This window comes from Zootoca vivipara, chromosome 9 (genome assembly GCF_963506605.1).
Source record: "Zootoca vivipara chromosome 9, rZooViv1.1, whole genome shotgun sequence".
Taxonomy (NCBI): Eukaryota; Metazoa; Chordata; class Lepidosauria; order Squamata; family Lacertidae; genus Zootoca; species Zootoca vivipara.
In genome coordinates, this window is record NC_083284.1 from 61,969,653 (window position 1) to 62,202,660 (window position 233,008).

Here is a 233,008-nt window from a genome sequence, read left to right on the forward strand (position 1 = left end):
TGGAAGCTGTCTGCGGACAAATGCTGGCTCCCTTGGCCAGTAAAGCGAGATGAGCACCGCAACCCCAGAGTCGTCCGTGACTGGACTTAACAGTCAGGAATCCCTTTACCTATGTATATATATAGGTTTAGATCCCAGAAGAATGGCCTCTAAAGAAGATAAGCTCTCCCCTATATTACCCGGTAGGTCACTGCGCTTTGCAAGAAAGTTTCTCATTAAATTCTTCAGACTACCAAAATCCTGCTCCACAGTAACTCAGAACAGTAACAGCCTCGGTCCTGTATACCTGAAGGAGCGTCTCCACCCCCATCGTTTAGCCCGGACACTGAGATCCAGCGCCGAGGGCCTTCTGGCGGTTTCCTCACTGCGAGAAGCAAAGCTACAGGGAACCAGGCAGAGGGCCTTTTCGGTAGTGGCGCCCGCCCTGTGGAACACCCTCCCATCGGAGGTCAAGGAGATGAACAACTACCTGACATTTAGAAAACACCTAAAGGCAGCCCTGTTTAGGGAAGTTTTTAATCTGTGATATTTTAATGTATTTTGGTATTTGCTGGAAGCCACCCAGAGTGGTGGGGGAAACCCAGCCAGATGGACGGGGTATAAATAAACAACAACAACAACAACAACAACAACAACAACAACAACAACAACAACAGGGCTTTCAGCGTGGCTACCTATGGCCTGCGGAAAAGCATCCCTGTCTGAGATATGACAGATGCCCACAGTCTCTACTTTATGGAATAGTTTTTTTGTCATGGTCGGCTTTGCCAGATGTATGAAAAGAGTCTCTTGATCGTGCAAGCTGACAGCTCTGGCCCTAACTGTCCTCCTATGCAAAATTTCACCCCACACCCCTGGTTGCCAAAGGTGCTCATTTTACATCACATCGTTTAATACATGGGTAGGCAAACTAAGGCCCGGGGGTCAGATCTGGCCCAATCACCTTCGAAATCTGGCCCGCGGATGGTCTGCGTGTTTTTACATGAGTACTGTAGAATGTGTCCTTTTATTTAAAATGCATCTCTGGGTTATTTGTGGGGCCTGTCTAGTGTTTTTACATGAGTAGAATGTGTGTTTTTTATTTAAAATGCATCTCTGGGTTATTTGTGGGGCATAGGAATTCGTTCATTTCCCCCCCCCCCCCAAAAAAAAAAAATAGTCCGGCCCACTACATGGTCTGAGAGACGGTGGACCGGCCCCCTGTTGAAATAGTTTGCGGACCCCTGGTTTAAACCCATCGTCAGCCGCTGTCTTTTGAACTGCTCTTAAAGCCCTTTTTAGCTGCTTTTAGTGCTTGCCTGTAAGTTCGTGCATTCAGGGCCGTAGCCTGCGGAAGTCCCTCACAACAAATTAGGCAGGCACATGGAAAGAAGATAAAGTCCCAATCAGAGAAAAATGGCAGATTGAATTGATGGATTATGCCGAAATGGCTAAAATGACCGGAAGAATCAGAAATCAGAAAGACCAAAATCTTCATAAGGAATGGGGAAAATTTATAACTTATCTTTAAAACCATTGTAAACAGATAAAATTGTTACCGTAGTAGGATTGGAATAACACTTGTAGTTTAATGGTGAATTTCGACACCGTGGAGAGGTAAAAGATTTACTGCTTTTGTTCTTCCATTGTTAGTTCTGACTTTTGTTCCACAGCTTCAGCTTGAAATAAAAAGGCCAGTGAGAAGCTTCAGACTTGTCCAAGACTTGCATCACTGCTTCCCCTCATATTCCCCCCCCCCCTGCTTCGGTGAATCTGACTACGGAGCTGTGGACCTGAGGGTTCTAGTCCGCAGCAAACAAGTTCACTAAAGTTTTCACAGCAGGGTTTTCTAATAGTTTCCAATGTACAACGAACTCCACCACCATTTCAACAAGTAAGAAAAGACTTGCACAATAAAAGTAGCGAGGCTGCAAAGTCTCTGGGAGATTGGAGCTCTTCAGACGAGCAGTTTCAGAACAGCCCGCCATGCAGTCAATACAAGAGCGGGAAAAATATGTAAGGTTGACAGGCATTTTGACAGGCCATTTTCTTCTCTCTTTCTCTCTCTCACACACACATTTGACGACTGGTTTTATGCATTTTCCTTTAAAAAATTGTTTAGGGGTACTCTCATTTTGACTCAAGAAAATCACCATTTTATAGTTCAAATCAGGAGAAATAAATACAGTAAATGGACAAAAGTACAAAGATTCACAAAATGTTTAGAGGTATGCATACCCCTGCATACCTCCCAGAAAAAGGCACTGTACGTATGTATGTTTTTACCTTGTGCAATTATCAAAGCCCTGGTTTTATGTATAATAGGAATCTTTTTAGGTCAGCTTGTTTCAACTTCTGACTTTGATTGATCATTTTGATGCATACTTTACTTAGAGGTTTGAGGTTTTAACAGTGAAGCTGTATACAAATTTGGAAAATGAATAAGCAAACAAAAGAACCCATTGCTCTTCATGAGTAATTAAACTGGGAAGAGAAACAGAACTCTGAATTTTAATGTTTATGGAGCGGTTCCCCGACTCTTCAAACCACTCAAAAGCCTTTCATGAAAAGTCAGGGTGTATCATTCCCTTGAATGAAAAAGAAAGAAAGATGGATTTCAGCTTCTGCACTTGCCTAAAAATGGCCTTCATACTGTAAACTGTGTACTGTGTCATTTGAAGGGTTAGCCCAGTACCTTTGGCTGTAAGGTTTTTTACATTTTAAGCACATGTGTTACAACTTATACAGCAAAGGAAGCATAAGGCTAAACACCGTCTTGCTTCTTTTATTCCAGAGCATCCCAATTAAAATCCAGCTTTTACCAAACTTATTTGATTGCTGTTTATTACTCCTTCTTAATTTAAATAGTATTACTATTTAAATAGTATTACTATATTCCATTTTCTGTTACACCATTCCAAGAATTGATGGAGTGAAATTTCACCTCCAATTTGCTGCTATACGGATCCTGACACCGATAAGGAGGTTAACAATCGTTTCCAAGTCAACATCCTTCATTGTAATCCCTTTAAATAACTCAGTAGTAGCATCTTTGGCTCTAAAGGTAATAAAACAATATTCATTTCCCTGCCTAGACTCCAGATTGTACTCTGAAAAGTCTTTCCCCCTTTAAATGCAGAGGTTTAAAAATAAAAATAAATAAAAAATCCTTGGGAAGTCTAATCTGACCAGTCGGAAAAACCCTGCAGTTAAGGGTGAAAAGTCCAGGACAAATGGTGATGCGGTCTACTTTTTGCTCAATTGTGGACAGGTCCTAGGGTTGCCTTGAGTGGCTGGATATAAATAATATGTTGTTGTTGTTGTTGTTGTTGTTGTTGTTGTTGTTGTTGTTGTTGCCATATTTCAAAAAATAACACCCCAATATTGTTGAGCTTTTTTCTTAAGAAACCCCAAAAGTTGTTACAAACACTCATATGGCAGCTGTTCTATGGGAAATCTATATAAGTGCTGTACATTTTCTTTTGCTTCATTGTGAATCAAGTTTTTGTGGTTTTTTTAATGTGAAATTTATACTTTTTAGCTCATTTTCATTTTTAATTATTTTGCTTCCTGGTCGTTAGAGGATGCTTGGATTTAGTCCTTTACCATGGATTTCCCTTGCATATTTTGCAGCTGATTTTTACGTGGCAACGTTTATTTTGATACTGACGAGGATGCTCTATTTAGTTTAAGTTTTATAGAACGTAGAAATTCTCTCCTTTTTGTTTCGGTATTTGCTGTTTATTTAAGATGTTTTAACCTATGTTGTAAACTTTGTTTAACTACGAGCGGTATATAAATGGTCCAAATAAAAGAAATAAATAATAAAATATCCGGGCGTATGGCAGCCCTAGTTGAACACATGTATTAGTAGCCGTAGCACATCTTCAACCCACAAATCTGCAACAATGGCTTCAGGATGCGGGACCAGGTCAGGGAAATGACATGTGGAAAGAGCTACCCCACCCCACCCCACCCCCGGGACGTTGAAAGCAAACTCAGAGCCACCCACACATGCACAGCTGCTTTTAACTTAAAAAACAGCAATGAAAGGTGGTCATGTTGTATTGTTGACATCAATCCATCTTAAAGCCTGATAAAAAATATTTTCTTTTGACAAAGTAATAGACATAAATAAATAATAATTAAAATGTGCACCCCACCACTGAGACCATTCCATTGTAACTATCCAACCTCCCAAAATCTAAACACCTCTTGCAGTATTTTTGACCCCTTTCCATTTTATCAGTACAAATTCTACAAACACCCTCCATATCTCATTTCTTCTACATATTCCCCATCTCACCTTAATGGCACATGTTAATTTATCATGAATAGCTCTATCCCACACCTCTTTGTACCATTCTTCCATTTTATATTCTGCTTGCCCCTTCCACTTCCTAGCTATCATAATTTGTGCAGCTGTCAATAAATTTGTGAGTAAGCCATTCATAGCCTGAGAATCTTCCACCCCATCGGAAATGGATAATAATGCTACCTCTGGACTTTTGGTCAGCTTTAACCCAGTGATTTCTGCTATCTCCTTAAACACCCTTTTGTTTAAAAAACAAAACACTGTACATATTTACACCCCCAGCACATGTGAATATAACTCCCTCTTTCCTCCAACACGAACACCAAATATCCCTTGTTTATTTGATTTAATCTGACTGGTGTTAAATACCACCTCCAAAAGCCTGATAAATTTATGGTGCACTGGACTTCTACAGGCAAGAAGTAACCCCATCAGATGCCTGATTTGTGAGCGCAGTTCTCCTTACCTTCCTCTACACCTATCTTCCAGAGTGACTGCTTCGGATGAAGTACTCCTTCCTTCCCCCTACCCTAAAACAAAAATGTAAAAAAAAATCGGGTCACTAGCAGAATGACATTCTATTTTACGAAGCAGTCTTATGAAAACAGGAATTTCTGGGTCTATGGATGTTAACATGGACTTTAATCACAACCATTTCATTCTCTGCTAAGCATCAAGCGAGACATGAAGTTTGTGGGACAGTTAGGCTTTGTGCAGCTGTTTTAGTTAGTTATATAATAACCAGAGGTGAAGAGGGGGGGGACTGGATTGGGGTGAGGGGTCTTTAACCCTTTTCCTCACTTCCGTCCTAATCGGAATTCTGCCCTGCCATGCCTGGCATTGCAACTGGAGGAAAGCATCAATGGTCCCACTCTGGCTCAGGGGTCCCCTGAAGCAAGCATTTTGTTAAACCAAAATAATCTATGTGAGACCAAACTACACGGTCAAAGTCATGTTTAGTTTGGCCTAAGATTTTTGTCTCTTTTTTTCTGATATTGTTCATGTGCGTTTAAGAAGTGTAAGAGGTGAAGGAGTTTTTGGTTTGGGGGGGGGGGTCTGGAGATTGATTGTGGGGAGACCATCACCTGATAAATTTCTGCTTTTAGAGCTGTTTTTAAAGGCACGTAAGTGAGACCTGGTAAAAATACGGCAACTTTCCTTTTTTTGTACTGAAAATGGAAAGAGGCAATTGTCAAAAAGGTTACAATGCGTGGATTAATCTGAAGGAAGCCCAAGGTGTGTGAATGATGGAAAAGCTCCTAGGAGCTTTGCCATATGTACAGCTCAGATGCACAGCTCATCTGTTTCATTTCCACATTGCAAAAATATACCCCTGTAGCTATTTTCTGGTCATTTTCTGGTATACCCGCATGTTTTCAGATTATGAGGTTTGAACCTGACATTTGCAGCATTTGCAGGACATATTATAAATCAGTAGGTGCAGGTGTATAAACACATTTAGGAAATATGCCTATTGTACTTGTGGGATGCAAGATTCAGATACAATTTACAGAGAACCTATTCACTCAGAGACTGAGCTGTCTGCAATGCAGCTGGGTCTGTATTGCTTCTCTGACTCCTGCTTAGGAGGAGGAAGAGAAACCATCATAGATAGGGCAAATGGCTCTTCTAGACTCACAGCTATTCCACACTGACATCACACCAGATGCTTTTGAATTGTGTGGTCACTAGGCAGAAGGATATGGGATTGGTGTAAAAGGCCAAGACACCCCAAAATTGTTGAGCTTTTTAAGGAAAACCCGGAGTTGTTGTTGAGTTTTTTAAGGAAAATCAGAAGTTGTTGAGCTTTCTTCCCCCCCCCCCCCAAAAAAAAAGGCCGTAAAAAGATCCAGGAAAAAGGATTGTCTTTTGGGGAGTCTCCCAGACGTCTTTAAAAAAACAGCACTGACCTATGGTGCTGTACATCCATATTCTGCTAGCCAAACCCATCTGTTTTTAAATCAGCCACTACATGCATTTGACACCATGTCTATAACCACCTGGGCTCCCTGGTATATCTTAGTTGCCCAAGATATCTATGTGGGCCCCAATCTAACTTAATCTGTGGGGAACAGCTTAGGATAAAATGCATATTCTGTAGAAGAACCAGGAATCCTCAGGCCTCCTCAGAGGCAAACACTCCAAGTGTCCCCACATCATTTTTGGTGCCTTATTTTGCTTTTGTGTGTTGCCGTTTTTAGTTTTTATTATGGCGAGGGGCCTCAAAAGCAGCAAGTGGCCCGGAGCTCCTCTGGACCGCTGCATACCCTCTAACATTTATCTGATGAAAATAGGGATGCTTCATTCCATGATGATAATTTTACTATTTATACCCCACACATCTTATTGGGTTGCCCCAGCACTCTGGGCGGCTTCCAATATATATAAAAACATAATAAAATGTTAAACATTAAGAGAAAACTTCCCTAAGCAGGATTGCTTTCAGGCATAATACCCTCCAACATTTCTACAATGAAAATAGAGACATCCTAAGGAAAAGCAGGACATTCTGAGATCAAATCAGAAACCGGGATGGCTTCTCTAAATCAGGAACGTCCCTGGAAAATAGGGACATTTGGAGGATCTGCATGAGACAGTAGTCCCAGTGCCTGATTTACGTATAAGCTAAGCAAGCCACACTCTTAAGGCCACACTCTCTTGGGGCCCCCCCAAAAAAATTAAAGGAAAAAAAAACCTGGATGTGCATTTCCAAAATATAAGATAAAAAGACAAATCAAATAAAACCTACATACAGCAACAGTGTTTTGTGTTCTGTAGGCTCCTATGATGTAAGTAATTACCATATAGCATATATTCAACACAAAAAACAGTGGCAATTTGTTGTTAACAAAGGACAGCTGGACATATAAAGGGCCTCATTACCTTCAGTAGCTTAGGGCCTCATCAAACCTAAATCCGGCCCTGAGTAGAGCCCTTTCTTTCCCACAAAGAAATGATCTCTGGGTAGGACACAGATACTTGCAACCCACCACAGAAACACTTTTGTGATTTCTGCGGGCTCAAGGCACATGCACCTAACTGCACTGGTTTATGGACTGTGTAAAAAGCACCACAAACTGTGGTCCAAAGTTTGGAATGGCACGTTGACTTCCCAGTCTTTGGGTTTTTGATACAAAATGTATCTAACAGCAACCATCTTTCCCTTGTGAGGTCTGGTGGCGTCTTTTAAAATGACCACTGATAGTCAGTTTCTCAAAGCACAATGCTTAGTATTCTGTACGTTATCAACTTGTTCGATTCAGAGAAGAATCTTGAACTTCAGCCATGTCTGTATATGTGCACATATCACACACACTTTATAAAATATAGGGGTGAAGTGTGGCAATGCTAGAAAGAAAAATAATAATTGTGTCGGCAGCCTTTTAGAACAGAGCATTCAACCAATTTACTAGGGAGCCTTCCTTTCAAATGTGGTCTTCTCCCACGTCCCATCAGTGCATGCTAAAATTTTGGCTTCAGCTGTATCCTCAAGTTATGGATCATGACGATCGATTCATCTTTTAGGAATCGGCTTGTCAGGAGATAAGGACAAATCTCATTGGTTTCAGTGGAATATTCAAGTGCATTCTTAACTTTCTCCCATTTAAATCGATAGCATTTCATTGTACAAATTGGAAGAATAGAATATGGTGTATCACTGTCACTTCTGTGGGCCAGATTTCATTTCAGAGAAATATACCTTTTTTAAAAACAACAACACCCAAACTTTAATAATACAGCCTAATAATACAGTATATGCTAGCATGTTTGTTAGAACTATTAACGGTCACTGCAGAACAAGACAGAATTTCTAAACTCACTTACCTGGGAGCAAGCCCCACTGAATTCAGTAGGGCTCACTTCTAAGTAGACAAGATTAGAATCATGTAACCTGTGAAAATCTCCAGGCTACAATCTAACATGGATTTAGATGCACACAAGCCTACTGATGATTTCATCTTTACACTCCTAATTCTGTAGTGGGGCCTCTCATCATTCAGATTGTTTTATACATGGCAGCATAGGGGAACATTTCTCTTTCTTTGCCTGCTTATTCCAGGTTATTCTGTGTGGCACATTTGACATCATATACCTCCCTGATCTTTTTCCCAGGACAAGTCCTGTGATTGAAGGGGAAGTGAGGAATGCAGCAGGACCTTCCTCCCAAACGTTTCAGGATCCGAAATAAGATCAGCTATTGATTGCCTTCCTCGGCTTCCTTTACCCCCTATGATGAATCTATTTCTGTGTGTATTCTGAACACGTTCTGAATTTAGGACAAAATATCCCGATTGAACTTGCTCTTTCCACAGTGTTACTATTGATTCCAAAGATGGCTTTTCCGGGACTCGGAGTGAGTTACAAAAATAAAAACATACGATACATAAAATTACAAACACACATTAAAACACTGGAAAATACAACATTAGACCAAATTCAGGGTGCAAAGATCTCCTGAAATAAAACCATCTTAACCTGGCATCTGAAACAGCAGGGTGGTGCCTGCCTGATTTCTGATGGGAGGGAGTTCCATTGAGTTGGACCCACAACACCAAATGCATAAGCTTGAGCTGGCAAATATATGGATAAACTTGAACTGGCGTGCATGTGCTTTATCCAACCAAAGTTAAGTGGCCGCAAAGTCTTTTAATTTCAAAGGGGCAGATAAGCATATATTTAAACATCTTCTATTGAAATCACTGGGATGAGAACATTTAAACTAGATTGTGCCCTTTACTGCTGGTATATTTGGCTTCACATCTCCATCACTGCATAACCTCGCAACATTTATCCAATGAAAATAGGAATGTCCTATTCCATCATCATCATCATAGCCAGCTGTCTGACTAGGCAGCTCCAGCCACTTTGGGCAGCTTCCAGCATATATAAAACATAACGAAACATTTTAAAACTTCCCTATACAGGGCTGCCTTCAGATGTCGTCTAAATGCTGTATAATTACTTATCTCATTGGCCTCATAACTCCATACCCTCCACCATTTCTTTGATGAAAATAGGGACATCCTAAGGAGAAGTGGGACATTCCAGGATCAAATCAGAAACTGGGATGGCTTCTGTAAATCCGGAACTGTCCCTGGAAAATAGGGACACTTGGAGGGTCAGTGTGCAATCCCTAAAGGTTAGCCAAACAACACTCAACATGTAGCGTGTCTGAACCTCATGAACTACGGTTGAAGTTTATTCTGGGTTCAATCCTTAGCATCTCCAGGTGAGAACCTGGGCTGAGAGAGAACTCTGGAAATCTGCTGCCAACCATCTGATTCAATATAAAGCAGCTTGCTTGTAATTCTCAATATGCCTGCCGACAGGGCAAACCTATATATGTCTACTCAGAAGTAAGTCCCATTGAGCTCAGTGGGGCCTACTCACAAGTAGAGGATTATAGCCCTAACTGGCAATGTGCCCTCCTCAATTTATTGCCAGGCCTGAGCAAAGGGTACATTGCAAACTTTTCTGCCTAGGAACTTGCATTTTCTTGATTCCTCCATAAAGTGCCATACACATCGAGGCGGCGTACAAATAAAATTCAAGTTGACAACATATTTAAGCTGTAGCAACCCAAATCACGCTAATTGTCAAAACTTTGCTTTAAAACTTTGCTTTGCACTTCGTCCCGGATCCAACAGTCCTTTGCTGTGCGATACTGGGAGAGTTGTACACAGGCAGTGCTGCCGAACGTATACAAACCTATGAATCTCACTACATGTCAAGAGACAATGCACATATTTTTGTAAACTAAGAAATCTTATATATATATATATATATATATATATATATATATATATATATATATAATCATACAGGCTAGCAGACAGCCCCCCAAGCATCCTTTCTCTTTTTTTAGTTATTATGACAATAATTTTTATAGAAATGAAGAAGGCAATTAGACAAAACTGTTCTGTTTTGAGTACCACCCATATAATAATAATAATAATAATACAGTAATAATAATTTTATTGTTGATACCCCGCCCATCTGGCTAGGTTTCCCCAGCCACTCTGGGCAGCTTCCCACAAAATATAAAAAATAACAAAATGTCAGCCATTAAAAACTTCCCTCGGAAATGTACCTCAGTGGAGGTGAAGGTGAACGATGGAGGTGGGGGCGTGGAGACGTTCAGCGGGAGTGCTTGGACATATCCTTAATAATCAGCGAGGAAAGTGGGTAGATAGACCTTCAGAAAGAAAGAAAGAAAGAAAGAAAGAAAGAAAGAAAGAAAGAAAGAAAGAAAGAAAGAAAGAAAGAAAGAACCTACTTACCAGATTCAGGATGATAAACAAGGTCACTTGTAAACTTTGGCAACAAACAGTGTTCTTAGGAAGGTGATAATTAAAAATTACGGCCCATTCTCCATTCCCTTTGCAGTCATCGTTTTGCAATAATTTACCATTTCAAGCAGCAAAAAAGAGGCCAATGCAGCTATCTTAATTTTCAAATAAGCACCACTGCCCTTTACTAGCTTCAGCAGAGAAGAAAGTGGTGTGAAGGGAAGGGCGAAGGAGGAGAGAGAGATAAGTCAGCAGTTGAGTTTGTGTCAGTTTCCTGAGGGCTTCTCAGCTCTGCCTGTGTGGGTTTTGCTGTGGGTTTAGAAGATCAAGACAACCTGAGTACTCGAAGCGGCACAAATGCAGGGGAAGGAAAAGTCAGGTCTGGAGGCAATCTGTTTTCTCACACATCCCTCCATTGCTCTCTCTTAGGGCTCCCATAGGTCCAGATTTCCCCGGACATTACAGGGATTTCAAAGGTGCATTCAAGTCCTGGGGGAATTTCCAAAAGGTGGTGCTATGTCCTGATCTTACAGTGGAAATTGGAGTTCTTGAGAGAGTCCAGAAATAAATGATAAATTACAAGAACTCAGGCCAAAGAATTTATTTTACTTTCTACATTCCAGCTGATGAAGAATAATCGAAACAGGGCCTTGTCCTGATGTTGATGTCTGATGTTGATGTTTACTGGAATTTATCCTTACGGTATTAAAACTCTGTGAAGATGTCCTGATCTTAGGCAAATCAATAGAAAAATCACTGGGGTTTTTTTTGGGGGGGGGGCGTTTTTGTAAAAAAAAAGCTCAACAATGTTGGGGTCTTCCCAAAGAAAGCTCAACAACTTTCGGGGTGTCCTGGTTCTTACTTTTTGAAATCTAGCATCCCATGATAATTTTATTATTTATACGCCGGCCCATCTCACTGGGTTGCCCCAGCCACTCTGGGCAGCTTGCAACATATACAAAAGCATCATAAAACAATAAAAAAACTTCCCTATACAGGATTGCCCTCTGGCAGCTCAGGGGTCAGATAACTCCAAAGCCTTCAACATTTCTCCTATGAAAATAGGGACGTCCTAAGGAAAAGCAGGGCATTCCGGGATCAAATAGGAACCCGGACAGCTTCTCTAAATCAGGGACATCCCTGGAAAATAGGGACACTTGGAGGTTCTGGGTTTGGATATGTTTGGAAGAGAACTATTATTCTGTATTGGTTTTTAGCTGATTTTGGACCCAATGGATGTGGGAAAGGCAGGTTGTTTCTGTGCAGCTCCGCACTTGGGGCAAAAGATTTGTAACTTACGAGTCTCCACCTTTGGTCACTTCCTCATGACCAGTTATCCGAATGTGAAAGATACTTATGAGATTGTTGGCTTTTCCCGAGACATGTAGGACCGACCTTTGCAAATATGCTTAACCCACTGTTAGAGCATGAGACTCTTAATCTCAGGGTTGTGGCTTCAAGTCCCGTGTTGGGTGAAAAATTCCTGCATTGCAGGGGATTGAACTAGATTAATTAATTAATTAACAACAAACAAACAACAACAACCAGACTCTTCATTAGTGCAGAACTGCTGCTTCCGCTGACATAAAAATTACTGGAACAGTATGAATATCCAAGAGACCTCTACATCGCATCGGGGCAAAATGCAGGACACTAGTTTGTGTGTATATTTTGAAGACCTCCAGGCATGGGGCAGTATATAAATTCGATAAATTATATTTTACTATATCAGAGCAGTGCAGCTGTTATTGGCTGCTATTTTTCTATGTTGACGTGAAACAGAGAAGAACATCTGGCTCCAGTGAGAATAATTAACACTTAACGGATCAAATGTTGACAGCTTTTTAAGCCAGTCTGAGTCATAACATCTGAGAATTGCAGAAACCAATTATTTCGGTGAAGAATGCTGGTGAGGATAAACGCAGGTGTCAGTTCTGCAGCGAAAACCATTGAGCAGTGTTTGAACAGAAACAAAAGGTCAATTCATACTGTACCACGAAATGTACAAACTCAACAATGGGGATGGGGAACCTGTGATCCCCCAGATGTTTTTGGACTACAACACCCATCATCCCTGACTGTTGGCTCTGCTGGCTGGCAATGATGGGCGTTGTGAGTCCAACAACTTCTAGAGAGCCATAGGTTTCCCATCCCTGTTCTACAAGTTGTGGGGGACATATGCACACCTTGAACTCACACAGTTATCACAACCATGGGTAGAATCTTTGTCTGAAACAACAGTTACGTGCATACAGCCAGAATCAGAATCCAAAATGACCTTAACAGATTGGAGAACTGGGCGCAAGCTAACAGAATGAATTTCAATAGGAACAAATGTAAGGTTCTGCACTTATCCAGGAAGAACCAGATGCACAAATATAGAATGGGGGTCACCTGGCTTACTAGCAGTACATGTGAAAAAGGTCTAGGGGTCTTGGTGGACCACAAGCTTAACATGAGTCAACAGTGTGATGCAGCAGCACAAAAGGCTAACACTATTCTAGGCAGATCAACAGAAGTATAGTGTCCAGATCAAGGGAAGTAATAGTACCACTCTATTCTGCCTTAGTCAGACCACACTTTGAATACTGTGTCCAAATTTGGGCACCACAATTTAAGAAGGATGTTGGCAAGCTGGAACATGTGCAGAGGAGGGCAACCAAAATGAACAAGGGTCTAGAAACAAAGCCTTGTGAGGAGCACTTGAAGGAACGGGGTTTGTTTAGCCTGGAAAAGAGGAGACCAAGATGGAGCAAGCTTGTTTTTTGCGGCTCTGGAGGATAGGACTCAAACCAATGGCTTCAAGTTGCAAGAAAGGAGATTCCGACTAAACATTTGAAAAAACTTTCTGACAGTAAGAGCTGTTCACAGTGGAACAGATTCCCACGAGAGGTGGTGGACTCTTCTTCCTTGGAGGTTTTTTAACAGAGGTTGGATGGCCATCTGTCATGGATGTTTTAGCTGAGATTCCTGCATTGCAGGGGGTTGGACTGGATGACCTTTGGGGTCCCTTCCAACTCTAAGATTCTTTGATCAATTCCTGAGTGCACCTTGATCACTTTGATTATATAGGTAGGACATATACTGTGGTCTAAACCACTGGTCCTCTTGGGCTTGCTGATCATAAGGTTGGCAATTTGAATCCACTCAATGGGGTGAGCTCCCTTTCCTCTGTCCCACCTCCTGCCAACCTAGCAATTTGAAAGCATACTAGTGTGAGTAGATAAATAGGTACCAGTGTGGCAGGAAGGTAAACGGCGTTTCCATGCACTCTGGTTTCCGTCATGGTGTTACGTTGCGCCAGAAGCTGTTTAGTCCTGCTGGCCACATAACCCGGAAAGCTGTCTGTGGACAACTGCCGGCTCCCTCGGCTGAAAGCAAGATGAGCACTGCAACACCATAGTCGCCTTTGATTGGATTTAACCGTCCAGGGGTCCTTTACCTTTTACCTACTTACCTATGTGAATAAGTACTGGTGGATATATAATCTGTGCATACAGAGAGGGTATGTACAAGCCCCACCATTTTGTAAAATACAAAATATAGTGTATAGTGAAAGCTTGGACATCATTCAAAAATCTAGCACTCCTCTCTCTCTCTCTCTCTCTCTCTCTCTCTCTCTCTATATATATATATATATATATATAGTATCTTGTATGTATTGCATCTTATAAGGCAGTATCTACCTACCTACCTACCTACCTACCTACCTACCATCTTCTGTTTGGCAAACACTTGTAGCTGAGTAAGATTGTCTTCCATGAACACGATCTTAACAGTGAGTCCGTAAGTGACTGTGGGGGCCAATTCTGGATCCACACGTCCTTCCACAGTGGGGACATAGGTTTCTGAGCAGGAGTTGATCACAGTGAGGGTTTGCCAAGTGTGCCTTCCTCTTAGCACATTTCTCCCTTTTATCCCGAGTTCAACATCATACTTCCCACCAGCATCACTGAGTGAAAGTGTGGGGAATGTTTGTGGATTGGCAGAGTGGGAGACATCCTTCCTAGTTTGAGGTTTGGTACATGGATTCCCCACCCCCACCCGGTTTCCTCTGTCTTTTTTTTCCTGGGGTCCAGAGACTGAAGTGAGAGCTGCAGAGCTCCCTTATCTGTGGTTCTTTTAAGATTACATAGTTTTAAAACTGATACATTTTAAAGTCCATGACGCCAGGGGTCAGCAAACTTTTTCAGCAGGGGGCCAGTCCACTGTCCCTCAGACCTTGTGGGGGGCCGGACTATTTTTTTGGGGTGGGAACCTATGCCCCACAAATAAGCCAGAGGTGCATTTTAAATAAAAGCACACATTCTACTCATGTAAAAATATGCTGATTCCTGGACCGTCCACAGGCCGGATTTAGAAGACGATTGGACCAGATCTGGCCCCCAGGCCTTAGTTTGCCTAACCATGGTAGAGGCTATTCTCCAATTAGAGTGCTTGCAAGTGCTCCAATTATGGTTGACAAATCGAAGCATAGGAACATTTACAGCATGTTATGGTTTAAGAGAAAATTATATGAAAATGATGTTCCGATGGTATCTAACACTGAGTAAATTGGCAAAAATGTATAAATCTAAACCAAGTAAGTGTTGGAAATGTCATGTGGTGGTCTTGTAGAAAGGTTAAAGCTTATTGGGAAATTATATATAATGAAATGAAAAGGATGTTTAAAATAACCTTTGTAAAAAACAACAACCCAGAAGCTTGCCTTTTGGGAATTATAGGGAGAGAACTACCAAAACTATAAAAACTGTATAAAAATAATAGCATTCACATATGCTATTACAGTGGCAAGAATGTTACTCGCTCAGAAATGGAAAGAAGCAAAAGTCCCAGCAAAGGAAGAATGGATACAAAACTTATGGAATATGCAGAATGGCGAAACTTACCAGAAGAAAAAGAAATCAAGATAACAATTTTTTCATAAAAGAATGGAAATGGTGTATTGAATATTTACAAATAAAATGTAAACAGATAAGAACATTGGCAGGATTGTTGTAATAAACTGCAGATTTATAAGAGTATATATTTAAATAAGATGAATAAATGAGCAAATTAAGTTAATTTGGATATGCAGAAGATATTAAAAATATATTTAAGGAACCGCAGAAAGTGGGGGAAGGAAGTCAAGTTTTGAAATGTAAAAATGATTGTAAAATTAGTGAAATGTATAAATTTGAAAATAAAAAATAAAAAAATTCCTTCCAGTAGCACCTTAGAGACCAACTAAGTTTGTCATAGGTATGAGCTTTCGTGTGCATGCACACTTCGTCAGATACACTGAAACAGAAGTTTCGACTACGTCAGACCAACACGGCTACCTACCTGTAATAAATTTGAAACGTATAAATATATATATATATGGTTGGCAAATCAAGATGCAAATCAAGTTCCAATACTCAAATAGCTTTCCCTGTTAGAAGTTATTTACTTGTGGTTAGCGCGCTGATTGTGTGCCTGCGACACACTTGAGATGTTCCATGTCAATACAAGTTGAAGGACGGTTGATTGGCATCCCTCAGTGGTTTTATCTTCTCTGGCTATGGCTAAAAATGTAGCAGAAAACGGAGGTCACCCTAATTGCAAGAGCTTTTAACCATAAGCTCGTAAGAGCAGCATTGGTTGGATCAAACCAAAGAACCATCTGGCGCCATGTCCTCTTTCCATCTAGGAAGCCCTCAAACACGACACAAATACAACTGCTCTCTCCCACCAGTATATATTTGCAAGCATTTGCTATGCAGAGGTAAGCTTCAGTTAGCTAGTAGCCATTGAGAGGCCTGTCCACATGTATTTATCTTATCTGTGAGATAAAATGTATGAAAATCTATTAAAATCTTACAAATGATTACAATGAAAACAGCACAGCACCACCAGCCCTTTCATTAAAAGCAGTCGGTTCCCAAAAGCCGGTTGGAATAAAAAGGTTTCCACCTGCCGGTCAAAGAACAGCAAGGAGGGACCCAGTCTGGCTTCTCCAGGGAGGGAGTGGCAAAGTCTGGCAGCTGCCACTGAGAAGGCCCCCTCTCAGACTGAAATTCCCAGGTAGGTAGCCGTGTTGGTCTGACGTAGTCGAAACAAACAAACAAACAAAATTCCTTCCTTCCAGCAGCACCTTAAAGACCAACTAAGTTTTTATTTTGGTATGAGCTTTCGTGTGCATGCTTCAGATACACTGAACCAGCAACTTATCACCAAGCTTAAAACCATGGAGAGACCTGGTTTGAACAGAGACGTTGGATTCTTATCTCATTATACGTGATAAAGCGATCCTCAGCCACCTCACCCCTTGCTTTTTCATGCAAGTCCATTTGCAGTCATTTGCAGTCGTCAACAGCTATCAGTCAGTCTATCACCCATTTCCACCACCCCTCCCCACCCTTTCTCTACATATAAGCGTCTGGGGACTTCTAATTCAGTGTACTGTATCTGAAGAAGTGTGCATGCACACGAAAGCTCATACCAAAAGAAAAACTTAGTTGGTCTTTAAGGTGCTGCTGGAAGGAATTTATTATTATTATTATTCTGTTTCAAGGTTATTTATGTATGCCACTACGGCGGCCCGTGTTTTGTTAGCCCAAAAATGGAAAATGAGCAAGGTCCCAACTAAAAAAGAATGGCAACTTAAGTTGACAGAATATGCACAACTTGCAGACTTAACATATAGAATAAGAGAACAAGAAGAACGTACATCTAAAGATTAGAAAACATTTATTCAATATATGGGAAATAATTGTGTACAGATGAAAACGCTGGCAACATTAAGATAAATTCAACAGTGTAAACAAGTTTTGATGGATGCAATAATGGAACACTGAATGGTATAGTTTTTGTAAAATATGCAGGGATTTATCATCTGTAAAATGAACCATGGAAAGAGAAGGAGGGAAGTCATTGATATCTTAAGGATGTCCCCCCGCCTGGCAAATTATAGATGTCCATTGCTGTTATACGCGGATGATGCCGTGATTCTCTCTTTCTCGAGAGTCGGACTTAGGAGGGCCCTTAAAATTTTTGCTTCATATTGTAAATCAAATTTCCTTACTATAAATCAAGCCAAATCAAAGGTTTTAATTTTTTCAAGAAGTCGGAAAACCTATAAGTGGGAACTGGAGGGGAAACCCATTGAACAGGTTCACAAATTTCAATATCTGGGTGTCTACTTCCAGTACAACATGGGCTGGAAGGCACATCTCGCATATACCCTAAATAAGGCCAAAGCTCTTTCGTTCGCACTGTTGCGCTTTTTCTTTTCTGACGGAGCTCTTCATGTCCCATCAGCCTTAAAGGTATATAATGCTAAAGTGATCGCGACAATGGCCTATGCTGCCCCGTTATGGGGGGCCTCTGTAAACCTGATGTCCTTGGAGATAGTCCAAAATCAATTTCTGAGACGTCTGTTAAAACTGCCCCAGTGTGTGAGCAATTCAGCCATTCGCTTAGAATTAAAAATCCCTTCTCTAGAAAACGCCCTATGGAGGCGTATTTTTTGTTATTGGTTGTCCTTGCGACACAGACTTTCAAAACTCTATCTTATCCAATGTCTCTGGCGAGACAAATTCGCTAGCCCATGGGCAGAGAAGATACATACAAAAATCGTGTCCTATGGACTGTCTCCATCGGACCTATTGAAACTAGATCTCGCCTCGGCCAAAAGAACACTTACGCAAAAACTAGATGAGTTTGATCTCCAACAAAATGTCATAATGGGAAGTGGTACATGCTCACCGCTGAATCTTGGTATACGGCTTACACCGCAGATTCCATCTTATTTGTCATCTTTATCTGTTGCGGCCCACAGATTTGCTTTTACTAAAGCAAGATTTAACGTTTTTCCATCCAACGTTATGGGCAATAGGTTTACTAAAGGACAAATTTCAGCATTATGTGCATGTGATAACAAAACTATAGAATCTCTCCATCATATATTATTCTGTTGTCCCTTGCACACGGACTCCCGGACCAGATTTCTACTTCCCTTAATAACAGAAAGTTTGACTGAGAACTTGGAGTCTCAGTTAACATATTTGCTACAAGACAGCGACCCTAGCAGAACACTGCTAGTAGCAAGATATTTGGTTGTGTGGCTATATGCCCTCCTTCCCCGGAATAAAGACTCATGACACCAGGTTTAAGATTTAATTAATTGGGTGGTTAAGGCCACAACTTTATTAAATATGCATGTAGAGCGGAATTGGCTTAGGCGTTGGAACCTAACAGACTATATCCGACTCCAACCCGTGTGTTGAAGTCTGTGAGAAGTTAACCACCAGAAAGGAGCCCCGCGACGTAGATCTACTAGAGCTCCTCCTGTGGCCACCGATGGGGCGTGCCTTACGGCCCAGGCAACTCCGGGCTCAGGACCAAGCCTCGCCCCCGGAATCCTTTAACGGAATTACCTCTCCAAGATAGGGCAGCTGATGACGTACTTGCCCCTCCTCCAACTGATTGTTATGCAAATTTCCAACGCCTAACCGCCACTCGAGCCCACCCTGGCTCGCCGCCAATCCGCTCACATGTAGTACCCTCTTGCCAATCCGTGGGTATAACTTAAACATTATTTAATTATTTAATGCTATAACGTTATTAAGGGGGGCTGTGGTCCTAATCTCTTATTCGCCTAGTTATGTACACTAACATGTAGCCAATCGTGGATTCCCGTAATTATGTTCCCGAGCCAGATATCATTCCCCATAGGCGACAGATGTACACCGTCATGACGATACAGGGCTGCTTCACTCTGTTTTAGGCTTGGGTGCGAGACTACTCGGCCATTCAAGGCTAACACTCTGCGGATCACAAAAGAATTCAGGCGCCGCCTAGTTCTGTTCATCGCGATCGGGCAACGTCCATCGCGCCAAATGCGCCTCTCCAGCAGGGATGACCAAAGCAGCGTCATCCCCGGGCAGGAATCCAATAGGGTATCAAAATCACTGAATATTTTCAACTTCAAGTCCACTGCGTTACGGTAGGCAAGGTCGTTTTCCCCTAGCTGCAGCACAAGCAGGTCAGGGTAGCCGAGTGAAGCAGCCCGGCTTTCGAGGGTCGGCAACAGCTCGTTCCACTTCATGCCTCTCTTTGTAATCCAAGACACTCTCACGGATGCTGGGAGGCCCAGCCCGTGCCCCAGGCCCACTTCAATCGCCCTTTCGCGGGCCCAGTGAACTATGCTGTGCCCGGCTATCCAAACGCGCACTATCTGGCCACCTGGAAAACAAAGAGTGACAACCCGGGATCAGCTGTATGCTACGTACGAATGTATCTTTTGTATGCGTTTGATTTCCACCTTCCCAGGTCCTGAATCCTCTCGGAAGAAAGGCCCAGGTGCATGGCTGAAGTCGCTGCACCAATCCTGAAGGAGTGAGGCGAGAATTCTGTGGGGTTATACCCGCAAGAGGCGATGGCCTTGCGCAGGACCCTGGTGAACTGCTGGCGGGTAAGCCTGGCCTTGTCCGAGTGAATAAGGAAGGGACCTGGGCCCGCCGGACGTAGGTGAAGGAACCTCCTGGTATCCTTTACTGGACACGGACCCGCGGCCCCTGTCGCAGGGAGGCGTACGACGGCACCCTTTCCCTTCTGGTCGGTCTTTGAACGTCGGATGTGTACTAGAACCTGGGTGTCGGACAGTGACACATCCCCTATTAAAATACCCCGTGTGACACCATCTGAATGGTCCTCGCAGACCACCTCTCCTACTCTGAGCGCCCCAAAGTAGGCAATCGAAAACGCAGCTGAAAATAAGCGCGCCTCGAATTTCGACCAGCAAAGGATTCTCAATTGCTTGTGTATCTGAACCAACATGTCAAACGTGATAGGCCGCCTGTTGTCACTGGCTGGAGGCTGGAGCCGACGCCAGCCCTCCATAGCCCTGCGTAAGTGGAAGTTATCGCACGGGTCTATGAAATAAAGTGATTTTGAGAAGAATGTTATGGCTGCTGTGTGAATTTGAAGGGTCTTAGCGGCTCGCCCCAGATTCCTCAAATGCACCATGTATTGCATAACCTCCTCCTGGGAAGGCGGACCAGGAGTAGGACCCGTGGTTCCTTTCTGCCTAAACTTAGTGAAATCTGACCAAGCCCGCTTATACGAGTTAAGGGTAGAGGGGGCAACCGACGCAAATACTCCCTTCAGAATTTCGCGCTCCCAAGGTTCCATAGATGTTCCGGGAACGGCTCTGGCCACAGGCTCGCCTCTGGTGCCAACGAGCGGAAGCGGTCCATCTGGAAGCGAGACAAAGCATCTGCGATATTATTATTAAGCCCAGGCACAAATTTGGCAGAGAAATGCATGTTGAATTTCAAGCTTAGTAGGACAAAATGGCGTAAGAGAGATGACACCCTCGGAGATCTTGATGATTGGCGAGCGAGGACGCTGACCACCGCTTGGTTGTCGGTTCTGAAGCAGACTCGCCGATCTCTGAATTCCACGGACCATAGGTGCACTGCTACAACTATGGGGAAGAACTCTAAGAATGTTAAATCGCGTGTAATGTCTGTGCCCTGCCAGCTGGCCGGCCAACGCTGCGCACACCATTTTCCTTTGAAATAGACTCCAAAACCCAAAGAACCAGCCGCGTCTGACTGTACCTGAAAATCGGAATGCAGAACCAAGCTGTCCTGCCAAAGGGATACCCCATTATAATTTTCAAGAAATGTAAGCCAGGACTCCAGGTCAGCCTTAACGCCTCGAGGGAGTCGCTTCCTGTGGAAGGGTTTTGTTAAACCTGCCGTAAGTCTGGCTAATCGCAGGCAGAAGGGGCGGCCTGGTGATATTACTTTGCACGCGAAATTCAGGTGACCCAGGAGAGATTGGATCTGTCTAAGGGTAAGTTTTTTACAGGGGATGAGCTGCCTAATAGTCTCCTTAAGGCCCTTTATTTTGTCCGCAGGCAAACGAGACGTTTGCTCTACTGTGTCTAATTCTATGCCTAAATAAGTTAAACGTGAGACGGGCCCTTCAGTTTTATCTGCTGCTAACGGCACCCCCAGCTCGTAAGCAAGGGCCGAAAATGCTTGCATAAGGCCTGCACACTCCGGACTATTTGCCCTAGCCACGAAGAGAAAGTCATCCAAATAATGCGAGACTCCAGACAGGCCAGTTTTAAAGCGCAGGGCCCAATCCAGGAACGTGCTAAAGGCCTCAAATGCAGAGCATGCCACGGAACAACCCATAGGCATGGCTTTGTCGATGAAATATGCCCCGTCGAACCGAAAGCCCAGCCATCTGTAGTCCTGCGGGTGGACAGGCAGGAGGCGAAATGCTGATTCGATGTCACACTTTGCCAACAAGGCGCCCTTACCAAATTGCCTTACGAGCCTCACTGCCTGGTCAAAGGAGGCATATTTCACCGTGCAAAGCTCCTGAGGTATGCCGTCATTTACGGATCTGCCCTTCGGATGAGAAAGATTATGAATGAGCCTGAATTCGCCTGGCGCTTTCTTAGGGACCATTCCCAAAGGGGAAATGTGGAGTTCGGGTATGGGTGGCACTGCAAACGGACCCGCCACGCGACCCGCAGTAATCTCCTTGTTGATTTTCCTAATCGCTATGTCGGGTCTTTCCCTAACAGATTTCTGATTGGGGGGGTTGCTCGAAAGGGGTGGGCATTTTACTGGGATTCTAAAACCGGAGGAGAACCCCTCCCAGAGGTAGTTAGCCGCCTTTCTATTGGGATAGTGATCTAAAAGGAGTTTTAGGGGGCCGAGCTTTATAGGGGAGAAAGCCAGAGAGAGTGATGTATTAGAACCGATTACTGCCTGTTCCCTGGGGGGCGCCACTTGCGTGTCTGGGGCCCTGGTGTGAATTGCCTCGCCCGCCGCGAAAGGACTGCCTCCCTTTGAAACATGACACTCCAGGGTGCTGTCCTAGACATTTCTCGCATTCATGCGTATATTTACAATTGGGCCGCTGACAGATTCCCTTATTATATTCCCAGCAGACCCTGCGGCGCGGATCCCTCCTGGGTTCAAACCTGCCAGACTTAGGGGGATCCGTCTGCTTCCTTTCCACGTATGGGACCACGTGGTTACTCCAAAAATGCTGGTTGCGCTGATCCCATCTGGTCTTTGGATTCTGAGATGCGTTCCTACGAAAGTCTTCATCGTAGTTTAAAGCCGCCGCCTCCCCAGCCATCTTATTTGCCAACCTAACGTCAGCTACATAGGCCCACAAGTGCAAGGCCCTCTTGGGGTATGCAGCTGAGATGACCGCCGCCCAGATGTGGATGCCATCTAGCCAATTTTCGAACGTACGGTCGGCGCGGGGGGTCTTATATCTGCGCCTACCGTAGTTCTTCATCTTTTCGCCCTTTCCCAATGTTTGCGACAAAGGTAAAAGGGTGAAAATGTCTATAAAGTCCCCGTTCAAAATCTTTTCCCTCTTTTTATTGGACAAATGTGAACCCAAGAAAATGTCGGTGTCAGAATTGGTGGAATATTTTGAATCTGGCACTAGGGCTCCGTCCCTCCATTCTAATGTCCCCTTAAAACCCTTGCGATGGGCGCTCGACCTCCGCCTATGTATCCAAAGAGGAAGGCCCGTCTGGTCTTCCGCAATCCCCCAATAATCCTCCATCGGGATGTCGCCATCCGATTCGGAGGACGTACCTGAATCGTCCGAGTCGTCCTTGCTCCTCTTGCGCTTGTCGGTCTTCTTTTTGGCTTTTCCTCCTTGACGCTCTTCCTCGATCCTTGGCTCATTCTCGTTACCTCCTCCAGGTCTGGAGGTACCATCGTCCCCAGACGTCTCAGAATCTCCAATTCCCTGCTGCGCCAGGGCGTGCCCTAGCTGGGCCTCCCGGTGACCAGCCGACGACTGAGTGGAAGAACCTGCAGAATGAGACCCCTCCCCCTGCCCTTGCGAGTTGGAAGCGTTAGCGCGCGCTTTCTGCCTTCGTGTCCGCGGGGCTTGGCTCGCGCTGGTACCCCGGTCGGAACTAGAGCTGGAAAATAGAGAAGCAGAGGTACAGGGCCAATCGCTTTCTGTTAATCCAGTGTCGAGGACGAAATCCTGTGACTGACCTGGCTCTTCCTGCGACCCGCAAGGATCCTCCTGTGTGGCGGCAGCCGCAGGCGCAAGCGTTTTTGCAATGGCCGCAAGCTGCTTGCAAACGTCGAGCTGAGTTTTTTGCAGTGTGGAGACCACTCGCACTAGGGCCTCAGTCCTGTCCTGGGCCGCAGGGCTCTTGGAAGGGGCCTTACCCTGCGCACGTTTAGGAGCCATGCTCGGAAAAAATTGCTGGACCAGGCTCACGAAATTTTACGCCTAAACTTTTCTGCTATTTCCTATATGAGCTTGTGTATATGTGCTTGTGTGCCCGTGTGCGTGTATGCGTGCGTGTATGTGTACGTATGTGCGTGTGTGTGTGTGTATTTATATATGTATATATGCGTATGTATGTGTGTGCGTATGTGCGTGTATTAATATATATGTGTATATATATATATATATATATATATATATATATATATATATATATAAATTGTTATTTAATTTATTATTCTAAATGTTATACTAGATGGTGCTAATACTTGCAACTCAAAAGCTGGAAGAAATCTGACTATTGCAATCAATTAATTAAAGCAGAGTAATTAATAACGTGAGCGTACACCAGCACAAGAAATACAGCAAATTGGAGTAGCACAAATGAATTCAAACAAATTCAAAACCCTCAGACAAATAATCACTGCACATCCAGGAATTTCCCCAATAAATTCAAGTGGAATGCTTATCAAGACTAATCTGAAAGTTAATTCAAAGGAGATAATTATGCCGGGTAATTAATTCAACCGCGTATCTTAAGGCCTTGGACAGGGGTATCACCAAATTAATTCAGTGCATACACTGTAACTAAAATATACCTAGGGAGAGCAATGAAATCCAGGCAGCGCAACTAGTCTATTAAGCAAAGAGGGAATTGGAAAAATAAATTAAATCGCTGCCAAATCTAACCTATTGGAGAACCTAAACCTACTACAAAGACTGCCCGGTGAAGGAACTTCCCAAAGGCTTTCAAGCGTTCAGCCTTTGACCTGCTTCCCAAATTCAATTGTTTATTATTTATTTTTTATTTTTATTTTATTTTATTTTTTATTCTTCTTCTTATTATTATTTGTTATGCTATGAAGTTGCGCTGATATTATTTCTGGTGCGCGAAGAGCAGGCCTATTTAATGAATCAGATAGCCCCCACAACCATGCGATTCTACAAAAAGGTTCCCACTCAAGATGGTGTCGAGTAGGTGCTGTTGCTTGCAATTAGGCCACACTCAAAATGGCTCCCGTGCCCTCACAAAATGGCGCCGGCCACGTGGGTCCCACTCAACACACTCAAAATGGCGGACGCAGCCTGCTGCTTACACCACAAGTACCCCTCAAAATGGCGCCGGCCACGTGGGTCTTATGGACACCTGAAATGGTGGCTTCCCTGCCCTCAACCAAAATGGCGCTGATGAAAACACTGTGCCCTCAGCAAAAGACCCAACACACACACCACTACGTTCACTCACACAGCCAGAGACTACACAGCCAGCCGGGAAATTACAAATAAAGGGGACCTACAAGGACCCTGCGCCCTAACATACGCCCAAAGGGGGGGGTGGGGGCAGGTTACTCACTGCGATCTATATAAAAGGATCGTTGCCGTCCTGCTGAAGTCCTGATGAAGTTACGGGGAGGCAGCCGCCTCGACCCTGCGTAATTGATGACGCTGTTACTGCAGCAGGAGCACTGAAAACAACGCCGCCAATCCACCCAAGAGGGGAGAAAATAAGCGCTGTGGGGAGGCAGCCGCCTCGACCCGGCAAGCTATTTCGATCGCCGTGCACCGTCGCGCGGAGAGACAGCTGACTGGCGGGCCCACGGCAGGAGCGATCCTTGCGATCGAGGCGTGCTTTCCTGGGGTGCCGGCGGAAAGACCTAGCGAAGCTGATCGAACAGCTGGCTGGCGCTAACAGCTGACTGGCGGGTCCCCGCCGCTCCACCGCTCCGGAGTGCCCCGGCAAAAGCTTCACCACGACGATCGTGAAAAAAGCCAGCAAGAAACACACTGTCCAGATAAAGGAATCAAATGCCCAGATAAAGCAACGACCAGAATACGAAGGAAACAGATGAATTGTTCGCTCCGGCGAACAGCGAAGGAAGAGGGAGCTTTCCCGCCTGCGGAGGCCCTTTAAACGGCGTAGCCCCGCCCCGCCCGGCCTCATTGGCCGGTCGGGGTGTGACGCAGGCGGGAGCGCACCATCGCGCAGGGGCTGAACTGTCAGCCCCTCCGCGATGGTACAGTCGGGCAGCCCACAACCCCACCTCCGACGCAAGCGCGGAAGTGGCTTTACAGTTCTCTCATACAAAAGGAAAAATGGTTTACTTCATGATTACTGAAAATCTGTTCTATTACCCGATTTATAGCGGAAACTTGTCGAAACAAATGTACTGTTCCATCTATTTTATCCAAGGAATTATTGCAAATTATATCTGTTTATATGTATTGAATTTTTAAGTCCTTTTTAAACTTTATTTACTCTTGCTTTATTTTATCCTGTCTTGCCCAGTGTTTTTGTACATTGTGTTGCATAAGATTATATTGTGGGCCTTTGGCCGTAATAAAGATTTCATTCATTCATTTCATTCATTCTTAAGGATGTAGAATGAGTGTTTTAAATTGTAAAACAGAAAATTGTATGAAGGAGTACAGATTTTCAGATAGCTTGGATCTAAGCTATGTAGGGCTTTATATGTCATGATCAGGCAATTGTGCCCAGAAACATACAGGTGAACAAACCAAACAAGAAAAAGCGGTAGTATGTGAAGATGCAACTAAAATTAGCTTGAAAATATTTCACCAGAGACCTTATTGCATCAGCATTGTGAGGAAGTGGAGCAATTTGGACTATCACCTTCCTGTCTCCTTCCTCTGAACGGTTACTTCTGTTTTCTTCTAAGTTCTCGTGTTCTTTTACGCAGTGACTGATAAGCAACTAACTAACTAAGCATCCAAGCAATTTAAACGGAATCAAGCCGATGTGGGAAAAAGCTCTTGAGTTCATCTTTGATGGAAGAACAGTAGAGCAAATTATGGAGTTGTCTTCCTTTAAAATCAATCTGGCCAAGAAATGGAGTTAGCGTTAATACACAAATGGTCTATGGCACCAATGTAAGCTGTCGGATATCTCTTTCTCGTCATGATACTGGTGGGGTTGCAGTGGAGACTTTCATCCATCTTTGGTGGCAATATGGAAAGGCCCAAACTTTCTGCATTCAAGTATTTCAGGAAATCAGTAAAATTATAGGCAAAGAGCTTTCCCCATCTCCCCAGCTAGCTCTGATTAACTATTTTGAAGATGAAAACTACAACCTACACTGCAAATAGTGTCATAACTACCAAAAGTGGCAAGAGCTATTATGGCTAGACATTGGTGAACATACAAACTTGGTATAGCGGTACCTCTACTTACGAATTTAATGCGTTCCAAACGCACATTTGTAAGTCAAAAAAAATTGTAAGTCGAATCCCATAGGAATGCATTAGGAGAAAAAATTTGTAAGTTGAAGCAACCCTATCTAAAAATTCATAAGTAGAAAAAATCCTATCTAAACCGCATCCAAGATGGTGGATGGAGCTCCATTCGTAAGTAGAAACATTCATAAGTAGAGTTATTCGTAAGTAGAGGTACCACTGTATACCAAAGTGTAGGAAAGAACCCTTCTGGAAAAATTAACTTATAAACTCCAAGTGGCAAGGGGACAAAGCAAGGACAATTTTGCATTGATATTGCATGATCTTACTGCATTTGTTAACAATGAAACACACAATATAACTGCATTTTAAATGGAAATGGTTAATCTCCTAATTGAACATACAAACCACATTTTACCTGCTTTCATTCTGCATCCCCATGATTTGACAATACAATGAATGCCTTTATGTACATATTTCTTAAGTTTCTTATTTAAAAGCAAATTAATCTTGTGTTGCGGTCCTGACCGATTTTCCTCTTCCGCTCCTTCCTCCACCCCGATTTCTCGGGTCTCTTGACAATGTTCTGTCACTTTTTACTGCTTTGAATAATTGACAACCGAATAAAAATGTCTTTTTTGAAAAACTAGTTAGCCTCTCCAACAATACGTGGATTCCAAAAATCACCGTTTCACCAGGGGCATGTCTCTGGGTCTGGCTGAATGTTCTTTAAAAGCTCCACATGTTGAGCTGCTCATCTCCTGATTTTATTTTATGTATGTATATCTTACACACACACACACACACACACACACACACACACACACGGCACAATTGACATCCAGGGGGGATTTCCGAAAGGTGGTGCTTTGTCCTGGATCTTAGACAAGTCAATCTAAAAATTGTGTTATTTTGCCGTTTTGGGTAAAACGTTTGGGGTGTCCCAGTTTTGAAATATGGCAACCCTACCCAAGGACCCCAAGTTTGTGAGGTTAGAACTGGCTTTCTATACAGAGTCCAAAACTGTTTCTGGTCTCCCCTCTCCAATTTATTGTTCTTCACCAGTAACATCTGGTTATAAAGCAGGAGGGGAAAGCACTTGTTAGTTCTTGGAATCACCACCAGAAACTGAGATGTGCTACTTCACTGGTGGTTTTTCAGAGAAACTGTATACTAGTTCTAAACTAGTATACTAGTTTAGAACTATACTAGTGCTAAACCTGTTTCTGGGGTGTACCACTGCAGGTGAGATTGGCATCGTATGACAAACTTCTCTATTTAAAACTCACCGTTGACATAGAAAACTTACACCTCAAGGAGATCACTAAGTTAGAACCGTTTCCCTCAACTTCTAGTTTACTGTGTGGAAGGTTATTTATTTTTGGTGTGGCGACGCATTGACCCCACAATTTTTCCCCACCACTTACAATCCGAGCTAGCGTAGCCCAGACCCAGGTTTATTATCTCTGTTAAGAACCAAGCATCTCTGTCTGAAAATCAGGTTGTTCCACAGTTCAAAAAGACAGGTTATTCATGTGTTAAGGCTATATCTCATTAATTTCCTTAAATGGGGGGGGGGAGCTCCCACACCAAACTTCAGTTTCATTTTAGCTCAAACATCTGATGATGAAGAATTCTTAAAACGAATGTGTATTTATTAAACTGGATTTTATTTGAAATTATTCATGTAAGAAATTTTATGTGCTAACAACCAAACATTACAAAAAAAAAAAAGATAGGAAACCAGAAGAGCTTTATACACCTAAAAAAATAAACAGTAAAGAAATCTACTTACATACTGGCCATATTTTTGTGACACCTGCAAGGTACAATACTGGATTTTTCATCGTACTTTTTTATTATTATAGTATAGTAGTATAATCCCGGTCAGTAGTTGAGAGTTGAACTTTTTTTCCCCCTTTTGAAAAGAGCAAGATTTTCTCTATGTAAACATTTCCTCGCGCACAAGTTTACATGGAAAAACGTTTGTCATCTCACATATGACTCACAGCAGTTTACACAATTGTCATGGCCAGGAAAGGGTGCTGCTGGGATCACAGGAAGGGCATCTGTGCGATCACCTGTTTTGCATGTTCATTCTTGCAAAATGTAGTAAATACATGTATGTGAATATATAGCATGTGAGCTAGCCTTTACTGTTTCACCACAGCAAGCTGAAGTTTACGTAAAGTCCTTATTGTTAAGGGGTGGTACATTCTTTTTCAAGAAATGAAGAAAGGATAAGTAATGTTTTGAAACCTGAAATGCACGTACAAGCTTGTTATCAATTATAATCAAAATATCTATCTGTTGAAAATATTTGACACTGGGAAGGCTATCATTTCCATAGGCACTTTCACAGAAACCACTGCCCTGAGTAAATTTAAATCTCTTTTCAATAAAACATTTAGAGTACAATTTTTGCAGCCTAAGCAATGACCCTAATTGATATAAGCATATGCTCATGACATCTATTTTGGAGGTTAATTTAAGAAGTTAATAATAAAAAATGAGTACCCAGAAATTATAATTCTTCCCCATCTTAAGACATTTGACTTTTTTTAAGAAATTAAGCATGGTAAAAGTATCAAAAGAAAACAATTATGGAAGTTGTACTGAGACATTGAAGAGAACACATTTCCCTTAGGTTTCCTTACAGGTATTTTCAGGTTTAATCTTAATTTCTTCAGTTGTAATTTTTTCCTAAGAAAATATAGAAGGGTTTATCATAGTTATTTTTTACATAATCTACTAAAGAATAGAAGGGAACGGGAGGCTATAATCCAGCAGCCACTTTTACTTGGCAGGTTCTATCGAAAGGAATGAGATTTTTACAGAGTCACAATGGCTTGGATCCAAAGTTCCTGCGAGAAGAACTGAGTTCATGAAAAGAGGACAAAAATAGATCACCCTCTGAAAAGAGAAATTTGCCATCGCATTAAGAGTAACTAGCTTGGGGCCTTTCACATAATGGTTTTCCTAATATGGGTACCTCTTGCAAGTGCGTCGTTACCGCTTGTACGATCAACACTATGCATCTGCTCAGGCTAGATGGACATGGAGTTAAGACCCCACAGTCAACAGTGGCTTCCCCATGGTTTGTACATGAAGCAAAACATGCATGCATGTCCTGGCCATACAGACATATCTATACAACGGTAATGGTGAAGCATCCCTTATTTGCATTAGGTTCCTGAATAAGTATTTTAATGAACACACCCATTATGGTACACAGGAAGGTGAAAGTTTGGAAAAGCCAATTATTTCAATGGGGGAAAGCAGAAGTAGTTACTTTGGCTATAGGGCAGCCCACATAAAAAGGGAATCTAGCTACCAAGCAACTCACATATTTAAAAGTGCTTGATTTATAAAAATAGAAGAAAAAGGTTTTGTTTTTCTCCTGTAATGACATACACCCCTAAGCAAAAAAAGGCAGTTTGGATTTCTATACAGGCACTCCTTCCATCATCATCATCATCTTTTTCTCCAGAATAAAAAGCTATCTTTTATAAAACTCATTAAGCTTGGATGTCACTGTAGTAGGATATTCTGAAGCTCTGATCCAGGTGGTATGTTAAGTCCTGTAAATAACATACTAAGGACTGGATGAGTTTCCTTTCTCCCTGCAATGTGCAGGAATCTATTCCCACTCAAAGATCTCTTTGAAAGGATCATAGTTAACTGTAGGTTGCAACTTTTCAATAGTTGAACATGCACTAAAATGTCTCAGTTTAACTGGTGTACATGTGTGCAAATTCTGTTGCATTATATGTCAAAGAAACTGGCTGCTTCAAAATTCTACTGAAATGGCACCTTTAAGATATGAAGGGTTGTACCAATGGTATTTTCTCCACTGATGGAAGGCATATATTTTCCCTCCCCCATACAGACTATTGTGCCCTTCCAATCTGCTCCAGAGGCTAGGGAGAACCTTCAGATCAGCATAGGAGGTGGCACTGCATGAGGGAAGGGGGAAACTGGCAAAATTTGCTGCCTCCCTCCTTCCACTGATGGAAGCTTCTGATAGAAGTCCCCATCAGTGGAAGGACACAATTGGTTGTAACTTGAAATATTTCACACTCACCTATTCACACAACGGCTCAATTGTTTTAAAAGCTTCATAATTATAAAACAATTTTAAAGAGCACTTGCATGTCCACGTTGAAAGACATGTATACATTATTTGCATATTCTTGAAAATAAATGTCACCTATCAGTTTTTAAAATATTTCTATATGTATTAATTTGTTTGGATACAGAGGCACTGAATATCATGGGAGATGTCATTGAATTTGCAACTAGGATCATCCAGGTTTGATATTAAAATATGTTTTAAAAATACCTTGAGTTGCTTGCTTATTCTCAGCCATGAATTAACATTTAAAAATCCACACAAAATATACTGTACTATCAATAACAATGAGACATTTTCAAATGAAACTGAATCCCTGTAAGAGAGATATGCATGCACACATTGCTGTACTTCCTGATCTGAAGGAAACCATGCATGTTTTAACAGCAGCAGTAGGAACAAGAGAATGTCAGCAGGTGTAGCTCCCTCCATCAGTACTTCAATGGTAGTAGCTGCCATTGATAAATGCTTCTTCCAGTATTGCTGTTAATGGCACGTGGGCTTGCTCAAAGCTGGCAAACCCTTACATGGTATCAATTTGCTGGTGTCTTCTCTAATAGACCATATGTAATTTTTATACACAGGATGGAGTCTATGAAGATTCCTTATATTTTCTCCCACCACAAAGAATATGGAAATGCCGAACCCGATCCAGAGACTTTAGTCACACATTTAGGAGTTACAGTGCACAAAAAGAGCTTCACTGCAGGTACCCTTGTGCATTTCAATTCACACAGCAGCTCTCTGTACATATTCTCGTTGCACTCATGAGGCAGTGTACTTAATATTTTAAGCGAACAAGGAAGAATTGTTCCATCAGCGCAAGAGCAGGGGAAGACCCTTTGCATTAGCAGGCTTTGTTAAGCGGACTCCCACTAGCACAAATATATAGATGAATTCAGCTCTTTATACATCACAAAAACTGGGACTTCTAAAATTTCGTTGATTCTAGTGGCAACTGTATAAATAAAAGAGGAAATGGCTCCTCTTTACTTAGATAATGGTCAATATCTTTAGGTACCCATGTCCTTTCACAAAAAAGCTCAACCATCTCATCAGGCAGTATTGTCAATATATGAAGAGAGTTGAAGAGTTGGGACAATCTGAGCAGATAACTCACTGAGGTATGAGACATTGTATTTCTCTTAAGTCCAGGGAAATGTTAACACCTAACATTTCCTTTTCTCCCCAAGGAACATAATTATTAGCTCTTATTACTTCAACCTACTGCATCATTTTCTCCCCCCAAAACTTTTAATTTCAAAGCATCTGAAGCAATCTTAGCTCCAAGTCTTAAAAACATGTAAGCCTAATGTTTACAGAGCAGAGGTAGTCAATATGATACCCTCCAAATGTGGATTACAACTTCCATCAGCCCCAACCACCATGGCCAGTTGCCAGGAATGATGGGATCGCAGTCCAAAATATCTGATGGGTAATACCCCTCTTATACAGAACAAGGTAAGTGTTTTAAGAAGATAATGCTTGAGATATTTGTGGATGTTCTTTAAATCTGAGACGGACAGAGTGTTTCAAAAAGGAGCCTTCCCTTTGAAAGTCCACCACTTGTACATAAGTTCTCTTCACATGGACTCCTTTTATAGCAAGAGGCCAAAAATCTATTTCCCTTAAAAAGAAAAAGAATCCATTCAGTTTTGGCGAGGAAAACATGCTGACAAAAATCACAGCTGCTAAAAACGTTAAAATATTTCCAGTAAAATACTGTTCTTTAAAAGTACCACAGGAACAGCATTATAGTTTGAAGTTGTTTGTATGTCAGTTATAGCAGCTTTTCCAATCCTCTTGGTGACATCCTTTTACTTCAGCATGACTTTCAAGCAGCCTGGCTTTATTTCTGTAAACCTGTGAATCAGGATAATATTGTAAGCAACCATTTAAGGTTTGATTCAAACTGCAAAGCGTAGGAAGACAGACATTAGCACTGTTCCACAAATGCTTGCATAAGAATCCACACAGTGGTATGAGAGACAAATTCTACAGCACTTCTCATGCTCGTTTGTGCAAGGACTTGTGCAGGTGAAAATATTTTTTAAATCTCTCATACAATGCTCTAACACTACACAGCATTACATGGGCTTTTCGTGAGCAGAAGACACTTTCACCTTATAGAAGGGCAAGTTTGGGATTAAACCATCTTTTTAGCCGGGTGAAAGAAACTTAAGAAATAATAAACCTAATAAAGAGGTATAGCCTCAAATAAGCTTGCTCTCTGTGCCCAAAGATGCTCTGGAGCTTGTTAACTGAGAAGCAGCCTCTACCGTCATATCACATACAAACCACTGATGGGAATTTAAAAATCAGATTGGGACACAGCATGTGGAAGAGAGGTTCACTGTTCACAGAAGAAAAAAATCCCACTGGCATTGCCCAAGCCCCTGCACATACCTAAAATTGCTCCCTGACCACTAAATGAAACAGCTTTTCTTTTAGACTTAAAGTGAGATGTTGAAAATACAGAAGCATGGCTGAGCACAAGGTGGGGTGTATTTGGGCTAGACCAGAGAGCTAAGGGAGTGAAAACAATTTGCTTTCTATTATTCCTGAATTCTCTCCCAGCTCCAGCCTTCCACTCTTGACTTCACCCATTACCCTTTCACTAGATTTAATGTAACTCAATCTCAAATCTCCTTCCTCACTTGATTCCATGTTTACCACCATAGGCAAATAAAAAGAAAACCATCACCAGCAGCCAGGACTGTCATTAGGAATGACCTAGGATCCTAGATAGAAGCTTCCTGCTGTACTCTGCAAACCTGGCAATAAACCTGCCTGGGGAGCTTAGCCCAGGTGTCTACTACTCTTTCTAGTGAAATAACCACCAGTTTTTAATTGGTTAAATGCAGATTGCAAGTTGTCAGTAACAGTACATTCAGCTCACCTGAACTTGTGGCTTGTGAGGTATTTCATAACTGCTGGTTTGATGCGAGCAACTCCTCCCTGGCTATGGTTTCCCTTTCCTGTGATCACGTAGAGATATGGCTTACCACCAGCCAGGTTGCATTCTGTTACACAAGAATAAGAATGACCACAATATTATCTCTTTATGAATTCCACATTCAACAGATTAAAAAATAATAATTTTAGAATGTATCTAAAATCTTTCAATGTGGTACATTTTGAAATACAAAGTACCTGTAGCCTTAGACTACAGGTCTGTCTAGCCAAGTACTGTCTCCTGTGATTGGTAGCAGCTTGCTGGTACAATGGTATCTCGGTTTAAGTACACAATTGGTTCTGGAAGTCTGTACTTAACCTGAGGCATACTTAACCTGAAGCAAACTTTCCCATTGAAAGTAATGGAAAGTAGATTAATCCATTCCAGACGGTCCGCGGAGTACTTAAACTGAAGCGTACTTAACCTGAAGTGAACTTTCCCATTGAAAGTAATGGAAAGTGGATTAATCCGTTCCAGACAGGTCTGCGGAGTACTCAACCTGAAGTGTACTTAACCCTAATCCAAAGTATGAGTGTAATTGGTTTTGGAAGTCCATACTTAACCTGAAGCGTACTTAACCTGAAGCAAACTTTCCCATTGAAAGTAGTGGAAAGTGGATTAATCCGTTCCAGACAGGTCCACGGTGTACTTAAACTGAAAGTACTCAAACCGAAGCGTACTTAAACCGAGGTATGACTGTATCTGTATCAGTACCGCTACTCAAGAACCTTTTAATCAGATGCCAGGAATTTAACCTTAGTAGTGCTACGTGGGAACCAGGCAGAGGGCCTTCTTGGTGGTGGCACCCGCCCTGTGCAACGCCATCCCATCAGATGTCAAGCAAATAAGCAACTATCTGACTTTTAGAAGACATCGGAAGGGAGCCCTGATTAGGAAAGTTTTTAATGTTTGATGTTTATTGTGTTTTTAATATTCTGTTGGGAGCTGCCCAGAGTGGCTGGGGAAACCCAGCCAGATGGGCAGGGTATGTATGTATGTATGTATGTATGTATGTATGTATGTATGTATGTATGTATGTATGTATGTATGTATGTATAAATAAATAGTAATAAAAATATTTTTATGATTATGATTATTATTATTATTACAGTGGTACCTCGGGTTACAGATGCTTCAGGTTACAGACTCCGCTAACCCAGAAATAGTACCTCGGGTTAAGAACTTTGCTTCAGGATGAGAACACAAATTGCGTGGCGGCAGCGCGAGGCCCCATTAGCTAAAGTAGTACCTCAGGTTAAGAACAGTTCCAGGTTAAGAACGGACCTCCAGAATGAATTAAGTTCTTAACCTGAGGTACCACTGTACATGCAAATTATATGTTCCGTCCATGAAGGCTAGCCCATCCACTGACATGGAAAGTGACATGACCATTTTAATACAGTGGTACCACGGTTTTCGAACGTAATCTGTTCCAAAAGACCATTCGACTTTGAAAACATTCGAAAACAGAAGCCGCAAAGGGCAGCCTGCAAATTCAATAGAGAAAATTGGAAAAAAGTCAGCAGAAGCCGTTCAACTTCCGAGGCACATTCGAAAATGGAAGCATTTCTAGGTTTTCGGCATTTGAAAACTGAAACGTTCAACTTCCAAGACATTCAAAAACCACTGTACATCATTTTTTGCCCACATACACAAGTCCAGTGTAATCTCTGTAAGCAAAGAGGTGTTCTTGTACCTTCTGTTTTCTCCTGCAATACTCTACCCAGGTGAGCCAAAGCTTCATCCACATGAAGACCATGTAGGTCCAAAAGGTTTTCAGGAAGCTTAAAGGCATTCACTTTCTCAAAGATTTGCACAGCAGCATCGCGGTTGGCTTCTTTCATCTTCTCCTCGTGAAGGCGACCCTTTATGCAAACACACATCTACTGTAAACATTACGAGGAGCAACCTAAGCGCAGCACTGGATATCAGGATTCAAAACAGCACTACTGTATAGGCAGGGAGTTGTAATGTCTCAGAACAGCAACATGTGCATTTAGACTTAACTTGTCAAAGTAGGTCAAGTAAGGCCTGATCAGGTGGGTTTCAGGAAGATGTAAGTCACAATGAGACTGTGTGAAATGAGCAGAGATCATAAAGGTAGGAAGAAAAAAAGAGAGGAAGTCAACTTTGTGCTCCCTGACTGCATACAACTGGTAGAAAACAACTGAGTCTGCCTTAGCACGCTAAGAGAATCTCCTGAAGGTTTCAGTACGGCGATTATGGTTTAAAACACTATCCCACCTGTAGAAGTACACGATACATGCTGGTATCCAAAAAACTATGCAAGTAGCTCCATGGCAATTTTGAAATGCAGGGGACATTCAATAGTAATTTGTGGTATTGTGTGGGAGCCTGTTACTCAATAAGCAAAAAGTCAAGAGTTTCTATTGTCAATGACCAAACACTCATCTGCATGTAATGTAGCACTCTGAATTCCAGCCATTGTTAGTGAATAAGCTATTCCATTGTTGTCTTATATTCTAATCCAGCAGCATTTCGAAAGCCATGAGTTGCTTGTTTCTGAATTAAAACACCATGTCCACATATTTCCAATTTATTTCAAAATAAATGTTTCTGACCTTATTGGGGGAGGGGATATTTCTGCACACAGTCTACTAATTCTGCTATTGGAGATTCAAAAAGAGCATTGACACTTGCTTATGCAATGGTTATCAGTGCAAACACCCAAAACTTATGTGATTACGAATGGCAAACATTTCCAGTAAAGAAGGCAAAAATTGCAGAATTGATTGATTTACCCTTTGAACATAAAATGCTGCTACGGACTTCATTCCCATGCGATACGCTTCCCCGGCTTTTCTCAGGCACTCTTGCTTGTGCTGTTGGTGAAGAAAAGCTTCGGCCCTGAAATCATCATATTCTGGATATTCAAAATCTTGAAACACCTTTGCACCAAAAATGTCTTCTGGTTCCTTGCACTTTCTGGCCTGTAATTCATAAGTGTTAAACTTAGGACATGGTCCAAGGCTTATTAAAGTAAGACACCTCCACTAAAGACATTTTCTATCTGCTCAGTTCAAAACAAGAAGCAATCATATATACTCCTACTGAAACTAACTTTTATTTACTACCGGTATTTATAAAGTCCTTTCCCTAAAATGTTAAAAATGCTGAGGACCCATATTTCACTATAACAGCATCTTATTTAAACATATTTGCAACAAATGTATAAAATGGTCGTTACCTTTCTCTCTCGTGTCTTTAAAGCACTGCAAGAAGAGAGTATGGCACCCTGGGCAGTTTCTCTGGCTACAACTGTCTTTACTGGATCTGACTCTAAAACGCTGTTCAGAAACTGGACGGTTTGCTCCAAAGAATAACTGAGATAAAAAAAGAAGCAGCAGCCAATGAATGATTCAAGACATATCACAGAACAGCAGAATTTTGTTAATTACTAACAAGAAAGGAAAAAAGCAAGACACATGCGCACACGCACACAAGAGAGAGAAGCTTGCATTCAAAAACCTGATCTTTAATTTCTCAAATCAAATTCTAGCACCAGGCAAGCCTCCCTGGGGAAAGAATTCCAGAGCCAGAACATCACAACAAATTAGGTTCTGTCTCTGGTCACTACTGGCCTTATCTCAAGCAACAGGAAGATCTGGAGAAAAGCCTACAAGGGTAGTCTTGAACAGACCACAGTAGAAAGCACTTCAAAAGGTGTTCAGATCCAAGCCATTTAGTTATTTGAATTTAGCAGCTGTTGTGACAAAATGACTCTTATTCTACTGTTAAGCATCATATGAACAAGCAAGAGCTCACTTGTGGTCCTTGAAGATTTCCATTAAGACGTTTGGATTAATAGCTGGGAATATCTCCAGGAGTTGCTTCTCTTTCAGTTTGGCAGCACAGTCTTTTCTAGCCATGAAAGGAAAGCGTTTCTAATCCAGAAAACAAGTTTACATTATAATTATATTATTAGAAAAGGCTTTGTAGAAAAATGGATCTAATAAAGAAAAAGGATTTCAAAGTTACACAGTTTTCCACATTTTGGGGTTGGTGACAACCAATTTTTTTCCTCCTTTCTCCTGTGTGTTCCCAAATTGCTCCTCTGGGTAGAGGCAACCTCCAGAGCAAATCACGGGACAGGTTGGGGGGCAATGCAGAGGAAGAAGTATAGTAGTTGTGCTACTTCTTCTCCCACAACGTTGGATACCACCCTTTGTTATTGGTTCCAGATTATTTAGGGCTGGCAATACTGTTTATAGGGAGACGTTTTCTAGCTTCAGCCACCTGAAATTTAAATCATAAAAGGCTGCTTGCAAAACTATATTGAAGAGACTGTTTTGTTTGGGAGATAAAGTAGCACAATAGTAGCTTTAAGCTGAAGTTAATAAATTAGGGTAAATCAAGATGATTCATGGAGGATACCACTAAAAATCTCAGTTTCTAATTAAAATCTTAGCACCAATGTACATATTAACAGTCAAATTACCACAATGCCACACTTTTGGTCTTCAGGAATACACAAAACAGGAAAAAATGCATTAGAAGCAAAACCTTGCAAATGGTGCTAAATGTGTCTTTACAACTACATCCATTATTTTTATACTGTTGCCTATGTGGGGGGAGGGGGTAATTTTCATCATGATCAGGGTGCAGTGAGGAAAGATTTAACTCTTCCCTTCTGACTTGGGATTCTAATAGAAATTTCTTCCACATGTTATTCGCCTAAGAAAACAAGCCCCCATCGGTGCCAATTAATTCATTTATGCCCATCTCATTTTGAGAGTCAACTATACTAAGAAATTAGAAGTAAAGGCAGGTTTCTGGCTCTAGACTTTGGCTAAATTGCATTTCAGCCCCAAGCACAACAGAACCACATAGTTGTTGTACAGCACCACTTTCTATTTAATCCTCCCCTATCAGCTTAATACATCAACATCACTGGTGGAATGTTATCCTGGAGCAGGATGGCAGGGCCACCCTTACAGCTTTTATGTGCTAGAAAACAGTCATTTGCCACCCGCTCCCTGACCTAAACTAATAACCAGCTTTCTAGGCAGTGCAGCTGCATTGCAAGTGAAACTTTGTGAGTGTTTGTCAAGTGGTTACTGTTATAGCATAAGGAAATGGAGTGGGTGGGCCAAGTCTGAGAACTGGAACAAGAAAATGTCCCAGTATGCTGGGAGCCTAGTGGCCGATCTTATGCCCTGCTGCATGCTTCAGCTCACAATGAGGGTGGAATATAGGAACACATAGTGCTAAGGGGCAACGTATGTGTAATCATACCAGGTCCTCTTTTTCTTGTAAGGCGATTTCTTCAGACATTATCTCCCGGAGTGACACTTTCTGTGTCTGGACATTCCAGTGATCCATGAAAGGAAAAAACTCTGAAGCAGCTGAGTGTTCAGGTAGCGTATCTGTAGGCAGTCTTTCGGTCTTCTGTACTTGACAGTTTGTATGTGGAGAAAGAAGGCTGTCCAGCTCATCTAGACAGAATTGCTCAAACAGCATGGGATCTACAGAAGCAACAAAGACGGAAGGTGATGAATTATTTTAAAGGAAAAGTTTCAAATACAGATAATCCAAATACATGTATTTTTTATGCATTTTGAAAGGTGTCACTTGTATTGAGGGACTGCATAAATAAAAACAGACTGTTAAAAACTATTTTATTTTACTGTGTTTTCTAACTGTGAAACATGTATTTTGATGGCACATTAGTTTTTACTCTTTGCCTTACTCTATGTTGTGCCTGTGCACCTGAAAAAACATGGCTGCTTTCATACTCCTCTGCTGGCTCCTCCTCCTTTTGGGGAACTTAATTTCAAAAGCAGTGGCTTGAAGCACAGATTGTGGTCCTGAGGGTCTGAGAAGTGGATCACACATAGGTAATTCCACACCTCTGGCCTCTCAGTTGCAAAGCTTTGTGGTTTGCTCGGTTCCTTTGTGTCCTCATGCTGTTTTTTTACAGCATTTTTACTACATACATGCTCTTTCTTTTCACAAATAGGTAGTGTAGTGCTCTTTTTTTTAAAAAAAAGCAACAATTAAATATATACATAGATAATTGTGCATCCCTATTTCAATTAAAATTTGCTGCACATATAAAAGGACAAGAAATAAATAAACCCTAATCTGAGTGTAGATGAGATAGACAGAGAGGGGGGCGGAAAAGTTAAGAATAATATTGTCCAAGCTATGGCTGTGCAAAGTCAAAACAACACTCTGCTAGGTCCTGAAACCCAATGGGTAGCCTGAGACAAGTTGCTATCAGGCAGCTCAACCTACCTCCTAGGGTGGTTTTAAGTTAAAATGGGATTACCCATATGACACAAATGTGCTGCTATAGTATATTTATTTTACATGGAATAACTTTGCCATTCCTGCTGTATTTGTTACTATGTGATGATCAGAATCTGGATGTACATCTAAAAGGGCACCCACTCTAAATAATGGAAGGCCCAGAGTGGTCAATTAGAACATCATAAGCTTACCTTCTTCAAGAAGCTTATGCAACTCCTCTTCTCTCCTCTGTCGCTTCTAAATTAAAACATTTTAAGTTCAATTAATCATATTATTAAGTTTTAATGAATCTCCAATTAGTTTTTATTTTATTTTAAAAAGGATTAATAAAATTTGTTTGGGCAACTGTACTCAGTTTAAAACAGGTTCAGGTTTTATGCAAGCACAAACCAAACTGGAAACTGAATTTCAATTTTAGAGAAACAAGGTGAGCAAGGTAGAACAAGTGTCTCAGTGGGCTTCCGGTTTGCTGCGAGCGCCGTCCGGCTGCGTTCGCCTCGAACTCCGAGGTAAACGGCGCTGCGAGGGGGGGGGAAGCCGCAAAAAGCGTCGCGGCTGCCCGTAAGAGCCTCATATTGAGCTTTATGAGGACGAATGTGCTCAGCGGGGCCCGAATTCCGACTCCTCTACTGGCCGGCAAACTCGACAAGAGTCCCGGCAGAGTGGGGTGGTAGTCGAAGGGGCCATTTTGAGCGTCATTGTCACCCTCGCGGCAGCAAAGCTTCATTGCCGGCGGTGGAGAGCAGCAGATTCTTCCAACGAAAAGAAATCGAACCGTGAGTAAAGGATTCAAATTTTTTTTTTTTAATTCATGGAATTGGACACGGAAGAGGTATAAAAAGGAAGCCGACCTCTTCCAGTTGAGAGACTGTGATACAGTAACCGATCCCCTGCCGCGAAGGGGAACGAATTAAATAATTTATTAACAATTTGCTTAAAAGAACTACCCCCAGGGAACCAGATCTAGCGAACCCTGAGTGAAGGAAGTGAAGGAAGTGTGAAAAAGAAGAAGAGGAATGTAATTAAAAAGAAATTAAAAGAAAGGACATTTGGACTGGGATACAAAGTGAACAATTAAAAAAAAAGTGAGGTGATCGCAAGAGAATTAAAAGACAAAGTAACCAGTTTGGGCAACAAAATGGATTACAAAGTTATGGAATGAACCCTCCGCCATTTCCTGTAGTGCAACTGGTTGGTTTCCCACGGGACTAGAGCAGATAAGATGGCTTCGGACACAGCAGCTGCAAAAGACCAGCCTTGGCACAAGATATTTGCAGAGCTACATGACATCAGAAAGGGTTTGAACTTGTATACCACATTGCTGCGGGAATGCGCTCTGACACTGAACCAGGAGAAACAATCAAGAGAGGATAATGGAGAAAGCTGCACAGAAAGAGGTATGGACATGGAAATTATTAAATTGGACATGGAGGAAAAAAAGATAGTACAAATACTGGACATCTTTACGACAGACGGAGAACTGGCTCAACAGGAAGAGGAAGAAGAAGGATGGCAGAATGTTCCACAAGTGGGAGATGTGGAACAGAAAAAGGACTGGATTCAAGAACTCCTCAAAGATGAACCAGAGTGGACTCTGGTCTTCCCAGTGAGAGGGGGAGGACAGGGCATGCTCTGGGAAGTTAGATGCAAAGACATAGGTGGGAGACAGCAGAAGAGGGGGGAAAGTGGTTGGTGGAAGCTGTGGGAAAGAGTGGGAGTGGGGTAAAAACTTATAAATGTTGTATGAGATGGATGAAACGGTTTGGCCCTATACTGGTTTGATATATGGATCTCGCTTAAGTTTCTGGAAAATCTGGATCTGGGAGAAGGGGGGGAATTATGTTATTTCGGTTTAAAATAATATGTGATACAAGAATTAATGTTAGAACGAGGATTCGTTGTTAATAAAAATTATAGGCAGAGGGGGAAAGCTTTAGAGTATGAATAAAGGGGATTAGAATTATTTGGTTTGAAATATTAGATTAAAAATGATTGTATTAATATTGGGAATAAGAGTGGAAAATAAGAAGAAAGGATTGAGAAAAGAATGTTTAAGATAAGTAAAAATACAATGAATACTGTCTAAATAATATTGTAACAGGAACCCAAAGGGGGGGAGGTCGGGGGAGTCCAAAAAGTGATGACTAAGATTTAAGTTAGAAACTGATGTTTTTAGTATTTTTGTATTTTGGTCTTTGTATTTTTGTTTTTGTATTTTGTATTTTTTTTTGTTTTGTTTCTTTTTGGTGTGTATGTTTTTCTATGTTTTGTAATTTTGGTATGAGTGAGTGTGTTTGAAAATCTTCAATAAATATACTTTTAAAAAAAAGAACAAGTGTCTCAGTGATAAATGATGAATCCTACTAGATATAATAATAATAATAATAATAATAATAATAATAATAATAATAATTTATACCCCGCCCACCTGGCTGGGCTTCCCCAGCCACTCTGGGCGGCTCATAATAATTCAGCCTCTCAACCAGCATGCTTAGCTTTAGTTAATACAGGAAGGGGTTAATACCATATAGCAAACTCTTTTGCCAGACTTGACTAGGTTAGGACCCCTCTCCTGGAATGACAAAGGGTCAGCATATTCTCTTTGTTCACTCTTTTCCACCATGTGAATCAGACCAGAGAAGATGTCTGAGCTTATCACTTCAAGCCCAGACCATTTGTTTAGAAACATTTTTACCATGTTTTTAAACTAAGTTTTTCTGCCTGTGTTATCTTGTGGCTGCATGAAAAGCACATAAATCAGACTTTTGACATATTTGTAAGTAAATCATTTCTATAACTTACCTGTGTGGTCTTTTCTATGCTAAAGGGGAGAAAGTGGAAGCTTTGGAAGCAACTTAAAAAGGGAATATTTTAAAGGTTTAACAGCCTGCATTCCCATGCTTTACTTTGCTGCATGTTTTGCTGGGGCTCTCTTATTGGAGAGTGCTTGCTCCACATATCGATCTAAGGATCCATGAAAATTATTTTTATTAACCAATCATAACTGACAGTATCTGTAGTCCCTTTCACTGCAATTGTGATGTTGTGAAGGTATCCTTTAACTATATCAGTACCAACTGTCCCTCAATTTGCCATCAGATTTTTGAACCTATCCTGTGATATGCATTTTTATTATAGGTCATCCAAGATGTAGCATAAAGGTAAAGGTACCCCTGACCATTAGGTCCAGTCACGAACGACTCTGGGGTTATGGCACTCATCTCACTCTATAGGCCGAGGGAGCCGGTGTTTGTCCGCAGACAGCTTCTGGGTCATGTGGTCAGCATGACTAAGCCACTTCTGGCGAAACCAGAGCAGCGCACGGAAACGCTGTTTACCTTCCCGCCGGAGCGGTACCTATTTATCTACTTGCACTTTGACGTGCTTTCGAACTGCTAGGCTGGCAGGAGCAGGGACCAAGCAACGGGAGCTCACCCTGTCACGGCGATTTGAACCGCCGACCTTCTGATCGGCAAGCCCTAGGCTCAGTGGTTTAGACCACAGTGCCACCCGTGTCCCATAAGCATAATTTCATCTAAAACCTTTGTCCCAATTCTCATCCCAGGAAACATAAACCACACATATCTTCTGCTTCTTGAGCAGTAATATATGCTTTTTAGACCAGATCTTTAGAGTTACTATAGTGCACTGATGACCAAACCTGGCCCTCCAGCTGTTTTGGGACTACAATTCCCATCATCCCTGACCGCTGGTACTGTTAGCTAGGGATGATGGGAGTTGTAGTCCCAAAACAGCTGGAGGGCCAAGTTTGGCCATCACTGCTATAGTGGTCCCTCTTTAAAAAGTTAGTTGGTTCAAAATTTTGATTGTATGTTTAAGAACTTTTATTTGGAGTATATGTGACCTCAGTGTAATCATGGCACTTATTTATATGCACTATAAATTATGGGAAATATTTTATCAGGGGTCAGCTAATAAATAAATAGCAGTGCATTTTAATGCAAGCATATTAGAAAGAAACTGACTTACTGTAATAGATGCTTTCCATTTTTCATGAATTTCTCTGGCTAAATTCAGATCAATATGAACCACATAATCTTCAGTAGTTAGAGATCCTTATTGAATAAAAAAACAAGAGGTTAAAGCACCGTCCAAATTAAATGTAGTTCAGCCAAGCTTATTCTTAATCAAATATCTTGGGTTTTTTGTAAGATAAAGCACCAGTTCCTGAAATAATTCAGAGAATCTGTCTAAAAACAGAGCAAAATAACACCACCTTGAAACCTAGCTTAATTTATAAACCACAATTCTACTGTGGAATAGGAAATAAATTAACTCAAAGCAGCATTTTTAAACAAATAATAATAATAATAATAATAATCAGTTGGACCAGGTCCAAATTTCACTAAGAAGGAGGACCCAAAGTGAGAATATGGAGATGATGAAGCTAATCAGACAGAAATACTTTGGACCAGGAATAGGGACCTTGTGCCCCCCCCCCGATGTTGCCAGACTATACCTTCCCATTATTTCTGACAACTGGTCATGCTGGCTGGGACTAATGAAAGCTGGTGTATTGTCTACAACAGGGGCCAGCAAACTTTTTCAGCTGTAGGCCGGTCCACCGTCTCTCAGACCATGTGGTGGGCCGGACTATATGGGGGGGGGGTTAACGAATTCCTATGCCCCACAAATAACCCAGAGATGCATTTTCAATAAAAGGACACATTCTACTTATGTAAAAACATGCAGATTCCCAGACCGTCCGCGAGCCGGATTGAGAAGGTGATTGGGCTGCATCCGGCCCCCGGGCCTTAGGTTGCCTACCCCTGGTCTACAATGACTGCCTTTCCAGGATTCTCTTTCAACCCAGGGTCCTTCCTAGGCCTACCTAGGACCTTCTACCTATGACCCATTACTTGTCTAGAAACTGGACTTAACAGGGGCCCCTTAAATCTCTATCCTATTGGCATTCCCAAATGTAGACTTTTAATTAACTTTATGTAAGTGAATGGCTTCCATTCACTCATATGGTGGAAAACAGAGCAATGCACTTGGAAGATATTGCAAAATGAGTAAAAACTGCTGACTAAGAGTATGACCACTACCAAGATACGGGTAAGTCTTTTTTCTAATATCTATCAACTGCTATAGCTTCAAATAACCAATACTTTTGGGTTTTTTTAACTCCTTCTACAATGGGTTAACTATATAATCTTGTCAGTTCCTAGCATTTTTTTTTAAAAAAATCATGGTTTTATTACCTGAATCAACACCAACAGGTCCAAATATTTCACTTAATTGAATGGCTAGTTCAGGAGGTAAGACCAGTTCTAGGGAATTTATATTCACAGATTTTGATACAGGTGTGGGGTTCACTAACTTGCTTTTATCTTGATTGGGTATTTTGTTTTCTTCATTTTTTGCTGCAATTAGAAACATTGGTTTACAATTCATTTTTTTATCCACCTCAAATTTGCTGTCCTTGCTTGCAGAGCCCTCTGTAAGTATTAGATGAGATGGGAACTCTTCTATAATTGAACACTCTGAATGTTTCTCTGAAGACCTGTTGTCTATTTCCACATCAAAAGTGGGTTTCAAAGTGTTAGGGCCTCCATTAAAATCATCAGCTATAGTCACAGGAACACTTAAGTCCCCTTCAGTATGCAACAACTTGTTCGGCCGCTCATTTTCTGATAGCATAACAGAGTTATGTATGTGTGGTATCTCTTTTGTATGTGTGGTATCTAAAAGTGGATTCTCATTTCCTGATTCTTCTACATGAGTTCTTGGAGGAGATGGCATTAAATGTTTGTTTTCTGCTGGGGAAGCAGTTGAAAAGTTGTGTTCATCTTTAACGATGGAAGCTTCAGCACCTCCATCATCAACGGAGAGATTTGTTATTTCTGAATCCTGACTAATTCTAGAAGTCACAGTTCCTTGAGTGGTTTCCTCAGAATCTGCAAGTCGTTCTCTATAACTAGCATTTTCATTAGAGTCAAGAGACTTGCCAGGAGGCTGATTCTGTGCTTCCTGCAAGGGTCCAACCTCATCATCTCTGCACAACTTCTCAGCAGAATCTAACAAGATCCCTGTAGCCCAATCAATGTCCCTGTTACATCTTTCATACAAGTCCTTCAGTGCATCAAATGAAACGGACTCAAAGAGTTTACACAAAATATTCAGATTCTCAGATACATCAATGTTGACAAGTTCACTTTCTTCCACGTATGTGCTTTTCTCATAAGTTACTTTATAGGGTATTTTTTCTGAAGCAGTATGAACACCTTTTGGTATGAATCCATCCAGTCTACCATTTAATACTTTGGTATCTTCCGAAACAATAATTTTCCTTTCAAGCCTCCACAGGAGAGCAAAATCTTGGGGCTCCGTCTGCGAATACTTATTGGCCTCTGTCATGACGCATTCATCAGGTTTCTCTTCCAGCAAATTAGACAGACACAACTCTTCCTCTGGTTTACTGAGGGCCAAATTGTTGGTAAATGTTAGAGCTAATTTATGGTGCTTGCGTGCCCTTTTGTTCTGCACATACTTTTTCTCACTAAGAGTTTCAGAACCAGAGATTTCAGGTGCCAGAAGACTTTCCTTCTTTGATGAGACAAGTACCTCTCCAACACCTGCAGGTGTTATAGGAAGTACCGTTACTGTGTTCAGAGTACTTTCATTAATATTGCATTGACTACTTGTAATCTCTTCTGATTCACCAGTGTTTCTCTTTGGTATTCTTTTCATTTTGTGCTGTCTTTGCTCTAAAGAGTTTTGGACAGGCCAGTCTCCTACAATCAGCATCTTCTTCTATATCATCAACAGACATACAGGCAGAGGGCTGTTTAATTTCTTCCTGTTTACTCTGAGAAAGTGGCAGCTCTTCATGAATATTAACTGGATTTACCTTTTCATCTTCATCTAGAATTGCTAATGCATCAAAATTGGGCATACTTAGACCTTTATCCTCTTTGTTATTCTTTATAGTCAGTTTTTCTGACCTTCTAGCTCTTTTCACTCTCTGCCCCATAGTTTGTTCTATTGGCCAATCTCCCACAAAATTTACTGTCTCTGGCCCTTCCAGTTTATCACAATTTGAATCTGCCTTATTCATGTTTTTTCTCAGTCTTAACTCTGCTTCTGTTAGTACTTCAGCACATTCATTTGCTTCAACTTCCGCTATTATGTCCTTGTTATTGTACTTCTGAATATTTTCACTGAAATTTGATAATTCACTTTCCTCAGACTTTACCAAGTCCATCTTAATTATTTCCATTTCAAGAGTAGAATCAATTTTGTCTGTCCTTGATGATGCATTGAGATCTATGTCTACCAGAGAGACATTACGTTTAGAAGTACAGTCTTTAACCCAATGCTCTGGTTCTCTTTTATTCAGGAGAGTCTGATTTTCCAATGTAACATTCTGTGACTGATGCTTATCTTCCATACTTAATTCTTTGCATTTCAAAGGTGAAGGAAAATGTTCCTTGTTTTTCCCATAAGGAGGCATATCTTCCTTCCTGTAAATCAAACAATGGATTTTGAAAATGGATCTTTAAAGAAAAAATGCACACATTCCTTAATCATCTTTACTTCTGCTAAAGCATTTAAGTCATAACATCTTCTAATATACCGTACTTTGAAGTATTTATATACATATTCCTAGAAAGATAGAAGGGCCAAGATAAAAAAGAAATTAAGGACTGCTATTGAGTCATGCTACTTCTGAAACTCTCATAGTTCTACTGTTCATGAAAGCTCCTCCAACAGTTTAAACAAAGGAAGACAATATACAGAAATGCCCAAGTGGACCTACTCCCACAACTGAAATAAATAGGGAGGCCGATGCAGATGACATCAGAGCTCCTGTACCTGAAAGCAACTGCAGCTGGAAAGATTTTTCTGACCATTCACCAAATACTTCCAATAGTTAGTGAAGCATTGTGTTGTTGTTTTTTGTGGGGTTTTTTTTGCTTGTGTCCCTCTTTTTTAAATTGAGTTTTATAAACAAGAATAATGTTATACAAAGAATGATACCAAGTTTTCTCATGTCATTTGTATATCACAAAAATAGCATAATAAAAAGCATTGTGTTGTTCACACCATTCTTTAGTTGTTTAAGCATAGTTTTTTCTTACTAAATTACATAGTTTTCAGTTATTAAGAGTCTTTACAGCAGTGGTTTTCAACCAGTGTGCTGTGGCACCCTGGGGTGCCTTGAATGATGGTCAGGGGTGCTGTGGGCAACACTGGCCTCTGTCCCTCTTTCTTTCTTTCCCTCCCTCCCTCTTCTGATGTCCTCTCGTGTCTCTGCCTCCCAGAGGCTTGCGCAGCTATTTATTGCAGCAGCCCTGGCTATAAGCTCTGCAGGCAAATGGTGCCTCTGGGAGGCACCTCTCTTTGGGGTGGGGAGGGGCAGCTCAGCAGTGGATACCCGGAGAACGCCAAAAGAGAGGGGAGAGGAAAGGAGGCTGAGTGAACACTCCACAAGGGGGGGTGTTCAAAAAGGAGTGAGAGGCTGCCAGCTCTGCAGGCAAAGGGTGACATAACTGCGCTCCTGAGCCCCACAGGGGTGCCACAAAAAGAATGTAGACCACAGAAGAATGGCATATAAGTTACCTTCACATGAGGTTTTCATAAAGTGTAATTATTCAGCACATTCTGTGATATAAAGTCTTAGTTAGCCTTCACAGACATTTGCTTTCACACTTAACAGATATTGATAGAATCATAGAGTTGGAAGGGACCCTGAGGATCATCTAGTCTAAACCCCTGCAATGCAGGGATATGCAGCTGTCCCATGTGGGGATCGAACCTGCGACCTTGGCATTATCACCATCATTAACTAACCAAGTGAGCTGGCTTGAAGTTTTGTATTTCAATACTTTCAATACTTTAATTTTAATTTTGATACTTTAATTTTACCCTTCTCCCTTTTTGTGGTGAAGAACTTCATCACAGGTAGCACTTTTCAATTCATCTGGGATTGAAGAATTTAAAATTGAATTAACAGTCAGGCAACGTTCATATCGTTCCAACATTCTTTTGATAGTCTCTTTTGATACGCCATGAATATTTCGCCTAAACATTAAAAAGAACAGAAAGAATGAATCTCACAGTAAAAGGCATATTCCAACTTTTGTTGAAAACATTTGAGACAACTATTAAACATTTAACTGAAGTTGTTTTCCATGGTGTTACAATTTAAGAAGCAGGTACAGTACTGAGAATTTCCCCAACAGTTGATGGTGCAAAAACAAGCAAATAAAGGTTTGTGCAACATGAAAACCTACACTGCCATATCACGTTGCCTAAATAATAAATAAATAAAAAGTAGTAAACAGGTAGAGTTCCAAACTGGGTAAAAGAGATCTTGGCACCCTTTACTTTCAATTTCTACTTGACTATTTAGCAACAGCTTGCTAAATGTGGAAAAACCCACTGCTACACATAATAACATTTTAAACCACTTTTCTTATAGCTTTAGAAATAATTAATGGCCAGAAAGAGTAGGTTTTCTTGGGTATTTTTTTGCCAATGCAGACTTTAACTTTTATTAGCAATGGACCAGAGAAAGAAACAATAATCAAAATCTAAAAATTATAAAGGAAAAAGGAGAAACAAAATAGTTATTAGGTACTACTTTGCTCGCCACTTATATATGGAAGACAATCTGTTGTCACAACATCCCACCTCCCTATCCTTAACCAATGAAGATAATGGGCTTGAATGAGGCTCTTTAAAAGAATCTCTGTAGCTGACAGCCACAGAATATTTTTGAAGCAACTGAAGCTTTACATGAACTAAAGGTACAATTCGCAAATGTAATCACACAGGTTCTCTTGGGAGAAAAGAGAATAATTCATAGTATTGCAGCAATCCCTAGAATTTGCATTTGCATTTTGGGGTTCAATAAAAGCTGGTCTCACTCCTACTAGCTCACTTATCTGAGGATATTATTATTTCTTTTCAAATATGCTATAACAGAGTCGTAAGGTGTGTTTTTTTTACCTTTCCAGTTCTTTTGGTTTAAACTTCCACCAGGTATCCGGTTCACGAAATATAACCTTATATTTGTGTTCCTGGGACTGAATAAAAGTGTAAAAACGCTTGAGATACATCCCTCAGCAGGTTAAGAATACAAAAATGAACCAAGTCATAGTTCAGAACACATCTCACCCACCATCATTGCTGGTCACAAAGAACAAGATCTTCATCAAAACTGTACAAAACAAGCACTCATAATAAATGTCTCGTGCTTAGATAAGAGATCTAAGACTATATATTTTATATCTCAACCTGCCAATTGCTTTAGAACTTAACAAGTTGTAATCTTAAACACACTAACTTGGGAGTAAGCCCTATTAAACTCAGTGGGACTTACTTCTGAGGAAACATGCAGCTTTTCCAAATGACTAATATCTGGGCTCCATTCAATGATGCTTGTTCCTGCAATTGTACTCAGGCAGACTGAAAGTATGTCTTGAGCTCATGTTCTGCTTCTCCATCCTCACTGCACTGAGTGTGCAAGCATTAGGCCAACTCAATCTCCCCCCCCCCCAAATCATCTCAACAGCCTATAGGGAGCATGCACTCAAATACCTCCCTTTGTACAAATATGCAGAGAAAATGTTAATGGGCTTTTGGTTCAACAATGATAACTTATGGAATACTAACCAATGCAACATAAGGTTTCATTTCCCAAGCCTGTGTGTTTGTGTTGTCTATGATTATTGGAGTGATGCTTTTTTCAAATGCTTCTTCGGCTGAAAAACATACCAGTAATTTATTTATTTTTTAAAGTATTAATAAAACCAGCATTTTTATGTTAAGTCAGTTAAAAGAAAATTATAGAAAGCACTGCATAACCATGACAAACCACTGTAGAAGCACTCAAAATACTCAAAGTTGTCATATGCACTAAAAGATACGAACCTATGTTCAACTATTCAATATACAATACTAGCAATATGGCCAGAAGTATGACCAAAGTTTGTAATCATGGTGACATCAGGTGATTGACAGGTAGGCTGCCTCGTCGACCTGTCAAAACAGCCCGTGTTATGAGGGAGAGCTCAGGATCTAGCGCTCTGGCCTATCCAACCCAGTTAGTTGTTGTTTAATACGTCCTTATAGGCAAGCACCAATCCTGGCACAAGAACTCAATTGTTTGACTTCGTCTAGCACATACCACGTTTCCGGTTCCACTCATGCGCGTCTGCTAAGCAATCAGCATTAAATTGGTACTGTCCATTTTTTTGGTAAAAATAATCATCCGTACTAAGAATGACACCACCAGGGTTATCCTCAAGCAAAGCCCTGCGAAAAACAATAAAAAATGCTAAATCAATAATCTCGCTTCCCTTCCCCACTCTCAATTTCTCTTTAATTGTGCACACACAATTTTGAGCCTCAGCTGGAAGAGAGGGACATTGCATAGTAATATAGATAAGCCATTCTAAATCGGGGCTTGTGCTATCTATGTGGCACACGTCACGTTTTAACTTTAAAAAGTAGCTAAATCTTGGGGAAAGTTTCAAACATTATTTCTGTCTTCCCAATATATATATAAATATACCAAGAGTACACAGCACCATTCTCAGGCTGTCACAATGCAACACAATGATGATAGCAACTTTCGGAGTCAAAGCACATGATCAGGAGTCTAGACTCTATATAAAAACCATGCAAACCAGGAGATCAGCTTTGGAAATGTATGCTCCTTCACACACTCCTATCCAGAGCAATCCTCTCTCACTTCCTAAAGTTGACCATGGATTAATATTTAACTGACACAAAACATTGGCCTCCCCCATAGATAAAAAGATAGTGAGGGTTTGAAAATTATGGTAATGAGGGGTTCTGGTTTGTGTCTGTGTATAATAATAATAATAATAATAATAATAATAATAATAATAATAATAACTTATTTATACCCCGCCCATCTGGCCGGGCCTCCCCAGCCACTCTGTGCGGCTTCCAACAGAAATATTAAAATACAATAATTTATTAAACATTAAAAGCTTCCCTAAACAGGGCTGCCTTCAGATGTCCTCTAATTACACATAATGCAGAGTCACAGTTAATGCACACGCATGAGTGTGAGAAATGATGCATTTTTTAAATAAATCATATGAATACTCTACCTTGCCAAATGTGATTTGCCTGATCCAGGAACCCCTCTAAGAAGAACAAGCACATGACCTGCGAGAGGAATCTTTCTTCTCATCATGTGATAAACAGGAAGCTGTTGTGCTTGAGAAATGTCCATTTTCGGCAGAGAGGATTTGCTGTCCCAAGACTGTGAAGTTGTTTGAGAAGAATATATTTTCCCAAGACTCCTAGAGTTTGAAGCAGGCCTCCACTTCCCAGGGCTGACAGCAACTGGAGTTATGAAGCTATGGCTTGCATTTTGAGGATAAAAGACAGGAGCCATTAGGTTCCAAGTACACTCCTGAGACTGTTTCTGAAGCACAGAAAATTGTGAATTCCACATCTGCTGAGACTGGTCAACATTTGTAAAAGGTGTCAGTTTGAAAGTGGATTCTGCACATAGGTCAGGAACAGAAGTATTATAATAATTATTACACACAGTCACTGTGTTTCCGTGTTTTTCAGTCTTGTCTGAACAAGAACTAGAATTGTCAAACACACTGTTTTGAAATTCAGCAATCCCCTGGCAGTGTTGAGCAGACATGTCATTTAGGGTTGTAAGGTCCAAAACAACTTCTGGAACTGCACCACTGTCAAGTACAACTTCAGGTAAATTACAGTTCTCTGGGATTTGTGCAAAAATATCCACATCATTTGTCTGAATGCCTGATTTTCCATAAACTACTTCAGAGGGTTTGTCACAATTTGGATTTAAAGGAGTGAAGGTTTCTAATTTTTCACTGTCTGTCTCCTTTTTCTGCAAAGAAAGCACAGTATCGTAACCCAAACAGGACTCTGCACACCCAGATAACTCTTCAACATGATCAGAGCTACCATGGTCCAAAGCCAAAGACAGAATGCCTGAGATATGGTCATTTTTTGAATCCTTCATTTCACTATTTAGATTATATTTCTCAAAAGGATGACACTGCAAGAAAACCAGTTCTTTGGATGATGTAGACTTTTCTGATTCTTCACTAGATTTCACATTTTTTATTGCAGCAGAACTTTGGCCCTCTATTTCATTAGTAACACAGCTTGGTTGATTTTCACCAACCAATGATGCAGATATGGAATCAAAACCTGAGACATGTGATGAAGACGTTATTCCCTTAGCAGCTGTAGACAATTCTAGCAGATAATCCATAGTGTCTTCAACTATGAAATAAAGAAAAAGCACAGTCACTGGAAGCGATATTGAACAAATTCTAAACTACAGAAAATATAAAGATAATTGTACAAATAGACATTGAATTTAAGATTTATTTCAAGGTTACCTGGTTCTTCAGACATCCTGAAAGTTCCCAGTTGCAGTGCCAACAACACAGATCAATATAGTCAGGCACCTGCCAAAAGCCCTAGGGCTCAGAAAAGCCATCACTGACTCCACTGCCATCAGAACTGTAGCATGGTACGGCTACCAACATTCAGTTATGCTCTGCTCTCCATTGACTAGCTTACCCAGCCATTATGTTAGATTCCCCAAGATGTAATGCCTGATGTCAGGCTGTGTAACATAATTAGTGCCAGTAAGAGGCAAGCAAATCTGCAGGAAGAAGGGCCAAAGAGCAATGCCCTGAGCTAATTGGGGTAACTATTAGGAAGTGGTTTGTGAACTTGTGCATTGTTTATTAACAAGTGGCTGTTGTGACAAAATGTTCTAATATGGAGTGTTCCTGCTGTTCAGGGTTCCAGTCAATCAACCATGCCTTTTCCCTTGATACCCCATGTTGTCACCTCTCTCACCTTATCACTGCATTAAACACAAATGCTGACAATATTTTAAAAAATTGATTTACCTCTGAAATCACATTCAGATAGCACCATGTAAATGACAGTAGGATCTAAGTCAGAAAACATTTCTGAAAGACTGCTGAAGAGTTCTTCTTTATCAATCCCATGCGGTGTTTGTAACATTGTTAGATCTACCAAAGGCGGTACCAAGTCAGCAGATGCAGCAGGCGTCGCTTCTGAGTTTATGCTCTTTCTTGATGGGCTCACACCAAGATTTTTCTTTTTCTTTGGCATTTTTTTCTCCAAAATATATTTCCCCTCGGATTTTATTTCATCTACATAACACTGGTTATGTCATGAGCAAGGCAGTGTTCTTTGTACGCAGCACATATTCAGTTCAGAAACAATGAACCTAGAATGGAGACATGTATTTTCAAACACGCAATTGAGTCACCTTTTTCCAAACTCTTTGGTGTACACCAAAGTTGTGACATTCTTTCTTTAATTTTTTTTAAACTCTAAAGTCTAGTTCTAAACTGTAAGTGAAAAACATTTTATTGGCAAAGTCTGCTAACTTTCTTCATCCTATCTTTCAAGTTGTCAAGAGTCATAATAAACACAATCTTCATAATAAACAAAATTCAAGAACATTTCAGACTCTAGAGTAGTGCCTAAATCTTACATTGTATGGCAGATATTTTAAATTTAAGTAAGCATTCACAAAACTGCAAGCTTCTCAGGATTATCCATAGCATCAATGCTATGACAACACATACTATACTAGTAGAGCAAAACTATACTAAAGCACACATTAATTAGTACAGGGTACACAGAAAACAAGAGTACTTTAGGAATTAAACACAAATATTTACTCACTTTCAGGAGCATACCTTTACATTTGATAAAGATAAAATTAGCTGGTCCCCTATTTCCACATTTCATCAGTTTCAGATAAATTGCCAAAACAAAGTTAATACCAGGAAGTACATCAGGCCACACTTCTGTTTGAAACTCCTGTGTGTATCATCCAGTCTGGAGTTCGCTCCTTTGGTTCATGAAGGTTCATTAACCTGCAACGAGAAAAAATCAGGAAGGCTCAGAATTCAAATGCAATTAAATTCAGAGCATACTGGTATATACAGAAGTGGATTTTATTTAAATTTTTCCTTGCCAGGATGTGCTGTCACACACTTCAATTCTGGGGAGGTTAGCTGCAGACAAATCAGTTGTTTATATTCAGCAGTGGAATGTAAACCATCTTCCTACCAATAACTATCTCATATTTATTGTTTTTATGCATTGCTCTTCTCAGATAGCTACACACACGTATGTCATATTTGTCCTAGACCAAACATTCTCATTCAAGAATATAACCTATTGCAATGGCATTCAGTCCTTCCATCGAGCTGAAACTGCTATTTCAGACTCAACATTTCCTCTGACATGTGGCATTTTGGGGGGACATGAGAACTGCAGCCTAATTATTTCTGGGCCCAATTAAAGGTTTTGAATGTTAAAACCCTGCATGGCTTGAGACCACGTTATTTGAAGGACCACCTACACATGCATAAGCCTGCCCAAGCATTATGATGTACAACAGAGGCCTTGCTCTCCAATCCACCAGTCAGAACCATTAGGCAAGCAATTCCCTGGGACAGAGGTTTATTAATAGTAGCTCCACACCTTTTGAACACCCTTTGCAAACAAATACACATAGCCTTATCATGGGTGGTCTTGAATAACCCTGATGACACATTAATTTAACCCTGCATTGTGCTGCACCTGAAAAAAGTGTGCCTGCGAATTGTGCTGCACCTGGGGAAAAATATTTAGCTACTGCTGATTTTTCTGTTTTTCATAACTGTATTTTTATTAATTTGAGAATTTTGTAAACTATCTTGTGAGAGCCCTGAATGGCAGACTAAACCTTGTTAAATTAAATAATCAGTGAATCTACTTGTAGAGGGGTGCCTGCTTAACAGATTATGATGACTCATGCATAAGCGCAGCAAATAAGTGTTCAGAGTTTTACCCTTGAGCCCACTTATACAGATTTGTTTTAGCACCAACAGAACTCACTAAGTAATCCGTGTAAAACATTCTCACTCATTGCTGCTCTCCTAGCAGAAAAACCTATTATGAACTTTTCACCAAGCATGGTAGGTTAACAAAAGCACACAAGGTACCTGTGAATATAAACCTGGAAAATAAGATCATGTCATAGAATAACAATGTTTTCCACAGATGTATGTTTCCCAAGAGTGTTTCCCCTACAGCAAATACATACCAGTAAATGTTTAGCTGCTTTATAACTACAGTATGTAACATTAATCAAATGACTTGTTTTACAACGGCTTATTTGCTCAATAGATTATGGCTACCTGTCAGACATTTGGGGAAGAGGAACAGATTACCGGTATTCAAAACTTAAATTTAAAAAAACAAAGAGAAGGGAACTTTTGCATGTTTACATGCATGTTCAACTACCCCTCCTAAAAATTATTACCCAAGCTAGCATCAAGGGGGGAAGAGAAACTTTTTAAAAAGGCAAAACAATTTAAAGTAGGGCTCATCTTCTCCATCTTCATCTGAGGACTTGAGAGTTTTAATTGCAACATGGTTATCTACCCAACCTGTCTGGCAACGAAATTAAAACCTGGTCTTAAATATGTCACCTGTCTTTAAAACGTCATTTGTTGCCTCCACATATTAATATCAGGAAACCACGTATTTTTTTGGTTCAGGGTTGTTTTGCTTTTTGCTGAAACTCAGGATGAGCATGTGCTTATTTTAAGCTGTACAAACTGTGCACTTACAATTGCACCGATTAGTCATTAATTAACATGCTTTTAAATATTGATAGTTTGATTTAGGGTGATTTTTAAATGTTATATAATGTTCATATAATCAAGTTATTTAATAATGAGTATTAATATTTCATTATTTATACCCCACCCATCTGGCTGGGTTGTTTTTGAAAAGATTTAGTAATTCATTGTTATTGTAAGGATTTATTGATTGGAATTTATGTTCTGTTGTGAGCTCTGACCATATTTAAATGGAAAAGCTGCATACAAATGAAAGTATTTCCATGATAAAAAAATAAACTTGAAAAGAGCATTAAAGCTTACTACAAAATTTAAACAAAATAATAAAGTTAGAGAGACACTCTTAATATTAGTCGGGCACTCTTTGTGTTTTGTTTTCCTTGTACTACAGTTCAAGCAATTAAATTGAAAAATGCCTTATAATTAGGTAGTTGTAAGAACTTTTGGAGTTCTTTACACTTGCAAAAAAATTGATAGTCCAGAAAACAGAACATAGCAAGTCTTGGAAAGATTTTTTATTTGTTTGTTTATTTGTATTGCATTGCAGCCATGTTTTCAGCTTTTTATACACCTCCGTTTACACTGATAAGCAATTAAGGAAGAGGCGCTTGATCTCTGCTAAAATCCAGATCCCGAAAATGGATCTGCTGGTTTTATAATGGTCGAGAGGCGCTTTGCCCGAGCTCGGTCTATGAAAGACTGGGAAACGGCAGAAAACTCTGACGATGGGCCTTTGAAGTATTCGCACACCTTCAAATCTAAAAATAAATAAATGAGAATGTAAAACAAACCAACAAAACAAACACCTCTCCATGGGGAAGAGACACAGACAGCCTCCCTTGCCACATTCCCGCGGGCCGAGGAGCGGCGAGGCGAAAAGTGCGGGCACTCTGCACACGCTCAGGGCGCTGCTGCTCGACAAACGACAGTGAGGAGCGAGCCCCGCTCCCGCCTCTGGGAAAACGGGGGGGGGGGGCAAGGGCGACACAAAGGGAAGGGGGCTGAGGGGAAGCCGTGAGCCCCGCTCATCGTCGAGGCATTTCCCCGGCCGGCCTCCGAAGGGGGCGGAATGAGGCCCGAGGAAGGTGTCCTAGCTGTCCGGCGGCCGAGGGAGGCGAGCGGCCTGTTTCCCTCCCCGCCGCCGCCCTCAGACCCCCGCGCTCGATTTTACCTCACCGCCGCGGCGGCCGCCTCCGACCCTTTCGTCTCCGTGTTCGCGCTGCTCTCGGCCAGGCGCGAGTCGCGTAGGAATACACAGGCTCGCGGGTTTGCTAGGCCTCGAAGCCGGGGACGCAGCGCCTCTTCAAGGCCGGTCGCGGTACTGCAGTTCGGGAGGAGCGTCGTCGTCGTCGGCCGGGCGTCCGGGGCGGGCACAGGCGCAGCGAGGCAGGGCGGCCTAGGCCTCACACCTGGCTGCTTTCAGGAGGGGCAAAGTACTGTATCCTACTCTCATAGTAGCCTGCGAGAAACCAGCATTCAGGATTTGAGCACAACAGCACTCTCCCCTCCTGTGGTTTCCAACTATTCAGAAGCATTATTGCATCTGCACAATGACTTCTGCTTCTGCAATGACTTCTCCTCCTCCTGCACCCCCCCCCAAAAGACTCTGTGGGGTCAGGGGTCAGGGTATTGCTCTACCTGGCAAACTGGAGTTGTAGGACCTAAGTCCCACCCGGGTATTAGGAGCAATGGAACCACACAAAGAGGCAACATGCCAGGCAGGATACAACAAGATTTATTTGTTCAGCATATGCTAACCAAATGGTGCAGTGCAATCAGCTCGCAACCTGCACACTGAATTGTGGAGTTACAATACTTTTATACAGTCAAAAACAGGCCAACACCTTATTTCCTTAACTACAAAAACACATGTTTTCCAAATGCAATACACCCTTCTCCCTTATCTGGTCCTGTGAACCCAGCTTGTACTCCCCTCCTCCTTTACTGGGCGTGTAGAGAAAGGCAGACATTTGATAACAGTTTGCAAGCTACACGCCCATGGGGCCCCCTGCCTGTGTCTCACTTTATGCCCCTCTATACAATGTGCTGTGTATTTGAATACAACTGTTTTCATATCAATTATGTGTGTCTTAAATAAAAGTACTGGCCCTTCATTTCCCCCTTTCTTTTTGTGACAGATTTCACTCCAAGAGAGGAATCTCGTCATCTGGAGGGATACCTCGATACAGGGCCATTATGTGGGGCATGGTTGTTCGATCAATCAGCAAATACATGGGACTAAGCAAAGAACACGTTAAAAAATGGCTATGGGATCCAATAATGTGGTTCCAACCCAGGGGAGCCAGCCTCTTAAAAATGGCTGAAGCCTCTAGCTGGTGGTAGTGAAATCTACTACCACTTCTTCCATAGGGATGAACCCTCCACTCTGGATTCCCAGTGGGGGCAGCACCCCTGCCCTTGGATTGTTTTTGGCACAGAGGGTACATGCTCTGGATACTGCTATCACAATACTATATTACTTGTGGAATTCTAGCACCTTGGGTAAAACATTTTTTTTCTCAATAGTGGGCTATGCTTATTTAACAGGAAGGACCACCAGCAACTGAAAATGCTGTTTGTTTTGCCTTTTTGTGTGTGCATGTTCCCAGGTGTCAATCTAGCTTACTCTGGTCTCTTGACCTTCAGCATTCCATAGCAACAATTCCTGGGGGATCCCTTGAAGGGCTTCCCTTTGACCATTTTCGCCTTGCCATAGGTTTTGGACAGGTTTTGAACATGTCGTGAGAGAGATGTTCTTGCCTTGACCTTTCTATGGGATGCATTATTTGGCGTTGGTTTTGCACTTATAGGAAAGTTGCTCAGTTGTTCCAAGGGGACCAAAGAAAGTTCATTACACCTGGGATACATGTCCAATCAAAACTAAGTCATTTAGCCCCATTAACTTTCCAAACCTTTCTGGAAAGGGCTGCTGTCCAATTGTGAATTTAACCCTGTATGGGATCATTCCTGCTAAATCAAAGCATCCTGTTATCTGGGCTTTCATGAATCCTGAAGCTTCTCCTTGATAAAATGAACTAAAAATGTGTAGAGAAGGCTGGTACACTGCAGAGTTCCAGGTGGGAGAAAGAAATGCGGTCATAAATTGATCTAATCTAAATCTTGGACTGATCTATTAAAGTAATTAAATGCATGAGAATCCTCCATTGGGGTGTAAGCAATAATACGTTATACAAAGAATATTAAACACAGAAACTATTACACCCAACAATTCCCCCTTTGTCAGTCCCATTCAACACATTTCAGCATTCCTACACAATAACACATAATACACAAAACATACAAATTATTAATTCTACACCATTTGTATATCTTGAGGCAATCAGGTGAACTTGAGATAATTTTTGCTGACTTTGCATGTATCTCCAACCTTTTGGGCACAAGGGCTTTCTAACCCTTGATGAAATGTTATAGTTTTCTAGGTTCTTTCCTTCTTAGATTGTGATCAAAGAGATAAAATGTTCTTCATAATACAATTACTCAGTTCCTCAAGTCTTTTATGAGAATAAATTGTTGTGTCCATTGGCAGGCTGCTTAGCTGGTGAGGAGATGGTATTTATCATTTTGATTTCCTGTAAAACATCCTTTGAAAATAGACCTGCAGGGGTTGGGGTCTAAAGACACAATTAGTTAGAAAATAATAATAACAATCAAGAAAAAGGGAGAATATTATAGAAATTTCTTCTTGGGAGGAAGCTGTCTGTTTAATTTACTTCACCTAGTTTGGCTGTGGAAGAAACAAGGACAAAATTTTTTGTTAATTAGGACACAAGTTCCTTATATGGTTCTGAATTCTCTTTGAGGTTCGTGTATCCTAGAATCATAGATTCACAGAGCTGGAAGAGACCACAAGGGCCATCGAGTCCAACCCACTGCCAAGCAGGAAACCATGGGCGTAGGCAGGGGGGGCAGGAGGGGGCAATTGCCCCCCCTAGAAGCAGGGCCACTGGCCAGCCTGCCCCACTGCCCGCCCGGTGCCGTCTCCCTTCTCCCTGGCTGGCTGTGGGGCGGGCGGCAGGAAAGCAAAGCGTTTGGCTGGCTTTCCCTCCCTCCGCCCCACAGCCAGCAAGGGAGAAGGGAGACGTCCCTTCTAGCCGGCTGGCTGTGGGGCGGGCGGAGGGAAAGCCAGGCAACCGCTTTGCGCGGCTCTGGGGCTTTCCCTCCACCTGCCCCAGCGATTGCAGAGGGGGAGGAGGGGATCGGAGCAGCCCGATTTCGGGCTGATCCTGGCTCCCCCTCGTCCCTTCCGATCGTGGAGGGGGAGGAGGGAGTCGGAGCAGCCCGATTTCGGGCTGATCCTGGCTCCCCCTCATCCCTTCCTATCGCGGAGGGGGAGGAGGGAGTCGGAGCAGCCCGATTTCGGGCTGATCCTGGCTCCCCCTCGTCCCTTCCGATCGTGGAGGGGGAGGAGGGAGTCGGAGCAGCCCGATTTCGGGCTGATCCTGGCTCCCCCTCGTCCCTTCCTATCGCGGAGGGGGAGGAGGGAGTCGGAGCAGCCCGATTTCGGGCTGATCCTGGCTCCCCCTCGTCCCTTCCGATCGTGGAGGGGGAGGAGGGAGTCGGAGCAGCCCGATTTCGGGCTGATCCTGGCTCCCCCTCGTCCCTTCCTATCGCGGAGGGGGAGGAGGGAGTCGGAGCAGCCCGATTTCGGGCTGATCCTGGCTCCCCCTCGTCCCTTCCGATCGTGGAGGGGGAGGAGGGAGTCGGAGCAGCCCGATTTCGGGCTGATCCTGGCTCCCCCTCGTCCCTTCCTATCGCGGAGGGGGAGGAGGGAGTCGGAGCAGCCCGATTTCGGGCTGATCCTGGCTCCCCCTCGTCCCTTCCGATCGTGGAGGGGGAGGAGGGAGTCGGAGCAGCCCGATTTCGGGCTGATCCTGGCTCCCCCTCGTCCCTTCCTATCGCGGAGAGGGAGGAGGGAGTCGGAGCAGCCCGATTTCGGGCTGCTCCGATGTGGCCCCGCCCCCGCCCCCTGGCCCCGCCCCTTGCTCCCCGCCCCTTGCCCCCCCCTGATTTTCATCCTGGCTACGCCCCTGCAGGAAACACCATCAAAGCATTCTTGACACATGCCTGTCAAGCCTCTGCTTAAAGACCTCCAAAGAATGAGACTCCACCACACTCCCCTGCAGCAAACTCCACTGCCGAACAGCTCCCACTGTCAGGAAGTTCCTCCCAATGTCTAGGTAGAATCCTCTTTCCTGCAGTCCAATCCACTGCTCCATGTCTGCCCCTCCAGAGCAGCAGAAAACAACCTTTCTCCCTCCTCCACACGACATCCCTTTATATATTTGAACATGGCTATCATATCACCCCCTAACCCTCTCTTCTCCAGGCCAAACACACCCAGCTCCCCAAGCCGTTCCTCATTAGGCATCGTTTCCAGGCCTTTGACCACTTTGGTTGCCCTCTTTTGGACACATTCCAGCTTGTCAGTATCCCTCCCGAACTGTGGTGCCCAGAACCAGACAAAGCACCCCAGGTGAGGTTTGACCAGAGCAGAATACAGTGGCACCATTACTTCCCCTGATCTAGATGCTATACTCCTATTTATGCAGCTCAGAATTGCATCGGCCCTCTTTTTAGCTGCTGCACCACACTGCTGACCCATGTCAAGTCTATGGTCCACCAAGACTCCCATATCCTTTTTACATGCACTGCTCTCAAGCCAGGCATCACCCATCCTGTATTTTTTTTTCCTTCATTCATCCTGTTTGAAAGGGAATATCATTATTAGACAGACTTATAGTAGGAATACTCTGATATTTATACCTGTGGAAAGAATTTGGCATGTTAGATTTTGGAACTTGGCAACCTCTTAATTAAAACTTCATTTTGCTCCTTTCTCTTTCTCTTCAAGCTGACATAGCCTCTGTGCATGTACAGAGTTCTTATTTCAGCAAATCTATTGTACCATTTAAAATGCTCTTGGCTAAATCATCATTTGAATAAAGGAAGGGAAAGGTGAGGAATAGATTTTAAAAATAGGGTTAGATTTCAAACAAAAAAACAGAAACCTAGCAAAAAATTTCCAAAGCCAGTTTAAATCCATTTTCCTAGTTTGGAGTCCTAATATAATTTGCTACACTATTTCTTGTTTCTTGCACCAAACAGACATATACCCCAGGCAAAGGAAATTGGGATTTATTTTGCCTCCTTTTTCTACAAGTTTTGGGGTACAGATTTCTATTCCAAAATTACACAAATGTGGATTATTATTTGTGTGCTCTATTTCTGGTCATTGGCGGAAAATCATCCACTCCCTTATGTACGGGTGAAATGACCAGAATCAGAATTTCATAAATTTAATAATTACAGCCATGGGCAAACTAAATTCCTTGCCCCCTTATGTATGGGTAGAATGGCCAAAACCTAATTATGAATTCGTGTGTGCCTAAACTTTGCAGTACACAAAAATTGCTGACAACATGGTGAAAACTCTTTGGATACTCATCTCAATGCATGATATACCAACTCCACTTCTTTCTAAACACCATTTCTTAAATTCCATTCCAAACTCTGAAAACCAATGCTTGACCAGATTCAGCCCATTATACTACACCACCAGAATTTAAACTCACTTTTCCTTGCTTGCAGACACATTCTCTCTTTCTCCTTCTACCTACCTAGCACCTTCACTGCACAATCCACCATTTAACTCCCCTACTCAGCAAGAGATTTGTAGGCTTGCAGACACGTTGCCTTCCACCTAGCCATAAACTAACAGAATTGGAAGGGACCTAAGGTCATCCAATCTGACCCTCTAAACAATGGTTCCCATTGGTCTGTTATATCGCTGTGTGGTTTTTCAATAGATTGGCCAGAATCAGTTTTGAAATCCATCGCAATAATTTTTTTTTTTTGACCTGCCAATACATAGCAATGTTTCACTCCTCAGGCTGAGGGAAAACAGGGCAGCCGATTGCGAAACCCTGCCTTCCCCTCACACTGACAGATCATCCTCACTTCAAGGCACCATGGCACTACCTTCCCTTCTCACTGAGGCAAAGCAGCCTTTCTTAATCAGCAAGAAAAGCAGCAGCAGCCACAGTGGGCATGCATCTTCACTGGCTGCCACCGCTCGCTGCCCTGCTGATGGCGGCTTGAAGTACCGGTACCCCCTCATCCCCTTCCACTCAAACCATGTGGTGGAAGTGACTCTGCTTCCTCCCCCCTCATCCAACCTCTGTGGCTGCTCCTTCCCTCAACCCCACTAGGCCTGGCTGATACATTGCCCAGGACCAGCATGAGGGACAGACTGCAACTACGGCTTCACTCAGCGGTGTATCATGGGTGAAACTGCTGCCTCCTGAGTCCCTCTGCACGCAAGCAGGTGTGGGATTGCGGCTGCTCAGCTGGGGAAATGCAAGCTCTGTCCCAGTTCTCCATTGAGAGGTATGCAGTTGCATTCCCCTCAAGTGGGAAGTTTAACCCCCACCTTGCCTCCAGCATGAGCCAGCGAGGGGTGAGGTCTCTGTTAGACTTCCCCCTACCCCCTACCACCGCCTGGTCCATATTTGGGGGGGAGCACACATCATGGTTTATCAGGATATCATGATGCTAAGCTGCTGATATACCATGTTGTTGAAAACCAGCTATCACCCAGCCCTAGTCTGTTTTTTTAGTATCCCTAAAATCCATTGCTTATTAGGAGCTACCCCACATTTTGTTCAAAAACTTGCTTTGCAGAGGTAACTACCATAGAGTTATCAAAAATTTCAAAAGTAGGGGGTCCTCAGTAATTAGCTAATTGGGAACCACTGCTCTAAAATACAGGGTTCACAGCAAGATTTGTGTTACCAGAGAGACACATACATTTAAATACAGACATGAAACTGGGAAAGGAATCCCAGGCTATGCCCTATCATGCAAGCACACAAGTGTACTAGGAAAAAAAGAAGGGGAAGATAAAAATACCAATATTTATATAGAAGCCTTTAACAACCCTTAAGATAAACAGTTCAAGACGGAATTTTTACTTCCTTAAACTAAAAAGTCTAAGGGATGCTTATAACACATAAGATACCCAAGTTGGGTAAATTTTCTAGAGAAGAATCATCCTCATTTGCATGGTACGCCTAACGTAAAGGATATGAGTAACTTAAGGGTTAAATAAGCACATACAGAAACTGAAAAGGGGTGAGTACTTTTCACACCAAATGGAGTTCCTAGCAATACTTTCCCCCCTCCCTTTTAGCTTTCCCATGAAAGGAAGCTTACTTGGGAGTAAGTTTACTTATTAGTAAATCCTGGCTGCTCTCACAGAAACTGTAGGAGCCCTTCTGCCCAATTGAACCAAAGCCAAAACTGGATTCAGGTAGACAATTGCTGGCTATGGAGCCTCTACCTTTAATAATATTTTCCTAGAAGGCACGCCGTATTAAAAACATTAGGCTAAATTCACAGCACATTTCAAAGTAGAAGAGAACATGACGGTAGATTAGCTCTCTCATAAACTCAATTCCAACTAAACATTCCCCATAAGTTCCAAATTTCTTTCCTCGTTAATTGCAAGGGGGGGCAATCCCCCTCTCAGAATACAGTTTAACACGTACAGGAATTCTTTCCTTTCCTTTCTACCACTTAGAGGAAGACTCTATTTTGGAGCCCTTCTCAAATAACAAAACATTTGCACACCTCATTCTTACATTGCCATGTTTAAGATTGATCAGGTCCAACATGGCTTCTTTAAACTAAAATTTTTAGAGCAAGCTTGCGATTATAACTATCTGTGGATATTATGGCCAAATTTAAACAAATCCCTTGAACATTTTCAGTTTTGAGTACAGCTCTTATTTACTTCAAGAAAAAAACAAAGATCTCTAACATACAGACTCTCAGGCTGGATTTTTCTCTAATTATTTATGGGTTTCTGTCTGGCCTTTTGACAGAGACAAGGAACAGACTCACATATACTTAACAAACACACATAACAGACAACATGTAACATATAACCATATATATATCTTTCCTTCATTTTAAGGAATTTGCTTGTTCCATCAAACTCTTATACACTGGGGTTGATGAGCCTCCCCCCATTTTCCCTTCACCTCAATTATTCACTGCACTCACACACTCGCACCTGGGTTTCGTGGCCTGGGTGGTCGCCCACACGCAGGAAACGCACTACTGCCCAGTCCGGTCTCTGCCAAGGCAGAGACCCACACTCAGTTTTGGGTTTCCTCTACGGTCCCCCACTCTTTCACACTCCATGCATATAGGCGCCTCACACAAACAGCCTCCCAACCTAACCTGGTTCCCTTTTACCTTCCCATTTTTATTTTATTTTATTTTATTTATTTATTTAAATTTATTTTTACCTTACGCGTTTACCTTTACGCGTTTACCTTTACGCGTTTTACTCCGTCCCTTATGGAAGGATGGTTCGGTCACGTCTTACCTCTACTGCGTGCCTACTAGACCACTTCCATGAGGCTGATCAGGCCTCTTGCCCCTACCTCTGCTGCGGGGTCCCTTACTCACCCGTCCTGCGGGGTTGAGACAGTCTCTTTCCTTCAGCCGGCTCCATTCCTTGTCACTCCGCTTGTCCACGGCACGGCAGCGATCGCGGATACTTGCTTTCAGTTTCCCAGCCACAAGCAGCTGGTGCGCGCTGAAACATCAAGCAGCGGCTCCGCGGCCCCCAACCGGACCGGGGAGGTCGGACCTGCCCTTGTGTGGGTCCAAATGTCCTGTACAAATCCCGGACGAGCCCCCAGAAATGTAGGACCTAAGTCCCACCCGGGTATTAGGAGCAATGGAACCACACAAAGAGGCAACATGCCAGGCAGGATACAACAAGATTTATTTGTTCAGCATATGCTAACCAAATGGTGCAGTGCAATCAGCTCGCAACCTGCACACTGAATTGTGGAGTTACAATACTTTTATACAGTCAAAAACAGGCCAACACCTTATTTCCTTAACTACAAAAACACATGTTTTCCAAATGCAATACACCCTTCTCCCTTATCTGGTCCTGTGAACCCAGCTTGTACTCCCCTCCTCCTTTACTGGGCGTGTAGAGAAAGGCAGACATTTGATAACAGTTTGCAAGCTACACGCCCATGGGGCCCCCTGCCTGTGTCTCACTTTATGCCCCTCTATACAATGTGCTGTGTATTTGAATACAACTGTTTTCATATCAATTATGTGTGTCTTAAATAAAAGTACTGGCCCTTCAGAGTCTACCAACTCCATCCAAGTGAGTGAGGGTGCCCCCCCCTTATCTCCTGGCTTTTGGGAGAACCAGTTACCTGTACTCTTTAGATATGCAAAGAGATACTTAAAGGAGACTAGGCAGGGACATTTACATAACAACTGGTTTGACTTCTTTTAGCAGTCTTCAGCAGAATGCAATCTCATACCGGTAGCTTCAGTGGTGTCCAAACTTTTTTTCAAAGAGGGCCAGATTTGATTTTATTATTAAAGATTTTCTTGATTTACAAAAATATATGCAATGTCTCTCGTAACATCTTTACAAATCAGTTTTATTTGTTGAGACATTGGGAAGAAAGGGGGAAAGAGGTAGATGGGGGATGTAGATGATGTTTCCATTTTGGTGATGATGTTTCCATTTTGCTTAATGTATGTGGGTTTTTTGTTTTGTCAGCGTTGCTTGTGTAGGTTCTCTGCTGTTTGTTTGTTTGTTTGCGTTCCTTTGGTGGTGAGAGTTGTTGGGGTTCGCCTAGATACGGTTGTTCACTTTTTTTAGGATTTTGCCCCAAAGTCTTTGGGAGAAGAAAAGGCTAATGAGTAAACCTGCCACAAATCCGGAAAACATCAAACGTTTAAAACTTCCCTATATAGGGTTGCCTTCAGATGTCTTCTAAAAGTCAGATAATTGTTTATTTCCTTGACATATGACTGTGGGTGTCACTACCAAGAAGGCCCTTTTCCTGGTCCCCTGTAACTTCACTTCTTGCAGTGAGGGAACTGCCAGAAAGTCCTCAGAACTGGACCTGTGTCCAGGCTGAACGATGTGAGTGGAGATACTCCTTCAGGTATACAGGACCAAGGCCGTTTAGGGATTTAAAGGTTGTGAGAAGTCACTTGCGTGGACTTGCAATCAGACAAGGAGACACCGAAGTAAGTCTTACCACTTCCTCTTTATTGTAACGCGTTTGCAAAGGCGGGCTCCACGACCTGAGTGGTGCGAAGAGCCCCGATCCACACATAAGCTGAGGCTTATAACCCTATTGCTGACGCCCCTCCTTAGAGGCTTGGCTTACAATCTATCTATCAGAGAAAGACACATTTCTAATACATTAACCAATCTACACTCTCTATTCTAAAGCTAACCTTATTAGGAAGCATGGGCTATACTTCCTTATTTCTACTCTAATTTAGCTGACACGGCATCCTGTTCTATTCTACTGAGCTGACAGGCATCCTGTTCTATTCTACTGAGCTGACAGGCATCCTGTTCTATTCTACTGAGTTCGAGACACATCCTGTTTCATCACTCACTCTCACAATCCCCCCTCTTTTTTTTGTATCTTGACTCGAACTCACATAATAAGTCCTGGTAATCTCCTTCCTCCTCTTTTTCCAGACTTCCTTCTGGCGCACCTGTTGGGAGGGGCTTATAAACCTGCATTAGCATCATTATGCGGGGGGGAACTGCCCTATCCATCATTCTTTCCATCATTGACTGTAAGCATTGTAGCAAGCAGGGCATACAAAAGCAGAAAAGGATTAAAGGGTTGCACTTCCCCGTCGAACAATCGGTGGATGCTGCTCCTCTAGTCAAATTTATCCCCTCAGGTCCCTTATAGGTGGGCTGTGTGTGGACTCCCTCCGTATACCAATAATGATAGGAGCCACCCCCCCCATATTGCTGCCCTGGATGTGCTTGAACAGATATTTCCCTTCCTGCAGATAGGACTGTTCCCGTCCGTGATTCCCACACCAAACTCCAGCTCTCCCGTTAGGTCCCTGGCCCTTATCTATGGCAGCACAGGCATCAAAGCAAACCACAACCTTGCCCTCTCCCCTCGTTGTGTTATGCGCTATATATCCTTGTCGATTCTGGGCTATTTTGAACATGTTACTCCTCTCACTGGCTTTATTGGCGGTCCCGCCCTTGTATCCATATATATATATATATATATATACTGGAAGTTATGGGTCCCACAGCCAGGGGCTCATAACACTCTGTCTTATTCCCTTTTACTTTACACCTATAGTACTGAGTTTGGTTATGGACACAAGGACTTAATTGCTGAACACATTCTGGGGCCACATTATAATACATCAAGGTCTGTGTGACCTTACTGCCTGTTCGGGTTGCTTGAATGCATTCAGTGCACTGGGGTTCTGATTGAGCGGGGATGGTTGGAAGGAACAGACAGAACAAAGCCAACACGCCTGGTGGTATTAGGACGCCCCTTCTTCTTCCACATATTCGATCCCTTTCATGCCAACAAAAATAAGTTATCATCCATGTCAACAATCCCGTACATACCACCCCCATCCACCAATACCAATGATTCCAGGGTTCTTCCCACATCCTATACCCTCTTACTCAGAAAGAATGGGGCCCTTTCGGGGGACAGATACTCCAATGCCTGCCGCACTGTTGGACTCTCTGCCAGCTCACACTGGACCTTTCCTCCTAATGCTATCTTACAATGTTGAAGGATGATGTCTTCTATGAAAACAATGTTACACTCTTCTGTACAATGCACACACAGCACACACCCCTCACAATGTGCACAACAACAGCATTCGAAAAAGCACACACAAGTACAGAACAAACACATTTGCTTTACAGTCTCGGTGTGTCCTGCTGGATCCTGGTTCCTGATTTAGTGAGTGTCACTTTCAGCGGGTTGTCTGGACTAGTCGTCGCCGTCCAACTTTCAGGTGGAGCTCTTTTTACCCGATGGTAGTGGGTCCACCCATGTTCCCTGGTCCGCACTGCTGATTCAGTTGTGAGCAGGACCTGGTATGGGCCTTCCCAGCTCGGGCTGAATTTCTCCGTCCGCCAAGCTTTTATCAGGACCAGATCCCCAGGTTGGAAGCTGTGCTGTTGCTCCAAGAGTGGGGGCCGCTGTGCTAGTATGCCTTGTCTGTGGAAAGATAACAGAGACTGGGGCAGTGACTGCAAATATTTCCTGGTAAACTGATCCCTGAATTCAATTTGAGGATTCCCTAGGGCAGCCAAGTAAGGGTGACCCATCATCATTTCAAACGGGGACAAGCCAGTATCCTTCCGAGGTGCCACCCTCATTCTTAACAATGCCAGTGGAAGGTTCTGTGTCCAGGGCAACCCATTCTCCAGATACAGTTTGGTTAGGTGTTTTTTTATTTCTCCATTTGCCCGTTCCACTTTCCCACTGCTCTCTGGGTGCCAGGGGGTATGGAAGTTCCAGGTGATTCCTACTGACTTCATTACCTCCTGCATTGCCATTTGGGTGAAATGAGTTCCCCTATCTGAATCCATTGCTTCCACTACTCCATAGCGGGGAAGGATATGCTCTAGGATAGCTTTGCTGACCACCTGAGCCGTGGCTCTGCGGCTAGGGAAGGCTTCAACCCATCCAGTTAGGTGATCTTTGAACACCAATAAATACTTCTGCCCTCCCCTTTCGGGCAGCTCGGTAAAGTCTACCTGGACTCTCTGGAACGGCCACACCGCCAGGGGCCGCCCACCTCTCTCGGTCTTCTTTGCCCTTGCCTTGTTAACCTTTTGGCATATCAAACACTTCCATGCAATGGCATGTGCCATTGGCCACATGTCCCTACTCCAATACAATGGTTTCACTAGATTGATCATTCCCTCAGTGCCCAAATGGCTTCCCTCATGTATTTTCTCCAATATATTCAACATAGCCGATTTTGGAAGGACTATCTGCCTCTCTGGAGTTTCCCATCCGTCTCCTTTCCTTTCCCATCCCTCTTTTTCCATGTATTCCTTTTCCTTCGGGGTGAAGGCGAGATTATTTAAGTCCTGCGGATCCACAACTGGTATCCGCAAAATACACTGCTGAATCACTTCTTTCCTCGCTACCCCTTCCGCTGCCTCCCGCGCCCTGAGGTCTGCCCAAGCATTTCCCTGTTCCTCCGGCCTGTTTCCTTTGGTATGAGCTAATATGTGCACAATGCCTACCCTTCGAGGCCCCATCAGAGATTCTAACAACCGCTCGAGCAAGGCTACGTGTTCGATCTGTTTTCCATCTGCTTTGATGAAACCCCGCTCCCTCCATGTTCTACCAAAAATGTGTACTACTCCCCAAGCATATCTGGAATCTGTCCATATAGTCACATCTAACCCTACTCCAAGTTCCAATGCTCGAGTCAGGGCCATCACCTCACACTTTTGTGCGGACCAGGTATTTGGTAAGGCCCCAGACTCAATTATTTCCCCATCCTCCTTTACCACCGCATATCCTGATTTCCTTTTTCCTTCCCTCACATAACTTGTCCCATCCACAAACCATCTTTCTCCGGTCTCCAGCGCCTCTTCCCTCAAATCTTCCCTCACTTTGGCCATCATCTCTATATCCCTCAGGCAATCATGTTCATCTGGTTCCCATTCCTTCCTTTCTCCCCTTAGGAACTCTGCTGGGTTCAAATTCCTGTCCGTTCCTATGGTGATATCGGACCCAGTTCTGAGTATCCCCTCATACTTAACAAGGCGCTTATCCGTCATCCAGGTAGGCGCCGCCCCTGTCATTACCGCACCTATCTGATGTGGGCTGTGTACTATCAACGCCCCTCCAAAGGTTAGTTTCCTACTCTCTAGGACTAACTCCGCTGCTGCTGCTACTGTTTGTATGCATGAGGGCCACCCTCTTACTACTGGTTCCAGAGTCCTGCTTAAATAGGCCACCGGTTGGTAGCGCCCCCCTCTCTTCTGGGCAAGTACTCCCACTGCCGCTTGGCCCGCCGTCGTGACATACAAATGGAATGGCTTTTGGAGGTCTGGGAGAGCTAATACTGGTGCCTCTATTAGAACTCTCTTTATCCCTTCCCACCGTTCTACATCCTCCTCCTTCCTCTGGACAATTGCTTCCGATTCCCGGAGGGCTCCTTGGGTCTGCGTCTCCCAAGCTCCCCACCTGGGATTGCCCTCCCCCTCTGTGTCCCCTGTGCTACTGACATGTGGTGGTTCGGATCTGTGGGAGAAAGGAGCGTGCAGTTCCAGTGTGCGGCCCTCCCCTTGCATGGTGTGCATAAGTGCCTCCGCGTTTTGGGAAGCAGGAGTGTCCTGCCTGGCCATCAGACATTTTAACCCCTCCCCTCGTTCGGGAGCCCGGGCTTGCTGTGGCACTGTAGACCTCCTCTTCTTCCTTTCTTTCTGGAACCTCTTGGCTGCCTTCTCCCTCCACCCTTCTGTCTAGTGTCTTTTGTGTGATTTCCTCCCCCTCCCTCCTGTCAGCGTCTTGTGTTGGATGTGTGTCACGTCCTCTGAACCTTGGGCTTTCCCTGAAGTGTGAGAGCAAAGACCTGTGACCCACGGGATGGACCTTTCTCGCTGTAGGTACTTCCCCCCTGAAGGTGACAGGGTTGATCTGTGTCAGAACCTTGAAGGGCCCCAGCCTTCTGGGTGCCAGCTTCTTCCCCCTTCCTCCCATGGGAAGGCCTTCTGACCACAGCCAGACCCTGTCCCCTCCGTGGAAGACCTTCTCCAGTCCCCTGTGATGGTCTGCCCCCTCCTTGTAAGCCTCATTGCCCCTTGCCACGTCTCCATCCAGTTGTTGGTGTACTGTCTCCCTCCTCTCACCCCATGCCTCAATAGGTGGTCCCCCAATCTCCCCCTCCCCCTGCTCTGGGAAGGCTCTGGGGTTTCGCCCAAGACTGGCCTTACTGGGTGTGAGCCTCGTGAAGACATGTACTGCATGCCCCTCCTTGGTGTTGTCATGATATTGCCTGAGAATCTTCCCTCTGAGGGAGTCCTGGGGCATATACCGGGCATCATTGCTAAAGAGTAACCCCTCTTTCTCTGCAAGCCCTTCCCCTGCCCCCTCTCCCTCCTTGCTCTATGGGTCCTCCGTGGTCCCAAACCAGGCTCCTGAGGTGCCGGTCTACCTCCTTTCCAGCCCCTGCTGAAGCTAGCTCCTCCCCTGCTTCCCTGCTACCAGCCTGGAGCTGAGCCACCAGGACTCTGCAGAGCCCTGGACCCGTCTTAACCCTTCCTGTTTCGAATCAAATAGTATTTCAGCTGTTTTATCCAATATGGATCGGTCTCCCCATCAAAATTCCACCTATATTCTCCTCCCGGCCCTATGGGATATTCTGGCCATATTACCCGACAAAGGTTTATCAATGCCACTTTGGACAGTCCCTGACTGTATGGCTTGATTTCCTTTTCATCCCACTGTAACAGTACTTGTCCCAACGGGCTATTGGGGTCAATGGGATCCTTGTCCCTTGTCCCTGACATTCTTCTACACGTACTCTGTGCCTTCCCCATAGCAAAATGTCTCTCAGTCACTCACACAAACGCACGGAATCGCCTGGCCGTTTCCCTCGCGGGAGGACGGAACCGCAAGCTAATCCTCTCGCCGGGTCCCGGGCCCCGGTCCACACGCACGCGTCCGTATTAGAACCTCTCTTTTGCCCTCAGAGACAAGACACGCTCACGCCTTTCCCAGGCTCCCTCAATACTCACCCCTTTCAGCTCAGTGCCACTTCCTTCGGCTAGTGAACTGGCAGGCGTCCCTGCAGGGCACAGCAGTCCCAGACTGCGAGGCTTCCCTGGCTTACTTAAATCGGTTCTCCGTCGTTCAGCCCTCGGAGTCTGTCACCACGGGGTCCGGATAACAGGTCCCTCCGAAAAAGAGTCGGAGTGGCGCCGGACCTTCTTCCAGCACCCCGCCGCGCAGACCGTCGAGGGCCCCACGTTGGGCGCCAAAATTGTGAGAAGTCACTTGCGTGGACTTGCAATCAGACAAGGAGACACCGAAGTAAGTCTTACCACTTCCTCTTTATTGTAACGCGTTTGCAAAGGCGGGCTCCACGACCTGAGTGGTGCGAAGAGCCCCGATCCACACATAAGCTGAGGCTTATAACCCTATTGCTGACGCCCCTCCTTAGAGGCTTGGCTTACAATCTATCTATCAGAGAAAGACACATTTCTAATACATTAACCAATCTACACTCTCTATTCTAAAGCTAACCTTATTAGGAAGCATGGGCTATACTTCCTTATTTCTACTCTAATTTAGCTGACACGGCATCCTGTTCTATTCTACTGAGCTGACAGGCATCCTGTTCTATTCTACTGAGCTGACAGGCATCCTGTTCTATTCTACTGAGTTCGAGACACATCCTGTTTCATCACTCACTCTCACAAGGTCAACATTGACAACGCGGTAATTGGATTTCCCCCCGCAATAGCACTAAACCTCTGGAACATCCTCCTCTGTTCAGTTTGAGAGGTGTCAACTATGGTGCCAATTAAAAATTTAGTTGTTTAGGCATTTCCTATTATTGTTTAGGTTGCACTGCATAGTATTTTGTTTCAGGGTTTTTATTGTGAGATTAACTGTGGCCTATAATAGTAAGCTAACCTATGTCTTACTTAGCACGAATGAAGAAGTGCCCAAGTATTCAAAGCAAAAATGTTGCATACTTTGCTCCTTCCTCAGTCCTGCTACTACTATACTACACAGCGTTAAGTCGTGGTTTGGCTTAGCATTGCAACTGAATCTGGGCTCATGGTATGTCTTGCTCCAAACAAATCACAAACTGTAGCCATGGTTTGTCCTTGGCTTACTTCTTAAGGTTTGTTTGGAGGAAAAAAGCTTTGGTTTGGAGATCACACTAAGCCAAACCATGACTTAGCTTTGGGTAGCAATACAGCAGCAAAAACAGAAAAGGAACAAAGCAGTCAAGTTTTGTTTCCTGAGTACCCCTTTGCTTCCTCATTCACACTTAACTATAACAAAATTAAAAAATCCTTCCAGTAGCACCTTAGAGACCAACTAAGTTTGTCATAGGTATGAGCTTTTGTGTGCATGCACACTTCTTCAGATACACTGAAACAGAAGTCACCAGACCCAGTGTATCTGAAGAAGTGTGCCTGCACACGAAAGCTCATACCTATGACAAACTTAGTTGGTCTCTAAGGTGCTACTGGAAGGATTTTTTTATTTTGTTTTGACTGCATCAGACCAACACAGCTACCTACCTGTAACACTTAACTATAGTTTGGTTTAGTGTGCCATGTAAACTAGGCCAATATGTATTTTAGCTGTGTGACTTTATGCTGTTTGCTTTGTAAACCACTTAGTTATTTTTATATTAAGCAGTCTATAAATTGATTAAATATATAAGGATTAAATAACCGACAACAGAGTTTCCTTTCAAAATCCTAATTTATTTGTAGGCATTGGGATTATTCATTCTGGTCTGCTGACTGTCCTGCTTCAAAATAGAGCAAATGGATGGAATACGTGGCATTCTTGTACATTTTAATTATAATCCATAAAATGAATTAATATTCAGTTGAACTAATAAACTCTTTCACTCATTAAATACAAAAATTCAACAGCAGTATTAATCCATTCTTGTTCCCCTCATCACCAGCTTATAAATCATTCATGGACAAATAATGTACTAATCCACACCAAAAACATTTTTTAATCAAACAGATTCACATAATCAATCTTCTCTTTGACTTGCCAATTAGATTTTGAATCAGTTTAAGAATGAAGAAGGAACTTCACATACACACATCCCACAGTTGCAGTTACAGCTGTTTCTCTTCCTGTCAAGAGATTGTCATTTCCAAAGCTGTTCCTGGCAAACAGAAAAGAAGTAATAGGCAGATTGGATTTATTTTCCGCAAGGAGTGTATATGGTACTATGAACGTTCAACAGAATTACTGCAAGAAAAAAACAACACATGTGTGAAAACCATATTTTAAAATCAGAACCTGAATAAGAGATAAACTGCAGGCTGGTCAGTTACATGTGGAATGACACAAAATTGTGCTGCAAAACAAATGGAGGAAGTTACATTTCTCCCTCCCCAATGTGGTTATCTCCATAGATTTCATAAGATAGCGGGAAGGGAAAATATTTTAAGGGGTAGTTATTTAATATGAAAGCCAATATGAGCCCTGGTGGTAGTGTTTTTTTAAAACACACAAACCTGAGCTTACGTTAAAAAAAAGACGAGCATTGCAGTTTTTGACTGGGGAGGGCGGGGTATAAATAAAAATTTATTTATATTTATAAGATGAGTGGGTAAATGAGTTCCTGATGTTCTGGTGAATCGTTTCGAAGATAAAGAAGATAAAGACCCAACCAGAGAAGAATGGCAGATCAAGTTGATGGATAATGCCGAAATGGCAAAAATGACCAGAAGAATAAAAAATCAGGAAGGCCAAAATTTTAAAAAGAGCATTTTTTAAAAAATTAATTTGAATCAGGAGACAAACTTGAAAGTGGTTAGGGATGCAAGTAAAGCAGTGATGAGGGGCTTTTTCATCCAACAAAATGCATATTGAAAGAGAAAGAAAAGAGTTGAAAAAGCAACAAATTTTACAAGAAACAAAATTTTAATAAGGAGTGGGGAAAGTTTATAATTAATCTTAAAAACCATTGTAAACAGGTAAAACCGTTAGTGGGATTGGAACACTTATAGTTTAATGGTGAATTTTGGACATAAGGAGAGGTGTCAAAGATTTGGATCATCATAAAAGATGTGAGAGGAAATGATTAACAATAGGAGTCTAGGACCCACAAAATGGAGGAGGATATTATTTGGAATCTAGTATGTTGGATATGTGATTGTAAGACTTTAATCTGAAAACCAAATAAATTTATATACTGTATGTCTAAAAAGAGAGGCGCAATTGGCTCCTCAATCTATTCCGACAGGGCTGCGGGCCGCCTCACGGCAGCGCCTGGTTTTGGCGCCAAACGAGTTGCCTCAGTCCTCCTCGGCGCCAGAGCGCGCACGCACGACCCGAGAGCGGCCGACGAGACCCGTGAGGGCAAACCGGTCGTCGGGATGGGACTTCGGCTGGTAGGTACAGCATAGCTGCCAAGTTTTCCCTTTTCTCGCGAGGAAGCCTATTCAGCATAAGGGAAAATCCCTTTAAAAAAGGGATAACTTGGCAGCTATGAGGTACAGGTAGAGCCGCACGCCTTTGGGCCCCCTCAAGCTCTGCGGAAACGCGAGGCGGCTTTCGGAGAAGCCGGCATAGGGGGGACGGAGGCGGCCGCCGACTCTCCTCCTCCTCCTGGGCTGCTCTTCCTCGGGCCGGCCAGGGAGCGGCGCTGCTTCCCCGCGGGCGAGGCGGCCGAGCAAGGCGCACGCTCTGCCGGAGCCCTCCTTCCCTGAGAGCCTGAGCAGCCGCCGCCGGGACTGAGGCCGCCGCCGCCGCGGTGGGGGGGAGGGAAGGCGAGCGAGTCGCCGAGGCAGGGCGCCGGTCGTCGTCGTCTTCGGAGCGAGAGCGGCAGCCCCTTCCCGCACCTCCCTCCACGGCTCCAGCCGCCCCCGGAGGCCGCTCGATGTTGCACCTTCCGGAGCTGCATGAGGTAAAAAAAAAAGGCGGGCGGGCGAGGCGGCCGCCCCTGGGGTCCGGGTCTCTTGTTGCTGCCGCTGCTGCCGCTTCCTCACCGGCTCTCCCCGCCGGCGTGGCGGGTTTCGACCGGCCGGGAAGACCATCTGGGCCGGAGCAGGGCATTCACACGAGGCGAGGGGCTGCAGGAGGGGGTCCTGAGGTGGAAGTTGAGAGAAGTGGATGGAGAGTGGCCTGCGCCCTCCCTTGGGGGAAGCGGCGCCGTCCCTGAGGCGGGGAGACCAGGCCCGGGCAGGGAGGGGAAGAGTTTTAAGATTTGGCTGGGATATGGGGTGGCCGGCTGGGTCTGCGTTGGTTTCGGGGTGCCCCCTCCGCCTGACTCCCTTTCCTCCTCCCCTCCTCCGGTCGGCTTCCCTGTCTCCTGATAGTTTTGAGGCCTAACAGTTTAGGCCTCGCCTCCTGGCTTCGGTGGAAGTGCCTGTCTCGGGATTGGCTCTATTTCTCTCTCCTTTCCGCAGACCCGTTTCTCGCCCGGGCGCGGGAGGCGATCTTTCTATCTTTTCTTTATTTTTTTGTTTTTTAAAAAAGATGTTAACATTTCATTGTGAACCGCGAGGCAGCCAAACTAATCGTGTTGGGCTTCGGAGCAGCCGCCCAATGAAAGGGGGAGGGAAAGGAGTCAGGAGGGAGAGCGCCGGGCTGGGCCTGGCGTGGGTGATCTGGGGAGACCCCGGTCGGGCGGACTTTAAGCCCTGGGCCTCGCCGCTGCGAAACACAGGGGCCTTCTTTTGAATCGAGGTTTAGAAATGGGGGAGGGAAGGGGGGGAAAGGTTCGGAAAGTCGCCTCTATTCCGCTGAACTTTGGTTTTCTGACCGATAGGGGCCGGTAGAGGACTGTGAAGAAGGAAACTTTATAACCAGCAGCACTAGGATGGATTTTCCATCCACCCAACCAAAGCCTCCTAACGACGGCAAAATCATCTTCTACCCTCCTGGAGTTAAGGAGATCACAGATAAAATAACGAATGATGAAGTAGTCAAACGTTTGAAGGTAAGATGTTGTTATTATTTTTAAAATAGCCCTTCATCAGGTTTTCTTCTGTGTTCTTCCCATTGCTCTTTCTCCCACCTATTGTCTTATTGGCTTTGAGCAAGCAAAAGGTTCCAGATGTTATTGTCACAGTGATTCATCTTGCTTTGTTGCTTAAGGATTGCGCTCTTGTTTTACTCTTGTATCTGCAGCGTTACTTTCATTTTCAAGAGTGTTGTGGGATGCCAGTATAATTTTTTTTGAGATAGGACGCTTATGACCCTTAAAGCTAGTGGAAAATCTCTCTAAAGTTTAAAGGACAGAGAAGACTGTTTATATAACTTTTAAGAACTCTTGTTCTATTTTTTCCAGAAATGTGGCATAGCTCAAGCATTGCTTGGTTGACAGGCTGTTACATAAAATTATTTCTAGTTCTTGCTGATTGTAAAATAGCTGTTTGCACAAAGTCAATATAATCTTTTCAGATGCCGATGGGATATGTTTAGAAATGCTTTATATGTTGTCACATCTAAGGAAGTAATTGCTGAATGTAGATGTTCTTGAATCATATATTGTGGCTCCACAGATCTCTTCACAGCCTTGCCAATGACAGGTACTCTTCCCAAAGTTTCTGATCAGTTGCAGATAATATTGGAAAGGGGAACAATGAATCTTCCTGCTTATTTTTGTAGAGTCCCTCCCCCCTTCTGCAAAAGTCTGTGTGCTGTTGGGATGTCACATACTTCACCAAAGAGAGTGGGAAGTGAGGGTGAGATCAGTCATTGAAAGGCTACAGGAAAGATCATTGATGAACTGTTGGAATGTTGGTAAGGTAGCAGGGTCTTGGTTCTTATGTCAACCAGGATGCAATCCAGTGGAGCCTTTAGCTCCAGTGAAGAGGGATGCATGGGCTTGGTTATCAAGGCAACTGGACATGTGAGCATTCTGCTTCCCTAAGAGGAGAAAGAGACAGTGGTTTGGGCAATTGAGTTGTCCTCTGGACCTACAAGCTCTGGGAAACTTTCAGGCATTAGGGTTCTGGGAAGGCAACATGTCAATTTCATTAACACACTGTGAGTAGATTTATTTATTTATTGTATTTTTAATGTGAGTCTATTCATATATTGTAACAGTGAAAGACTGCAATAGCCAGAAGAAACATGTCATCATGGTAAAGTCTCACTTTGCACAATTGTCTGATCAGGATTTTGGTAGTAGTTCATGTATATCCAAGTGCTGTTAATACTATATTATAGTTAATACTATATTAGAAGGAAATCAATATGTTTCAGCCGGGCACCATCATTTGAAGTTTTGCCTGCATTCTGTTTTGCCCATATTCTGAAAAGTTTTGAGAGAGCTGCCAGTGAGGTAGTTTAATAGTGCTTGTGGCAAACTGAAGAGAAAACAATGATATCTTGTCATTAGTTACAGATTACATGGACAGTGAAATGTGTACTGTAGTTTGTATGTTTCAGTTTGGTTTTAATTACCGGTAATCCCAAATAAGTATATTTCAAAAAAGAAACCATGGGTTTGTCCTGACTGCCTTTTAAACAATTAAATTAACTTGTAACAGAATAGTCTGCAAAGCTGGAACAAATACAGATGCTTAAAATGACAGTTGGTCTTACATTCATATTTTAGCTATTGTTTATCAGTATCTTCTGTTAATGTTGTAGTTGGACACTTTAGGTAGCATTACTGTGCTTGCCTGTCTCTAGAAAGTGGCCCTGACGTTTAGCTCTTGTATCATCTTGCTGCTAATGCTGCTCCTCTTCCACTCTTCAACAGTTTACAGTATCTTTGGCATGTTGTCTGGTTTCCATTCTAATTTTGGGCAAGTGAGGGAGTTTTCTAGTGAAGTTAAAGTGTTTCTATGTCTTTCCTGCAAATGTCTGCTGTGTTGGCTCCTTCCATAACTTTTATCTCTTGATAAAATTCTTAGTTCTCTACTTAGCAACCTGCTAAGATGTGTTTGTTTTTATAAATTTCCTTTTGCTGAGCCTGTGGTCCTAATATAACTGTGGCCTGACTTACCATGTTCCCTTTCCCAAGGACAATGAAATTTTGATCCCTATATGTCCAGGTGCAGCCAATAATTCTGAAGTGTAATTTAGACTGGAAATGGGCCATGGCAAGACTTGGCTGACTTGCTTTCTCTCTGTTCTGCCCTTCCTTTGCACATAAGAGGAGAGTGGAAGCTGCAGGTGGAGAGCCAATATGTTGTGGTGGTTAATGTGTCATATTTGGGCTAGGTTCAAATTCACACTCAGTGACCTTGGGTCAGCCAATCTCACTCACTCACTAACTTAATTCACAATAAAAAATTCCTTCCAGTAGCACCTTAGAGACCAACTAAGTTTGTCATTGTCATGAGCTTTCGTGTGCATGCACACTTCTTCAGATACCACAATGTTGTTATGTGGATAAAATATTGAGGAGCCATGTACACTTTGATCTCCTTGAAGAAAAGTTGGTTTATTAAATGTAACAATAAATAAACATAGCTCAGTTGGTATAGCATGAGACTCTTAATATCAGAGTCGGGGGTTCAATCCCCATGTTGGGCAAAAGATTCCTGCAGTTGTCACTTCCAACTATAAAATTCTTTGATTCAGTTTAGTAATTTCACAGTTTCCCTTTGCAGTTTATTGAAAGAGAATGATAATAGATTCAGGTAGGTAGCCGTGTTGGTCTGACGCAGTCGAAATAAATAAAAAATTGTCCAGTAGCACCTTAGAGACAACTAAGTTTGTTCTGGTATAAGCTTTCGTGTGCATGCACACTTCTTTAGATACTTCAGATTCTTCAGGTATCTGAAGAAGTGTGCATGCACACAAAAGCTTATACCCAGAACCTGTGGTTAAACCACTGAGCCTAGGGCTTGCTGACCACAAGGTCGGCGGTTCGAATCCCTGTGACGGGGTGAGCTCCCGTTGCTTGGTCCCAGCTCCTGCCAACCTAGCAGTTCGAAAGCATGTCAAAATGCAAGTAGATAAATAGGAACCGCTACGGCGGGAAGGTAAACGGCGTTTCCATGTGCTGCTCTGGTTTGCCAGAAGCGGCTTTGTCATGCTGGCCACATGACCTGGAAGCTATACGCCGGCTCCCTCGGCCAATAATGCGAGATGAGCGCGCAACCCCAGAGTCGGTCACGACTGGACCTAATGGTCAGGGGTCCCTTTACCTTTAAGGTGCTACTAAGAATGGTAATGTTCGTGTTGGTGGCGAAGTAGCCTGAGGGATTGAGACAATCTTCCACTGCTTTCTGAATGTTGACAGTTCTGATATCAGATTTCTGTCCTTTTATTCATCTATGTAAATGACTGTCCACTTTTTCTTATGTAAAAAACAGGCAGTCATTGCAGTTTGGAAGATGAGTGGGTGAATGAGTTCCTGATGTTCTCGCTGGTTTTTTTGGATTTTATGTTGCTAGAATTAATATGAGAATAGAGCTTGCATCTGGTGGTCCTTGTGTTTGTATTTCTGTTATGTTACCTGTTGTAAGTAGTTTTAAAAAGGAGACGTCTTGTAAGCAAGGACAGTGGCATGTTCTTGGTGGAAGTCAGAAACATGCAGATACATGTAAACACCAGTGAGTTTATTTCATAAGATGGTTCTTACATGTTCAGTGTAGCTGCACAGTAGCGTCCTAGAAGCAAGCATTCTGCAGGCACTGGCCCAGGGTCAGGCTGTTGATGACTGAAAACTGTTGAAATCCAGAGGGAATTTTTCAAGGTCATCCTGCCTTTAGGTCCAGATGATGATGTCCTATTCATGCTTCAGGTAAAGGATGCGTCTGGGCACATGAACTGGGTATCTGAAGAAGTGTGCATGCACACGAAAGCTCATACCAATGACAAATATAGTTGGTCTCTAAGGTGCTGCTGGAAGGAATTTTTTTATTTTATTTCGACTACTCCAGACCAACCCTTCTACCTACCTGTAACTTGAGCAAAAATAGTTTGTCAGCCATAAAAATGTTGGCATACTTTTGACCAACACTGGTTAATGGCATTAGCATTGCCAGTGGCATGAAGATTCAAGTTCTCAACTAATTTAAATTGTTGGTGAGAACCAGTCTTGAAACAAAAACCCCAACTTTCTACTTCATGTGCAGATAATGAAATTGGGGGTCAGCATTTTCACAAGAAGTATTTGGGATAAGGAGAATCGCAGCGCGTGGTGCTTTTGTTTTGGCTTGACTATGGTTTCTCTCCCTGTCCCCAACTACCCCACTCCTTTGCCACTCTCTACCTATTTGCAGGATCTTGATAACAAATAAAATGTACAGTATTGGGGATAAGGTTTGTGAAGGTTTGAGGAAGTTGTGAGGGCTGAAACTCTTTTTGATTCCTTATTCCTTAGGATAAGGTAACATGCCTACTACATGTGTGGAACTTTACCTTGTTGTACTATATACCGGTAGTACTCTGAACTTGCTGAAGCAGAGAGTTTTGTCACACTGTTAGATTACTGCTATTTTGTCACACTGTTAGATTACTGTTCTGTATACTCTTTAAGGAGAGGCATGCCTTCCGCACATAATCAGAGGCACTCTCCTATATTGTTACTTTGCATGTTCCAGACTTTCTGGCTTACCGTGAATTATGTCTGTTAAAGATGAACATGAAAGAATTGTATTACAGGAAAAGGCAGGCATATAAGTTAGGTGGTTAAAAAAGTAAATTATATGGACAGAAATGTCTGATAAAGGATGTCACAAAGAAATGTATATACATTGGTAAGACATGGTAGTGTGGTACAAAGGAAATGTGTATGCACATAAAATGAGCATCGGAACCATATACAGGCAAGTCCCAATTTGTGTGGGGGTTGCATTCTGGGTCAATGTGTGTGACAGCAGTGTGTGTGTAAGCTCACACTGTTCTGTCCCCTTTTCCTGCCACTTCTGGGTTTGTGACGATGTGTGTGTGCTTTGAACATGCACAAAATGGTCATTGTCTGTATGTGGTAAAGAAACATAACTAGGAGCAATCCATTTTTCACATTTTAGTTGAGAGGGTTCTGGGCTGTAAAACATCTGCATTTTGGTAGTTGCTGATTGCTTTAATTGAGAAAGAATTCTTAACAATACTATCACTTGTTCCAACTGTGAATGGCAAAGTTAAATGCAATTGATTAGCAGTTCATAATCAGGTATTTGGATAATATTTCTAAGGAATTCAGAGCTTAATTTCATGTCCCAGTTGATGGGGCTAATTTACTTTCTGTTGAGCCTGGCTCAATTTTAATGCTGGCTATCTAATTTAATTCCTCAGACCTAAAAATGAAAGTCATGTGATTCATTATTATGCCAATAGTGCCATGTGGTAATGGTAAACATTTGTTGCTTATGGACACTCGATTCTCAGCACTTACTGCATTCTACTGTAACCACAGTTGTTTTTTCATAAGACTTATAGAAATTAGAGTACTGTATTTTGTTTTTTCGTAGATGATTGAATAATTTACCACTAAACAGTCAATTAATAGACTGCTTAACTCACTAAACACTTCCTGCAGGTCTTCTAAACGTGTTTGTTATGCGGGGGATTCCTTTAGGGCCTAGTGTCCTACTGTGTTTCCCCTTTTTTAAGACACCGTCTTATAACTCTTTTTCCTCAAAAAAACACAAGGTGTCTTATTTTCAGGGGATGTCTTAATTTTTTATTACGATTTTTATTATGGACCCACACTGGGGAGCAACTTCTTTTAAAAAGAGACAAGGAAAAAAGAGCAAAGGCAGCGGTGAGGGAGGCACTTTGTGCATGCTCAGAGACCACCCCATCCCCAGCTATAAACCCACCCCGGCATTCCAAGACGCCTTTTCCCCCGGCACTGGACTGGCGGGGGGGATGTGAAGGGGGTGTCTCTCTCTGCATGCTCAGAGGCAGCCTCGTCCCAGGCGCCGCTATGGGAGGGGAAGGCACTCACCTAACCATGACCCAGATTCTGGCCACGACGAGGCGCCGTGCGCCGGCAACGGACTTAGCTGGATCCCCTGGCACAGGCCAGCGTTGAGCTCACTACCGGCCCCGCCGAACGCAGCAACGGGCCCATCGCCCAGCCCGCCTGCCTGCCTCCCGCTTCCCTGCCCACAACATTCCGGCGGCGGGCCATGCAGCCCACGCCGCTCCAGCGGGGCGGAAGGGGCCAGCAGCGCTTCCGCCGCCGTCCGCGCCCTGGCGCCGCGGAAGAACCCGCGGGCCTCCCGCCGCCGCTGCTCTGCCTTGGGCCATGCGGCCCACAACGTTCCGGCGACGCGGAAGGGGCCAGCAGGGCTCCCGCCGCCGCCTGTCACCCTGGCAGGGCCAGCGGGGCTCCTGCCGCCGCTCTGCCTTGGGCCATGCGGCCCACAACGTTCCGGCGGCGCGGAAGGGGCCAGCAGGGCTCCCGCCGCCACCCGTCACCCTGGCAGGGCCAGCGGGGCTCCCGCCGCTGCTCTGCCTTGGGCCATGCGCTCTGCCTCGCCGCTCTGGCTGGGCACTCCGCCCGGTGCTGCTGGACGTTCCGAGCGCTCGGCGCTGCGGAGCGCTCCACTCTGCAGCCGCCTGTTCCGGCGGCGGGGCGGCAGGCCTCCTCGGCCGGGCCAGGAAGAGGCCAGGCCGCTGGCTGGGCGCTCCGCCCGGCACTGCTGTGCGCTCTGAGCGCTCGGCGCTGTGGAGCGCTCCACTCTGCAGCCGCCTGTTCCGGCGGCGGGGCGGCAGGCCTCCTCGGCTGGGCCAGGAAGAGGCCAGGCGGGTGGCTGGGCGCTCCGCCCGGCACTGCAGGGCGCTCTGAGCGCTCGGCGCTGCGGAGCGCTCCACTCTGCAGCCGCCTGTTCTGGCAGGTGGCTTGCCGCTGCAGCAGCTGGTTCCAGGCCCCGCTGGCTGGCTGGGTCCTGCTGGCTGGCTGGGGCGCTCGGCGGTCTCGCTGTACACGGTATGAGAGGTATGTCTTATTTTGGGGGGTGTCTTAGATATAAAGGTAAAGGGACCCCTGACCATTAGGTCCAGTCGTGACCGACTCTGGAGTTGCGCGCTCATCTCGCATTATTGGCCGAGGGAGCCGGCGTATAGCTTCCAGGTCATGATAGCAACTCCTAAAAAATGCTGCCATGGCTTACTTTATGGCTACGTATTAAAAAGGGGGAAACACGGTAGTTACAGGAGAATTCAGCCTTTCACCAAAGGTACTCACAAATGCACAAGCGTTTTAAATGCAGCAATGTCTAAACAAACCAGGTTCAGGCACTGAGAATCAGCCTAGGTCCAACAGCCCAAGGTCAATATTTCAGGAAGCTCTTCTAGGCTGCAATGCAGGGAGATTAGAATCAAGAACAAGGAGGCAGAGGTCCAGTCTCATGGTACCAGCCCAGAGAGCACCTCAGAAGAATCCTCAGCATTGGATTCAGGGGACTCAGCTTGCTCTTCAGGATCCTTGATTTTTAAGGTGTCTGGTTCATTCACTGGGAACTCTGTGCCTTGGTACAACGTCAGGGCTAGGTATACCAGTGTTCCAGTCTCAAACTTTTTGCATGTGCTCTCTGATAAAAGTGTAGATAACTATCTGTAACTGCTCTCTGGTTTGTTTTCCCTCCGTCCCGTCTGTAATAATTTAAAGGCAAGACTTGGGAGAATGAATGTGGACCATGCATACAGTCACTATATCACTGTTTAATATTCCAGTGTTGGAGATTGATGTGCAGAGCAATGTGAGCTATGAAGCAGGCTCCTAGCTAGTCCCATGTTAGGAGAAGTGAAGTGTAAACAAGTAGTACAGTGTGGGTGCCCGTCTTCTTACTTGGAAGTTGTGTTCATTGCACGAGTCAGCCGCCTGATTTTAACTGGGACAGAACACTAGAATGGGAGTAAAAACATCTTGATTATATTTGTGTGCATGTGTTCTGAATAGATTCTTGATTGTGAGCATCATTATGTCATTGGTCCTGAAGGAAATGCTTTTAGACTAATTCATTTGAGTCTTTGAGGTGTACTGGAAATGAAAGTATTTCATCAGCTATCGCAACATTCCTGTCATATGCACAGCAGTAATTATAATGGCAAACTTGCATGTGCAGCAGCATTACTGTGATAATCTCCTGGCAACATAAGGAACACATGCAGCAGCCATTTTTTGGAATGAGAACTGCATTAAGTTGTTCAGCTTCTTCTGTGATCTTTTAATTCATTGTCTTTATCATAGTCTGCTTTCTGAAAACACTGAGTGTTATTAAGTGCTAGCTTAGGTGAGTGGCTAACTTGGGTTCATTAATTTGCACAGGTCTTCTCTGAGTAGGACTTAGTTGATTGCATCTCTCTTTTTAAGGCAGCTTTGAGGTAACTGATAGTAACAGTGTGAACAATAACCTATGTTTTAGCATGATATTACAGATATATCTAGGATGGTATACTTAATACTTAATGTAAATAAGTATATAGGGATTTTTCTATTTTGTCTACCGCGTATGCCCCTTGATGCTGTTGTTGATGTTATTTTTGTTGTCTGGTCTTTGACCGCAATAAAGATTGATTAATTGACACTTAATATGGATATTGGTTTAAAGTAATCTTCAAATGACATAAGGCTATATCATTTCAGTTGATTAATTTAACAGTCATCTGACAATAGCATGCCAAATAAAAATGCAATGAAATGGACAGTAAGGGCAATAATAAAGGGATGTACTAAATTCAAAACAGGAGCTTCAACAGTTACATGTGCCAGTTATTTGTATACAAAGAGTTTCCCCCTAAACATGAGAACTTAACAAAAATGGATAAATAATCTCTTATCTAGCTGAAATATGTAATTTGGGTATTAAATATAGCATGCACCATATTTAACAAAATATAACTTCATTAGAGAAGTGTTCAAGGAAATCCAGACCTTTAATGATAAATTTGGCACTAAGCCAATAAGCCATCCATGCCGTAGGTCAAAACCTGACCCACATTCTTGATCTGTTGGGCTTTTGGCACAAGTTGATGCAGCTGCTGGTTTCAACAGCTGGAACAATGAAGTAAGCAAAAATAAAAATGTTATTTTCCTGATGCAATGATTGAGTCTTCATTCCAGCTATTGAAGTTTTTTTTATGTTGGTAAGATCCAGTGGGCAGTAGAAAAAAATAATAGTATTTTCTTTTAAACCATGTGACAGGACCCTTCATATACCCAAAGTTAAAGTAGTATACCAGATTTTTTTTTATGAAGTTAAGTGTTTTGTACCGGCTTCTAATCTATTTTCCTACATTGATGTTGTGTTGCATTAGGAAAGAGCTAAGCAAAATAGTAAAAGTTAAAGGTAAAGGACCCCTGACAGTTAAGTCCAGTCGCGAACGGCACTGCGGTTACAGCGCTCATCTTGCTTTACTGGCTGAGAGAGCCGACGTTTGTCTGCAGACAGTTTTTCCAGGTCATGTGGCCAGCATGACTATGCCGCTTCTGGAAAAACCAAAGCAGCGCACAGAAAAGCCGTTTACCTTCCTGCCAGAGCGATACCTATTTATCTACTTGCACTTTGGCATGCTTTCAAACTGCTAGGTTGGCGGGAGCTGGGACTGAGCAACAGGAGCTCACCCCATTGTAGGGATTTAAACTGCCGACCTTCCGATCAGCAAGCCCTAGGCTCGGTGGGCATAGGCAAACTCGGCCCTCCAGATGTTTTGGGACTACAACTCCCATCATCCCTAGCTGACCGGACCAGTGGTCAGGGATGATGGGAGTTGTAGTCCCAAAACATCTGGAGGGCCGAGTTTGCCTATGCCTGGATTAAACTGAGATGTTAGTCTAGTGAAGCCTAACAATATTCTTATTCTTCATCTCCAATTAAGCTTGACTTAATATTCTAATGCTGCCGTCATATGTACACATACTAAAATTAAAGGAACAGCAGTTCTGAGTTGACATTTGGAAGATAAATGACTTTGCAAAACTGATTTTGAATATCTTGTGTAAAATGCCATCACCTTTTTGTTTGCTAGTTTGTGTACTACATAAAACTCTTTCTATCATAGACTGAGCAACTTCCAGTTGTTCACTTCCACTCCATTTCCCTACCTCAGGATTTTGGTGGAAGCTGTCCCCTGGCATGACAAAAGACAGTAGCAAGGACAAGGTTAGGAAATGCTTCCTGAATAATTTTGGATGCCATGTAATTTTATTTGTGGACCTTTGAACTACAAGAGAGCCAAAGGTGTGATAAAAGTGGAATATAATATTGCACTGAATGAATTATTTACATCTGTCTTCACAGCGAGATCCCCTTGCCTTTCACAGGAAGAGAGTTTGAGGAACTAAGACAATTACCGGTAGTCATGACAAGACAAAATCCTAGGCCTTATTGACTGAATAAAAACTGACAAATAACAGGGTCCAGATTACATCCATCTTAGAGTTTTTAAAGATTTCAAAAGTGAAATGGCTGATCTTTTAACAAAAATATGTAACTTGTCCATAATATCAGCTTCCATACCTGAGGGCTGGAAATGCAGGGCTTTTTTTTCAGGGGGAACTCTCCAGAACTCAGTTCCGGCACCTCTTTAGTGGGTGCCATTGCCATTCTAAGAGAAAGAGAAAGGCATTCATGGTGAGTTCCAGCAATTTGTTCATAAATTGCTTGGAGTTAGAAGTGAGCAGTGAAGTAGCCAGATTTGCTGATGATACCAAATTGTTCAGGGTGCTATTTTTTTTTACTGTATCTAGCAATGTTTGTGGCTTATAAATTGCTTTGGATAAATTAGTTCTTAAATTGAAATTGTGTACTTACAGACTTTGGTGTGTCCTTTATATGTAGAACCTTTGGTGCTGTCCCTCCTCACAGTTACCCAGGATTTTCTGCTCTACAGGACTCAGGTGCTGCTTATTGTAGTACAGTCATACCTCGGTTTAAGTACACTTCGATTTGAGTACTTTCAGTTTAAGTACTCCGCGGACCCATCTGGAATGGATTAATCCACTTTCCATTACTTTCAATGGGAAAGTTCGCTTCAGGTTAAGTACACTTTAGGTTAAGTACAGACTTCCAGAACCAATCACACTCATTGTCAGGAGTATGGGCAGGAGTCAGGCTCTGGGGCCTGTAGTGCTTTACAGGACTGGGGCATGCCTCAACTTGTGCTGGAGAAGCAAGGCGTGGCCACACAGGTGAAGTCCTCAGCTTGTGCTGGAGAGGCAAGGAGTAGGCACCCAGGTGAGGCCACTTGAGATCTCACTGCACCTGGTGGCAGGAGCTGGGAGGGATAAAAGCCCAGCATTTCCCTTCAGCTCTTTGCCACAGCAACGCTATCCCTGCCTGGTTGCATCTCCTGTTCCTTGGACCCTGGCCTTGTTGCTGCCGTGCTTCTTGGACCCCTGCCTCGCCTTCGCCTTGCTCCTGCCCCGTGGACCTTTGCCTTGCTTCTCGTTCCTGGATCCTTTGTCTTGCTCCTTGCTCCTTGGACCATTGCTTCGCCTTCGCCTTGCTCCTGCCCCGTGGACCTTCGCCTTGCTTCTTGTTCCTGGATCCTTCGTCTTGCTCCTTGCTCCTTGGACCCTTGCTTCGCCTTCGCCTTGCTCTTGCCCCGTGGACCTTCGCCTTGCTTCTTGTTCCTGGACCCTCGCTTTGCCTTTGCCCTGCTTCGTGCCCCGTGGACCTTCGCCTCTGCCTTCGACCCTGCTTCTTCACCACCATCTTGCCTCTGGTCCTGACGCCCGCCGACCGGACCGTGACACTCATACTCCGGGTTAAGTACGCTTCAGGTTGAGTACTCTGTGGACCTGTCTGGAACGGATTAATCCACTTTCCATTACTTTCAATGGGAAAGTTCGCTTCAGGTTAAGTACGCTTCAGGTTAAGTATTCCGCGTACCGTCTGGAACGGATTAATCCACTTTCCATTACTTTCAATGGGAAAGTTCGCTTCAGGTTAAGTACAGACTTCCGGAACCAATTGTGTACTTAAACCGAGGTACCACTGTAAATCTCTGCAGTTAAAAGCTGTTGGAACTTAAGGCATGCTTCTTACTACGGTAAAGTGGTAAACCAGTACCCCTTCAGATTTGAGAGTGGGTGCTCTCATGACTGAATGCTTCTGGACACATTTAGGCTTCTATGTACAGGGAGCTTTGTGTAATGGAAAAGATTTCTAGCTTAGCCTTCTGCATGGCATGCACCATTCAGGGAGGCCACATCTATACTCTGAAGTGAAACTCCTCAGAGTTGAGCTTACCACAAACCAAGATAAAGTGGCAGAATAGTTGCTGATAGCAAATGGGTAGGCATCCACTTTTCTCTCTTAGTTTTTGGATGTGAAGTGTGTATTCAAAATACTTTTTTCTTATCCTTCATCTTATAGTTTCCCTTGGGATTTGGAGGAAGATATTTTTAGCACTACAGAGTGCCCCATTTAGTCTTACAGTAATAGATCAAGTACAGTGCATGCTAGCACATCACTTGTCTTGTGCCCATGCAAAAATTAGTCACCAAGTATTTTACCTACTTAATTACTGTTTACTGCTAATTTATTTCTATGAATTTCATAATCATTGTATCCTTGATTATGAAAAAAATGTAAGAGTAGTCTTACCAAACCATTTATGAGTGCCAACAGCAATTAAACATTCAAATAGAATAGAAAGTCTTCTTAATGGATGTCCTCTTCTGCCTGTATGTGATAGGATGGTATGTTCTCCTTTCCTGAGCATGGCCTATCTGAACACCAGTATGCAGGGTTTGTTTGTTTGTTTGTTTTTAAACAGTACAAAGTTTTATCCATGCAAACTTTAGGCCCATGTGTAACACTGTAACACTGCAACCCTACTGGTGCAACATATTTTTGTGCAACAGAGCTTCCGCTTTCTGTCCCATCCAGCCTCTCGCTTGCCCTCAAAGGCTGCTCCTAAGGGTTTGGGGACCCTCTGGAGAAGATGTAGGGGGTACGTGGGGGGTGGAGAGGAAACAAAAGTTCCATGTGGAACCATGCTGGCACAACATTGGATACAACAGTTAGGTTTTTAAAATTAGATTCATTCATCTAGATTCATTGTTAGCTTACATACTTCCAATATGTGAAAAAATGTATATATTTACATATAGGATTTTCTTTTAATTGATGGCTTAAATTAATTTGAGGAGCTTTGCGGGTTTCATTACCAAGAATCTCCCTTGAATTGGAAATTTGCACAAGCCCCAGAACTATATCTGTTTTGGTTTTGTTCTGAGTAATGAGAGCAGTGCTATTTCAAAATAGTATCAGAAGGCAATGTTGCTTGAAATAGGTTGTTCTCCCTATATAGTTGATGTACAGTGTATTTTCTTCTCCCAGAGCACTAGACTTCTCACAGACCATAATTTAAATACTACTTTGCTATATTTAATGCAAATATATACGGTACCTTTACTCAGGTATAGGAATATACTTGCTGAGAAAGGGTGATCTCGTTTTCATTGTTAGAAACTCAAATACATAATTTAGGTGCCAATGGCTCTTTACAGTCACCAAATGGCTCTTTACAGTCACCAAAAGGGAATGTCTAGTTGCCATTTTGGGGCAAGACAGCTCAAAAGTCTTATTTTTCAAATGATAGACCAACGTGATTGATTCTGGCTAGTTCAGATGACAACCTTGAGCTAAGTTAAGAGGTTTGAGAACTTGAAAAGTCACTTGATCCAGGGACAATCCACATATATCTTGGCCTATTCCTACCTCTTTTTCTTGATGGTGACTGCTCCTGCTCAGGCTACACAGAAAAAGCATTTTCGTTCCAGAAATTCATTCAGATTGTGCAGATAAAATATAACTGATAGAATTCTACAGGAAGGGGTATTGACATGTGAAAACAGTCCAGATACAATGACCCCAGACATGCACCTCCAGATGGTGGAGATGTCAGGTGCCATCCTGGAGCCCAGGCATCATCATTTGGTCACAAGTTGTTTAAAGCCAGGTGCAAATGTGCCTGGCTAATTTCAAACACTGCTCATTATGAATATGACTGGACAGAAGAGGCATTAAATTACAAAGGAGAAAGGTTGTGAGCTGTCAACTGTCATTACTATTCAATTTTCCCACCACTGAGTTGCAGGGAAATCACAAGGGATCTCTGCCCAGTGGCTAGTCAACATAAAGTCTGGTGACGGAGATGTCCCTTGTGGGGAAATATGTACTGTAGTTACCAGGAAGTGCAAAGTTAAACTAAATCAAATTGCCAGTAGATTGTATCAAAGTTTCATTTTGCCACAATGTTTAGTGATTCTATCTTCCCTCCCCCCCCCCCCGGTAAAAACTGAAATGGGACCTTAATCTCATTTCCAGGGGAAGAGGTTTTTTGGAGGGTGCCCACTGTAGCCTTTCTGAAGTTTAAAGGTAAAGGTAAAGGACCCCTGACAGTTAAGTCCAGTCGCGAACGACTCTGGGGTTGCTCATCTTGCTTTACTGGCTGAGGGAGGCGATGTTTGTCCGCAGACAGTTTTTCCGAGTCATGTGGCCAGCATGACTAAGCCGCTTCTGGCAAAACCAGAGCAGCGCACAGAAAAGCCGTTTACCTTCCTGCCGGAGCGCTACCTATTTATCTACTTGCACTTTGGCGTGCTTTCAAACTGCTACCGGTAGGTTGGCAGGAGCTGGGACCGAGCAACAGGAGCTCACCCCGTTGTGGGGATTTGAACCGCCACCCTTCTGATCAGCAAGCCCTAGGCTCAGTGGTTTAGATCACAGCGCCACCCGTGTCCTTCTGAAGTTAGTAATGTTCAAAAAAAGGCACGGGGTGTGTGCCTGGCATGGGTTGGGAATCTGAGAAGCCAACAGTAACTCACTGAGAATCAGTGCAGATTTGAAAAAGTTTTGAAAAGTTCGGTCCGTCATTTTGATTCAAAATGGGGTCCAGTGGTATCCAAGCATACAAAATCCCAGGGTGGATATTTAAATCGGATTTTTTTAAATAAAATGCTTTTTGAGGAAAATATATTACCATCTAAAGATTATTCCATCATGAAATAAAGATTAGTTTTTTTATTATGTAGAATAAGGCTGTATATGTTTTATTTTTTGGTAAATAAATTCCATTAATTAATTCACAATGTCATGCTCTTCCAGAGGTTTTTGTAAGATTATTGGGTAGTTTCTCTGTCTACAAGATATTATCACAGATGCTTGGTTTACTTTTGCAGTTCTCAAAACTGAAATTGACTCAGCAGAGATCACATGCCTCTTCACAGCAAAAATGTTATAACATGAACAGAGTTGAGAAAAAGACCTTAATCCTATTTTTCTACAAACCTATGAATACAGAATCAACCCCTTCAGTGCTAAGTTTCAAGAAGTTCAGTGAATAGAATAGAAACAATATTTTTCTGATTGTTTGGAGTGGATCTGCACAAGAAGAAAGTGAAACGAATAAGTGTGAGGAGGAAGGGGCAAGCAGACAAGTAGTACAAAATGAAAGTGAAACTTTCTGAGCACAATACTGCACAGCCACAGACAGACAATCTTTGGATCTTTTTGTGTGTATGACCTGAGGTTTATCACATTCTTTCCTTGGAGGAAAAAACCTATAATGGCAGCAGGCCCAGAGACCCAGTTAGGCAATATTTTAATGAAGTTCCTTTACCTATCGGTAAGGCAGGCATGCGTGCAAAAAGCAAACACTGCAACAAAGAACTGCAAGGTCTGGTGGCCCGAATGAGGCAACGAATGAGAAGTGCTGTGATGAAGATGACTGTAAGGGGGCGGAGTTACCTAGAACAGCCCCCCATCATAAAGTCCAGCTCCCCAACCAGTCAGAGCTCCAGCAGCGGGTCCAGTGAAGGGCAGGAGGAAGTGAGCAAGTCAGTATAGGGCTCCAGCAGCATCCAAGAGCCGTGATTGTAGTCTAGAGCTCCTATACAGGAAATAGCCAGCGACGGAGCATCGGACAAGCGCCCTTTTTCCCCAACGCCTGATTTGAGGAGTGCCAGCTCCCGTAGGAGCAAGGGGCGGCGCTTTGGGGTCCCCAAACTACTTTGCTGGGCGCATAGCCAGAAAGCGCCATTGCGAGGTTCTGATGAAGCCTGAACAGTCATGTTCCCTCTATCTCTTGCACTGTGAATAAGTATGCACCAATAAAAGCCGGAAAGACACGACGGTGTGGAGCGTCGTTACTTGAGGGTAGCCACCAGCATCCCTGACAATGACCAAAGAAACACATTTGAATAGGCAGGATCTTCAGGGTGGTAAACATTTTTATTGAATCATATTTCTAAAGACTGCCTTGAACTGTCATGTTTGAGCAAAATTATATTTTTTATTATTACTGCATGTTACTGTCATTTGGTACAGTTATGAAGAAAAGCAAATATTCCTTTTGGGGCAGTGCTGTGTACAATAAGCAGAAAATGTATAAACAATAAAATAACAGCATTGACTTTTTTGTTTAGGGGAATTCATGGATTCTGGAAACGATCCACCTTCAAGAAGATCACCATCCTCCTGTTCTACAGTTTCAGAGTTATCCATCCAGGATAGTGCTTCATTAGCATCATCATCATCATCAAACACCCACAGTCACATATCACTATCACCGAAAAGAAAGAAAAAACCCTTCCCTCCTGGAACCACCATAGATACGTTTGTGATAAAAACTAGCAGATTAGAGAAAGAGTTAATTGATGAAAAAATTGCACAGTTTGTTTATGCAACGAACTCTTTCCGTCTGACTGAGAACCCACATTTCATTAATATGGTTCAGTCACTGAGACAGGATACAGTCTACCCAGCAGAGCAGATGTTGCAGGAAAACTGCTGGATAAAGTGTATGACAGAGAAATGGAGCAATGTGCAACAGCTCTAGAGGGTAGAATTGTTAACCTAAGTATTGATGGGTGGAGTAATGTCCACAATGATTCTGTTGTATGTGCTTGTATAACAACAGAAGAAGGGAAAGTCTTCCTTGCACAAACAATTGATACGTCAGGAAATGCACACACAGCAGAATACTTACAAGAAGTGGCAGTAAAAGGTATAATATGTGAACAAAAATTCAAATGTCTAGTACGCAGTTTGGTCACAGACAATCCTGCAAATGTATCCCAGATGAGAAGAAATTTAGAAGAGCAAGAAGGGAATAAGCTAATAACATATGGTTGCAGTGCTCATTTGCTGCACCTCTTAACCAAAGACTTAAGTGTTCCAGAAATAAAGACTACAGTAATGTTGTTGAAATTGCTAAATACTTCCGTAACAGTCATTTTGCTGCAGCAGCTCTGAAAAGGATGGGTGGAACCAAGCTAACTCTCCCACAAGATGTTAGATGGAACTCTGTGGTGGACTGTTTTGAGCAGTATATCAAGAACTGACCTATTCTGATGACAGTTTGTGAACAAAATCAAGATAAAATAGATGGCATTGTCACGGCCAAAATCCTCAACATTGGGCTTAAGAGAAATGTTGAACATATGCTGAGCATCCTGAAACCCATCTCTGAAGCTTTAAACAAAATACAGAAAAATAGCTGTTTTATTGCTGATGCTGTTGAGATTTGGAAGGAAATGAGTGAACACTTAAAAACAGAACTACACACGGACAGAATTAAATTACAAGCATTAAAAAAACGAATGGGACAAGTACTGTCTCCAGCTCATTTTTTGGCAAATATTGTCAATATCCAGTACCAGGGTCAAAACTTAAGTGCTGAGGAAGAGGAGTTAGCTATGACATGGGTATCCAGCAATCATCCATCTGTAATGCCAACTATAATAAACTTCAAAGCTAAGGGGGAACCATTCAAGAAATATGTTTGCTGAAGATATTTTAAAGAAAGTCACACCAGTGAACTAAGCACTTGGATTTAGAGACTGTTCAAGTAATGATTTCACTTTTAACAGCAGTAGCTTCTTCTGCAGGCGTTGAAAGAATATTCTCTTCCTTTGGACTCATTCATTCTAAATTGAGAAATCGTTTGGGACCCGATAAAGCAGGAAAGCTTGTTTTTCTTTTCCAGATTATCAACAGAGAAGAAGATGAAGATGATGAGTGAGCTACAGAGGACAGTATTTAAGTTTTTCATGTGTAGGCTGGGCTGACAGTCTAAGTTTCTTAAAATATATATATTTTGTTTTTGTTTAGCCAAATTAGTTAACAAACATGGATGTTTGTTTAAGCAAATAACATATGCTGTAATGTTATTGTTTCAGTTGAATAAATCTATTTAAATTGTTATTATTAAGATAATGATTATTTTTCTCCTTCCTAAGTACAACAGAAAAGTTGTCCAAATATGAATGATTAACCTATTAAACTGGGGATAAAAAAACTAATATGAAAAGTTGTTGTTCTAAAAATCTTCATCTACTTTCATATTAAAGCTATACCAGCAAGAATTAGTAGAAAACTATGATTTAAATCAAGCCTTACTGATTTAAATCATGGTTTTAATCAGTTTGATTTAAATCAAATCCACCCTGCAAAATCCTGCTTCTTAATCTCAGGAGCCATTGTGCCAAATTGGGTTGCCATATCTTGGCTATCCAAATTTGGCGTACTTCTTTCTTTTCAGTTTTTCAACTTCAGAAGTTGAGTGTTGTAGTGAATTGAAGCAAACTGGTTACTTCCGGACTAAACTGTTGATGTACGCTCCAACTTAATTCTGCTTTCAAGAATTAGTACCGTAGTTCTTAGGGGAAATTATGATTGAGACCTATGTACAACCTGAATGGTAGCAGATATTTGTAGCACTTGCACACATTACCTGCAAATGTGAACTTGGCATAATATTTGTGAGTGGCACACATGTTGCTTGGGCAGTTTGCCATTTGGCTGTTCGTTCCAAGCTAGCAGGTGAATAGCAAATTATGAGGCCCTGTTAGATTGCTTTACACACAATTCTTTGCTCAGTTACACTAATCACTTAAACCTGGATCGTGTATAATAGAGGTGGACCGTGTAGAGAGCAAACATTATTAAAGGGGGGAAATAATTAACAAAGTGTCCTGATATTCAAAACTTATCTGTTTGAGTTTGTCTTTGTAACACATTCTAAGCAGGCATGTGCTTATTGCTTAATGAGTACATGCTGTTTTGTAAAAGAAATATTAACTAATCCTGTTGCATGTTTTGATAACATTACAAATTGTAATCTAGTGATCTACTGGTGCTTAACTATAATGTTTGTACAGTATTCCCAAATTCCTAATATTGCAATATGAGGGAGAAGTTAAAGTGTTTTTTTTTTGTATGTATTTGGTTGTGTTTTTGTGTAGGTGGGTGTTTTCCCCCACAGAACTTTGATATCCAGGTTTGCAGAAAGCAAAATGTCTTGTCAAATATTTTTAGTAGAAATTAAATAATTACATAGTTCAGCAATGGGTATCTACTTTATTGAATTCATGTTACAAAAAGTAATTGTGACCTTGTTTTGCAGTTGTTGTAATTTTTCTGATAGGACTCTTCCTAGGCATTTAGAAGATGAATCAGAATTAAAGGATCATTGACCCATTACCATTTCTTTTCCTCTAGAAAACAGAGCAATAACTTGAAAGTTATTACAAACTCCATGAATTAGTATTTACAAGTAGGGCTCTGCAACAAAATATTGTAGTGTGAAGAGTTGATGTTCGAGGTCCCAGCCACATCATTCTATCCCCCCTCCCCCCTCCCACAACAATCAGCCAACATTTCATGCTTACTAAGCATACTTGGTCCTCCTAATCAGGCAGTTTTGGGATATGTTTGCTTGTTTGAGTGTTTGTAAGATTGAGATGGACACACTTTTGTTCAGGACCAGCTCTAGTAAATTCTTTATTTTCTCAGTTGATATCTGTAGATAGCTCTCTTCCATCTCTGAGAACATTTCAAAGTAGCATCTCAGTGTGAATCAGAAAGTGAACTATCAAGACAATGAGATGGTTCTGTCTACCCTTTGTCTATGATTTTCTGTCTTGTTCCAGCCATGCATTCTATTCCCTCCCATCCAGTTGTCAATTTCCTCCCTCAGTTACTATTGGGCTATTTTTGGGGTCTCCATGTGGGTTTTCATATAAGTTTTTTGTACTGCACATTTTGTGCATACTTCAGGCCTAACCTGTAATTAATAATAATAGTAAATAATAGTAAATAAATGAAGCTAAATAAATACTGAATTGGTGTATGCTATGTAAACTTGTAATGTCAATATGTTGAATAAATTGTTTATTGCAGTACCGTAGAAGTTGGAGAGAGCAATGCTTAATGAAAATTAGAAGTGTTAATATTTTAACTCCTAGATGGTAGTGAAAACGTTTATGGACATGGACCAGGATTCAGAAGATGAGAAACAACAATATCTCCCGTTAGCCTTGCACCTTGCATCAGAATTCTTCCTCAGGAATCCCAATAAAGATGTCCGTCTCCTTGTAGCATGTTGCTTGGCTGATATCTTTCGAATTTATGCCCCAGAAGCACCATATACTTCCCATGACAAACTCAAGGTAACTACGTTTGTGAATAATCTCAGCCCATTTCAGTTGTATATTCAGGAAATTCATGGGTTGTCTCACTGCATCAAAGACTGAGACATTAGCCTCCTTTGGATGTAATGATAAAAATATGGTTTCTCATTATGAGGTCATACTGCAATAAGTCTCAGGGTGGCATGCTTGCCCCTCTCTGGTACAGTTTCACAAAAGAGTTCAGAAACTTTCACTACTGTTCTGATTCACCCTAAACTGGTTAATCTTAACTATGATTTATAGAAAGAAGCCATTTTGTAACTCATCGTTTGTATTTAGCTTGTTTGTTCAAACCATAAGTTAAGCCACCGTTTGGGTTCACATATATTGACCACCTGTGGTTAATAAGTGGAAGTGGAAGCCATGAGCATGTCTCTGTTGGAGATGTGTGAAAGGCTTATTGTGTCTCATTCTTGTTAAAACCATTGTTAGTCTGAACAAGGCCTTTGTGAAACTTCCCCAATAGCAAGTATAATATTTATAATAAAAAGAACTTGAGCTATACAGTTAGCAATGTTAACATATCGGAGTACATCTGTAAAACATTCACTTCCTTTTTGTTTTGCAGGATATATTCTTGTTTATTACAAGACAGTTAAAAGGATTGGAGGATACAAAGAGCCCCCAATTTAACAGATACTTCTACTTACTAGAGGTAACTTTTTACTAGACTTTATTTACACATGTTAATTCTTTGTGGTCAATATACTTGTTACAGAAACTAAACTTCTGGCTCTGATCCTAGATTTATATTAATGACATCCAGATATGTCAACCTGTGAATATATTTGGATATTATTAGAGCAAAAGAGTACATGTTACAATGGATAAATCCATTTCCTGAATTTAGAAATTAGGGTTTTGGCCTTTTAACAGAACTGCTTAGTTTATCATACTGGCAGACTACTTTAAAATTTTAATGCGTATTATCAACATTTGCATATACATAGTTCAGATCAAAATTGTAATTTAATGCTTTGTTTTTGTTATAGAATTTAGCTTGGGTTAAATCTTACAACATCTGCTTTGAGTTGGAAGATTGCAATGAAATTTTTATCCAGCTTTTTAGGACTCTCTTTTCAGTTATCAAGTAAGTTGGATTACTTTGACCTCTTGTGCAATCCTTGCATGCAACTTAAAAATAAAAAAGATGTTGAAATAATATAATTGCGGTTTATGTATTCCAGGATTGTCTAAAGTTTTAGTGATCCGGGAAAGAAATATTACTTGATTAAAATTTATTACAATTTTATATTATAAATCAATATTGGCAACTAAAAAAAAGTACCTTAGGAGTTGCAGTTTTTCTATGTTCTGCTATGGTTATATAGCTGAGAACTGTACCTTGTCACCCATAGCTATATTTATGTTGAGTGTGTGTGTGCGAGCGTGTATATAAACACACATACAAATGCTAGTTTTCAGAGTTCTGCAGTGAGACTAATGTGATCATTAATGAGAACTGGAGAGGGCTGTGTTCATTATCTTTCCCATTAAATTCTGTGGGACAAAAGACCCTAGCTCTAAATGGCAAGACAGTTGGAGGAGTAGCAAAATTTACTTTTCCACAGAACTGGGGACAATTTTAGTTCCTCTATTTCAGGACAGTTATAACATGTGGGGCCCTCAGTGCCTTTTTTGGCGGCCCTCAACAACACTTGACTCCACCACCACCCTCAACAGGCTGCCTTCCCAAAGCCGGAAAAGGAGGTGCTGGGCTTTGAGAAGGAAGTGTGAGGGCTCTGACAGGGTCTTAGAATCCACCCATCTTCTTCCCAAAGTCTAGTTAGCGCATTCCCAGCTTTGGGAAGGAGGTGGGAATGCTCTAGGACCATAAGTCTCATACCTCCTTCTCAAAGCCTGGTGCCTTGCTTAGCCAGCTTTGGGAAGGTAGCAGGAGGGCTGGGGAAGGGGTGTCAAATTCTGGCCTCACTCCCCCTCTCCTCTGCACAACAAGGCAGTGTGTGCGGGTTCTGCGTCAAAGTACTCTTGAGGCCTACTTCTGTCAATCTAGTGGAATGCTACGGTTGGAGGCATTGTTTCATTGGGAGCAAAACCTGACCATCACCCTGGCACTGGGTAGTCTCATTTTGAATTGACTCAGAGTCCACTGGGAGTTTGTGTTTCTATGTGCAAAATAGCACAACACTCCCCCAGGAACTCTTGTAACAGAAACCCCCCTCACTTCATTATAAAAATAAGATTTAGATAATGAATTAATGTTGCCATTAAAGGAGACATGACTGTTAAAGTATACAAAGCTGTATTGAGGCAATGTCATTTGATGGAATAAACAGGGGAATGATTAGTGTGGTGTAACCTCCATCCAAGATACTTCCCAGCATGGGATATTGGTCAGAGAGAGGCCATCATATGGCCGATTGTGACTCAACTTAAGAGGAAAATGTCTGTTACAATGACCTAATTGCTTTTATTAACAGATATATGTCAAAGGATGTGAGATTTAATTGTGTCATTTAGTAACAAGGATCTGTTATTAGTTGGTTATATTAGTACTGCTAAATCAATGTATTCTAATTTTGATGTTATATTTAGCAATAGCCACAACCAGAAAGTACAAATGCACATGCTAGATTTGATGAGTTCTATCATCATGGAAGGAGATGGAGTTACTCAAGAACTATTGGACTCAATTCTTATCAACCTCATCCCTGCCCACAAGGTTTGCAAAGTAAAAAAAACCCAACCAACCCTCTCTCCACTCTTGCTTCAGTAGCATAGCTTTACTTCTGTGTCCATTTCAATGTTTTGTCCAGAGAACTGCAAAAGATGCTTGTTCCCCTCCTCCTTTGTCTTTCCTTGTTCCCTCTGTGCATATACTGTACCTTGTTGCTGCTTCCTCAATTCTGGATGTAGAGGTACTCAGTTGATTCATAGGAGAGGTGCTGGGGCTGAGTAATTATAGTGTGCTGATTTGGAGAAACCCAAGGTATGTCTGCCCTCTGCTTTTCTTCCTGTAGGCCAGGCATCCCCAAACTTCAGCCCTCCAGATGTTTTGGACTACAATTCCCATCTTCCCCGACCACTGGTCTTGTTAGCTAGGGATCATGGGAGTTGTAGGCCAAAACATCTGGAGGGCCGCAGTTTGGGGATGCCTGCTGTAGGCTGCATACAACATCTCTCCTGGGACCTAACAGATCTGTTCAAGATTCAGTTTAGGTTAGGTGCTGGGTAGTGCTTGGCTCCATGGGAACAGAATGGGGGAAGTCATTACTGTATATGGGAAGCTAGGTAGAGAAGAAGGCAGTTTTCTCCAGCCTAGTGCCCTCCAGATGGTTTGGACTGCGATTCCCATCACCTTCCTATCATGCCCAATTAAACTGGGATGGTGGGAGATGTAGTTCACAATATCTAGTGGGTGGCTTGGAAATAGCTGTCCTAGGAATTTGTCATGTTTTAACCTTGGGTGTGTACAGTTGGCAACTTGTGAATCAATAAGGTTGCCAGACTAGATAAAAAAATTGCTTCAACTCAAAGATGTGAATTAGAAGATGTGTCATACTGTTCTCTAATTGAAAATTCAGATAATGGATTTAAGACTATTTTGAGTATATAAACAAACAGCGGGGTGGGGGAAGTGAAGGCATAGGTGAATGTGAGGATCACTCCATTCTGGGAGAAAGAATTTGTACCAACAGAAACCCTGTCTTGCTTTATGTGGGATATATATATCTGTTCTCCCTTACACCAGTCATTTATGTATTTTTTGTTTCAGCATCAAGGGAAATAGTAACCTTAATAAGATTAATATTATGAGTTATATGTTCATTATATAGTGCCTTTCACATTGAAAATGTTTTGCTTTAAATATAAGTTGCTATATAAAAAGTTATGTATTTTAGCTAATTAGAAGTATTTATAAGACCAGGCATCCCCAAACTGCGGCCCTCCAGATGTTGTAGCCTACGACTCCCATGATCCCTAGCTAACAGGACCAGTGGTTGGGGAAGATGGGAATTGTAGTCCAAAAAACATCTGGAGGGCCGAAGTTTGGGGATGCCTGTATAAGACTTTGGATAAGAGGGAGTTTTTAGAACCATTGGTTTATTTTCTGCTCAAACTGATCCATTTCTGTAGAAAGAATAGTACATGCTGCTCACTAACAAATTGCTGGATTTTTTCTTCTTAATTCCCCCCCCCCCGTACTCTAGAACCTTAATAAACAGGCATTTGATCTTTCAAAAGTCCTGTTGAAAAGGACGGTCCAGACCATTGAGCCATGCATTGCCAATGTAAGTAATACATGCATCAACATACAACTGCTATCCTGTTAACTGCTTTGATATATCACTGTTTTGTTTGATTGGATCTATTTAAGCCACCAGAAGAGGAATTTTCCTTTCCCCTTTTCTCTCTTAGAGTTAGGACAGCAGCCACAGTACTCTTCTGTTTCTACCCAGCTATGGAATCGCAGTGGATAATGTGGCTCTGCTACTCTCAGTGCACATGCTCTTCTCCCTCTCCTTGGACTTTTTTCTCTCTCCTGGCAGGAGACAGAGAACTTAACATGGGGCTTTGCCTGGTTGCTTGTAGGCAATTACTACTTTCCACAGGCTGCCTGGCAAGTTCCTGATTAGAAGACACTTAGCAAATAATATTGATGAAGCACAGACAGAAAATGGGTCATGTTCATGTGGGGATAGAATTATGTAAATGTCTCCTGCTGGAACACTGCTTATGCTGATAGTGAATTCTATAAAAGTCTGAGCTTTTAGTTGAATGCTGGTTTTAAACATTGGAATCTGCAAAGCAGTTGTGCCCTAAAATTAATGCTCTTGAGTAGGATTTGCTGCAGCCTACTCTGGTTCCTTCCTGCAGCTCTGGGCAGGCAATCTCAGTGGCTTTTGTTGTGTCCTTGAACACGCCCCCCTACGCTGTAGCCTGCTGTAGTACAATAGGGTGGAAGCTCACCTTGCGATGTGCTTTGGAGGCATGTTTCACTGTTGCAGAGTCCCCTGAAGCTCTGCTTGATGTCAGACATTGGGCTTTGCCTGCCCTTCCTTCAGTTTGTAGGACAAACAAGATTGGTGGCAAGCACAAATACTTACCTACAAAAACCAGCCAAAATTTGTAGATCACTATTCATAAACTTTATTTTAAAAGCACCTTATTAATAATAGCTTTTCCCCCTAGTTTTTTAACCAGGTCCTGGTACTAGGAAAGTCTTCTGTAAGTGACTTGTCAGAGCATATATTTGATCTAATTCAGGAGCTTTTTGCTGTTGATCCTAATTTATTGCTGTCCGTCATGCCACAGCTTGAGTTCAAACTGAAGGTAAGTGAAATTACTTATTTAATATTTACAGATGTGGAGGTCCCCAGCATGAGGCTGTGACAACAGTTTAGGTTCCTAAAAATCAAGCAACTAGATCCACCTGTTAAGTGGTGCTTTGGGCTCATGTTTCTTAAACAGTCGCTTCGCATGCTCTTTGGCAGGGGTGGCCAACTCCCAAGATACTGCGATCTACTCACAGAGTTAAAAACTGGCAGTGATCTACCCCCTTTTTGGGGTTCAGGTCAAAGTTGTTGAGTTTTTTCAGGGAGGAGGTAAAATGTTGAGCTATTTTTAGGGGAGCCACAGTTGTGCAGCTTCTTTGGGGGGAGCCAATGATCTACCAGTGATCTACCGCAGACGTCCAGTGATCTACCGGTAGATCACGATCTACTTGTTGGACATGCCTGCTCTATGGCTTTAAGATGGCATTGCATAATACAGAGAGAGAGAGAGATCTTCATAGGAGTCTGTGAGCTGAAATACTTGTTGGTATTGCTTTGATTTTTCAAAAGGCAAGAATCCAATAGTTGAATAACATGACTTTGATTTTTGTATATTTGTTTCATTTTGATAGTATTTAATTCCCATTCTGTTTTTTGTCGTCTTCAATCTGTAGAGCAACGATGGAGAGGAACGTTTAGCTGTTGTTCGCCTTTTAGCTAAGCTATTTGGTTCTAAGGATTCTGACCTTGCAACGCAGAACCGTCCCCTTTGGCAGTGCTTTCTTGGCCGGTGAGAAAACATATAAACGTGTTTTTAATTGTTCTGGTCTCAAAGCAGCTCTCCTCCTACCACTCCTCTCTTTAAAAAAAAAAAATCTGTAATGATTTTCATATGGTCATGGCTATCTGCTACATATTGTTAGACCTACTTCTGTTTTCAGATAGGACTGGTGTTCACATCTTGAAGCAAAGCTCAGTTTAGATCTTGCCTAATAGTATACAGTGGTACCTCGGTTTACAAACTTAATCCGTTCCATAAGTCCATTCTTAAACTGAAACTGTTCTAAAACTCAGGCGCAGTTTCCCTAATGAGGCCTCCTGCTGCTGGTGCCCTTCCACTGTTCAGATTCCGTTCTTAGACCGAGGTAAAGTTTGCAAACTGGGACACTACTTATGGTTTTGCAGAGTTCGTAAACAGGGCTGTTCTTAAACCGAGGTACCAATGTATTCCCTGCTGCCTTTATATGCTATTACAGTATACAGTTTCCTTGGAATAACTATGTACACTAAATACAAGTACTTCGACTTACAAACGACTCGACAACCGAATTTTTCGACTTACGAATGGGGATCATGGTCGCTCCCTTACGAATGTATCGACATCCGGAAAAAAACCCGCAGCGGTTTTAGATAGGGATTTTTCGGCTTACGAATTTTTCCATTTCCAATGCATTCCTATGGGAGATCACGTTTCCAATGGCGTTTTTCGACTCGCAAATTTTTCGACTTACGAAGGTGCCTTTGGAACGGATAAATTCGTAAGTTGAGGCACCACTGTAGTAGCATTTATGATTTTGATAGTTATATATATAGCACAAGTGGCTACGGGCCAACTTTTAAAGGTGAGGTGGACCAACAAGCAGATCCCTTTGAAGACCATTGGGTTTAAACTGCACATTCAAATGGAAAACATAAGCTGATCAATAACAGTAGCAAGCCATGCTTGCCAAGGAACAATCAGGAGCATACTTTAACTTCCCGATTGCTTCTTTGCAGCCACATCTGGCATACATAGGAAATTAGCTTTGAGGGTGGGTGAGTGGGTGTGGTTTGAGAAAAATGGCCAGAGGTTCTTCAGCACTACTATGTAAACTAGTTAGTTAGGTTCTGCTCTCCCCTAAGGGGTCAGGTGAATGACTTAATACATTTAGCTGTTTTGATGTAACCTTATATGCATTTTATTGCATTTTATTCAGAGGATTACCATACCTTTTTCTCCTACTTGTTTTGAGTTTGCTTTGTCTTATCGGGTGTCATAATGTGTTGCGCTCTGAAATGATGGAGTTTATGAAAACATACTAAGTTTATTTGTCTATTATAATTGTAAATTAATTTCCCCTTCTCCAGATTTAATGATATCCATGTTCCTGTGAGATTAGAAAGCGTGAAATTTGCAAGCCATTGTTTAATGAACCATCCAGATTTAGCAAAAGACCTCACTGGTAAGATCTCTTATCTCCTAGATTAGATTCATTAGAAGAGCATGAAGATAATACCTCATGTACATAACATGGTGGCATGACAAATACTAACATAATTATTATATATATATAAATGTTTGACTTGATTATTCTTTTAATCTGTTGAAGGATTAAAAGGATTGTTCAAGGCAAATTTTCAAATAGAATTGGAGCTGGTGTGCTTGTTCTGATATTTTGCATGACTCAACATACAAAATGGAGTAGCTTATCATTTCTAATATTCTTGCAATTTTTAGTTTAACACAGCAGGCTTTGCATTAAGTGGAATCTGTGACTCTGTTCAGTTGCTTTCCTAATTGAAGTCAGAATATTAATCTCTCCCTAAACTCATGTGTTTACAATTATAGTCTAAGGATGGGTATTCCTAACTTGTTGTTCTTTGATTGCAACCAAGCCAGAAGCATAAAACTGACAGTGTTTTCTTTTTGTATTAGAGTACTTAAAGGTTAGATCACATGATCCGGAAGAAGCCATTCGACATGATGTCATTGTTACAATAATAACGGCTGGCAAGAGGGACCTCTCTTTAGTCAATGACCAGTTACTTGGCTTTGTCAGAGAGAGAACACTGGACAAAAGGGTAAGATGAAAGGAATGCTATAATGTTAAAACTCATAGGGTGATAATCAGTGTCACATGAGTGGATTTCTGCAATAGGACCTCCCCTTCCTCTCTTCTGCCGTCCCTTGTATTCCCCCAGAATATACACTAGAGCACGGGTGTCAAACACAAGGCCCGGGGGCCAAATCCGGCCCGCCAGACCTCGTCATGTGGCCCGCCGAGCGCCCCAGCCAGCGGGACCCAGCAGTGGGACCTTGCTGCTGAAGCGCCGCGCCAACAAAGCGCCGACAAACAGCTGGGGCCGGGGAAATGCTTTTTGCCCCTGGGTCCCTTCGCGCTCTTTTCTGGCGCTGAATCAAGGCGGCGACCCCCCCTTCCCTTCCTTTCTTTCTTCCTCTCTCTCGTTCTTATTCTTTCTTTCCCTCTCCTTCCTTCCTTCTTTATCTCTGTCCTCTCTCCCTCTTTCTTTTTCTTTCCCTCCTGCTCCCTCTTTTCTTTCTTTCTTTCTTTCTTTCTTTCTTTCTTTCTTTCTTTCTTTCTTACTTCCTTTCTTCCTTCCGTCCTTCCCAACTTTCTTCCTCTCCCTCATTCTTATTCTTTCTTTCCCTCTACTTCCTTCCATCTTTCTCCCTTTCCGTCTTCTCTCCCTCTTTCTTTTCTTTCCTTCTTTATTCTCTTCCTTATTTCCTACTCTTCTTTCTCTCCCCTCTTTCCTTCCTTCCTCTCTCACTCCCACTCCCACTCCCTCTTTCCTTCCTTCCTTCCTTCCTTCCTTCCTTCCTTCCTTCCTCCCCTCCCCTCCCCTCCCTCTCCCTCTCCTCAGAAACATAGGATGCTGCTTTATACTTCTGGCCCTTAAACCCTGGAACCAGGAGAGCAGCTCCAGTGAGTCAACCTCAGCCAGTCCCTTTGGTGAAGGGTGGTGGCTCACTGGCAGAACATCTGTCCTGCATGCAGAAGGACCCCAGCATCTCCAGGTACCAGTAGCTCTGCAAAGCTCCTGCATGAAACCCTAGCGAGCCTCCACCACCCAGTGCAGTTACCAAAAATCATTTTTCAATAAATTGTACAATAATTGTACATTTGAATATCTACTTGCCATTATTCTGACTATGTTTCAGCTTTCAGAGCTAGTTATTACTTACATTATTACATAAAACAGTAATAATTGAATGCAGTGACAATAATTTATGATAATAAAGAGTGGACACATAGTCCTACAGATACAACCGGCCCTTTGAGGGTGACCAAACTGCTGATGCGGCCCCTGATGAATTTGAGTTTGACACCCCTGCACTAGAGGATCAGGGATACTTTCAGAGCAGGTGTTGGGGCTGTACCAGGCACTACAGGGGGTGAAGGGAATTCTCATGTGGAAATGGAAATCCTATAACAGAATAAAACTCTGAAAATGTAGCAGTTTCATGCTTCAAAGTTGTATGGATATTTTAAGTTTTTTTCATTGCATGTCGCATCACAACAACAGGCAAAAACCAGTTACTGAAATGCTCATTCAGCTTTCAGAATCCCTTTTTACTCCAGGCTGAGATTGTGATCCTACATGCTGAAAAAGTGTAACAGCAACATGTCCTGTCTAAATGTATATTATCTGCATCACATCAGGACTTGTTCTTACTATCACCACATTGACATTTTTCAAAGAAAAAGTGATTGCTGACCTGTTGTAACATTTAAGCTGTCAAATGTCAGTTTCTATTCTCAGTGTTTAATTATAAAGAAACTTACAATGACATTTTAGACAAAAGATTGTATTAGTCCTATTTGCTTTCTTCAAATTAATCAAAACTGAACAGGGCTACTTTTGTGGATAGTGTTCACTTGTCCAGCTTTTGTTTTGGGAAAAGTAAGATGTTTTTGGATTTCTACGGTCCTGCAGGCTATGAAAAAGGGGAAAAACCATAATGATGGTTCTTCAATAGTAAGTTACATTTTAGATATTTTCAGAAACATTCTAGTCATTGGAAAACATAGAGGGAAATTCGACCAAAAGCTACCAAGTTGTGGTGTATAATATCAGAGGTAGAATACATTTCACAAACATCTTATAATCCATGAGATTCTGTAACCACAAATATTGGGGTTTTTTCAGTGATCTAGCAAAGTCACAAAAATCCCACTTCTCATATAACATACAAAAAACAGTATCCTGCGCCACAGTCTGTTTTGCCAGATATAAACAATAGTTTATATGCTGTGTCACCTGATAGTAAACAGAAATTCATTGTTAAAAATTTGTTTAAAAACAGTAAAGTATGAAAATTTAAACACGTTAGTAAAAAACTCCAAAATCTCTTAGAAGCCACTATTATATCCATAACAAGGGTAGAGATAAAGATAGGGGGACTGATGAAAGAAAAACAATTCAAATTTTTTTTAAAAAAATAAAGGTTCCAAAATATTCACCAAAGGGTAATTACAAACTACCCCACTTTGAACAGATCAAGGGCACTCATTAAACAAAAAGAGAGTATGTAATCCTGTAAACCTAAAAATGCTTTCTTTCTTTTGCTTTTAAGTGGCGAGTAAGAAAAGAAGCAATGATGGGTCTTGCCCAGCTATACAAGAAATACTGTCTTCATGCCGAAGCTGGAAAAGATGCAGCAGAGAAAGTGAGCTGGATAAAGGATAAACTTTTGCACATATATTATCAGAATAGCATCGATGACAAGTAAGTCAATGTTAAGCCATTTCCTCAAGTGGCACAATATCCAATTTATCTAAACCTATTTCTCTTTCAATACAGTGAATTACAAATCACTTTGCAGTGTAAAACAATTCACAAATCCAATAAAAGTACCAGTAAAAACCTCACAAAAGTATTAACCAAGAGCAGCCAAGACCTTTACTAATGATCAGGGAAATCCAGGATACATAAGCCTTTAACGGGTGGCAAAAGTACTCCAAAATAACTGCTGTTCCGAAGAAACGTATATAAAATTTCCCATAGGTCGATTTGGCCAGCATGGAGCTATTGCTGAACAATAGTTTGGGTAATTGGTAAGCTATAGGCTTACATACTCCCCCTTTCTCCCTTCTATGGTTTGAGATGATGGTAATTTACCAGGATACTTGAATTGAGCAAACTGTGGTCATCACTAACCATGATCAAAACCATGGATCTTCAAAACCATGGATCAAAATCAGTTTGGTGATGATAATCTCTGATTAGTGCTAAATAGTTCGTCCAGTTGAGACATTAAGGCATGCCACAGTTGTTAAACTGTGCAAGCAGGGATCATTGATGTCTGAAATGAGCCATTGTGTTTCACATCTGTTGTATGTTTTTCTTCCTGATGGCCATCTTCAGGATCTTGATAGAACAACAGAATATCATTGTTCTAAATAAATGGTTTCCAAAGGGAGAGCTGCAGAATACTAACGTGCTGCAAGAAACACCCTGGTGCAAGCATTCCTATGCAGCATAGATTAATTTTGCCTGTATATAAACAATTATGTAATCCACAGAGGGATTATTTATTTATTTATTGAATTTATTTATTAAATTTCTGAGGCTCACACTTACTTACAGAAAGTGAGTCCACCCAGTTTTTGGTGGACATCCCTGCTCAGCCCCTCCCCATTCAACAGTCTCCCCCAACTCTTGACAGGTTTTTGGAGGAACTGCCAAGGGAGATCCACCCAAACCTGCTTGTTTTGGGATAGCAGATAATGTGAAAGTGAGAGGATGATGTCCTGGTATACATAGGCTTCTGCTCATAATTTGAAAGTATATTTTGGAAAATACAAAATCTGTCAATTTATTTTCCTTTGCAGATTATTGGTGGAGAAAATCTTTGCTCAGTATCTTGTTCCACATAACTTGGAAACAGAAGAGCGGATGAAGTGCTTATATTATTTGTATGCTAGCTTAGACCCAAATGCTGTTAAGTGAGTATCCTTCCACGCAGGGAATTTCTCAGTGCACTTTAGCAGTCGCTTTAAACACACAATATGTAGGAGATTAAAAAACAAAATGCCTCACTGTTCAGAATACTGCGTATTAGGTGACCTGTTAAGATGAGCAAACTTGTTTAAGCAATTTGCTGAACTGGGTGTCTACTAGGAGTGTACACTGGCCATAAGATTCAATTTCTATCAATATCTGTTGCTTTGGGAAGCAGCCCTATCTGTTTTAGGTGCTCTCTGTGTCTTTGCAATTGAACTCATTATTCAGGACAGATTTAAATCTCTCCCCCCCCCCCCCCCCACTATTATGTGGGATCATAACACAACTTTAAATTTATTTTCTGTTCTTAGAAGAGGATGAAATTTGCAAGCATAGCAGGTTCTCCAGAGTGGATTAAGCTTGTCCTGATCAGAAAGCTCCTGTAGCTTGCTTATTATTTTTTATAAAAAAGTAAAGGGGCAGACTTCACAGATATGGGGTAGATACAGTAGAAATCATAGGGAAGAGGGTATTAGAAAAATAACATAAATCCCTAGAATAGACGGGGGAGGGAGAAATTGTCAACAAAATGAAGATTTCTCCTATTTTCCACCCCCCCCCTTCCTCTTAATACTTAGACAGTACTCCAGTCTGCTTGAGTTTGTTTCTCAGAAAGAAAGACAGATACATGATTGTACATTTTTGGACTGTCAAGGCCACAGAACACACAGAAGCTTAGGGAGTTCCTGTTCCACCTCATGATACATTTTTAACAGCATAAACTGACTCAGAATCATGAGGACCTTCCCTGAATCACCTGTTTTCCTCATAGTTCATAGTATGCACAGAGCCAATGTTCACTCCTAGTATCTTGTCAATAGTTGTATTTTATTCAAGGTTAGCTTCTGTATTTGGATTTTAAGACATGATATTTTGAAATTACTAGTTGAATAAAGAGCTCAATGAATTTTTTTGTGTGTGTGCTTGTGTGCATGCATGTGCAGGCACACACTGTGATTAAAAATCAACTGACAGGTGGGCAGGCATCTAGATCTCCATATACACATAATATATGTCCAGACTTGTTGCTGAAGAAGTTATTGAGAGCAGAATATTGGGCCAACAACAGATAATGTGATAGAAGAACAGTCAGCTTGGGACTCAGTGTTGTATTTTTAGAATCACACTAGTTTTTCAGATTTTAACACATTTGTCATTTCTTTTATGCCTAGGGCACTGAATGAAATGTGGAAATGCCAGAACATGCTTAGGAGTCACGTGCGGGAGTTACTAGATTTGCACAAGCAACCCACTGTACGGTTTTCACAATAACTTAATTGTCTTGTTTTACATTTAATGCTTTGTAACACATCTGCATCTATTTTTGAATTAATATATTAAATGATGGTTTTAAACTTAATTTCAAATTCTTTTTTCTTTTAATTTCAAATTCTAGTACTGCCTTTTTCCTAGTTCAGAACTTAGTAACCAGTATCTTAATGGAACTTTAAAGCAAGGGGTCCACTCTTGCTCAGAAATATTTGTTGTCAATCCTTTACAATCAGTGACTTCTTGCATTAAAAGAACAAACTAGAAGCAACATTTAATAGAATAAATCAGAACCATACATTACTAAATAATATTTAGCATTTTCCTTTGGGTTTTTTGAGGAAAAGACAAAGTATCTCTTTTTGGTAATTTACACTGCAACCCAAACTCCTGATCTGCTGGCTTGGGGGCAGTGGGATAGAGCAAATGTGTTATTCTGCACAGCCCAAAACTATTGTGCTGGCACCACTCCTCTGATGTAGATCTTCCCATTCTTGTCATTGGCATGATTCCTACCTATGGTAGTCCACAGAAAGCCCAAAATGGGAGAGAGAGAGGCTGAGCGGGCCTAGGACTCACTGGATCCTAATTCCGTTTCACTGTAGTCACTTGACAGCATTCAGTCCAATTTGTGCCCACTCAGAATGCCAGCCCTGGCCAGTGTGACTAGTAGGGCCGTGGATGTGGTGGTGACTATGCTGCTCATCAAATTTTACTGCTGCCTGCTTTTAGGTTAGGACTACTTTGTTGTTGGAAATTGGCTTTTATGGGATAGCAAAATGCTAAATATTTATTTGTGTATTATTTTAATTGATGATCATGTATTTGTACTCTTGTGCTCATATACCAAAGTGGGGTGGGGGGGGGGAGAGAAGAGAGATTCTGCAACAGTAGAAACAGCTCTGGTATACAAAACTTTCTGTATAAATGCTCATTCTGAACTTCTCTTTTCAGTCAGAAGCTAACAGTGCTGCTATGTTTGGAAAGCTGATGACCATAGCAAGTAAGATCTGTAGATGAGTGTTACATTGTTGTTTTTTCAGTACAACTAAAGCTACTACTACTGGTATAAACTACCTTTTTGAATTTCAATTCTATAGAAAATCTTCCTGATCCTGGGAAGGCACAAGACTTTGTGAAAAAGTTCAATCAGGTTCTTGGTGATGATGAGAAGCTTCGTTCTCAGCTTGAACTATTAATCAGTCCTACCTGCTCCTGTAAGCAAGCAGATGTCTGTGTGGTAAGAACCAGGTTTTTACCATTGTTTCCAGTATAGATAGGCTATGTTTCTTTTATGCATTTCTGAACAGGAATACCACAATAAAAATATGGGGCTTTGACACAGTAGTAAGGGTCAGAAAGATGAGCCAAAAAGTCAGGGATGCTCCTAATAATGGAAAATCCTTAGGAAGTGTATATTCACATGCCTGGGTACTCGTAAATGTTTACCTACAAGCAAGTTTTACTGGCTTAGTTCACACAAAAGATTAAACTGTTATTTAAAATAAGCGATAGTTTAAATAAGTGCACAAGCACTTTGCTTTTCCTCCACTCCTGAGAAGGCCCCTATTGTGGTGAAAAGAAAGTACCGTATTTTTCTCTGTGTAAGACACCACCATGTATTAAGACTCCCCCTACATTAAAGGTAAAGGGACCCCTGACCATTAGGTCCAGTCGTGACCGACTCTGGGGTTGCGCGCTCATCTCGCATTATTGGCCGAGGGAGCCGGCGTATAGCTTCCAGGTCATGTGGCCAGCATGACAAAGCCGCTTCTGGCAAACCAGAGCAGCACACGGAAACACCGCCCCCAAATTTAGATAATGGGCATATGCACTATCCATGTATAAGACGTCCCCAGATTTTAAACCTTATTTTAAAGTAAAAACAAAAACCCTAGTCTTATACACAGAAAAGTACGGTACTTTTATCTGCCTGCTGCTGCTTCACTGCACAGTTAAAATAAAGGTGATCTGCCCAGCTCAGTCACTCGTGTCTCAGTAACACACCAGGTCAACCACCATGATAAAATCTTGCTGTCTTGCTGTGGACAGGAAATTTATGGAGGATAGGTAACTTTATTTTGGGCTGACCTGTCAATGATCATTAAACCACCAGAACAGAGGGTTCACTGAGATTCTCTCCCAAGTTCTGAAAGCTGAGAGATAGTCCAAAAAGGGTGATACTTTAATAAAACTTTTGCCCCTCTTTCCAGCCATTAGTGGGTGGTTGGAAACCCCTACCAAAAAATTAGTCATTGATGCTTGAAGGTTGTACCTGGTTCACACATTTAATTAAAGCTAGTAGAAATTTGGCTCTGTTTAGCAGTATTTGATTTTCAGCAATGTACCATGAGTTATGGAGCTAGTGTAGCTTTTGTGTTTGTTTGTTTGTTTGTTTTACTCATTCGGAGTATTGCTTGTACAAATTTAATTAAGATTTGCCATAACTATCATTTTCTTTTATTCAGAGGGAGATTGCACGGAAACTTGCTAATCCTAAACAGCCAACCAATCCTTTCCTGGAGATGGTAAAATTTCTTTTGGAAAGAATTGCTCCTGTACACATTGACTCAGAAGCCATCAGGTAAGCTTGACTGGCACCTGTCCCATCTTAGTGTTTTTTCAAGGCAGCTCTTTACTGTTGCTAATATGAGTTTCTTTTAAAATCTGATTTATACACTTAAAAGCAGTTAGGAATGAGTTTAAACCAATTAATAAAAAATAAGATTTGCTTTTAAAAATAAAATGGAATATTGAACAAAGGTGAAGGTATGTTGAAATTTTTATTGAAATAAGAATATTTCATAAAAAACATAAGTTTTTTTTCTTTTCAAAGAAATAGTAGATTGAATGTGTGTATAATATGTAAGCCGTAAGTGTATATTTAAACTCCCCCCCCCATTTTTTCTTAGTGCATTAGTAAAGCTGATGAATAAATCAATAGAAGGGACAGTGGATGATGAAGAGGAGGGTGTAAGCCCCGATACAGCTATTCGTTCAGGGCTTGAACTTCTCAAGGTACTGTCTGTAAAATTACTTGTTTATTAATACTTCTAAATTGACTACACTGCAGTCCATTTCAGTATTCTTTTGAAGAGTCAGTGCTGCTTTTTGACATTAAAAACCTTTCTTCAAATGCTGACATTCACTTGAAGAAACCTATGGAATGGGCCAGCTACAATCCCTTTTAATCTCTTTGTACATTACATAATGCAGTGAATTTTAGGTGTATGATGTTCTAGGTATTAGCACAATAAATTGCATTGTGTGAAGATGGATTAGATAGGGGTCCCAGAAGGGTTTCTTCATAGAAAAAGGAAAGGGAAAAGGGAATGGAGGATCAGGCTAATTCAAATTGAAGGCCAGGCAGAATAGCTCTGTCTTATAGGCCCTGCGGAAGGAGATCAAGTCCTGCAGGCCCCTAGTCTCGTGGGACAGAGCATTCCACCAGGTCGGAGCCATCACTGAAAAAGCCCTGGCCCTGGTGGAGGATAATCTGGCTTCTTTAGGGCCCGGGACCATTAAGCTATTATTATTCATGGACCTTAGTGTCCTCTGCAGGACATACCAGGAGTCAACTCTGAAAGTCAAGAATTGGGACTTCCACAAGATAATCTTAGTGTTGCCCACCCCTTCCTTTGAGGCAAGCAGAAAGGGAAATGAATCTATATTTATATTTATACCCTGCCCTACTCCCAGATATTCAGGATTCATTCATGAATATGTTTTTCTAATTTATTTTGATATGTGTCCATAGGTTCTGTCTTTCACGCATCCTACCTCGTTCCACTCTGCAGAGACGTATGAATCTCTTCTGCAGTGCCTCAGGATGGAAGATGATAAAGTAGCAGAGGCAGCCATTCAGATATTCAGAAACACTGGGCACAAAATAGAAACTGATCTGCCCCAGATAAGATCGTGAGTGCATTTCTTCAAATAACATAAATGCTTTTGGTACTGTCTTGTCTTTCAGCTTTTTGATATTAGACAATCTTTTTCTTGCTGGTGCAAATACGTATAATCCTTAATTCAGAGGTTTTCAACCTTTTTGAGTCCACGACTCCCTTGACCAACTGCATTCTTTCCGTGGCACCCCTGTGAGACTCAGGAGCCCAGTTATGTCACCCCTTCCCTGCAGAAATGGCAGCCTCTCTCCCTGTTTCAAACATCCTCCTTGTGGAGTGTTCCCTCAACCTCCTCTCCTCTCTCCGTGGGAGTCCTCTGGGCAGCCACTGCTGCCACCCCTCATCTCTGAGCTGCCCATCCTGCTGCTCCAAAGAGAGATGTCTTCCAGAGGCACCATTCACTTGCGGAGCTTATAGCCAAGGCTTTGGCTTTAAGCAAGCTGAGAGGGGAGGCCAGTGTTGCCCGCGGCACTCCTGACCATCATTCAAGGCACCCCAGGGTGTCACGGCACACTGGTTGAAAACCACTGCCTTGATTTGTAGTTACATTTTTTGCTGGGTTGGGGAGAGCGGTGAACTTTGAGTGCTCATGTATGTCTTAAGACCATAAAAGAGCCATGCTTGGATCTCTCTAATCTAGCATCCTGTTTCATGTGGGAGATGGTGGGGGTTGTCAGTGACCAATGCATTTGAACTACCTTTCTACCTAATAATGTGTGCTCTTAATGTAATTTTATATGGTGGTTCTCTATGTTTCAAAAAAAAAAATCTTGCTCTGACTTCCTGCAAACATTACAGGAATTTATTTTTGGTATAATTTTTTTGTGCTAACTCTGTACAGAACCCTTATTCCTATTTTGCATCAGAAAGCAAAGAGAGGAACACCTCACCAAGCAAAGCAAGCTGTCCACTGTATACATGCCATATTTTCAAATAAAGAAGTCCAGCTTGCACAGATTTTTGAGGTAGGTTTGTCTGACTTCTTAAAAGCCATGAAAGGATGGAATCACAATGATCAGACCTTTTGAAATTGTTCTAACAACCCAGGCTTTTCATAGAATATATAACACTTCAAGAAGTGGTCAGAGTCCACTAGTAGTGAGCAATATTTTACTTCCATTAGAAGTATTAGAAAATTAACTAATACTTTATTTGATTGGTTGAAGGACTGAAAGTTAAGGGCACATTTGTCAATGTATTGAAACTATTTTTGTTCTGGTGTGTTACTGTAGCAGGAATGAAGACAGTGAATGGTAACAAATAAATGTCCTCCTATACTTGATTGCACCAATATTGAACTTTGTTTCTACAGTGGTACCTCTGTATATGAACGGGATCCGTTCTGGAGCCCCGTAGGCATCCAGAGCAGTACTTACCCTGAAGCGCCGAATCTGCGCATGCTCCCCCCGTGATTTGGTGCTTCTGTGCACACACGTGACGTCATTCGGCACGTCTGCGCATGCGTGAATTGCCGAACCCGGAAGTAACCCGTTCCGTTACTTCCTGTTCGGCGTGTACGTATCCCGTGTCGTACGCAACCTGAAGCATACGTAACTAGAGGTATGACTGTATTTAAATAAACCTGCATATAACACAGTAAGTTAAAGGCAGGTAATTGATAGCTGATAAACATTGCTTGACAGTGGTGGTTTCACTTGCTAAGTTCTTGGAAGTACAATTCAAGTTGCAACAACACTTCAAGCCTGCCATTATTCCTCACCTCTATAGTGTCTTGAGGGAATGGAAGAGTTCTTCATACCAGCATGCCCTTTTGACACCTGGTGATAGAAAGAACTTTTACAACATAAGAAGAGCCCTGCTGGATCAGCCCAAGGCTCATCTAGTCCATCACTCTGTTGTCACAGGGATCAAGCAGTTCCCTGTGAGAAGCCCATAAGCAGGATCTGAGTGCAATAGTGATCTCCTCACTTGCAGTTTCTAGCCCGGTAGATAGATAGATAGAGATATTACCATACTGCCTCCAACAGCAAAAGCAGAACATAGCCTCCATTGACTAGTAGCCATCAATAGCCGTATCCTCCCTGAATTTGTCATATCCTGCAAGACTTTTTACTCACTTAGAACTGGTTCAAATGTTTTTCCCTGTTTGAATATTAAACCATTCTGACATGAATTCTAGAAAGTTCAGTTTATCTACTAACACCTTTACTCATGAATTTGACTATTTTGTACTGAAGACAAAGTGGGAAAAGACCATGCCAAACCCAGTACTGCACTTCGTTTAGTTTTAGGGTTTTAAAAGGAAATACATACACATTGTGTACGTCTGCTTGCCAAGCAAGCAAAGCCTTTGGTTTAATGAAGTTTAATGTGCATGTTCTGGACAGAGCTCTAGATGTTATAATGCAATGTTGCCCCTATAACCATTCCCAAAGGATGCAGGAAAAATGATCAAGTCCTATAATTTGATACTGGGCACTGAGGAACCATAACACAACTTGGTATGTATGTTAACATATAATTCTCCATTTGCAACATGACTCCCAGCTTGACACCTGCACCCATTTTAAAGGGGCAAGAAAAGCTGCAATTCACTGTAATACAAGTCTTCCTTGAGCAGTGAGAGGTCACAGTGAAACTCGGCATATCTATATATGACACACTGCTCTGATTAACCTCCAACTCTACATTCGAGCTCAAGGGGCAAAAGTAAGATCCAAAATGGAATGTGAATTGAGCCTTCCCAAACTGTGCGCTTACCTCGAGTGATGTGTGTCTGCTTGTGCAACTGTATTTCCAGTTTCTTTAATTTCCCACTGAAGCCCCCTGCACCCTCCAATCTGTTCCAGAGGTTCCCTCAATATTCCGTAGCAGTTTTTGAGGTGGGGGGACAGGCGGATGAAGTAGAAGCCCCATGGTATGAGTGAATGCCCACTTGTGTTACATTTGACCATATCCCATGTCTTTATCATATCCTTCCTCCAAGGAGCTTATTGGATATGAACTCTTCTACCCAATTGCAGATGGTGTAGCTGTAGTATAAAGAGCTTCTGAAAATAAGATGGGATATAGGGAACAAGTTGCTCTGTGGGTTAGAGTGCTTAAGGTATTAGATTTTTAATATATTGGTTCATACCAGTATATTAAATTGAGTAAGAAACTGAGCCTGTACTGCATTTTGGGTCTTCTTGAGATATATATTTGTAACAGAACTATACAAGTTAGTATTTATTTATTTTTGAAGTACGTTAATGTGCAATAATTCTTCTCTCTCCTTCTCCTTCTCCAGCCTCTAAGTAGAAGTTTGAATGCTGATGTTCCAGAGCAACTTATAACACCATTAGTTTCTTTGGGTCACATTTCCATGTTGGCACCAGACCAGTTTGCATCACCAATGAAATCCGTAGTTGCAAATTTCATTGTAAAAGATCTCCTGATGAATGACAGGGTAAGGCTCAGAGCTACATAATGACTATGGCGAGAATGAAGAAGGTTATGTAAATATCTAATGCTATATGAGCTTGCAAAATGAAGGCAAAATATATTAAAATTCTTTTCTAAATTCTTTTGTGCATTTAAAAAAATTGCTATCAATCACACATAAATCTTTGCAGTCTACAGGTGAGAAAAATGGGAAATTGTGGTCCCCGGATGAAGAGGTTTCTCCAGAAGTTCTAGCAAAGGTACATTAGTTTCTTACCTTTAACTGTAAGGCATAGCAATTTCTCACAAAAATGTACAACAGTATTAAATCTATTTGTCAATGTAAACATAAACAGTATGGCTTGACCTTTGTAATGTATCGGCCTTCAAAGAAATTCAGTTTCAATATGTCTGGTCGTACAAGTACTTTGCTCTGTATTTGCTGATAAATGGTTGTTTCATTAAACGCTCTTCGAAGTTCGTGTGGAATTAATTTGTTACAAATGCCTACCTACTCTCTGTTCAGCTAATACGCATGAAATGATGTGATATTTTCTTCTTGCCTTATAATGAAATAGCATTTTTAAAAAAATTTCTTATTGTTACTTTTATGTTATGTAAATGAAAATGGAACAAGGTAAGTAAATGAACAAATGCATAGAATCTAGACAACCATCGCCTAAAACTAAAGTTAGAAGGATTTACAGTCTTAAAAATACTTAGTAATGCTGTTAAGAAGTATCAATGACTTGATTTTATCTGCTAATAGGTTCAAGCAATTAAACTTCTAGTACGTTGGCTTTTGGGTATGAAAAATAACCAGTCAAAATCTGCAAATTCAACACTCCGGTTACTATCAGCTATGTTGGTCAGTGAAGGAGACTTGACAGAACAGAAGAGAATTAGGTAAGACTTCCCCAAAATTTTCACTGATAACAGTTCATATTTATGTCCCGATCCATCAAGTTGCTTAGAAGCAAGAGTTGTATATATAGAATTTATTGTGGTGGATGATGAAGCCACTGGATTGGGTAATTCCCTCATCACGTGATGGAGGCAGGAGCACAGAATTGTGGTTGGCATGCTTAAATTAGTTTTTCAGACTCACCAAGCAGCACAGCAATAATCAATGCACATACCTAGAAAAGAGATCTGAGCAAACCTGCCTACCTCCCCTGGCTGATGACATGCCCCCCAAATAAATAATGTAACCCCTTAAACAGAGGAACAAAGGGAACCCTTAAATAAAGCCTTGGCGGCAGTCTGAAATTAGCACAACTGCAGACCACAGCAGGGAGGATTGCAGTGTCTTCATTGTCCACCTTATAAATCTACTCTTCAGGTAAGACCAATTGTTCTTTCCCTTATTAGATCTGAAAGAGTGGACACAAAACATTATTATTATTATTATTATTATTATTAGTTTTTATTAACATTTTCTAGTGTTACAGACAGATAAATAAACAAAGAAAAGTACATATAGTGTTTCCACTTTAAATTCATGAAGTATTTTTCACATTTCGTTTACATTCTGGATGAGTCACTTGTCCTATGCATTGTGCAGTTGGGGGAAGAGAGAGAGCTGGGGGGGGGGTAATGATCTTTGGTTCTATTGCATAGTGTATGTGCAGGGGTTTTGTGTCAGGATCGCATGGGTAGGTCCTTTATTTATTTATATATATACTTATTTATTTTTTGTGGGCAGCTACAGCTCACAGTATGTTTTAGGTTGAGTTTTCTCATCTATGTTGCAATGTGTGTAAAATTTTCATGGTAATGTTTACATGCATGGTGACCAGGAAGTCAGTTACTTAGCTAGAAGTCATGACATTTCTGTGAAATTCTAGAAGTTTCATACTGCTCATGCGTCTTTAGACACAAGGTTGTCTTCTGAGAGACAGGGATGATTGTCTTCTCTTGTATGCAGCAAATCTGATATGTCCCGTCTACGTCTGGCTGCTGGCAGTGCCATAATGAAGCTTGCACAGGAGCCCTGTTATCACGAAATTATTACCCCAGAGCAATTCCAACTCTGTGCATTAGTCATTAACGTAAGTAATTGTCTTTGAAGAGCTGTGAGAGGAACAGTTAATTAAGGTAGGGCACATTCCCTATCATAAAGCTACTGTTTAAGATTACCTGTATTTCTTTCCTCCTTAAACCAGAGCTTTCCAAAATGTGTGTCGTGACACATCGGCTGCAGTGTGTCACGTGAACACTCCCTGCTAGTAAAACGGAATTACTATGTTGCGAAATGAGGCATGTCTAAAAAGTGTGTCACCAACATGAAAAGTTTGGAAAGCTCTGCCTTAAACTTTGCAGATACTGCACTGTCTGCAAGCATATTTTACTGTTTCACAGAATTGTTTCTGTTGACACCCATATGGTTTGCTTAGTTGCTCAGTTGCACTTGTTCCGTTCCCCCCCCCCCCCTCTCTTGCAGGATGAATGTTACCAGGTGAGGCAGATATTTGCTCAGAAGCTGCATAAAGCACTGGTAAAATTACTGCTCCCATTGGAGTACATGGCAATATTTGCATTGTGTGCCAAAGACCCCGTAAAAGAAAGGAGAGCACATGCAAGACAGTGCTTGCTTAAAAATATAAGTATACGGCGAGAGTACATTAAACAGAATCCCATGGCCAATGGTTAGTAAATTTGCTTGTGGCATTTTTATTTCAAATTTATTTTTGGGTTGTGGTTGAAGAATACAGTAGTTGTGTTCATATATGCTCTGAGAGGCCATTCCTTAAATCTTCCAATAATCACATAATTGAATTAGCTTCACAATATTTTTGTAAATTATGTTAGAGCTATATTGCTTACTTGCATAATAGCAAAATAGAAAAATCTCTGGTGTTGACTGTGTCTTTACATTATGCTTAGAACATATTTATATTATGTTATTCCAGAAAAGCTGCTATCCCTGCTGCCTGAATATGTGGTACCATACATGATTCACCTGCTGGCACATGATCCAGATTTTACAAAACCTCAAGATGTTGATCAGCTTCGTGATATCAAAGAGTATGTGTCATTCTGTATTGGATATTTGAAAAATGCTAATTTAGATGTTGGATAGATACAGCCCCCAAACTTTCATTTCGCAGTTCTAACAAAGAGATTAATGCCCATTTTTTACTGTAAACTTTGTATATCACCCTTCATGCGTAGGGCATGTTCATAGGCATAGCTGCCAAGTTTTCCCTTTTCTCGCGAGGAAGCCTATTCAGCATAAGGGAAAATCCCTTTAAAAAAGGGATAACTTGGCAGCTATGTTCATAGGGCAGTCATAGGGCAGTTCACAACACAAATTTAGGATCTCATCGGGAACTCTTAAGAATATTCATTTTGGTGTTCACACAGTGCATTTTGTTAAATTCATATATGCTACTCCTCTAAGTTGCTCAGAATGTTGTTTAGATATTATTCAAAGGCAGACTGCCATCCAGGCAGCTTACTGGACCAGATCTGCCTGTTTTCCACAGTAGATAGAACCGCATCATGTGTCCTCAATACGTTCTGAAGAAAATGTTAGCACCTGAAAAGTTATATGACAGCAGGCTTGAGCACACTCTTTTTGCTGGACGGAGACTGGTTTCCATGATAGCTACCCTTTTTGGATATTCGTTGTTGTTTATTTGGGGGCAGGGTGGGTTGGTTTTCAAATTACCAGGCTCTGCAAATTTGAGAGGATTCTACTTACTAAGCTTCCAGGCCATATTTTCCAAAGCTTCAAACCACCACCACCCCACCCCTCCGCATTCCTTCTCCTAGCTTTGTAGAACTTCTAAGGACTGCTTCCTGTGGCTTGCAATTCCCTCCTTTGGGTGGGTAGGGATGGTTAAATTTCTAGTTTATTGTATTGTTAAAATCATGCATTGTGGGATACTGGGACATAACATTTCGAGCTGGAAGGGAGGTGTTTTCAGACTCAAGTATGCTTTCTTTCTAGGGAATGTTGTTAGTGGTGTTACATGCAACTCATAGCATTTGGGTGTTTTGATTTCATTAGGTGCCTTTGGTTCATGCTGGAAGTCTTAATGACAAAAAACGAAAACAACAGTCATGCCTTCATGAAAAAGATGACAGAAAGTATCAGACTTACGCGGGATGGACAGTCTCCAGATGAGCCAAAAGCCAATGAAGTAAGAAATGTGGTGGAAAGAGATTGGTTTTGAAGTCATTTTTTGAACAAGATGGACAGAATGCTTCAGAGCAAGCACTAAGCCAGAATCTCATTTCTATCCAGAGAGAAATTTAGTTGTAAGCATTTTGTGTTAGCAATCTCATCTTTACAGAATGAAAAAGTTAAGCAGAATGTAGTTGTCATCAAGCAAGCAAAATCTTGTTTTGTTTCCTTTGTTCCTCCTCCTCCTCCTCCTGTTCTTCCTCCTTTGCCACGTTTGTTTTGTGATCGCAAAAAAAGCCAACCACCACAAAATTCCCACAGAAGGGGAAGCGCTGGATCTCCTCTTACTTGGGTCCCTTCTCTGAGCACTTGGCACAAATAAGAGTTCTCTCCTGCCCCACTTCATATGGCAGCAGTGTGCTAAATCAGCTACATTGGCTAATGTTATGGGCCAAATCTGGGATCAAACGAGAGGAGTGACTTTTCCCCTCTAACCTGCTCATATGGTAGGCCATAAAGGGAGGCATTGTTAGGGAGTGGTGTTACCTCCCTGATATGTGTGGTTTATTGTAGAGTTCTGTATTTCATGCTCAGATGACAAGAACAGCCCAGAATATCAATTCCATGCCATTTTGGCTTGAGATTCCTGCTACCCTCTCCAGTGTTCTTTCAGCATGTGGGTTGAGTGGTGGTATCAGTCACCATTTGGACTGTTGGGTGGATCCTTGCCCCACACCACACCAAGTTCTGCTAGCTGTAATTAAACATGGACAGATCAAGTCTAAACCAGACTACATCAATGTTGCATATGTTTATTCATAAGTCCGTCCTGTCCCACTTCCATGTTTATCTGAAAATCAACATGAAAAATTCATATTTACACATAGATTTCATTACATTCTTAGAAAATACCATTTCATCTTTATGTACTCATTTGTAAGCATATATTACCTGAAATACTCATTGTTAATATATTTTGGTAGGGGTATTTTGAGCAAAGAGCTGTCACAGAATTTGGAGAAGTGCAAAATACAAAGGATAATTATGTGCTGATCTGCACATTAGTTCATGAGGTGTGGATTGGATCACAGAAATCACATTTCTCAAATATAACTAGCTGTAATCAATTTATGTTATAGCCTTTAAAAAAAAAACCATCTCAGTCTCTGTAGTTCTTACTTTTTCTCTTACCGTGGGGGGGGGGTAGTTTATTGAAACAATAAGAAGCTAAGAATTGTATTCAACTAACCTCTTCATCATATTCTTCAATTTCAGTAGCTCTGCTCTGAGTAGGACTGGTTGTTACAGCAAGCTTCTTAAACCTTAGTCCTATGTGTTTGTAAAATTTAGAAAAAAGCCTGCTTCATTTTTTTCAAAAGTATAGTGTAGAAAATTAGGCAGGATATGCAGTGGGAAATAAAATATATGGTGAATCCCCTTTTTTTTTTAAAGCATAAAATAAATCTAATGTAATTAGCATACTGATTCCTATGTCATAGTTATGTTTGTTTTAAGTTGTAAAGTGATTTCTAAAGTCCTTTTACAATTCCCCCCTCCCACAGAAACTCTATACTGTATGTGATGTGGCCCTGTGTGTAATCAACAGCAAAAGTGCTTTATGTAATGCAGAGTCTCCAAAGGATCCTGTATTGCCAACCAAATTTTTTACACAACCTGAAAAGGTAATTTTATAGAACAAACAAATCATTATGTGTTCTCTTCTACTTAAGCATACCTTCAAATATGGGAACTTTGTTCTTGGTTGTATTTTCTAAATTACCTATTTAGATAATTATCTAACTATTGCCATGTTCTCTTCCTCTCCAATGAAACAAAATTGCTCTTAAAACTTCTTTGTGGCCATATTCTTTGGACATTTAGCAATATTGAATCTGCCATTACTAGATTATAGTGAAAGTGCCAAGCTAAAGAAATTAAATCTACAGATGTCTATAATTTGCAAAATCAGTAGTACTTTCAATAGCACTCTCATAATGGGACAAAAGTTTACTCTGTTTAGCTTAGTGCATATTCCTTAAATATGCTTTAGGACCTTGCATTAGTAAGCCACTGTTGAACACTGAGCTCACTGCCCTGTTTTCTGCTTTAGCTTTTATAGAAGAGTTTAGATCCTGTCATTATAGTGATTACATGCACCTCAGGGTGGCTAGCAACAAGGTTTATCCAATTTTAATCATACTTGGGATAGACCCATTGAATCCCTTTATTTTAGTGAGTCTGCTCTGAGTGTGACCATTGAATATCTTCCCAAAACGTTCCATAGAATAACAATACAAAACAGAGGTTCTGCAGATAATTTTCTTTCCAAGATTCCAGTTTTAACTTAAATGACAAAACAAAACCCTGCTGGACAAAACAGATTTTTTCCCCTCTGTTGAAACATAGTGGAAAAGGCCTCTAAATGCTCCTCTGCTTGAAAAGCAATTCACTGTGTAACCCCACCAGGACTCTGGGCTCATAAAACAAGTCTCACACTTCTTGGGTCGCGGGCCTGTTTTATGAACAAAGTTTACTTGGGGGACGAGCTATTTAGAATAAGGGTAGGAAACGTTTGGTCCACCAGATGTTAGGACTCCAATGTCCATCAGCCCCAGCCAACATGGTCAGTGGCCTGGATGATGAGAATTGTCGCTCAGCATCATTTGGAGGACCAAACATTCCTCACCTCTGATTTAGAAGCGCTCGTTCTTGAAAACTGGAAAGCATTTCAGAATCTCTCTACTACTTGTCAAATTACATAATCTATCCTGAAAATACTAAATAACTTCTCTTTTTCTCTCCCCCCCCCCAAAGGATTTTTGCAATGAAAGGAATTATATTTCGGAAGAGATGAGAGTTCTTCTCTTAACCGGAAAGGTAGTGTTTCTATTTTTTTTTATTTGACACGTCGTATAAACAATGAACCCTTTCAGTTTCTGAGAGATGATAAAATGATATACACAACTAACTCAGTGCAACCCATTTAGGCTGTATTTATTTGAGCATAAATCCCATTGAATTCTGTAGGACCTTTTTTCAGAGTGCAGAGGACAACACTGTTAAATTACTTACAGGTTCACCTAAAGCATCTTAGCCCCTTTGATTTCAAACCTAATTTGTCGGTTGTGGGTCAGCTTCACTAAGATAAAACAAGAACTTTTATTTTTATGTAAAGGGTGTAAGGATTTTGTATTGATTATGGGCTGTGACTTTGGGATTCTCATTCTACAGGGTTTTAAAAAGTATACTTTCTGCTGAATCTCTGAGTACATTAATCCTGAGACAATTTGCACCTCAATAATTTAGGCATGCGGTGAACTTGAGGTTGTGGGGGAAATGAAGCCTTTCACTATAACCATGGAGCTATATCACATTTGTGTACAAGTAGGAGAAATTTTCACTGGGCTAGTTGTAGCTGCAGTTATTTAATTTTATCCAATTAATATGTCTTATAGACCAAAATGCAAGGGGCCATTTTTTATATTGTACAGATTTTTTTTATAAAAAAAAGATGATACATTGTGAATTGTGTGTTTGCATGTATTTCAAACGTATTAAATAAGCCTGCTCTTGCTCATTTTAGCCCAAACCAACTGGTGTATTAGGTGCTGTAAATAAACCTTTATCTGCAACTGGAAGGAGACCATATATCCGAAGCGCAGGATCAGAAACTGGAAGCAATAATAGCGTAAACTCTGAACTGAGCTCTCCTGTAGGAAACAGATCAAGGTCAGCAATATAATTCAGATTTTAAAAACATATTATGTTAAAGGATTCTCTCAATATAGGATTGTACTTTACTTCTTAATTATGTGGGAAATTGCTATTTTTCATTTTATGTATTTTATTTTTCTAAAATTCAGAGTTTGCAAACTTTTCAGTGTCATAAAGGAATATCAAATTCTTAGAATTCCTAGTCCTTTAATGAACTAAGTCTACCAATCACTTCTTCACCTCCATTCTGAATTTTGAAACGAACATTTATATATTTGGTCTCACCATTTGCTTTCAATTGTATTACCTGTTACAATGTTTTAAGTAGTCACAGTACAGTGGTACCTCGGTTTACGAACACCTCGGTTTACGAACTTTCGGTTTACGAACTATCCTAACCCGGAAGTTAGTAAACCGAGGTGCCGGAGGTCTACTGAGTGTCCGATGCCTTCGGGGAGGCCGGGCCTTCGCTCCGATGCCTCCTGGAGGCCCGCAGCGAAGGCCCGGCCTCCCCGAAGGCATCGGAGCAAAGGCCAAACCTCCCCAAAGGCATCGGAGCGTCGGATACCTTCGGGGAGGCTGGGGCTTCGCTCCGATGCCTTTGCGGAGGCCGGGGAGCGTTTCCGTGACTGGGCTGCAGTCACGAAAGTGCTCCCCGGCCTCCGCAAAGGCATCAGAGCAAAGCCCCAGCCTCCGGAAGGCATCGGACTGCTTTCGCGGCTGCACAGCCCAGTCGCGGAAACGCTCCCCGGCCTCCGGAAGGCATCGGAGCAGCTTCGCTCCGATGCCTTTGCGGAGGCCGGGGAGCACTTTCGCGACGCTCCCCGGCCTCCGCAAAGGCATCGGAGCGAAGCCCCAGCCTCCGGAAGGCATCGGAGCTGGGACTTCGCTCCGATGCCTTCCGGAGGCCGGGGAGCGTTTCCGCGACTGGGCTGTGCAGCCGCGAAAGCGATCCCCGGTTGCCGGGGACTGCTTTCGCGGCTGCACAGCCCAGTCGCGGAAACGCTCCCCGGCCTCCGGAAGGCATCGGAGCCGGGACTTCGCTCCGATGCCTTTGCGGAGGCCGGGGACCGCTTTCGCGGCTGCAGCCCAGTCGCGGAAACGCTCCCCGGCCTCCGCAAAGGCATCGGAGCAAAGCGGTTAATCCGTTCTAGGGGGTGTTTTTCCTCGTCTAGAACGGATTAATCAACTTCCCATTACTTTCAATGGGAAAGTTCACTTCGGTTTACGAACACTTCGGTTTATGAACAGACTTCTGGAACCAATTGTGTTCGTAAACCGAGGTTCCACTGTATTATATCTAATGAGGTTTGGATGAAGTTCACATTGCTAGTTGCACATTTTTCTCAAATTGTTAACTCTTTTACTCGCACACACAGCTTTATTGTGGTCCATAGACCCAAAATATACAGAACAATAATAGTATATATCAGCAGTTATTAAGGTGTAAAAACTGAATCTCAAACAACAGAACAGATTGAGTGCATAACTATGTTCATGTGGAGGTTTAAATATTAGGATTAACATTGAAATTAAGTATTTCAGGGTAGAATTTATTTAAAATGCATGGTTTTTTAAATAACATCTTCCACTTTCAGCCCTGGGGATTGCTGTAGTTAAGAAGATAATGAATTTTAAAAGTTAATGCAGGATCACAATCCAGCACAGGCAGGGGCATATTAAAACCTTTGCATTAGCGTTAACCAGTTTACAATAAATCTTGATCAGTTCTTTTACCTTCTTGATCAGTTCTTTTACCAGTTAGGCTTAAAGAAGGGAAATAGATTTCTTTCCCTTCCATAATTTAACAGAAAACCAAATTTACATTGATTTTTAAAATTCTTCCAACAGAGAGCAGAGCTCAGACATATCAGAAACTGGTGTCAGTGAAAATGATGAAAATCCAGTGAGAATTATTTCTGTCACTCCAGCAAAAATAGAACCTGTAAAGAACAAGGTATGGTTGAAAAAATGTTAAGCACGTTCTACTTTTAGGTAATCCGATTAAAAATTGTATCCAGGAATTGGTGGCTAACATTTTAATATAACTGCTGCATTTTATTCGCTATTCCATGAAAACACATCCCAAATCGATAACGTTAACAGTTTCCCAACAAGTCGGAAGAAGTCAGCTTAGCAGTTGATAGCAAGAATTTCCTTATTTATTCAAATATCCTTCTTTAATGTTGTTGTATATGTTTTGGCTCCAGTTGAGCTGCTCTTGAGTACGGGACAGAGAGAACTTTTAAAGCACATTAAATAATATTATGCAAGGACTTGTCATGCAGTCATCTGATAGTTTGTTTCATGCCCATAATGTTTTAAGTTGGATTTTAATTTAAGTAGAAAATCTAAGCCAGTAGACACAACATTGAGAAATACTTCAAAGCTTGTTGTATTTCTATAACGAGTTTCCCAAATGCTGCTTTACATTTTTGGGAATGAGAATTCCCTATTGCAACAGTATGTCCCCTTGGACTGATTATTTTGTGGTACTTGAAAGGTTATTGCTGTAGCTGCCCTTAGAAACTTCTTTCTAAAATACTTGCAAGGTTTTGAAGCAGATATAACTGCCACCTGACTGTCAGGGATTCAGTTGACAACAAACTAAGCCTTTCCCCCCCCCTCTAGGAGATAAACTCTGATCAGGCAGCTCAAGGAAATGTTAGTACTGAGCGTGGGAAGAAAATAACTGCAACAGCTGCTGGAGCAGAAAATATTCATCAAAAGTCAGAAGAAAAAAAAACAGATGAATCGGGCCAGCCTGCCCCTCCCAAACCAAGGAGAGGGCGTCCTCCCAAGTCTGAATCTCAGGGCACCATGGCAAAAAATGCTGAAACAAGTAAACCGTCTGGTAGGGGGCGGAAAAGGGCAGCACCCAGCCAGGAAGGTCCAGGGAGTTTAGAGGCAAGCAATGCCAAAGCACCAAAACAGCAAGATGCACCGAAAAAAGCAGTACCTGCACAGAGACAGATTGATCTACAAAGGTAAACACAAATATACTGCTTTCTTTCTCTGGGACGTTGTCCTGAATTGGCTATAATTTGCCAGAAATGCCAAGTGATATCACAGTAAATCCTAACCATCTCCATGGAACTTCTTTTGCACTTTCCAGCACACTGCTCCCCGCACTCTTTCCTTTCTCCTCATGTCTCTTGTTTATTTCTGCCCTTTAATTCCTCTTTACTTAGCCTTTTGCCATCCTGGTCCTCCCCCACCACACACAAAATCCAATTGCTGAGCAATAGTTTGCAAAAAATGCAGCTAGTTCATTTACATAACACAGGTTTTCTTTCACACAGAGAGATGTGTGCATGTAAAAAAGACATCCCTCAAAAGATCTCCCCCATGCAAATGCAGATGAACATCAGGGTCAAGGAGTGTGGAAGGCCACTTTGCAAAAGTCTCTCCATTTAAAAAAGCCAGCTGAAATGGAATATTCAGAGCAGCAGTGGCTGCTGATAAGTAGACCTAGTGACCAGCTCTTGGAGGCCTGATGTTGCCAGAATCCAGACAGTCAACCTTTTGAGCTGTTTCTGTCTCTTCTTGTTAAGAGTAGGCAACTGCTGCTGGGATCAAGAAATTTGAAAGTGGGCACTAATGGTAAAACCCTAGATTGTTCTCGTTTAGGAATACGGTAACTCTGAGGTGGATAGATTTCATGAAACATGGTATTGCTTTTTTGCAACTAGTCCTCCGGATACACATGGCCAACTGTGGTCAGGAACTCTGGGCTGAATAGTACAAATCAAACAGAGACATTCTGTAATATTACTACAGATGAACTATTATTTCCCTTATTGGCAGAATCAGTTGGTTGGCTTTCCCTAATGTTAGGTATTGTTATTTTTATCCTGTATGCTTTATAAGAAAAATCGAAACACACATTTTTTTTTAAAAAAAGAATGGGCAACTGGCACCCTAAAGGTGCACTCTAGTCCCCTATGTACTCACCTGCCGTTATGCAGCTTGATGGCTTTCTTCAACACAAGTTGAGAGGCAGGTAAAAAAAATCATTGACATCCCCATCCATGTGTAAACAGCAAAATTGGCTTTGGTAAATTTTTCTTCTTATGTATTATGCATCTCGGCTGTTGTTTACTTAGCACAAGGTAAGGCACAGACATATCAGAGTAAGCAGCTGAAGTACATGATGGGAGAAAGTTGTTCATAGTTGGAGTGTTTGTTAGTCTTTTGCCTGTGGCTTGGTTCACATCCGAATCAGTGGGGAAAGCCAGTGTAAATGGTTTCAGAAATCCCATCACTAGGGATAATACCACCAATCTCCAGGGTAAAGAACTTTGAGGAAGAAATGTCTCTTTGGGCATAAGAAAGAAATTCTGTCTTCCTCCAGAGCGCTTTAGCACTTTGGCTCATCTATTTTCTGCCTGCAGTTCCTCAAGTGTGCAGTGAGGAGTAGATACTGCAACCTGGACCCAGTCTTGAAAATCAGATTCAGAAGCAAGGAGCTCTTCCAGAGCATCTGAGCAACTTGGCTGCTCTTGATTTTGTCTATTCACCTCCTCCCTGTTACCCTCTGTGTGTGCATGTTGCTGTGGGATAATGGCAGCACAGTAGGGTAGGATTGGGACTTCTAGAAGTGGTGTGGGGCTAGGATTTGTGTTAGAGATAGTTTTCACTGGGATCACGGATCGTGACAAGGCAATGTGGTGTTATCAGAACTGTGGCATCCCCAAGGTCTCTGCACACACTGGAAGACTTGAGGGGCTGGTCGAGATAGTTGACAAGCATGGTGCCCAGTGAGAATTTGTGGGTCCCTAACCAGTCTTAGTGGTTCTTCAACCTGTGGTCAATTATAAAATTGTTTAAAAAACTAGCTGTTGACCTGGTGAATTAGGAGTAGAGATACTGTATATTCCTGCGTATAAGACTACTTTTTAACCCAGGAAAATCTTCTCAAAAGTCGGGGGTCATCTTATACGCCGGGTCGTATTTCTTATACAGCGAGTATATCCCAAACACTATATTTTAACTGGGAAAGTTGGGGGTCGTCTTATATGCCCAGTCATCTTACACGCCGGAATATATGCTACCTACTTAATTCATATATGGTCTTCCTCGGGTGGTGTTTGCTATTGGCTGCTGACCATTCCCCTGGTCAAAAGCATCAACATCAGCATGAAAGAAGCCTGCCCAGGAATCCTTAGCCTTTTGAACAATGTCCAATGAGTTTACTTTGTTGCCCGAGCCATGAGGGCTTGTTTCTAAAATTTCAGCCCCCTTCAAGGGCTCATAAAGGCAGTTACTGGATGTCCAACACCAAATGAGAGGGACCAGCTTCCTCACATAGCCAGGAGCAGCCTGAATCTCTCACAGTTGTATCTGTGGAGGTAGTATTAAGTCCTGATTCTACCTTCTCCCCTCACCCATCCTCTGCATATGTTAGAAGATTCCCGGGGACATGGTCAGGGTTGGTGGCCACAAATAATGGCTGGCTGCACAGCCTATTTCTTAGACTGGGAGGAGTTTCAGAAGCAACCAATGAGGTGGCATACGGATCTGGTGCTCAGAAATTGTACCAAATATATGCAGGCTCTTGGGTAGGCCTGCCCAACTTGTGATCCCACCACCAATTTATGGCCAATCAATGTCGTACATGACTACTAGACTGTCTTGAGCTTGTTGGGTCACAAATTGGGAAGGCCTGTCCTTGGACATGCCTAAATTAGATCTTTGAGATCTTATCGAAAACAGAGGAGATATTCTTTTCTGTAAGGAATTTGATTAGACATCCTTTTAGATTTATATACTGGTGCTAAAAAGACTGAATCTCTGGCATTGTTAAAACCAACTGAAGTATACAGGCAATGGCCATTTTACGCTTGTTCAATGGATGCATGATCATGCACATGTGCATCGCCACAACCCAGAAGTGGCCAGAAAAGGGGGAGTAATGCGTGCTCGAGGGCCAGGAATGCAACCCCGTGCAAATCAGGTGTTGGCTGTATTTAGTAGCATATATTGTTCCAATATAGCTGATAATTGTCTAAAACGGTATAGAAACCATTCATACACATCAATAAAGTCCATTGTTATTCCTTATGTAGACCGCTTGCCCTTTCAAAGAAGGTTAAGAGAAATCTCATGCTAACAAAAATTGACTTAAGCTCTGAAAAGCAGAGCTCATTTTGTCTCAGCTCAAAGGACAGAAGTGCAACTCCCTAGTTTGATTTAGCTAGACTTTTACTCCCAAATGATATTCCCATTCTAACGTTTTTCAGAAGCAAGGTGCTGGGAAGTGATGGAGAGTCAGTGTTGGAGATAGAATCAAGTCCTGGATATTCTCCAAGTGAAATGGATCTTTTTAAGCTTTGTGACACTGAGGATACAGGCAGCCAGGAAGACACTGAGGAGACAGAACTAACAGAGAGAGGCTTCCTGAAGGTGCAGCAGGCAGATTATACAGGGCTATGGGGCTATGTTTGTATAATTATGGGTGCTGGGAGGAGGTGGTGCTGGTCAGTCCTTGTAGAAATGTCGCTGACATGGATGTAGAAGATCACACAGTACTTCTGCATGTTAAAAATTTAGTGGAAGTTAGGTAATGAAAGTCGATAAACTGGGAGGACGTGAAACTGCTATATTCCTGTCATTCCTCCCACCTTCCTTCCTTCCTTTGACAAGAGTTTCAATTGCTGAGCTTTTCTAGACAAATGCTAGAGCATCTTTATGATGCTCTTTACATTATTGCAGTGGAATAAAATGTTGTTGCTTTAAAGTAATGTCTCTCCCCCCCCCAATTAATTCATAAAAAGATTATCAGCCTCCTATAAATGCAAATTATCGTCTTCAGTGGAATTTCGATCTGACCTTTATCACCTACATAAAAGATGATGTGGATACAAACACAAGTGAGGGTGCAATCCTAGACATAAATATTCAAGTAATGTGTTCAATGGTGCTTACTTTCAGGTAAGTGTGCATAGGCTAGATGACTGTAAACCATGTACCCATGTATGTTTGGTTCCATGATGGAAGAAAGATGGGATATAAATTTAATAAAAATAAAAAATTAAGAAATTTAAGAATTAGATTTTTTTAAAAAGAATTCAAAGGTGCACTTCAGAGGGAAAAGTTCACTTCGCTCTTGAACGTTTCCCCAATAAGTTTCATTTTCTAAACTCCCCCCCCCCTTCTCTTCAAGGTAAAAAGAAAACTTCGTTGCGAGGGGAGGAAAAGGAGGGCCAAATGAAGGCATGCTCCAAGCTTCTGCAAAAACCAAGAAACTTCCTGTATAAGGAACTGAAAATACTCAGATCATACAGCTTTCAGCTCTGAAAACAGAAGGAAAATCTGCTTCCCTTTCAGATGACATTAATCTGCTGAAACTCTTGAGAGAGGCTAAAAGCATCTGTACTTATTTTCCCAGAGACTTTTTTTATGAAAAGTCAATAATTAAGCAAATTGCTTAACACTTGATTCCAGTTTCTGCATATCTGGAGTTAAAAGTGTTTTACTCCATAAATTTTCATGCTGCATTTTTTAAAAGAAAGAGTGAGATCCTTACAGCAATGTTTTAAAAAATTCAGACCTAGAATCAGGTATTGCCCACCCTTTTTGCAAGAAAAAAATAGAAGCTAACTGAAAGAATTTTAATCCAAGACACAAGGAAAATACCTGATTCTCATCTGCTTTCCTTTTGGAGACTCCTATGTATAATTCTTTCCAGCTAAATAAGATGTACAGATTTTGGTTCCTGCTATGAAAAGTCACATAGTGACAATTTTTATACATGTTGCTTTCTGACTTTTTAACTGAGTGGGAGACTAATCAACTTGATTGATTTGCAAGTAGACATTTCATCTTTTTTTAATTTCCCTCTCCATTTTAGTTTAATATAATTTGCAATAAATGTACATATTGTTGGTTGTTTTATAAAAAACATCACTTTCAAGTGGGTTTACTCCTGTGGTTCTGTTGGAATATTCTAAATTTAATGGAGTAAAGGCAGCCCAGCATTTGATTTTATAATGTTTGTCACCAGATTTTTATTATTGATGTAAAGTATCAATTTTTAAAAATAGTTGGACCTTTGGCAGCTTTGTAAGGAACGTTGGAAATGTTTAGGATTGCTCTCAATTTTAAGCATTGTGCTGATTGAAAGTAAGTCTGTTTTACGTTTTTGTCCTCCTGTCCAAGCTCATTTTTAATGTTTGATTTTAGAAGACTTGCATCAATATTGATTTTTTTCCTGGCATTGTTCAGCATACAGTGTGCACTTTTAATGTACACATGATCATATTTAAGTTTGTTGCATAAAATAAATGCTTCTAGGTGTCATATGGTATCATTTTTCTTCCCAGAAAAGTATAATTTCTACTTTGCCTCAGCTCTGCATGGCATCTCTGTATCTGTGTAGGACCATAAATTTCCTGCTGCCGTCAACACATAAGATTTTGACACTTTGGGAAAGTGTGTGTTCTCCAGTGGACCAGATAGTAGTGTAAAATACTTGTGCATCACTCCATAAGGAATAGAAAGATTTTGCATTGTGAACAGAACCTCTGGTCATATTTTTCACAGCAAGATGACTCTTGTATTCTGGAGTTTTCAGAAAGCAAAGAGCATTCCAGTATTGCACACACCTCTAAGAAACTTAAAATATCAGGGAGACGAGAGAAGTTGCAGATGGTATAATGCAAAATACATTTACTAAGGTATGTAGCCAAGAGATTTCTCAAGTCTATTTGAGAATTGTGGTTTTTGATCTGCTGAATCAAAATCAGCCTGTATTGTAAGGTCTTAGAACACAATTTCTTGAAACTCTGAATTTTGCATTTTCTTACCTTTTAATATTTAGCGCTGATCAGAGGAATGTATCAAGCATCTCTACACCAGAGTTTAATTTAGGACAGAGGCTATGAAGATAGCCATTAGTGAATGTGATCTTGCAAGACATGTCCTGTACTTGAAGGGGTTTGTACCAACATCAGGGGGGCTTCTTTAAATGATGGATTACATCTAGGAGATGCTAGAAGTCACTGAAACATTAGTGTTCTATATTAAATTTTGAGTTTAAGAGCTTAGCATTGGTTATCAATCCAAACCTGCCTTCTGTAATCCCATGCCCTCCAGAAGTTTTAGGGTATAACTCCCATCTACCCCTGCTAGCCAACAGTTGGGAATTATGGGAGTTATAGTCCAAAACATTGGAGGGCACCAGGTTTGGCAAACCTGATCTGAGCTATCTTAATACCCCAGTGCACATGCAGAAGAACTTCAGAGCTGCCCAAATATACTATGTTTCTTAATCTTGTCAGGATGCTACCAGTCCAGTGTGTGTAGATCTAAGTCTACCACCATTTGATTAACCAATTTTACTTTCTTGCAGATGTCATGGACCACCTCTAGGTGTGCTCCATGGCGCTTTCCCTATGTACTGAAGAGAGACCTAAGGACACTTCCAGCAAGGGTCTGGAGTCTGCCTTGAAAAACAGCTTGAGGGTTTTGTGTGCTTTAGTTGAGAGTCCTGCATTGCAGGGGTTGGACACAGGACTCCAGGTGGGATCTGACCAGGGCAGAAAAGAGCAAGACTATCACTTCCCTTATCAATTTCCTGTTGATACAGCCTAGAATAGCATTAGCCTGTTTTTTGTTGTTGGATCACTGTTGACTCATGCTAAACTAGTGGTTCACCAAGACCTCTGGCACCTTTTCACATGTATTCACATGTTCTACCAGGACTAGACTATGAGCATTATTCCTTTGGGAAAGTTCATTCTGAAAATGCGCCCCGAGGAGGGGGGACATACTGCTGTGTCTGCAAGGATATATAAGCTTGGAGCGTGATCCTCTAACCCACACCCATCTTAGTCAAAGAGATAGTGGTTTATGCTTGGTCTCATTTACAACAAAAGTTAAATTAATTTTCGCACTGCATAGCTGGTGGCGCTTCCATTCTTCTTCTGCTGCTATCATACTCAGAGACGAATTAGATGTGGGGGGAAATCTTCCATTTCTCCTTCCAAAATTTCAGGCTGTTTCCTTGGGGGAAGACCTAGAGATAAGGTGGCTGTATGTGTCCGCTGCTGTGGCATTTTGAACTTTGTGCCAAGTAACTCAAGGAAGGCACATCTCATTAGTACATGATGGGGCTTTTTGCTACCCTGGGATGCTTTGGGAGGAAGAGCGAGAGATATATTTGAAAGAGATAACTGCAGGCAGCCATGTGATCGACCATAGAGTTGTGTGCATCCTAGACTTAACCTTTTTTTGCCTCAGCCGATGCTGCCTCTTGGCAAAACTATAAGAATGTTCAATCAGTTGTGATTCAGTTGCTCCCAAGAAGCCAACCTATTATTGTTTTTCAGTGCCCCAAAGGATCCAGCATGCCCCTTTTATTTGCAACAACTTAAATGTAAACCTAAAGATTAAGGAGAATATTCTGTCCCCACCCCCACCTCCAAGTGTTTTGGCACACCTCTCTTGGCAATAGGCACATGGAGAAGGGGTAGTTTAGGGCTGCCAGGATATGAAAGCTCTATTATTGTGGATTAGGAATGGTTTTGCGTGTGTTACCCAAGGCTCAGCATACTGGCCACAATATGGAAGGTTTCGTATCTTTTTTGGAAGGAAGTTCCTGCTCTTAATTGTTTGGCCTGGGAAGAAGAATGCCTCTGCTGCAGCAGAAAAATGCAAGTTAGGCTGGTAGAAGAAGTAATCCCACAGGATCAAATATGCCCTTGCCCTCCCCTGAGCAGATTTGCAGTAAGAAAATTCTTACTGCAAAGGTTTTTGGCCAAACAAGTAGTGAGAACAAAGGAGTTTACTAATGCTGCAAGGAACACTCAAGTAGCAACACCTCAGCCATCCGTTCATTTTTAAAAGATTTTAACAAAGCATAAACACAACTGGTTGATTTGCACACATACCTATGCCTGCTCCATAAAATACAACTTGCTGGTCCATCTATCACTCTTGTAACATAATGAGACCATTATATCACACTTAAATAGTGGTACCATCTCCTGTTCTGGAGAGATTACCACAAAGTAAAATGGAAAGCATTTTCAGGGAAACATGCATTTATTGTTAAGCATTTGCAGTGGAAATCAACATTTTAAAAGTGTATTATTTTTTAGAAAAATGGCATACAAAAGTGTTGCGTGGCTTTTATTCTCAAGAGACGCAAACACCAACGTTGCATTGCAGCCCGCTCACTCACAATGAAATGTCCAGTTGAAAGCTTCCTACAAATAGCCTTTGTCATCTTGGTTGGGAAGAAAAACAAAACAAAAACCCCACCCAACATAAATTGAAATGGAAAACGGCAACAGGTCAGCAAGGATCTTTGACAGTACCACTTTTCTGAAAGGGGAGACCCTCTCTAAAAACCCACGTAAAGCACCACATTGCAATTTTTATTAATGGGCTCCTATAGTACGGTTGGGTTTTGTTGGCATGATTCTGAATGGTTATTTCAAACTAGTAGATTCCTCCCATTGCAGAGGGACTAACCAGAACTGTCATACAATACGCAACTTGCAAGCTTTCATCCTGTAGGGAATGGAGTCCTGCGTTTATTACAGCAAAAAAATAAAAAAGGTAGGGGCATTTAATAGCTCCAAGTAGAAGAGTAGGCCGGTTAAGTATGGCACTTTAAAAAACCAAAAACCTGAAGGTTGGGTTATGTATTGAAAAACCCCAAATCACTTTGGGAGCATTAGTCTAACGAGGATGTAGCTGTGCTTGCATGTCAAAGCAGAGTGAATACTGCAGCACTAGTCATGGCTATATTCAACTATATTGAATGTTTTTCCTATGCTTATATTTATGCAACTAAGCCTTGTTTAGAAAAGTCTTTGATTGAGACATTCTCCTTTTGACCATGATTTTTGCAGTTAACTGTGCTAAGTTTCCCAGCCTGCCAGCCCACTCAGAAAAACTCCCGTGGATTATGGCAACTCAGAGAAACTCCTGTGGATTATGGCAATCAACAGCCATCATGCATTTGTTTACCCAACAAAACTCAAAATCTGACAGTGGTAACCATTTATGAGCCTATCAAAAGGTCCGTGACAGGAACACGGTTCTTATCCGAACAATGACTGCAAAGCCACCAAACCGTTTAAAAAATAAAACCCCAAAGTCATTGCCATCATTAAGTTGTAAAATATAAGCAAACGACAGGGAAGGCAAGGTGCACATTCCACAATGTCTAACTCTTCTATTGAACAAGTTTGAGTTTGCATAGTTTACTCACTTTGCAACCATTTGGTTTATTTGAAGACAAAGTTGCTTTCAACCAGTTTCTCCTTTTAGATAGATTGCTGAGGCTTGGACCTCGGATATTCCTCTCCAAAGGTATCATAAAATATCATTTAATTACATTTATAGAAGTACCTGACTGATCAAAATGTTCCAAAATCAATGCTTGAGGTAAAATGCTGCTTAACTGGCTTGTTTTTACAGCACATGTCACCGGGAGTACAAATTGTTTTGTACTTTGTCACTTTTTAATGGCAGCTCAGTATAGGAACGAAAGCATGAACTTGGCTTTTTAAAAACCCAGTTAGTTGTGTGGAGTGTTTTTGGCACTTACAATGATTTGTTGAGACCCCTGGCAATGGGAAGGGCATCTCTTCTCTCTTGTCTCCATGGGAAGAGCAGTCATTGGTTATAATCTCAGCATTCAACTGAGATAAACCAGTTACAACCCTCTGAATTTGTTAAAAATCTACGGGTTGCTTAAAAGTTCCCAGAAACAGGTTATTGCATGATCAGCATCAATTGTGTGGCGTAGGTGAATTGTGCAGCAATTATTCCACCACAACTGGCACAGCTCACAATAACTGCAAGGCTGCCTGACTATTATTTTTAGAGTAATGAGAAGTGAAAAATGATATGCTGAATCATTAAAGACCAGTAAATCAAGATTGAGCTGGGTAGCAGTTTGCATTTACTCAGCTCAACGGCCTAACAAGCCGTGCACACATACCTTTAGAAACTGAGAGAAAACTTCCTCTCTCGGGTGCAATGACAAAATGACTGTCATTACACTAGAACCATGAAGGGAAACCCTACCGGTAGCACCTATATGAATCCTTCCACCAATACCAAGAGTTTCATGTAGCCAAGGGGAGAGTCCTAGCTATTATATTTAGCATAAGCTTTTTCTCCTGTGTTCAAACTTTTTCTAGTCTCATTTAACACAATCACAGAAAGCTTCCTTAGAATGATTAATATGATCTAGATGGAAAAGCAGAAGACATTTCATTCCATCTAACCACTTCCACGATCTTTCCTTTAATTGCAAAGAACAAGGGAAAACGTAATCTATCAGCCATTTTTACACAATTACCACCAGGGTAAAACAAAGCTGTAGATGAACTTGTCAAAATATAGACCATAAAAAAAAATTACAAACACAAATGGCAGATTGCCAGGGTTCTGCTGGTCCTGGCTACTATTTAACAAAAACTTTGTTGAGTAGCAGCAAATTGTTAAAAAAAATAAATATATATCAAGGAAAAAACAAAAATCACATTTCCTTTGGCATCTGAAAGTGATTTACAGGACTGCAAGAAAAACCATACAATCACTGAATGCATAAATAGGATGTGAAGAGATCAACAGTGTTCTGCATTGCACAGATACAAACTACAATTTATTTTTCTGTGTCCTAATAACTTGAATCTATAGGCAGCTTAGACATACGTACTGCAGAAAATAATTCTGCATGTTAGGTTCTCATCTCTTCCATTCTCTATTTCACATTAGATGCTTAACAGTTATGCAACATGGCTGATTAGCAAAAGTGGTGATGCAGCTTCTTCAATTAAAAAATGGACCGATTAAAACTTTCCTATCTACAGTACAGAAGAGTTGGGGGCAGGAATGGGAAAATAACCTTGCAGAATTCTACATTGACACCGCATCTCTGCATTTTGCTCAAAAGCAATTCCTGATGCAGTTCTGTAATGATATTACAACTTGCAACAAAGGTATAAAAACTAATGATTTGGAGATTTTTAGATCTATCTGAATTAATAGACAGTATGACTGTATGTACATTTGTTTTAGCAGGTACTTCTACTTGCATTCAATATATTTACAGGGGGGAAAAAAACCAACAATCCAAGACTTTCAAGTGTCAACTGGGGGAAATGTGCACAATAGGGACTTTACAGGTTTACAAGCATCCTCTACCTAAAACAATGTCCAGAGTAAAAACTAGGAAGCTTTGCTCCCAAACTGATTGCATCACAGCAAATACTAGAGAAAAGAGGTGGCATTCTCAGTGTTAACAGAGAACCAATTCTTCTCGGCAAATTCATTCTATCCAGAATTTATTGAAAGAGGTTGGATTTCTGCATAAGAAACAAAAGAGCAGCTCCACTTGCTTGTGCTATGTCCAGATATACCAAACCTTTTATACAATTGTGTAGAAATTACAATGGTTGAAACACTTTTACTGGTTATTCAAAATAGACCACTTGGAAGTGGGAAACTAGGCTACTTTAAATGGCACATACCCACAAATTCTGGAGGTTCTAGTGTGTTATTGTAGTTGCATGTGCAGTTGGGGGGGGGGAGGTAAAGAAGAAATGGAGGATTGCTACTCCTTAAGAGGTGAAAACATTTCCGAGTAGGCTGTCATTTTGATCTATGAGCACATTTGGAAAGTCTTAGGGAAAAGTTACAAGAATGAATACTCAAGTACTTCAAACAGTGCTCTGTTCAGTTTACCCTACTTTTTTTTCTTTAAAAGTGTCTATGTAAAGTACAAGCATGCAAATATAAGGTCCACAGGCACGTAGGATCCATGTTAAAAAAACATAGGTAAGGTAGCTGGGATGAGTGACATCAGTGACTGATGATTATGGACACAATCAGATGTGTTCTGAATAAATTCTTAAAAGTCAAAATCCTGATGCAAATTCCTTCTAGTCTTGGGTCACACTGCTAAGACTAAAGTAGGCATGTTGTCCCCCATTGTTTTAGCCAAGCTCAAGGAATTTACAATATTTAGTAAGAAAAAATTAAAGTATTTCCCCCTTTTTAAAATTTACACAGACGTTTAATTAGCTTTATTTACAGAGCAGTTTTTTTTCTTTTTTCAGTCTCCAATAATGCCTAGATAGCATCAGGCAAGAATGCCAGTTTTGAAAGAGAATCTATATAGAAACCTAAAAATAAGAGATGGTGAGGCTCCTCAAGAAAGGGCAAGCTGGGCTACAGAAGCAGTTCTCTGCACATGGCTCAGTTACTCAGAAGTAGTTCTGTTGCTGTCTCTACATCCCATGATTTTGATGACAAGGCCACTATTACTGCATTCTGCAAAGACAAAAAAAGAGAGACTCAAGTCAGTGTGTGCACCTGTTCTTTATATAAATCCAATTGCAGCACGAGCCTGAAGGAAACTTTACACGTCAGTTTGACCATGGCTAAATTAAAGTCAGTTACTTAACTGAAAATCAGGCATTAAATGGATTTCCTTGAGTTTCAGAAGTAGTGAAAAAGCTGTTAATCAAGGCATAATACAAAGATAATCTAACAGAAGCTTCTACACAAGTAAGCAAAGAGTATCTTACACAAGGCATGCCTTGTAACCAAAGTTGTGTTGCTGTGTACAGAAGGATAGACATGCTGTGGTTTATCACTTTTGTAAGAGTAGCCAATACTCACCCTATCAAAGCCCATAGCACAAAGGTTTTCTATCTTTTTGGTGTATTCTGGACTAGAAACTGGTGCTCCAGCATACACGTGTGCCCAAAGTCGAGCTGTCTGTTTAAACATTTCTGGATTTTGTTTGTACTATAGCAAAAAAAGGGGGGTGGAATTAAGTCATACAACTGTCCAAATTCAAGAATTTATGCATTCATACTGCACTGTCCGGCTTACTTTGGCATCCAGTCCGGGATATACATGCCTAATAGTCTGTGATGTTTTGTCGCTGAGTAACTGCAGTTGATGAATAAATATATCTTAAGACTCCAAAGCACCACAGGTAGGCGAGAACGCAGTGCAACTGCATTTCTACAATAAATTTATTGCTTACAGAAACTCTTATTCAAAGCAGAATTGGTTAGAATTAAAAGCAATGAAGATGATTGCTAATGGTGCAACAATGAAAGGCTTCTATCCTCTTCATGTGGAGACCTTTTAAACAAGACAATATTCCTGCCAGCCACTTTTATATAGTTAGTGTGTGTGCTTTGATTTTGTAAATTTGATTCAGTAACTCTATGAACAACATGAACACTTTTGTATACATATATTGAAGAGCTATAACAATCAGTTGGCCTCACTCTGGTTGAAGGAACCAACAATTGATGATACAAGCACCATGTCCCCTTTTGTAGCCAGGCTAAGAGCTGGTAACTGGCCCAATGCTGGAAGTGAGCAAAAACAATTATCAGGTAATTTAAAATATAAAACCAGACATGCAGAGAGTATTTTTTTTATTTTTCAAGGTAGGCAAAATGTATTGCCGAGAGTCGTGACACTGCACATATTCCCAAGTATTAATAATAATTCACAAAGGTTTATGCTATAAAAGGTCCTATTTTAGGAACTGTACCAATTCTGCATTTTCTGAGTTCTCAGAGAGCAAATAAGTATTTTACTAGCCTGTGTCCTACAGATTTTATTAAAACTCAAAATTTGGGAGCGGTCAGTGTACTTTTGAAGAGAGAAAAGCATTACGAATAGAACTAGAGTTTTCCTAAGCATCATACCTGATTTGCCACTACTGCATCCTGGGGGTCATCAGGTTCTGCAGCTGCCAAGAGTGCTTGCAGTGATAACAACACTGTCCTAAGAGTCATTGCTGCAGCCCTAGAATAAATTAGAAATAACTAAAGTCATATTATTATCCACACACAAAAATCTGATTGCAATGCCTTTAGAATAATTTCAACTCTGTTATTTAAAATCATCTTTCCCTGCCATACATTAATTGTACCACTCAACCAGAGGAGAAGGCCTGGGTTACTCATTTGCCACAGTTTGCATCAATTAATCACACTAATTAATTGACATTAAGGCTAAAAGTATGGCCAAGTTCTCACTGAGATGATAAACCTGTGTCTGATCTATACCACTTCAGCCTTTAGGTTGAGAATGTGCCCATGTGTGTGAGTGAGACACAGACAGCACATTCCCCACATAAAAAAAAACTTTGGTAGAATCCTCCCTGACACCTAATTTTCAACCACATGACCCCATATTCAGTCTGAAGTGATATATTTCAGGCACAGGTCTAATGCCTCAAGGAGAGCAAATCCTAAATCTACAACTATCTGTCCACTAATGCTTCCAACCAAACTGTAAAAGCACTTACGCTCCAAACCCGATTTTGCTGGAGACCCTTATATCTCAACGGAAGAGGTGGGGCAATTTTTACCAATTCCTCCCTGCAGTCCCCACTGTGCCCTGATTGTTGACTCCAGAGAGTTGGGGGACCCTCCAGAACAGGGCTGAAGATCACATGGGGGATCTAGCCTCCAATTTACAGTTCTTACTAAGAAACAGAAAAGTCTAAAAAGCAATAAAAACTCAGCGATAACCTATGGTTAACACTGCAGTACAGAGCACTCCTAATTGGAAAAGTCATCCAGTTTTCTGAATTCCTATGTAAAAACAGCTCAGTGGTATAATGAAGGGGAGCAGTCACACATTTGCACCCTTTTCATGCTTCCCTCATTCACTTCCTCTTTTTTGCTAACCACACTTTGCCATTCAAATCATCAAACTATGACAGACCAGAAACCATGGTTTGGATGTAAGCACCAACCATAGTGTGTCAATTCAGATGTCACAGCAAACTATGGTTAACAAAAACCAAGAGGTGCAGTAAAAAAGATGTAGGGGGGCATTCTAAACTGGCAAACCATGGTATAGCATTACTCAGTGGTCTAAGTTTAAAGTAAAGCAATATAAATAAGGAAACAGTTAATGCACATTATATTTCTAATTCCTATGAAAAATATAAGCAGAGAATGAAAATGATCTTTCTATCCATTGTGTTCCATCCATCCAATTGCCCTGTAATCTTCAGATGAACTCATTAATATTGTCAATAACTTCACTCAACAATAATTCAGTTTCACTACATTTGTAAATAGACGATTGTCCAATTATCTGGAGGATCTTCAAGAACTTAATGCACAACATTACCATTGATCTTTTAGGATATCCAAACAAATAGCCCCAGTGACTGAGCTAATATTAGGATGCCATATTTTTGTGATAAACCGCACCTAGAACATAAAAGAAAAAATTCTATTAAATTAGCTGCTAAGTATTCAAGACAACCTCTACATATTTCAGTGGGCAAACCTCCAACTGTTTTCACAAATGGCAATATAGGATGATAAATGTAAACCTGAGTTCCACCACAGAATGCAGCTGGGGGCTCACATGACTGGATGCTTCGCCACATGAAAAAATATTCCTCCATAATATTGATTATCAAGATTTCTGAGATAAAAAAACCCCCTACATATGATAATTTTGTACTTATTAAAATGCAGTGTTTCTTCTGGCATGGAGAGCATTTTGGGGGAGCCCCCACAGCAATCTGATGTGATACCTCTTAGCATACTTAGCATGACCTTATTTAAAAGTAGACAGATGACAGAGAAATCCGTCCCTTTGTTACCTGCCTGCGTGGAATTCTTGGTTATCTATGGCTACCAAGTGAGTTGATAAACACAAGAAATGGAGTTCCGGTTCCGGTCGCAGGAATGGCTGACCCTTTTTCCATCTTTCCGACCTTCATAAGGAATTTGGCGGTTGCTAGGGGAGTAAATGGCAACCTCCCCACCTCTCCGGGGGTTACGGAGAGGGCCGCAGGCCCGCAGATGCCCCTAAACCCACCCCGACTGTTCAAGGGGCGGGGGGGGCCAGGGCTGAAAGCACTTATGGAGGAGCGGAGCTCCCCGGACGCCGACCTGCGTAGCGGGATCTCCATGATCAAAGAAGATAATTGGGCTTAAATTCATGGACGTGCTTCAAAAAGGAAGGGCAGAAGCTCTGTTTATTGCCAAGGAATTTTCGCTGCTGAGCGTGAGGAGTGAGGGAGTATATCATCGGCAGAAAGATTGATTGGGACGCCACGAGAAGGGAAGTGAGTCTTCTTTATTCTTTCATACACTCTACGAGTTATTTTATACCTTCCCGCACGTGATGTCCTGTTTGTTTGGAACAAATGAGAAATGGAACTTAACTGTGTGAGTTAGACTCTATAAAACTATTGATATGATATGGTTAGAAGCTGTAAAACTGTTGAAGAGAGGGCCCCCCCTCCAACTGGACAATCGGAGTGCGGCTGGAAGCGTTTGGATTTATGAGGTGTGACGCACTTGGAATTTGAACAGCGATCTGAAGTTAAGTTCAGCTATAGGGCAAGGAGAGCTATAAATCTGTTAAGAGTTTCTACATAATGTGACAGCTGTGCCTATGCCCGGAAAGCTGTAAATTTTACTATGATCGTCTGCAAAAAAAACGTCGAGAAGAAAACGAAAGTGATCTGAGCTTTTCAAGATGGCGCTGTTTTGTGTTGAAAGACCTACGCAAGAAGAAAGCACTCCAGACAAAGAGGATTTATGGGGATTTAGGGGGAGGCCGGACTGATTAAAACTCACACAGGAGAATGAATATATGGGAAATCTCATTTGATGCTTATTTCAGCAGCGGTGGAAAAATCGGATGAATGGATGAAAGAAGAAAATATTTTAGTGACTGCAGGGGAAGATCGAGATTATCATGGATTATGAGTGACTATTTGGACTTTAGAATAAAGACGGCAGTAAGCAGTTGCGAGAAAACCCCAATTTTTTGAAGCATGGGAACTCCAAAATTGTATATGATTTGGTATAATATTCGGTTTAATTGATATGGATTTGTATAATTTGGAATAATGGATGTGATATAGTTGTATTTTAATTGGAAAATTAATAAAAATAGATTGTAAAAAAAAAAAGATAAACACAAGGAATGAAGATGCATCATTAAAGCAATTTTCAGAAGGGTAACTGTTAGTCTGTTGTAGCAAAACCAAGAGTCTTGTGACACCTTGAAGCTTGAAAATACACCTTGTGTAATATTTCTGCTATTATACTAAAAGCATATATATTAATAGAATTATATATACAATTCAACCTGGATCTAACAGTAACTGCCTTCACATTGGTTTTCAAGCAGACAGCAATGGGGTAGAAGTGAACAAAGCTGTTCAAAACAAGGTTATGTTGAAGGCAGTTTTGTTTTTAAAAGCTCCATCAGTGCTTTGCCAGCTGTGCAATATTTTGTGACCAGGGACCATTGACATAAAATGATGAGGGGTGAATGACTGTTGTTTCTGTGCTGATCCAGAAAGATCTGGGGGGCAACAGCACTGCATAACAAAACACCTACTACACAGAAGCATTCTAGAGAATTATTCACAAGAATTTATGCTCACTGTACCTTTGGGGGATTAAATGGATACGTTTCTGGAATTTTTATTTCTAGTTGATATCTTCCTCCTGCAAAAGTCAACACACATACATTATACACTTTGCCAGTAGTATTTTACCAAAATACTGAATAAGTGAATCAAATGGCATTTTAACTTTTTGTCTTAGAAAAATAAGTTAACAGCTTATTTACTTTCAGACAGAAGCAATCCTAAAAAAAAAGAGTTGTAGCTTTTACATTTCTATGTGCAACAGGTCTTTTTCAACAGCGACTGTACCAAAACTCTTCCACATTTATTTCAACTCACCTTGCCCTTGCTGTCTCACTATTTTTTTTTATTTATTTGCTTTATTAACTATGCTGCTTTTCATTCAAATGAACCCCAAAGCAGCTTACAAACAATAAATACTGTAACAATGACATGATAGAACTTCACGCTACAAACAATAAATAACAGTAACATGCTTTTTAAACTCCTGGGGTGGGGAATTTTCCTCTTTATTCTTTGTGAAGCACAATCAGATACAGCTTTAGAGACGGTAATAAATCCTGTCAGTTCCACTATTTTCTTGTTGATCAAGCCACCAACACATGGCATGGTTCACACATTTCAATGAAGTAGCAGCTCTTGTGAGACGATACGCATAAACAGCAACATAGCAAAACACAAACAACCCATGATTCCCATACACATGTTCTTATTCAAAATAACTGGCCTTTTGGAAAGAGAAGATACTAGAGATGGGCAAGGTCTCTCAAATCTGCTTTGGATTAACCTGGAAAAAATTTAAGTTCTGGGAAAGAAAGGTAGGGGGTGGATATTGTTTCCTGAGAATCTGAGGTTCAAAAAACAAACCTCTCCACCTGTACCTGGCTGTACTCCCTGTCCCCAGAAGCCTTCACTGCCAGCTTCTCTCCTGGCACAACCGCTCCACTTCTCTGGCACACAGAGTTGGTTGAAGCAGCGGCAGCAGCAATACACAGGAAGAAGAGTGAAAGGGGGGTGCAAACTGTAATCACCCTTAGGAAAGCTGCATTTCCTATGGGCCCAGGCATATGTGCCACTTTTCCACACTCCAGAAAGAGAAAAGGATGAGGGAGGGAGGGAAATAGGAAGGGAAGAAACCATCCTCTCTAGCCTACCAGTATATAGTGGCTAACAGCAGTCAGGGACGGTGGCAAGGCCTCTGGGATGCCCAGACAGAGAAAGAAGTCAAGAATTCTCCTCCAACTCAGATTATGAAAGTGCCAGCAAAGAATTCAGGGACATTAATAAGCTCACCTTGGGGGAATTTTGGCAGCAATTCCAGTTATGAATATTAACTAAAGTGTCTAGTGTGGCCATTTTGTAACATGGAATGAAAAAAAACACCAATATTGACTAAGACAGGCAAAGGCAAATTGTTAAGGCAAAAGGCAAAAGTTGAAAGAAACTCCCTCCCCTCCTTAAGATGAGTCTTGGGATGCCTAATGCTCAGTGATTTCACTAGCAGCTCTAGGGAGGGAAATAGGAACACTGATAAAATTATTTGATGATACCCAATTCTTACCTGCACAAGTTATGCAAAATGAACAGAAAGCTACCGTGTTTCTCACATTATAAAACACCCCTACAAAATAAGGCATGGCAGGATTTTTCTGAGGTGGCAAAATATAAGGCATGTCTGTGGCAAAGAGGAAAAGGAAGGGGGCTGCTCGGAACCGGCTGCTGCTGCTGCGTTAACCCCTGGGACCCGGCTGCAGCCTTTGCACGCGGTGCGCAAAGCCCCGGGACGGGGATGCAGCCTTTGCGCGCGCCGCGCGAAGCCCCGGGTCGGGGATGCAGCCTTTGCGCGCGCCGCGCCAAGCCCCGGGACCCGGATGCAGCCTTTGCGCGCGCCGCGCCAAGCCCCGGGACCCGGATGCAGCCTTTGCGCGCGCCGCGCCAAGCCCCGCTCGCAGACAGGCAGGCGCGCGAACGAACGAGGGAGGTGTGGAAATGGCCAGGAGAGGTTTCCCACCCACCCCTCCTCCTCCCTCGGCCTTCACATACGATAGCTGGGCAGCCAGTCACCGGCTCTAACTACGGTATGGACTTTTTACCTCAGGCGGGGAAATGGGGTGGGGGTCGGTTGGCGGCGAGGGAGGGGCGGAAGGAATCTGAGGGGTTGCATGCTGATGCGCATCTTGCCCCCGCCGCGCAAAGCGGGCTGAGGATGCACGCCCGGCTGAGGCGCAGGCATTGGGGGGGGGGGAGAGCAGCAAACGTTTCCTCAGGCAATCCGAAATAGACTCCCTTGCCTGCCTGCCTGACTCAATCAACTCAGCAAAACCACCTCCGCTCCCCAGCTCACTGCCCGGTGTGGGAGCGAGAGGACACACACTCGCAACAGGACACGCAAAACGCGATAGCGGGGGGAGCTACTGCACTACCCATGTACCGTAATAAAAATAAGACATCCCTTGAAAATAAGCCATGGTGTGGTTTTTTGAAGAAAAAATAAATATAAGACATGTCTTATAATATGAGAAACACGGTAAGAAGCATTTGGGAGCTGTTAACAAACATTTCTGCTACTGAATAAGAACTCATCAGACATTAAGAAAGATCGAGAAATCCTTGTTGGTTTCAAGAGGACCATGCGCCAAAGTAATATACCATATTTTCCCGTCTATAAGATGCCCCCATGTATAAGACACCCCCTACTTTTAGGGACTCAGATTTAAGAAAATGGGGGGAAATGTATCCATGTATAAGACGCCCCCTAATTTTTGAGTTTTTTAAAGGAAAGAAACCTAGTCTTATACATGGAAAAATACAGTAATTGCAAAGGCAGCAAACACACATTTGCTTAAAAGGTAGTAAGCACAGTAGTTCAAGTGGAAGAAATGATGTACCCATGTTGTACACTGCACTGACAAGAACACTGTGCCCAATTTTGGATTCCTATATTTAAGTAGGGCAGATTCAAACTGAAAAGGCAGAATAAATGCAGAAGGAGATGCATTTGTGGTGTAAAATGAGACTAGAGGACTGGATGGTGTCCTATAACTATACTAGAAGGCAAGAATGAAGAGATAAAATCTTATTAATACATGCAGTTTGGAAATCAAAGATTTTGAGTTAGCAGTAAGATTCCCAGGAGCCTCTCTAAAATAAACTTGGGAGTGGAGAATCTCAGTTTCAACACACAGTATACAAAAGGTCTCTCATTCTGTGACTTACTGGAATAAGAACTTATAACTTGAGGGTCTTGGGATTTGTAAGCACTCTTCTTCTGGGAGAGATGACAGTCATATTTGGATTTCATTATAAGCTATGGTTTATTGTGACGTGCATGAACCACAGTGAACCTAAGCTTGCATGTTCTCCTTCCCATATGGCCAGAAAGATGACGTTGAAGATTCTGCTCTTTATTTAGTAAGCCACACCATACATTCCCATTTTGTCCAAACCAAGGATCATGGCTTAACATTAACTAAGCTCGGTTTCAAAAATAAGACAACTTCAAAGCATGGGTGATGAAATTAGCTTTTTAAAACAATTGTATTACAAGAAATGAGTGGCATCTCCCCCCAAATGATGGCAGACATACATCTGCAGAACAGAGAAGCAAGCATTTATTTTATTTTATTGCAATTTCTCATATCCTTACAGCCCTCCAAACTGCTCTGGGGGGTCCACAACACCCTGAAGCAGATTTGGGGAGGGGTGGGATTTCTTCCCTCCTTGATTCATGGTCAGATGCCTGTCATCAGCATCATGTGTCTAAGGTGGTACACATCATGTGTACTACCTTAGACATATGCATGTATATCATGCTTCTTTAATAAAAAAATTCCTTCAGTAGCACCTTAAAGACCAACTAAGTTTTTATTTTGGTATGAGCTTTCGTGTGCATGCACACTTCTAGACCTGTCAAGCAGTTGAATTTTTAACTAAGGCCTGAAAACCTGGTCTTAAAAATGCTTGTACACTCTACTTCCTTTGACTGGGCATTATTCAGCATCAAATGTTTATGAAAGCAGGTCACTGTATCATTAATATGGAACGCTTAGCCCCCCCCCATCCCGCCCCGATTGCACTACTACTTCCAAGGTGTCCGTACAATAAATTATGTTCAGCTAAAAATATTTATGCATTTCTATCAGATCAAATACACAAGTCATTACCAACTCCTGCAAATGTGCAGCCCAAAGTTTTCTAAAATATTATGTGCACAAACTAGCTTGAACAGATATATGCTACAAACAAAGAAGCAATCTTTATTTATCTTATGTGACTGCACAAAAAAAAATGTAGTTCAATAACAGGCTTCAAGATGGGCCACAACATACCGTACCTTTCCATGTATAAGTCTGGTTTTTTAATTAAAAAATTATGTTCAAAATTGTGGGTCATCTTATACACGGATACAATCCCCCCCCTTCTCAATTTGGAGTCCCCCAAAATAGGGTGCGTCTTATACATAGGGGCGTGTTATACACCGAAAAATACGGCAATTTCTTATAAATTTAGCTTCAAGTGATAAGACGTGTAAATGTACTATATGGCTTATACAAAAAATATTACTTGCCTTCATATGGTGTATCCGGAGGTCCTGCTATTTCTCCTCTTAGTTCTGTAAAATTTTCATCTACAAGATCTACTTTAATTTGATTTTTGCTTGTCTTAAAAATAAAAACAGAAAAATTACAATCAGATGCTAGTATGTACTGTATTTTCTTTTTTCTTAAATTTATAGTTTTAAAAATTCTGATAGCAGTTTTGCTGTAATAGTCAGTGCCTAGAGTCACACTGGAAGTCACATAACCCCAGTATTTAACAATTCCTAAAATACAATAATTTATTAAACATTAAAAGCTTCCCTAAACAGGGCTGCCTTCAGATGTCCTCTAAAAGCCTGGTAGTTGTTTTTTTCTTTGATATCTGGTGGGAGGGCGTTCCACAGGGTGGGTGCCACTACCGAGAAGGCCCTCTGCCTGGTTCCCTGTAACTTGGCTTCTCGCAGCAAGGGAACCGCCAGAAGGCTCTTGGCACTGGACCTCAGTATCCGGGCAGAATGATGGATGTGGAGACGCTCCTTCAGGTATACTGGACCGAGGCCATTTAGGGCTTTAAAGGTCAGCACCAACACTTTGAATTGTGCTCGGAAACGTCCTGGGAGCCAATGTAGGTCTTTCAAGACCGGTGTTATGTGGTCTCGGCGGCTGCTCCCAGTCATCAGTCTAGCTGCCGCATTATGGATTAATTGTAGTTTCCGGGTCACCTTCAAAGGTAGCCCCACATAGAGCGCATTGCAGTAGTCCAAGCAAGAGATAACTAGAGCATGCACCACTCTGGCGAGACAGTCCGCGGACAGGTAGGGTCTCAGCCTGCGTACCAGATGGAGCTGATAAACAGCTGCCCTGGATACAGAATTGACTTGTGCCTCCATGGACAGCTGTGAGTCCAAAATGACTCCCAGGCTGTGCACCTGGTCCTTCAGGGGCACAGTTACCCCATTCAGGACCAGGGAGTCCTCCACACCTGCCCGCCTCCTGTCCCCCACAAACAGTACTTCTGTCTTGTCAGGATTCAACCTCAATCTGTTAGCTGCCATCCAACCTCCAACCGCCTCCAGACATTCACACAGGACCTTCACCGCCTTCACTGGTTCTGATTCGAAAGAGGTAGAGCTGGGTATCATCCGCATACTGATGAACACCCAGACCAAACCCCCTGATCTCTCCCAGCGGGTGCATATAGATGTTAAAAAGCATGGGGGAGAGGAAAGAACCCTGAGGCACCCCACAAGTGAGAGCCCAGGGGTCTCTCTTATGTAGTTGTTAAAGTATGTTTGGGATTAGACACATTAAGAGCATGGAGCAGGTCCAGCAACATTTTTTAATTAGACTAAGGCTCCAAATCAGCTCAGTTAAACTGCTTTAATCTCACTCAAGTCAATGGGATTAAAGTAATCTAACTGGGTGCAGACATGTTGATATTTAAATTGCTGAGTACTTAGATTATATGTGTACTGCATATTTATTAAACCACAAAAATATACATTAGAAACAATTAAATTACCAATGGGTGGCACATTTTTATTCTCCATGATCATTAGTTTTCAAACCTTGCAAAGCAGATTAAAAGCCTAATTCTAAGGAATAGTTCTAGAGTCTAGACCTTAACCTTGAGTCCCCATATGTTGTTGAACTGCAACTCCCATCATCCCTGGCCACTGGTCCTGCTAGCTAGGGATGATAGGAATTGTAGTCCAACAGTATATGGGGATCCAAGGTTGAGAAAAGCAGGTCTAGAATGATGATGATGTTGTTTAATTACAGAGTAAACAAAGAAATATAAATGTGGCAATGACAACTATTGAACTACCACTGGCTTTGAATAAAGACACTTGGCAAAAGCAGACACTTCATGTTCAGCCACATCCTCCCACACTCTTAAGAGCATCCATCTCTCTACTATTTTATATATCACTACCAGCAAAGGTGGGTGGGAAGGTAGGGAACAGAAAGGAACCAGGAAAGAAAGAACCTATAGCAAACAGCATGCTAATAATCCGATGAGATTGAAATAAGATTTGTGTTTGAAACATCCATGTGTCTTAAAGAAGTACGGCAACCATGAGTATAAGCAAGTTACTTTTAAAAAAGGATGCCAAGTGTTCTCAGAATTTAACAACTACATACCGGTACTGCCACAATACCTTTAGGGATCAGTGTACAGTACTCTTCTGTAGACTTAAGGGGCTTTAGGAAGAAAATTTGCAAGCAGGATGGTAAAATATGTATTGCTGATCAATTTGATATGTCAAATATCACCAACTAAGCCATGTATTATTGAGCCACAGCCAAATATTATCAGATGTTCCAACTATTGTGTAGGAAATGGCAGCTTTCTCTCTCTCTCTCTCTCTCTCTCTCTCTCTCTCTCCATCAATGTGCATAGTGCTTTACAGATACAAGCGGAAAGTCCCTACCCAGATGACTTAGCATACTATCTATGGTATAATTTGACACAGGGAGACCACAGAGGAAGTAGAGGCAGGTGGTGCAACCAAGCAATTTTGACCCCAGCCTTAACAGTATTACTTTTGTACGAATTCTACTCTGAAGAACACAAAATCTCTCCCCATGTCACTCTATGCCTTATTAATTGCTTCTACATTCCTGATACAGAAAAACAAACAAACCCAAAACAGTTTGCCGACCCTGATAAAAAGAAAAGAAATATTCTGCTGCCCTGATGCTAGACACACTACGAACAAATACCATTTTGCTGTAGAAAAGTTTAATATATGTGATAAGATGTATGAGAACCTGTAAATATGGACATGCCAAACCACCCCACCCCAGGTAAAAAAATCTTCCTAAAAATAAAAATGGAGATGAACGCCACAACCCCATAGTCACCTTTGACAGGACTTAACAGTCCAGGTGTTCTTTACCTTTTTCTTTTTCCTACTTCCTATACTGCCAAGAGAACACGAGACGCTCCAAACAATGCAGGAGAAGCCTGTGCCATCATTTATCTATATGACACCATCATCCAGCGTTCAACACTGGCAGGAACTGCCTCATGGACTCTTTTCATATTGTCCAGGACTTCTCAAATTCTCTAATGGCACAGGAAGGAGCAGTAGGTCTTATGCTGCCATGGTAACCCAAGAACTTGCCCCAGTGATGTATGTTTTGTGAGAAAAAATCAACAGGGAAATTAGGGTACTCTGCAGTGAAACTTTTTTTGATGCCCTAAAGTGAGATCTAATTTAACATGTTTATTTTACTTGAATTTAGTACGCAAAGCTAAAAACATTGAAGCTACCAAGCTTGCCTAATACTGTATTTTCAATTGGCATCCTTTGTTTGTTACTAATGAACTTAAACCTGGGAAGAAACTTATTGCACATCATTGACTAGGACTGAGTAAAGCATATAATTAGGCTGCAAATTAGCAAAAATCCACTGCTAGGATGAAGTTGTCTCTATTCCAAAAATTCGCTCTAAATTTATATCAACTTTAAAGCAAAACCAACTGTGATAAAGCCTCCCTATAAACAGACACACACGAAAGTGGCTTGGAGATAGTAAATTCAGTTTGCAATTCCTTTACAAAAGCGTATGAATCCAAGACATATAGGTATGTTTTTCCTTGACATAACTAGACTTGATGAACCAGCTTTATTTATTGGGGACTCAAAAATTTAACTTGCCACGCTTCCATAATGACATTGAATGGGAACCACCCAGCCATTACAGAATTCACACACCTGGTACCTGGGGACATTCTGCTGCTTTTGCTTACCCTGCCCTCTAACATCACTCCTGCCCACTCACCTTAGCAAAGTTTCTACTTAGCTAAGGAAACTGGTTTTTCAAAACATGTTAATCAAGTCTTACTTCTTTAAAGCAACTATACTAGTTCATGCATACATTGTGCAAACTATTGCATGATGGTGCAAACTATTTGCAGGACAAAAAGTTAATGGTTGAAGACCTCATTCTCTCCTTTCTAGTAGACTGTATTACAATTATACAATTCTCTAATTGTATAATTGATTTTTTTTATTCCAAAATATAACAGGTAAGCATTTCTTAAATATATATTTTACCTATGGAAAATACTGTCCTTGGAGAACTGGAAGAATGTACTATTCCTCTGAAAGATCTATCAAGGTTATAGTAGTATATTCAACTCCAAATGAGATACTTTGAAGTCTAGAGATGAAATTCTCTAAGGGCTCCTATGCTTAAACAGGGCAGAGTTTTAAATATGCATATCCTTCAATAAAGTCTTATCACCTGACCAAACTTACTAGAAAATGGTACTCAAACTGTAGCAGCAACAATAAATACAGTCATACCTCGGTTTACATCCGCTGCGCTTTGAGTACTCTCAGTTTGAGTACGCCGCGGACCCGGAAGTGTTTACTTCCGGGTTCCGCAGTGCGCGCATGTGCAGAAGTGCTCTATCAACGCTTCGCGCGGAAGAAGCGCTCCATTTAAGTACTGCTCAGGGAGCAAATGGCTCCACGGAACCAATTGCGTCCGTAAACTGAGGTACCACTGTAATACAACAGTTCTCTCTTAGCTTGGGACACCATTGATATTTGTTTGTTGTATATATAGACATAACACAAAGTTTTGTTCACATTCCTAACATGCATTACAGCCATGACTGGAAATGGGATTTTACCTGTGCTCATATTTAGACTCTATGTTACTATATGCAGAGCATCTAAATAGAATTCTTTCTGGCTGCACTCAGAAAATTAGCAAATAATCCAATGAAATGCTTTTGTACACACACTCATCCAAAAAAATGCTTATACAGTGGTGCCTCGGTTTACAAACTTAATCTGTTCCAGAAGTCCATTCTTAAACCGAGGCACGCTTTCCCTAATGAGGCCTCCTACCGCCAGTGCCCTTCCACCATTCAGATTCCGTTCTTAGACTGAGGTAAAGTTCTCAAACCAGGACACTCTTTCAGGTTTTGCAAAGTTCGTAAACTGAATCATTCTTACAGGACTGTTCTTAAACCGAGGTACCACTGTACAAGATGCATTTTTAACAATCCTTTTCCCTCCCAACAATTTCACTTCTAGGCATTTAGCCTAAAACACGCAAGGAGCCACAAAACCTCCCTCTAATAATGCAACTTCAAAAATAAGGAAAGGTGGAAGAAAAATATATGCCACTGAAAATGTGCTATAGTCAAGCTATTTTTAGACCTATGTATAGATGGAGAGGACCCAGGTGGCGCTGTGGGTTAAACCACTGAGCCTAGGGCTTGCTGATCAGAAGGTCAGTGGTTCGAATCCCTGTGACGGGGTGAGCTCCCATTGGACCTAATGGTCAGGGGTCCCTTTACCTTTACAGATGGATACCTCAATGTGATGTAGATTCACAACATCAATGATTAATAATAGACTTTGCTACTTCACTATTAAGATACATTTTGCCTTTATCAGCTTGAATTAAGCTACTAGTAACATTAATGATATTAGCATCAAAGGGGAAGACATTCATTTAATAGTTAACTTTAGGGTTGATTGAAAATGTCCAGTACAGTTTGCAAGTGCTCTTCATTGCAGAAAGCACTACAAATGAATATTTACAACAGAGCAAACATTTTACTTTTTCTATTATGCACTTGCTGGAGAAAAAGTTAGTGACTCTCAGCACCTCACAAAGACAGGCTACAAACTTGCTCTAACGTTACGGTCTCATAAGACTTAAGGTGCTATCTTTCAGAAAAGTAAATATATATTTTTGTAGACAAGACTGTCTAATTATTAAATCACAAAATTTACTAGCTCAAATGTCCACACTGTGCCACAAATTTTCCTTCAAGTCTTTTGTATGATAAATACTTCCAATTTTTCACCAATATGCACAATGTTGAAGTACTAAAGGTAAAGGGACCCCTGACCATTAGGTCCAGTCGTGGACAACTCGGTCGCGGAAGACTCTGGGGTTGTGGCGCTCATCTCGCTTTACTGGCCGAGGGAGCCGGCGTACAGCTTCCAGGTCATGTGGCCAGCATGACTAAGCCGCTTCTGGCAAACCAGAGCAGCGCACAGAAATGGTGTTTACCTTCCCGCCGGAGCAGTGCCTATTTATCTTCTTGCACTGTATGCTTTCGAACTGCTAGGTTGGCAGGAGCAGGGACCGAGCAATGGAAGCTCACCCCGTCATAGGGATTCAAACTGCCAACCTTCTGATTGGCAAGCCCTAGGCTCTGTGGTTTAATCCACAGCGTCACCCTATGTATACATACCATGTATCTACTAACCATAGTTAACATGGAGCTACAGAATCATAGAATTGTGGTGTTGGACAGGACCACAAGGATCATCTAGTTCAGCCCCCTGCAATGCAGGAATCTTTTGCTGTTCCAGCTAAGTTGCAATAGTTATTGAGTTATGGACTGCAATTGTGAATCCACATATACACTGAAGGTGTATGGAACATAATTGTTCAGAGAAGCAGCATTCCAAAAGACTTAGAATAGAGAGAGACATCCAATAATGTCTGCCCATGTGCACAATGGGATTTCCAGTTTCTCTCCCCACACCCTGCAATCTGTCCTCCCAAATTCTGTTTTAGGGTTCCCCAATTGTCCTGAGGAGATTTGGGGGGTACGCAGAAGGATTTCAGGGGAGGAGAAACAGATGCCTGCTCAGACTACACTAAATCTCACCCATTGTGTTTTATGTTTGGGGAGGAGGGGAAGAGATGCTTAAGCCAAGAAACTCTTCTCCCGCAAGCTGTATATAACATCCTAAGTTGTCAACTGTATTCTTGGAACAAGCAAGGAGATTGCATTAAGTCCAGGAGCACACTGAGACTGTGGCCTTGGTTTGCAATAGGCTCCTTTCCTTCACCAGTTAAGCAATTATAAAGAACATAATTTAAGTCAACACTCCCCTCCAGTGACTATTTTAAAAAGTCATTTTCTGTGTTATTTATTTATGCTACCTTGTTTTCCACCTCCAATGAGATATTTATATATAGCTAGCCTATACCCTCCAGGCTTTTTACACATTAGCACAAGTCTCTTGGCCAGGCCAACTGGCTTTCCAACTGAAAAGTCTAGCTGACAATGGGCTTTAGCAGATTCATAAAGTACATAAAAGGAGAAGAAAACAGAACTGTATTCCTTTTGCCCATCCAATGTTTAAGGAAAAAGTAAAACAAAAAATGCACTGCTTTTCACATCCTAAGGCATTTCCCAATCTTCCATAAATTTGTGAATAACCTAACTGGCTCACTATCCCTAATTACCTAACAGAAAGTATAATTGTGCAGTAAGCAAATATAAAGCTTGCAGGTAGGGAAGAAACACAACTATTCAAAGCATTTATTCCTGTAAAAAAAACGAAGCACTTAAAATCTAAGCCATTTTGTTCTTTTTCCTTCCAGAGCTTGGGGCCAGGTTCTTCTCTGCCTTCACAACCTTTTGACAGATATATTAGCCAGCAAACTGAACACCAAGTCTGTCGTTTGTTTTTCCCCTCCGCCCATTACAGGCCAGGTGTCTGCCTTTAAATAAAAATTTAAAATTAAGGGCAATGTGAACATTCATTACTTGCAACTTTGCCACCCTACTGGTACAAAAAAAGGGCACTAATAATGTGCTTTACAAGCAAACAAAAACTGTTCCGGAAAGTTTGAGAGACCTGGCCCTGTGACACTGAAGGGGTCAACCAATCAGGACTCTTCAGGGCCAGTTTCTGCTGCAAACAGGAATAACTGATTTACCCTAGATAAAGTTGCAAAAAAGCAGCAACAACCCAACTTGAATTTTTGTTTGTTTGTATGCAGTCACAATGTCTTGAAATCCCTTTCTCCTTATCATCTCAGTTCACTTTCTAACTGCAAAGCTAACCCTAATATAGAGTGCCCTTATTTAAAAGTATAATGCAAAACATCCTGATTTTACAAGATCACTACCTTCTTGACCTGCAACACAGAAAACATTCATTTGCATTATCCTTCAAAGTGTAAGCAGCTATTTCTGAGCTGCCCAGTACCCCCTCCCAAATGACTGAAGAAAGTTATCTAGTTCTGAAAGACCTTCTGAAAACGTATGTGTATTATTAGTATTTTTGTTATTGTTATTATTTTAATTTATAAATTGCTTCTCATGAGGTATTCTGAAGCAATTTATAATGTTTTAAGATTCATGTAGCATGCAGCTTATGGGGCAGACTGAAAAAAACATGGTACTGCTTTATATAAAGGAAAGCAGGAGAGAAAAATGAAGTAAATAATTATTGTTCTATGTATTTAAAATGCTTATATACCGTCAATTACTTACAAATATTAAAGTGATCTTCAAAACATAAAAATAATCATGCAATGAATAAAAGCATAGACCAACACAATAATAGTACCTAACATCCAGTGACCAAACAAGTGTACCGGTACTAGTATCCGTGATCAGGAACAACTGGATGAACACGAGCTTAACTCATGCCAAAAACATAAAGCAGATTTTATGGGCTATATACTCCCACTGACCACAAAAAGTGGTCAATGATTTCAAAAAGTATAGAACTATCAGAAGAGTCTCCTTTAATGATTTCAGTCACTAGGTGGGGGGGGGGGGCAGATAAAATTTTAAAAACTGAGAATGAGTCAGACCTCTGAGGTCCTTCCTCAGGGACTTTCAAATACTGTCTCCACTTCCCTTCTACAGACAACTCCACAACACAACTGCTATGAGGTTGAGAAATAATCACTCAATGTGACTCTATGAAACCAACTCTGCAGGTAGCACACACAGTGCCTCCTATACTGAATCCATGGAGTTCAACCAGGAGGATACTTTGGGCGACAGTCTTAAAATGCAAATAATTATCCAGCAGAAGTAATTGCATGGGTAGGTAAACTAAGGCCCGGGGGCCAGATCCGGCCCAATCACCTTCTAAATCTGGCCTGCGGACAGTCAGGGAATCAGTGTGCTTTTACATGAGTAGAATGTGTCCTTTTATTTAAAATGCATCTCTGGGTTATTTGTGGGGCGTAGGAATCCATTCACCCCCCAAATATATATATATATATATATATATATATATATATATATATATATATATATATATATATATAGTCCGGCCCCCCACAAGGTCTGGGGGACAGTGGACTGGCCCCCCTGCTGAAAGTTTGCTAACCCCCTGAGTAATAGGGTCATGTCCCCGTCCCCTGTGCTGTTCTTGAAAAAGGCAATCAAGTCCTCCTTGGTCCCAAAACATGGTCTCAAACCAGATTAGAATGCGTCTAGATCAGGTGTGGGGAGCTTGTGGTCCTGCAAAGGTTACTGAACTGGAGCTTCTATCATCCTGGCCACAACGCCAAGTCACGGGTTCCTGATACATTCGAACAGGACCAGAGAGTGCTACAATAAATAGCCACACCCTTTTACTTTGGCCATAGGCTAAGCAACAGCAAAGTGATTACTGTAAGAAGAAGCAGGACCTTAAGCACCTTCACTATGGACCACAGCAAAGTTTCCAGACTCACCACAAATTCCTGCTATGCCTCTTGTCTCACCAATGCTACATGGGAGGGATTTTTAGTTGGGTGTGGGAATCTGTTAAATTTTAGTGTATTTGTAATTTTATTGTTTTTGGTTTTATTGTTTTATTGTCTTTTTTGTGTTCTTCTTTTGTTGCGTTCTTTGCTGTTTTTTACAGAGGTTTTATTTTGTTTTTAAGGGGAGGGGTCAGGGCTGCCCGGGAGGGGGTCCCAGCAAGCAAAATGGCTGGGGCAGATTCCACAGGGGGGGGGTGCACTGGAACAACCGATCTCAGTGGTCACGGGTAGGAGGAGGAGTTACGCTAAGACCAGACCATGTCATTACCGAGGAGGCAGACTTAGTCGTTGTCTGAGGACTATCCCTGCCTCCAGGTCTGGTCCTGACCGGACGGATATTGGAATAGGCAAGGGATACCCACATGACCTGAAGGTGCTGCTGTGCAATGCCAGGTCGATGATGAATAAGACCACCACCATTCACGACCTGATTGTGGATGGAGGATTTGACCTGGCATGTGTGACAGAGACCTGGTTGGAGGAAGCCGATGGGCCCGTTCTTGGCGCTGCTTGCCCACCAGGTTTCTCTTATGCACAGCAACCCAGGCCATCTGGGCGGGGAGGGGGGGTTGCAGTGATTTTTAGGAAGTCATTAGTTTGCACCAGGCGTCCTATTGGGAAGACCCAGTTCTCTGAGTGCATGTTCTGGAAGTTGGGCAATAGAGGCAGTACAGGATTCCTTTTGGTGTACCGACCTCCCCGCTGCACCAAGGATTCCCTGCCCGAGCTGCTTCAGGTCGTGTCGGATGTGCTCCTGGAGACACCTAGCTTGGTTGTCTTAGGGGATTTTAACATCCATGCCGACACGACCTTACAAGGAGCCGCTCGGGACTTCGTGGAAAGCATGGCCACCATGGGGCTGTCCCTGAATAAGTCTGGCCCAACTCATACCGCGGACATGCCTTGGACTTGGTGTTTACCTCTATGGATGTTGGTGATCTGACATTAAGTAAAAGTGAAACAAAAGAAGTGCCATGGTCAGATCACTTTCTGGTGCAACTGGACTTCTCCGCAACCCTTCCCCTCTGCAGGGAGGTGGGACCGATTCGGATGGTCCGCCCCCGCTACTTAATGGATCCAATTGGCTTCCAGAGAGTGGTAGGGGATGTTTTATCCCATGTCGATGGCCTTTCAGCTGATTCCCTGGTGGCCCGCTGGAATGTGGAGTTAACCAGCGCTATTGACTGTCTGGCTCCGAAGCGCCCTCTCAGATTGCATGGAGCCCGGACAGCCCCGTGGTTTTCCCCGGCGCTGAGGGCAATGAAACAGTCGTTGAGACGGCTAGAGCGCCGGTGGCGGAAAACTCATTTTGAATCAGACCGGACACGGGCTAGAGCTCAACTTCGAGCCTACCAAGTGGCAATGGCGACGGCGAAGAGGACCTTCTTCACCGTCTCCATCGCATCTGCAGAAAACAGCAGCAGGAGACTCTTCCAGGTGGTTCGCAATTTAGCGGAACCACCTGCTCCATCCGGGCCCAGTACGGGCCACATGATCTCCTGCAATGATTTTGCAAAGTTTTTTGCAGATAAAGTCGCTCAGATTCGGGAAGAGGTAGACTCCACCGTGGGAGCAGGGCCGGGGCGGGGGAGTGCTAGAGTCCTGTCTAGTCAAGTTTTGTGGGATCAATTTCAATCTGTTACCTCCGAGGATGTGGACAGGCTGCTTAGACGAATGAAACCAACCACCTGTCTCCTTGATCCTTGCCCATCCTGGCTTATAAAAGCTAGCCAGGAAGGGCTGGGCGATGGGCTTCGCGGGTTGGTAAATGCTTCTCTCCATGAGGGAGCCTTCCCAGACCCGCTGAAAGAGGCGGTTATTAAACCGCTTCTTAAAAAACCATCTTTAGATCCGGCCAATATGGCCAACTATCGCCCAGTCTCAAATCTTCCATTCTTGGGCAAGGTGATTGAGCGAGTGGTTGCGGAACAACTCCAGGCACGCCTGGAAGAAGCGGACCATTTGGATCCCTTCCAGTCAGGATTCAGGCCTCATCATGGGACTGAAACTGCCTTGGTCGCACTGGTCGATGATCTCCGGCGGGCTAGGGACAAAGGTAAGAGCTGTTTCCTTGTTCTGCTGGATCTCTCAGCGGCTTTTGACACCATCAACCATAACATCCTTCTGGACCGTCTAGAGGGCTTGGGAGCTGGGGGCACTGTCATGCAGTGGTTCCGCTCCTTCCTCCTGGGCCGTGTTCAGAAAGTGGTGGTGGGGGATGAGTGTTCAGACCCCTGGGCTCTCACTTGTGGGGTGCCTCAGGGTTCTGTCCTCTCCCCCATGCTTTTTAACATCTATATGCAGCCGCTGGGAGAGATCATCAGGGGGTTTGGGCTGGGTGTCCATCAGTATGCTGATGATACCCAGCTCTACCTCTCTTTTAAATCAGAACCAGTGAAGGCGGTGAAGGTCCTGTGTGAGTGCTTGGAGGCGGTTGGAGGATGGATGGCGGCTAACAGATTGAGATTGAATCCTGACAAGACAGAAGTACTGTTTGTGGGGGACAGGAGGCGGGCGGGTGTGGAGGACTCTCTGGTCCTGAATGGGGTAACTGTGCCCCTGAAAGACCAGGTGCGCAGCCTGGGAGTCATTTTAGACTCACAGCTGTCCATGGAGGCACAGGTCAACTCCGTGTCCAGGGCAGCTGTTTATCAGCTCCATCTGGTACGCAGGGTGAGTCCCTACCTGCCCACTGACTGTCTCTCCAGAGTGGTGCATGCTCTAGTTATCTCTCGCTTGGACTACTGCAATGCGCTCTACGTGGGGCTACCTTTGAAGGTGACCCGGAAACTACAACTAATCCAGAATGCGGCAGCTAGACTGGTGACTGGGAGCGGCCGCCGAGATCACATAACACCGGTCCTAAAAGACCTACATTGGCTCCCAGTACGTTTCCGAGCACAATTCAAAGTGTTGGTGTTGACCTTTAAAGCCCTAAACGGCCTCGGTCCGGTATACCTGAAGGAGCGTCTCCACCCCCATCGTTCTGCCCAGACACTGAGGTCTAGCTCCGAGGGCCTTCTGGCGGTTCCCTCATTACGAGAAGCCAAGTTACAGGGAACCAGGCAGAGGGCCTTCTCGGTAGTGGCACCCACCCTGTGGAATGCCCTCCCACTAGAGGTCAAAGAGAACAATTACCAGACCTTTAGAAGGCATCTCAAGGCAGCCCTGTTTAGGGAAGCTTTTAATGTTTGATGGATTTCTGTATTTTAGAATTTCTGTTTTTTTGGAAGCCGCCCAGAGTGGCTGGGGGAACCTGGCCAGATGGGCGGGGTATAAATAATAAATTATTATTATTATTATTATTATTATTATTATTATTATTATTATTATTACAAACAGAAACTGTACCGACCAGCCTAATAAAGTTGCTCAAAGTAAAATTAATAGTTTAATTCCTAAAGCAGAGGTTTTTAACATCCACAGCTCCCTTGACCAACTGCATTCTTTCTGCAGCACCCCTCTGGGGCTCAGGAGCCCAGTTATGTCACCCCTTGTCTGCAGAGCTTGCAACCCCTCACCCTTTTCGAACACCATCCCTTGTGGTGTGTTCCCTCAGCCTCCCCTCCCCTCTGATGCAAGAGGGCATCAGAGGTAGGAGGAAAGGAAAGAGGGTTGCCCGCGGCACCCCTGACCATCATTCAAGGTACCCCAGTACCCAATAAGTACTAAGTAGGAGGATCTTTATCCTGTTTTCAAAACACCTTAGTTCCTTTAAGCCCACAAAAATCTAGGTGTGGGCAGACTATGAACTGCCTCTAGAGTACTAGGAGCTGTTGCAATGAAACATATCTGTTGCATTTTTTTGCATCATCCTAATTCATGCAGTGTCTGAACATGGACACTAATTTGGGTATTAGAATCAGAAATAGTAAGCAAATAATTGGCGTGATCTGTTTTGAGCACTCTTTGTATAATAACTGTCACTATACCATATCATTTCTCCACTGCCAGTAATATTTTGAATAGCCTTTATTGGTCCAATGTGAAGTCTATTATAAAAACCTTTAAAGCACTTCTATTTTATGTCTATTCACACCACTAATAAATTAAACAGAAGCTTCTCAACTACACTATTAGTATTATTATTAATAATATTTATTAATTAAGTTTGTATGTCACCCTTCAACTGAAGATCCTGGGGCAGTTCACAAGTACAGACAAATACAAATTTAGAATACAAATAAATAAAAATAAAGCGAAAACAAACCAATAACCCCTCCTCCCACAAACACATTTAAAAAGCCATAGAATGTTAATCAGCCGAACCTGGTTAAAGAGAAATGTTTTTGCCTGGCAGCAAAGATATGTAATGAAGGTGTCAGCCGAGCCTCCCTGGGGAGAACATTCCACAAAAGGGGAGCCACTGCAGAAAAAGCCTTGATTCAACTACAGTAGTACCCGATTCAACAAGTGCTATACACATGCAACTAACAGTAGGTACACCAGTTAGGAAAGCCATATTCCAAATCTCCAAACTGTTTTGTGTAACACATACACAAACCCCATAGAGAATCAATACATGGAGTCTCTTAAGAAAAAAGAGAGAACACCCAATAAGCCCATGTTCACACCTGGATCTGTTGCATACCATACATGCTGCTGGATTGTGGTTACAACTGAAGCTTTTGGGCAAGTAGTACAAATGTTTAATTAAAACTAGTATAAACGTTTAACCAAATGACACACAGGATAGATTTTTAAAACAGCATGTTTCATAATATTTGACATGGCAATATATCAACACCCCTGTTGTTGTGTACTACAGTAATACCTCGGGTTACGAACGCGATCCGTTCCGGATCGCAGTTCGTAACCCGAATAGTTCGTAAACCGAACGCGATGGGCGCCGCCATTTTGCGCATGCGCAAAGCGCGATTTTCGCGATTTTCGCGCTTTGCGCATGCGCAGATCGCGCGATCGCGCCGCTTCTGCGCACGCGCGCGCGGTGAAAACACTTCCGGGTTTGCGCAGTTCGTAACCCGAACTGTTCGCAAACCGAGGTGGTCGTAACCCGAGGTACGACTGTATAAAGTAACAGTTGTAACAATATGTTAAAGGTAAATGAAAATGTTTCAGTTTTAGACCCCCTAAATTGTAGCAGTTTCCAGAACATAACCCTGTCTGTCTCTACTGCACATAGTTCCATCCTTATCTCAGGCATCCTATTATATCCGTATATAGTATTCTTCTTTAACTCTGTGTAGATAAGCATAGGCTTATATTGTCATTTTTTATTTTAAAAAAAACAAAAATAAAAAAACTGAATCAGTGGCTCTGTACCATCTGCAATTTATTTTCTATAAATATGGGTGTTTCCTTCATATCTTATGAAAAATAAAATAAGTAGCTCTACTAAGTATCAACCCTTGTTGTTGGAATATTGTGAGCCCTTAAAAGGTAAAGGTAAAGGGACCCCTGACCATTAGGTCCAGTCGTGGCCGACTCTGGGGTTGTGGCGCTCATCTCACGTTATTGGCCGAGGGAGCCGGCGTACAGCTTCCAGGTCATGTGGCCAGCATGACAAAGCCGCTTCTGGCAAACCAGAGCAGCACACGGAAACGCCGTTTACCTTCCCGCTGTAGCAGTACCTATTTATCTACTTGCACTTTGACGTGCTTTCAAACTGCTAGGTTGGCAGGAGCTGGGACCGAGCAATAGGAGCTCACCCTGTCGCGGGGATTCGAACCGCCGACCTTCTGATCGGCAAGCTCTAGGCTCTGTGGTTTAGCCCACAGCGCCACCCGCATCCCCTATTGTGAGCCCTTAGTGACACATAAACATGGGTTGCAAGGAACAAAATTTATGGTTTTAGCTACTGTGATTAAGAGTATTGTACATTTTTTAAAAAGTGGCTTTCAAAGTGTGTTGCAGGGAACACTGGTCTTGCAAAAAGGTAATCAACTCATTTAAAAGATCAATTACATCAGGCAAGCTTTTCTAAAAGCTCATCATTATTATTATATTTACCTGCAATCTGAAACTTGAGCATATTTTAGAATGGATGGGCAACCTGCTGCTCTTAGCCCAATTCCATCCAGTACTTGACCCAATTGCATAAGAGTAAAAAGGACAGGAGGGGAAATGGGGCAGCAGAAAGAATGTGTTCAAAAGGGGCAGTGCAAAGAGAGATAAAAGGGGTGGCCCTCCCACTTTTAATTCTTGTCCCATCTACTATTAGCATGCTGCCAACAGACTACCAAGGGAATGCAGCCCTTGACATGAGGTTACCACCCCTGCTCTCAATTGATGTGGGGTAACAATGAACCCTAGCTATATACTCCAGTCTAGAACATGCTCCAGAAACCTACAGTATGTGTACATTCCATGGAAATCGCACAGGCAATCTGACCTTCAACTAATTCCACTTTGTGCTAAAAATTATTTAGGTGCTCTGGTGCAATAATTCAAGAAGTAGGTATGAGGTATTTCCAGTGTTCAAAACTCCCATTGTTCTAGGTGCATTTTGCAACAGAATTTCATTAGTGCAAGCAGTTTCTGAGCTCTGGGAACAGTACTGTGTCTAAGATTTCAGATTAAAACTGCAAAGTGGAAGGAAAGGAGGACCTTTTTCTGCCTCCCCACTTCCAGCTACTCTCTGAAGACTGGAGAAGAGACCCTCTCAATAATATTAGGGGGGTGGGGCAGGGGAAGGACTAGACCATGTGAAAAATGAACACAATATTTTAGCTGCAGTTCATTCATTTTCAGGTTTGTATTCTTGCTATAAAAAGCATGCCTATACATTCTGTTGCAGCGCCCATAACCTAGGTTTAAGGTGCTATGTAGCTCCTAGCTTTCTAACATTGGGTATTTCTGCCCCACCTAATGATGTTTTTGCTACGGAACGCCACAAATTCCCATCCTTGTCCCAGACTATTCCCCATCTACATGAAATTGTTGCATCTGGGGATGTGGTATAGCACCATCAATATAAAAACAATGACACCTAGCTGTTTTTCTCTTTCATCAAACTTTGTTCCAAATAATTAGATATTTATTATGTAGACAAAATAAAAAGGTTTTGTTAATAGACAGTAAAGCTGATCAGGGAGTTGTATCCAGCCAGTTTTGGATACGAGTTGCAGTAGAATTGGTGGTCAGAAGCAGCTTTCACTTTTGGTTGTGCAACAGCTGCAATCAGTCCTTAAAAAATGCAAATCTTGTCAGTTATCCATGCTTTAGGTAAAGGGACCCCTGCCCATTAGGTCCAGTCGTGACCGACTCTGGGGTTGCGCGCTCATCTCGCATTATTGGCCGAGGGAGCCGGCGTATAGCTTCCAGGTCATGTGGCCAGCATGACAAAGCCACTTCTGGCAAACCAGAGCAGCACACGGAAACGCCGTTTACCTTCCAGCTGTAGCGGTTCCTATTTATCTACTTGCATTTTGACGTACTTTCGAACTGCTAGGTTGACAGGAGCTGGGACCAAGCAACGGGAGCTCACCCCGTCACAGGGATTCGAACCGCCGACCTTCTGATCAGCAAGCCCTAGGCTCAGTGGTTTAGCCCACAGCGCCACCTGGGTCCCTATCCATGCTTTAGTAATGTGCAATTTAGACTACTGGCAGGAATTTTACATGGGGCTGATTATGATGAGCATTCAGAAGTTTCAACTACTGTAGTTCAGAAAAGTAGTCACAGTTATTAACTATAATCTACAGAATGCTTAAATATCCATACTGACAGTTTGTTTCCAATTACAATTCAAACTTCTTTCGACCTTCAAACCCCAACCACCCTGATCCCAAACCATTTCCAGCAGTGCCAGGTGGAAGCTTTGATCAGGAGTCCAAGGATGCTCTCTTTTGCAAACTCTCTTCTGCAAGAAACTCTGTACCTGCTCTGAAACTCAAGGCTATGCTCCCAACAGGAAAACAGAACAAAATAATATTGTCTGTTCACCAACTGTCACTTGGTAGAGGAGAAGAGGGGCAGGATCCTTTTCTGCTTTGCTGAGTCACACTTTTTCCTCCTGTCACCTGGCAGCAACTATTACATCAGACTACAGCAAGAGAGGGAAGATGGGGTTGGGGAACACTTCCATCAGGGCAGCTGGGAGAGCAACATTTGACTCAGGGATGAACTTTTCCCATCCCAGCTGGACATTACAAGAACCTGTAACTAAGAACTGGTACCTGAATTTGCTTATTTCCTCCTCCCTCCCAATTAATTTTCATTTTGCTTCATGTCTTTTGGACTTTTAACCATGAAGGGAGGTAATGCCTTGTTTTTATTATCTTTAAAAGACAGTATGGCAGCCTTTTTCTTTTTTTGCTGAAGAGCAGGATAACAATTCTTCAAATAAATACCTGCTCCCATATGAACTCCTTTTGTGTTAAAATCTTCACTTAAGGCTCTGCTTCAGGTGTTCCTGCTGCCAGAGATGAGCTGGATAGCTATGGAACCCAATTATGGGACACCCTACTTAGGTTTGTTAGGTGCCAGTTCTGCTTTCTTTTGGGCAAAAATAACAAATGTTTTATTTGCACAAGTTTTTCAGATTAGTTTTTTTTATCCATAAATAAGATTCTATTATACCGGCTGTTTTGTCTTTTTGTTTTTAATTGCAATATATTATATTTTTAAGCATAAATTTAAGACATCATAGAGTATTAGTGGAAAGATGTGATAGGTTTTACATTTTCTAAAAATACCTAAACCTTTTTAATAATAATTAAAAAAAACAACTAACCACACTCATCATAAAAATTGAGTTTTTCATTCTCTATATAAAACAAGAACAGATATTACACATTCTTGCCAAAAATCAGTATGAATTATATTACATTTAGTAAACCAGTCCATTTTCCAGCCACTTTGGATATCCACCAAACCATTTATATAATTCAAATGTTACAGTTCATGTATGCCCTGTGCAAGTGGAAACTTACTGTGGAAAGGAGCTAAAATGTTCATAAGGGGTTGTATACAAATGGTGGTCCTATGCTGACTGAAAAATCTTTCATTCAGAACAATGGGGATTGAGGCAATCTTCAGTAATTCCTTTCCTTGCCTCATTTCTGCTTCCAGAGGGTTGTGAGACCCTTTTGTACAGGGGTCGGCAAGGCTTACCGGGCATGGGAGATCCTCCGTGGGCCGGACCAGTGCAGCACGACACTGGAAATTGCTTCTGCACATGCCCGGATGCCTGCACAGAAGCGATTTCCGGCATCTGGGCATGCGCAGAAGCAATTTCTGGCACCGCAGACATGCTCAGACGTGATTTCCGGAGCTGTGGAAGAGAGTCCCTGCACTGCACTTAGTCAGTTTAGCACAGTGTGTGGGGACTCACCGAGCAGGCAGCTCGGTTCGGGGGCGGCTCGTGGGCCAGTTAAGTGACCCTCATGGGCCACTTCCAGCCCATGGGCCTTAGGTTGCTGACCTCTGCTTTAGAACAGCATGGAGGGAGAAAAATGCTGAAGATCACCTTGATCTGTTCCTGGACACCAACTGGATACAATTCTAGATATGAAGACATGATGTTGCATATTCATACATTTTGCAATTGCCTCACAAGTAAGCTTAGAATAAAATCAATTGGAGTTCCATGTGCAAAACAGCTGTAAAAGCAGTCCATCAGATTTTCTAGGCTACTTTTAGGCATTAGTGTCTTCCCTTTGTTGTAACAGTTTATTTGAAATATCCAACACCAAGACCTACAAGAGATAATTTCTTATATATCCTCAAAGTTGCCATCATCTTGGTTTTCTTAGTTTGAAATATTAGACCATATTTCAGAATGATAACTACGGATTACTACTTTTTAGGAATATAATATCGCATCACCACAAATAAAAGAATAGGGACAGTATGGTAGTCTGAACCCATTATGGTAACATTTACACAATACTGGGTGTTGAGGAAGGGCAGAATTAGTTATGATAACAATTATAAATTTGGCACATAGTCTGGACCGAAGTGTGGGGTAATGAATAAAGAACTGTGGTTGGACAAGGAAAAAAATCTAGGTGATATCGGTTGTTGTTGTTTAGTCGTTTAGTCGTGTCCGACTCTTCGTGACCCCACGGACCATAGCACGCCAAGCACTCCTGTCTTCCACTGCCTCCCGCAGTTTGGTCAAACTCATGTTTGTAGCTTCAAGAACACTGTCCAGCCATCTCGTCCTCTGTTGTCCCCTGCTCCTTGTGCCCTATCTAACTACATCTTATTTGGAGCAGACACACTGAAATCAATGAACTTAAGTTACAGTACCTAAATCCATTGGTTTCAACGGGTCTAACTCCCAATATGACTAATGTACAATTGTGTACATTTCCGAGCACAAATCAAAGTGTTGGTGCTGACCTTTAAAGCCCTAAACGGCCTCGGTCCTATATACCTGAAGGAGCGTCTCCACCCTCATTGTTCAGCCCGGACACAGATCCAGCGCCGAGGGCCTTCTGGCGGTTCCCTCACTGCGAGAAGCAAAGCTACAGGGAACCTGTGGAATGCCCTCCCATTGGAGGTCAAGGAGATAAACAACTACCTGACATTTAAAAAAAACCTAAAGGCAGTCCTGTTTAGGGAAGTTTTTAATCTGTGATATTTTAATGTATTTTTGTATTTGTTGGAAGCCGCCCACAGTGGCGGGGGAAACCCAGCCAGATGGGCGGGGTATAAATAATAATAATATTATCAATCATACCAACACTGAAATATTCCAATTCATTATTATTTGTAGCACAGCATAAGAGAGCTTCTGGATACAATTCACTGACAGGCAATATACTTATAGCACTGCTTATTATATAACATCAACAGATCACTAATATCAAACTTGCTCCTCAACGCACAACTGTTTTTTGTTAGCATAGGAAGCATGCAGGAAATGCTGTGGACATGATGCAGCCAGAATTAGGAACATGTGTGTCCACAACTTTTGGCATTAGAGTGAAGTATATACCAGTATCTACTTAAAACAGTCTACTAAAGTAGACTGAGATTTTTGTTTCTGTATGCTGTCATTGCTATCCTCAGACTTATATATCTAAAGACATAATGATACGTAGATAGATACCCAAAAAGGTTTACAACTAAAATATTTTAAGTGTAAACATAATAAATGTGCAAACGTGTATATATATATATATCTGTACACTGATTATGATGCTGGGATTAATTTTGCATCTTCTTTTTAAATACATAGCAAGTCTAGGTTTGCCTCTCATAATGTGTGCTCTTATCTAACATTTTCAAGATGGCAACAGTGGAAGTAGTACAAGACAGTATGTCGAACCTATTCTAACCAGGAAGTTATGTCAGCATATCTCCTGTATAAGTTCAGCTTCATCTTGTTTCTAGCCAGGGTGTGTGTGGCCAGGTTTGGGCAGGTAGTGTAAACTTGAATTAATTCCTATGAAATGTTTAGTTACACTTGGTTTTTTGTTGGTGCAAGTTGCATGGAGCTCTGTGGGCAAGACCAGTAAGTGAAAAGAGTTAGGATGCAGAGCTAACTTTGTTTGCCCCTCTTCCCAAAACCATTCCCCACTCTTAGCATGCCCTCTTTGTGTCCTCTACATTAGTATGACTTCCCTTGGTTTTACTTTTGCCAGCAGGGGAGGATTAAAAATCACTTACAACTGCTTAAGGCCAGCCCATCCCATCCCAGGAGTGGAAATACACCAACTAGATGTTAGGATGCGGCCTACTCCCCCCCCCTGTGTGTTATGATCATACTGTAAGGATGCAGCAAAGGGTCACTACACATTTTTATGGCCTCAAAATCTGCAACTACAGTTCACACATTTTCTTAAGAGGTTGGTTTTCAAAAGTAAATATGTTACTATGCATCCTCCACCTTTTATCTCTGCCATATTGTTTCTCATCCCACAGGTATTTTTTATACTCAGTTATGCTAATAACAAATAACACACCAGTTTACACCTCCAATAGATTCATATTCTTCCTTTTAACAGTATGACACCATACAAACCAGTTAAAAGCACTTTGGATGTTCTCCTCCACTATGCACATGTGAAAGGCATAAACGAAGTATTCCATGCACTCAGGCAATCTTATTTTAGTCAACTGATGGTCATACAGGTTACAACTGCATTTCAACCTTTCATCACCTGTGAACTGATGCAATGCGCCCGTGATTTATTGCTCTTTGACCCAGCATTCCCTCCCCACAGACTTTCCAGATTTCTGAATGGCAAGCATTGCCAGTTTCACAGTCCCAAATTTCATTCCCCTGTCTTCCTCCTCTGCTTTCCAGCAAAAAAAAAGTGACAGCGGAAAGCTCTGATGGGTTTGATGAAATGCTGGGGGGAAATTCAACTGCTGCATCCATACCTGCACTGTTAACCATAATAAGGCTTTTAACTTTTCTCCGGCCTAGTCAGTTTTACCAGAAATCAGAAGGCAAGGGTGTCGGAATACCTGCAGGACTGAGCTGAAGACCAGTGGCAGGGTTGCCACTTTTAGAAGACATCTGAAGGCAGCCGTGTTTAGGGGAAGTTTTTTTAATGTTTGATGTTTTATTGTGTTTTTAATATTCTGTTGGAAGCTGCCCAGAGTGGCTAGGGAAACCCAACCAGATGGGCGGGGTATAAATTTATTATTAATTATTGTTGTTTAGTCGTTTAGTCGTGTCCGACTCTTCGTGACCCCATGGACCATAGCACGCCAGGCACTCCTGTCTTGCACTGCCTCCCGCAGTTTGGTCAAACTCATGTTCGTAGCTTCGAGAACACTGTCCAACCATCTTGTCCTCTGTCGTCCCCTTCTCCTAGTGCCCTCAATCTTTCCCAACATCAGCATTAATTATTACATCAACATTAATTATTACTATTGTTATTATTACATGGGCCAACATCTGAGCCAGGTGTGTGCTACTTATTTCACCCCCAACACAAGTTGGAGAGAGCATGTTGACATTTGAGAGCAGCAAAAGCACAGCCTGAGGAGGGCAGTGACGTGCATCCCCCCCCCCAGAAGGGGCAGATTCACACATATGGTGGTTAACACGCTACAAATTCAGATGTGACTCTGGGCCTCTTGGGTGGGCCTACACTAGCACCAGAGAGGATCAGATAGAGCTGGCAGGCCTAGCTTGATCCCCTTCCCCGTTTCTCATCATTTCTTCCTTCCCCCATCCCCACCCCATTCCCCTCAGATGGGGGTAACTCCCCACCAGGGGACCCCCTCCCCTTCCCATAAATTTCCTCCCCCCCCTCCGGGAAATGAACGTTGCCCGAGGAAACGAGACAACATCGCTGCTTCCCTGAGACCGAGAAAGAATAACGGGGGCGAGGAAAGGAAAACCGAAAGGGATGTAGCCTCCCAAATCTCTCCCCCACCCCCAATAAACGCCACGACCGAGGAGGGCGACAAGGGAGGGAAAGCCTGACCTCCTCGCTCTTCAGCACCTCCTTGAACTCCCGCTTGATCCTCTGCACCGCGATGTTGGCCATGTCCTCGGAGGGGTCCGACGACCCGCCCAACCCCAGGCCGCCGCCGCCGCCGAGCCGAGCCGGGCCGAGCTCCTCCACTCGCCGCCACCGCTGCTCCCGCGGGTTAATCTCCCGGCCCTTCCAAAATGGCGCCGGCGCCGAGCATGCGCGTTGGCCACCGCCGCCGCCCGGCCGCCTGCCCCTTCCTCTCCGTCAGAGAAAGGAAAATGGAGAGGAGAGGGGAGGGGAATAGGAAAGGGAGGGGAGCCGCTGCTTCGGGCCCCCGCCAAAAGTGGGGAGAAGGGGAGGCAAAATGAGAGAAGAAAAAGTGGAGGAGGGGTTCTCCTGACGGACGGTGGTTTCGCCCCTCAGGAAGAGGGGAGGCCTTCCCCCACCTCGCCTCAGGAGGGGTCGTCGGCGACCTCCGCCCTTAGCCGTCACTGACTATGAGGCAGAACCGCCTTTTCTGTGTGTGTGTGTGTGTGTGTGTGTGTGTGGTACGTAGGTCCGTACGTGTGAATGTGGAGCGTCTGGAGCGGAGGCGCAGCCTTCTCGGTGGTGGCGCCTTTTCCTTGCGCGACGGCTCTCCCTTCAGAGGCTGAGACGCGAGAGCTACACAACTTCCCCGTCTGGGGAAGGCATAGATTTCTTAGGATGTTTTTAGATAATATCATAATAATCATAATACACATGTGCTGTAAGCCGCCCAGAGCAGCTGGGGAAAACCAGCCAGATGGGCAGGGTACAAATATTATTATTATTATTATCATCATTATCAGAGTGTGGGTGGGGAAGGGTGAGGGAGCAGGGCAGAGTTTTTAAAATAATTTTTTAAATTACTTTTCAGTTACAATCCAATAATAGCCCCATTATAGCAATACCCATTTATAATGCAATTATTAATACGTCATTCAAATGCCAAATTATGTAGAGAAGGTGCTAGAATTGATGGCTGGATTATTTATTTCTGCGTTCCAAAATCTTACTAATTTCCATTACATTCCGGTCATAATAATAATAATCCCTTATACAAGAACTGCATTATTAATAACTTCTATTCATGTTGACACCTGAAATAATTTATAAAGCTACAAGGGAGGAACTCAAACTATATCCTTGTTCTTCCTGTGTGTGGCAATTATTCTGTTTGTGGTGTTTCTCCTCCCCCATCGTTCTGCCCGGACACTGAGGTCCAGCGGCGAGTGCCTTCTGGCGGTTCCCTCGCTACGAGAAGCCAAGTTACAGGGAACCAGGCAGAGGGCCTTCTCGGTGGTGGCGCCCACCCTGTGGAATGCCCTCCCACCAGAGGTCAAAGAGAACAACAACTACCAGACCTTTAGAAGGCATCTCAAGGCAGCCCTGTTTAGGAAAGCTTTTAATGTTTGATGGATTTCTGTATTTTAATATTTTGTTGGAAGCCGCCCAGAGTGGCTGGGGGAACCCGGCCAGATGGGCGGGGTATAAATATTATTATTATTATTATTATTATTATTATTATTATTATTATTATTATTTCTTCCTGTCCTTGTAAGATGTTATATCTTTCTTTCCATCCGTCATGCCTTGGGCAAAGCTGATATCCTATTGTTGTTTCAGGGCAGAGCTAAGGCCCTTGTGATGAAATCACACCCATCGTATGAGCCTACCTGCTCCTTCACACGAACGCAGCCTTCGCACGCACCAGCCTATGTGGCAGGTGGATAATACATAACACATTGTCCACCTTCCGTTTTAATTTATCATCATCATCATCATCATCATTTTATTATTTGTACCCCGCCCATCTGCCTGGGTTTCCCCAGCCGTTCTTGGCGGCTTACAGCATATCTGAAAACAGAATGAAACATCAATGCCTTCCCAAGACAGGGAAGATGGCTTCTCAAAGTCGTGCAGTTCTCCTTGGGCAACTTTTCTGGCCTTCAGGTCGCCACAGATTGATGGGAAAGGGCTCCGTTTTGGAAGCTCCATGTGAGGCATATGGGAGATGGCAGAATTGCTCAGAGGACGCTTGTCAAAATGGGGCACCGGGATGTGAGTGCGGGAGGACGCAGAGTTGAGCTGCCGCATTGTAGAGGCAGTACAGCATTTTGTAAGCATTTCCACTCCCCAGAATGTCAATAGCATTTGGCATGAAACATGTTCCATGTACGCAGCTCCTGTAGCATGTGGGACATAAAAAATTAGAAATGAAATAATGCCTCCTTCCCCACAGACCTCCCAGATCAGCAGAAGGGGCACTGGGGTAGTACCAGTTTCTTTAATGAGTTTGTGGTGGCAGCAGTCCGGAATATGCCTTTCTCTGCAGCAGCCCCTAAGTTGTGAAATTTCCTCCCGATAGAGGTGTGTCTGGCTTCTTCACTATACAACTTTTGGAGAATACTGAATATATCCCTCTTTACCATGCCTTTTGACACCTGAGATGTGCACTTTCAGAGTCCACCCTATTCTTGTGACTGTACAAACAGGTTTTCATCTGACTTTCAAATTGTTGTAGCCCACCCTGGGACCTGCTGTAATACATGTATTAATTATAATAATATTGGGGCCATTGGACATAGGATGCTGAAGAGAAAAATATTTTGTCCTTCAGAACAGTGGCTACAGCTGGATGGCCTTCTGAGGAGTCTCTTATTATTACTTATATATCTGATTTATTAATCAAATTACTTATCTATTTGATTTATTAATCACGTAATACCTAATAGACTAAAAAAGTACTTAGTTTCCTTACAAACAGGATAATGCAGTCTTTGGGTTAGCAAAGATGCAGGCTTTAAAATCTCCCTTTGGGAGAGGTACAGTTCACTTGTACCATTTGCTGAGTTGGGAGTCAGGTCACATGGCTCCTTTGCTTGCACAAAAAGAAAAGACTGAGAAGAAGCAGGAGCAGGAGCTCCTGAGAGCCTGCTAATATACACCCGCTCTGGCAACTTGAGCTCAGGGCTCAGGTTAACCCTTTTATGCACACAAGCGCGAGGCAGTAACTGTATATGTTACCTGTTATGTACCTGGTATGCCCCGCGGAGGACCTTAAGGTCCACAAATAATAATATTCTGGAGATCCCGAGTCATAAGATGGCTAGATTGGCCTCTACTAGAGCCAGGGCCTTTTCAGTACTGGCCCCAACCTGGTGGAACGCTCTTTCCCAGGAGACCAGGGCCCTGCGGGATTTGTCATCTTTCCGCAGGGCCTGCAAGACAGAGCTGTTCCGCCTGGCCTTTGGGTTAGACTCAGCCTGACCCCTGTGTTTTTCTCCCTCATGGCTTGGATTTATGGCCTACTTGAAATGAGGCTGCACTTTAAATTTTAATACTGTATTTTAATCTGTATTTTAATCAATTGTTTTTATGTTTTATTGTGGTTCTGTTGGTGTCAGCCGCCCTGAGCCCGGTTTTTGACTGGGGAGGGCGGGGTATAAATAAAAATTCATTATTATTATTATTATATTACAGGGGTCCCCAAACTTACCTGACTTCGGGCCAGTGCCCGCCGTGCCGATCGTGCAGAGGGCCGGAGGGCAGGGGAGCGCGCGCCCATGTGCACAAACATTATTTCCGGTGCACTTCCGGGTCGGGAGAGGTCCATGCGCACAAACGATTTTTCCGACCCGGAAGCGTGCCCCCGCGCCGTCGCGCTGGTAAGAGCGGGTGGTGGCAGCGGGCGGCGGGGGTTGTCGCGGTTGTCGCGAGCCGGATAAAAGAGGCCTTTGGGTCGCATGCGGCCCGCGGACCTTAGTCTGGGGACCCCTGGTATATTACAACAGAGTAAACTGGACATGGGGACAGTAGAGAGGAGAGATGGAGCAATACACATGCAAAAATGCAATACTATTGCATGTTTACTGAAAAGTAAATAACACTATGGTGCTTACTCCATAAATAGTGCTTTTAGGACTGCAGCATAAGTCAGTTATGAGGCCATATGGCAAAAGGCAGGCTCCAGGGAAAGTACCTGAATAAAAGCAGTAAAAGACATTGATACAACCTGAAAACTGTACACCGTATTCAGATCCTTATTTGAATGTATGCTACCACCTCCATGTTCCATCTTAAGACTCTTAAAAGCTACTGAATCATGGTTTTACCTGTGGGAAGGAAAATAATACAGTGGTACCTCTGGTTTTTGTTGTTGTTGTTGTTTAGTCGTTTAGTCGTGTCCGACTCTTCGTGACCCCATGGACCATAGCACGCCAGGCACTCCTGTCTTCCACTGCCTCCCGCAGTTTGGTCAAACTCATGTTCGTAGCTTCGAGAACACTGTCCAACCATCTCGTCCTCTGTCGTCCCCTTCTCCTAGTGCCCTCAATCTTTCCCAACATCAGGGTCTTTTCCAAGGATTCTTCTCTTCTCATGAGGTGGCCAAAGTATTGGAGCCTCAGCTTCACGATCTGTCCTTCCAGGGAGCACTCAGGGCTGATTTCCTTAAGAATTGATAGGTTTGATCTTCTTGCAATCCATGGGACTCTCAAGAGTCTCCTCCAGCACCATAATTCAAAAGCATCAATTCTTCGGCGATCAGCCTTCTTAACCTCTGGTTAAGAACTTAATTTGTTCCAGTCTCTTAACCTGAAACAATTCTTAACCAGAGGTACCACTTTAGCTAATGGGGCCTCCTGCTGCCGCCGCGCTGCCGCCACACGATTTCTGTTCTCATCCTGAAGTAAAGTTATTAACCCGAGGTACTACTCCCAGGTTAGCAGAGTCTGTAACCATGAGGTACCACTGCAATAGATATAGAAGATTACCTGTGTGGGGTAATTAATAAAATAACTGGCTGGATCCCTAGATCCAAAGCATGGGGCTAATCACACTCTCCAGCAAGAGAGAGCTCCCAGCAGAGTATTAAAATCACAGAATCATGCAGCACAGGAAAGTGTGAGCAACATAGGCTGTTAGACCTTTTAAATACAGTATCCTGTTTAGTTTGCTCACATTGCTTCCCCTCTCTACCCTTCTTGCAACTAATACTGGAGAAGAGAGGGTTAAAGAGTTTTTGACTTACGATTACTCAATTTTAAAAAAAGAATGATCCTGCTAAAATTGAGTTACAGATGAGAGATAAATGGAAAACATGCACATTCTTAGATTAATCACTTAGATACAATATTCAAAATATGTCGTAATTTTTATAGCATTTGTGGATCCTGCTTACAATTAAACATGTTAGTATGAACTGCTTCAGCTACCTAGTTATAGAATTCTGATTGCATTGCAGAAATAAGCACATTAGTGTGACCTCACAATTCAGACAATTGTTTAGTCGTTTAGTCGTGTCCGACTCTTCGTGACCCCATGGACCATAGCACGCCAGGCACTCCTGTCTTCCACTGCCTCCCGCAGTTTGGTCAAACTCATGTTCGTAGCTTCGAGAACACTGTCCAACCATCTTGTCCTCTGACGTCCCCTTCTCCTAGTGCCCTCAATCTTTCCCAACATCAGGGTCTTTTCCAAGGATTCTTCTCTTCTCATGAGGTGGCCAAAGTATTGGAGCCTCAGCTTCACAATCTGTCCTTCCAGGGAGCACTCAGGGCTGATTTCCTTAAGAATGGATAGGTTTGATCTTCTTGCAGTCCATGGGACTCTCAAGAGTCTCCTCCAGCACCATAATTCAAAAGCATCAATTCTTCGGCGATCAGCCTTCTTTATGGTCCAGCTCTCACTTCCATACATCACTACTGGGAAAACCATAGCTTTAACTATACGGACCTTTGTCGGCAAGGTGATGTCTCTGCTTTTTAAGATGCTGTCTAGGTTTGTCATTGCTTTTCTCCCAAGAAGCAGGCGTCTTTTAATTTCGTGACTGCTGTCACCATCTGCAGTGATCAAGGAGCCCAAGAAGGTAAAATCTCTCACTGCCTCCATTTCTTCCCCTTCTATTTGCCAGGAGGTGATGGGACCAGTGGCCATGATCTTGGTTTTTTTGATGTTGAGCTTCAGACCATATTTTGCGCTCTCCTCTTTCACCCTCATTAAAAGGTTCTTTAATTCCTCCTCGCTTTCTGCCATCAAGGTTGTGTCATCTGCATATCTGAGGTTGTTGATATTTCTTCCGGCAATCTTAATTCCGGCTTGGGATTCATCTAGTCCAGCCTTTCGCATGATGAATTCTGCATATAAGTTAAATAAGCAGGGAGACAATATACAACCTTGTCGTACTCCTTTCCCAATTTTGAACCACTCAGTTGTTCCATATCCAGTTCTAACTGTAGCTTCTTGTCCCACATAGAGATTTCTCAGGAGACAGATGAGGTGATCAGGCACTCCCATTTCTTTAAGAACTTGCCATAGTTTGCTGTGGTCGACACAGTCAAAGGCTTTTGCATAGTCAATGAAGCAGAAGTAGACGTTTTTCTGGAACTCTCTAGCTTTCTCCATAATCCAGCGCATGTTTGCTATTTGGTCTCTGGTTCCTCTGCCCTTTCGAAATCCAGCTTGCACTTCTGGGAGTTCTCGGTCCACATACTGCCTAAGCCTGCCTTGTAGAATTTTAAGCATAACCTTGCTAGCGTGTGAAATGAGCGCAATTGTGCGGTAGTTGGAGCATTCTTTGGCACTGCCCTTCTTTGGAATTGGGATGTAGACTGATCTTCTCCAATCCTCTGGCCATTGCTGAGTTTTCCAAACTTGCTGGCATATTGGGTGTAGAACCTTAACAGCATCATCTTTTAAAATTTTAAATAGTTCAGCTGGAATATCATCACTTCCACTGGCCTTGTTATTAGCAGTGCTTTCTAAGGCCCATTTGACTTCACTCTCCAAGATGTCTGGCTCAAGGTCAGCAACCACACTACCTGGGGTGTACGAAACCTCCATATCTTTCTGGTATAATTCCTCTGTGTATTCTTGCCACCTCTTCTTGATGTCTTCTGCTTCTGTTAGGTCCTTACCACTTTTGTCCTTGATTATGGTAATCTTTGTACGAAATGTTCCTCTCATATCTCCAATTTTCTTGAACAGATCTCTGGTTTTCCCCATTCTATTGTTTTCTTCTATTTCTTTGCATTGCTCAATTCAGACAATAGCACCCCTCAATTTTCCTGCCTCCTTCCTTATCCCTTGATATATGTAGCTTGCTTTATAAATGTTACCTGTTTCTCTGTGCACAGGTTGAAAAGTTGGTGTTACAGTGCCTTCTGCAGGATGGAATATGTCAAATTAAATCTGCCATTGACTAAGCAACTTCAGTAAGGAATAGTCATAGTAAGACTTCCCCCCCCCCTTCAGATTTTTTTCCTATAGCAAATTGAAAGTGTTATTTAACTGTATTAAATATTAAAGCCAGGGTATTAACCAGATGTAGTGATAATTTCCAAGCCTCAGCAGGTTTCAGGCTTTGAGTTTACAATGCCAATGTTCAATCCTAGATTTGGTATTTTTTTATACAGTATTATGCATTTTCTCTCTCCAGCTAAACAAATAGTAGGTTTTTATTATTAAAAAATGTGATTTTTTTATTTTTCAGTTGCAGCAGGAGTATAATAATGCATGGGAAAAGAGGGTGACTTTGCCAGATACCTAAAAGATAATAGTAATGATGGCACTAGGTGAATTTGCATGGGAAGGGAATTTCACAACTGGGCAGCACCATTTTTTTGTGTGTTGAAATACAGTGGTATCTCAGTTTTCAAGTGTCTTGGAAGCTGAACGTTTTGGTTTTTGGTTTTTGAATGCCAAAAACCCATAAGTAGATGCTTCCGTTTTCGAACACGCCTCAGAAGTTGAATGGCTTCCGCTGCGTTTTTTAAAAAAATTCTCCATTGAAATTGCAGGCCGCCTCTGCAAGACCCTTTGCACCTTGGTTTTCGAACGTTTTAGAAGCCAGAACGGATTACGTTCGAAAACCGAGGTACCACAGTATATATTATATTGAGCACTTCTATGCCCTCTCACATGATGTCAATTTTATTAATGGCCCCCCTCTGACCATTTGTCCATTAAACAATAATTTTTAAATTATAATACCATGATGTAGACTTCAAGTCACGTTAACTAGGTTTTCCTCACATACTTTCTTGCAGCAGGGAAGGAAGCAGGCTAATGGATGGGACTAGGCTGGTATTCACCTTGCCATTGTCTTCTTTCTGGGAGGGTAGGGGATATAGCACCCTAGTGTCCTTTGGTCCCCTGGCCAATAGCAGAGGGCGTCCATGCTCTTCCCGTCAGCAGTGCCAACAAACAAGAATACATTTTAACTTGGCAAAATGCTAAATTCAGAGAAGGGTTGGAGATGTTGCTGGATTACAACTCCTCTTCTGCTGGGAATTCCACAGTTAAGGGTTGCCAGCACCCCCAAACTTCCAAGGGTGATGGAACTATCAAGAGGGGCCCCTCTACTGATCTTCAAGACAGTAGGAAAGGAGGCAGTTTCATATATTCGGGACTTAGCCATTTAGGGCTATAAACATGAACATGAGCACATTGAGCTGCACCTCGAAATAAATCGACAACCATGTCCTAGTTTTAGACAGTGGCTTATGTAAGTTCTAAAAGGAACCCCAGCCAGGAATCTGCATGGTGCGTTTTTGGACCAGTTGAGCTTCTGCGTGGTCTTCAAGGACAGCCCCATGTAGAGTGTGTTACAAAAATCCAATCTGGAAGTTACCAGAAAATGGAGTGCTAACCTAAATCCATTTATGATTTAGCCGGAAAGCATTACTATATTTTAAATACAAAGTTATTGATTCAAAGTTCTTTTCTCGTTTGTAAAGTCATAGTCATTCTAAGTGACTTACACACCACTTTAAAAATTGCTATTGTGTCATTTTTGCCATTTCAGCATAATCCCATCCACTTAATCTGCCATTCTTCTCTGGTCAGGACTTTATCTTCTTTCCATCTCTGGCAAAAATGACTGCAAGAATCAGAAATCAGGAAGACCAAAACCTTAATAGCATAGCTGCCAAGTTTTCCCTTTTCTCGCGAGGAAGCCTATTCAGCATAAGGGAAAATCCCTTAAAAAAAGGGAGAACTTGGCAGCTATGCTTAATAGGGAATGGGGAAATTTTATAGTTTATTTTAAAAACCACGGTAAAGTTAAAATTGTTAGTAGGATTGGAATAAAACTTGTAGTTTAATGGTGAATTTTGGATATAATGAAGATGCAAAAGAACTGATTATAAAAGTCACAGGAAAAAATGACTAACAATAGGACCCGCAAAGGGGACAAGGGAAGTCCAGGAGATTCTTTGGAATCTTGTTTTTATGTTGTATGTTGGATATGTGATTGTAAAACTTTAATTTGAAAAACTGTGTGTGTGTGTACACCCACACACCCACACCCATATATATGGTAAAAATGCTATTGTGGCCATAGCTCCGTTAGTAGAGCGTGAGCCGCTTAATCTCAGGGTTGTGGGTTCGAGCCCGTCGGGCAAAGAGATTCCTACATGGCCGGGGTGTGTGTGGACTAGATACCCCCCCCCGTGGTCCCTTCGGACTCTACAAGTCAATGAAGGGTGCGCGTACAACTGCAGCCTTAGATTTCCGCCGCACGATTCGGCGATAAGCGCTTTCCTCCAGGGCGGCCACCGAGGGTGCAGCCCGTGCCTTTTGCGCGCCGCCCACCGCGATCCCCGTGGGAGACAAGGGGAGGGTGCAGAAGAAGCCCTCCCCTTGCCTGCGAGCCGGCAGATCCGGGTCTTGCAGTGTTGCCTGCTAGACTGACGTGGTCGACGGAATCAAAACACCAGACGAAAGACAGAGTCACTCCGCAGCTGCGCTGGCTGGCGTCTTGGGGCTTCGCCTCTTGTCTCCAGATCCGAGCAAACCCGGTGAGTTGTTTGTGGCTGCCTCTCCGCATTCCAGCCTCAAGCTGTGTTCCCCCCCTCTTCTTCTCCCTCCCAGGCTTGTCCTTTTAATGGAGGAAGAAGGCGAAAGGAGGCAAGGAAAAGGAAAAGTTTCCCACCCTAGTTCTCTCTTCTGCTTTAGGGATGGGAGGCAAAACAAAAAAAGTTTCTGGGAAAAGACTGCCCCTTGTTCCCTACTGTTGCCTTTTGCTTATTCTGGATCTTTGCAAGTATTTTAAATCCGCAAAATATGCAAGCCCTGCATTGATTTCCTGGCGGGAGGGGGGGGGGGTCATTTAAAACCGGATCTCTCCCTGTAAAAAGCCTGTTGCTGAGCTTCCCTGTGCCAAAGGAGCCCCACCGACTTTGCTTTGGTGAGAGGCCAGCTGTGATAAAGAAGAAGAGAGCCGTTTGCTCGCTGGGGCTGGCGAAGCTTTTGTTTTTGGTCTTGCAACCGAGCAGAACTGCACACCTGATTCATACAGATTTGGTTTTGTTCCTTAAGAATAACGTTTTCATATTTCTTAGGAGATGCATGATGCTGAACTCAAAGAAAGTTAAATTTCCAAGTGCCTGCAGAAGTTTAGGTTACGAGCTGGGTACACCCACCACCCTGATGGCTTTTATGGTGTGAAGTGGTCTATAAATTTGTTTAACAAATAAAACAGTTAAATTTTAGTGAAGGCAGTGCCCTCAAACCCTTGTAAGATAAACCCTACGCATGTTTACACAAGCTACTTGGAGTTAAGTGACTGACTTCCAGGTCAGCAGCATACATTAAGCTCAATAGGACTTGCTTCTGTGAGAGTGAGTGATGAAACAGGATGTGCCTCGAACTCAGTGGAAAGTTCCAGGGTGCCGTGTCAGCTAAGTTAGAGTAGAGATAAGGAAGTATAGCCCATGCTTCCTAATAAGGTTAACTTTAGAATAGAGAGTGTAGATTGGTTAATGTATTAGAAATGTGTCTTTCTCTGATAGATAGATTGTAAGCCAAGCCTCTAAGGAGGGGCGGCAGCAATAGGGTTATAAGCTTCAGCTTGGGTGTGGGTCGGGGCTCTTCGCACCACTCCGGTCGAGGAGCCCGCCTTTGCAAACGCGTTATAATAAAGGGAGTTTCAGAGCTTACTTCGGTGTCTCCTTGTCTGGTTAATAGCCACGCTCCGTGACTTCTCACAATTTTGGCGCCCAACGTGGGGCCCTCGACGGTCTGCGCGGCGGGGTGCTGGAAGAAGGTCCGGCGCCACTCCGGCTCTTTTTTGGAGGGACCTGTTATCCGGACCCCGTGGTGACAGACTCCGAGGGCTGAACGACGGAGAACCGATTTAAGTAAGCCAGGGAAGCCTCGCAGTCTGGGACTGCTGTGCCCTGCAGGGACGCCTGCCAGTTCACTAGCCGAAGGAAGTGGCACTGAGCTGAAAGGGGTGAGTATTGAGGGAGCCTGGGAAAGGCGTGAGCGTGTCTTGTCTCTGAGGGCGAAAGAGAGGTTCCATACGAACGCGTGAGTGTGGACCGGGGCCCGGGACTCGGCGAGAGGATTAGCTTGCGGTTCCGTCCTCCCGCGAGGGAAACGGCCAGGCGATTCCGTGCGTTTGTGTGAGTGACTGAGAGACATTTTGCTATGGGGAAGGCACAGAGTACGTGTAGAAGAACGTCAGGGATGAAAAGGAAATCAAGCCATACAGTCGGGGACTGTCCAAAGTGGCATTGATAAACCTTTGTCGGGTAATATGGCCAGAATATCCAATAGGGCCAGGAGGAGAATACCGCTGCCGGGGGGAATAAATGCAGCAGGAAACCCGGTAATGGTATATGTAGTCAGCCCCATCAAACCATCGGAGTTGAGGGAACTTAAACAGACCTTGCCTAAGCTACATGAGAATAGCCAGGAAGTGGCAAGTCTGTTGCAGATGTGGATGGGACCCCATTTATATACTTATACAGAATTAATGTACATTCTAGGACACCTTTTCACGCCAGAAGAGAGGGCTATGATCAGACGGGCAGCCATGAATTATTGGGAAACCCGTCATCAGGGGGGGGCAACAGGTTGTAGCTGCGGACGTGAAGTTCCCGTTACAGGATCCCACCTGGAATCCTAATGTTGCAGCCGATAGAGAACATATGAAGGATTTAAAGGAAATGATTCTGGAAGGAATCAAAACAGCAGTGCCACAGAGTACCAATTTGACTAAAGCATTTGAGGTAAACCAACAGAAAGAGGAGTCTCCTGGGGATTTTGTACAAAGGATCAGGGAACACCTGACAAAATACTCCGGAGTGGGGCCAGATTCGCCAGCCTTTGATAACTTACTAAAAATGCAGTTTGTTACCAAGGCGTGGCCAGATATTCAGAAAAAATTGCAAAAAAATGAATTGGCAAGATGCCACGGTTAGTGAACTAGTAAGAACTGCGCAACAGGTCTTTGTAAATAGGGATGTGGTAAAACAGAAACAGAAATGTCAGATGATGGTAACTGCCATACAGAAAGCAGGGGAAGCCAGGCTTAGTGAACCGAGCAGCTCTGAACACAGCCAAGCCGGAGGAGCGGAGGCTGGACAAGCAGAGAGGACACTCGGGACGGGCCAGCACTTTGTAGGGCGACCCTCAGCACAAGCTGGCTCTAAGGCTGAGAGGCATGGTGGCGTGGAAGTGCAGGAGGCTGAGAGGCGAGTCCGGGCAGAGGGGACAGACGGAGGGGCATGCAGTACATGTCTTCACGAGGCTCACACCCAGTAAGGCCAGTCTTGGGCGAAACCCCAGAGCCTTCCCAGAGCAGGGGGAGGGGGAGATTGGGGGACCACCTATTGAGGCATGGGGTGAGAGGAGGGAGACAGTACACCAACAACTGGATGGAGACGTGGCAAGGGGCAATGAGGCTTACAAGGAGGGGGCAGACCATCACAGGGGACTGGAGAAGGTCTTCCACGGAGGGGACAGGGTCTGGCTGTGGTCAGAAGGCCTTCCCATGGGAGGAAGGGGGAAGAAGCTGGCACCCAGAAGGCTGGGGCCCTTCAGGGTTCTGACACAGATCAACCCTGTCACCTTCAGGGGGGGAAGTACCTACAGCGAGAAAGGTCCATCCCGTGGGTCACAGGTCTTTGCTCTCACACTTCAGGGAAAGCCCAAGGTTCAGAGGACGTGACACAAATCACACAAAAGACACTAGACAGAAGGGTGGAGGGAGAAGGCAGCCAAGAGGTTCCAGAAAGAAAGGAAGAAGAGGAGGTCTACAGTGCCACAGCAAGCCCGGGCTCCCGAAGGGGGGAGGGGGGGTTAAAATGTCTGATGGCCAGGCAGGACACTCCTGCTTCCCAAAACGCGGAGGCACTTATGCACACCATGCAAGGGGAGGGCCGCACACTGGAACTGCACGCTCCTTTCTCCCACAGATCCGAACCACCACATGTCAGTAGCACAGGGGACACAGAGGGGGAGGGCAATCCCAGGTGGGGAGCTTGGGAGACGCAGACCCAAGGAGCCCTCCGGGAATCGGAAGCAATTGTCCAGAGGAAGGAGGAGGATGTAGAACGGTGGGAAGGGATAAAGAGAGTTCTAATAGAGGCACCAGTATTAGCTCTCCCAGACCTCCAAAAGCCATTCCATTTGTATGTCACGACGGCGGGCCAAACGGCGGTGGGAGTGCTTGCCCAGAAGAGAGGGGGGCGCTACCAACCGGTGGCCTATTTAAGCAGGACTCTGGAACCAGTAGTAAGAGGGTGGCCCTCATGCATACAAACAGTAGCAGCAGCAGCGGAGTTAGTCCTGGAAAGCCGGAAACTGACCTTTGGAGGGGCCATAATAGTACACAGTCCACATCAGATAAGTTCAGTAATGACCGGGGCGGCGCCCACATGGATGACAGAGGGTCGCCTGGTAAAGTATGAAGGGATTCTCCGGACCGGCTCAGACATCACTCTGGGCACAGACCGGAATCTGAACCCAGCAGAATTTCTGAGAGGAGAAAGGAAGGAATGGGAACCAGACGAACATGATTGTTTGAGAGACATACAATTGATGGCCAAAGTGAGGGAAGACCTGAGGGAAACCCCCTTGAAAGGAGGAGAGAGGTGGTTTGTGGATGGGTCAAGTTATGTGAGGGAAGGAAAAAGGAAATCAGGATATGCGGTGGTAAAGGAGGATGGGGAAATAATTGAGTCTGGGGCCTTACCAAATACCTGGTCCGCACAAAAGTGTGAGGTGATGGCCCTGACTCGAGCATTGGAACTTGGAGTAGGGTTAGATGTGACTATATGGACAGATTCCAGATATGCTTGGGGAGTTGTACACACCTTTGGCCGAACCTGGAAAGAAAGGGGATATATTAAGGCAGATGGGAAGCAAATAGAACATGTGGCATTGCTTGAGAGGTTACTTGATGCATTGTGTGGGCCAAGGAATATAGCCATCATACATATCATTGCACACACCGGGGGGAAAAGTCCGGAGGAACAAGGCAATACCTGGGCGGACTTAAGGGCCAAGGAGGCAGCTGGGGGAACTCATTTCACCCAAATGGCAATGCAGGAGGTAATGAAGTCTGTAGGGATCACCTGGAATTTCCACACCCCCTGGCACCCAGAGAGCAGTGGGAAAGTGGAGCGAGCAAATGGAGAAATAAAAAAACACCTAACCAAATTGTACCTGGAGAATGGGTTGCCCTGGACAAAGAACCTTCCACTGGCATTGCTAAGAATGAGGGTGGCACCTCGGAAGGATACTGGCTTGTCCCCGTTTGAAATGATGATGGGTCACCCCTATTTGGCTGCCTTGGGGAACCCTCAAATTGAATTCAGGGATCAGTTTACCAGGAAATATTTGCAGTCACTGTCCCAGTCTCTGTTATCTTTCCACAGACAAGGCATACTAGCACAGCGGCCCCCACTCTTGGAGCAACAGCACAGTTTCCAACCTGGTGATCTGGTCCTGATAAAGGCTTGGCGAACGGAGAAGCTCAGCCCGAGCTGGGAAGGTCCGTACCAGGTCCTGCTCACAACCGAATCAGCAGTCCGGACCAGAGAACATGGATGGACCCATTACCACCGGGTAAAAAAGGTTCCGTCCGAGAATTGGACGGCGACGGCCAGCCCTGACAACCCGCTGAAGGTGACACTCACTAAATCAGGGACCAGGACCCAGAAGGATACCCCAGGACTGTAACCTAAATGTGCTTATTTTGTACCTGTGAATGCTTTTTCGAATGTTGTTGCTGTGCTCATTGTGAGGGGTGCGTGCAATGTGTGCATTGTTCAGAGGAATGTAATATTATTTTCATAGAAGACATAATCCTTCAACACTGTAGAATAGCGTTGGGAGGGGCGGTCCAATGCGAATTAGTTGAAAGTCCTACCGTCATAGAAGCACTTTGTATGCCCTGCTTGCTACGATGCTTACAGTCAATGATGGAAAGAATGATGGATAGGGCAGTCCCCCCCCCCCCGCATAATGATGCTAATGCAGGCTTATAAGCCCCTCCCAACAGGTGCGCCAGAAGGAAGTCTAGAAAAAGAGGAGGAAGGAGATTACCAGGACCTATTATGTGAGTTCGAGTCAAGATACAAAAAGAGGGGGGATTGTGAGAGTGAGTGATGAAACAGGATGTGCCTCGAACTCAGTGGAAAGTTCCAGGGTGCCGTGTCAGCTAAGTTAGAGTAGAGCTAAGGAAGTATAGCCCATGCTTCCTAATAAGGTTAACTTTAGAATAGAGAGTGTAGATTGGTTAATGTATTAGAAATGTGTCTTTCTCTGATAGATAGATTGTAAGCCAAGCCTCTAAGGAGGGGCGGCAGCAATAGGGTTATAAGCTTCAGCTTGGGTGTGGGTCGGGGCTCTTCGCACCACTCCGGTCGAGGAGCCCGCCTTTGCAAACGCGTTATAATAAAGGGAGTTTCAGAGCTTACTTCGGTGTCTCCTTGTCTGGTTAATAGCCACGCTCCGTGACTTCTCACACTTCTGAGTAAACAAGTAGCCTATAGGACTGAGCAGCACATTAACAGGATCAATTTTATATTCTTCTCCTCTCTCTTTCTCTTTTATATGCCAGGTCACACTGTGTTGACTTTGAGTTATAACATCAGTTTCCTCCTTAATCTTTATAAAGAAACGTTTCCTGTTCACAATGGAATAGACAACAGATGCCCCAGAAGCTATTGCATTCACAAGAGAGAGCCTTGGGAGAAGGCTACCGGTAGCAATGACACTGTAATGCCAACCAATACTGAACATGGATGCTTTTAATTCTTTTTTTTTTTAAAGTTAGGACTTCAGTCCTAAACATATTACTTGGTATTATTTAGCTAATTGGGCTTACCTTTAATACTAAAACATGCTGGCTTCAGACTTCCTGTGCAGGGAGAAAAGATGAGGATCCAGCAATTACAGACAGACTATTGGCAAAAACTAAGATAGTTGTTATTTAACAGAAACAGTGTACTTGTATCATGTATTCTGAAGTATCCTGGAAAAGGTATGATTCTTCCTGTGCTTTCACAGTGTTGTAGAGTTGCACATTTATCATCCTACTGTTGTAAATTTCCTGCTTTTAAGAATGCTGTGTACTTAACTAATGATTTTATTTTAATTACCATTATGATGTCAATTTCCTGGCTTTCACTGACCTGCACCTTACTCAATGACTTTATTAGACGTTCAGGAGGATCAATATAACACTTTTTACATGTGCATTGCTTTGAGGAAATGTAGGTTACTAAATATAAACAAACAAACAAACAGCCAGAAGGGTCTCTGTCAATTATACTGTATTAAAGGTTGCACAAGTTCATATGGGTGGTCCTTTAAAAATAAAAATAAAGAAAACTTAGTAAGTTTTACAGAAAATTCAGAAAGTGGGAAAATAAAAATTTGTAGGACCATGGGACATATAACAATATCCCAAGAAAGCCGTCCTTTCTGATATCCTGGTCTCAGTGACTTAGGTCACAAACTAAGATTGGGAAGATCTGGGTTCAGATTCTTGCTTAGTCGTGAAGCTTGCTGAGTCACCTTTGGCCAGTCCCTATTTTCAGTCTTATCTAAGGGTTGTTCTGAGGATAAAATGGTTGAAGTCATGTACATTACCCTGAACTCCTAGACAGGTCACCAGCTTTTTTTGGACTCCTGGGCCTGTTTGTAATTTAGAGAGTCCTCCGGTTGCTTTTCTCTCCTGCTCTCCTTGGATCAGTGGGTGGCCTCTGTGCTTGGAGAAAGGAAGAAATAAAAAGTATCTGGGAACATAATGATTGTCTTTATTCTGCTAGATAAGTTTGTTAGCAGACAGGCTGGACCAACTGTCCTTTTGCTAGGTTCTTGTTTATATTAGTACTGATTTGCAATAACTGGAGGTAGGGAATAAGGCCAGAAGGCCCAGCAGTGGAAGAAGAAGAAGAGTTTGCATTTGATATCCCGCTTTATCACTACCTTAAGGTGTCTCAAAGTGGCTAACAATCTCCTTTTCCTTCCTCCCCTACAACAAACACTCTGTGAGGTGAGCAAGGCTGTGAGACTTCAAAGAAATAGGTTTGCTCTGTTACTATGCATTCTTAAATGCAAACCAGATCCACTAAAAAGGGTAAAAAAAAAATCCCGTCTGCATTATTGACTCCCAACTGGTAATGAATTCGGGAGCAATCTTCACCCCTTAACAGCAAGACTTTGTGGAGGGGGGCAGGCACCACTGCATCCGCAGAACTGCCGGTTGCGTTGGCCAGAGCAGAAGGGAGGACAGGCAGGAAATGCCTCTTCACTACACCAGCTCCCATGTTGGTACAGCAAAGAGTCCAGGATCAGGCGCATTGCCGTCATGTGATGGCAGCAGGGCTGGCCCCACCCCAGTCCCAAAACACCTTATTGGGGGAGGGGTTTCAGCGGCAGCAGTAGCTTCTGCCTGCCCACCATTATGGTGACCACATGGGCTCTTTCTTACTGTTGGGGCTCTCCTGCCCACACAGGTTGGTAGGTCCTGGCAGGACTGGGCAATGAGACACATCCACATCATTCCCTCCAGCACAGAACATTACTCTACCCACAAAGCAAGATGAGTGAGCCCATAAGGTGGGAACAGTCCTTTGCATACGCTCTGTTCAGTTCAAGCCTGATGGTGTCAGATCTACATATATGTTCCGTCTCAGCAGCTTCTGGCTGCTAGACTCGCTCTGAAACAATTTTTAGCAAAACAGAGCAACCTCGAACTCTTACTTAAATGTCCAGGGAGAGTGAAATATCCCCCCCCACTCTGGTTTCTCAGTTCTCCCTTTTTAAAAATATCCAATTTGTGTCTGTTCAGTTTCTTGTTCAGAGGTGGTCATGGGATGGCATACGTTGTATTAGAAGAGATGCCGGTGAGCAAGCACTTGATGATATGGCTGATGTTCTGGGGTACTGACGACAGTGTTGCACAAGGAAATATGGAAACAGAGTCTGTTCTTGTATCAAAACCTGGTGTTAGTCGCTGGGTTTGTGACTCTGCTGGGGGATCAATTGGTGCTGGTGAGTAAGCCCGCAACTTACGCGGGGGATACATTCCAGGGATTGCACCTGAAGCCAAAATCGCGTATAGCTGAAAGAAGCCATTGGGTTCAATGACAGGTGTGATTTACCAAAGTCATTTTTCCCAGAATCCCACTCCCTTTCCAATTTTTAAAATCGTTTTGGCCATGTGCGTAAAGCTGAATGCCCACAAGTTAAATGCTTGTACGTTGCAGGCTTACTTAATTCTGGTTGCGGGGTGGGGCTGTCTGTGAAAGGACGGAGCTTCTTTCCTCTAGGTCTGTGAATGGCAAGAATTGTTTCTTGGGATGGCTGTAGGTGTAGATGACTCTCAGTGGCAGTCTATATTGGATTTGAACAGTAGGAGGTGAAATTGAGGTACCTGTCTGCCCTTCTCCTTCTATTTATATAATTCCACAGAAGGCTTTTGTAGTTTCAATAATACTTAATATAAATCCTGTAGGTGTTTGTCTCTATTCAAATGATTGGAGCAAATGTGGTTGTACTTAAGGTTCTGAACAGTGCATTGGGTGGTATATTCTTCTGGATGGTGGATGGAAGCATGCAAGGGACACTTTTCATCTGATGCAAGGAGATGTGTTCATGCCCATCTTTTTTAAGATTATTAAAAACTGTTGTGCCTTGCACCTGCAGTTTGTAATTCAGCTGCACAGTTAAGACACCTTAATGGCTTTATTTGGTACAGGTGTTGTGAATGTAAAATCATTTTACTGTACTATTGATAAAGTGCTAGTGCAATAACTGTAGGATCTTGCTTCCAGTGGAGGTGGACATTATTCCTTGTGAAATATCCATTGCGTCATACTTGCAGATCTGGGGTGGGAGAGCTGTGGCCTTTCAGGTGCTTCCTAACCACAACTTGCATCATCCCTGACTGTTGGCTATGCTGGTTGGGACTGATGGGATTGGTACTTCATCAACATCTGGAGGAAAACAAATCTCCATCTCTGTTGTAGATGAACCAATGATATATAACCAGACAGGAATCCAAAATCTGAGTTATGAGTGTAAGGAGTTGCTTACTTCACATTACAGTATCTTTATTTTCATTAAAAAGTAGAGCCCAAAGTGTTTTGTTCTATCTGCAGTGTTTAGAATAATATAATAAACTGGACTGACCCTAGTGGAGTTTTAGCAGCCTGTGTTAAGATTTGCTACTATGACATAAATATTTTTGGCATACTTTTATTTTGCAAGTGTTATGTAATACTGCTCAGTATGCACTTGTCTGCATTTGCATTTTCTTAACCACAACACACTGTTTTTAATTAAAGTTGTGAGAAGTCACTTACGTGGACTTGCAATCAGACAAGGAGACACCGAAGTAAGGCTTACCACTTCCTCTTTATTGTAACGCGTTTGCAAAGGCGGGCTCCACGACCTGAGTGGCGAAGAGCGCCGATCCACACAAAAGCTGAGGTTTATATCCCTATTGCTGCCGCCCCTCCTTAGAGGCTTGGCTTACAATCTATCTATCAGAGAAAGACACATTTCTAATACATTAACCAATCTACACTCTCTATTCTAAAGCTAACCTTATTAGGAAGCATGGGCTATACTTCCTTATTTTTACTCTAATTTAGCTGACACGGCATCCTGTTCTATTCTAACTTAGCTGACAGGCATTCTGTTCTATTCTACTGAGTTCGAGACACATCCTGTTCTATCACTCACTCTCACAATCCCCCCTCTTTTTTGTATCTTGACTCGAACTCACATCATCATTATGCGGGGGGGACTGCCCTATCCATCATTCTTTCCATCATTGACTGTAAGCATTGTAGCAAGCAGGGCATACAAAAGCAGAAAAGGATTAAAGGGTTGCACTTCCCCGTCGAACAATCGGTGGATGCTGCTCCTCTAGTCAAATTTATCCCCTCAGGTCCCTTATAGGTGGGCTGTGTGTGGACTCCCTCCGTATACCAATAATGATAGGAGCCACCACCACCACCCCACATTGCTGCCCTGGATGTGCTTGAACAGATATTTCCGTTCCTGCAGATAGGACTGTTCCCGTCCATGATTCCCACACCAAACTCCAGCTCTCCCGTTAGGTCCCTGGCCCTTATCTATGGCAGCACAGGCATCAAAGCAAACCACAACCTTGCCCTCTCCCCTCGTTGTGTTATGCGCTATATATCCTTGTCGATTCTGGGCTATTTTGAACATGTTACTCCTCTCACTGGCTTCATTGGCAGTCCCGCCCTTGTATCCATATATATATATATACTGGAAGTTATGGGTCCCACAGCCAGGGGCTCATAACACTCTGTCTTATTCCCTTTTACTTTACACCTATAGTACTGAGTTTGGTTATGGACACAAGGACTTAATTGCTGAACTCATTCTGGGGCCACATTATAATACATCAAGGTCTGTGTGACCTTACTGCCTGTTCGGGTTGCTTGAATGCATTCAGTGCACTGGGGTTCTGATTGAGCGGGGATGGTCGGAAGGAGCAGACAGAACAAAGCCAACATGCCTGGTGGTATTAGGACGCCCCTTCTCCTTCCACATATTCGATCCCTTTCATGCCAACAAAAATAAGTTATCATCCATGTCAACAATCCCGTACATACCACCCCCATCCACCAATACCAATGATTCCAGGGTTCTTCCCACATCCTATTCCCTCTTACTCAGAAAGAATGGGGCCCTTTCGGGGGACAGATACTCCAATGCCTGCCGCACTGTTGGACTCTCTGCCAGCTCACACTGGACCTTTCCTCCTAATGCTATCTTACAATGTTGAAGGATGATGTCTTCTATGAAAACAATGTTACACTTTTCTGTACAATGCACACACAACACACACCCCTCACAATGTGCACAGCAACAGCATTCGAAAAAGCACACACAAGTACAGAACAAACACATTTGCTTTACAGTCTCGGTGTGTCCTGCTGGATCCTGGTTCCTGATTTAGAGAGTGTCACCTTCAGCGGGTCATCTGGACTAGTCGTTGCCGTCCAACTTTCAGGTGGAGCTCTTTTTACCCGATGGTAGTGGGTCCACCCATGTTCCCTGGTCCGCACTGCTGATTCAGTTGTGAGCAGGACCTGGTATGGGCCTTCCCAGCTCGGGTTGAGTTTCTCCGTCCGCCAAGCCTTTATCAGGACCAGATCCCCAGGTTGGAAACTGTGCTGTTGCTCCAAGAGTGGGGGCCGCTGTGCTAGTATGCCTTGTCTGTGGAAAGATAACAGAGACTGGGACAGTGACTGCAAATATTTCCTGGTAAACTGATCCCTGAATTCAATTTGAGGGTTCCCCAAGGCAGCCAAATAGGGGTGACCCATCATCATTTCAAACGGGGACAAGCCAGTATCCTTCCGAGGTGCCACCCTCCTTCTCAATAAAGCCAGGGGGAGATTCTTCGTCCAGGGCAACCCATTCTCTAGATACAGCTTAGTCAAATGTTTCTTGATTTCCCCGTTTGCCCGTTCCACCTTCCCGCTGCTCTCAGGATGCCAGGGGGTATGAAAATTCCACGTGATTCCCACCGCTTTCATCACTTCTTGCATTGCCAATTGGGTGAAATGGGTCCCCCTATCTGAATCTATTGCTTCTGTTATTCCATAGCGGGGAAGGATGTGCTCCAGAATAGCTTTGCCAACCACTTGAGCCGTAGCCCTGCGGCTGGGAAAGGCCTCAACCCATCCTGTAAGATGATCCTTGAACACCAACAAATACTTTTGCCCCCCTCTTTCTGGTAACTCAGTAAAATCTACTTGTATTCTCTGGAATGGCCACACCGCCAAGGGCCGCCCGCCCCTCTCAGTTTTTCTTGCTCGGGCTTTATTAACTTTCTGGCATATCAGACATTTCCATGCAATAGCGTGTGCCATGGGCCACATGTCCCTGCTCCAATACAGGGGTTTCACCAGATTAACCATTCCTTCAGTGCCCAAATGGCTTCCCTCATGTATTTTCTCTAGGACATTTAACATTGCCGACTTAGGGAGAACCGTCTGCCTTTCTGGTGTCTCCCAAGCGTCTCCTTTCTTTTCCCACCCTTCCTTTTCCATATATTCTTTTTCCTTCTGAGTGAACACTAAGTTCTTCAGGTCCTGTGGATCTACCACAGGAACCTGGAGAAGATATTGCCTAACTATTTCATCTCTGGGCTCTCCCTCCGCTGCTTCTCGCGCTCGGAGGTCAGCCCATGCATTTCCTTGTTCCTCTGGGCTATGTCCCCTGGTATGAGCTAAAATATGCACAATCCCTACTTTCCGTGGTCCCATTAGAGATTCTAGCAACCGTTCCAACAAGACTACATGCTCAATCTGTTTCCCATCTGCCTTAATAAAACCTCTCTCCCTCCATGTCCTGCCAAAAGTATGGACCACTCCCCACGCGTACCTTGAATCCGTCCATATGGTCACATCCAATCCTTTTGCTAATTCTAGGGCTCGAGTCAATGCCATCACTTCGCATTTCTGAGCTGACCAAGTGTTGGGGAGCGCCCCGCTTTCTATAGCCTCCCCATCTTCCTTTACCACTGCATATCCTGACCTTCTTCTGCCTTCCCTGACGTAACTGGATCCATCCACAAACCACCTTTCTCCCTCCTTCAACGGCACTTCACTCAGATCTTCCCTTACTTTTGCCATCAATTCTATATTTCTCAGGCAGTCATGCTCATCTGGCTCCCATTCCTTCCTTTCTCCCCTGAGAAATTCCGCGGGATTTAAGTTCCTGTCTGTCCCAATAGTGATATCTGAGCCTGTTCTCAAAATTCCCTCATATTGTACCAGACGTCTATCCGTCATCCAGGTCGGGGCGGCTCCTGTCATGACTGCCCCTATCTGGTGAGGGCTGTGTATAATCAAGGCTCCCCCAAAAGTCAATTTTCTGCTTTCTAGGACTAATTCGGCTGCTGCTGCCACTGTTTGTATGCATGAGGGCCACCCTCTTACTACTGGTTCCAGAGTCCTGCTTAAATAGGCCACCGGTTGGTAGCGCCCCCCTCTCTTCTGGGCAAGCACTCCCACCGCCGTTTGGCCCGCCGTCGTGACATACAAATGGAATGGCTTTTGGAGGTCTGGGAGAGCTAATACTGGTGCCTCTATTAGAACTCTCTTTATCCCTTCCCACCGTTCTACATCCTCCTCCTTCCTCTGGACAATTGCTTCCGATTCCCGGAGGGCTCCTTGGGTCTGCGTCTCCCAAGCTCCCCACCTGGGATTGCCCTCCCCCTCTGTGTCCCCTGTGCTACTGACATGTGGTGGTTCGGATCTGTGGGAGAAAGGAGCGTTCAGTTCCCTTGCATGGTGTGCATAAGTGCCTCCGCGTTTTGGGAAGCAGGAGTGTCCTGCCTGGCCATCAGACATTTTAACCCCTCCCCTCGTTCGGGAGCCCGGGCTTGCTGTGGCACTGTAGACCTCCTCTTCTTCCTTTCTTTCTGGAACCTCTTGGCTGCCTTCTCCCTCCACCCTTCTGTCTAGTGTCTTTTGTGTGATTTCCTCCCCCTCCCTCCTGTCAGCGTCTTGTGTTGGATGTGTGTCACGTCCTCTGAACCTTGGGCTTTCCCTGAAGTGTGAGAGCAAAGACCTGTGACCCACGGGATGGACCTTTCTCGCTGTAGGTACTTCCCCCCTGAAGGTGACAGGGTTGATCTGTGTCAGAACCTTGAAGGGCCCCAGCCTTCTGGGTGCCAGCTTCTTCCCCCTTCCTCCCATGGGAAGGCCTTCTGACCACAGCCAGACCCTGTCCCCTCCGTGGAAGACCTTCTCCAGTCCCCTGTGATGGTCTGCCCCCTCCTTGTAAGCCTCATTGCCCCTTGCCACGTCTCCATCCAGTTGTTGGTGTACTGTCTCCCTCCTCTCACCCCATGCCTCAATAGGTGGTCCCCCAATCTCCCCCTCCCACTGCTCTGGGAAGGCTCTGGGGTTTCGCCCAAGACTGGCCTTACTGGGTGTGAGCCTCGTGAAGACATGTACTGCATGCCCCTCCGTGGGGTTGTCATGATATTGCCTGAGAATCTTCCCTCTGAGGGAGTCCTGGGGCATATACCAGGCATCATTGCTAAAGAGTAACCCCTCTTTCTCTGCAAGCCCTTCCCCTGCCCCCTCTCCCTCCTTGCTCTATGGGTCCTCCGTGGTCCCAAACCAGGCTCCTGAGGTGCCGGTCTACCTCCTTTCCAGCCCCTGCTGAAGCTAGCTCCTCCCCTGCTTCCCTGCTACCAGCCTGGAGCTGAGCCACCAGGACTCTGCAGAGCCCTGGACCCGTCTTAACCCTTCCTGTTTCGAATCAAATAGTATTTCAGCTGTTTTATCCAATATGGATCGGTCTCCCCATCAAAATTCCACCTATATTCTCCTCCCGGCCCTATGGGATATTCTGGCCATATTACCCGACAAAGGTTTATCAATGCCACTTTGGACAGTCCCTGACTGTATGGCTTGATTTCCTTTTCGTCCCATTGTAACAATACTTGTCCCAGTGGACTATCAGGATCTATAGAGTGTTTCTTTCCTTCATTTCCCGGACCCCTCCTACAAGTACTCTGGCCCTTTCCCATTATTGTCTCTTAATTCTTGCACTCTCAGAGTCGCACGGAATCGCCTGGCCGTTTCCCTCGCGGGCGAACGGAACCGCAAGCTAATCCTCCCGCCGGAGTCCCGGGCCTCCGGTCCACACTCACGCGTCCGTTTGGAGCCTCTCTTTCACACTGAGACTTCACACATACAACTCTCCTCCCCAAATATTTCCCTTCTCAGGAAATCACACAATACTCACCCCCTTCAGTCCAGTGCCTCCTTCTCGGTGGCTGGTGAACTGGCAGGCGTCCCTGCAGGGCAAGGCAGTCCCCGACTGCAACGGTCCCTGACCGTTCTTCCTCTCTCTCCTTGTTTTCTCTAACACCCTTAAATCGGTTCTCCGTCGTTTAGCCCTCGGAACCTGTCGCCACGGGGTCCGGACAGTGGGTCTCTCCGAAAAGGACGGAGTGCCGGCCGACCCTCTTCCAGTACCCCGCCGCGCAGACCGTCGAGGGCCCCACGTTGGGCGCCAGAATTGTGAGAAGTCACTTACGTGGACTTGCAATCAGACAAGGAGACACCGAAGTAAGGCTTACCACTTCCTCTTTATTGTAACGCGTTTGCAAAGGCGGGCTCCACGACCTGAGTGGCGAAGAGCGCCGATCCACACAAAAGCTGAGGTTTATATCCCTATTGCTGCCGCCCCTCCTTAGAGGCTTGGCTTACAATCTATCTATCAGAGAAAGACACATTTCTAATACATTAACCAATCTACACTCTCTATTCTAAAGCTAACCTTATTAGGAAGCATGGGCTATACTTCCTTATTTTTACTCTAATTTAGCTGACACGGCATCCTGTTCTATTCTAACTTAGCTGACAGGCATTCTGTTCTATTCTACTGAGTTCGAGACACATCCTGTTCTATCACTCACTCTCACAAAGTTAAGTGTTCTTTCTTACTGAAAATTTCTCGTTTCCTACTTTCATATATATATTTAGAGGCAAAAAGCAGCAGAGGGTGTCAGTGCATTAGTATTTTGCATCAGTGACTTGTGGCGGCTATCAGTGATGTTCTGTTTGTGGTTTTCAAAGAGGTGTCATAATAAGAGGACCAGTAGTGGCAGACAAGCTGCCCAAATGAAATTTTGCTTTCTACTGTACTTTCCAATTCCTCCTGCAATGTTTTGGGTGTAGCCTATTTTAGGACAGATTCTCAATTTATATGGGATAAGAGTGAGATCCAAGTGGGCCTAGGCTAGCCTTCCAAACCTGGTGCCCTCCAGTTGTTTTTGGTTACAAATCCCATCATCTGTGACAGATGGCTGGAGCTGATGAGAGCCGAAGGGCACCAGTTTGGGGAAGATTGGCCTGGTGCCCAACTGATAGGACTCTGGTCCCTAGACCAGAATCCTCTGAAATGTGCATGAGTTTTGTGGTAGTCAGGGTATTCTCTGAATACTAGCCCATATGAAAAGTGTTCCATGAAGGCAGGAAGTATGAAAATATTTGGAACATCTCTGAACATCTCTGCCTCCTTCATGTATAGAAAGTCTGGGATAGACCTGAGGAGCCTCATGACCTCAAGGGTAGGACCAGTGGAAAGGTTCTCACAGCCCGTTTCTGTGCATGGTGCCTCTTTGTGTGATTTACATAGCCATTGAGTTAAAAGCAGTAAAGTAAAAGCAAGCTTGATCGGATGGTGTGTGTCTTAGATTTAGCCTGCAATACACACTTGCTTGAGAATTAAGTCCCACTGACCTAAATGAAACTTACCGTACTTCTGAGCACAATAAGTATAGGATTGACACAGTCTGTCATTTTAAAGAGCATTAAAATATTTTGACATGTAAGAGATTACACATTAGATCATAACACACACACACACACACACACACTCTTGCAAGCTGAACTTCTCAGAATTCAGAGAAACATCCTTGGTCTCCTTGATAAATGGTTGTTGTCTTATTTACCCGGATAGCACCTATCAAATCTGCCTTTTTGCCGGCACTAGTGTAATTATACAGTATTGGCAGAACATTGTGTTTTGGTACATTGTGTTGCTGATATGTCCCATCCTAAGCACTTCCATGATAACCATGCACATTTTTAGAACTGGCCTGTTAATTCTGTACATTGCAGTCTACAAGATTATTGTATCGCTACACTTTGAAAAATGATTTGACGGTAAAATATTTTCTGAAGATTGGGCTGAATGTAATATTAATTGCTCCAAAACAAGTTGGGATTCAGGCCCATCAAAGTATAAGAGTTCTGAATAACATAAGGAGTTGAGACATGTGGGCTACCCACTTCAAATCAGTTGTACTGATGGCACTCTGAAGCAAACTTGGACAATGGACTTCCCAAAGCGGGGTTTGCAGAAGCAGGGCTCGCCCTACCATTGGAAAGAGTGAGATGTCCACCTTAGTCAACCGATTTTGTGCATCATTAAATTGTGTTTTTACTGTCATGAAAGTGGGGAGCCATTTTCTGCCTCATTGTGTGAAGACCAGCCTTGGGTACTGTTGTGGCGAAGGGAGGCATTTTTTGCTCTTTCCCTGGAAGCAAAATGTTTTGTGCTGGGCCTGGGAAAGCCATGTTTATGGATAGTTGCACTGGGCTGTAAGTCAAATGTGCCCCTCCTAAAGCTACCTGAAAGGTTGGTTCTCACTTCGTCGTCCCCCCATATTACACCACTTGTTAATGCAGGGGTGAGGAACCTCTTGTAGTTGGCAGGCCAGATCCTTACCCCACCCCACCCCAAGTTCTAGCAGGTCATTTTGATATAAGTGGGTGAGGCCAGAGGTCCCCCACCTCTGGATTAGGGTCTCATAATTCTTATAGTACTCCCACAAGACATGGAAGAATAGTTGATGCAAGTCCTAGAAAGCTCTTAATCTGGATCCAACCCATCAGTGCTCCAATTTAGTTTTACTTGGTCATGAATAATTTTTCCAATTGATTTCAATGAAACCCAAATTCAGCTGACTTAATCACCAGGATGGACTTTTGGGCTATGGGCATTCAAACTTGCCTCATAAAGATAGAAGAGGCAACTTGGTAGTAACAGCTAAAATGTAGTCTGAAAATGTCTCAAAGGGTGTGGGTCTTTCCCGCTGCATACACAGTTTTACATGGCATTTAGGAACCTATTAATGATTGCACAGTGCAAGCTAGTAAATATATAGGATACCAGGCTTGCCTTGGTTATTATCCATTTGCATTCAAAACTTCAGTGATTTGCTGGTAACGTGGTGGGAGCTTTAGATTTGTGCATGCGTCAGCAGCCACTCAATAGAAGCAAATTGTCATAGTGAGACGTGGAACTGGGCATTTTTCAAAATGCCACCAACTCGTCTGACAGGTTTGTGTGAATTGACCCATAAAAATTATAAACTTCACTGTGCAAAGAAGTATTCACTTACGGAATATTTTTTAAAGAGCCCCATAGCTTAACAATTTGCTAGACTAGTATTTTTAGTCAATTATACTGTATTTACCAATTAGTAAATAAAACAGATTTAGGGTTGTATCCAGTGCAGACTCTGGGGGAATAGAACAGACTTCTGCAGTGGGACTTCACCTTTTTCCTTCCAGCTCAAAACCTGCGCCTGAGGATTGGGGGCTATAGTAGATTTTGGAGGTGTGCAGAGGTCTGCAATGCAGAGGAAAGGAAGCTAAAGTTCCATTGCACGAGATGAAGTCCATTTTACTTATTAATACTTGTACTGATGACGCTGGATTGCTTCGATAACTATTTTTACTGTATGTCACCTGGGCATTGACATATGGCGGCTAAAAATATAATAAAGATCAAGGAAACAAATTTTCTAAGTAAACCATGCAAGAGTACAGTAGTGAGCCAGTGACATGAATTGAATCACACCCATTGCTAATATTGGTATTTATCACAAAATTAACCTTTGAAATGTATGATTTTACAAAAGGCTCTTTTAAATCTGTACATTTCCGTGCAACACAGAAAGCACAATTTTGACATTTTGGTTTTGTAAACCTGTGCATTTTAATTGCTGCGTCGTAAAAAAGTTGCCACATTGCTTCACATCTCCTGCCCCCCCCCCCCGTCCTGATTTGAACTTTGCTGTAGTTCCTTTTGTAGTGTTACACCAGTCAAACAGGTGTAACTGGCAGGTGGGTTCCAATAAAAGATTTGAGTTGCAGTACTAGAAACCAATTAATATAGGGACTGTACCCATTAAATAGGTACAACCAGAAAGTAGTGTTCTTGTCCTTTTATAATGTTTCTGAGGGTTGTGACAGTCCTATGATTTACTTGTGCTTTTTGCAACATGAGGAACTGCCTCACCCACACCGTGGATGCCCTATCATATGGGGTAATATCTGGCATCATTATGCTTCGAGATGAACTCCCACATGAAATCTTGAAAACACAATAGCAACCTGTGCTCCTTCTGCATGAATGCTTGTCACTAAGACATTATATCATTAAAAGAAACTCATCCAATTTGACTTACATAAACTTGCCAGTGAATTGGATTGTACCTGTCTCCAATAAATGAAGTAGAGGTGCATTAGAGAACTGGTAGGTCTTGTGCCAGGGCACATCATTATCATATCTAAAAATCTGTATTGTACAATTTTTGAAAGCAGGATTTAATGTTCCACCATTTTAGTGGTGATGGGGGAATTTCACTGCCTTTCAAAACCCTTCTGTTGACATCTACTTTTCTAAATCTTTTTTTTAAAATATAAGATAAAGGACCTTTCAGTGATTCTCCTACCTGAGTGATAATGGTCTAGGAACGGTTTTATCATGTGATCTGCTTGGTGAGGCTTAGGAAACAGTGCCAAGTGTGAACTATATGAAGAAGCTATAAATATAGGACTCATAGACTCCGCTGCCAGCAGTCCATTCCTACTGAGCTGAATCGAACAAATGTAAATGTGCTCCAGAAACCGTGCATTGTTGTCCGCTATGTATCTCTCCCTGCCCACCTTGGGTATGAAGCAAAGGGTTATCAAGCCTCTGATGGGTTTCCATTCATGGCTATAGGTTGTATTCCAATTACGGTAGTGTGTCACATTGTGTGTGCACTTGTCCCATAATGCCAGTTCGTCTAGTCCAGTACTGCATATTTAAAGAGGTTTTAAGACTGTCTCAAGCCAAATCTTAAAAAAGTAGTATAAACACTGACAACTGGGAAGCACCGGCTTGCGAGTGGTCCAATTGGAGAACAGCCTTTACCAAAGGTGTCATGGGCTTCGAAGATGCTCAAACTCAGCACGAAAGGGAGAAACTAGCTAAGAGGAAGGAACACTTGCCAAACCCTCACCATGATCAACTTCTGCCCAGAAACCTATGTCTCCACTGTGGAAGGATGTGTTACCACAGTAACTTACGGGCTCACTGTTAAGACAGTGTTCATGGAAGACAACCTTACTCAGCTACGAGGGATCGCCAAAGAAGAAGACTGCAGATACGAAGTTTGCCATGGATCCTGGGCCCAACTTTGTAGAGTCTCAGAGTGGGATGGGGAAAACTGTGGTCCTCCAGATGCTGTGGAACCTGACTCCTGTGAGTCTGAGCCAGCACAGACAATGCTCAGGGATGGTGGAAGTTGTAATGTAGCAACAGCTGGCAGGTGACAGGTTCTCCATGCCAGGTCTAAGCAAATCTTCCCAGATTTGGTCTTGGAGAATCTCAGTAGGAAAAGTTTGTAATAGAAAACTTGTGCTCTCTGACACATCGATTTTAACACTCACATCATACAGGTACTGTATTTAAGGTGCAAAATGCCACCTTATTTGAAACACGGAATTAAAAATGCAGTAAAACCCACCCGTCTTCCTCTTACTGAGCGTTTACCTCCCCATGTTTATCAGAGATTGTAAACCTCATTGTAAACTTCCTCATTGCTTTGGTATGAAGCAGTTGATAATGCTTTTGCTTGCTGAATGCTCAGGAGGAGGATATACCACTGGGAGTCCAGAAGGAATTGAATTTTAATTTGGAGGCACACCAGATCTTTAATATGGCTCCTGTGCTCTTTAACACATGTATTATATTGTTACTGAAATATATCACATAGCGTTAGAGCTTGTGATCAGTACATTTCAGAAGTTACATGGAGGCTTCTCGTTCCTCTTCATGCGCAGGCTTACAAATATAGACCAGCCACATTGCTTCAGCAAACACATTATTTCCTTAATGTGTGTGTTTGTTGATTAATAGTTATGCAGATTTGGCAGGCAGGATGAACTTGACCCCTTCCCTACCCACTGATTATCTTAATGCAATCCCTCTCACACTTTTCCCCCAGTTGGGCTTATGTCTGGTCTCTGAACATGCTGTACCACTGAACTACAACCCTCACCCTGGTTGGACTAAATACTTGTGCTCACTGATCTTTCCCTTGCAATGAACCTTTCTGAATTATGGGAAACTGTATTTCCCCTGGAATGTGTGATTTCCCCCTCTGTCTTCTATTTATCCTACTTCCCACCTGGATTACAGGGGACAATACTGTATCTAAATTTGCATGGGGTGGTGGTGGATTATAGAAGGAAAAATATACTTTTTCTAGGCATTATAAGGAAACAGCTGTAGAACTGCCCCCTCACTGTTTTTGTCCCTTTGGAGTCTGGCAATGAAATGATTAATTTTGCAAAAGGTAGCTCCACCCTGTCCAGCTAAAGTTAATAGAGATTAAGTGCCCTGGAAGTTTAAGTTAATCGTGGCGTGTTCTGCTGGTTTCAATGGGGCCTCAGCTTTAACTGAATTGTAGCCAGGAAGTTTCTGGGCTGTGCATGATGAAAGCGGGGGCAGGGAGGAGAAAAGGTACGTCAGACAAAGCATATTTCTTTAGGGGTAAATTACATTGAAATAAATTGGACTCACTTCAGAGTAAAGCTACAGTAGTTGCAACTTTTAAGTCCTTCCGGTCCAAGGAACTTAAATTGCAAAAAGATTCAATTCCATGGGTTTTAAGTATTCCTTAGCTATGACTGGCTTCTGCTGGACTTGTGCCCCATAGCTATCAGGAGCGTTTTGAAGTTGACATATTCAAAAAGAAAAAGGCGCCAAATTTAAAGCGTGTCAATTTTTTATGATGCGCTCAGAGTATGATCCTCATTTCCCCCTGGTCTGTCCTCTCAAACTGGCGATGGGAAAGAGTCTTTTGCCTGGTGCAGCTTGAGCTTTGCTCACAAGGGGAAAATGTTATTTTGAATTGCTGGCCTCAATTCAAGTTTAGCCTGAATGAAAATGGGTAAACCTTTGTGTGAAAAGAAAAGGAAAAAAATGTGTAGCTAACACACAACCCCTTTGTCTTTTCTAGGTGTTCGTTATCAAGGACCGGTTTTAGCTTCATCTGAACAGCCATGGCAGAAGGTGGATTTGATCCCTGCGAGTGTATCTGCTCGCATGAACATGCCATGAGGAGGCTGATCAATCTGGTGAGAGACATTTGCCTTTATGTTCCTTTCGTTCAAATCCGATTCCGGCCAATTGCATGGCTACCACTGAATAGCCTTCTTGAGCGCTACTCATGCAGTCTTTCAAAGGGCATGCCAATTTTTTCTTAGAGCAGTCTTTCCACAAGTCGTTCAAGGGGCTACATCTATTATCCATAGGATGGACCGTTACAATAATAGGGAAACCTTCCAGCTGAGCATTGTCAATTTCAGTTGTGCTGTCAAAAACAAGGGTGAGTCCTTGGGAGTGGGTTCTCCGTCCCTCCCTCCCCCTCCCCTCTCTCAACATTTCGGGGAGATGTGCACTCTGGCACAGATGAGGAGCGGCACAATCTTGGAAACTAGTCAAGGTAAAATCCATGGACACAAAGCACTCTTTAAGGGTAGTGGGAAAGTAGATTGGCTGGAGGTTTGCTTCTTAGATTTATTTAAAGGGCCATACTAGTAGTTCTGCAATTGAATGGTGTCATGTGAGGCTATCCAACGTGTGTATAAAAGAGAAGAATTGGGAAAATAAAGGAATGATCCAGTCATATTTAAATACTCCTTTGTTTCAGTGGGAGATCGTTAAAACAACAAGATTGAAAAGTACTATAACACTGACAGGCTTGTACCTAAGTTTTAAAATGACTTAATTTTTTTACCCCACGGGAGGGAAAACACAGCATTTTACTTGGAACTGGGCTGGGGATCCACATGGCTGTTGGGAAAAATGCAGCTTCTGGGTGTATTACAATCACTTCTAGGAAGCTATTCCTCCAGAGCCTTTTTGAATATTGAGCAGCCTGTTTCCATCCAACCTGGCCATGATAAGAACCTTGAACATTTAAGAATTAGGTGCCCCCCTTTGCTTGCTTTCCTCGTCCTGACCCACCACCTTTTCCTTTTGTGCCGTGTCTTCTTATATTGCAGCCCCGAGGGCATTCAAAAGCTGTACTTGGAGCTTTTCCATAATGCTTTCACCTAGCAGTTTGAAAGCACATCAAAGTGCAAGCAGATAAATAGGGACCGCTCCAGCGGGAAGGTAAATGGCGTTTCCGTTCTGTCCAGCAGAGAGGACAGATAAAAATTAGGATTAGCATGTTGACTTAGAGGAGTGATAAGGAGACAGGAAATGTGCACCTGTGAGCTAAAAGAAAGGTAGGGAACAAGAAGAAAAAATGGAGGCTATGGGGCCAGGTGGTGTGGTCTGGGAGAGGTAGGATGAGCATATGTGTGTGAGGTTTTAATTTTATTTAAAGGTGATTTAGGGGAAATTTAATTGTGAACAGTGTTACGTTCCAAGGAGTAGCTTTGCGTTTTGAGGCTCATGTATCCCAGCCATGTGTTCTGCTAAGTTTCTGAAGGGCCAAGGTGTTTTGCCTCTTAGCCTCTCATTAGTTTCCCTTCTGTGAAATGGATGTTTTCTTGCAGTAGTAACTACAGTCTTTCTCCACGTCCCCACAACAGCCGGTTTGTGAATTGCTGTGTCCTTCCGGGCCAGCCGTTTTGCAGCAGTGCCCACATTGCAAATGCAGCCATGGACCCCAAAACAGTTGTCATCGGCAACATCGTCAAAGTCAGTTGAGATTGTATCAGATAAAATAGGTTCAGGGTGGAGTTATGGGAGTATTAATGCAAATGAACCCAGTGAGAGGTGTGTGTAGAGGTGTGTGTGTGTGTGTGTGTGAGAGAGAGAGAGAGAGAGAGAGAGAGAGAATTCTTGAAACACGAAATCCTTAACATACTGCGTCTTGTGTCAAATGTGAGGGAGGGGCATTTTTGAAAGGATTACTGTATATGAATTTTGATTTAAACTGCTGAGGAGGGAAATGAAACTGGCACACAGTCTGTTAAGGGGAGATCATATCTCAAGTTCTACGAGGTCTAAATACTTTCTTTTTGAAAAATGGAAGCTGGAAATTAGGTTCACCAGGGGGCAACTATCTCTTGTGGATGCCCATTTCCTATAACCTTATCTCCAGAATGTGTATAATAAAGGCAAGGCAATCTCTAGGAATCTTATTAATACTGTACTACTACCGTATATATTTTTCCATTATTTTTCTATCTTGCCTACATCAACATTGCCCTCTTTTGGTAGGGAAGCAACACTGCAAGGTGTGTGGTTATAAGCCCCCTTTAGAATGGTGGTGTAGGTTAAAAATGCAGTAAGTTGTGCTCATATGATTTCTATTTTTACCTGGTACATATGGTTGTATGTTACATAATACAAACCACTGGACACAGTCTGCTTGAAGCTCACCTGCAGTCAAGCCCCAGTGAAATTAATGAAACGTGATTCATTCAAATCAAATTTTAAAATGTGTTAGGTACAGTTTATCTTTATCTACGTCTGCAAAATGTCTCCAGGCTTGTGCAGAGCTCTCCCTCATTAGAACAACTCATGTACTACAAAGCTTATTGAAAGAGCTTGCTAGACAGAAGTCAAAGCAGAAGCAATTAAAGTGGAACCTCTGTTTACACCTACCTCTGTTTATGAACGCCTCCGTTTACGAACACCGTGGACCCGGAATTGTTTACATCTGGGTTCCGTGGCGTCAGATGCGCAGATCGCAGAAGCGATCTGCACAGAAGCGTGACTTCAGGGAGCGAATGCCTCCGTTTACGAATGCCTCCGTGGAACTGATTGCGTTCGTAAACCGAGATTCCACTGTAGAGAGTTTTCCATTTGCCAAGAATTAAAGCCAAACCTATGGATATGTTCTCTCTCTGATTGTAAAGTGGGTGTTTTGTGTTGATGCTAAAATAGGAGAAAGGACAGGTGTGAGAAACCTTCAATATAGTTGGGGAAATCCTCTGTGTGTGTGAAATCTCTAATTCCCATATCCCTCCAATGCAGAAGGGATCAAGGGCTGGCCACTGTAAAAAGATGGAAGTGAAGCAAATTGCATAGGTGAACACTCATCTGATAGCACTGGAACAAAAAACGAGGAGGGACTTGTGCTTAGGAAATGCCCCTTGGAGAATCACCATCAAAATTTAAAGGATGGGGTTGGAGTTGACCTTTGGCATGCATTCTTGGATTTCTGAGTGTTGTTGTAGTGTGGCTAAATCACATAGCTACATTAACCATGCTTTTAAAAAAGCACGCCTAAACTTACCGCTTCTGTTGTGAAGGAAACATAGTCACGTGGGACCCTTAGCTATTTCCCTGCCAAAAATCCACCCCACAGCTGCCCCTTGTGACGTTTTACTGCGAAAGGTACCTTTAAGGACAATTAGCAGCTGATGGGAAGGGAGGGGCAGGCAGGGCCGGCTCACCCATTGGGTCTAGTGGTGTGGGGCGCCTGGGCGCTGAGGGGCGCCCCAGCAAGTGGGGGAGCTGTGCAGCGACTTCCCTTTTCCCTCCTCCTGCACGCCCGCTACCCGCGCCACTCGGGAGACCAGGGAGGTAAGTGAGCAGAGCAGGGGCACTAGGACCCTGTTCCGCTCTGCAGCGCCTGGGTCATTCCTCACCCCGGCGCTGTGTTTCATTGGTAGAGGCGACGCCACATGGCAGCAGCTCTACCAATGAAACGCAGTGCCAGGGTCATCCCTGTTGGTGGGAAGGCTCGGATGCCTTCCCGCAGTCTGGGGCTCTCCCCACTGGCTCCGTGGCACCCATCTGGCCTCCTTCCCTCCGTCCTTACCTCCATGCTGAGGCGGCCGGGGGATAGCGAGCGGTGTCGGCCGTGCCCAAGCAACTGGGAGGGGGTGCTGCGGGGCTTGTTCCCCTGCCTCCGTCCTTCCACCCGGTTTGGGGCGACTGACTGACTGAGGCTGCTGGGCTCCGCTAACCCAGCAGCCAGTGCAGCGCCGAAACCTGGCTGGGTGGCGGCTCGCCTGAGGCGCACGGACTCGGTGTCCAGGTGCGGTGGCGGAGGCAGTGGCGCTCAACCTGCACGCACAGTGCAAGGCCGGGACTGGAGAGGTAAGAGCGCAGCGCACGTGGAAAGTACAAGCACCCTGGGGAGCAGGGCCAAGCAGCATTCACGTACGCGGCCGCAGGAGCTGAGGGAACAGGAGCTGCTGGAATCCCTCCTCTTCCAGCCTGCCTGGTAGCGTGTGGATTGTCCTCCTGGGCCGGGGCTATTTTTATGACTTGCTGCAAGTGAGGAGAGGGGCTTGTTTGCAGCCTGCCTTTCTTGGCCTTGCCTAAAGGAAGCTGGAAGGACTGGGGGGGGGTGTCAACTCTGGGAAATGGGGGAGGCACCGGAGGGATCTTCGCACCAGGGCGCTGGGTATGCTTAAGACGGCCCTGGGGGCAGATTTTGGCGGGGAAAGTGGTACAGTGTCCTAATCTGGATCAAGACCCTCTCTAGCTGTTTTTCTTTCAAAATTAAAGCCACCAGTGCTCAGCATGGTGTTTTTAAAAACATGCTTAATATAACATAGTTTGTCCCCAAGTGAGCATTCCATTGAAAATGATGTACAGTAGTGTGGAGAGACCGCATTTGCTCTGAGATGCGCATTTGGATATATATCTGGTTTAGGCCTGCTCTTTCTGATCCAGTAGAACAGGCTTCCTCAAATTCGGTCCTCCAGATGTTTTGAGACTACAATTCCCATCATCCCTGACCACTGGTCCTGCTAGCTAGGGATCATGGGAGTTGCAGTCCCAAAACATCTGGAGGGCTGAGTTTGAGGAAGCCTGCAGTAGAAGATTGTGTCCGGCTAGAGATTTGGAATTGGTCCGCACGTCATTGTTTTTAATAGCAACTCCTCCATATTGTACAGCCAACTGCTTTGGTTTCAAAAGCCAACTGTGATGCAATGTATTTGGAGAGGCTACTTAAAAAAAAGAAAGGAACATCTTTTTCCAACCGATGATTATCACCAAATTTCTAGCACTTATTGAAAAGCTGAAAAAAAGAATTTTTATATACAAGTAAATTTTTGAAAGTAAAACCCATGTAGTTAACAATAGTTAACTTCCAAGACTTTGCACTCGACTCTCCAAAGTTCATTTTATTTCAGAAATTCTGAAGACTCACCCACAAATCTTAGAACGGAGGAAATCTCTTTTTTCTCTAAGCAAGTTTCTGTTCTCTTCGTTTCAGTTACGGCAATCCCAATCCTACTGCACAGACACGGAATGCCTTCAGGAACGTGAGTAATAGGGAAATCTTGCGTGTATATTTTAAAACGCTTCTGTATATTGCTTTCCAGCACAAAGCAACTCAACTCCTGATTTTATATATATCAACAGAAATATATCCAAAATGATGATGATGATAATGCAATTTAAACACCAATAAAACAACAGCCACAATCATTACAAAATACAGGAAGATAGTTGGACAGAATAAGTCTAAGCATGCCTTCTTCATCATGTGGCAAAATTCCATTTAGATCAGAAAGCTTTCTCTGAGTCTAAGCTGGGGGTGGGCATCACTACAAAGGAGGCCTTTACTCTGGTTCCCCATATAACAAGCTACTCTCATCAATGGAAATGGCAAGTAGGAGTGACCCTCCTGCTAATCTCGGGGCTAAAATAATTAGTGTTAAGGAATAGATGCAAAGGAAAAGATTATGTCTGATGCCTAACTGTGCATTAGACTGAGTTTCATATTTCACCTTTTCACCTTTTTCTTTTCTTTTCACAAAATACCACAGGGATTGTTGCAGTCTAAAGTGGGAGAATTCACAGAAGCAGGGAGATACTTCTTAGGTTTTCTCTCTGGTCCCCCTCCCATTTAAAATGTTCCCATCTGCTTTCTTGCTGCAATTTGGGAAGGGGTGATTTTTTAATAAACAGAATAACCACTTTTTATATACCTTGGTTGTAATAAAACTTAAAAGGCGTTTATTTCCTAAAATAGAAAATGTGGGGGGGGGGAGAGGACAATGCATGGCTGAGGGCTAGGGGTGGGTGTTGCTCTGTGAAAAGTATCATCAGATTAGGATATCAAAACAGCATTTTGAGAAATTTATGGGGCATGCGTTTTGATCCAAACAGAAAAAGGCCTAGATAATTCAGAAAGAATCGTGCCATTGTATACCTTGTAGTATTGGTAATTTGAACCAAAGGAACACGAGTAGTTTTTTTTCTTAGTTGGAAGTTGATATTCCAGTTTTGAAATGCATAAACGTTCCAGCCAGGTACTAGACCCAGGTAAGGTTCATGATTCATCATGCCAGATAGCACACTACAGTCTTATTTTCCATCTTTCCTACTCTTTTGAAAAAAGGGGGAGGGGGTTGGCAGTGTTTGGATGTTTAGGAGTGATATAAAAATACAGAGAGAATTAGCTGTGAGTAAGAACATGTTTGGAATTTTTACATAAAGTGTGTTGGGGCCAGTAAGAGGCTATGAGTATACAGACCTGGAGAGTTAACTGCATGGCCAGCTGTCTAAATGCTGGAACCTCAAGTGCAGCACTAAGGAATACCTGCTTTGCGTAGCAGGCAAGGCAGAAGGCCCGGCTGCTACCGTAATATTTGCACCAGGCTTAGCCAACCCAGAAGTTTCATGCTGCTTGCCAGCCAATTGCAAGGGCAGATGTTGTACGCCTATGGAATCTTCGACGTCTGGGGGCCTGTAGTCAATGGGGAATGGCTTGCTAGACTACATTTTGACTTGCTCCTTTAGATTCTCACTGTCACATCTCCGGATTCCCTGTCACTAGCTTTCTTCTGTATTGATTTGGTGCCCTCCCCCCACCCTTCTCTTAAACCGGAAACGAGGGACTCCAGGTGTTGTTGGACTCCAATTCCCATCATCCCTGACTGGCCAAGCTGCCTGGACCTATGAGAATCAGAGTCCAACAGCATCTGGAAGATCATAGGTTCCCTAAGCAGAGCTGTGGAGAGTGTAGATCCTGGCACACAAATGAATTTGGGAACTTTATATCCTGAATTTCTGACTTACATGAAACCCTCGAGGTGGCTTGCATATAGAATTTATAGATTCTGCCACACACAATTCATTTAGGAACTTCACACACACCCGATTTCTGTTCTTAGATCAAACGCTCATGGTGGCTTACATATTAGAATTAAGAGGGGGGATCAGGGAAACATACTCAAAACAGTTTAAAAGAAGATGGGAACAGCAGATAAAAAATTGAAAACACTTCCCAACCCCAACCCCCAATATCAACTGAAAAGACCAAATGCCTAGTGGAATGATAAGCTTATTTCTAGATTTGAGGTGAGGGGGCTTAGCACGAATTGGCAGGGAATTATGATGTCTGCTGTCTTCCCTTAGTCACATCTGCTGATAGGACTGAAGAGCTGGAGGAATGCAGCAAGTGGTTTGGGAGCCTATGATTATTTTGCTTCCTGTCTGAGACCCAACTTACACAAACAAACTCTTTTGGCCAATGATTACAGCAGTAAAGGCTGGAACTTTGGGTGGGGTTTAGGTTTAGGAAGCAGGAGGGCAGGGGCTCTGCTGAAGTCACCCTGACGTCTGTTCCATTGCTGCAGATGAATGAATCATTATGAAAAAAGATGACTTGTGAAGGGAACTCCCTGAATTTTTGCACATTTGGAGTCTTTCTGTGGAAGTTTGAAGCTGTTGGGTTTGGTCTTTGCATCCAGACAAAGTGAAACAGCACTCATTTGCTTTGAGATACTATAGGCTAGCTTAAAAACTTTAAAAATTGTATTTTTGCAAGTAAAATTGGTGTCTAATGACACTGTTATGTCCATAAAGATTGGGAAAAGACCTTGCCAAAGCAGAGACTTGGCACAGAGAAAGAGTGGCCCTTCTGGGGGCAGCTAATTCTGTTGTTGTCTCTGTCAGCTTTGATTGGCTCAAACACCGGCTCCCTCGGCCTGAAAGTGAGATGAGCGCTGCAACCCCATAGTCACCTTTGACTGGACTTAACCATCCAGGGGCATTTTACCTTACCTTTTGGGCACTGACCACTCTCAGACTAGCTTAGCTTAACAAGGTGGTGGTCTTCTGTGTCTTCACACCATACTTTTATTCTGTCTTTTCACCAAGGCGTGTTGCATCTCCCTTTGCAACACAGTGGAGAGCAACCTGTGGCCCAAGTGCAATGTGTAACCCCCCCCCCCCCGCTAGTTTTGTGTACTCTCCAACATTTACTGTAGCTTCTCAATTTCTCCATTCTATCAGTTTCTTCATTCTTCTGTGTTTCCTCCTTCCTTCTCTTAGCTTTTAAAATTGTGCTTTCCCTCTTTCTTTATAGTTCCATAAAGGGCAGTATTTTATTTGGTGAAAATACTGGTAAATTGGGTGTGTATGTATATAGCTCACTAAAGTCAGAATGGAATTGCTGTCCAGAAAATAACCCCATCAAACCTAGCTCAGGGCTTACATCTGAGTAGACCTGCATAGGATTTCTAATCTGAGCTAGCCATGACGAAAGCTGAAGAATGGAGCCTTTGTTCTGGATTATTTAATACATAAAACTTTGTTCCCGCCCCTCATCAGCCCTCCTCTGCCCAGCATTGACATGTGTCCCACGTGAGACTACCCCCGAGAGAATGAGACCCTCAGCAGCAGGGGTCAGCAAACTTTTTCAGCAGGGTCCATTGGCCCTCAGACCTCAGAATGAATGAATTCCTATGCCCCACAAATAACCCAGAGATGCATTTTAAATAAAAGGACACATTCTACTCATGTAAAAACACACTGACTAAAAACACACTGATTCTCCGACCGACCGTGGGCTAGATTTAGAAGGCAATTGGGCTGGATCTGGCCCCTGGGCCTTAGTTTGCCTACCCATGCTCAGCAGCATAGAGATTTCCCATCCCTGCTTTACAGGATAGGGCCCTTCCTCTCTGCCCCATTGGCAAAATCTCTGCATAAGATTGTGGTTATCGTCATGATGTGAGCTGGGAACAAATAGTCCCCAGTCCAAATATCAGTTTAGCCATGAACTACGGTAGATGGCCTTCAGCAAGCTTCTAGCTCAGAGCTCCCGTCTGCCGCATGAACAATATCCTGTCCTCCTTGAAGGCTGTTGCAAAGATAAATTATGAACATGTTTAAAGCATGCCACAAACTTTTCAAGCCTTTCCTATACCTTCGCAATTCTTACAATATGCTATATAATTATTAAATATTAACGGTTTGATTTAGGTTGATTACATTTTTAAATATGTATTCTTGCAATACATTGAGGAAAGGAGTGGGTAGTCAGAGGCTCGGTGTACTGTATATTGAACAGAGCTATGTCACAGGAGGAGGAAGAAACCTTACTCCTGAGGTTTTAAAAATCTATAATTTTAATTGCTTCCAACTCTGAGCTTATTTCCTACTAGGCCTTCCCTCTCTGCCCCTGCCCCAAGGACACTGCTAATAACCTTTGCCCAAGGAAGCTGAAGGTCTCTTTCGCAGTTTGACATTGAGAGGGATGTCATACAGGAGATGCCTTTGACAGATATGCAGATAACTGATGAGCCCTGGAAACAGGAGCTTCAAGTGTTGCCTTGAAGAGAACAGCTTCTTAAAGAGGTGGTCAGCTTATCTGTAAGATATTTGATGGATTTAAAACTCCACAGCAGCCCAGATATCTAGCTTTTGTCTCTCACAGTCCCTTTCGCATCAGTTGCTGTTATATTGCTGCCCAAATGATGAGTGAAATGAGGCCTCCAGAAGTTTAGGGGGATATTGTTTTGTGGGCTACAGAAGAAAAGCAGGGCGCTTATCAGCTTTCCTCTCTGAGAACTCTGACTACATGATACTGCTGCCTTCAATGTTCTTTGGCTTCTTATGGCAGCACTCTTTGGGCACCGAGCTCTGAGCCGAATTAGTTTTCTGTACTGCTGCAAGATTAACAGAGCAAGCCAAACTGTTTCTCAAGCCAGACTGTGGGAGGTTTGGACTGAGTGGAGGCATCCCTCTGCTCAGTAATCATGGCTGAGCAATCCTCCCATTTTTATATTATTTTTATTTATTCGTTAAATTTGTATAGCACCCTTCTTCCGAAGATCTCAGGGCAGTTCACAGCATAAAATCACAAAATACATAATAAAAACAAGAACAAAACAAACCAATAACCACCCCCTTGTGAACACATTTAAAAGGATATAGGATGTCCATCAGCCAAAGGCCTGGTTAAAGAGGAATGTTTTTGCCTGGTGCCTAAAAGTGTATAATGAAGGTGCCAGGCGAGTCTCCCTGGGAAGAGCATTCTACAAATGGGGAGCCACTGCAGAAAAGGCCCGTTCTTGTGTTGCCACCCTCTAGACCTCTCACTGAAGCAGCACATGAATAAGAGTCTCAGATGATCATCACAGGGTCTGGGTAGGTTCATATGGGGAGATGTGGCTCTGGAAGTATTGTGGTCCTGAGCTGTTTTGGGGCTTTATAGATCAAAACCAGTAGTTTGAATTGGGCCATAATTGACAGCCAGTGCTGTTGGGCCAGGATCGGTGTAATATGTTCAAACTGTTTGGTCCTGGTGAGCAACCTGGCTGCCCATTTCTGCATTAGCAAGTTTCCAAACCGTCTTCAGGGGCAGCCCTATGTATAATGCATTGCAGTAATCTAACCTAGAGGTTACCAGAGCATGGACAACAGTAGTTAGGCTATCCCTATCCGAAGCTGATGGAAGGCACTTTGCACCACTGAGGCACTGCTGCTGTGGATTTAATCAATTTGGTAGTGACTTTATTAAATAATATTAATGTAAACATACTAGACTGCTTGTATCTTTGCATAAATGTGTGTGTTCTGCATGTGTGTCTATATCTATATCCATCATAAAGCCCCCTGTGTGGAGGCCTCAATAGCTTCAGCCTTTCACCACCGCTACAAAATTTATATTGGTCAGTGGGTAGATTACAGGTTCTTGGTAACAATCAGCAAGTATTTGCTCTTTACATTTTCAAAAACGGTGCTAACATTAGGGACCCTGTTGACCAGAAAGTAAAAGACACAGAGGGAAGAAAATAAATATGGAAGTGAGAAAGCTGAGAGAACTCATTTGTTGGAAAGTTGGCAGATGGCACCATAAACCTTCAGTTATGCAGATGAAATAACTAGCCCTGTGATCAGTTTAAAAAGGATTAAAGACAAAGTGGAAAAGAAACAGACAGCGTTTAAGAAATAGTCATCTATTTCTTGAGGTTAAGGTTTAACAGTCAGTACAGTGACTCACATGGGACCGTGTTTGTTCAGTGACTCAGGAGGTGGAGCTACTTTTCTCTTTCCAAGCCAGTTAGCCCTCCTTCACGAGCTGAACTTATCTGTCGAGCCTGAGTTTCTACCTTAGCTTGACCCTCTTGTTTCTCCCAAAATGCTGCGTAATCCCCATCTGGGTCCCCTTAATTGTAGTTAGTTTTGAAAAGTGACTTGAAATTCTCCACTCCGTTTAATTCATATGTTCTTTTCCTTCCAGTGCCAGGACCCAATCCGTCTGCTGATAATGACATCAGTGTGACAATGATAATGGTGGGATGGCTTGTTCTGGCACTGGTACTGTTCTTGATGAGACCTGCTAACCTAAGAAGACCTTTTACAGCTGAAAAACCATCCAGCCCACATAATGTGAGTATTCCGACGTTTTAGTTAACCTCCCTACATAATGTCAGACAACGAGGCAGGGAGAGGGGAATAGGTGATGCAGAAGCCTGAGTTTCTCGAAGAAAAACCAAGAAACAAATGCAATTCATATGTCACTTTTGGCAGATTGTGCTACACTGTGTCCAGTAATGCATTTTCCTCATCCATTCTAATGTTGCATTCCTGTTTACGAAACCGTTCATGTTGCGATCTGGTGCAGTCCTAAATAAAAAGTACCTTAAAGCAGTGGTTTCAACCAATAGAAATCTGTAATGTTGTTAAAGGTAAAGGGACCGCTGACAGTTAAGTCCAGTCGCAGACGACTCTGGGGTTGCGGCGCTCATCTTGCTTTAATGGCCAAGGGAGTCGGCGTTTGTCCGCAGACAGCTTCTGGGTCATGTGGCCAGCATGACTAAGCCACTTCTGGCGAACCAGAGCGGTACCTATTTATCTACTTGCACTTTGGTGTGCTTTCAAACTGCTAGGTTGGCAGGAGCAGGAACCGAGCAACGGGATCTCACCCCATCACAGAGTTTTGAACCGCCAACCTTCTGATCGACATGCCCTAGGCTCAGTGGTTTAGACCACAGCGCCACCCGCTGTGTTACACACAGCAAATGCCCTCCTCTTTCATCCCACACAACACACTAGCACTGCACAGACTTCATGCACGACAGATTTATAAAACGTAATGAAAACAATTTCCCCAAGTTTGTTATACTTCTAGCACTTATGTGGAAGATCGGTCACCCTTGCGTAGAAGAAGGAAAGGGAACAGAAAGAGGTCTGTGTGTATTGTTTTTTGTTTGTTTCTTTTTGAGAGTATTGAAGATTACCTGTTGTAGCTGTTATCAGGATCAGGCTGGAATCAGGCGGGACGGTTTTGCATGGAACCGAGCCAGGGATAAGCTGACTAGTCCTCAGCAGACAGGAAGGTCTGCCCTGCTAACTAGACAATGACAGGTGCCCACTTCCTGGTTCTAATAAATTGTGTGGTCACCCTGGAAGCGTCTTCTTGGTCTATCAGAAGGAGTGACATGGGGCATCTCTATTCACTGCCAGGCCTAAAGACATCTCTGAATACTTCCAGTTCTCAGTAGCTCAGTCAGCTAGAGTTCTATCTGTCCCTGGCATTCCTGGTTCTGCCATTGCATTCCCTAATGGAAACAAACTCAAAAAGGTGTATGGCGAATCTTGAAATGGACAGCTTCTTCTCTTGTACACATTTCTTTCTTCTGTTCTAATCTTTATTCTCTTTTGTACACATTCCTATTGTTCTAATGGCGGGCACATAGAACAGGGACGTTTTGGTGGTGGCCTGCTGTTGTGGAATTCAGTCCCATGTGACATGAGGAAAGCTTCATACTTTTAAATGGGCCTTGAATACCCATCTTTTTGTCATGGCCTTCAGTGAGTAACTTGCAAGCAGTAGAATTAGTGCTGAGTTCTGCTTATGTATGTGTTTTAAGTTACGCTGGGTTATTTGCGCTAGCTTTCAGTAGTTTTAAGTAGATGCTTTATATTTGATTGCCTATGTTTAAATTCGTATTATGTCATGCCCCTTTACATAGAATGTCTGTCTTGAAAACCAGGCTGCTAAATGAAATTAAAATATATAAATCAGTGTATTCTTGACACACAGGGACAAGAACCACCAGCTCCACCCGTGGACTAGACCATACTGGAGGAAGCTCAGCGACTGTAACATTGCACGACCAAAAGAACGAACGTGACCAGAATACTCCTCTATGTTGCTCACAATACTGTTCTGCTCCATACATTTAAAATTCTTTTGCACCCCCTCCCATTATATATTTGAATAAGTTAACATATGTGGCATTTTTGCTGGTGTTCATTGGACTCCAGGCATTGCACTTTGCAATAATATCCAAAAGAAAATTAAAGCCTACTTGTCATTTTTCAAACAAATTGTTCTTTCCCTGCATATGGCAAAAATGCACACAGTCCACCAACAATGTCTCTGTGATCTATGTACATTTATGGGGTGGAGGGAACTGCACAGAAGTTCCCATTGAATGTGCCATTATCTATAGAGTTGTTGTAGAACAGGGGTGGCTAATCTGGGCTCCTCTTAATATTGCTGGACTAAAACTCCCATCATTTCCAATCCATGGCCAACGGTCAGGGATGGTGTAAATTATTGTCTGGCAACATCCAACTGGCCACACGTTAGCCTCCCCAATTTAGAAGAACCCAAATTGTATCTCATCAATACAACTTTGGATTTACTTTGTGCCTGCGAACTAGAATAGTTTCACAGGGATTCTGTCTACTATTTATATCTGTGTTCATGTTGTCCAAAGTACATCCTTCTCTAAAATGAGGCCAAATTAATTGTATTTATTGGAAGCAAGCAAATAAATTTAGTGTTGTATTAAGGTAACTAAAGAGTGCATAACTAAATGTTACATTTGAAACTAGGAATATTTACAAATACTATAATAAAAGTAGTTATCTGTATACTTCTCTGTAATGGATATTACAGTCCATATCCAGTTATTTTCTGTAAATTGTAGAGCTCTAATGTGCACGTGAAGCTGCTCTGGATTGTAAAGGTTTCCCAGTCAGTTCAGTGGCAGGGCAGCAGCATGGTGTATGTAGGTAAAAATGTTGCATTTGTAAGCATTTCCCCTGTCACTGAAGTTGTTTAGAAACCTTTGAAAGAAGGAAGAAGTCTATGCATATTGGACTGTTTGTGGAACTGTAGATCAGAATACCTCTTATTCAAATACGGGGGGGGGCACAATGACCAAATAAAACAATCTCATTCTATTTTTAAGTCCATATAACTAGATTTATCCTATGTACTTACTTGCTGCATTGATTATTTCACACAGAATACTGAACTATTTCTGGCTCATTCCTGCTTTGCTAGTAAGTAAGTGTTTTGGATAGATTTTACTGGTCCATTGCAGCATTGTCAGCTATGAAGTTAGTGACCACTGTTAGAACCTTTAAGCCAGTACCATTTTTCTTTTTTTAAATCCAGGACTAATGGGTCAATCCTTAATAGATTTACTTAGAATTAATTTTACCAAGATCAATGGGTTTATATCTCAGAAAGTGTGTTTAGCCTAATGGTGCTTCCACATGAGACACTTGCGCGCGCGCGCACACACACACTTCCTTTGTCTGTGTAACAGCATCACTCCAATCTGCATTATTTATTTTCAGAAGTTAACATTTTCATATTCTTAGAAACAGCATGCCAAAGCTGTGCCTCCAAGGCAAGAGTCCAGCTGCCATTTTTTTATGGATGGAATCAGCAAGCAGTAATGTAAAGACACCAAATGTTCACAGAAATAGAACAGATTGGTTGCAAATATTAAACATAGTTTTAAGGACTGCCATTTGGATTTAAAATGTTGTTTTATCCATTATGAATTACATTATCTATGTTCAGCTTTCCCTTAAAGTGTGCGGGAGACAAAGAGGAGTCTTTAGACATGTTAAGAGACATCTTAAGTGTTGCTTAAATCCCCAGCAAGAGATATTCTGCATACCACAGAAACTGAAGTGGTAAGGTGAGGTGATAAAATTCTGGACTGTACCACTTGCAATTGCAAATGTGTGAAAGGTGTCATAGTTCTGAATGCTAAAACCTTTCCTGCTTCAAAGAAACTGTCACATTAGAGAAGGCCTCATGAAACCTTTGTGTCTGATGGAATAGTTTACATCTTGTAGAGATCCCCTTCCTAGGTGCAGAAGCGTTTAAAAGCATGCACCTCCCACCTGCAGCCTCAAGTGTACAGCCCAGAATTCTGCTATCTCAGTACTGTATGCAATGTGTAGAACAGCTTTAATGCTGAAAGCATCCTCAAATTTGGCTTCTTGGAACAGACTCTTCAATCAGACATAATTTATGGTTGCCAGAAATGAAATGTAGTACGGTAATTGTAATTTGCATTTTTCTTATGCATTGTCAATTATCTTCCCTCCTTTACTTTATTCTTGGAATGACCAACAGGAAAATATAAGATGACTTAGATGCTTTGGTATGCATGTACTCACAATTCCACTTTAACTACTAGAAAGGCAAATGCATATGCATTAAGTAATTTAAGAACATTATGCTGTTCAGTCCTGTGCATGTTTAGTTGGAAGTCCTATTATATTCAGTGGGGCTTGCATCTGAGCAAGTGTTCCTAAGACTGCAGCTGGGAGTGAAAAAAAGAAAAACAACTCTGCCTGTTTTTCTTCATCAGAGAACAAAAAGAACCCTTTTATGTTTTAGATTGGCTATGGAGCTTTTTACTGACAATTTTATAGCAATTTAGCAATATCGCAGCAAAATGGCTTGCAGTAATTCACAGAAGGGAAGGGACCACCATTCTAGTGCAACCCCCTGCAATGCAGGGATAATGACCAAAACATTTATTTGGTCCTATACTAAATTTGCATCAGTAACCCCTAAAATATGGATCTCGAACAAAAATATTTTTGAGGAAGATGCCTTATACTGGATTGGTCCATCTTCCTTGCTATTGTCTACACTGACTGGCAGCGACACTCCCAGGAGACATTCACAGTATTCCTTGGAAATGCCAAGGATTTGTCTAGGACCTTCTACATGCAAAGCAGATGCTTCAACACTGAGTTATGGCCCTTATTGACTCCTTTCATCTTGTTATGGAAGAAGCCATGGCAAATTTAAACCAATCTCATTGTGATTTACACTTATACAGTAGAAAAAAAAGGTAAAGGGACCCCTGACCATTAGGTCCAGTCGTGACCGACTCTGGGGTTGCGCGCTCATCTCGCATTATTGGCCGAGGGAGCCGGCGTATAGCTTCCAGGTCATGTGGCCAGCATGACAAAGCCGCTTCTGGCAAACCAGAGCAGCACATGGAAACGCCGTTTACCTTCCCGCTGTAGCGGTTCCTATTTATCTACTTGCATTTTGACATGCTTTCGAACTGCTAGGTTGGCAGGAGCTGGGACCAAGCAACGGGAGCTCACCCCGTCACAGGGATTCGAACCGCTGATGTGGGGGGGGGGGTACTAGCAAATTATTTCCACCCACCCCAGACAACCTATGACGATTAATACCATGTTCACATTCTTGCTAACTTAGGGGCAAACAGAATAATCCATACTGCGCTTTAACACAGTCTTTTGTGCATCAGAGCTGTTCCAGATTGCTTAACCTGCCACAAAACTGTGTGTTGCAGAAGATTCAAACAATGTTTTAAAAAACTGTGGTGGTGTTCATTACATTTAGCTTTGTGTATGGTGCCAACTACCTGGACCTATTGCTCTTGGTTTGCATGGATCGGCATGCTATAGTACATCTGTACATATTGGAAGCTGCCTTTCAGAGATGTTTGTGCACCCTTGCCAAACCTGGCAGGGAACTTGAGGATTGCCAGAACAGTTGGAAAACCTCTGCTTTAAGATTTCAGATGGAGGGATGGTGGGGAAATAGGGGCTTGTCAACCAACAAGCAAAATGCAAGGGAGATAGGGAAAGATACAGGAAACTGAATGCAGATTTCCGAAAAACAGCAAGGAGAGATAAGAGGGTCTTCTTAAATGAGCAATGCAAAGAAATAGAGGAAAACAATAGAATGGGGAAAACCAGAGATCTGTTCAAGAAAATTGGAGATATGAAAGGAACATTTCGTACAAAGATTACCATAATCAAGGACAAAAGTGGTAAGGACCTAACAGAAGCAGAAGACATCAAGAAGAGGTGGCAAGAATACACAGAGGAATTATACCAGAAAGATATGGAGGTCTCGTACACCCCAGGTAGTGTGGTTGCTGACCTTGAGCCAGACATCTTGGAGAGTGAAGTCAAATGGGCCTTAGAAAGCACTGCTAATAACAAAGCCAGTGGAAGTGATGATATTCCAGCTGAACTATTTAAAATTTTAAAAGATGATGCTGTTAAGGTGCTACACCCAATATGCCAGCAAGTTTGGAAAACTCAGCAATGGCCAGAGGATTGGAGAAGATCAGTCTACATCCCAATTCCAAAGAAGGGCAGCGCCAAAGAATGCTCCAACTACCGCACAATTGCGCTCATTTCACACGCTAGCAAGGTTATGCTTAAAATTCTACAAGGCAGGCTTAGGCAGTATGTGGACCGAGAACTCCCAGAAGTGCAAGCTGGATTTCGAAAGGGCAGAGGAACCAGAGACCAAATAGCAAACATGCGCTGGATTATGGAGAAAGCTAGAGAGTTCCAGAAAAACGTCTACTTCTGCTTCATTGACTATGCAAAAGCCTTTGACTGTGTCGACCACAGCAAACTATGGCAAGTTCTTAAAGAAATGGGAGTGCCTGATCACCTCATCTGTCTCCTGAGAAATCTCTATGTGGGACAAGAAGCTACAGTTAGAACTGGATATGGAACAACTGATTGGTTCAAAATTGGGAAAGGAGTACGACAAGGTTGTATATTGTCTCCCTGCTTATTTAACTTATATGCAGAATTCATCATGCGAAAGGCTGGACTAGATGAATCCCAAGCAGGAATTAAGATTGCCGGAAGAAATATCAACAACCTCAGATATGCAGATGACACAACCTTGATGGCAGAAAGTGAGAAGGAATTAAAGAACCTTTTAATGAGGGTGAAAGAGGAGAGCGCAAAATATGGTCTGAAGCTCAACATCAAAAAAACCAAGATCATGGCCACTGGTCCCATCACCTCCTGGCAAATAGAAGGGGAAGAAATGGAGGCAGTGAGAGATTTTACTTTCTTGGGCTCCTTGATCACTGCAGATGGTGACAGCAGTCACGAAATTAAAAGACGCCTGCTTCTTGGGAGAAAAGCAATGACAAACCTAGACAGCATCTTAAAAAGCAGAGACATCACCTTGCCGACAAAGGTCCGTATAGTTAAAGCTATGGTTTTCCCAGTAGTGATGTATGGAAGTGAGAGCTGGACCATAAAGAAGGCTGATCACCGAAGAATTGATGCTTTTGAATTATGGTGCTGGAGGAGACTCTTGAGAGTCCCATGGACTGCTAGAAGATCAAACCTATCAATTCTTAAGGAAATCAGCCCTGAGTGCTCCCTGGAAGGACAGATCGTGAAGCTGAGGCTCCAATACTTTGGCCACCTCATGAGAAGAGAAGAATCCTTGGAAAAGACTCTGATGTTGGGAAAGATTGAGGGCACTAGGAGAAGGGGACGACAGAGGACGAGATGGTTGGACAGTGTTCTCGAAGCTACGAACATGAGTTTGACCAAACTACGGGAGGCAGTGCAAGACAGGAGTGCCTGGCGTGCTATGGTCCATGGGGTCACGAAGAGTCGGACACGACTAAACGACTAAACAACAACAACAACCAACATCTAGTCCAGTGTACTAGGGGAAATTGATATATTCTGCTAAGAGGCACGAACTGCATTCTCCCTCCTTTTCCAATGCACTTAAACTGGTGGTGGTTGAGGAAATGAAGTTGTCCTTTAGTGCCTCTTTACAAGATTCACTTCTCATGAAGGACCTTGTTCTTAGAACTTGGTCTTTGTATTAAGGGTTCAGTGATCAGATAGAAAGAGACACTGCGCAGCCTGCTTGATGGGAATGAGAAAGCAGGCTTGCAGTTTATGCTTTAGTTTCTAAAACTTTTTTTAAAAAATGCACAAACTAGACATGGCATCAGGCTTTCTCACACTTAAAAAAAGTTAATAGTAGCTACACAGGGCGGGGAAGTAGAGAAGAGATTTGGATTAGGACTGTGGCACTGAGGATGGGATTACTCTCTTTTCTAATGCTGTTTCCTAATTAAAGTCACCGCCACCTGCTAAACAGCTTCAGGGAGGGAGTTTTAATTGTAAGACCACCACGGGAGAAGAGGGCTATACCCCCATACATTCTACACTGTGGCCCTGATCAAATCCCATCCTCCAGCTCCTGTTAACTTGCTTCAAAACAAAGGGAAATCCTGATCACATAAATCTTCATTGATCCTAGATTCACATGTGCTTATAGAATATCAGCAGTTCACTTAGCCTTAATTTTCTGATGCAGACATGAGTAATAATGTGACTTGTGTTTTTATACCGGTAGTTTAGATTGAAAGGCTTTAAAATCGTTTGAATCATTCCAGACAAAAATTGTATCTGTGCCATTTGGGAATTTGCAGTTTTTTAACTAAGGTTTTTGCTTGTACTATGCACTTTTTAAATTGATCTAAATAAATAGTAACCATTAGTTACCCTCTGTGAGTGTGTGGATTTTATACATGATAGGTTTGGGAGGAAATAACAGATTATCCTGCTGACCCTTTTAACTTAGCGGGTTTTTTGTTTTTTTAAACAGCTCCCTCCTCCTTTCTTTTTCTCCTGGCTGCCCCATTTACATTATTGTGCTGCCATGATTTTTAGTAATATCAGGGCTATTTCTTTTAGGATGGATTTATATAATGACTTCAGTGGAATTGAATGTACAGTACTGACCATGGCTCTCAATTCCTATACTGTACAAGTTTATGGAGAAATACATTTCAGTGTATTTGGTGAGGTTTATTTCCTGGATAGTGTGTATAGGATTGTTGCCTTTAAATGCCATGTTTGCACTCAAGCAGACTCCCTAGTAAAAAATTGTGTACTATGGTATCTGTGATACAATGCCTATGGTGGCAATGCTAGCATATTAATAACTATTTTGTAGCTTTATTGGCATAACTTCTTTTTTTTTTTAAATAAAGCTTTATTGGTTTCAAAAGTATACAAACAATTAAAAAAAAAGCAATGTACATCAACAATATGTTGTCGTCTGGTTATTCTTTTCCCCACCCCACCCCTCCCGACTCCCCCCCCTCCCTGGCCCTCCTCCCTCATGACTTCCCAACCTGTACCGGGCTCCTCCCTGAAAAACCATATAGGATATTACACACTACCAATCATGTTACACGAAATTATCAATAACATATAAATATAAACCCTTTACAATTTACAGTTATGTTTATACCTATGATAGAACCCTTTAAAGATCTGAGATCAGGTTTGGGTTCTCCACTTTATCTTTTATATAATTGGTAAATGGTTTCCATATTTTTATGATTGCCTCTGAATCCGTTCCCTTGAGTTCTTCATATCTTATCGCTAATCTACAATATTGTAATACCTTGATTTGCCAGTCCTCTCTGCTGGGAATTGCCGAGGTTTTCCAATTTTTTGCAACTAGAAGCCTAGCGGCTGCTACTGCATAACTTATTATACACCTATCTTCAGATTTAACATCCTCCGGTAGCATTCCCAAAAGGAACATTTCCGGATTTTTCTTGATGGGATATTTCAGTATTTTTTTTAATTCTTTGTATAACATTTCCCAGAATCCCTTAATTATGTTGCAATTCCACCATATATGGATATATGAGCCAATTTCCTTTTTACACCTCCAGCATAGATTACTGACCCCCGGATAAATTTTTGATAGTTTTAGTGGCGTCAGGTGCCATCTGTTTAGCATTTTTAGAATGTTTTCTTTCAAATCATAATTTGGTGTAAAATTTAAGTCGCGTTTCCAGAGATTTTCCCATTTTTGTATTGGGATTGGTTTTCCCAAATCTTGGCCCCACTTTATCATATAATCTTTAGTCATCTCCTTTTCTGTCTTCCATTGTAACATAATTTGGTACAAATTTTTAATATGTTTATCTTGGTTGACCAATAGAATCTCTTCCAATTTTGATGTTTTAGGTTCGAATCCTATTTTTTTATCTAATTGTAATCTTTGATTTATTTGAAAGTATTGTAACCATGAGGTCAGATAATTTTTTATTTCCGAATAATCTTTCAACTTCAATATTCCTTCTCTTTCTTCCAAAATTTCTTTATAAGTGGGCCAGGTATTTTCCATATTTGTTCTTCTGACTGCGACTAATTCTAATGGTGAGACCCACCAAGGGGTCTTAGGTTCGAAATATCTTTTGTACTTTTGCCATACTGAGTATAGGGATTTTCTAATTAAATTGAACATAAAGATATTCCTGTTGCTTATCTTATCTTTCATTAAATAAAAATGCCATCCAAATGGCAGCCCTTGGCCTTCCAGGTCCAGGAGGTCCGAATTCTTAAGCTCTATCCATTCTTTAATCCAAGTGATGGCTGCAGCGTCGTGATAGGTTTCAAGATCTGGTAGGCCGAAGCCTCCCCTGTTTCTATGATCGATCATAATTGTATAGTTAACCCTCGGCCTTTTCCCATTCCAGATAAATCTTACCAAATCTTTTCTCCATTCTCTGAAAATTTTTTCTCTTCCTAAGATTGGGAGGTTTTGAAAAAGGAAATTCATTTTTGGAATTACACACATTTTTATCAATGAAATTCGCCCCATAATTGATAATTTAAGTTTACTCCATATTTCAAAATTTTTCTTTATCTTTTTCCAAATTTCTTTATAATTTTCTTGCACCAGGTCTATCCCTTTGATTGTTGTATGAATGCCTAGATATTTTAATCGTTTATCAATTTTTAGGCCTGTTTTTTCACGAAGCTCCTGCATCTCTTTGTTTTCCAAATTTTTCACCAACATCTTGGTTTTCTCGTAATTTATTTTCAAGCCCGCTAGCTTCCCATATTCTTTAATTTTTTCTAAAGCTGCGGGAATGCTTTGAATTGGGTCTTCTGTAGTTATTATAATGTCATCTGCGAAAGCCTTTACTTTAAACTTTTTTTTCCCAATTACTATTCCTCTAATATTTTCTTCCTCTCTTAAATTTTTTAATAAAATTTCCAATGTTAATATGAAGAGAATAGGCGACAGAGGGCAACCTTGTCTGGTGCCTCTCTCTATATTTATTTTTTTAGTTGATCTTCCATTTATTAAAATGGTGGCTTCCTGCTTCTTGTATATAGCTTTTATTGCACTTTCTAAATGTTCTCCCATTTTTAGTTTTTCAATTGTTTTTATCATAAACCTCCAGGAGACTCTATCAAATGCCTTCTCCGCATCAATGGCCAGGAGGGCTGCACCTTTATCTCTCCTATTCTCGAGGCATTCCAAGATATTCACTATATTTCTAATGTTATCTTTAGCAAATCTTCCTTTTACAAAACCGGCCTGGTCTTTGTGTATTAGGTCTTCCAATATAGTATTCAGTCTATTAGCAATGATTTTGGTAAAGATTTTATAATCACTATTTAATAGTGAGATTGGTCTATACTTGTCTGGCAGATCTACCTCTGTTTTTGATTTTGGTATTAGTATAATTTGAGCTTCTCCCCAAGTTTTGGGGGTAATTCCTTTTGTCAATATATTATTCGTTAGATCCTTGAATGGGGCTAACAAAATTTCTTGGAAGGTTTTATAATATTCTATTGGGAAACCGTCCGGTCCCGGAGCTTTACCTTTTTTCATAGATTTTATTGACTCTCCTATTTCGAGGGGTGTTATTTCTCTATTCAAAGATCTTATTTTTTCCAATGGGATTTGCGGCAACTGATATTTTTTGAAGAACTCATCTATTTCTTGATCATTTATCTCTTCTTTTTTATACAATGTTTCAAAAAATTTCTGAAATATTTTCATGATCTCTTCTGATTTATCAAAGAATTTATCGCCTGATTTGATCCTATTTATTATTCTTTCATTTCTCCTTTTTTTAATTTGCCAGGACAATAATTTATTCGGCTTATTTGCCCATTCAAAATTCCTGTATTTCCATATTTGTAATTGTCTTTCTAACTCCTGATCAATTATTCTTTCAAATTCTGATCTTAAAATTTTCAATTCAAGTTCTATCTGCTTATCATATTTGGTATATAATATTTTTTCCTTTCTCTTAATTTCTTGCAAGAGATTTTCTTTTTTTGACCTCTCTGATTTCCTCAATATTGCGCTCTGCTGGATAAAATACCCTCGCATAAACGCCTTCCCCGCATCCCAAACTGTAGCTAAGTCCACCTCACCGTTATTATTCAATTCTAGGAATTCTTTAAATTTCTTGTTTGCTTCTTTTATTATTTTTGGGTCTTTTAACATAAATACGTTTAACCTCCAATTAACTTCTTTTTTTCCTTCTTTTAGGATCATGGTTACTGGGTTGTGATCTGATATAATTTTGGGATCGATTTCTGCCTTTTGTACTCTTAATGCTAATTCTTTAGATATCCATATCATATCAATTCTACTAGCTGTCTGATGGCGTGCTGATATATGGGTAAATTCTTTTTTTATGGGATTCTTATATCTCCAGGCGTCCAATAGGTTATAGTTTCTTGTCAACTCAATAAATTTTTTAGGTAATTTTTTAACTCTTTTCCTATCTTTGTTCCCGTTCTTATCAAATTCTGGATCAATAATCCCGTTCATATCTCCCATTATTATATATTTGCCATCAATCTGATTCATTAGCTGAGCTTCCAGTTTATCTAGGAAAGCTATCTTGCTCCCATTAGGGGCGTATAGGCCCACCCAAACCCATTTCTCACCTTCGATTATTGTTTTGACTATCACTATTCTCCCTTCCTCATCTGCCCATAATAGTTCTGGATTCCATTTTTCTTTGATATAAAGCACCACCCCTCTTTTTTTTCTTTCATCTGCCGCGACGAATTCCTTCCCCAATTTCTCATTTTTTAATACCCTTACATGTTTTTTGTTTATATGTGTTTCTTGAATACATATTACATCAAAGTTTTGCTTTTTTAGTAGATGTCCCATCCTGTTCCGTTTCTTTTTATTATTCAAACCATTTAAATTCCATGATATAATTTTTAGATTCATATTTACTTTATTGAAATTTCCTGTAAAATTTATTTCTAAAAGGAAAAAGGAAAAGGAAAGGGGGAAAAGGGAAAAAGAACTAAAGTAAAGAGAGAGAAAGAAAGAAAGAAAAAAAAGGGGGGGGAAGAGGCGGAGAATCAATAAGAAAGGAATAGGGGAGTGGGAAAGAAGGGGGGTAGGAAAGGAAGGAAAAAGGAGACGGGGGTGGGGGGAAAGAAAGGGGAAAAAAAGGGAAGGAAAAAAGAAGGAAAAAAAAAACTCAAAGGGGTTAATATTCAATTAACTATGCTAAGCAGTTGCAAAAGAAAACAAAGCTAAATTATTTCTTACACAGTGATCTTTAGGGGGATAGGTAAATAGGTGAAAGGGTGAAAGGCTTGAGAGGTGGAAAGAGGGAAGCGAACTATATAATAAAAGAACTATATAATGAAAGAAAAAGAGAAAAAATAATCTAGGTAGGAGACTCAAATTGCTCCTGTATCTGTTTAGTCAGAATTGGTATGACCAATGTATATATTTACACTTAGTCATATCGAACCAACTGTCTTTCATTCTTCTGTTTCTCCCTCCTCTCTTTCCTCCTCCCTCTGCTCCTCCCCTTCCCCCTCCTCTCCACTCAGGTGTTCATCCTCTTCTTCAATGTTTGTCTCGGCTTGCTGTTCTATAATTGATTTTACTTTATCTCCTCCCAATTCTTGGGAGTATGTCCTGAAAAATCTGTCTGCCGCCTCTTGGATGTCAAATTTCCTCCATCTCCCTTTAAAGACGAAGGCCATGCCTTCCGGATACTCCCATTTAAAAAAAATTCTTTTCGTTCTCAATGCTTTAGCTAAGAAATGATATTTTTTTCTCTTGTGCACCAGTCTCGGGGGAATCTCCTTCAGTATGATTATCTCAGTTTTGTCCATAACAAACTTCTTTTTCCCCTTGGTCCTTAAGATCTTGTTCCGTATCCACATAGTAGTAAAAGACACCAGGCAGTCTCCAGGCCAGTTATTGGCCTTAGCTTTTTTGGAATTAATCCTAAAGATTTCATCCACGCGTGCCTCAATTTCCCATTCCTCCATCTCTAACCACCTCGCCAGAGCCGTTATTATTCTTTTTTCGATGTCCTCGTTTGCCACCTCCGGGATATTGCGGAATCTCAATATCTTCTCCTTCATTTTCATCTGAAGCATAGCAAGGGCGTCCAGAGATGCTTCTAAAGTTGCTTTTTGCTCATCCAAAACTTTCTTTATATTTTCTGTTT

The 233,008-nt window shown here is 42.5% G+C and overlaps 5 protein-coding genes across 8 annotated transcripts in view; 2 read left to right on the forward strand and 3 right to left on the reverse strand.

Moving 5' to 3' along the window:
- Positions 1-10,928, reverse strand: part of RHOH (ras homolog family member H) — a 23,116-nt gene extending 12,188 nt beyond the window's left edge. The window contains exons 1-2 of the mRNA XM_035111923.2: positions 10,576-10,928; positions 4,761-4,824 (exon numbers count right to left, since the gene is read on the reverse strand). The gene's annotated coding sequence lies outside the window, so the exon portion shown is untranslated. The remainder of the gene's footprint in view (positions 1-4,760; positions 4,825-10,575) is intronic.
- Positions 10,929-30,399: 19,471 nt separating this feature from the next.
- N4BP2 (NEDD4 binding protein 2) lies at positions 30,400-58,477 on the reverse strand. Its single transcript, XM_035111921.2, is given in 19 exon segments — positions 30,400-33,031; positions 34,068-34,191; positions 35,821-35,989; positions 36,887-37,075; positions 37,333-37,468; positions 37,911-38,029; positions 39,381-39,610; positions 40,589-40,634; positions 44,388-44,473; positions 45,623-47,163; positions 47,165-47,884; positions 49,290-49,445; positions 50,376-50,452; positions 51,042-51,130; positions 51,556-51,683; positions 52,511-53,675; positions 54,317-54,663; positions 55,128-55,321; positions 58,251-58,477. Coding segments are annotated over 17 exon segments (5,250 nt in total). The 5' UTR covers positions 54,546-54,663; positions 55,128-55,321; positions 58,251-58,477; the 3' UTR covers positions 30,400-32,985.
- An 18,849-nt stretch (positions 58,478-77,326) lies between these two features.
- Positions 77,327-141,535, forward strand: PDS5A (PDS5 cohesin associated factor A). 3 transcript variants are annotated; one of them, XM_035111916.2, is made up of 34 exons: positions 77,327-77,590; positions 78,455-78,625; positions 98,804-99,007; positions 99,597-99,683; positions 100,021-100,118; positions 101,585-101,711; positions 103,201-103,281; positions 104,183-104,323; positions 104,940-105,055; positions 106,393-106,487; positions 106,961-107,106; positions 109,625-109,776; positions 110,883-110,996; positions 112,227-112,308; positions 113,278-113,326; positions 113,424-113,563; positions 114,792-114,907; positions 115,236-115,341; positions 116,081-116,241; positions 117,070-117,193; positions 119,479-119,637; positions 119,804-119,872; positions 120,382-120,518; positions 121,540-121,663; positions 122,056-122,260; positions 122,525-122,639; positions 123,628-123,760; positions 125,307-125,426; positions 126,559-126,621; positions 127,328-127,473; positions 129,310-129,415; positions 130,090-130,445; positions 133,701-133,863; positions 134,624-141,535. In XM_035111916.2, exons 1-34 carry the CDS (start codon positions 77,564-77,566, stop codon positions 134,669-134,671), a joined length of 4,281 nt encoding a protein of 1,426 aa, XP_034967807.1. In that variant the 5' UTR covers positions 77,327-77,563; the 3' UTR covers positions 134,672-141,535. The 3 variants fall into 3 exon arrangements, with proteins under 3 accessions (XP_034967807.1, XP_034967809.1, XP_034967808.1); XM_035111917.2 differs by lacking the exon at positions 77,327-77,590 and adding an exon at positions 77,622-77,748; XM_035111918.2 differs by lacking the exon at positions 133,701-133,863 and having other exon boundaries at positions 77,328-77,590.
- Positions 141,536-141,750: 215 nt separating this feature from the next.
- Positions 141,751-175,481, reverse strand: UBE2K (ubiquitin conjugating enzyme E2 K). Of its 2 annotated transcripts, XM_035111919.2 has the most exons (7): positions 175,317-175,481; positions 152,439-152,532; positions 147,892-147,950; positions 145,600-145,682; positions 144,159-144,258; positions 143,107-143,235; positions 141,751-142,755 (listed from the first exon to the last, which is right to left on the reverse strand). In XM_035111919.2, exons 1-7 carry the CDS (start codon positions 175,377-175,379, stop codon positions 142,681-142,683), a joined length of 603 nt encoding a protein of 200 aa, XP_034967810.1. In that variant the 5' UTR covers positions 175,380-175,481; the 3' UTR covers positions 141,751-142,680. The 2 variants fall into 2 exon arrangements, with proteins under 2 accessions (XP_034967810.1, XP_060134886.1); XM_060278903.1 differs by lacking the exon at positions 152,439-152,532 and having other exon boundaries at positions 175,317-175,426.
- Positions 175,482-184,966: 9,485 nt separating this feature from the next.
- Positions 184,967-222,598, forward strand: SMIM14 (small integral membrane protein 14). The gene is made up of 5 exons (XM_035113020.2): positions 184,967-185,128; positions 207,448-207,565; positions 212,626-212,674; positions 218,890-219,038; positions 220,696-222,598. The coding sequence occupies exons 2-5, from the start codon at positions 207,491-207,493 to the stop codon at positions 220,726-220,728; spliced, it is 306 nt and encodes a 101-aa protein (XP_034968911.1). The 5' UTR covers positions 184,967-185,128; positions 207,448-207,490; the 3' UTR covers positions 220,729-222,598.
- The last annotated feature ends 10,410 nt before the right edge of the window (positions 222,599-233,008 follow it).

Coding starts and splice junctions, on each gene's coding strand:
- UBE2K (XM_035111919.2), bottom strand. CDS start 175,379: ATGGCCAACATCGCGGTGCAGAGGATCAAGCGGGAGTTCAAGGAGGTG. Junction 152,533..175,316: donor AGGTGCTGAAGAGCGAGGAG/GTCAGGCTTTCC, acceptor TTTATTTTTAAG/ACAAGCAAAAATCAAATTAA. Junction 145,683..147,891: donor ATCCATTTAATCCCCCAAAG/GTACAGTGAGCA, acceptor TTTATGTTCTAG/GTGCGGTTTATCACAAAAAT.
- SMIM14 (XM_035113020.2), top strand. CDS start 207,491: ATGGCAGAAGGTGGATTTGATCCCTGCGAGTGTATCTGCTCGCATGAA. Junction 207,566..212,625: donor TGAGGAGGCTGATCAATCTG/GTGAGAGACATT, acceptor TCTTCGTTTCAG/TTACGGCAATCCCAATCCTA. Junction 219,039..220,695: donor AACCATCCAGCCCACATAAT/GTGAGTATTCCG, acceptor CTTGACACACAG/GGACAAGAACCACCAGCTCC.
- PDS5A (XM_035111916.2), top strand. CDS start 77,564: ATGTTGCACCTTCCGGAGCTGCATGAG. Junction 113,327..113,423: donor AAAGCTGATGACCATAGCAA/GTAAGATCTGTA, acceptor TCAATTCTATAG/AAAATCTTCCTGATCCTGGG. Junction 130,446..133,700: donor AGACAGATTGATCTACAAAG/GTAAACACAAAT, acceptor AACGTTTTTCAG/AAGCAAGGTGCTGGGAAGTG.